This window comes from Desmodus rotundus, chromosome 4 (genome assembly GCF_022682495.2).
Source record: "Desmodus rotundus isolate HL8 chromosome 4, HLdesRot8A.1, whole genome shotgun sequence".
Classification (NCBI taxonomy): Eukaryota; Metazoa; Chordata; class Mammalia; order Chiroptera; family Phyllostomidae; genus Desmodus; species Desmodus rotundus.
Window position 1 is genome coordinate 82367447 of NC_071390.1, and position 288358 is coordinate 82655804.

The 288358-nt window shown below is 38.0% G+C and overlaps 3 protein-coding genes and 2 pseudogenes across 16 annotated transcripts; 3 read left to right on the forward strand and 2 right to left on the reverse strand.

Moving 5' to 3' along the window:
* Positions 1 to 391: 391 nt before the first annotated feature.
* On the forward strand, positions 392 to 194327 carry PTPN13 (protein tyrosine phosphatase non-receptor type 13). Of its 12 annotated transcripts, none has more exons than XM_024574843.4 (48): positions 392 to 854; positions 41313 to 41432; positions 66777 to 66955; positions 68988 to 69053; positions 77235 to 77420; positions 81532 to 81619; positions 91273 to 91839; positions 106699 to 106794; positions 107164 to 107257; positions 113590 to 113812; positions 116949 to 117023; positions 117132 to 117306; positions 119023 to 119176; positions 119425 to 119563; positions 120286 to 120438; positions 121169 to 121351; positions 124144 to 124306; positions 128828 to 129245; positions 129386 to 129483; positions 131076 to 131132; positions 140863 to 140952; positions 141259 to 141366; positions 141536 to 141667; positions 145736 to 146199; positions 147212 to 147358; positions 148572 to 148665; positions 150360 to 150445; positions 151143 to 151305; positions 152671 to 152885; positions 153003 to 153101; positions 154246 to 154610; positions 155545 to 155719; positions 157250 to 157408; positions 157931 to 158102; positions 158203 to 158413; positions 161577 to 161647; positions 164633 to 164694; positions 166977 to 167121; positions 167986 to 168123; positions 168222 to 168310; positions 178295 to 178350; positions 182278 to 182381; positions 183851 to 183999; positions 185541 to 185631; positions 187574 to 187911; positions 189593 to 189808; positions 190830 to 190892; positions 193605 to 194327. In XM_024574843.4, exons 2-48 carry the CDS (start codon positions 41318 to 41320, stop codon positions 193698 to 193700), a joined length of 7527 nt encoding a protein of 2508 aa, XP_024430611.2. In that variant the 5' UTR covers positions 392 to 854; positions 41313 to 41317; the 3' UTR covers positions 193701 to 194327. The 12 variants fall into 12 exon arrangements, with proteins under 12 accessions (XP_024430611.2, XP_045039629.2, XP_045039628.2 ...); XM_045183694.3 differs by having other exon boundaries at positions 166977 to 167070; XM_045183693.3 differs by having other exon boundaries at positions 147212 to 147343.
* On the forward strand, positions 179496 to 180241 carry LOC112317764 (proteasome subunit alpha type-1 pseudogene; annotated as a pseudogene).
* A 103-nt stretch (positions 194328 to 194430) lies between the features above and the next one.
* LOC112317720 (cytochrome c oxidase subunit 6B1 pseudogene) lies at positions 194431 to 201315 on the forward strand (annotated as a pseudogene).
* On the reverse strand, positions 201315 to 225966 carry SLC10A6 (solute carrier family 10 member 6). Its single transcript, XM_024574858.3, has 6 exons — positions 225312 to 225966; positions 211477 to 211595; positions 209750 to 209838; positions 207216 to 207391; positions 204565 to 204722; positions 201315 to 203144 (listed from the first exon to the last, which is right to left on the reverse strand). Exons 1-6 carry the CDS (start codon positions 225686 to 225688, stop codon positions 202930 to 202932), a joined length of 1134 nt encoding a protein of 377 aa, XP_024430626.2. The 5' UTR covers positions 225689 to 225966; the 3' UTR covers positions 201315 to 202929.
* A 10210-nt stretch (positions 225967 to 236176) lies between these two features.
* C4H4orf36 (chromosome 4 C4orf36 homolog) lies at positions 236177 to 249147 on the reverse strand. Of its 3 annotated transcripts, none has more exons than XM_045183736.2 (4): positions 248680 to 249147; positions 247935 to 248036; positions 245201 to 245355; positions 236177 to 245025 (listed from the first exon to the last, which is right to left on the reverse strand). In XM_045183736.2, the coding sequence occupies exons 2-4, from the start codon at positions 247994 to 247996 to the stop codon at positions 244892 to 244894; spliced, it is 351 nt and encodes a 116-aa protein (XP_045039671.1). In that variant the 5' UTR covers positions 247997 to 248036; positions 248680 to 249147; the 3' UTR covers positions 236177 to 244891. The 3 variants fall into 3 exon arrangements, with proteins under 3 accessions (XP_045039671.1, XP_024430727.1, XP_045039670.1); XM_024574959.3 differs by having other exon boundaries at positions 247935 to 248071; XM_045183735.2 differs by lacking the exon at positions 248680 to 249147 and adding an exon at positions 248212 to 248348 and having other exon boundaries at positions 247935 to 248071.
* Positions 249148 to 288358: the final 39211 nt, after the last annotated feature.

Sequence of the window (288358 nt, forward strand, 5' to 3'; positions counted from 1 at the left end):
TCGGCATTTTTTTTTCTCTCTCATGCCCCAGGGCCTGAAAGTTCTGCTGCATTTGCAAGTGGGTTGAGGGGGCGGTCTGCTACATTCCCAGGGTAGCCTAAAATTGGGCTAAGAACTTTGCCGGGAGGCCAACAACCTGAGCTTTGGCTACTCCGAGGAACGCAGAAGCCAGGCCCCAGGCACCGGTTGTCATGGGAACGAGAGCGCCTGTCTCCCCGGCGACTTCGTCCCTGGGGAGGGGGCGGGGCTTGAGGCCTATCGGACGAATCAGGCCTAGAGGAGCGCAGGGTTGGAGATCTGCTGTCCTTCAGGAGCCCGGAAAAGGTTGAATGACAGAGACGGGGGCGGGGCCGGCGCGCCGCCTGAGGTGGGACAGAAGTTGTGCCAGTAGCTCCCGCGGCCGCGGCGCTGCGAGGGTAACACACCATGATCGCTGGCCGTAGGGACGGTCGTTCTGGCGAGCAGCACTCTCTGGCTCCCCAGTGTGCCCCAGCCAGCGCCGCAGCACTCGGAGCCGACTGCAGGAGTTGAGCCGTTCCGCGCCAGAGAGGTTTGGCGAAGCCCTCGGAGGCGCGCTGAGCGCAGGAGCGCGAGCGTTCCGGGATCGAGCGGTCGGCTGCGGTCGCTGCCGGAGGGGCGTTTCCGAGGTGTGGCGGAGGAGGAGATGCTGCTCCTCTTCTCCCCCTCCCCAGGCTCGCTCTCCAGCTCCGTCGGCCCACGCCCGCTGCCGCTGGGGGGAGAAGAGGTGGTGGCTCTTCGCGCCCGCGGCGGCTGCCGGCGGCCCGCCCCGACGCCGCGTCCCCGCAGCCCTCGCCCCGCGCTCCAGTAGCTGGACCCGGTCTCCGGACGAGCGGGTAAGGACAGGGGCGGCCCTGGGCTCTGGACTGGATGTGCAAGAGTGCAAAGCAAAGTGCACTGCGCTCGCCCTCTTCCTCCTCTCTCTGCTTTTGCTCCAGCCCCTACAACCAACTCCTCTGTTGCCTTGGTGGAAGAAACTTTTCTTTGGTTTTCGTGGTGGTGTGTTTCTGTATGTCACAGTGGGGGTAGGGGGAAGATGAGATGAAGTTTCATTTTGAAGTAGGTAGACCCACCTCTTCCGTGGAAGAAAGCCAGATTCCTGGGAACGAAACCCCAGAGGGCGAGTAAGAGGTCGTGGGGTAATAGGGAGTGACATCGTCCCATCGTGCTCGTACATCTCTGCTCTGTGCGTGCTGAGGGAAGGGCTCCCGGAGTCTGTTTCTAATTTTTGGAAATGATTGTGGACATGGTGTGGTTAGAGGCCGCCCGGAAGAATGTGTGTCTGTAAGGGCTCGGGCAGGAGGGGGTGGGGTGGTGAGGACCGGGGGCAGTGGGGGCAGAGGGAGAGGGACGCCGTCTGATGCAAGCTCCGGGGCTGCTGCTCTCCGGGCGCGAGTTAACCACCTCCCCTCCCCCCGGCCCTCGCCCCCGCCGCTCTCCGCCTGGTTCTGCAGTACGGAAAGCCGGAAAGCTAAAGTTTGCTAAAGTCAAGAAAGTTCTTACGAAGTTTAATTTCCCTCTGTTGTGAATATATTGGAGGAGGGGGAGTGGTAAAAAAAATATATTACCACTGAAATAGACTCACACAGCAAGCAATAAAGGTTTCATTGGCCTTACACATATATGATCGACACCTCCACTCACTTCCAGCTAATCTCTAGGACAGCCTTGTGTCATTTTCGTTTAATTGCATCTTTGAAACAACAAACGCGGTGACTTCAGAGGGAGCTGCCCAGAGCTGATTTTACCTCTCAGAAAATGGGGCAATCGGGTTTGTTTTCAAGGCGGGGACCTAGACAAAATGTAGGACACCTGATCTCTAGGTGAAGGGCTCTGGTAACTAATTAGGAAGATTTTTAAATTTATATCTACAGCGTTTACTAAAGGACAGGGAAAAAATAAAGGTGGCAGTGTTATGAAACAAGCATTGATATTTTCCCAAATTCTTGAAGACTGGGTTCCCGGGGTCCAAGTGAAAACTTGCATCATGCTCATTGGTTGCTTGTGGTACTCCTATGATACAAATTATTTCTCGTGTTAATATCATCATTTTAAAATTAAATGCATGCATGTATTGGTTCAGTAAATTCATACAGAGGCAAATTGAATACTTTATCATTCAGTCCTAAATTTATTATACTTTTTCATAATAACATTGTGTTCTAACTTTGATGTTGTAGAGGCTTTGTGGGAAAATGTGTGGGGGAGAGGGTAGGATGGAAGCCGTTATTAAAAATAGAAAAATAACTAGGGTTAGTTAGGAAAATGGACTAATTTATATAGTCTTTCACTTTTATTTTATAATTGGGGAATTATGACTTCCTTTACCATTATGTAAAATTGTCTTTAAAATTATTTTTAATTTATTGATTTTAGAGAGAGGCTGCGGGGGCGGGGGAGAGAGAGAGAGTCAAACAGACATGGATTTGTTGTTCCGCTTATTTATGCATTCAGTGGTTCGTGTATGGGCTCTAACCAGAGATTGAACCCACAGCCTTGGCCCACGACCTAGGCGTATGGGGAGAATGCTGTAACCAACTGAACTACCCAGCCAAGGCCTGTAGGATTGTTTTTTGAATTGACATTTGCCGCACCAAAATTTTCACTTGCATGTAAAGCCTACTTATGTTTTGAAGGGTGATTACTAGCAGCCAAAAATATTTATAAATAACCTTTCAATGTCACAAGTAACACATGTACACAAACCATTAAAACCAGTGTCAATTTAAAGGATAGACTTTGATATTGTGATAGGAATCAAAATTTGTAAATACTTACATTACCTTTTTCTGTAGGCATGCTTCAAATGCAGGAAGTAAATTTGAGAATTGCCTAATCATTTATTTTTGGGTAGATGATAGGTGTCAATCTTTAAATGAATGGAATTTATGTGTTCTTTATTAAGAAAAACAGATTGAATCCTTGTTTTGTTTTATTTTCAATAGGTTAAGGATGGGATGGGAGAGCATTGTAGCTTCTTCTGTATCAATTGAGTATACATTTTTCTAGCCCATCTTATTGCCCAGCTGCAGACATAGTGGGGAAAAGGAGTATTGGTGGTTACCTGCCACTGCTTCTTCTGCATTTTTGACAGTTTGTAATTTTTAAATAAGCTACAAAATATTTTTATGGTATAATTACATTGTAATTAATATCATTTGAAATTGGAAATAAACACTACCACACTCTAAGTCTGTGTGTTTAGGAGTTACTCCTATCAACATATTCTTATTTTGGCATGTACTTATACTATTTATTAGAATAATGTGTTGAAGGTATTCTGTCTGGCCTCTGATGTAACCAAATGTGACTCATTTAAGTTAATATCACTTGACAAAGTAGGGGCCTGAAATGGAGAAAAGATGTTGGGTCCCAGGAAAGAAAGATCAGTGCTGATGGGGAAAGGTGAGGGTCCATTGCTCTGGATTTCCCAGTTTTTCTCTGAGAACCTTCCTCTTTCAATTTTAAATTAAGATGGGTTGAACAACTCAGGAACTGGATTTTCAAAACATAGCTTTTAATGAGTAAATTAAGATAGGACTTTAAATGGCCTAAGTTAAAGTTTCATACTCAATGTAAGAAATGAGTATTATCTACAAAGAAAGAAATGTCTTTTGCTGCATACTGCATCTATGCCTAATCAACAGTCTCCTCTATTTTATTTCTAGTTGAGTGGCTGCATACTAGAATCACCTAAGTAGCTTGAAGTATTTTCATGCCCAGGACTCAACCCAGACCAGTGAAACCAGATTTTTTGGCATGGAGGTGGCGGGGGGAGTGAGACAAAAATATATGTGTCTATATTTTTGGAGGTTCCCTAAGAAATTAAACATGGAGCCAACTTGTGAACCAATGTTCTACTCCTCTCTGGAAGATCAGTATAGAAAACTTGATTCCCACAAATGCAACATTTTTATGTTGAGTTATAGTTCTTTCTTCTATATAAATCACAAGTATTTTTTTTAAATAAACTTATATCTCTGAAGCATCTATGTATATGCCTATCTACAGGACTTTTTACAATTTGAATCAGAATTTAAGATACAAATATTTCCCTCGAGTTCCTCAGACTGCACTGTCCAATGTGGTTGTCCTAGTTGCAGGTGGCTAAAGTTAGTTTAATGAGATAAGATGTTCCTTATTCCCACCAGTCCTATTTTAAATGCTCAGTAGCCACTTGTGGCTAGTAGCCACTGTATTGGATATCATCGCAGAAAATTCTGTATTACCTACATATATAAAAATTTGTATTACAATTTCTCATCTGAAATGGAATATATGTAGTCATTTCCTTCAGATTTATAATTTAAAAATATGTAATTTCGATAGTTGTTATTTAAGTGAGGGAAATACATTTTTGATATTTACATGACCTTTTTCCTCAGTATATTGCACCTAGTTGTAAGCTTTTTCTATCTAAACTTCACTGAAAGGAGAAATTTTAGTGTCCTTTTGTTTATTACTTATATCAGAAAGCTTTGAATCTAACCAATGGCTTAAAATTGCCCTTGTGTATTACAACAGTTCCTGGTCTGGAAATAGAGAAAGTCATCGTTTAACTCAAGTGATGGCATTTGACTCAAGGTTTTTCTATTTAGTGAAGGTTTTTATTCCCAAATCGATACTCTTAGTTGGGATGTGATATGATGGAATTTTTTCAACAGGAAATCATCTTATTAGTTTTAACATGAACATGCAGAGAGACTTTATTTTTCCCCATATATGTTGAAACCATCCCCTTCAACAAAAAAGAGGTTTCTGAATGATTTGAGATGGTTAGAAACCAACAATATGTCATGAATTTTAATGGTGTTTGCCTCTTGTTAACTACTTATGCACAGTTTAGAAGAAACTGTACTGTGTACATCATCTCACCTGCAACAACTCCTTAACATGTATAAAAATAAATAAATAAATAAAAGTTTTTTCTATTGATTTAGTATGTTCTGATTAGAAATGGAAACAAATTGTTTTCAGTTAAAAGTATTCTTTCTTTAGTTTTATTCCTTGTCGGCAGATAGTACCTTTCCATTTTACATACACATATACTTTTTTACCTACTCACATAAGACAAATTTGCATCTAGAGTGTTGTGGGTTTTTTTTTTAAAGGATGCCCTAATGTGGGTGTGTGTGGGGGGGGAGTCTAAGGGGGATAAACAGTAAAGAAAAAAAATACAATAAAAAAATAAAAATAACCCTGGCTGGTGTGGCTCATTGGATTGAGCATCGGTCTGTGAACTGAAAGGTCGCTGGTTCGATTCCCCGTTAGGGCACGAGCCTGGATTATGGGCTGGGTCCCTCATTGAGTCAAGCGAGAGGCAACAGTCCATGTATCTTTCCCTTTATTTCTCCCTGCTTTCCACTTTTTCTAAAACAGAAGTAAATAAAATCTTTTTAAAAAAAAAGAAAGCTTCTTGTTGAATAACGGAAGGTTAGAATGATTATATAACTTGAGAATGTGGTAAAAATATTCCGAGTTGGTGGGTTTTTGGAAGAAAGATACAGCCAGGAAATTTTTTTAAATAAGGGAAGTCTTCAGAGAAATTTCTTTCCTCTTAGTACTGCTTAAGTATTATGTAAGCACTTTTTCTAGAAAAGGATAATTTTAGAAATAAACATTTAAACTATTAAGGAATGATGTTTAGGTTTTAATGGAGTCAGATGTTTATCTTTTCTGGAAAATATAATGTAATTCAGTTTTTGAAGTGAAAAGAAATAATTAGTATTTTGAAACAGGAGTTTTCCTTATTGTAAGGTTCTGAATGATAGATCCATTTCCTCTTCATTGTCTTTCGTATTCTTGATTTGTGCTGAGATGTAATTTCATGGAATTATTTGAATAATATTGATTAAATTCACTCTTTACACAATCTGTTTTAATTTTATTCTGATGCTACCTTTTATATTTAGTTTAAGGAATGAGCTTGAGGCAATGATTCAGATGTAACACATCTCAATTTTCTATGTGCTGTGTGAAAATGTACCAAAGCTAAAATGTATCCTTGTAGCTGCACTTGAAAACTGGACTACTTACTTTGTTAAAACAAAGAAAACAAAACAAAACCTAATAATTAAAAATATAATAAATAGAAACTTTAGTTCAGGAATATTCAATTAATCAAGTCAAAGCTAGATAAAACTGTTATTGTTAACACATACCACTCAGTTGAGTTCAATCATATCTTTGAAATTCTGGCACTGCTTTGAGGTGTATGGAAGTGAATAACAAATAGGATATAGTACTGTGCAGTACTGTTACTTAAGTTATAATTCAAGTTGACATATCCTCCAATGTTTATAGTTATATCATTCTTTTTAAGATTTTATTTATTTACTTTTAGAGAAGGGGGAAGGGTGGGAGAAAGAGAAGGATAGATACAGCAATGTGCGAGAGATACAGCAATTGGTTGCCTCTCGAGATACATCGATTGGTTGCCTCTCTGCTTGCCCCCAGTCCAAGACCTGGCCCACAAAGCAGGCATGTGCCCTGACTGAGAATCAAACCTGCGACCTTTCAGTGCACAAGCCGGCGTTCAAGCCACTGAGCCACATCAGCCAGGGCGGTTATATATTTTAATAGTTACAATTTAAAAATCTAGACTATATTATTCTCTATTATTAAAAGGTAATGGAGATTTCCTTCAACTTTTATTTATTTTTAAATTTTTGTTTATTTAAAAATTATTTTAAAAATACTTTAAAATAATTTAAAATATTTTAAAAATATTTTGAGAGAGGGAGGGATGGAGGGAGAGAGAGAGAGTGAGAGAAAGGGAGAGGCAGAGAGAGAGATTTGTTGTTCCACTTATTTACGCATTCATTGGTTGATTCTTGTACATGTCCTGACCGAGAATGAACCTGCGACCTTGGCTTATTAGGACAGCACTGTAACCAGAAGAGCTACCTGGCCAGGGCTTCCTTCAACTTTTAAATAAAAGAAAAATTTTAATGTGGTCATATAATATATCATACTCATCGTGTAACTGAAGACCAAACTGAACTGTTTTTAGAAATTTCATCTGAATCTTTCTTGATGTTTATGTTAGTACATCAAGATTTCTAACTACAAAAGGGATTCTAAGATTGTATTGAGATACTAAGATTTAATTGGGAAATGGATAATATTGTTAGTATACCTACAGGTATACTAACGAATCACTTTTCGTTAGTGAGCCAAACCAATTAGTTGACTGTTTTTTAGTAGCAGTAATGAATCTGGACTGATCTATCCACATTATGATGCTCAGAGCCCTTCTTAATTGTTCTGTGTTCTGTAAATATACAATGAATTCCTGTTTTCTTCCAGGCACTTTACTAGGCTCTGGTGATTCACAGAAAGGACACATGTCCAAGACAGCAGATAAATGGAATAGTCTGTGGCCACATAGCTTTAATCATCTGAGTTCATGCCAACTAAATTGATCCATTGACAGGATATATTGACACAGAACAGCTGTGAAGAGAAAATTAAAGAACATGTAAATTTGCCTTGTAAAACTCTGCAAACACACGGGTAACGATCTGAACATGCATGGTGCTTGGCACAGCTGTAAATGCTGTGTTGACCACTCCTGTTTGATTCACAGGGTCAGTAGAGCATGGTATTTAGAGCATAGACTCTGGAGCCAGGCTGCCTGGGTTTTGACTTCTGACTCTGATTTACCAAATTTCTGACCTTGAGCAAGTTTCTTAAACTCACTGTGCTTTAGTTTTTTAATCTGCAAAATGAGGATAATGACCGGGCTTCTTTTATGGGATTGTTGTAAGGATCAAATGAGTTAATACATGTAAAGCACTTAGAGTAGTACCTGATGCATACCAAGAATTTAATAAATATTAGCTATAGTTATTTTTGCATATATTTGATTTATAGCAGGTTTTTTTTTTAACACTGAGTAAAGGTGATATATGAACAAAAATGTGGTTTTTTGTTTCAGACTTATGGTCCTACTTTGTTCCTTGGGCTGCATGTTTCTTGGCCTCCTTGGTATATGTAATGTATGCCTGATTTTACACATTTCATGGAACTTGTGAAAATAAATGTCCTCTTCAGACTACTCATTTTAAGAACAGTACATCTTCTGTTTTGGAGTTACTTTTAGAGCGTATGGCATGTGGTTTTGAATATCTTTCTAGCGGCACATCTGTTCTTTGAGTGGTTTTGAGTCAATTAAATACTATATTTACTCATGTTTTAGGTGAGTAGTAAAGAGTATAATTTGAATTAAAGTGAAAAATGAGCCCTGGCTGTTGTGGCTCAGTGGATTGAGTACCCACCTGTGAACCAAAGGAACACCCATTGGATTTCCAGTCTAGGTCACATGCCTGGGTTGCTGGCCAGGTATCCAGTAGGGGGTGCGCAAGAGGCAACCTCACATTGATGTTTCTTTCCCTTTCTCCCTCCATTCCCCTCTCTAAAAATAAATAAAATCTTAAGAAAAATAAAATGAAAAATGATTATAAAGTAAAAGGAGTGATTTTTAAAAAAGATTTAATTACTTAATTTATTTTTAGAGAGTGGGGAAGGGAGAGAAACATCGATTAGTTGCCCCTCGTGTTCCCCCACTGGGGACTTGGCCCTAAACCCAGGCATGTGCCCTGACCAGGAATCTAACCAGCGACCTTTGGTTTTGCAGGATGATGCCCAAAATACTGAGCCACACCAGTCAAGACAAAAAGACTGATTTTTAAAATATGGCTATAAACATAATTAGAAAGGATAGTCCCAGAAATGTTTTTGATAATATTATGTTTGAAGACATGGGTATGTATCTTCCCAAAAAGTGTGTTTGGAAAGGTGGTAACACTCCCAGACTTAAAAATTCTAGTATGTATTTAAATGTGCATGTTCACAGTTTCACAAACACAGAGTTATTTAATATTTGTGAATGTTAGGTTGCTATGCCTCTGGGAGTAAGTGTTGTGTAGCATAATCTAAAATCGTTTAGAAAGTATTTGTGGCACATTTCCCAAGAGATGCTATGACCTTTAGAACCTGTAATATGTTAATATACCTTGTGAACCTCCAAGATGATATCATGTATATCATTTTTCATTTATTTGACAACTTAACTACAGAATTCATAGTACATCTTTTACCATCTCTCATAATAGGAGCACTGATTTGGGAAATGCTGCTTTAAATATTCTTTGTGTGTGCCCTATCCAAGACCATTGCAATGATTTGTTCTGCTTCCTGCAGTTACAAATTACATTGGGTTGCTAATACAAGACACCTAGCATAACAGTGGACTAAAAGAAGGTAGGGATTTATTTTTCTTCTAACATATCGTAAAATCCAGGCATAATCCTCCACAGCTGGTATGGCAGATTCAGGATATGGCAATGAACCCAGACATCCTAGGTTTCTTCTCTACCTCCTTAGTGCATGGCTTTCATCCTCAACATGACCTCATGGTCACAAAAGGGCTCCCAGAGTTCTATTCAAAATGTCCTTTCAGGAAGACAGAATATGGAAGAAATTGGGGAAAATGGCAGAAAAGGTGTGCCTTCCAGCTGTGTCAAATTCTTGTAAAGAATTTTCTTGAGAGCCTTACCCAGTGACTTTGGTTTATATTGGCCACTCTAAATTCAAGGGAAGCTGGGAATTGTAGGTTTTTCCTGGGCATTCGGCTGTCCCAAAGCTAACTGAAGTAAGTAGATATTTGGGATCCAATTCTTTTCTCTCCAGACTTCCTGATATCTGATCTACATTTGTTTCCAGTTTAGTGGAATTTGGTTGTAATACACATAGTTGGGGGGGTTGGTATTACTGACTTCCCACTTCATATCTAACACATAAACAATGTTGATTGAAGTGTATTGACCTAGACCATACTTAAGAAACTGGATTCACTTTCTGTGTAGGCTGATTTATAGACAGTAAGATTATTTGGTACTTTTATACTTCACATTGTTTGATAGTTAGTTCCTTGAAATAATATAGCTCATGTATACAATTTTAAAAATCATTACTCAATCTACATTGAAATATTGAGTTACTGTTACCCTTTAACAGGAGAAAATTAATGTATTTCTATCTATTCTTAAATGTTGTGTTTGTGAAAACTAAATCTAGGTATATCTTAACCTTACCTTCTCACGTGAATAGAATCTTTTTAAAAAGAGCAGTATTACCCTGGCTGGTGTGGCTCAATGGATTGAGTGCCAGGCTGCAAACTGAAAGATCACCAGTTTGATTCTCAGTCAGGGCACATGCCTGGGTTGCGGGCCAGGTCCCCAGTTAGGGATGTGGGAGAGGCAACCTATCGATGAGACTCTCACATCAGTGTTTCTCTTCCTCTCTTTCTTCTTCCCTTCCTCTCTCTCTAAAAAGTAAATAATTAAAATCTTAATAAAAAAATAAAAGGAGCAGTATAAGGAGGAACAAAATATTTTAATTTACATAGCAATTATTAAAGAGAATTCCACAGTCTGTGTTGGAATCTAAGTTCATGAAATTGTCATGAGCCCTTAAAACAATTGTTCTTGCGAAGGTGTAGTGTATTTTTAGACCCTGTGCCAAGGTCTCCCTCTACTAAACTGTGGTCTTCATAGCATCAAGTTACAATAAACTGTTGAGTAAAGATAATAAAGTATCCTTTTGAAAAATCTTAAAAAATGTTTAAATGCTCATCACAGCATTATTTGTAATGCTATAAAATTGGGAACATAAATAGCTTATAGAGGAAGAATGGCTTAAAGCATTCTTACAATGGGATATTGTGATCATCAAAAATTAGATTGATGAGAGGAGTTTTATATCATAGATATATATTAAATAGAAGAAAGATAAAAGTAAATAAAGTGTGATTATAACCATAGTTTTTGTTTTACTTTATTTTTTATGAAAACTTTGATTTTTAAAAAGACCAAAAAGAAACAAAAATGCCAAAAATGGTGATATATAAGGGAAAAACCAACCTGTGTTAGGATTAGAAGGATTAGATTGTGAAGAATTCATGACATATAGAATTTGTTCTGTTGAGTTGAGAAACAAAATTATGGTATTTTGCCTGAATACATTTTTTAAATATGGAAGAGTCTTAATGATTATAATGCATCAAATTATCATAGCAATACTTTAGACAAACTAGATGTTGTACTTGAGCCTAGGTTACTGCTTTACAGGATGATTTAATAATAATGATAATACACGCTCATAAAATGTACTGTTTAATGTAGTGAAAATTCAATTTCCCCAAACAGCCTTAAGGTAGGTACTACTATTATCTCCATTTTTACAGATAAGGAAACTGAGGTAAGAGTTAGACTAATTTGCCCAAATAATATAGACATGTAGTTAAGTAGTTAAGTGGGAGAACAAACATTTTGTTTTTTTAAAATATATTATATTGATTATGCTGTTACAGTTGTCCCATCCCCCCTCACGTTATTCCCCTCTGCCCTGCACACCCCCTCCCACCCACATCCCCCCGCCTTCAGTCCATATCCATGCGTTGAACATATAAGTTCTTTGGCTTCTACATTTCCTATACTATTCTTAACCTCCCCCTGTCTATTTTCAACTGAGAACCAACATTTTGAATCTAGTAATGCTATCTGATCCCAAAGCCTGAGTGCTTAATCACTACACACTATACATTTTAATTGTGAGAATCATCTAACTTTTAATTCAGGGTTAGAAGTAATGATCTTATAGAATCAACAGTATGGGAAAACATATTTGCCAATGATACCTCAGACAAGGGCCTGATCTCCAAAATATATAAAGAACTCACACGACTGCACTCCAGGAAGATAAACAACCCAATTAAAAAATGGGCAAAGGACTTGAACAGACACTTCTCCAAGGAAGACATACAGAGGGCCCAGAGACATATGAAAAGATGCTCAGCATCACTAGCCATCAGAGAGATGCAAATTAAAACCACAATGAGGTACCATTTCACACCAGTCAGAGTGACCAACATAAACAAATCAACAAACAAATGTTGGAGAGGATGCAGAGAAAAGGGAACCCTAGTGCACTGTTGGTGGGAATGCAGACTTGTGAGGCCACTGTGGAAAAGAGTATGGACTTTCCTCAGAAAACTAAAAATGGAACTGCCCTTTGACCCAGCAATTCCGCTGCTGGGATTATACCCTAAGAACCCTGAAACACCAATCCAAAAGAACCTATGCACCCCAATGTTCATAGCAGCACAATTTACAATAGCCAAGTACTGGAAGCAACCTAAGTGCCCATCAGCAATGAGTGGATCCAAAAACTATGGTACATTTACACAATGGAATTCTACGCAGCAGAGAGAAAGAAGGAGCTTATACCCTTTGCAACAGCATGGATGGAACTGGAGAGCATTATGCTAAGTGAAATAAGCCAGGCAGTGAGGGACAAATACCATATGATCTCACCTTTAACTGGAACATAATCAACAGAAGAAAAAAGGAAACAAAATATAACCAGAGACATCGAAGTTAAGAACAATCTAACAATAGCCAAGGGGGAGTGAGGAGGGGACAGTGAGGAGAGGGGATTACAGGAACTACTATAAAGGACGCATGGACAAAATCAAGGGGGAGAGTGGAGGTGGGGGGAGGGAGGTGGGTTCAGCTGGGGTGGGGTGGAGGGATGGGGAGAAAAGGCATACAACTGTAATTGAATAACAATAAAAATTAAAAAAAAAAGTAATGATCTTATAAAGGTGTAGTCATTAAGAACAGTTTATGTTCCAAGTCTCTATTCCATTTTTAGTGCATTAAAAAGTGTCCTTCCATTTGGTTGACAGCTGTTATTCACAGAGCCCCAGACTGTTGGTAATTGCTATCAAAGTTTCTTCTTCTTTCAATTGATTCTTAGTAGGCTTGGATGCCTTGTATGTGGTGGTATAAAAAGCATCTGCAAGGAGAACTACAGAAGTTTCTAAATTTTGGTTTATAATAGGGTTTTAAAATTCATTCACAATATAATTGGTTGACATTTGCTCTTATTTGGATTAATGGAATTTGTATCCTGGAGTTCTTAGACACATAAAATTGAAATCACTATTAACCATTTCCCTTAACTGTCTTTAGTTCCTTTTTTCACTTACAGAATTGTATTCTTATGCAGATGATCTAGGTGATCATGAAGTTCTTTTGTTAAGTAAACAGTTTTGTTGCCCTTGGAAAGGGATGAATTGTGCAGACTTTAATTATTAAGCAAGTGAAGTTTCTTTTCCTTTTTTAGAAAAAAAATTCTATTTATTGATTTATTTTTTCTTTTAGAGAGTTAGGGATGGAGGGGGGGGAGAGAGAGACATCCATTTGTTGTTCCACTTATGCATTCATTAAGTGATTCTTGTATGTGCCTGGGATTGAACCTGCAACCATAGCATATGGCGGGGGGGGGGGGGGGGGGGGGGGGGAATGCTCCAAGCAACTGAAGCACCTGGCCAGGACTGTGGCCAGGGCTGTTTTCTTATTTTTAAGTATCTTACTTTTTTAGAATAGGCAAATTGTGTATTGTACATGATTAAAAGTACAAAAACTGGAAAGTCATCTTTCTATTTCTACTTCCAGTTCCCCTCCTTGAGATGCTCTTCCATAGCCTTCATTTTCAGTAATATTACCAAAGCCAGGAGGAAACATAGTATTAATATAGTTATTAATGAATACTGTGCCCAACTGATGTGAAACTTTATGTGTCCCCTATCAGTATGCAAAAAAGTTCTTTGCTTTTGGAAAACAAATATATACAAAGTCTTTTTTTATATATATTGAAGTGCATCTTCATGTTTCTGATTTTTTTCCCTTCAGATTAGACATTAGACATTTCTCACATTTTTGACCTGTTAATCTACATGCTTTTATTAGCAGTTAAAAATCTGTGAGCAATAAAAGCAAACTGGCTGTCTTAATACTGCTTTGTTTGTGAAGCTGAAAATTTTCTTTTCACTGAGGTTGGCAAATATTGGATATAACTGAAGTTGGATCACTTTACCGATGAAATGGGTATTTAGATCTATTTCAAGTATTCTATTTTATAGAGCACTGGGGTGCAAAGAAACCCCAAATGTTGAAATTTTTGGTGTATAGCAATTTTTAAAAACAGGCTTGCTCTTCTAATTTTCTTAGCTTAAGGATAAATGCTAAAGACTAAATACAGAGTTACACTTATTGTGTATCTAAAGGTCAGATTTTTTTTCTGCTTAAATAGAGTGTGTCCGGAGGAAAAGTGTGCCAGAGCATAATTTTCTAATAACTTGGTTTTAGCTCTTTCTAATTATGTTGCCTTTAATGTGTGTCTTACGAAATGTAGTTAAAAGGTAGGGTACATTGTGGTTTCCAGAGTGAGTTATATCCAAACTACCTATGAATTTGTTCAAAATAAACATTTTGAGATACTTCCTAGACCCCCAGGAATCTATAGTTTTCCTACAAATAGTAGACAGTAAGTCCTCTTTTCTCTTTTCAGTGTATCTTTCTAGAAATCCTATCTTCCCTTTAAAAAATAATAGATGTTCTGGCTATGATTTTATACATTTGTTCTGTAAGTTTAAAAATCAAAGTTAATTTTTGGGGGTATTATTATATGTGCCCTCGACAGGTATCATTAGCCTAAAAATACCTGGAGGGGCAAGAAGGGCCAGGGATAATTGGTGGGGGAGGAAGACAATGATGAGTGATAGACACTCTGGTCAACTAAAGGGCTCAGGCTCTGCTTCCCAGTTAAGCACTGTTGTATCTCCTTTTTCTTCAAGATGTTTATATTAAATCCCTCTAATTGTGAAATCTAATTTATAAATATTAGCCACAGATTTACACTTTTATAAAATATGGTGTGGCCTATCACTCCATAGGCCAAATACAACAACATGAATGCAGGCCAAATAAAGCCATGGGCACCAGTGTGCAAGCTGTGCCCTAGATTATCTTAACCACCTTACACTTGCATGAACTTGTCATATTTTGTTTTGAAATTTATTAAGGGATAATAACGATGATGCTTCCAGCTGGCTGCTTTAATTATTTCACCTTACCATATTAGTTAAGTAAACATTGGAACTTTGTGCGAAAGAAGAGAACAAAACATATGGAGATAATGTCATGTGTAAATATCTCAGACTTGACTTCCATGAGAATTTTATTGTCAACCCCTTTCTCTCTCAAGATCTGCCACTCTTCCTTTTCCTGCCTCCACATTCAGAATCTCCCTGCTCCTCCCATGAATGTTCTTTTCATTTGTAAGAACTATAAAAGGGAAATCTTTCTTATAGAAACTATAGAATGAAAATCATTTTGTGACTTACTAAGCTGAACAAACTTTAAGACATTCTTCCCCATGGCATTAAAATTCCTTAGCTTTAATACTGTTTCTTTCAAATGTGCTGTTTACACAGAAGAATGACTGCCTTTAAGACGGTTAATGAAAGGACCCATACAGAAGCAATCTAGATGGGCAGCCTCATAACCGTGTAAGATTTGACCCCAGTCCATTAGGGATGATTGAATAAGATGCCATTTACAGTGGTTCAGTACAGAAAAAATAAAATAAGTGGGAGAAACTTCTGCTTCTAGCCAAGTTGAAGCAATAGGAACAAGATTTACCCTTGTACCCACAACAATTAAAAAATGAACCAAGCATGTGAAGCAACAATTTTCAAGACCCTGGATATCAGGCAATGAAAGACAGTGATGTAACCCTGAGAGTGAGAGACAAAGCGAGCCTTGAGATTGCCCAGGTTACTAAATTGAAGAGACTTTCTAGACTTGGTGCGTGCAAGGTGTGGGAAAACATGTGCAAAATGGTAGACTTTCTGAATTTAGAATATGTTCCTTAAAGTCTAGGGAGACACAGGCAGCTAGACTTAACAGGACAGAGTACTGGAGAGGTAAGAATTGCACAGAGAACCCAGGAAAGCTATAGGGGTCTTCTTTGAGTAATCAACTGAGTACTCAGTAGCACTTACATATGAGGACACTTCTGGAGCTGGACTAAAGGGAACAGCACTTGTGTATCCATGGCTGGGAGTAGTGCGTGTTTCCACATACCACACTGGAAAACCTCAAGATTCGTGGAGCACCAGGTAGAGTACCCAGGATAATTTTTCCCCAGTTGTGAGAAATAATTAGCCCTTGACTGAGCATTGTCTTGACCAGCCTAACAAATCTTAAAAGTTAGACCCAAAAGAATCAAACTTTCCAGTTTTCAAATAATTTAACTTCATCCATGAGCAAAACTCAAGAATATTTATAAGCATACTCAGCATCCAACAAGATAAAATTCACAATTTATAGCATCAAATCAGAAATTTCTGGGTATGCAAAGAAGCAGGAAAATATATCTTATAATGAGAAGATAAAGCAATCAAACTAACTCAGAACTAACAGGTTAGAATTAGCAGATAAGTATAATAAAATTACTATTATAACTATTTTCCAAATATTCAAAAGTTAAATAGGGACACATTGAACTTCTAAAGATGAAAAATATAATGTCTGAGATGAAAAGTACACTGTATGGAATTAATAGCAGATTAACCATCTAGAAGAAAAGATCAGTGAACTTAAAGGCATGCTAACACAAATTATTCAAAATGCAATAAAAATAATTTAAAAAGTGAACAAGTACATGATTGAATTTTGGGATACCTTCAGGTGCCTAATAACATGACATCTGAGTTGCTAGAGGAGTGGAGAAAGAAGACATGATGGCAAAAAGTATTTGAATAAATAGTGACTGAAAGTTTCCCAAATTTGATGAAAACTATAAACCCACAGATTTCAGTGAACCCCAAGGATAAGAAATGTGAAGAACATTACACCAAGGCACTGTTGAAAACCTGTAATTAACAAACAAACAACAACAACAACAACAAAAAACCCTTAAAGGCACCCAAAGAAAAAAAGACATTGTATAAAGAGGGTATAAAGATAAGGATGACTGTATATTTCTTGTCAGAAACAAGCAAATGAAAATAATGCAACAACATCTTTGAAGTCCTGAAACTGCCAACCTAGAATTCTATACCCAATGAAAACATCTTTAAAAAAACAAGATCAAATGAAAACTTTTTCAGAGATACAGTAGCCAAAAGAATTCATCACCAGGAGACCTACAATACCAGAAATGTTGAAGTCCTTAAGGCAAAAGGGAAATGATGCCAAATGGACCTACACAACAAAAGGAAGAACACTGAAAATGCTAACTACATTGGTAAATGTATACGATATTTTTCTTATTATTTAAATGTCTTCAAAAGGAAATTGAGAAAAGTAGATTAATAGGCCCACTTTACAAGAATCTCAAAATGCAATAATGAAATAAAAATGACTAACATTTTGACCATTGTTATTGGGCAAGGAGTTTTGCCTGTATCATTTCATTTAATCTACCTAACAACCCTGTGAGTAGGTACCATTACTTTTCTATTACAAAGGAGGAAAGTAAGCCATAGGAAGGTGAAATTGCTAGTCAAGGTTACACAACTATTAAATGGGTGGTCTAGGATTAAACTCATTCTGCCTGACTCCAAGGCTTAGGTACTTTACCATTTTTCTACACTGCCGCCAGGGAAGTTGGAAATAATATAGAACAGGTGCTAAGTCAAAGAGGATCAAGTAAAGAGTCAAGGAGGAAGGAATAAAGAAGAGATGGCAGGTGGCTTGGCAGATGTCATGTTTCTTACACGTGTAGCATAGATTGTTTCCACTTGGATGGTCAAGGCCACTCAAGTTGCCACTTTTAACTGTAATATTTTTTTAAGTTCAAAGTTTTCACAGATGTGGGAGCCAATGAGTCCAGCTCTCCTTTTCAAGCTTAACATAGTTTAGAATGTGCCTTTGGCAGTTCTGAAATGGGGAAAAACATATTCTCATATGTCCCCAGGAGGTGTTTAACCCTCTGTTCAGGGAGGTCCTTTAGAAAGACGTCAGCCAGGTCTTTCACCAACTTGTTGGACTATAGACCTAAATGATTTAACAGCTTTTCTCTTTCATTTTTAATAACAGTTGTAACATTTCATGACTTTACTTACAAGATCAGCTAACTAGGAGAAAAAGGTTAAGTGTGGGTAATGTGGTTTGTACTAGTAATAATTTGAAATCACATGAGAATCGTTTAAAAAAAAACCTATGGGTAACAATAGGTACCTTTTAATGTGCTTATATTTTCTTATTTACAATCAATTTGGCTTGAAAATAATTGACTTTAAACAAAAATAACACTGTAGTATGGAGTTTATAACACATGTAAAAGTAAAATGCATGGTAATGGCAGAAAGGTTGGGAAGGGAGAAATGGAAGAATACAATTGTAGGTTCTTATATGAAGTGGTGTAATATCACTCGCAGGTAGACTATGATAAGTTAAAGTGTATACTATAAGCCCTATATATATAACTAAAATAATAAAATAGTTATAGCTAAAAGCCAACAAAGGAAATAAAATGGAATCAGAAAAATTATTGTTATTGCAAAGGCAGAAAAAGACAAAAGGGAAAAAATCAGTAGGAACAAATAAAAAATAGAGAAACAATAAACCCAACTATATCAATAATCACATTTAATGTAAATGGCCTAAACACTACAATGAAGTGGCAGAACTTTTCAGATTAGATTAAAAAAACAATGCCCAACTATATGCAATCTTGGTTAAAAGTAAAAGGGTAGAAACAGTATACCGTGTTGACACTAACTTAAAAAAAACAACTGGCTGTGTTAATATCAGACAAAGCCACTCTCATGACAAAGTTATGAAGGTGAAAAAATATTAGACAATGACAATGGGGTCAATTCATAAAGATGTAATGATTCTAAATATTTATACCCCAAGACAGAGCTTCAAAATACACAAAGAAAAATATAACTGTAATGAGACATTTTGAAGTCCACAGATGCAGTTGGAGATTTCAATGTCTCTCTCAATAGCTGACAGAACAAGTAGGAAAATCAGTAAGTTATAGAAGACTTTAACAACACGATCAACTCAGTTGATCTAACATTTATAGAACATGCCACCCAACAACAGCAGAATGCACTTTCTGTTCCTGTGCGCACAGAATATTTACCAACATAGTTCGTATTCTGGGCCATAAAACAGGTTTTAATGCATTTAAATTTATTCAAGTCATACAAAGCATCTCTGGGAAACCGTCAGATATTTGAAAACTAAGTAACATGTGGCTGAAAGAGGAAATGAGAAAGTATATTGTTTGGGGTACAAGTGAAAACACAGTTTATCAATGTGTGGAATGCAAGCTCCTAAAGCAAGACTTAAGGAAAACTTACAGCACTAAATGTCTCAAACCAATGACCTCAGTTCTCACTTAGAAAAAGATCAAAGTAGAAAGTAAGAGAAAAGTAAGTAGAAGAAAGGATAGAATAAAGATCAGAGGAAAAATCAAATAGAAGACAGAAAAAAAAGAAAACTAATGAAACCAAAAGCTGGCTTTTTTGAGAGGAGCAATGAAATATATAAACCTCTAGCAAGACTGGATAGAAAAAAGAGAAGACACTAATTACCAATATCAGGAATGAGAAAGGTAGCATACTCATTAAAAGAATAATAAAGGACTTACAAATGGTTTTATGCCAACAAATTCAACAACTGAGATGAAATGGACAACACTTTGAATAACCTACTGAAGTATAGGTACTTGCCAACCTTAGATATTATTCCTTAAAGAATAATTATTATAAATAATTATAAAATGAAAAATGTTATAAAATGAAAAATATTCTGACCATGTTTCTTTTATTTTTATTTTTATTTTTTTTGCTTTTCTGGAGAAATTAATGTAAACTGTAAAAATCCCCAGGAATAATGTCTTCAGGTAACCCTATTGTACTGTTACATAATCAGTTTTTTAAAATCCTTGGAGAAGTACTTACAAGAATTTTTTCTTCACAGATGATAAAATATCTTATTTTAAAATGTTGAACATTGTCTGGAGGTAGGAGGTTAGAAGGTTTGTTCAGTGGCTCTGTCATACATTTCATAAAGTATCTAGCTTTAGCTTGCTTACCTTGTCTTCCCTACTGTTCTTCTGAATCTTATCTTGAATCTTTAAGGCTTATCCTCTACTACTTGCAAGAAATATGGCTGCCACAGTTCCAGATATTGCCCATATATAGCTCACTGACTAGTGTGTGGGGGTTCCCAAGACCAATAGAGGTTCCATGATTTGCCAGGAGGACTCACAGGACTCAGCATAATAGATTTATTACATGCAAAAGGTCACAGAGCAAAATCAATAAAGGGAAAAAGGCAACAGGGCGAATCCTTGCAGAAACCAGGTGCAAACTTCCAAGAGTCCACTCAGTAGATTCACATAGGAGGTCCTTAATTCCTTCAGCAATGAGTTGTTATAACACGTATGAAATGTTGTTTATCAGGGAATCTCACTCCAGACTCAGTGTTCAAGGATCTTATTGGGGATTGATCATGGAGGTAACTCAGACTAACATGTGCCAAAATTCCAGACTCCCAGAAGGAAAGCAGATGTTCATCATAAACCACACTGTGTGCACAGACAGTTTAGATACAGTGAGATACTATTATGAGTTCTGGGAATGATGGGAAGGAACCGTCCTGAAATCTGAGTTTCCAGATTCAGCCAAAGACCAACTTTTCCTGGAGGCTGGCTTTGTTAATTCTTTTCTGCATAGCTAGATAAAGATTAAAAACATTTCATGTATCTTTTTTATTCGGAAGGAAAATCCTTCCTGGTTTCCCCTTGCTAGAATCTGGCTCAGTACCATTAGCTAGGTTGGGTTGTTGCCTATATTGTAACTGCAGCAAGGCAAGGATGTTAAATATTTGACATTTCCAGCCTTTATAGTGGAAGACAGATTCTGCCAAGAAGGAAGAAGAGCAGTGGGAGTTGCAGGAGAATGTCTGCTAGGAAGTTGAATGTTTTCTGACTCATAATTGTCAATCGTAGTATTTTTAAGAGTGAGGTCCTAAGAGATATATAGCTAGGAAAAGTGAGTGCCATGGCCATTTACTTTTATTTTGAAGGATGATAGTGCACATTTTCAGTTATTAAGAGTAGTTTTTATTGTATCCTAATATACAAAACGAATTTGTATACAAGACACATTATTTAAGATAAAATCTTTATTAATAAACTGAACTGGAAAACAAAGTCATATGTTACTCCCATTTATAAACAAAACAAAGTCACCCTACTCTAAATTACTCTGATAGTTGATTCATGCATTTAAAAGACTTGATCTTTATTATAATATTGAAGTATTACTGTCACACACGAGTTTTTGCCTACACTATTATGTTGATTTTCCAAATTGGTGAAATACTGTTATTCAGAAAGGATCTCCTTGTCTTAGAGCAAAGAAACATCCTAAGGGATACTGACTAAAACCAAGAAAGAAACGGCAAAAGATGTGATTGAAGAGCATGGTCCTTCAGAAAAGGTAATAAATGCCCAACTAGTGCTTCTGGGAATGAAATTTCTAAGTTACAGTTAGCCATGGCTGACATCAAGACAAGGTGCAATGACTAATGACCCCCTACCACAGCACTGACCAATCAGTGGAGCCCATGACCCTGAAAAGCCACACCAGGAAAGCTTATGAATATTCTATTGAGATCCTCCCCTAAAATCCTGGCCCTTAAAAGCCTTTAGGACAGAGGACACAGCACTTTCCCTCTTAGGAGCACTCCTGAGCCTTTCCTGGCTCCCCCTACTTTCCACTAGGCACCTTACCTTTACCCTTCTTTTTCCTAAACTCCAAGGGCCCCTTTGTTTTTCCTCTGTAACTTGTTTCCTGAGCCTATTTCTTCTACTGCTCACTTCCTCTACCTCTGTGACTTTCTAAATAAACTCTCTCTTACAGTTTGAGTCTTGGCTCTGAATTCTTTCTTAGCCAGAACTCAAGTACTGAGGTTGCTGAAACAAGGTCCAGTCGCTGGTAACATTTTGGTGCTGTTGTCACCCCCACCACCAACAGGAATGAAGGGAATAAAGATGCATTACTTCCCTGTTTTTGGAGATATTGAAAAAGCCTTCTTACTGGCCATTTGACAAGATCCTTATTCTGTTAAGTTATGAGTAGAAAAAACTCAAAATTTTGGTATGGTTTTCTTAGGCGTATATAATATTGGAACTGTACTAGGAAGGTACTGAAAGTTGAGAACATGACCAGACATTTCATCCATTTAGATACATGAACTCTTTTGTTTACTTGAGTACAATGAAAGCCTTTTTTGAGGGTGTTTCATTCATTTATGCCATAACATCACTAATATCACATATGGTATAATATAAATAATAGAAAACAGAAGATGTTAAGCATCATATTCCTTTTTTAAAAAGATTCTATTTATTTATTTTTAAGGAGAGGGGAAGGGAAGGAAAAAGAGAGGGAGAGAAACATCTATGTGTGAGAGATGTATCGATTGTTTGCCTCTTGCACGCCCCCTCCTGGGGACCTGGCCCACAACCCAGGCATGCGCCCTGACTGGGAATCAAACCTGCGACCTTTCAATTTACAGGCCGGCACACAATCCACTGAGCCACGCTAGCCAGGGCAAGCATCATATCATTTTAATCATAATGTTCATATATACTGGGCCACATACTCCTTGGGTAATGAATATTGAATATAATTAACTCACCAATATGCTCATTAATTATATGCCATTGTTTAAGTCTTGTTTGTACAGTCCAGATAACTGGAGCCGTAGCTATTTGCATGTACTCTTAGATATTCTCAAATAGATAAAGTCACAGTGCTGGAGCTGATGTCAGAAATATTTGTCAAATAACTATTACAACTTTGAAGCCTGAGCTATTTCCCTGTAATTACTAGAGTATTTACAACTAATTGATCACAGGGAAGATTTCTCTTTTTGTTTAGGTGTCTGTTGTCTGGAAGTCTCTCTTGAAACCTCTCCTATCTCTCCCTAAAACACAGATTTACAACGTTACCCTTTGTCATGTAGACTGCCTTCTACCTTTAACTGGATCTTGTGGTCCTAGTGTCTCACTGGCTTCTTGAATTCTTTCCACTTAAAGGCAGACAAAGCCTGGGCTGAGGTACACATGTGGGGTTCACACTGCATGCCATGAAGGGAGACAAAGTCCTTTGTTGGGGGTGTGACCTCTTTAACAATTAGTGGATCAAAACCTCTTATATTCACAATAGGCAGTGGAATATTTGTTTTAAATTTTAACCTCCATTTTAAAAAAGTCATTAAATATAATCTTGACTTTACCATATAAATTGAGCTCAGTTCCATTCTCAAGTTCCTAGAATTAAGAGATAGTGCTCCCAAAGACAACAGAATTTCTTATTAAGCCTCTTGAATGAAATAAATGTTCACAAATTCTTATCTGCAATTCTAGAATACAAAAATGACTGAAAAAGCAAGTCTTTGTGACTCATTTGAAGGCATTCCTGACCTGAGCTTTTTTGGTGACAAAACCTGACTTGAACTGATATGAGGCTATTTATAGCTTTTATTTAGCCCACTTAGTGTCAGTATTCATAGGTTTGCTACAGAAATGCTGATGGGTTAGATTATGGATGCTGCCCTAAACCTTTGCTGGAGGTGTTTCATAAAATGCTGTATGAGCACTGCATTACTCTTCTAAAACCTGAGAAACTCTGACTACAAAACAGAGCTGGTCCAGTTTCTCATAAGTGGTTGAGAAACTTCTTCCTCCTCCTTTAATACACAGTCAGTATATGCAAAGCCTGTCCAGAAAAAGTCCAGCCATTGTTAATATAATGAGAATGGTTTGCATGACATCAATGTAACCTGGTAGCCAAGGAGAGGAGACTGGAATGCACATGTGTGAACAATGATGACTTCACTGTACTAGTCAGTGGGGGCATTGTACTGTGTGGCTGTCACATCGAAAATGACTGAGTGAGTAGAGCAATGAATCTGCATCAGATTTGGTGTTAAGCTTGATCATTCCTCCGTGGAAACTATTCAGATGATTTGGAAGGCTTCAGCTACAGGCAACTGGTGATTGGAAGCTTGGGAATCTTCTGGAGAGACCTTGTATGCTGACAATATATAAATATTTATCTCTATCCCAGACTTAAATCCCCTAAATTTCAGACTCATATCTAGCTATTTACATTTTTATTAGAATGGCTGATTAGCGTTATAAATTTAACACATACAAAATTGAACTCTGAAACATCTCAAACCAACTCCTCACACAGTCTTCTCCATTTACTTAATGTTAACTTTATCCTGCCAGTTTCTCAGTGCAAAGAGCATCTATATCAGCAAATTCCTGTGGTCCTCACTTCAAACTATTTCCAGAATCTGGTCACTTCCAACTGTCGCACAGCTACCATCTTGGGCCAAGCTACCATGATTTCTTGCCTGACTTATTGCCATTGCCATCGACTTCTAATTGTCTACTTGCTTCTACCTTTGCCCTTCTATAGTCTTTTCTCAAAACAGCAGCCAGAGTGGTTCTTTTAAAACAGATCAGATCACATAACTCCTCAAAACCTTCCAGTGAGCTTTTCATACCTATACATGTCAAGACATTTAGCAGTGACCTAGAATAACCTATATAGTTTGTCTTCTATTTTTTTCTTCCTCTTACTTACTGTGTTCTTCTTTGCTATTCCTGGAACAGTCTCCTGCCTTAGGTTTTTTTTCACTCAGAATGTTCTTTCCTGGATATCTAGCTTCCTCTCTTCCTTCAGATCTTTGCTCAAAGGACGAATTCTCAACAAACGACTTCTCTGACTATTTCATTTTAAATGAGTGCTCTCTATCATTCCTGATATTCACTAGCTTTCCTTGAGTTATTTTCCTCTGTAGCATTTATCACCTTATGATAACCTGTTTTCTTGCTTATTTATTGTCTGTCTTTTCTAATAGAACTTGAACTCCATGAGGCCAGGTATCTTTGTCTGGTTTGTTCATTGCTATATCTTCAGTGCTGAAAAGAGTTTCTGGCATATTATGGTGGGTACACAATAAATATTTGCTGGTTGAGTGAATAAAAACCTAATACCTACCAATGCCTAGCACATTGAGTTTTAATAAATATTTGAAGGAATGAATGAATGGTTAAATAATCTGTAGATGGATGAACCCATTCTTATCGAATATATTTGACTTCTAGCTTTATTTTATTATCCAGCCGAGGTCCATGGTCCATAGCTCAAGTCCTGGTGCAGCTTTCAACTGTTTTTCTTCTACCATATCCACCAAGCAAACCTTTGGCTTCTTTGTTATTATTCTTTGGTTGCTAAATGCAACCAGGAAAAAGCTGAGGATCTGACCTCTGGCTCTAGGGGCAGCAAAGAGAGAGAACACCTAGGGACCAGTATTTTCATCATGGGATGATTTATGATTCTGTAGCTATATGCTGCAATGCCAGCAGTCCCTTTGCTTTGGTTAATATCTCCATTTTCTATGCTGAAAGGGTACAATTTAAAATGGCTCTTTAGTGTTGGCGGGTGTAGCTCAGTGGATTGAGTGCAGACTGCAAACCAAAGGGTCACCAGTTCAATCCCCAGTCAGGGCACATTCCTGGGTTACAGGCCAGGTCCCCAGTAGGGGGAGTGGGAGAGGTAACCAACATTGATGTTTCTCTCCCTCTCTCCTTCCCTTCCCCTCTCTCTAAAAATAAATAAATAAAATCTTTAACAAAAAAATCGCTCTTCATTCTTTAGTTTAAGAACCTCCAATTGCTAAAAACCTAAGCTGAGCGTGGTAAGGAAGTACTCAAATGACTAATCTCGAGGTCATAGGGAAAGTCTGACATTGACTGCTCACCTTTTAGAATTGTTATCAAAATTGATTAAAGGATTTACTGGAGTTGAGAATTAAAGCTTTATATAAAGACGTTTAGTGCAATGATTCCTTAACATTATTCTTTATGGAAGTTACCTGTGGGGCTGCAGATTTCTGAAAACACCCTAAAAGTAAGTTAATCTTTGGGGTATGTAAGCAAATAGACGTGTACTAATCATTTTTAGAAAATCATGAGGACTACCATACTCAGCCAGTGAGGCCATTAGTCAAGAAGTCATCCACCTAACTTATTTTCACCTGTGTACATGCTTCTTCTCCTTTGACTTCAGTGGACCTGGTGAAGCATCTGAGGTGACCTTTATGACCTTGCCTATTAGTGGTACACTTCCTCCTGTATCTTCAACCTCTTCACTTGTTCTTTCCTTCCATGTATAAACACAAAGTCCCTTATATACTTAAAATTAAAGCAAATACCATCCAACCCTCTCCTTCAAATTTGTCATCCTAATTTTACTTCTGTTGCCACCCAGGCTTCCAGAAATTAGTCAGCACTTAAGATTCTGTTTGCTTCCTACACTGCATCGACTTGGTTTCTCTCCTTCGACTAAAACTTCTTTGGATACAGTTACTATGACATCCAGATAGCCAAATCCATATGTTCCTATATTATTGTATGATTTCTCTGTATTGATTGAGAATGATGATGATGATGATGAATAACAGTTATTGATTTTTAAATTCTGTATCAGGCCAGGAACCATATACTATATATGCATCTCAATTTAATTTTTGCCAACATCTTGTGAGATAGGAACTGTTTATAACTTGTTTTGAGAAGGAAGCTGAGCCTGGAAATATTAAATAATTTATTAGAAGTTACAGAGCTAATGTTTTAAACCCAGACACCCTGGTACAAAAACCCATATTCTTAGTCCCATGTTCTACCAATCTCCTGTTTGAAATTTCTCTTTCATCCTTTCTCACATAGCAATCTTCTGGTTTTCTTCTTGTTTGGCTATTTCTGCCTGTGTATGAATTTTTGTGTGTCTGGCTATTTCTTGGCAGTACCTCTGCAGGGGGTTTTTTTCTCCTCTACCTTTGAAATGCTAGTGTTTTCTAGGTCTCTGTATGTGGCTTTTTAAAAAAATACATATTCTTCCCGAGTGTCTATCCACACTCATGATTTTGTTCACCACTGACATATTGATCATTTCCAAATCTGTAGTCCTATAATTGAAATGTTTTTTTAAAAGTTCATATTTCATCATTTTAATGTCTCACCCTGAAATTTATAGGGTCTCCTCATAGGTTTCAGTGTAAAATTCAAACTACCATATTTTGCTGTTACAATGCCTGCTTTTTTTGCCCAAGGTTTTGAGGGGAAAATAAGGATGTGTATTATACGTGAGTATAATGATTACATACTATGGGTATAATAAATCCATGTATAATGTACACAAAAGCGTAGGTGTGCATTATATATGGAAGTACATTATACAGGGCAAAATATGGTACTTAACCAAATAACAAAAATACCTTTCATGGTCTGGCTCTTACTGCTGTAGCCTCATCTCTTTTCTCCCCTCCATTTTTCTAGTTTTTTAAAAAAATATATTTTATTGATTATGCAGTTGTCTCATTTTCCCACCTTTATTCCCCTCCACCCTGCATACCCTCTCCCACCTGCATTCCCTCACCTTAGGTCATATCATGGGTCGTACATGTAAGTTCTTTGGCTCTATATTTCCTATACTATTCTTAACCTCCCCCTGTCTATTTTCTACCTACCATTTATACTTCTTATTCCCTGTACCCTTTCTCCCATTCTCCACCTCCCCTTCCCTGATGGTAACCCTGCATGTGATTTCCATTTCTGTGATTCTGTTCTTGTTCTAGTTGTTTGCTTAATTTGTTTTTGTTTTCATGGTTTTTTTAGGTTCAGTTGTTGATAGTTGTGAGTTTGTTGTCATTTTACTGTTCATAGTTTTCATCATATCCTTTTTTTTAGATGAGTCCCTTTAACATTTCACATAATAAGGGCGTGGTGATGATGAGCTCCTTTAACTTGACCTTATGCAGGAAGTACTTTATCTACCTGTCCATTCTAAATGATAGCTTTGCTGGATAGAGTAATCTTGGATATAGGTTCTTGCCTTTCATGACTGCAAATACTTCTTTCCAGCCCCTTCTTGGCTGCGAGGTTTCTTTTGAGAAATCAGCTGATAGTCTCTTGGGAACTCCTTTGTAGGTAACTCTCAGCTTTTCTCTTGCTGCTTTTAAGATTCTCTCCTTATCTTTAATCTTGGGTAATGTAATTATGATATCTGTTGATGTGTTCCTCCTTGGGCACAATTTCTTTAGGACTCTCAGCTTCCTGGAGGTCTATTTCATTTGCCAGATTGGGGAAGTTCTTCATTATTTTTTCAAGTAAGTTTTCAGTTTCTTGCTCTTCCTCTTCTCCTTCTGACACCCCTATGATTCAGATGTTTGAACATTCAGAGTTGTCCTGGAGGTTCCTCAGCCTCTTCTCATTTTTTTAAATTCTTGTTTCTTCATTCTGTTCTGGTTGAATGTTTATTTGTTTCTTCTACTCCAAACCATTGACTTGAGTCCTGGTTTCCTAGATAATTTTAATTCCTTCTAATGTTTCATATCTGTCTTTTCATACATGTTATAGTCTCTGTCTGGAGAACCCTAAATATAATAACCCCTTTTTCTTCTCTTCATCTATCTTCCTCTTATTTATCCCTTCCTATTAACTCGAGTAATTTTCCTCACCCCAACCTCAGAATCATTTCTAGAATCTTTTTTTCTGGTCTGATTAAATGCCTATTTTGGAATCCCATGGCACTTTGAGCTGTTATAACATTTAACGCAATGTATTATAATTGTTAATTTATTCTCTCCCAGTCAATGAATGTTGAGGGGGTTTTTTTGACTTTATTCAATTTTTTATATATGAGGTAGCCAATAAAAGGTTTAAGTAGTGAGTTATTGAAGACCACATAAAGCAGAGGAAGAAGACAGCTATCTACACTATCATTCTCTCTGATTTTAGATTTCTACCCTCCAGAACTGAAAGAAAATAAATTTACTTTGTTTAAGGCACCCAGTCTGAGGGATTTGGTATGGCAACCCTAGCAAACTAATATAGTACCTAAACTCAGAAACTTAATGTTCAAACTAACTAGTGATTACAAAAATGTAAATTCAAACTACAGGGTGGACTTCATGGCTCTTCCCTTCACATAACCACGGCAAAAATTACAACTAGACTACAAAACAAATATCACTCAGAATCATCAGAAAATTGAGCTGTATGGAAGTCTAGCAACCAAGGACTTAAAGAAGCCACATTCTTCCAGACAAGTAGGAGGGGCAGAAATGTGGAGAAGCATGAAAACATGGAGACTCAGAATGGGCAGTCCCACACACACGTATGGTAGATAAAAATCGGGAGGGATACCTTGGGAGCGACGGATCCCAGCCCCACACCAGACCACCATCCCAAGTTCCAGTGCCAGAAAGATAAGTCCCCATAGCTTCTGGATACAAACACCAGTGGGGCTGGGGTGGTGGAAGAAACTGCAAGATTCTCAGGAGTCTCCTCTTAAAAGGCTCCCATCAGACTTAGGACTTACGCAGGCTCACTCCCTCTGGTCTTCAGCACCAGGGCCATAGCTGGAATGGCACCAGTGGCATATGGGAAGACATTGAAGTGTCTGACATGAGAAGGAGTGCTGGGATACAGCTTCCTCCCAGACAAAACTCCAGAGGCAAGGCAGCAGCATTGTCCCCTTTCTGAGCCTTCCCACACACAGAGCCACAGAGCGGCAACACAATATTGGAGCCTTCATCAACCTGGTTCACACAGGTTGCCCTGCTCTGGTGATTACCTAAGGCTCTGGCCCACCCAACTTGTTGGTGTATTTTCTACAATAGACCATGCTACTAAGACAGGAAGTCAAAGCAGCTCTAACTAGTACATAGAAACAAACACAGGGAGGCTGCCAAAATGGGGAGACAAAGAAATAGGGCCCAAATGAAAGAACAGAACAAAACTCCACAGAAAGAACTAAACGAAATGGAAATAAGCAATCTATCAGATGCAGAGTCCAAAAACTGGTTATTTAGGATACTCAAGGAACTCATTGGGTACTTCAACAGCATAAAAAAAGACCCAGGCAGAAATGAAGTTTACACTAAGTGAAATAAAGAAAAATTTACAGGGAACCCAGTGGATTGGATAAAGCTGAGAATCAAATCAATGATTTGGAACATAAGGAAGATAAAAAATATTCAATCAGAACAGCAAGAACAAAAAAGAATCCAAAAAGACAGGGATCGGCTAAGAAGCCTCTGCAACAATCTTCAAACATTAATATTTGAATCATAGTGGTGCTGGGAGGAGAATAGAAAGACCAAGAAACTGAAAACTTAATTGAAAAAATAATGAAAGAAAACTTCCCTAATTTGGTGAAGGAAATAAACATACAAGTCCAGAAATCACAGAGAGTCCTAAACAAGATAGATGCAAAGAGGACCACACCAACACACATTAAAATGCCAAAGTTTAAAGATAAAGAGAGAATCTGAAAAGCAGCAAGAGAAAAAGAGTTACCTACAAAGGACTTCCCATAAAACTATCAGCTGATTTCTCAAAAGAAACTTCGCAGGCAAGAAGAGGCTGGAAAGATGTATTTGAAGTCATGAAAGGCAAGGACCTACAACCTAAATCACACTCTATCCAGCAAAGCCATCATTTAGAATGGAAGGGCAGGTAAAGTGCTTCCCAGACAAGGTAAATCTAAAGGAGTTCATCATCACCAAGCCCTTATTATACGAAATGTTAAAGGGACTTATTTAAGAAAAAGAAGGAGGTTAAAATAATGAACATTAAAATGGCAATAAATTCACCAAGATCAACAACTGAATGTAAAAAAACAAACTAAGCAAACAAACAGAACAGAATCAGAATCATAGATGTAGAGATCATTCGGAGGGTTATCTGTTGGGAGGGGGAAGGAGGAGAATGTGGGGAAAAGGTGCAAGGATTAAATACACACTGGTAGGTACAGAATAGACAGGGGGATGTTAAGGACAGTATAGAAAATGGGTGAGCCAAAGAACTTACATGCATGACCCATGAACATGAACTAAGGGGATTGATTGCCACAGGGAATGGAGGGTACCAGGAGGAGGGGGCAAAAGGGGAAAATTGGGATAAGTGTAATAGCATAATCAATAAAATATATTTTAAAACACTACAGGGCTAGTCCTGCTCTGCATGGCCCTATTGGTTGGCTATCATCCCACCACGTGAAATGTCACTGGTTTGACTCCCTGTCAGGACATATGGGTTTGGTCCCCTGTCAGGATGTATGTGAGAGGCAACTGATGGATGTTTCTGTCCTCTCTTTCTCCTTTCTACTCACTCTAAAAAATGAATGAATGAATGAATGAATAAATAAATATTTAAAGATACTATAGGGTGATGCCATTTCTTACCCACCAGTTGGCTATCAAAAACTCTGAATATCTAGTACTGCAATTTTATATAACAAAGTCTTATGCTACTTGACAGAATATAAATGGGTAAAATCACTCTGAAAAGCAAGTTGCTTTACCCAAATGTCAAATATATGCATACTTCATTATTTGAAAAATATTTACTTACTTTTTTTTTTTAGGGACTCTGTGTTGGGGGAGGGAGAGAAACATTGATTTCTTCCACTTATTTATGCATTCATTGGTTGATACTTGTATGTGCCTTGACCTGGGATTGAACCAACGACCTAGGTCTGTTTGGACAATGCTTTAACCAAATGAGCCAGGGCTAAGATAAGCATACTTTATAATCATTTATAAATCAAGTATGCTTTATAATTGAATTTCTATTCAATTTATGCATACAGGTACAAAAATGTTTATAGCAACATTACTTTTATTAACAACAACAGCAAAAAAACTAAACACTAGAAACAATCCAAATTCCGACAATAGAATCCTAACCAACAGTGAAAGTGAATAAGCAACACAAGTAAACATGGATGAATCTCATGATATAATTAGAAGTGAAGAATGAAAGTCATGGAAGTATATTTGCAGAATAATTGCTATTTTTAAATATTCAAAGTTACTTATGTATACAGAATGAGAGGGGAAATGGATAGTAGAGAAAGAAAGATTAATTTGAGAAGAGATTAAGAATGAATAAGCAACAGTTCTTGGTGATAAGACGGAAGGGGAGGGAAAAGAAGTGAAAGATGAGGGTTTTTAGCCTGGTAGTTAGAGGAATGGTGGTCCCATTAATCTGTTTGAGATAAGTGAAAGTGGCTAATTTGGAGAAAAGATTGTTTTCTTTTATTTTTTTTTAGATTTATTGAATTTGATATTAGAAGACTATCTATCCAGGCAAAAATGTACAGTATATAGTTAAAATTGTGAATCTAGAATTTGAAGCAAGGCTATCTCAAGGCTGCAGATAGATTCAGGAATAATCCACCCTAAGGTGATTAGTCTTAATGGCAGGTGAATTCTCCTTTAGAAACTGGATATAGAGAACACTAGCTGTATGAGCATGGTTGGATATTGTATAACTAAAAATTAATTTTTACCTGAATGACATTGATTAGAGTTAAAGGAGGTGATGTGATATAATGAGAAATTCATAATTTTGACAATTGAAATGTAGAAGAGTGCATTATTCCAGTTTTTCTAATCTTAATATATGAATATTAAATTTGAATAAGTGTCCAAAATGACTTTGTCATTATCTATCTGCAAATGAGAATTCCTTTATCTTCTCATGTGAAAAGGGCTCCAGTATTTTTACTTACTGGTCATTCTTATTTATGACAGTTGCACAGTGCTGTGTAAGAGAAACACATCTTTATATAGTTAGTTGGATTGCCACAAAATAAGGGAGTAGCTCAAACTACATGGTTTGAGATTAAGTTTATTCATTCTCAAGTCATTATTTAAATTATAAGCAATAATCTAATTTAGTTGTCACAATGATAGGTGAAATAATATGAAAATTTCATAATGAACAACAATATTCAACATTAATATCTCTTGTGTAACTGCTTAGATATAAAATTAGATATTTTAAAAGTTGAAATGTAATAAAATATTTCAAAATGCAAAGTGGTAACATTTTTAGAACAGAATCATTTTTAGAATAGAAAAGTTTGAGTAGAAATTTTGCCTGTCTTCAGATATTAAGTTGAAACTATTCTTGGAATAACTGGAGTATGCCTAAATTTATTATGCTTCGTCTATCTCTTGTGAAGTTATTTGGGCTTCCTGTTCTCATTTGTTTTCTGTGGAATTAGAGTTGATTTTGTTCCACATTAAAATGAATTTACACCTGCTATTTTATTTTACCACAATATAAATTTGCCCCAAACTTTTTAGATTTACTAGACTTGTAAGAAAGAACAAGAGGCGAAGACAGACATCACTTTAACCTTCAATATTTAACTTCTATTTTTTTCTGAGTAGATAGTGTTTGTTGTCTTCTGCCTTCTAATACCCGAGCTGGCTTGCTTATCAGTTACATCACGGCTTCAGAAATATTGCCTGACCTTGGGAATGCTAAATGCTAGCAAATCAGAAGAGCAGCAGCAAACTCTGTAACAGGCTGTCACTGTTTGTCTTGCTTATTTTGTACTTTGGAGTGGAGTGAGTTTTGGTCAGCCTTTTGGAACATCTAACCTGACATCCCAAACAGAATTTGATGAAAGGTACCTCAGTGCAAATTGCTCTATTAATTAAAATGTGAAGCAGTAGGTTGTAAAAAGCTTGAGGTCTAGAAAGACAATGATTAATTTACCCAGAATGTTCCCAGTCTTAGAAGATCCTATTTAATGATCTGAAAGCATTATCCACAAAACCTAAGAGTAGAAGTATAATAAGGTGGTTTATTTTGTTATATTTTCTTCAAAATCTATATTCTGTTTGTATTTGTCTTCTATTGCTATATAACAAGTTATCACAAAACTAGTAGCTTAAAACCACACAAATTTATTATCTTATAGTTCCTGTGGGTTGGAAGTCCAGGCACACGTTAACTGGAAACTTGGGATAAAGTTGTAACAGGCAGAAATCAAGGTGTTTGCCAGAGTAGAAATCTCATCTGAACCTTACAGTCTTTTTCTAAGCTAAGTGGTTGTTGGCAGATTTAGTTCCTTGCAGCAACAGGTCTGAAGTTCCCATTTTCTTGCTGGTGTCAGCTTGGGTATGCTCTCAACCAACTGAGCTACCTGGCCAGGGCTTAAGTCTGTATTTCTTGAGGAAGATCAGCAAGTTTCCTAAAACTGATCTTAAGAAAAGTCAGTGGGTGTAGAGGAGGGGTTGCTCTAGAGAGACAATTCTCAAAACCAAAATTCTACCATTATGATATTTTGTTGGTACCCCTCAGTTGGTGAGGAGAAATACAACAAATGTGAAATTCAGAATTTTACTTTATTCCTCAGTTTAAATGATACAGAGAGGGATTGAGAATTCCAGAGTTTTCTGGTTTTCTGAAGCTGTCCTTTGAAAGCAGGGGCAGGCATATATGATTTCTATTTAGATAAGTAGTTGACATGAGCCAGAGACCCAGAAAAGCAATTCAAACTTGTGTTTATTTTAGTTTCTTTTTTCTCACTGGGAAAGTACAATGGAAAAGTTGACAAATATTGTGCATTGCTCCAACTTCAATAAAAATGTTTAGACACATGCAACATCTAATTAAAGCACTTAGTTTTCTCTCTTTTTCTCTTTAAAATCCCATTTCTCTCTTAGTGTGTTATTATTTCTTAGTATGTCTTTCCTAACTATGTTGGGCAATATTTTTTTTTCTCTACTAACTGATCTATACCTACCCTAGTGGAAAGAAATACTAATGTGTTTATTTCATTAGAGAGATTAGCTTTTAGTCTTTTAGAGCCCTCGTAGTGTTTTTATTATTTCTACTTTGTGTACATCTGTCTTCGTGTTGATCATTCTGGATCAAAGGTTAAAAGGTAGAAATAACATTATTTAAGTTGTCCTGGAGTTATTATAGTCATCATTTTACCTGTAAATCCTTTAGTAAATTAGAAATCAAGAGAAAAAAGATTGCTGTCTTGAGTAATGGATTTTAAAACAATGACTGTGCCACCAATCCACAAATTCTAACTTTATAAACATTAAGTTACATGGCATCTTGGATGTGCTTTGACTGTTTGCCTAAGGAGGAAAGGTCTTAGACCTTAGCCATGGATTTTGGTTTCTTTAGTTTTATAGATTTTTTTTTTAAATGGGAGAAGTTAACTTTTAGAAAACCAATTTAAAAACAATAAAAAAACAAAACAAAACTATGTGTTAACAGAAGTTGGGGCTTGGCTTCTCCTGACAGTAAAAAAAATCCAGTCAGATTCATGGAACAAAGAAAAGGAACATGGATTAGTTTTTATTTTCTCTTTTAAACAGCTTTATTGGGGCATAGTTGACGTAAAATGAACTGTACATAATTAAAGTGTACAGTTTAATAAATTTTGACATACGTATGTACCGTGAAACCATGGTCACAGTGAAGGTGATGAACATACTCATCATCCCCAAACATTTTCTCATGTCCCTTTGTAATCACTCTTACATGCCTCTCTCCATGGGGCAGTGCCATCTTCAGGCAATTGATCTGCTTTCTGTAACTACAAATCAGTTGCATGTTTTATAATTTTGTACAAATGTAATCATAAAGCATATACTTTTGTCTATCTTACTTTACTCATCATACTTATTTTGAGATCTGTATTTGTGTATGTATCAATAGTTTATTCCTTTTTGTTGCTTAGTATCCCATGTGGGATTATACTAAAATCCATTTACCTGTTGATAGACATTTGTTTGTTTCTGCTTTTTGTCTGTTATGAGTAAAACTGCTATAAACATTTATGTATAAGTCTTGTGTGGCTTAATTTCTATTGAGAAAATACTTTGAAGTAGAATGAGTAGTTCATATAATAGACTTGTATTATAGACTGATAGAACATTTTAAGAAATTATTTAAACAAACAGTTTCCCAAAGAGTACCATTTTACATCCCCACTAGCAATGTGTGAGAATTTTGGGTCTTCCACATGCTTGTCAACAGTTTGTGTGGTCAGTCTTTTTCATTTTAGTTTTTCTGATAGCTATGCAGTTGTACGTGTCTCATTATTTTAATTTTCATTTCTCTGATAATTAATAATGTTGAGCATCTTTTCATTTGCTCATTTGCCATTTATATATCTTCTATGATGAAGTGTCTATTCAAATCTTTTGCCCATTAAAAAAATTGGGATTCTTTATTTTCTTATGTTTTCAGGAGTTTTTAAATATATTCTAGATGTAAGTCCTATATGAGTTATGCAGTCAGAAAGTATTTTCCTTTAATTTGTGGGCTGTCTTTTCAGTCTTTTGACAGTTATTTTTAAAGAACACAGGTTTTGATTTTGATGAAGCCCAGTTGATCTTTTTTTTCTTTTATCGATCACACATTTAGTGTCATATCTAAAAAAACTTTGTCTATTCAGGATTACAATGATTTCCTCCTAACTTAAGAAAAAAGGCCTCCCAGGTATTATATATATAAAAGCTTAGTTGAAAATTATCTAAAAATAAATATTGTTAATGAAACATTCTAAAACCTGGTTATTAAGCTGTAACATCAATTTTATTATTTTACTCTATAGGTAGAAAATTTTAAATCAATTGAAGGGGCTTTTATAAATTGAACCTATTATCCCATTTTCAAACTTTGTTGAACTCTTAAATATTTTAAAACTTCATTTGTATAACTTAAGTCTTTTAAAAAATATTTAGTAGTATAACTGACAAAATAAACTTTCCAAGTACTTACATAAATCATCTTCTAATTAATGGAAATTTATAAATATGTTAAGACTTAAGTTCTCTTATTTCCTCCAATGGTATTTTACACATTAAAATGTCTCAGCCCATTTTCTTAGCATTATTTAAATTGGAATCACAAGGCTAATCTGTTATTCTAACTGACCATATTCTCTTAAACATTATAAACAGCTAAAATACCTAATATGTACAGATTCATTAATTAAAGAAATACTAATATATGTTTTTGCTTCTCTTAAACTTTTATAAACTGAATGGTGAATCTTCCTGGGTAAAAGATGCATACAGTTTTGGGGGTTGCCTTCTCCTCAACTGACTATGGTTTCTTAATGCTCAGTAAGAGGTTCTTATCTAGGATGGTGAGTGGATCTGTGCCCCAAACTGGTAGCTACACAAGAGCTGTATTTTATAGTAGCTTTGTTCTTGAAACAGGGTCCTCTTATGGCCCTATTTCCTTAAAATCAATTTAAACATTTCTAATTTATTAGTTTACTCATAGACAGGTTGTTATATCAGTTGATTTGATACAGTTAACCTGTTCACTCTTTCATTCTGTTAGTCACTTACGAGTTTCCTATCTGTGAGGGACACAAACCCTTCAAGATTAAAATAGCATCTGTTGGAATCCTTTTGTGGCTTTGTCTAACTGTGGGCACAGTTTTAAGGTCATGACAATAATATTTTTGTGTTAACCAAAAATATAATACTGGTTCTGGTTATATAATATAATTATTTTTCTTATTTGAAAGTCCAAAAACTGTCTAGTTATCATAAAGCCTATAACTTTCAAGGAAATAAAAGTGAACAATAAGGGTATGTTTATTGTAAAGCAGGACCATTTTGATAGTAAAATATGTCCATCGTATATTTATTCCTCAAGTTATCTAGTACTGTGTCTAAAGTAAACAATTGAAGGAATAGACTCATCTGTTACCCTCATCTGTTGATTTACTTCAAGTCATTTTTTTCTCCACTTTTTTCCATCCTTCTTCCACTTCTGCATTTCTTTCATTCCCTTGTCTTCTCTTGTATTTGAAGGTAATGAATCTGGAAAGCTGTAATAAAGGTGAATAAAATCAATGGAGAGAGAAGGTAGTGGTATGGTAGGCAATTACCAAAGATAGTGATGGCAGACAATTTATTAGGTATAGTTTTGTTGTTTGATTTTTAGAAAGCTGCTTTAACATTACATTAAATCTTGAGGTTCAGTGATTACAGGAGTATGGCATTCTTTTAAAATCTTTTTTTTTAATTGATTGATTTTGAGAGAAAGAAAGAGAGAGAGAGAGAGGAAAAAACACATTGATTTGTGGTTTCACTTATTTTTGCATTCACTGGTAGATTGTTACATGTGCCCTGACAGGGGATTAAACCTGAATGCACAACTAAGTGGAACAACAAACTGATCTCTCTCTCGCTCGCTGGCTCTTTGTTTCTCTCTGTCTCTTTCTCAAATCAGTAAATAATTAAAAAAAAAAAAAACCTGCCTAGTTTAGTATACTAATCAGCACTTCGATCTCTATTCAAAGCTAAAACTTTCCCCTCCCCTAACTAGGATTAGCTCTAGGGAGAAGCCAGTGAGATTGGCTACTCTTGTTTTGTTGCTTATCTCCTCACCCACTTGGCAAGTTGCTTTGTCTGACTCTGCCAGGATTTAACCTGGGAGAAGGAAGAAAGGTAGAGAGGCAAACAATTTTTACCTGAGTCCTGTTGTAAAATGGTGTCATTCTTTCTGAACTTAATATGTTTTTAAGCGTGATTCTTTCTGTTGTGTGTACTTGTGCGGGTTCTTCAGAATTCTTCACTGGAACCACAGTACCTGTGATAATTCAAAATTTTTTCTCCCTCTTACTAGCCAATACCTAATTCTTCTTTCTTCTCCTCTTTTCTTTCTCCTCTTTCTCTCCCTCCAATCTTCCTTTTCTTAGCCTCTTCTTCTCCCCCTCCCTTGTTCTTTCAGTGGTACTCTGGGAAACTTGAGAGTACCCTGGGTAGGATTTTTTTAAACAACTTTATTGAAATTCACATACCATAAAATTCACCTTTTTAAAATGTATCTTCAGTGGTTTTTAGTATAAACACAGAATTGTAGAACAATTACTAGAATATAAATGGGGACCTTTTAAATCATCTGAACAGGATTTCTTAGTACCAGGCTGACCCTCTGTGTAGACCCGCTTCTTGCCCCCTGACCCCCTCCCCCACCTCACTTCCTCCTCTAATGGAAGAGTAGTAGCTGCCACTACTGCAAGCTGCCTCACCCTGACACTCTTGTGTGCCCTCGTCTCCCCACTGGCCGCTGCCTCAGAGTGCTGTATAAGCCTTCACACCCCTAAAGCATCAGGCATCAGTCTGTAGTGTCCCCCCTAACTCTAGGGAACATACATCAAATACTCCAGAGTGTCCTACTGAAGCTTCTTTCACTGGCTTAGGGTAAAACAATGACACTTTTCCACACGCTTCTTATTTGGGGAAACAAAAAACTCAGCACAACTCTCTTCAAAGAAACTCTCCTTATGCAGTGTTTTCTCTACTCTTTATTCCTGTGTGTTGGCTTTAGAGCTATCTAATTGCTTCTTAGACATATTACCTTGGAAATTTGCAACAGGATAATCTTTTTCACAAGTCATGTTAGTATCTGATTGCTAATAGTCTCTTGATGCTCTGTCGAAACTTACAATTTAATATAATGTTTTATTTAGAAGATAACTCAGGTATCTCTTAGAAAAGAATGAAGTTTCTCTTTTTCCCTTTAATAAGTTTAATTTTATTTTTTTCCTTTTTTTATTATAATAAAGTACAAGAAAAAACCCATAGAGTTTTGGTGGTAGTAAACGGATCTGAATAAATAATTATTCAAGCTAAATATACTTCTCATACAAGCTAAATAAAAATTTTGGCTTATATCTTCCCTTTTAACTGTCACATTGTACATTTAAGTAGACACTCCTCAAGGCAGACTCCAAGCATAAAATGCTATAGTAAACATTTGAAAAGGAAAGTAACAGGACAAAGCTGGTCTCATTTGTAGCTGGAGTTGCTTTTTTTCACTGAGTTGAATTATTATAAATGTAAATTAAAAAAGTATTAGCTTTTTTGTTAGTTAATCTTGTATAGGTTAATTTTTAAATGTAACAAAAGATATAATTACAGAAAATAACTATTCAACATTCTGCATTCCCTCTAGCTTCTTCTCCCAACCCATCTGCTTCTGCCTACCATAATATATACATTGCATATTATACTTAAGTTGGTTTTGTCTCATAGTAATCTTAGTAAAGAGCAATTTTCTTTTCAGGAATTATCAATTCACAAAAATCTATATAGAAGTTTTGACTAGCTGCATTTCTCCCTTCCAAAATAAGAATAGGGTTATTGAGACCCATAGAAAACCTTAAGGGTTATCAGTATATCACCTACTTAATTGAATGCCATTGAAAAAAATGACCCTGCAAAAATGTTACCACAAAGGCACCTTTCTAAATTTTTGTAGAGTCTTAGATTATGAAGCATGCTTATAGGCATAACCTTTTCCTTGTCATAGTCACCCTAAAACAGTATTATTATTATTATTATTATTATTATTATTATTATTATTATTCCTATGTCACAAATAAGAAACTGAGATTTAAAGGTGAAATGTTCCCAGGGCAAATGGTAAATTGGCAGTGTGGTGAAGGAAGGAACTTTCCTCTACTCTTTAAGATTCTTTTGATTAGTCTAATAATTAAACCTACATGAGAGATGAACAAGAGAAAACAACCAAATTTAATTACATACTCAAGAGAGTCAGAGACCCTCACAAATAAGAGGTTCGGAGGCAGAAAGTTAAAACGAGGTACAATATGGCATTCTGAACTAAGGATGAGGTAAGGCACCTTAGGGCTTCAGAGGGGAGGAAGCTCTTCTTATTGTCTTATAAAGGACAATAAGAAGAGCAGAAGTTCAGTAATTAGATGTCTGCCCTGTCCCCTAGATAGGTCCCCCCAAAAAGTAGTCTCTAATAATAACTGTTGCTATGGGCAAGTCCCCAAATTTAAATTCTTTAAGGAGAGGTAAAATTTTCTCATGAGCCTGCAGAGTCTCCATTGCCATCAGCTCAAAATAATTCACATGCCAAAGTGGCACATCTTGGGGAGGCTTGCTCTGAATCTCTTGAGCAGCGAAGCTGGGTCTAGAAATAGTTAAGTCCATTCAGTGTACAATTTGTAGTTACATGTGTTGGAGAAACCAACAGTGAATAGAATCAATAGGTGAGATGTATTGCATCCGCCTTCTCCCACTGTGGCTGTAGGGTCTCCTCTCTACTCCTACTTTACCTGGATGGTTAGGATGAAACTTGGAACTGTAATCTGAAAGGCTTTTGTTTCAGTCTGGCTGCTTTGGTTTAACCATCTGCACTTGCACTTTAGCCTCCTGGGACCCTAATTTCCGTCTGCCTTCTCTCATGAAATAGCACACTATTTTCTAGTTCTGTCTCTGAGGTTGAATCCACTGTGTTAGGGCAAGTGGTGGTTTTGAAGGTTTTTTTCCTTTAATTCCTTCACCCTCTCTGAATTTAAGTGTAGGATTTTATTTAGATCGAAAGTCATATTGAGAAATTAGGTAGACAGGGACCTCATAGTCTCTCATCATTGATGTGGATCTTTCACTACTGCAAGTGCAGTCAAGTTGTTGGTGTGTAGACCATCTGTTACCTTTGTTTCCTAGGTAATATGCATGTGTCACTAGCTGAGGCCCTGGAGGTTCGGGGTGGACCCCTGCAGGAAGAAGAAATATGGGCTGTATTGAATCAAAGTGCTGAAAGTCTCCAAGAATTATTCAGGAAAGGTAAGTCTTTTTCCCCCTAATTTTGAATATTGGGAGGCTGAAAATAGATAAGGGACACAGTATAGAAGAGTACTTTCTCTGACCTCTCAAGGCTTAAAAAAGCTCAGATCTATTTGAACATCTTCAATGTACCTGATATTGTGCTAAGTAAGGACTGAAAATACTGTATAATGATGATCAAAACCAAAAACATTGTCAGCAAGGAGCTTATACTCTAGTGTGGAAAATAGCTATTAATAAAATATTTATATAAACAAATGTAAAAAATGCAACCATGACAAGGGCTACACCGGAAAAGATTCACAGGCTAGTGAGAACCCGTAATAGGAGGATTTGACATGATCATAGGGAAGAAAAGGAAGGTCTCTCTATATAAGTCACCCAAATGTAAGACCTGATAAAAAAGAAGTTAACCAAGTTAGAGGGAGGGAAAAACATTCCTGGCAGAGTGAATAATATGTGTGCATCAGTCTAAATTGGGATAGTGTATACCGAATAACTACTTAGGTGCTTCCCTGTAGAGGTAGCCACCTGTTCCAAATGGTTGTGTGGCATTTTGGAGCAGGAAAATTTAGGTAGTCACTCATTGGTTTTCCAAAAACATTTGATAGCATACTGAAAAGCTCCAACATGAAGATGATATTTGCCATTTACATATGACTAACACCTGCTTACAACACTAGGAAAAGAGACCAAGTTTCACCTGAAAAGAAAGAATCAGTCTTTAGTTTGAATGAATTAATCAGGCACAATAAACATAACAGAAATACATGAGGTAATAGTTCTCAAAGTCAGGTCTGTGGATGAGTAGAATAGCATCACCTGAAAACTTAATAGAAATGCAAATACTGAGGCCCACTGTAGATCTAACTGAATAAAAAATTCTGGGGGTATAGCCCAGCAATTTGTGTTACAACGGGTTTTTAAGGATGTAGTGATGCATGTTAGAGTTTGAGAACCATTTATAAGTTTGAATTGCTAAAGACCAAGAGCATGGTCTTTACAAGTTGTAAAGACCTTTTACAAGTTGTAGGGGGACCACTGATTGAATACTGATTGGGGACAGAGGGTAAAGCTTTGTTGTCACTCTCGTTGCTGTTGTTTCCCAATCCAGGGACTGGAACTTAAGCAAAACACTGTTAGGTCCCACTCCACCCAGTTCTTCTATAACCTAGATGTTTGAAGATCTTTGGTTAGAATGAAGATAAATCTAAAGAAAATGAATTCATTTTATTTAATGCCACCTACCTAAAATCTCTCTATTTAAATAGACCTTGTTGCTTTGTTCTCTTTATTTTAGTTTTCCAGAAAACTTGAAAGTATAGGCACTCTAGAATTTAGAACAGGTAGCCATGCTCTAAAGATGTTGTTGAAGAAAAGATATATTGGTGGCATTAGTCAGTTAATTAACAATAGTCAATTAATATTTAAGAAACATCTGCTTGTGAGGTATTGTATGGAAAATCCCAATAAGACGTCACTGTTGCCCTTAAGGGATTTATTCAGATCAGATGCATGTGAAAAATTTACTACTTCAGAAGAGTGTGCCAAATGAGTGGTAGACAATAAGTACCACAGATGTTCGGTCGGAGGAGGGAGAGGTAATGCCTCCTTTTATTGTACTAATGGCAGGATCAATGCCCTGGCTATGACTCAGAATATAAAGCACCTTGCATAGTCTGTGTACCTGAGAGTTTTCTTTCTTTCAAATTTCATAATTTTAATAGAGATTGAAGGTCTGAATGTAAAGTACTTGTCATCCAGATGGAATTATTGCATAACAATACTGGCACATTACAATAAAGAGACTTACTAGATACACAAAGTAAATGGAGATAAAGCACAGACATAGTTCACAGCTCACAGACATAGTTCAAAGCTATGGGAGCTTAATGCAGAGTGTGGTTCCCAGGTGTTACAAAACAGAAAGAGTTCATCCGCATGGTGCTAACAGAGCCAAACACTACACACTGAGAACTGCAGTGGAGGTGCCTGCAGGAGCATGGGAGGCTGATGCTCTAAAGCCCAAACTCCTCGATGGCGTGTAGCTTACAGAGTATATAGGGCAAAACCACGAGACACTGTGGGTTAGGGGGTTTGGCATCATATAGGCAACTGATTGGTTGGAGGTGAGGAAGAGTAATAAATCATTTATTTCAGTCTTGAGTACAGTCCTGAGTTCTGTTCCAGTGTCCCTCTATCATGTCTCCTGGGAAAATAGCTAGGGGGTTGTTCCACCGTAGGACTCAGGCACTGAAACATAACTTAGTCAAGATGTTATCTTTAGTCTGCCAGAGGTCTGGATGGTGTGACCATTAGTCAGATACAGGCTACTGTCTTCTGCTGCTTCTGGGGTTGCTAATTATCCAGGGAAAATTCTAGGTCGTTGAGGAATAGAGAGAGATAGAGATGATTTCTGGGGCTAGGATTTAAAGTGAAATTTAATCAAAGTCATAAGGGCCCTTGGTTTCACTGGGAAGGAGCTTGACAAGGCCGCTCTCTGGCCTGGGTGCGCTGCCTGTATAATGGCTCCCTGTAGGACAACTGCTGAATGATATTTTCGCCTTCTTTTGCAAAAGCGAAAATCCTCTTCAAATCTGCTCCATTTAGAGAAAATACATGTAAATATATATCTTTAATTAAAGCTAAGTAGATTAAAATAGACTTTTGAAAAGCAAGGGATGCCTGTATTAGCTTGCTTATTTTGCGGATGCATGGTGTTGGTCATGGTTCTCCAATAAACACCCTTATGAATAATGCTTAGTATTGTTAGGGGAGTAAAAGCAGGTAAAATACAATGGTCTCTAAGAAGTTTGTTTTCTAAAATGTGTTTTCCTCTCCGGGTTTTCTTTGTCCTTCTGTGTCTTAGTTTTGGTTCTTATGAATGGCTTTTTCTTCCTATCTTCTGAACTTGTTCCTGTGTGGTTTTTAGTATTTAAATGGAAGTTGACATCCTGAGATAAGAGGGAGATAATAAACATTTCTACTGGGGTTTTATTGAACACACGTCAAGAAAATTATATATTTCTTCATCTTTTTGAGACTTCTTCCAATTTAAGGCTTTTAGCCATTTTTTTAAAACAAACTTATTGTGGTTATTATTTATTGAATAATCATACCTAAGCATACTTTGTTGAAAGATACCATATTCAAATGAGTTTCTCCTCAGAGGAGGTGACATGTAAAACTTTTTTCAAATGTGTAATTCTAAACATTTAGGTAATAGTGATATAATAATTGGTTTCCCTTGTGATATATGTTTCTTAGTTTTATTGTCTTGCTATTATTGAAATGTGTGATTACTTTTTAGAATTTTATGAGATTTAGTTGTAGTCTTGCACAAGGTCTGTTTTTGTAAATAATCTGGGAATTTGGAAAGAATGTGTTATCTGTTTCTAGGATATAACTTAAGCTTGTTCATGCTTGTGCTATGAAAATTTTTCTGTGTTTTTATTATCAAATCCCTATAGTGATATTTTTGTCTGTCTTACTACTGTCATGACATGTTTACATGCCATTTTTTGTGATACGTATAATGGCTAGTGACTAATTTAAATGGATTGGATCTTCTATCAAGATAAAATAACCCTTTTTTTCTTTTTACTATTCACCTTAAATTCTATCTAGTCTGCTGTTATTTTTCCATTATCATACTATTTATCTTTAAATATTTTATTGTCTTGCCATTATAGTTGTCCCAATTTTTCCCCTTTTGCTCCCCTCTACCCACCCACTCCCCCATTCCCACACCATTATCCATGTTCCTGGGTCATGCGTATATGTTCTTTGACTAATCCCTTTACCTTCTTTCAACACCCCTTTCCATCTTACAGCTGCCTGTTCCATTTTTCTATGCTTCTGATTCTGTTTTGCATGTTAGTTTTTAAGGGAGACAACATGGTGTTTGTCGCTAGTTTATTTTGCCCATTAGTTCCACTTATAAGTGAGAGCATATGGTATTTTTCTTTCTTTGACTTATTTCACTTAGCATAATAATCTCCAGTTCCATCCATGCTGTCACAAAAAGTAAGGATTCCTATTTTACTGCTGTGTAGTATTCCATTGCCACCTCTGCTCCTTTTCCTTGCCATTTACCTAGAATATCTTTTCTTCATTTTCAAATGGTCTGTGTTGAAACTTAGGCATTTTTTATAAATAGTAGATAGCTAGATTTTGCTTTTATGCCCAGCTGAGGAGATGCTATTATTAATTCAAAAATTAAATGTGGCCATTGAAATAAAAATTGTGGGGAAATTTTATTAAAGGTCCTTTCTTCTTAATTATGTGCTTCTCATTTCATCTGATTGACTGATTGAAATACGTAGCTTATGTCAGAGAAAACATACACATTTAGGATTTTAGCTTTTACATCATGGATAAACTCATGCAGTAGCTTAGTGGTCCTAGATAATTAAAAAATACTGTCATTCTTATACACATTCTGGATAATCTTTAGAACTGAAATTTTTGCTGCCTTGGAAAAATTAGCTTACAGTTTCATTAGTTGCCCCAAACGGTACATTTTTTAAAAATTATGAAACTATTGCTCTTTGCACAAAATAGATCTTTTGAATTTGTGGGGTTTTAAGGTATTAGAGTAGCTGGTTGGTTGTTGTGAAAATTGCCTCTTCATAACTAATGAGGAAAAGACCTAATCTCCCTTGCTTAGGCAGGGATATAAATCTCATATAAATCCCTTTTATTATGTCTATTGTCATTTCTGGTTCCCTGTTTAATGAATAAAATAATAAATTCATAAAATTAGTAAATCAAACAGTTAAAAAGATAATAAAAATGAAGCATTTGATAAAGAGAAGTACTACAAAAAAAAAAAAAAACCAAGCAAAGTTCATTGTCTAAATAAAAAAATTCAGAATTACCATCAAGTGTCCTGGGAAAATTGAGAGAACCACATTACATTTCATATTGTTTTTGGAAAACAAATTTGGATATGGTTGCAGAGAGCAGGGCATATGAATCCTTTGGCTATACTTCATTATAAATGCTGATTTGTTATGTGCATGAGTGAAATAATCTTACTAGAGAATGATCTATTATGAGCAGAATTACATGAAATATTAAGTTCTGTCTGTTTTTGTTTTATAGAATTGCTTTCATTGAATAAATACTTCAAGGGCAATACCCTTACCCTTAAAAGGGAAAAAATATACACAACATATGTATATATTTATGAAATTAAAGTCTTGGAGCTGGAAAGATCTTAATCCATTTCACTAATCATCTTTAGGAATAAGAAATCAAGGCTTCGTTCTAATAACTTATAAGAATTAATACTGGCAGAACAGAAATAATATAACTATTTTAAAGTAAGTCTTGCCCTGGATGCTATGGCTCAGTGGGTTGAGCGCCAGACTACAAACCAAAGGGTTGCAGGTTTGATTCCCAGTCTGGGCACATGCCTAGGTTGCCAGCCAGGTCCCCAGTAGGGGGCATATGAGAGGTAACCACTCACTGATGTTTCTCCCCTTCTCTTTCTCCCTCCCTTCCCCTCTGTCTAAAAATAAATTTAAAAATCTTAAAAAAAAAGAAAAAGTAAGTCTTTATGAGCAATATCTATTTAGAGTGATAAAATTTATGTATACTTTGCGATAAAGTTTTAATGTTGATAGCTCTTCTATGAGCATAGCAACAGAACATTTAGAAAAATATCTGGTGATGCCTTGATAGGTGTGGCTCAGCTGGATAGGCATTGTCCTGCAAAGTAAAAGGTTGCTAGTTTGATTCCAGGTCAGGGCATGTGCCTCGGTTGTGGGTTGGATCCCTGCTCGGGCACATGTGAGAGGTAACCAATTGATGTTTCTCTCTCTTTCTTTACCTCTCTCTAAAAATAATAAATAAATAAAAATTTTCAAAATCTGATGACAAAAGTGACATCTCTTTATATTATACAGATATTAAAAGAATAATAAGGAAATTATTAATAAATTTATTGGAAAATTTAATAACTTACATGAAATGGACACCTGAAAAGACACAAATTAACAAGAGCTCATTCACAAAAGATTATCTGAATTGCTTATATCTATTAAGATGATTAAATATATAGTTTAAAAAGTCCCAAATAGAAAAATCCAGGCCCATATTGCTTCATGGGAATTTAAAAAATTTAAAGAAGGAACAGCAATTCTATATCAAATGCTTGAAGAAGATAGGAAATGAGAGAATACTTCTGAACTCATTCTATGAGGTCAACATTACTATAATATCCAAATCAGATAAAGACATTAGGGAAAATATACCTATAGATCAGTATACCTTATGAACATTAACGCAAAAAGCCTTAAATTTTAAAAAATTGAATCTAACAATACATAAAAGCGATAGTATATTATGATCAAGTAGATCCTAGGAGTACAAGATTGATTTAACATTCACAGATTAATCAGTATAATTCACCATATTTATAAACTAAACATAAAAGCATATGATCATCTCAGTAGATGCAGAAAAAAATTTAATAAAATCCAACATTCATTCCTGATTTTTTTTTAAACCTGCCAATAAAAAAAACTATCTCTACATGATAAAGGGCACCTACAAAAAACATTATATGTAACGTCATACTTAATGGTAAAATATTGAATCTTTCCCCTTAAGATCAGAATAAGGATTTCTGCTTTAGTTACTTATATTCAGCATTGTACTCAAAGTTCTAAATAGTGCCATAAAGCAAGAAGAAGAAATTAAAAGTAACTGGATTAGAAAGAAAGCAGTAAAACTACTTATTTGAAAATTACATGAATGTCTACATACAAAATTTGATGGGATCCACAAAAAAAAAGTCTCTAAAACTGAGTTCAGCAAGTTACAGGATACAAAATCAATATAGAAAAATCAGTTGTATCCATACATAGTAGCAATGAACAATTAGAAAATTTAATATACCACTTAATCTTTTTTTATTTATTTATTTGAATTTTTATATGAGTTTATCTGAGTCAAACATATACCAAGGAGCAAGATCTCAAATGCTCCCAAGGTTAAGTTTTGCAGCTTCTTTTATGCATCTGAAATTAAGGAAGGGTAAGGAAGATTCAGGAAGAGAGGAAACAACTCTGGAATGGGATTGCACAATAGTTAAAATTGTGTGCTGTCTGGGGGTTGGCCTTGTGAGGATTGGGTTACAGAGTAATTAAGATTGTGTTCTCCTGAGGATCCGGAAAGGGGGCACTTGAAAGGTATGTTAACCAATACACAGGAACAATGGACAGGGCTTGCTTAAGGCAGTGACAAGGCTTTTAGTGAAGAAGTTGGATGCCTGGGGCGGGATTAACCACCATAATCTGACCAGATAGGAATTTATCACCCTGTGAGGCTATTTTCCATAGAATCCTTGTTTTCATCCACAGGAAGGCAACCTTTCCAGATAAAGTAAAATTATTCTTTGTTATAGGTACACACAGGGCCTGCTCCCCCACCAGAAATTTCAAATCAGTTCTCAAGGTCCATTAGTAGAAGAAGAAGTGAAGTTGAATTATACTCTGAGAGTTGAGCTTTGAGTCTTGAGTTGCGATTAGTGGTTGGTTTCTGAAAAGCCTCCTGCTTCCTAAACTGCAGCACAACTTTGATCTTCTCCTTGGTCACAAGAGTATTAAGGCCCCTAACGAGGAAATTTGGCTTCTGAGGAGGAAGAAGCTTGAGGTTTTTTTCACAGGTAGTGGTACACTGGAGTCAGGAAGCCTGAGTGGAGGATGTCCCCCTCTGAGGCAGGAATGGCATATGTTCCAAGGCCTGATTTTAGAAGCAGAATGTGAGGAGATGAGTTGGAGCACACATGAGAACTCCAACACAAAGCTGAGATACAGTGTTCTTGCTCTGCCTCTGAATGATTTTAGAACCAAAGTGCACAGGGTTTTGCAAACATATTGCTGATAGATCATAGTTTTCTACTAGAAGCTCTGAGATAGTCTAGCTGGCTCTCTGTGAACAAGGAAATAGATTTGGTAAGGACTGAAAGATGAAAAGTAACTTTTTCTTCACTAGCCCTCCAGGAAGCAACTAGGAAAGGAAAGTGGAAAACCCCCATAGGATGACGCCCTTGATTGAATCTTCACAGTGCTCTGTAATTAGGGATCCTAAAGAGGAGTCTGCACATTAAAAACAAAACAAAACAACCTGTAAAACTAAAGGCTGTCCAGATGAGGGGTGGCAGATGCATGGCATAAATGCCACCCTCTTCCACCCCACGCCATGACAAACACCACCAATTAACTGCGGCACTTTGTCCTGCATAGATTGTGATTTTTCTATGTTGAGATCTACAAAATTGCGAAGACCACCTCTACCCGTCTGAGATTTTATCTTTTCAGTTGGAATGTTACTGAACAGGGACCCAGCCCAGTGAGTCTGCCTCGGGCAGGCGTGTAGTGTGTGGGTTCTTGACTTTGTTCAGGAAAAATTTCACAATACGAGTCCAAGTGATTTTGAGAAGATGTTTGTCAAAGCTGAGGACAGTGAAACAAGGAAGGCCTTAGGACAGAAGACACAACAGGATAGAGCCTAGGTCAGAGAAAAGGGGTTCTTGGAAACAGGTTTAGGGGGTTAGTGTGGTACAAGCTGCCACTGCCTGTTGCTCCCCTGTAAAGTACTATTGTAAATTGTTAAAAATGTAGAATATGAATTATGAAATAAAATGAAATAATCAGGGCTAAACCTGACAAAAGATGTGAAAGCTACAAAACAATGCTGAGAGAAACTACAGAACACCTGAGGAAATGGGAGGGCAGTGCTGCGTGCCTGGATCAGAAGACTCAGTATTGCTGTCAGTATTCTCTAAATTTTTTATGTATTCAGTGCAATCCCAATGCCTTTTTTTATAAAGATTGTGAGTTGATTCTAAAATCCTTAAGGCAATTCAGTGGACTTAGAGTAGCCAAAACACTGAAATATAATAGAACAAAATTTGAGAACTCACATTACCTTATTTCAATATTTATTAATATAGTTACATTAATCAAAATAGACAGGTAGATCAGTGGAACATTACAAAGTCCAGAAAGAGATCCACACTTATATGGTTGATTGATTTTTGAGAAAGATGCAAAGGATAGTCTTTTCCATGAATAGTGATGTTACAATTGGATCTCCACATACTAAAAAAAAGATGTATTGGGCAAAAAATAATTTTGACTTTTACTCCATACTACATACAAAAACTAATTCAAAATGGGTCACAGATCTAAATATAAGAACTTAAAATTCAATATAAAAGTTCTCAAAGAAAGCATAGGAGATATCATTGTGACTCTGGGTCAGGGAAACGGTTCTTAGATATGATACCAAATGCATGTTTCATAAAAGAAAAAAATGATAAAGTGGACTTTATCCAAATTAAAAACATCTCTTCTAAACACATTGTTAATAGAATGAAATGAGGAGTCAAAAGGTGAGAGAAAATATTTCCAAGTTATATAACGGATAAAGGACCTATGTCCAAATTACAATCATAAAGAACTCTCAAAAATCAATAGTAAGAAACAAACAATCCCCCCAAAGAAATTGAGCAAAAGATTTAACAGATATTTTACCAAAGAAGATATACAGATTTCAAATTTCAAATAATAACATGAAATATTAGTCATCAGGAAAATACAAAAGTCTAACATCATTAATCATAAATAAAGAAGATGCAAATTAAAACCACAGAACTACTAGTACATATATATTAGAGCATTTAAAATTTAAAAGACTGCCAGGGATGGGGGGGAGGGGTGGGAGGTAGACACAGACAACTGTAATGAACAACAATAAAGTAATTAAAAAAATAAAAATAAAAATAAAAGACTGCCATACTAGGAATTAGCAAAGACTTGGCAGAAAGTAAACTCATACACTGCTAGTGAGAATGTAGAATGGTATGGTTTTACATCTTGGAAACTTAGTATTTTCTTAAAAAGTTAAATATACACATGCTACCCAAAAGAAATGAAAGTATATGTCCATACAAAGACTTGAACATGAAATTTCATAGCAAGTTTATTTGCAGTGGCCAAAAGCCATAAAGAAACCAAATGTCTGTCAATAGGTGAATGAATAAACAAACCGTGGTGCATCACGTAATGAAATACTACATGGCAATAAAAAGGAGTGAACTATTGACACACGCAACAACATAGGTTACTTTCAAAATAATGAATTATGCTGAGTGAGGGAAATTTGGCAAAAATAATATGTGTTTTATGATTCTAATCTAAAATTCTAAAAATGCAACCTAAACTATAATGATAAAGTTAACAGTGGTTGCTTGGGGATGAGAGTTACACAAGGGGCCAGGAAGCTGGGATTACAAAAGTGTATGAGGAAGTGTTTGGGTGGTGGATATGTTTATTATCTTGATTGTGGTGATAGCTTCACAAGTGTATTCATGTCAGAACATCAGATTGTATCCTTTAAGTCCCTGCAGTTATTTTATGTCAACTACACTTTAGTTAAAGCTACTTATAAAAATACATCATATTTTCCAAAAATTGTTTAGTTTTTAACTTTAAACCTTTGGCCTTTTTCTTTATTAATTTGAAGTTCATTGTTTTTAAAAAGAAAATGTTTTCCAATCAAAAGCCACATATAGCTAATGGCTGCTGCATTGGAATGTGCAGATAGAATATAATGTCATGCCAAATTGTGGTTCCAGAAAAAAAGTAAAAACAATGCATTTTCATATGAAAACTGAGAGTATTTACCGTCAAGAAAACCCTCATTGAACAAATTACTAAAAGATGTATTTCAGGCAGAAGGAAGGATAATCATAAAACCAAAGAAGGAACATGTAAAACTTTTAATCTGGTAGAACCAAAGAATAAGTAACTCAATGCGTGAGAAGGGAGACAAAGCACTAAACTTTTAAAATTTAATTCCTGATTTTTTTAAAGCCTTTATAAAAAATATAGAAAGTTTTTATGAATTGAAAGCTTTTCCATAAATATTGTATAGTGTGTGCAGTTTTTAAAAGACCAAAACCTGGCTTGTCTATATCCCATTTATAATCATCTACAATCATAACGTGTTGTTCGACAGGGCGCATCAGCTGTCTTTGACATGCTACATCTGGCCTTGCATTCACAAGGCCAGAATTAACAGGTTCTTCAAGTTAAATGTGTTTGAACCTGATAAAATTACTGCATTTGTACCCTGGAAACAAACTATAAAACATGAAATTAGTTTAATATCTAGCATTTTGAAAATGAATAATGTGGGTTGCTTAACAAGTACATGAAACACTTAGAGTAAACCTCTTTTCTCTCAAATACACAGTCAAAGCACTTGTTGTGATTTGAAATTATTTGGCTCTGGATTTTATAAACAGACCATTTTATAAATTTAGAGTCATACATTTAGAAGGAAAGTTGCTACAGGTCATGCCCTCTATCTCTAGTGCCATACTTGCTGATATATATAATTTTACTCACTATGTTTATTGTTTTAATTTATGTGTACAGGGATTTTTAAAAAATACTGAGCTATAATGTATACTGTAAAAAACATTATTCTTAATGGTACAGGTTGATGAATTCTATGAATGTGTACACTCATATAAACACCACCATCACCACCAATGGGTGCTAGAAGACTCCTTCAGGCTCCATTGTAGTCAGTCAATTCCCGGTTACCAAGAGTAATCATTTTTATGACATCACATAGATTAAGTTTTGCCTGAAAATAAACATCATACAAATTGAATCATACAGTGTGAACTCTTGTGTTTTCTGCCGCCTTCTGTTCAACACTCTGAGATTTATCCATTTTATGTAACCAAGCTTTTTAAAGAAAACACAGTACAATTACTTCACTCTTTTCTCAAGTAAAGAAATAAAAGGTGGCTTTGTGCCTTGTATCATTTAGTAACAAGTTAAGATTTTTACTTTTTTAGAGTGATGTGCACCAGTCATGGTTAACATTTTTATGAGAAATGTATCCTTAATATTTCTTCTTGAAAAATGGAATAGTTTATCATTCAAATAAACTTCCTTCCCCCTTTTTTATTTGAGAAGGAAAAGATACTAAAAATGTAAATGGAGGGAGAAGTAAGACCTGAACAGCCAGAGAGAATAGTGTTAGTGATCACAACAGTATTTTTCATAAGTAGTTACAGGTCAGGGTTATGTGGAATTATGTCATCATAAATAAACAATTCCTCTCTAGAAAACAGTGTATTTCCTTCTTTCTCTGGAAACTGAAAATACATAGTAATTGTCACTGACCTTTTTATTCAGTTCTCCAAAAGTGAGATAAATGCTAGTCATCCCTTGACATTATTGGTTTTTCAGTCTTTGTGTAGATTCCAGGCCCTTGAAAGTAAAGAGAAGTTGCTGAGGTCATTATTTGAATTTTGTCATTCCCCTCCTCCCCACTACCCCCCTGGCTTTATAGATAGCAGGGGTGGAAGATCTCCTTTGACATGAAAATTTCTATTGAAAGCAAACAAACAAAACCCAAAACCTGCTGCTTTTTAAAAGACCTTTACCATGAAACTCATCTCTATTGCTAATTACCTCAGTTATAAGTTTTTGTGGGCAAGTATAATGTGGCAGCTGTTTGATCTACAGAGGCTATCATGAAGTTGTTAGGTGGCAAAATTATACCAGTGCTTTAAGAAACTAGCAATAAAATCATGTTTTTAAATAGACTTTACCATTCAAGATTAACATTTTTAGAACTGCTTGAATAGGATGGTCAAGTAAGATATGACTTGTGTATTTTAAGAAAGAAACTATCTTATAGCAAACATTTTGAGAACTCTACTGACTAAAATACTTCATTTATGTAGAATAATTTTGCTCTCAAAGTTTGGATCTTCCTTGGAAAAATAGAAATTGGTGTTAATCTTCTGATATTTTCTAGGCACTGGATGCGTGTGTAATGATACATTCATGTATCAGACAGCATGGAAGAGAGCAAAGGTGTTCCCCCAAGGCTTGAGCAGATACAGTATAGATATTAATTGGATTTATAGTATGTGTCAGAGGAAAATAAAAATGTGTAGGCAGTTCATTTCTAGTTTGCTTTACTTTAGGAATGAGATTTTTAAACAAGCCAAATAAAGATAATTTTTTTAGGTGGGTATGGCAATTTATTTCTAAATGCACAATCAATGACATCCCGAGTTTGGTGTCATTTATTCAGCTTCTTATAAACAGAGATGAGCTACCTTTAAACTCCCTTCTAGTTTAAAATTATTTTAGATAATTATTTTGCCTTTCTAATATGAAATTACTTTATTATATTTGGATAAAACAGTTACTTGTAATACTTTCTGGCTTGTCCCCAAACTCCAGATGGTTGGGAAAATTAATTTTGTTTCAGTGTTACAATTAACAAAGCTGACACTTCCTTTGAATCATATTTGAAAAAAATAACTAAAAGTAATAAAGGCTGGAAAATAAAATTAAAGATCCAGAGTATTCTCTCTCGGTGAATAATTCAGAGTTCTTGGTGTTTGAAAGTTGAAAGAAAACTTTGTTTTGCTTCATAAGGGAGCTCTAAAATAACCTTTGTGTGTGTGCATTTGTGTGCGACCAGCAGTATCTAAATTGATAAGTTATTGTCAGAGCAGAGTAGAGCAGGGCACCTTTAAAAGGTTATGGATCTATGGAAATATAGTTGAAGTTGTAAACATTTATTATTTTCAAGTATTTCAATTGCATTATTATAATAGCACTGTACCTGATCTGTAGGAAATTCTAATTCCTATCCTTAAGCCACTTATATTCTGGAAGAAGTAAGTGAAAACAGAGTTATAAAAGCATTTTGTTCAGTACTTTGCCATGTAATTTTGGGGTGGATACTTTTTATTGTTGAGAATACAGAAGATTGGTGGGAAATGTGGAAACCAAAGAAAAACAAAGGAGGAACTTAATATATCAAAGGAATGAAGTGGGCAGATTCCCCAGAGTGTGATACAGATGCCAAGAAGAAATGAAAGGAACTGCTACTATTTCTTTCATATGCTTGGATCAGGTGGCCAAGGAGATTTGCTGAAGAAGAAAGCAAATTCTTGGAGACTCGCTCCCTTCTATGCATATTGTCCAGACATTTCAACCCTGTTGCTTTTAATAATCATAACCAATTTAGTTTTACTAATATAGATTGCCTGTATATCACTTTTTAAAAAGATTTTATTTATTTATTTCTTTTTAGAGAGAGTGGAAAAGAGGGAGAAAGATAGGGAGAGAAACATGATGTCTGAGAGAAATAGTGATTGGTTGCCTCTCTCATACCCCCAACTGGGTCCGCGTCCCACAATCCAGGCATGTGCCCTGACTGGGAATCGAACTGGCAGCCTATCAGTCTGCAGGCTGGTGCTCAATCCACTGAGCCACACCAGCCAGGGCTGCCTATATATCACTTTTGTTAAACTCAGGTCTCATTAGTGTTTTGTTACCAAGATGTGTGGTTTGGAATTATCTTGAGTCTTACAAGTATATAACAAAACAAAACTACTTAGAAGCCTAATTGATCAGAAGCCATACGTGGCTTGCATAGGTGGCTTGCATGTGTTTAGTGTTTAAAAAAAAAAGAAATAAAAATTAAAATATTATTTGTGTTTGTGCAACAAAGTATCATTACTTAAAAGAAAAATATCTTTTGTTTCCTAATATAGTGAAGAAAAGCTCATAAATTATTGATTTAGAATGACAAATTTGCATAATTTTGTGTTAATCAAATGTTACAACTTCTATTACAAATAAATTTTTTTCTAAAAGTCTATGCTGATGCTGTAGTTTATATATGTACATTCAAGTAAATATCTTCTTTGATAATTTGTGTTATACTTAAAGATAATGATAAGATACAGTAAAATACCTATTTCATATGTGTAGTTACTTAGTAAGTACTAATTGGCATGATTGTAAAATTTTAAACCAGTTATTCTAAATTGAGGATCTAGGTTAGCTAGGAATACCATGTAATAAATAGAACACGTATAGAACTATATTCCCCAAGGGATTCAAATAAAAATTAGTGCTATTTTAGGATACTTTGTAACTTAAATCATCTGTATTTACAATATGACTTCTAAGAAACAGATTTGTATGATCTGGGTCTGGGAGCTACTGCATCAGAGTGTAAATCCTCGAGGACTAAAAGCTTGTTAGAGTTTATGAAATGCTGTTGGATGCTTGGCTATATATAGCAAGAATATTTAGCCTCACTGGTGTGGTTCAGATGGTTGGGCATCATCCCACAATGTGAAAGGTCTCCAGTTCGATTCCTGGTTAGGGCACATGCCTGGCTTGCAGGGCTGGTCCAGTCGGGAGCCTGTGCAAGAGGCAACTGATTGATCCATGTTTCTCTCTCACATTGCTGTTTCTCTCCCTCTATTTCTCCCTCCTTCCTACTCTCTCCAAAAACAAATAAATCTTTTTTTAAAAAAAAGAAAATTTACATGATGTAAAATGTCTTTGAAAAAACTAATACTATCCTTTACGTTATATAGATGTCTTGATTCCAATCATTTACACAATTTTATTTTCAAATTGAGATTGCTATTCTATTTTGTTTCACATTAGAGAAACTGAAGTTTTAGAAAGTAGTAACACAGTTTATGAGGAACTAGACTTCCAGCCAAGATGGAGGCACAGGCAGATACACTGTACTGCCTTGCACAACCAAAAGAAAAACAACAAATTTAAAAACAAAAAACAACTAGAACTGCCAGAAAGTGGAACTGTATGGAAGTCTGACAACCAAGATGTTAAAGAAGAAGTATTCACCCATACTGCACCACAATCCAGCCACATGGGTTGCCCCACCCTGGTGAATACCTAAGACTCTGCCCCTTACAAAATAATAGGTGTGCCAAGACAAAGAAATAGTCCAAATGAAAGAAAAGATCAAAACTCCAGAAAAACAACTAAGTAACAAAGAGATAGCCAAACTATAGATGCACTGTTCAAAACATTGGTATTCAGGGTATTCAAAGAAATAGTTGAGTATGGTCACAAAATAGAGGAAAAAGTGAAGGTTATGCAAAGTTAAATAAAGAAAAATATACAGGGAACCCAACAGTGAAGGGAAGGAAACTGGGATTCAAATCACCAATTTGGAGCAGAAGGAAGAAATAAACATTCAGCTGGAACAGAATGAAGAAACAAGAATTCAAAAAAATGAAGAGAGGCTTAGGAACCTCTGGGACAACTTTAAATATTCCAACATCTGAATTATAGGGGTACCAGAAGGAGAAGAACAACAGCAAGAAGTGGAAAACTTATTTGAAAAAATAATGAAGGATACTACCAAGTTCTGGCCAAAATGGAGGCGTAGGTAGAAACCCATTGCTGCTTCACACAACCAAAAGGAGGATAACAACCAATCTAAAATCAATAAACAACCAGAAGTGCCAGAAAATCAAACTTCATGGAACTACAACAGCCAAGGAATTAAAGAAACAGTCAACCAGAACAACCAGACCAGTAAGACGCGGACCACGTGGACAGGGCTGGCTGAAGGCAAAACTGAGACTCAGAGCTGACTGTGGACTATGGTGGTTGCAGCAGTGGGAGAAATTCCCAGTCTCACCGGAGACTTCATTGGAAAGTGGGCTAGAGACGAGCAGGGGAGCTGCACTGTTCCCTCTCTGGCCCCTCCCCCACAGGCAGTGCCTCAGGGGAGCAAGGAGGATTGCCCTGCCCTGGTGAATACCTTAGGCCCTGCCCTCTTAAAACTCAACAGGGGCCCTGAACAAAGAAATAGGGCCAAAATGAAAGAATAGAGCAAAGTTTCAGAAAGAGAGCTAAGTGACGAGGAGATAGCCAACCTATCTGATGGAGAATTTAAATTTAAAGCCCTGGTAACCAAAATGCTCACAGAACTGACTGACTGAGCTTGGTTGAAAACCGATAAAACAAATGAAAGATACCCAAAATGAAATAAAGCAAAATATTCAGAGAACCAACAGTGATGGAAAGGAAACCAGGACTCAAAGCAATGATTTGGAACAAAAGGATGAAATAAACATCCAGCCAGAACATAATGAAGAAACAAGAATTCAAAAAAGTGAAGAGAGACTTAGGACCCTCTGGGACAACCTGAAAAGTTCCAATATTCAAATTATAAGAGTGCCAGAAGGAGAAGAACAGTAGCAAGAAATTGAAAACTTATTTGAACAAATGATGAAGGAAAACTTCCACAATCTGGTGAAGGAAATAGACTTCTAGGAAGTCCAGGAAGCCCAGAGAGTCCCAAAGAAGTTGAACCCAAAGAGGAACACACCAAGGCACATCATCATTAAGTTACCCAAGATTAAAGATAAGGAGAGAATCTTAAAAGCAGCAAGAGAAAAGGAGACAGTTACCTACAAAGGAGTGCCCATAAGGCTATCAGCTGATTTCTCCAAAGAAACCTGGCAGGCAAGAAGGGGCTGCAAAGAAGTATTTGAAAGAAGTCATGAAAGTCAAGGACCTACATCCAAGATTACTTTATCTAGCAAAGCTATCATTTAGAATGGAAGGGCAGAGAAAGTGCTTCTCAGATAAGGTCAAGTTTAAGGAGTCCATCATCACCAGGACTTATCATATGAAATGTTAAAGGAACTTATCTAAGCAAAAGAAGATAAAAAATATTGACATTAAAATGACAGCAAACTCACAACTATCAACTGAACCTAAACAAAAACAAACTAAGCAAACAACTGGAACAGGCACAGAATCACAGAAAGGGAGATCACATGGAGGGTTATCAGTCGGGAGAGCGAGAATGGAGGCAAAGGTACAGGGAATAGAAGTATAATTGGTAGGTACAAAATAGACAGGGAGAGGTTAAAAATAGTATAGGAAATATAGAAGCCAAAGAAGTTGTATGTACGGACCATGGACATGAACTAAGTAGGGGAATGCTGGTGAGAGGAGGGGTGCAAGGCAGAGGGGAATAAAGGGGAGGAAAAAAAACGGGACAACTGTAATAGCATAATTAATATACTATACTTTAAAATTAAAAAAAAAGAATTTATGGGGAATTAATAAAATTCCAGTTGGGAATCAATCTGTAGTATGTAGTATAATTTTCAGCTAACCTTAAATAATTTATCACAAAGCTTTACTATCAAGAAAATATGAAAATGCAGGGGAAATATTCTTAACAGTGTATACTTATTTGTGCTTTCTTATACGAGGTGATTAATTTCAAAATGTATATGTTTTTATGCTCACATGAATTAAAGTTATGAGAGAATTCCATATTATAGTGTGACTTCATCCAATCCTTCAGGGTTTGAAAGTGGTCTCTGCATAAATTTTTGCCAAGAACCTTGATATCACACATGAAATGGGAAGACGACAGTTTCTCTATTTGTGCCTAAATAGGCAAAGGATTTTTCAGGTCAAAGGGGTGTCATTGTTCTAAGTCTTTCGACGATTTCATGATACTTTTGATTGGTTTTTATCTTAAGTTTGTCGCCCAGTTCTGGTCATTTCCTTAATTTTCATACCACACATGGAAAGCCAGAACATAAAATGAGGGGAGCTATTTAAAAGAAATGGCAAGATCTCTCAGGAAAAAAATTTGTGGAGCTGGGTCTTAGTTGAAAAGATCATTGGAAGAAAGTGCTAAGACGTTTCTTTGCATATCAAATTTCTGTTTATTTCTAACTTTGGCTCCAGCTGCTTGAAATTCCGTTTAAGCAACTTTTTCTGTGGAATGTTGGTAAAGTCTATAAATACAATCATCTGACTACTGGAATCAGTTCACATGAGATTTACTCTTTCATAGTTATAGCATTCTTCAGGACAATCATCACACAAGTAAAATATTATAGGACATTAAATTACAAGGTTCTGGAATTCCATTTTAAAATATTGTTTTGTTAGCATTCTTTGAAGGATTTTGAATACATTTGCTTTAAATTCCTTCCTTTTAGTTAGACGATGAGAGTAAATGAAACAGATTCTAGCCACAGTTCTAAATTTACTCACTTGTATGTTTGCACAACACTTTACAAGTGTTTAAAAATATATTTTGCAGTTTAATTGTTTCCTAAGAATTCAGTACAGCCCTGTCCAGAGGGTTCAGTCAGTTACAGCATTGTCCTGTGCGCTAAGGGTTGCGGGTTCAATCCCTAGTCAGAGCACATACCTAGGTTGTGGGTTTGATCATCCCCTGTCAGGGTGCAGACAGAAGGCAACCGATTCATGTTTCTCTTATACATTGATGTCAGGTCCCCCCACCCCCACCTCCATCTCTCTCTAAATTCAATAAAACATATCCTTGGGTGAGGATTAAAAAAGCAAAAGGATTCAGCACTTAAAGCCATGTGTGTGTTTACGGGATTCCACAGCAATGTAGTTTGTTGTTACAAGACATTTAAAAATCACGTATGAAACCAGTGAAAATGTTCGTGTCATTTGTTTATGTTTTTTTTTAATTTTTTAATATATTTATTGATTATGCTATTACAGTTGTCCCATTTCCCCCCCACACTCCATCCTGCCCACCCCCTCCCTCCCACATTCCCCCTCTATAGTTCATGTCCATGGGTCATACTTATAAGTTCTTTGGCTTCTACATTTTGTATACTATTCTTACCCTCCCCCTGTCTATTTTCTACCTGCCATTTATGCTACTTATTCTCTGTACCTTTCCCGCCTCTCTCCCCCTCCCACTCCCCTGTTCATAACCCTCCATGTGATCTCCATTTCTGTGGTTCTGTTCCTGTTCTAGTTGTTGGCTTAATTTGCTTTTGTTTTGGTTTTAGGTGTGGTTGTTAATAACTGTGAGCTTGCTGTCATTTTACTGTTCATATTTTTTATCTTCTTTTTCTTAGATAAGTCCCTTTAACATTTCATGTAATAAGGGCTTGGTGATGATGAACTCCTTTAACTTGACCTTATCTGAGAAGAACTTGATCTGCCCTTCCATTCTAAATGAAAGCTTTGCTGGATGGAGCAATCTTGGATGTAGGTCCTTGCCTTTCATGACTTGGAATACTTCTTGCCAGCCCCTTCTTGCCTGTAAGGTCTCTTTTGAGGAATCAGCTGACAGTGTTATGGGAACTCCTTTGTAGGTAACTGTGTCCTTTTCTTTTGCTGCTTCTAAGATTCTCTCCTTATCTTTAATTTTGGGTAATGTAATTATGATGTGCCTAGTGTGTTCCTTCTTGGGTCCAGCTTCTTTGGGACTCTCTGAGCTTCCTGGACTTCCTGGAAGTCTATTTCCTTTGCCAGATTGGGGAAGTTCTCTTTCATTATTTGTTCAAATCAGTTTTCAATTTTTTGTTCTTCCTCTTCTCCTTCTGGTACCCCTATAATTCGGATGTTGGAATGTTTCAAGATGTCCTGGAGGTTCCTAAGCCTCTCCTCATTTTCCTGAATTCTTGTTTCTTCATTCTTTTCTGGTTGGATGTTTCTTTCTTCCTTTTGGTCCACACCATTGATTTGAGTCCCAGTTTCCTTCGCATCACTATTGGTTCCCTGTACATTTTCCTTTGTTTCTCTTAGTATAGCCTTCATTTTTTCATCTAATTTGTGACCAAATTCAACCAATTCTGTGAGCGTCCTTATTACCAGTGTTTTGAACTGTGCATCTGATAGGTTGGCTATCTGTTCGCTGCTTAGTTGTATTTTTTTTCTGGAGCTTTGATCTATTCTTTCATTTGGGCCATTTTTTTTGTCTTGGTGCACCTGTTAAGTAAAGGGACAGAGCCTTAGGTGTTCACCGGTGTGGGGTAATGCTGGTAGCTGCACTGTGATGCTGTACATGGGAGAGGGCCAAGAGGGAGCAATGGCGCTTGCTCCACTCTCTGCCAGATTTCAGTCACTCCCTCGGCTACCTACAATCAAACTTGGCCCCTCTGGTGCTCATTCCCGAGTGCGTGGACTTGTGCATGCTCTAGGCTCCTATGGGTCTCTCCAACGACCTCTTCTGTGAGGCTGGGAGTTTCTCCTGCTGCCACCTCAACCCCCATGGGTGTTTTCAATCAGAGGCTTGAGGCTTTATTTCCCCGCGCTGGAGCTGCAGGTTGTGTGGTCTGTTTCGCTTCCCTGCCGTTCCTGCTGGTTTATCTATGTGTGAATGTGGGGCCGTGAGGTCTGGTAGCTGTCGCACTGCTTGCCCCATTTCACAATCCACCACCTTTCTGGGTCCGCTAGCTGCTGCCTTGCCGTGAGTCCTCTCCGCCCCGGCTGCCCATCTCCACCCCTCCTACCGGTCTGGATGAATGTTTCTTCTTTATCTCCTTGGTGGTTAGACTTCCATACAGTTTGATTTTCTGTCTGTTCTGGTTGTTTTTTGTTTTTAAAATGTTGTTCTTCTTTTGGTTGTGCAAGGAGGCGCAGTGTGTCTACCTGTGCCTCCATCTTGGCCAGAAGCTCTGTGTGTGTGTTTTAACAAGCAAAAATATGATCCACCCTGGTAATTGTTTCTCACTGTTCTTCATCATTGCTCTGTCCAAAATTCCTGCTGCTCCACTCATAAACTTAATAATTTTCTGTCCACATGCCTTTGTTTTGGCTGTTTTTGTTTGTTTGTTTGTTTTTGTTTTTTGGAATCTTCCCCCTATCATCTATAGGGCCACATATAAAAAAGAAATTCTCTTTTCATTGTAGTTCAAGGAATTTTGCTATCCTCTAAATCATTTTTATATTCTTTTTTCTCTTTTAGATACCTTCTAAAAGGTATCTATTACACATATTATACTTTCTATTACACATATTTACATGTATGTTCTCAATCTTTTAAATAGTATTATGGACTCTATGAGCCAATGACCTATATTTAAACAAATAATGTTTAAATATGTATAGTACTTAAATTTGGTTTACTGTAGATGTTTAGTAAAAATCAAACAAGAAAAAACCCACCTGGTATATAAAGCAAAAGTTAAAAAATGCAGTTCTTGCCAGAGTAGTAAGTTTTGCAGACCTTGTTGTGCTGGTAAATTAATCAATGTCTTAGTGATTTCAGAATGAAAAGCAATAGTGGATTGCTTACACCTTCAGTTTCACTCCCACGCCACCCTGTCAGAGAGGTGTAGTTTGTGGCTAGGGATGATAAGGACAATGAGTGTGGCAAGATCTTTTTTGGTCTGAGTGAATACCAGCATCCAGGATGGCAGGACAGGACATAGCTGTTAGACTCCTGGGAGTCATTCATGCCTCTGTTATCTGTGATTTCCCGGTAATTTATAAATTCAAATGGTAATAAGTATAACAGAAATCATAATTCTGTCCCTAAATAAGGAATTAAGCATAAGACTTAGAATTCCATCTGCCTGTCCTAGGTTCAGGATGGGATACTGGGGAACTGGATAGAAAGGTAATAAAAAGAATTAATTAAAATAGTGGGTGCAGATTGATACTGATGAGTAAAAGGAAAAGTGTGATAGGGTGATTACACCACCATACTTGCAAGAGAAGAAGAGCCTGGGGGAAAAAAAAGACTGAGAAGCAGTGTTAAGGTTGGTATACACCAGGGCTTGATTTTTTTTTCTGCCATAACACGCTTTTTGGTGATCTCATCCAGTCACAGGGCTTTAAATAGCATCTATTGAGTTAGTTACTTCCAAACTATGTCTTCTGACCCCTTTTTCCCAAATTTCAGATCCAACTGCCCCCTTACACCCCCTTTGAGTACCTGACAGATATCTTAAACTTAATAGGTCCCAAAGTAAAGTTCTAATTACAACCACCATCTCCCAACCTATCTCAGCAACTTGCATTATCTGTAATCTTCTCTGTTGCGGTTGATGGTCCTCCATTTTTTTTCTTTATTGAGACCAAAGTTTTGAAGTCATTCTGCTTCCTCTCTTTCTCATTTCACATCCAGTCTGTCAGAAAATTTTGTTGTCACTGCCTCTACTGCTCTCCCTCAACTCAAATACATCGAGTTTCCAGCAGGTTCTCAGTACTCTACTGCTCCCACTCTGCTTGCAGGCCATCATCACCTCAGACCAAATAGCAGTGCACTGCGGTTCCTACTGGTCTCCTAGTGCTTGTTCCCTTCAGTCGCTAATTTGAAAGGAATTTATTGAACATACTTTTATAATGCTGTGACATGTGATACCTCAATATTTTGAATAGCTTCTTTGGGAAAGAAAATATTGTTCTGCCTTGTTTGGGTTGTTCTCTAGCTAGATTGTGTGGTACTTATTCTTCAGATATTTAAGAAGTTTTTGACAGAAAATGCATAAAGTGGCTATGAAAGGTAGCAATCTACCTATGCTTACCAGCTGCGATGATTCATTGAAATGTGTTTTGCTCTAAGAATTCTGAGTAGTATTTTTTTTAGCAGCCTGCTGTGTGTATGGTTATACTGTGGGGACCATTATTTGTAACTCAGCTTCAGTTAAACATAAGATGTACTGACTGATTAAAAGATGCATTCAAACACATTTTTCTTACTTGACACAGTTATTAAAGACCCGTTTCAGGTTTACAAATAGTCAAGAGAAGAACTATAGTTGGCTTTTCAATCTTTAAAGGACTGGAGTGAATTTTAATAGTTTATTTTTTTTATTGACATAAAGATCAGAATCTTGGCCATAGGTAGAGATTAAAAGTCAGAAAGGATAAATGATTCAATTCTAATAAAAGTAGTTTTTAGGAGCACATAGATACTGTATGTTTGATAAACTGTTCCAAAGACTTTTGTCATTTTCTTATGATTTGACAGGGATATCAGTATAACCCATTCAGATTGAATAATAATGGCATTGGAAATCACAGGCCTTTTGTGATTTTCCTATAGCAGTTCCTTGAGTCTACAATCCAATTCACTTAGCAGTTGTCTTAAAATCTATGTTAAAGACTTCCGGTCAAGATGGCAACATAGGCAGACAAAGGTAGAAAATCTTCAAAGCAGCAACAGAAAAGGAGTTAGTTAGCTACAGGAGAGTTCCCATAAGACTGTCAGTTGAAAAGCAACTTTTGCAAACCAGAAGGGATTGTCAAGAAATGTTCAAAGTCATGAAAAGCAGGGACCTACAACCAAGATTTCTCTATCCAGCAAAGCTATTACTTAGAATCAAAGAGTAGATAAAAGAGTTTCCCAGACAAGAAAAAATGAAAGGTGTTCATCATCATCAAACCATAATTATATGAAATGTTAAAGGGACTTATTTAAGAAAAAGAAGATCAAAACTATGAACAATAAAATGGCAAAGATACATGTCTATCAACAATTGAATCTAAAAACCCAACTTAGCAAACAAGAACAGAGACAGAATCATGGATATGTAGAAGCTTTGATGGTTGCCAGATGGGAGGGGGTTGTGAGGTGAGGGGATTAAGAAGTACAAATAGGTAGTTACAGAATAGCCATGGGATGTAAAGTACAGTATAGGAAATGGAGTAGCCAAAGAACTTACAGGCATGACCCACGGACATGAACAATGGTAGGAGATCCTCTAAGGGAGTGGGGTGCTGGGTGGAGGAGCACAAAGGGGGAAAATCAGGAAAACTGTAGTAGCATAATCAATAAAATACAATTTTAAAAAATGGGAAAAAAACCTATGTTAACTTATTTTTTTTAATGGGAGGACAAAATAAAGTACCCTCTAATAAGTCTGTTTTATTGAGCCTACTGTATAGCTTTGCTTTTGGAAGGAGGACTGTTGAAATCTTACGGAGTTTCTTTTAATACTCTTACACATGAGCTGTTAGGCACACATACAGGCAAACACTGAAATAAAATTAGAGACCATTATCACATTTGATAATATATAAGCTGCCAGAAATTGTAGTGAAATAATGGACAAATGCAAACAAAACAAAATCCACGTTTGGACAAATAAATCTTTTTGACACACAAAAAAAGAAACTTTCATTGTAGTTGGAAAGTTTTACTGATTTCAAATTTGATAATTATCGATTGAATTATTTTCCATCAGTTTCAGACCACTATAATCTAAATCAGGGCATCTTAACCTGTGGTCAATAAATGGGCTACAAGAAGATCTACAAACCCTTTTTGTATACAGAATTTGTCTTTACAGGCAATTTCCTTGAAGGAGAGATTGTAGCATTTACCATATTCTCAAAGGAATCCATGATTCCCCCCCAAGATTTAAGAACTGCTGATCCTTATATCTATCTATCTCACTGTGATAAAGTGCTTAATCCAGTTTAAGTCTTGTGACTAACAATGAAAGTTCTCTATTTATATAGTTTCTAAGATTCTGGGTTTTAAAAGATTAAGCTGCATCCAGGTATTATTGTTAATAGTGCTAGCAGTAGTAGATATATGAAACTCTCTTTTGACTTGGTACATGTAACTTTACAGTTACCCTATAATGTGAATAGGCTGAGATACCCATTTAAGTGATCTTTAGTTCCTCTAATTATGATTTTAAGCAATTATCTTTCCTTTTTCCTTTTATTTTGTGCGGTTACAAACCAGTAAGCATAGCTGATCCCGCTGCCCTTGGCTTTATCATTTCTCCATGGTCTCTGCTGTTGCTGCCATCTGGTAGTGTGTCATTTACAGATGAAAATATTTCCAATCAGGATCTTCGAGCATTCACTGCACCAGAGGTTCTTCAAAATCAATCACTAACTTCTCTCTCAGATGTTGAGAAGGTAACTGTTAAATACTTTTTGCTTGATTTGTTGTTGTTGTTGTTGTTGTTGGGGGTTGGAAAAGTAAAGACACCGGGCTACTCTATCTCAACCCTTGGAAGAAAAATGCATTGATTTTAAAGTAATCATGTGTTTTAAGAAGTTCATTTTTATTTTAAGAATTCAAAATTGTTTTATAAAAGTTTTACAGATCTAAGAAAAACAGGAAGAAATGTATGTTATTATTAACTGATATTTACAAATATTTATTTAATACCCGCTGTGTATAAAACATTGTGCTCATAAGGAAGACAAAAAATAACTAGAAATTAGATCCTGATCAACATGTATAGAACAATCTGTAATGCATGGCAAAATGAAGTAAATGTTATATAGAGGTATAAAGTATTTCCAGAATACTTTATATAAAGTATTTCCAGAATATTTCTGGGAATCCAGAGGAGGAGCGATTAATTTTTAGTGTAGAATGATATGACAGAGAAGGTAGTAGTGTTTGTGTTGGGCTTTGTAGAATGAGTAGAATTTAGAAAAGTGAAAATAGGCATTTCACTGAGGGTTATTAGCATGTGGAATGACAGGTAAGAAATTATCCACTATAATGGGGCAATATTTGGTTCGATCAACTAGGCTAGAGCATTAGCTACCTGGAAAGGCTGTGGTTAGGGAAGGAAAGGGAAGCTGTAGGTCTGGAAGACTACAAATGCCAGAACTTGAGACTTCTTCTGAGGCAGTTGTGAGCTATCCTGTTTTTGGGAGAGTGATATAATTTGATTTTTTTTATTGCAGAGGGTAAGTTGGAGAATAGTGGTTAATTAGATGAGATGAAAGATTCTGTGTGTAGGAATCTCACTGGTGAGTTTAATAATATATGGAAAAGAACTGGATATAGGATACAGTGGAACCAAAGCCAACAATTTGACAATTAATTTGATAGGATAATGAAGAAGGAAAAGTTTATTATATAAATATTCAGTCTGAGGATGGGATGCCATTGACATCAAAAGATCTGATTTCATTGTCATGGCTATGAAAAAAACTTGGGACATATAGATAGCGGGCTGTAATACTTTGATATGGAACTTTGGAAATTCAGTATTGGCTATGAATATAATTTCTCATGCAGCATTCCACAGAAGCATGAAGATTAACCTAATAAATTGCTAGCAGTGAAATTGTTACATCAAAAAGGATGAGATCTTTTTGACCCTCCTTTGTTCTCTATCTACTATCCATGCATTCATAATAAGAAAAAAAAATACTATTCAAATTGCAATGAGATTTTTTTTCTCACTTTTCAGATTGTCAGAAGTCCAAATATTCATCACTTATTCTATGGACAAGACTTGTGAAAAACCTCCTATATGTTGGCAGTAGAAATGCAAAATAATATAATTTCTATGTAGGGAAATCTGACAATATGTGTCAAAACTGCAGATGATTCACCCTTTATCCATAATTTCAAAGAATCAATTCAGGAGAAAAACCTGCATGTACAAAATAACATATCACAAGACTGTTTGCTAAAACATTATTTATAATACCAAAATTTGGGAAAATCCTAATTGCCCGTTAATAACAGATTGGCTAAATAAACTGTGGTACAGCCACAAAAGTGAGTTCTATGCAGTACTAAAAAAGTATTGATGTAGAAATACGTCTCCTACTAAATTAAAAATACAAGTAATCTTTAACGTTCCTGACCTTTTTGAAGAGAAGGTGAAAATAAGAATGTTTATTCATTTTTGCTTGAGTTTGCATGAAGAACTTTAAAATAAATAAGAACTAATAAAAGTGGTTACTCATAGAGGATGGGCTGGGGAATTGAGAGCAGAGGGTGTCTGTTCCAATAAGTTCGAGTTTTATTTTCTATTTTAGAAGCTCTCACTTTTATAAAAAATGAGAAATTACGACTTTCTCATTATGTGTTTACTTTCTTTGGAACAAAATGTCATGAGTATTTAGTACTTAACAAATTTTTTAAATTTTAAATTTTGGTGTATCATAAAGTGACTCTGAAAAATTCTATTCCTAGATCCATATTTATTCTCTTGGAATGACATTGTATTGGGGGGCTGATCATGAAGTACCTCAGAGCCAAGTAAGTCAAACCATTACATTTGTATAACTGTACGCTTTTTAAAAAACTCTTCCATATGTTCATTGCAGCATTATTTACAATAGCCAAAATATGGAAGCAACTCAAGTGCCCATCAATAGACGAATGGATATAAAAGCTGTGAGGTACATATATAAAATGGAATATTACTTAGCCATAACAACAATGAAATCTTATCATTTGTGACAGTATCGATGGACCTAGAGGGTATTATGCTGAGTGAAATAAGTTAGTCAAAGAAAGACAAATACCGTGTGATTTTACTTATATGTGGAATCTAAAGAACAATATAAATGAACGAACAAAACAGAAGCAGAGTCATAGATACAGAGAACATTCTGATGGTTGCCAGATGGTAGGGGAATTAGGGGACTGGTGAAAAAGGTGAAAGGATTAAGATGTACAAATTTGCAGTCACAAAATAGTCACAGGGATATAAAGTACAGCATAGGGAATAGTCAGTAATATCAGTAGTAACTATGTGTGGTGCCAGGTGGGACCTAGAAATATCAGGGACAGCATTTTGTAAAGTGTATGGTTGTCTAACCACTATGCTGTCCACCTGAAGCTAATACAAAATAACATTGAATGTAAACTATAATTGAAAAATAAAATTTAAAAAAGGTCTTTCACATATTTTTTATGTTCTGTAGCATACTGTCAGGCATACCATAATTGCTGGTTGTTTACATTAATAATGTCACACTCAGAATAAAATAATAATAAAGTACTAAAGAAATTATTTTCCTTTTAGATGTCCTTAGAATTTTAGCAGTCACTTCCCAGGTTTCAACAATTCAACCTCTTCAAAAATTATAGCAAAAGAAATAGGAGAATACTGTGTTTATTCTAATTTAATGATGATAAAGAAGGATTGTAAATGTCTTTTATTTTTTACAACCATCACCACTACTTATTTTAGAACTTTTTCATCATCCCAGATAGAAATTATGCATCCATAAGCAATAACTCCCCATTCATTCCCATCAACCCCTGGTAATGTCTAATCTACTCTCTGTTCCCTAGGAGTTTATATATTTTAGACAATTTATACAAATTACATATGTTCATACAATATTGAAATTATGTAGTATGATCCTTTTGTATCTGGCCTACTTCATGTAACAATGTTTTCAAGGTTCATGCATGTTGTAGCAGATATCAGTACTTTATTCCTTTTTATGGCTGTATAATATTCCGTTGTATAGATGTACCACATTTTGTTTATCCATTTATCTGCTGATGAACACTTGATCTGCTTCCACCTTTTGACTATTGTGAATAATGCTTATATTAATATTGGTGTACAATTACCTGATTGTATACCTGTTTCCAAGCCTTCTCACCCTATTGATAGGGTCTATTTTTTAACTGGGTTATTTGTCTATTATTAAGTTATAACAGCTCTTTATATATTCTAAATTCAAGTCCCTTATATCTGTATATGACTTGCAAAGTTCTGCTCCCATTGGATGGGTTGTCTTTCATCTACTGGTATACTTTGGGGCATAGACATTTTTTTTTCTTTAATCTTTATTGTATTTTTTTTCCATTACCATTTAACCCCCTTATACTCCCCTCCGCCCAGCAATCACCATACCGTTGTCCATGACTATGAGTCCTTTTTCCTTTTTGCTCAATCCCTCCATCCCATACCCCACCCCGTCCCCTTAGCTGTCACCCTGCTCTTCATCTATGAGTCTGTCCGTCCCCATTTTCCTTGTCAGTTCAGTTTGTTCATTTTATTTCATTTGGCATAATGGATGGACCTGGAGAACATTATGTAAATGTCTTTGATGATTCATTCTTATACTGAAAGTGATAACCTTTTTTGGTGCAAAAACTGAATGAATAGTAACTCTGTGTCTCAGAGTATGGTACATACTTCATTACTTCTTTTCATTTTGAATATAATACCTCACTGCCCCTGCAGCAGCAGACACAGATTAAAGTAACACCAAGGTCTCAGATTCTTATGACCCTTGGGCTGCCTCTAGTCTTTATTTTCCACAATAATTCTGATTCCTAAAAACCCTATGTAAACCTAGTAGTAAACAGTAATTAAAAATTTAAAACTCACTATTTCACCAAAGCAAAGACATAGGATGTTAGAATTAGGTTTACACACATTTTAGGCTTATATTCTAAAATTTAAACATTGTAAGATCTATGAAAGATGAGTGAATTACACCTAGTGAAATTAAAGCAGTAATCAGAAAACTCGCCAACAAACAAAAGCCCTGGCAGATGGCTTCACAGGCGAATTTTAGCAAACAGTCCAAGAGGAACTAATACCTCTCCTTATCAAACTATTCCAAAAAATTCAAGAAGAAAGAAGGCACCCAGCTCATTTCCCAAGGCCAGCATTATACTAATTCCAAAACCAGAAAAAGATACTACAAAGAAAGAAAATTAACTTGCGGCCAAGATGGAGGCATAGGTAGACACACTGTACCTCTTCACACCACCAAAAGGAGGACAACAACAAATTTAAAAACAAAAAACAACCAGAACTGACAAAAAATCGAACTGTATGGAAGTCTGACACCAAGGAGTTAAAGAGGAAACATTCATTCAGACTGGTAGGAGGGGCAGAGACAGGCAGCGAGGCAGAGAGGACTCATGGCAAGGTGGCAGCTGGAGGACTGGAGTGGGTGAGGCAACGGCTAGTGGAATGGGCAGTCCCACATTTGCGATCAGATAAACCAGGAGGAACAACTGGGGAGTGAGACAGACCGTGCAGCGCAGGGATCCAGCGTGGGGAAATAAAGCCTCAAAACTTCTGAATGTAAAAATTTGTGGGGGTTGAGGCAGCAGGAGAAACTCCCAGCCTCGCAGGAGAGTTCTTTGGAGAGACCCACAGGGTGCTAGAACATATACAAAACCACCCACCCAGGAATTAGCGCCAGAAGGGCCCAATTTGCTTGTGTGTATTGGGGGAAGTGACTGAAAGCAGGCAGAGAGCTGAACAAGCGGCATTGTTCACCTTGTATGTGGGGGTGGGGGTTCCCTCTAGGACCCCTCCCCCACATACAGCACCACAACACAGCCACCTGGGTTGCCCTAACCTGGTGAATACCTAAGGCTCCACCCCTTACTACATGACTGTTCTGCCGAGGCAAAAAAAAAAAAAAAAAAAAAAAACACCCAAATGAAAGAAGAGATCAAAGCTCCAGAAAAAATACAACTAAGCGGTAAAGAGATAGCTAATCTGTCAGATGCAAAGTTCAAAACACTGGTATTCAGGATTCTCACATAAATGGTTGAGAATGGTCTCAAAATAGAGGAAAAAGTGAAGTGAAGCAAAGTGAAATAAAGAAAAATGTACAAGGAACCAACAGTGATAGGAAGGAAACCTGAACTTAAATCAATGGTTTGGACCAGAAGGAAGAAATAAACATTCAACCAGAACATACTAAAGAAACAAGAATTCAAAGAAATGAGAGAGGCTTAGGCACCTCCAGGACAACTTGAAACACTCCAACTTCTTAATCATAGGGATGCCAGAAGGAGAAGAGGAAGAGCAAGAAACTGAAAACTTACTTGAAAAAATAATGAAGGAAAACTTCCCCAATCTGGCCATGGAAATAGACTTCCAGGAGGTCTAGAAAGCTCAGAGTCCCCAAGAAATTGGACCCAAGGAAGCACACACCAAGGCAGATCATAATTACATTACCCAAGATCAAAGATAAGGAGGGAATCTTAAAAGCAGCAAGAGAAAATAAGGCAGTTACCTACAAAGGGTTCCCATAAGACGTTCAGCTGATTTCTCAAAAGAAACCTTACAAATAAGAAGGGGCTGGAAAGAAGTATTCAAAGTCACGAAAGTCAAGGACCTACATCCAAGATTGCTCTATCCAGCAAAGCTATCATTTAGAATGGAAGGGCTGATAAAGTGCTTCCCAGATAAGGTCAAGTTAAAGGAGTTCATCATCACTAAGCCCTTATTATATGAAATATTAAAGGGACTTGTCTAAGAAAAAGAGGATGAAAACTATGAACAGTAAAATGACAACAAACTTACAACTATCAACAACAAAACCTAAAAAAACAAAACCAAAAATAAACTAAGCAAACAATAGAACAGGCACAGAACCACAGAAATGAAGATCACATGGAGGGTTATCAGCAGGGAAGGGGGAGAAAGGGGAAAAAGGTATAGGGAATAAGTGGCACAAATGGTAGGTAGAAAATAGACAGGGAGAGGTTAAGAATAGTGTAGGAAATGTAGAAGCCAACAAACTTATAAGTATGACCCATGGACATGAACTATAGAGGGGGAATGTGGGTGGGAGGGGATGTGCAGGGCAGAGGGTAATAAAGGGGTGGGGGGGATGGGACAACTGTGATAGCATAATCAATCACATATTTTTTTAAAAAAAGAAAATTATAGGCCAATATCCTTGATGAACATAGATGTTAAACTCCTCAACAAAATATTAGTAAACTGAATACAGCAATACATCAAAAAAAAAAATCATACACCATGATCAAGTGAGATTTATTTGGAAATGCAAGGTTGGTACAACTTTCACAAGTCAATAAATGTGATCCACCTCATTTAAAAAATGAAGGATAAAAACCACATGATCATATCAATAGATGCAGAAAAAGCAGCTGATAAAATGCAGCACCCATTCATGATAAAAACTCTCAGCAAAGTGGAAATGGAGGACACATACCCAAACTTAATAAAGGCCATATCTGACAAACCCACTGTCATTATCATACTCAACGGCCAAAAACTATACATGTTCTTCTTAAGATTGGGAACAGATAGAGATGTCCACTTTCACCTATTTTATTCAGTATAGTACTGGAAGTCCTAGGCACAGCAATCAGACAAGAAGAAATAAAAGGCATCCAAATTGGAAAGGAAGAAGTAAAACTGTCTTTATTTTCAAACGACATGATACTATACATAGAGAACCCCCAGGATTCCACCAAGAAACTGCTTGAACTGATTAATAAATTCACCAAAGTATCAGGATACAAAATTAATATCCAGAAATCAGTTGCATTTTTATATGCTAATAGTGAACTAACAGAAAGGGAAATTAAGAAAGCAGTCCCATTCACACTTGCCTGAAAAAGAATAAAATACCTAGGAATAAACCTAACCAAGGATGTAAAAGTCCTGTACAAGGAAAATTACAAGACACTGGAGAAATAAATTGAAGAAGATACAAATAAGTGGAAGCACATACCATGTTCATGGAGAGGAAGAATTGCCATCATTAAAATGTCCATACTACCCAAAGCAATCTATAGATTCAACACAATTCCTATCAGGATTTCAATGACATATTTCACAGGACTAGAACAAATATTTCAAAAAATTTGTATGGAACCCCAAAAGTTTCACATAACAACAGCAATCCTGATAAAGAACAAAGTTGAAAGAATCACGCTATCTAATATGAAACTATATTATAAGGCCAGTGTAATCAAAACAGCATGGTACTGGCATATAGACAGACACATAGATCAATGGGTCAGAATACAGAGCCCAGAAATAAATCCACACCTTTATAGTCAATATTTGACAGAGGAAGCAAGCACGTTCAATGGGCTAAAAATTGTTTATTCAATAAGTGGTGTTGGGAAAATTGAAGAGATACATGCACAAAAATGAACCTAGACTACCTTCTTACACTACACACAAGAATAAATTCAAAATGGTTCAAAGACTTAAATGTTAGACTTGAAACCATAAAACTCCTAGAAGAAAACATAGGCAGCAAAACCTGAGACATTTCTCGTAGCAGTATTTTATAGGATATATCTCCCCAAGCAAGGGAAACAAAAGAAAAAATAAACAAATGGGACTACATCAAACTAAAAAGTTTTTGCACAGGAAAGGAAATCATCAACGAAACAAAAAGACTACCTAGAGGATGGGAGAACATATTCTCCAGTACATCTAATAAGGGGTTAATATCCAAAATGTATAAAGTAGTTATAAAACTCAACACCAAATAAACAAACAATCCAATCGAAAAAATGAGCAAAGGACATGAATAGATAATTCTCCAGAAGGATATTGAGATGGCCAATAAGGCATATGAAAAGATGCTCATTGTCACTAATCATCAGAGAAACTGAAGTTAAAACCATAGTGAGATACCATCTCATACATCAGAATGGCATCATCAATAAATCAACAAACAACAAGTGCTGGTGAGGATGTGGGGACAGCGGAACCCTTTTGCACTATTGGTTGGAATGCAGTTGGTGCAGCTTCTGTGGAAAGCAGTATGGAGATGTCTCAAAAAATTAGAAATGGAGCTGCCTTTGGTTCCAGGAACCCCAATTCTGGGAATATATCCAAAGGAACCTAAAACACTAATTCAAAGGACATAAGCACCCCTATGTTCATGGCAGTGTTATTTACAATCACCAAGATATGGAAGCAGCCCAAGTGTCCATCAGTAGAGTACATAAAACAACTACGGTACGTTTACACAATGGAATACTACTTGGCTGTAAAAGAGAAGAAATTTTTACCTTCTGCGACAGTGTGGATGGACTGAAGAACATTATGCGAAGTGAATTAAGCCAGTCAGGAAAAGACAAATAACGTATGATTTCACTCACGTGTGGAATCTAATGAAGAAATTGAACTAACAAGCCAAGCAGAGACAGACTCATAGTAGAGAACAGATAACAGCTAGTGGGGATGATGTTAGGGGGTACAGGGATTGAGCATAAAAGAAAAAGGACTCATGGACATGGATAGCAGTGTAGTGATTGCTGGGGAGTGGGGAGGGTGTATGAGGACTCTATGGTAATGGAAAAATACAATAATTAAATAAATATTAAAAAATGAAAGAAGAATGATATAGTCTTCAACTTATTTGGTCTCATTTTTCATCATGAAAAATACTGTGTATTTACTTTCTCTCCTCAGTTTCAATTCTATAAATATAAATGAAAAAGTTAAATTATTACTGAGCATATTGGTATCATATATTGTATAACCTAACTTGCATGTAAAATGTAATCACAGCCTATAATGAACACTTTATACTATTTTCTGGTAACTGAAAGTAAAGTCAGTGTCAATGTATAAATTAGTGGGACTGTGTAAACTTTTACTTGTATTTTGCTATCAGAAATAATTATTTTGGAAACATTTCATATTAATTCAGGAGTATTTATTAAGTGCCCACCTGTTTTAGACGCTGTACTAGACACTAGGAACACAATGGCCCATGCCTGCGGAGTCCATTCATGGGTACAAATAACAAATAAGCAATTACAACACAATGTTATGAATGCTCTGTCAGGGAAAATAGAGGGTGCTATGGGAAACCAAAGTTAGAGTCTCTAACTACACCTGAGGGGTTAGAATATGAAAGAGATTGCTTCAAAGTTGTGTCTAAACTATGGCATAATGCCCAAACACAGGAGAAGTGAAAGGCTCACAGGGAAAGCATATGTTTAAACCAGTGAATGTATCAGTTTTAACTCCCAGCAGTCCTCAGCAGTACTTAGCAGTACTTAGTATTATCATTCTTTTTATTTTTAACCATTCTATCAAGTGTGTAGTGGCTTCTTTTTGTGATTTAAATTTGTATTTCTTGTTATGCTTATTGGACATTTCAATATAATCTACAAATTATTTCAGCTAATTTTAAAAATCTTACATTTTATCTTCTCTATTTATCCTCTCTCACATTTTATCCTCTCTATCCAGCATAATGAAAACTTGTATTTAAAGGATCTTTAGTCATTGCAGTATTTGAAATCTTTTCTCAGTTATCATGAGTCTCAAATTATATTAAATATATATTGAATATATTATACTTTATTGAATATTAGGAAATTATTTCCCCAAAATGGTGTATATATAATAAATGCCAACCATAATATTTGAATAATTAAAAAATTCCATTTCTTTATCATACAGAAAACCCTCAGAGTTTTTCTATAGTATTTCCTATTTGGGGAGGTGTATATTAATGACCTCCTAATAATTTTTGGAATGTTAAAACGTAAAATGTAGTAAAATAGATATACTACTAGATAAAGAATTAACTTCCTCCAAGTGTTTAAAGTGTGTTTGTTGTGGTTTCTATGACTCTTAGAACGGCTTGTCTTATTAAATTTGTAAGATTTACTCACATCTATCAATGTGGCTTCTCTTTTCTTTATATTCAGCCTATCAAACTTGGAGATCATCTCAACAGCATACTGCTTGGAATGTGCGAGGATGTTATTTATGCTCGGGTTTCTGTCCGAACTGTCCTGGATGCTTGCAGTGCCCACATTAGGAATAGCAATTGTGCACCTTCATTTTCCTATGTGAAACAGTTGGTAAAACTGGTTCTGGGAAATCTTTCTGGGGTAAGCTACAGTTCTAATTGGTACATATGCTCATATTTTTAAATTTAGTGTATCACAAAATTTTATTTAAAGATATTTTATAGGTAGCATTTTCTCAGTGAAGACTAAGAACAAGAGATTGAATTGCTGTTTCTAGTGTTAATCGTTTATTTAAAACAGTAATCAAAACTTACAAGACTAGTGCAGTAACTTTGTCTCCTAGATTTTATGAGACAAAAGTAGCCTTTATGAGATGTAGTCTTTATTTAGACCTTTAATTCAGCAAGTGTCATAGAGTCGCAGCATATTAGAGCTGAAAGTGTCTGCTCTTGCCTCATAGTTCTATTGTGAAAAATGCATCAATATAACAAAATGGGTTTTAGAATTATTTAAATGCACTTTCTGTTGCTTCATTCTTCTTTTTTGGCACTTATTTGTCTGGTCTCTTTATGTGTTCTCCAAACCCTCCCCTCCTTTGCTAGACACTGGCACCTGGTGTATGTAGGGCATGGGGTGGAGGGTACATGTGTGTATTCCTGCCATATCGCCCCAAACCTGGACTCTTCCACTTTCCCACTTGTCTTGGATATGAAGAATCCTAAGAATGACAAACCATGTCTAATAGTCGCACCTCTGCCCTAGTTTGGATACACCTTGGGTTTTGATACCTAATCTAGATGTAAAAGTTATGTGTTCTTACCCTTTGGGTAAGGGACCTTAGGGTTAAGGTCCCAGAGTAGAGGTCCCTGTCCTTTGTGTGAGCTACATATTTAACACTGTCACACATGTTCTTGCTGGCTTCCTCATTCCTACAGGTGTGGTTTTGCCTGCCATCTTAACCAGCATGTCATATGGCTGGCAGGAGTATATCCAAATTCCACGCACATTGAGAGTTGATAAGAAGCTCAGATTCTTCTAGGCACATGGTTGGTAAACTATATCCCGTGGAACCTTTGTGATTCTGTAAAGAAGGGGAATGCAGATAGTAGAAGCTGAGTGGATGAGGTTCTTGGCTGGTTATTTCCCTTCCTTAACTACAACTGCTCCACTTTGATTTGATTTATCTGTTTATATTCCTGTGTGTGATTTTTTTAACAGATTTTATTTATTTATTTTTAGAGAGAGGGGAAGGGAGGGAGGGAGAGAGAGAGAGAGAAACGTCAATGTGTGGCTGCCTCTCGTGTGCCCCCTACTGGCCTGCCACCCAGGCACACGCTCTGACTGGGAATTGAACCTGCAACCTTTTGGTTCGCAGGCTGGCTCTGAATCCTCTGAGCCACACTAGCCAGCATGTGATTTTTTTTGACAAACATAAAGCTACTAAAAATCTCTGAAAGCCTTCTATGCAAACCAGGGTTTCCTACATATTTTCACATATTTTTGTTTTAAAAAATTTATCTATGATTAAATAAGCTTGAGGAAAAACTAAGGGAAATTGTGATTTCACTGCAGAATTTCTCAGAGCCTTTATTACACTAGACTGTATTACTAATCTTCAAGAGAGAGAGGCATGTAAATGAAACATTCCCCAAACTTATTTGGGTCTTATTTCAGATCTTATAACACTCCCTTTGAGACATGTTTATCAATATTAAATCCTTCACTTTATAAATAAGAAAGTTGAGACATAGTTTGTGGGACTTATGTTTCTTGTTAGTAAGTCCAGGGATTTTTCTATTACACTACACCTCCTCTAAGGCTTTTGTCCTGTTTGCTGATTTTACTACCATGGTAAAATTGCTAGAAATATTTTCTCTTTCTGTTTCCATGAAGAAATATTCCTCCATGAAATTCTGTTATCCATCCAGTAATTTCCCATATTAGATAAAAAGATCTTCATCCCTTTTAGTACTTAGTTCAGTTTATTACATAGCTATATATTGCTCATCTACATATGAAATCTGTGCTAGATACTATAGGAGATAGAAATTTGAATAGAATATACTGTACCTTCTAAGAGTTCTTACTTAAAGTTCTATATCCATTTGCTTAGTTATAACACACAAAATAACATAGTAAAATTTTTCAAAGCTTTGAGATCTTGAGGGGAAAGGATACAAGTTATGACCGCATTGAAAAAAAAGCTCTTTGAACTAAATCCTATAGACAAGTTAGAAAGAGTAATCCAGGTAGAAGGAAGTGAACTTGAATAAATGCTGTGAAACAGGAAAGAGCGGGGTATGTTTGAGGAACAGTTATAAGTTGCGTATGGGTGTGTTTTGGGGTTGTTTAGTGGGAGAGGAGGATAATGAGGGTCCATTGGAATCAGTACATAGGAAGTCTGTCTTTCAAGAGGCAAATTTCTACTAAGTAGACATAATAATTCTCCCCTCATCTTTCCAGTCAGTGCCTTTGCTAGTCTCCTGGTCATCAGTGGACAGAATAAATCTGACAGCTGCCATTTTTTCAGTGTTTACTTTGTGCCAGGCACTGTACTGCTAAGTGGCTTCTGTGCCTTTTCACATCTGTTCACAAAACAGCCCCAGGTAACGAGAGATCATTTTAATGTTGTCTTCATTTTAAAGATAATGAAACTAAGGCTCAGAAAGATTAAATTATTCACCCATGGCCATATACATGCTAAATGACAGGGTCACAACAGGAACCTGGATCTCTGACTCCCAAGGCCATGCTGTTAGCCATTATGTTTCTCCGCCGCTGTTGTTGCCGCCAGTAACTGATGGAATGAGTGAGTCTTCCGCTCAGTGTGACATTAATTATAATTGACCATAACTCTTACTTCAAATTAATTAGCATAGAGTAAAAGCCAGTCGGCCAGCTTACTTGTCCTAGTTCTTCCACTGGTTTAATGTTACAGCCTTTTTTGCCTTAATATTACTTATCTGTAAAATAGGAAAAGTAGTACATACCATCTTACAGATATTACTGACCAGTTATGAAGATAAAATGATTTCAATGTTGATGAGCTGCTTCAAGGTTCTTAGAAATTTCCTGGCTATTTCTCCCTTTATCTGTAATAAGAGAATATTAGTCTTCAAAAAACATGAGGTTTTTTGAGAACTAAATAACACAAAGTATGTAAAGCATTTAAGATAGTGCCTGCCTTATAGTAACTGCTCAATGAGTGGCAGCTATTATTAGTAGTAGGGTCAATACAGGGATTCCCGAAGATGCAGGATATTCTTTATCTCTTCACTTACTAATATAGGGTACAATCTGGACTAATATCATTTATGTAGTTTAAATGATAACATCATTTCAGAAAAATATCCATTTAAGTCTTCTTATAGGTAAGAAATATAATGCCTTGAATATATCACCTTAAACAGTTTTTTAATCCATACTCATAAACAACTTCCACTAAAGGAGGAATGTTAGAATGTGTGTGTGAACAGGTGTATATGAAGGTTCTTGGTGTCAGATTTAAGTAATTTCTCTTCACCATTCTCTCTCCTTCCATTTATTTCTTGAAATTTCTACTCCAGGAATCATCTGAATAAATACAATGTTCTGTCTGACTTTTCATCCCTTATAATACAGACTTCGATTAATTTGGCATACTTTATTTTAAATGAGTTAACCCTCAGTTAAAGTTATTAAAGTTTAAGACTACTGAAACATTTTGTTATAAAGGGGACTCAAAAGAGCATTGATTTATGTTTAATTGTCATCCTTCAATCTGTCCATTTAGTTTAAAGCACTTCTCAGATGTAATTTCTGGCAGGAAAAACCTAGAAAATTGTTTTTGAAAATAATTTAAATCAGTGCATAGTTACAATCAGGTGAAAGTTTTATTATACCGGAATTAATATGGTTTTAAAATTGTAATCTAACTTGAGAGATGAAAATAGTTATCAGTTTGGTTTTCAAATGGAACTCATTTTAACTTATTTAACTTGGCCAACTTTGTTCCCTAGTTAACAGATTACTCTTTGGTAACTGTTTCTTGTCTTTTATTTCCTGTGGATGAATTGGCCAGAATTGAGTTACATAAATCTTACTGGAGGAATATTAACTATTATTTAACAAATTAACAATAGCAAATATGGAGGGTCTTTACTTAATGCTACACTCTCCAAAAGTTGTCTAGTGTTGTTCTGTGGCCAATTACCATGAAAAAAAAAAAGGAAGATTCTTTCATCAAATTTGATTTTTGATTACCTGTATACAGACAGATCAGCTTTCCTGTAACAGTGAACAAAAGCCTGATCGAAGCCAGGCCATTCGAGACCGATTGAGAGGAAAAGGATTACCAACAGGTAAGACTATATTAGTAGGAAATGTTTAGGCTTTAACATTATTTTATTGTTTCCTTTACAATACCATATTTACCTGGCTTGAAAATCTGATATTCGTCACCATAATTAGAATATAAGTGTGAAAAGTAGAGGTAGAGAAGAGATGGGAATGCTACCTTTAATAATGTATCAATCCATTAAAGTTATGCAGAAAACATTATTAATATAATCAAGACCCCAAGTAAATCATTTTCTCTCCCATATTGTTATTATAGCAATAATATCAATGATTTACTTTATCATGGTATTTTATATTAAAAATGCATTTTAAAGCAAGATGAAAACAATATGTACACATTTATGGATATAAACACTATTGATACAAGGGTTTCACAAAGCAACATTATTCTCACTGCACTTTATTTTGTATTCTATTTCTTTTTTTTTAAATGTTAGTCACAATCCACTAAATTGATTCCATGACCAACTAACTTAATGATTTGCAGTTATAAATACCGTCTTAGGTTATACAATGCTTAGTAAAAATAAAACTGATGAAGATGGTTCTCCTTTTTACCAATAGCATTAGATAATTATGAGTTCTATATAATCATTAAATTTATTTTTTTAATTTTTATTTATTGGTGAGAGAGAGAGAAAGAGACATTGATTTGCTCTACTTATTTATGCATTTGTTATTTGATTCTTATATGTGCCCTGACTGGGGATCGAACCCACAACCTTGGTGTATCAGGTCGATGCTCTAACCAACTGAGCTACCCAGCCAGGATTAAATTTATTCTTTAAGGAAATGAATAGAAATTCCAAACATGAGAAATGAGAATTAAGTTTTAGGCTTGGCTTATTTATAAAATGAAGTTTTGTTTTTTCTTATTATCTTTGTTCTTTACTTTTTCCCCTGTGTTGTTTATTGTTGACACTATTACAGATGTGCTTATTTCACCCTCTTTGCCCACCTCCATCCAGCCCCTACCTCCCCTTCCTTCTGGCCATCGCCACACTGTTGTCTGTGCCTGTGGGTTATACATATATGTTTTTTGGCTAATCATACATGCTCTCTACGTCTTATCAAGCAGTGTTGATAATTATGATAATCTAAATATTAACAAAAATTTTGGGGGGGAAATATTTTGTATTATGGGGGCTGGGGAGAAGTAAATAAATACAGCTTAAATATATTCTAATAAGTCATTCTGATTGATATAGTTAGATTAGAAAGCTAAGATACCTAACTATTCAGTTTAATCACATAATGAGAACACAACCATCTTTTTAAAACCTATGAGAAACTCTCATTGTGAAAACTAAATATAGACAATTGATTATGTGCACCAAATGTTTTGCAGACTCACAGCTCTTATATCTGAGAGGGAAGAATATGCCCTAAAAAAATATACTGTTGTTCTTGAAGAAGTCAAAGAAAAGCAAGAAAATCATTTCTAATGGAGTGATTCTGTAATGATCTAGTTAGTTAAAGTGTTATTTTACGTACGTTTATTTTACTTATTGTGAAAATGACATTTTCCGAAAAGTTGTCTTATCTTTCATAACCTCAATATAATCAATTTATTTCTGGTTATATAAGGTTCATTTTCTAATACATTTATTATTAGTTTATGGGAATGTAAAAATAAAGACGACTTTGTTTAACTTAGTTTTTACAATGCTATGATAGCAGTTCAAAAGAATTTTTAACCCTTTTTTGTGTTTCTTTAATGTACTTATATTCCCTTATAGAGAGAGACACACCTTCTTGTAGGTAAAAATCTGTCTCCCTTTATTTAAAAAATATACTAGGATTTGAACTATGATATATAGTGTGAACCTTGGCGCTAAGAATAGCAGCACTTTGTTAATTCGTCAAATTTTCAATCTCCTGTTTTAGAACTGAATAATTGGAGAAAATTATAGGAGAAATGTCAGTGGCAAACTGAAAGAGTCTTTTTCAAGGAGACATAATGAATACTTTAATAACTGAGAGTCTTTTTCAAGGAGACATAATGAATACTTTAATAACTGAAACATTAGATTTAAAAGAAATGATTTCTGTTTCTCTTATTTATAATCTTTCTAGTTTATTTGTCCCTCTTCCCCACCTGTTTTTCTCTTCTGCATTATCTCTTTCTCTCTCTGTACTCTTCGTTTTTCCCTCTCTACCTCCTTGCTTCCTTATTTCTCTTTCTGTACTTTCTTTAATCTTTTTCTAGAATTCCTTTCTATCATCTCCTATCAATTAAGTAGTCATGTTATGAAATGGAAGTTTTTTTGCTTATTTATTACTTATTTACTTAGTAAATATAATGTTACATCATTAATTATTAATTTTTAAAGACAGTTTTTTTCTAACAGTAAAAAACATTATATATGGAAGAACCCCATTTATCCCTATCCATTATGAATCTATAGAAAAGAAAAAAGATTATCCTGCCTTCTGTAGTTTATTAAATGTTAAAGACTCAAATGTTAATGTAGTTTATATTATATTCCCTTCAATGATTTAGTGTTATTGTTACAGACATTTATTATCACATAATATTTTAAAGGTAAGAATTAGAGATTGAACTGAATCTGTACCTACTATATAACATCCTTAAACAGCAGGTTATTCACTTGTCATTTACATATATATATATTTATTTTTAAATAAAAGCCCTATATAAAATTAAGCTTCCTAGACATGTCATGCCAAGGATAGGGAAAACCTACTATATTAAGCACATTAGTTTTTGTAGGTGTTTAATGAATATTCATTGGTTGCGTGAGTATGGAAAGAAGTTTTTAAAAAATGTTTGATATAATAATACATTTGTATTATGATTTTTAATGATTTCATAAACATATATGACTCATGATTTATTTTTTAAGCCTTGTCATATGCAAAGTAAAAAGAAAAACTACAGTTCACCATATGGACTCATGTTTTTGGACTATTTTCTTATAACAAATATATTGGAAGTTTTAAACCAAATTATTGTCTTTTATTTGTGACTTTGTTTTTGTAATAATGAGAAAGATTTAATACTATTAGTATTATTTTCTAACAGCTCTTTAAAATTCTATGTCTAATAGACTGTCCAAATGCAGATAATCTAGGATTAATGCTAATGATGTTTTTAAAATTAACAGAAATCTTTAAATAGACTCTCCATTGATTTTATTCTCTAATAGTCCTATCTCTTTTTTGGAGAATAAAATCTTTTCCTATATCCGAATTCAAGAGAATTAGTTGTCACTTGGAATAAACCAAATTTTGTTTATTGTTTATATTTTGGGTAGAATTAGAGGTCTTGGAACTTAAAGAAACAATCCTCTTTTGGACCAAGTATAATGGAAGAAGATTCCTTAGCTTGTCTTAGCCATAACTTTCTATAATAGTATTCCTCAAGGGCTTTCTAAATTTACTTTCAACAAATTTATAAACCCACGTCTCAAAAACAGAATCAAAATAATATACCAATGACAGCCATTACCAGACAGAAGCACTTAGCAGCTAATAGTCAATGGCATGTAATAACATAAAGCTTTAAGATTAAGAAAAATATTACCTCGTGAAGAAGAAATACTCCTCTAGGACACTGGTGTTACTTTTGGGCAGGGCCAGTTGCCAGCTGTCAATGGTCACTTGCCGCAGAGCAACCGTGTCATACTACGCTAGTGGTAAAGCATTCTCTTTGACATAAACCAACCTAAAATCTTTATATACCGACAGCTCTAGTTTATTAATTAGGCTCCTGACCACAATTTTTAATAAAGAAAAAGTCAAAATGGGCAGTGAGGCTGGTGAGGCACAAATTTTGATTAAAAGAAATAAATAGTTTTGGCAATAATGCCTTGTATCTATGTAGTTTGATTGTTCAACTAAAACTTAATAAAATGTTTTATCTATGAGTAAACAACCTTAAAAGTTCCCTCCTTATATCTTAACTCTGAGATCTGTCACAGAAGCTAAGGCCCAAACTAGTGGGTTCTCTGCCCCCACTGTGTTATTTAATACTGCCAGTGCTGATAAAATGGCTTCACCAGGCAGAAAGAAAGCAAACATTTCCTGCCAAGCTTAAGGTGGAAACCTACACCATGATCAGATCAGCATGATATAGCTTCAGAACTTGGACGTATTGATAATATCATGTTTCTTTTTTTATGTTCTTGAACACGTTTGTGAAGACAGATGGGGAACTGAGCAGCCTCTTTTAATACTGAAATGTCATTCTGAAGTTAGCTTCTAAGAGATGTTATGAAGTTTTTGAGTCTTGTGTGTGAGGGGAAAAGTAAAAATAATATTATATCCAATTAGAGAGAATGTTAATCATTTATAACAAAAATAGTTAAAATGTACTTTACAAGGAAGATTTTTTTTCATTATGTTCTTAAATTTGTTTATTCATAGCTCTTCAGAGTGTATTTATTCTTCTCCATTTAGTTTTTAGCAAGCTATGTACTCTCCAAAAGGAAAATATTTATGGTTTCATTTTAAATTTGGATGCTTATAATTGTATGGAATCTAATGTTGTCTGTAAACCCTCTTTGAACTCAGAGCCTCATCAAGACATAGGAAATCTACCTGTGATCACCACTTACTCTATTTTGACTAGTGTGATTTTTATAATTGTAGAATAAACCTAAAAATTTTGTAGGAGATCTTTAATGATTTCCTTCAAATTCCCCCTCAGTAGGTAATTATATGCTGATTAAAATAAAATGCAAACAAAGGAAAACAATTAGAATTTTATGTTGCCCTTGTTCAGAAGAGCTCCTAATAGTTCATGTGAGTTAGTTCATTTATTGTCATCTCCAAGAGGAAGGCATAACAAATTATGTCCATATTTTTATAGATGAAGGAAGTGTGAAATATGGATATTAAGTGGCTTTTCCAAGCTCAGGGATTGAATGGTAAAACTAGAATTAAAACCCAGGTTTTTTTAACAGCAGTCTTTCTGGTGGATAAGATACTGCTTTAAAGGGTTTCAAAAAGCTATGTAATCAATCAAGATCCTATAGCATTCTTTTGAAATATCTTTTACCAGGAACTGCAAATACAAAACCAAATAAAACATAGTCCCTTATATTATTGTTCCATTTGGGAGTGGGGGTGGGGATGGGGAAATGAGTGGGAGTGATGAGAGATTTATAAAATAATGTATTGATTATTTATTTATTTATTCGTGCATGCATTCATTCAAATTATAAGAGAAAGTTACAGAAGTAGTTGAAGTGAGCCAGCTGGGCTTTGTGGCTCAGGGAACAAGTTACAGAAGCAAAAGAAGGGCCATTGGGAGCTTAGGAGGGAGAAAGGCAAAGGTAACGTGTCTGGAGGAGGAGATAAAGGGGAAGAGAAAGGCACATACTCCAGAGAGGCCAAGCACACCACAGTGGATAATTTTAACATAGTGAAAGAACTGTTCTAATAGAGGGCCAACGTGTGTGTGAGTACAGTGGAAGGAGGTACCAACTCTGCCAGGATGGGGATATCAGGAAAGTTTTTGTCTGAAATCTTTTAAGAGTAGCTCCAACAGCACTGCTTTCAGAAATAACATGTCCTGTGATCAAAATGGGTAGTGAGCACAGCCATTAAGCAGGTGTGCTTAATTAATGATTTCAGTGCTGTTTTTTTTATATTAAAATAATTATAGTAGCCTGGGCCATGTTTAGAAAGATTTGAAAAGCAGTTGAAGACACTGCATCTTATCTAGTCTCAAATACTGCTATTAAGTAGCACAGTAAATGGTTTCACTGGTCTAGTGGACCTAACCATCTAATAATGAGCCTAGAATTTCATGTTTCTCCTTATATATATGGCCAGATTCTATACTTGAACTCTCATTTTGAGTTTTCAGAGTAGTAAAATTTTTTCCCTAGTACTTTAGCAACATGAAGCAACTGTGACACTATATTGCTACATGTGATACTATATATAGTATCCACCTGTGAAGTGTTAATCAGACAATTACTGTCTGGTTGTGTAGTTAAAAATAGCAAATATCATTAACGTGGCAATAAACACCTAGCATTTTATAAAGCAGTAGTTATCCAAGAGCCACCTTATTGGTAATTAGTCTTAGGCCTCATGGCTAGTGAGGAGACATGTGTTTTGGGATACCATGGCCCACTGATATATTGTCAGTAATGACCTAAAAGAGGATGTGCCTGTGAAAAATGGAATTGGCTTGTGATACATTAGGCAAGTTCTCTATTTCAGTAGTGGTTGGGGTGGACTTCACTGAAGAAGCCATGTTTAAAATAAAACTAAAGGATAAGAAACAACTAACCATGAGAAAGGTCAGGAGTAGACCATTCAGGGCAGAAAAAAAAAAGTATGTACAAAGGCCTTTAACATATAAGAGAACTTAACAGAGAAAAGCCTGGATGCAATAAGGGAAGTGGAGATGAAACTGAAAAAGATTCAAGTGGCAGACTGAAAAGGAGTCTAGATTTTATTTAGAATGTAATTGTATGCCTTTGAGACTTATTGAACAGGGTAGTGGAATCATGGAATTTACATTTTGAAAAATAATTCTGACTGCTGAGCCAAAGATAGTTGGATGAAGAAAGTAGAAGGAGCAGGGAGGCCTATTCAGGAGCCATTTCAATTCTCTAGTCAGGTGATGGGGAATAGGGTGATGCCTTTGGTATTGGAAGGAATCACAAGGAGTAAGACATCTCTGAGATTTAAATAACCAGCATATGCTGATGGATTTAATATGGTGAATAAGAAAGAAGGATTTTAGGATGGTGCCCATTGTTCTGTTTTGAGTATCAGTTTGGTGATGGTGCCACCTGTTAAAATTGGAAAGACTGGGGTAGAATGGACATCTCTAGATGTGGGAAGTAAAAGATTAGCTTTAAGCATATTCAGTTTGAGGGGCTTCTGATAATATACCAGTAGCAGTTTGAATTATATAAGATTAGAGCTCCCAGAAGAGGTCAGTAGCAAGAATATAAATTTGGGAGATGTCAGTATGTAGATAATGTTTAAAAGCCTTCTAATGATGAAATTATATAAGGAAGTAGTGAAAAGACAGGGTTCTAAAAATGGTACCTGGGGAAATCCAACATTTGGATATCTAGTAGAGGGAGAGGAAAAAGCAAAGATTAAGAGTGAGCAGTCTGAGAAGTAGGAGGAAACTAGACTTGTAAAGAGAGAAGTGATTCATTAAGAAATTGTCACCACTAACAGTTATTGCTGGTAAGTAAGTTATGGGCACAGAAATGTCCTTTGGACTTGGCAATACAGAGGTTGATAGTGATATACAATAAACATTGCCAAGGTGAAGAGTTGGAAGATAACTAGGGTAGAATAATGAATGGGAAGTGAAAAATTGGAGAGATCAGTGCCTAGAGGGAAATACAGGGGTGGGCAAAAGAAGTTTTACAGTTGTAACAAATAAATAATACAATAATTAATAATGCAAGAATAAATTCTGTTTTGCATATTCAAAACTATAAGCCTACTTTTGCCCATCCCTGTATTGTAACTTAGGGGGAGGTTTTGTTTAGTTTGGTGTTTTATTATGCAGCTATTAGTGCATGTTTGTATACCAATGGGAATGACTCACTAGAAAGGAGCAGTAATGAAGATGCAAGCAGAGGGGAAAAGTTACCCAAAGAAATGGAATCTTTAATAAAGTAAAAGGAGGGGGAAAAGAACAGGTATTGGGAACTGACCTTCAATTGGTAGGAAATTTCATCCTTTAAGACTACAGGCAAAAATTTGCAGACCCACATAGATGTGTAGAATTAGTCATGGAAAAATGAGAAAGTCCTCTCGTCTGACAGCTTCTGTTTTTTTGGTGGAATAGGAGACAAGATCATCAGGTAAAAGCAAAGAGAGAATTGAGGTGGGAAATTTGAAGAATGAGGAAAAGCAAAGCAGTCATTGTGGGCCGAAAGTGAACTATTAGCATATAATATTAATTGTCCAAAGTGGTAGACCATGAATTTATGGTATTGCCAGAATATTCACTTGTTTGATTTCTCTGTTTTGACTATGTGTTGGTAGTCAAGATAGTAAAAGAAGACAGTTAGTTGAGTTTAGCTCTGGTGGTTGGTATGAGCATTAAATCCTTTCCATTCTTATTTTTTATCTATTGTATTAAGAATATCTATGTTCCTATTTTAAAATAAAATTTTAAATTAATGAGTTTCAATATGTGGCTTTTTTAAGAGTGTAATTTACCCCTAACATAGTGTAACATAGACTGTCACAAACTCTAGCTTCTAGTCTGATTTTAAAATTATAAACATATGTCTATGTGTCTGGATGTGGCATGGTATGTTTCTCAGTGGCCTTTACATCACATGCCCCAAATGTTGTTATCCTTATTTGCACCTAAGTGGATCCATGTGCAGAAGAGGATTAGTTGTAAGGAAAGTAAAATGTTTGAACCTTCAGATTCTCAAGTAAGCAAGTACTTGTTGCCACGCTGAAACGAATTCACATTAAGACTTTCAAGGTAAATTTTGTGATCAGGGAATGAGAGCTTATAACTGTTACCCTGAAGAGGCAATTGACTTATTCAGGTGAATTAATAAGCAATTCGTTCCTCAGAAGGTTTTAGTCATTATTTTGTATTATATACATAGCAAAAAGGGAACCAGACAGTGACCACAGATGTCATACAGGAAATCTTCAGTGTTTATGGGCTATTGGGTTAGTAGCTATAAAGTATTATTCTATGTTTCTTTTTTCTTTTTTTTTAAATTTTTTTTATTGTTGTTCAAGTACAGTTTTCTGCCTTTTCCCCCCACCCCTTCCTGTGTTTCTTTTTTCAATAGTGGGACCATATGTATGATTTTTTGTTATTGAACTATGGATTCAAAAAATTAATTTCTGGTTGGGCATTTTTGCCATGTCTCAATTTTTTAAGACCACTGCCTTAAAAAATTAGAATGGCCTACTGAGTTGAACTATATCAAGGTTCGAAGAGTAAATAAGAAATGGTGTACTTATTTCAGTTGACAAATATTGATACATTATGTTAGAGAGAGAAAAATGTTAGTACATGGTAGTCGGCCATGAAAAAAATTAATTTTTTTACCTAATCAAACACAATCAAATTATCTGGATTTCAAACCATCAAATTTTCTGAATACACATGTAATCATAATAAAACTGTGATACTTAAGAATTCCAAATGCTACAATCTTTTTTTTTCCATTCAGAATATAGCAAGAACTCTTTGTTTCTTCTTTAAACATATTTATTAAAACACCAGAGAATACCAGGGCTTCATATTGAAGTAATACATGTTTGAACTATACCTTTAGAAGTTAAAAAAGTGTACATTCTATTATTACCCCAAATCAATAATTAATATTAATATTCTGCCAAACTAGATAGTATCAGAAACTTTTATCTATTTTTAAAAAAACAGTAAATCACCTTTGATGAATATGAAATGATACTCAAAAAATAAAGTTCAAAACATTGACTTCATTAAATAAGAAACATTGGGCTGTGAGAAGTTAGACAAACATAGCGTCGGTTTTTACTTCCACCGTCACCACCACCACGACCATTCCATCCATGACCATTCCGTCTCTGATCCTCTGGAGAAGTCAGAAAATTGTCACCACTTTCACTATCAATAGTAAGGTAACATTCCAGTTTTTTTCTAACAGTTCTGTGCATACATGATAGATTCTTATCATTCCAGGAAGAAGCTCTACTTCTGATGTACTAGACACACACAAGTCTCCATTCTCTCATCAGACCTTTCTTAACAAAGGGCTTAGTAAATCTATGGGATTTCTGTCCATCAGAGACACACAAGATGAGGAAGATTATTTCAAGGACATTTTATCAGATAATAATTCTGGACATGAAGATTCTGAAAATACTTGCTCTCCTTATCAATTCACAAGTAGTGGCCCAGAAACAAAAGCTATCCCTGGCATTGATGTGCTTCCCAAGAAGAAGATCTGGGCTTCATCCATGGACTTGCTTTGCACAGCTGACAGAGACTTCTCTTCTGGGGAGACAGGCAGATACCGGCACTGTCTCCCTGAGGCAGTAACAGTGCGGTCTTCGACTGCTCCTAGAAGAAAGGAGGCAAGATACTCAGATGGAGGCATAGCCCTGGATATCTTTGGCCCTCAGAAGATGGATCCTATGTTTCACAGGCGAGAGTTGCCCACCTCCTCAGCCATATCAAGTGCTTTGGACCGAATCCGAGAGAGACAAAAGAAACTTCAGGTTCTGAGAGAAGCCATGAATGTAGAAGGTTAGTAATTTTGTGTGTTTCAGAGAGAAATGAATTGAAATATTTAAAATTGTGTTTTGAAATAAAGAGGGTTATTAAACCATTCCACAAGTCTTATTTCCACTGCCAAACCTTTGCACCCAGGGTAGTCTTTTTTCTCTATCAGTTTCTGTCTTCCCTTCTACCAAACCCCTAATCCAAGAACACTGCTTCCACAGTCAACCCTACTAAACAGTCCCAGTCCAGTTACTTTATGGTCTCAATATTTGGGGTAGTATATTTTTAGATTGCAAGCTTCTTGGGGACAGGAACCATGTTGGTTTTTTTACTTCTTTTTTAATTCCCAAGGTACCGTATGTCTTGTGGGAGTCTTCTGTAGAGGACTGGGTCACAAAAGTGAGATGGAGGCACAGCAGTGAGCGGACAGTGCAGTGCCTCCCAACCACCAGTCTCAAAAAACAAATTCTGGGGTACAGCTCCCAGAGCTTATAATTTGTTTTGTTTAGAATGAAGTTTTAAATCTATGTTTTTAAAATCATAGTATTTAATTTTATAGATTTAGAGGGAGACAGCCTAGGTGTAAATTATTTACTCCATTTAATAGCTATGTGGGCCTTACTTCAGCAGTTGGGCTTAATCACCCTTAAGTTACCCACTCTGTAAAATGTTCTTAACAAAAATAGATTAATTGGCTAATGAATGTAAAGTGATTAATAAGTCATATTATTACATTATTAGTATGAGGGGCATACAAATAACTTTATAAATGATAAATTCTTATTTGCGGGGCAAAGCTCTATTTCAACAATACCTGATTCACATACAAAGCTCAATATACTGAATGGAATAAAACTGTGTTCTAGACATATGTATGGATAGAGGCTAGTTTTATTATAGACAGATGAAAACAAAATAAGGCAGAGTTTTTGATCTAACCCTCTACATTTTTGAGGATTAAACTTTTATAACCACCCTTTTCCTTAGACAAACTCTGGGGCATACATAGCTGAAGAAGGGGAACTTAAAGGAGCTTTCTAGTTTAGTGAGAAGCCGTCACATCATCAAGGGTCATATTCACTTTTAAGGTGATTATCTAGTAGAATATTTTTGACTCATTGATTGTCTTTAAAATGCTCTGCCTTTAAAGGTTGGCTTGTTCCTTAAGTTTTAAGCATAGTCCTGGAACTGAACATACTCCTCGTTGTGCTTTACTTCTAGTAAAAGAAGTTTTGCAATTGTTTTCTAAATTCAGGAATTGCAGATTAGTAAATAATTTGAAATTACAGAGGAAATTATTGAACATTTAATTGCTATTACAGGTTTGTATATACATGCATTTTAAAAACATTAGCTAACAATATGAGATGGTCAGATATAACCTTGATCTGAAAACTTTCAAATACAGAAAATAAAAACTTAGAAATTTGTTTTTGCATAATTTCACTGATTAACTTCAATCAGTAAATTTTTAGAGTTTTGACAGCAAAGAATAGGCACATCCTATAGCTTCAAGTACTCTCCCCGTTCAGAAGTCGTGTTTCCCGACTGCTTCACGTGGCACAGCAGCTAGCACGTGCGTGATACTCTAGCCCGACCTCTTAGGAGCACAGTCCCTCCTGGATGCATTTATGTAAAGGAATCTTGCCCATTGTGTAATAAAAAACCAAAACCTAAATTATTTAAATAGGTAAACACCATGATGGTCTCAGAATATAGATAGTGAAGATTGACACCAGTCTACATGGCCATGTGTAATGTTTAAGAGGTTGAATAATATATTTTCTTAACATGAGAATATTACAAGCAAAATCACAGTTTTTAATGTTCTCAGAAGATTGACTATTAAGTGGGGATTATTAAAGTTTGAGAAGGTGTTTTTTCCCTCAGGTAATGGGTGCATGCATGTGTGTTAAGGACACTGAAATAAACCAATTTGTTTCCAAATACACATGTATATTTGCAAAGATGGTGTATAATCTTTGTAGACCCTTATTTTTAAAAAATGGTAACTCATTATAGAGTGCAATTTCCAGTTTTAGAAATTTCAGATTCATTACAAGAGTTACAAGAAAAGGAAAAAAATCCTTTTAAAAATAAAATATTCTTTGAATTGTTTGATAGACGACAGTTTTCATCCTGAAATCTTCTTCACTGTTGAAGAGTTGTCAAAAGCATTTGCTCCCATAAAGAACCTATGCATTTTTCCCAGAGTATATTTTATAACCAAGTTAAATAGAACACTTTAAATATGTTGGTTTATTATGGAAATGCTTATACATCTTTAAGTAAACTCTCTTATTATATAGAAACTTGCAAGTAGTAATAAGTTATATTTGCTTTATTCTAAAGGAATGTTTGATGTTTGGAATTCAAGCAGTATTTCTTCTTAGTTATTTAGTTGAATAACTTACTGGTTTTGTACTGTGCTTTTTCTAAAGGTGAGATAGTTAGTTGTGCAAACAAAAGTGCAAATTGTTAATAGAAGATTTTAGCTTGCACACAGAAAAAAATATAATAAATCCCATTTATGTCATTTAATTCTTATGAAAAGCAGGTTCCACAGATCCTTTGTATGTGTGATATATCAAACAGAACAGTGTATGTTACTAATGTACACATTTTCTTGTACACATTTCTTTTTTAAAAAATATTCTTGTTTGACTCATAGATACAGAGAACAAACTGATGGTTGCCAGAGGGGGGCATTGGAGGATGGGCAAAAAAGATGAAGGAGATTAAGGGGTACAGATTTATTATAGTTATAACATAAGTCACAGGGATGTAATGTGCAGCATAGTGAATACAGTCAATAATATTGCAATAACTTTGTGTGGTGATGGGGTTATTAGATTTCTCATAGCAATCACTTCATAAGGTATATAAATGTCAAATCACTATTTTGTACACCTGAAATCAATATAATACTGTAAGTCAACTACACTTTAATCAAAAAGTTTTGCATTCCAGAATGAAAATTAAAATGTACATATTCTTGTTTTAAAGCATTTCGAAATATTGCTTATGCTCTGTACAGTTTTTGTGAACTTTAAATTTGACATTTGCTACTGGGTATCAGTAATACTAGAATGAGAAGAGGTCTTAGAGCACATGTTCTTGGGCTTGAGAAGATTTAATAATGTTCTCAGGATCACATGACAAGTTAATGATAGAGTTTTCACCATTACGGGAGATTACAGATTTCCATCATAGATTTCAGAGTTCCAGCCTAAGGATTTCCTACTACATGTCATTTCCTAATTTTTTTTTAATTTAAGAAAGGTTTAAATTGCAGTTGACATTCAGTATTAACAGTAGTTTCAGATGGACAGCATAGTGGGTAGACATCTTTATAACTTAACAGAGTGATCCTCCCATAGGTCTTACACCACCTGACACCGTATGTGATGATTACAGTATTATCAACTATATTTCCTATGCTGTATTTTACATCCCCATGACTGTTTTGTAACTGCCAATTTGTGCATCCTAATCCTATCATCTTTTTCACCCAACCCCCAACCTCCCATCTGGTAACCATCAGTTTTTTTCTATATCTATGAGTTTGTTTCTGTTTTGTTTGTTCATTTATTTTATCATATTCCACATGTAAGTGAAATTATATGGTATTTTTCTGTCTCTATCTGCCTTATTTCACTTAGCATAATAGCAGTGTTCATTGGGTTAATATAACAATCTGAAGAAAAGAAATTACAAAATTTCATTTTGTCCTTTCGGGAGTGCGAGGAAGGTCGTTAACTAATAGGAAAGGCAGTTGTCTCCTTCAGCCTTAGGTGTGTAGCCCTTTCCTTAGCCCATCCTCTTCAAAAGAGCCTTTACCTAAATAACCTGCCTGGATTCTTTTCGGCTGACATCAACCAGCCACTATCACAGGGAGCACAGGCCTTAAAATCAAGGAGTTTGGTACTGGAAGGAAACTGGATACCATTTAAACCAAACATCTAATTTTCAGAGGCCCAGAGTAAACTAGTTTGCCAAAGTATGTGAATAATTCATAACAGAGCTGTATTTAGAATGCAGATCTCTTAAGCTTCAGAATAAGATTTTTTCCACTGTTATTCTGATTTCAAGCAGAAACCAGATACATTGTCAGGAAAACTTTTATTACTGCCAGGGAAGCTGGACATTCAGCTAGCCACCTAACAAACCCCTTAAGTTTCTTTCTAATCTAATAAAATTATATCTTTTTAAATTCAGGAAAACATGATAATATTATGAAAACAGGTTCAAAAGCAGGCACTTTGGTTCTTTCTACAGGAAACCACACTGGGTGGGGGTTCAGAAGGAGTTCTGCTGTGACACAGGCTGTGTTGCCGTGGATAGTGTTTTGTTGGGGCTTTACTAAGGTAGGATCTGTAAGACGGATATCCTGTAGCTGACAAGATAAGGGAGTAAGTGGTTGGCATTGAGTGCTCTGATTTCTTTGTAAACAAAACAACAAAGTTAACAACAAAAGAAATCCCAGGAAAGAAGATATAGTTGGAGATTAAAGATTATAAATATAAGATTATTATCACAATTAAGTTAAAGTTTCAGATACTTCTGTATATACATAAAGCAGTAGGGAAGGGTCAGGAAGAAACATCAGATTTCTCTCGTGAAAACTAGTTTTAAAATTTGACATCGCTTTCTTTTATTGCTTTATTCTTTATATCCTACTTTTTTCACTTCACCATAGCTCTGTCCTATTCTCTTTTTTTTCCTTCTTTGTCCTCACTATTTTCTTTTCTACCCGTCACTACTTCATCTCATGATCTCAGACGATTGTCTACTTTCTAACAGGAGTATTCGTTGTCATCTCTCTTGTGAGGTAATTACCAGACTCTCCCTGTCCATCACTCTGTGATTATGAGACAGCGATTCGGAACCAGTACTGAGAATGTCATGTGAACAGCACTCCACATCCTGAGTGGGGACCATGAATAGCATTTGCTTCCAATAGTCAGAACTCCCCTGTATTCTGTATAATATTAGAAGGAAGCGTATGAAGAATAGAGATAATTAAATCCTACAAAAGTGACTATTGTTAAATATACTTATTTAACAAGTTTTAAGTTAATCTACTTTATATCAGAATTAAATATTATTTCCTTTCTTTCAATGTTTTGCTATTTGGTGACTGCCCTGTGAATACAATTTAAAGCCTGTGTTCTGCAACTGGAACATGTAAACCCTCGGGTATGTGAGCCTGTTCTCATTGTTGAGGTACCTTAATATTTCCATGAGATGATTGAATTTGAAAATTCATACATTTTTATAGTTATATTCAAGAAAAGCAGGAGACAGATTCATAAATGTTACTTTTCAGCATGTAGGCTACTTCTAGTGACATTTTATGAAGAGAAAGAAAATTTTTTCAAAACTTCAAAAATTCAAAACTCATAAAGATGATCTATTCAGTTTTTATTTCTTCCCTTTAATTCACTTCGTATAGGGGGGAAAAAGATATGATTGAATTGTTATTTATATACTCCAAGAACTAAACTAACATTAATATTCAGATTTTATTTTACTCATCAGTTCCACAGAAGTAAAAAATGAATAAGCAGGGATTTTGGGTGGTGTTAAGTCAAATATCACATGTGTTTTAGGTATTAATGACTTAATTATTATACTATTAAGATACAAATATATTTTGTATCTCCAAGGAGCACACTCTTACAAATGGATTCAACATCTTAGCCAGAAGAAGTGCCTACTGTGTTTCCAGGGCTGAATTGTAAAGAGTTTTATGGCTTAGACCAGCATCATCCAACAGAACTTCTTCAGTAGAAGAAATGTTCTCTATCTACCACGTCCAAGCAGTAGTTACAAGCCACATGTGACTATTGAGAGCTTGCATTTTGGCTAGTGCAGCTGAGGAACTGACTTTTATTGAAATTTATATAGCTGCCTGTGGCAGGTGGCTACTGTGTTAGAATAGTGCACGTTCAGACCATTCTCATGTAAAGTTAGCCCAGTATAAAATACTAATGTTCAGTTGAGGAAAGATTGGTTTGAGGTGCACAGTGTTATTTTTTACTTAAAATACAAATGAGAATAGACATTTAAGTCTTTTGATTTATCCAAGAGGAAAAAGATTAAATTGCATTTTTAACACTAAGGAAAGTTAGAGGTGAAACTAGTACAAACTTTTCATTGTCTATATTCATAGTCACAGAATACTGATTTTGGAGTCCACAGAAATCATAGACTACTTTTTCAGAAATTCGGGACCTAATTTGAATCTAATGCATACGTGCAGGTTCTGGCAGAAGTAACACCTGCTTGAGTGTGGTTGGTAGGGTAATAATATGGGTGTAATAATTTATAGCTTTCATTTGGACATTTTACCTAAAATGTCATATAGTGTGCTTGAGTGTGATATTGTTATGTTACAGAATTACATGCTTATGATTTTGTAATTAAGAAAAAAGGTTGTTACTTGTGCCGGACCCTGTAGTTAACATAGAGCCAATTTGACTTCGACATCAATACCTGCTGAAAAGCATGGGTTGGTATGTTTTAAGAAAGGTTTAAATGGATTTTACTAGCAATGGGTATCATCATTTTTTTTAAGACCCAGCAATTTTAACCTCTAAAATATCTTTTTTTAATTCCATCCCTGTCAGTACCTTCTGTTTCCCATGGATTTTCTTTCTCAGTTGATCACGCAGCTACAATTTGTCCTCCATTTCCCTGCTGTACATTTCTCCTCTGCCGTCAGTCATCTAATAACTTCCCATCACCTGAACAGGATAAAATGTTAGCTCCTTTTAGATCATGGTATGGGAGGCTCTCCATGGTTCTGTCTCTTGAGTCTCATCCCTCAGCACTTCCCATCTCACTCCAACACCCTGTACACATTCTGTCTGTGTGTCTGTCTCTCTATCCCCACCTTTTCCCTCCCCCCTCCCTCCCATCCTGCAGGCAATTTTATATTTTTGTGTTCCTTTATCCATGCAGCTTTACGCCTTGAGACTATCAAAGCTTTCAGTCATTACCCAGTTTAGGAAGCTTTCTCTCAGCTTCCCAGTTTAGGATGATGGCTTATGTTTTTCATTGAAATTACTTGTTTTGAAGAGCCTGTTTCTCCTCCTATAGAACATCAAATTATTTGGCCTAGTCTAATTCATAACTGTGTCCTTAGCATCTCCATATAATAGATACTCATAACTGTTTTTCCTTAAAATTTTTATTGTTGACACTATTGTAGATGGCCCCCAACTTCCCCCACTTTTCCCACCTCTACCCAGCCCCTGCCCCTACTCATAATTGTTTGTTAATCTAAAGTACGTATTTCATTGTGGCTATTAATATTAAATATTTAGTGTATTCAGTGGTGCTGCTTCAGCATGGGATACAACAATATTCTCTGATGAATTATAGTGAGGAGAAATCTACCTCCTCCTGTTTTGTCCAACTGCAGGAGAAAATCACATACTTGTCAGTCATAGACTGACCAACAAATGCAACCAGTTTCCTTTAGAACTCTGTACTGTTTGAAAGCTTTAGAAGAGGCGGTAAAGTCTTAACGGAGGATCCTGGGGGGATGCTAGAAGAGTGGTACAGCCAGCCCAGATGCAGTCATGGCCCAGATTTGTGGTTATTCCATTACACAAGACCCTCATAAAGGAGAGGAACTTGAAGGTTATTCATTGTTTTTGCCATTTCTACTCTGCACAAATCTTACGTCTATAAAGTATTGGTTCACTGAGCATTTCTCCATATTTTCTTCATCATTTATATATATTCATGATTGCATAAGTTACGTTCCTGGTTAAAATTTTTACTGATCTTGTCTAGTTCTCAAGGAATTTAGAAAATTCTATTCATGTATCTTGCAGCATGGTGTAATATAAATGCAGTGGACTCCGATTAACATTTAAAAGGTGCAGTGTGTAATCTCCATAGAAAACATTTCATACATGAATACATAATGTTATTATTTTTGTTTCTCTGCTTTATTTGAAAATTAAAACGTTTTATTTCTCAGGATCTATAACCTTAAAATATGCAGGGTTTTAAAATTTTATAGTTCTGAGCTACAAAACCTGTTGTTTTGTGCTTTTCTCTTTGAAACGCATATCTGTAACTGGAGTCATGTATTAAAGGTAAATAAATGCCAAGAAAAAAGTGGTTATATAATTCTTGCTGTTGCAATTGGCTGAGTTTCACTTTTTGCATGTTACTTGTCTGAGCTTGAATATGTGTCATTTGTAAATGGTGTTTTTATTTTTTTATAGTGACATAAACAATGAGGATAAACTTTAAATTACAATATTAAGTAAAGAATGTTCTAAATAATCACCTATTGCATGATTACTCTTTTTGTGATGTTATAAACAGTCAAAATAAAAATAAATACTTTTTAGGGATAAATGAGGGTGGACGCCCAAGAAAACAGAATTATCTTCTGGAGAACAGGCCTCTTGTTGTGCAGGCTTCCCTCCCTGCCACTAGGTGATGTTCTAGGAATCTATCGGTATCAGTGACCAGCAGGAATTATTGTGAGAGGCTGCATTCAGCGTCAGTAAATTTTTTTAAGACTCACCGCATTTGACTATTTCATGAGGGGTGACCTGTGAGTGTACCTGCCCACACCTTGCTTAGTGTTCAGCAATTTTTGATCAAAAATGACATTTACCCCATGCCTCACCCTCCCTATTTGCCTGATCTCGCCCCAAGCAACTATTTTTTGTTTCCCCTGATGAAAAAAAGTCCTCAAAGGGAAACATTTTGCCGATGTAAAAGAGGTGAAACAAAAAAACGTCAGAAACACTAAAAGACATCAAAATCATTGAGTTCAAAAATTGTTCTATGCTGTTAAAAAATGTCTCGATAGGTGTATTGCATCAAATGGATAGGACTTTGAAGGTGACTGAAGTTTAAACATGTGAGACTAAATACACAATTGTTTAATAAATAAGTTCCTGTTTTGAGGGCATCCCCCTTCGTGTACAGATGTAATAAGACATTAAAAAAGGAGACGAAGGAAAGGATGGACATGAAATTCAGGGTCATGGTTACCGTGGGTGGGAAGTGAGGCAGGGGATGACACACATGTGGTTACATGCAGTTTTGTCAAAATTCATGCATTTATGGAGGTATAAGGACTCATGAATATTACTTACATGATTAAGAACTAAAGAATTAGTCATGTAAGTAAAAGCTGGCCTTATATTTGAAATATATTTTAAAAAAGGAAATGATATTTTTAGATTGCAGTTTTTGCTGGCTTACATTCCTCTTAGTGTGAAGATTGTAGATTTGAATATTTCATCTGTAATAGTTTTATGTCAGCTCAGAATATCATGCAAATCTTTATAGTCTTCCAAACATTAAAAGTGTAGTATTCATGATCACATGCCACAACTTTGTATGTTTATACTATGTTCAGTGGTGGTGGAAATCACGACTTAGTTGTCAAGCACTCAGGACAAAACATTCTACCCTATTGAAAAGCTGCATTTTATTGTAACTACTTAAGTGGAGCCATTATGATATTAAAGCCTAAGTGAATTTTATTTAGAGAATCAGATTACAGTTAAAGAATAATAAAATGTCACATTTTTTTAAAGCCATTCTTCTATAGTCCCTATTTTTCTCAGCACTATTCCAGAAAATGTATTTTGGAGAGAATATATTCCCAAATGTTATATGTGTTTATATACATATATTTGCACACACCCAGTTTCATGCTTCTGATTTGGTAATATGTGACCAGGCTGATTTTATTTGTTCTTTTGTACTTTTTACTATTTCTACACCAAGATTCTTTTCTACCACTTCATTTAACACATCTGCAATCTAAGTACTCATTGGAAGTCAAGAAGGAATTTGTCTAATGAAATGAATAATTATAACCCTAAATGGACCTTAGTACACTGATTCTTACAGTGTAGGATTCATTGAAATATTTACTAGCTGAGATAAGAAATTTGCAAACCAAAATTAGATACTGAGTCTAATTTTATTCCACAAAAGGCAGATAAATTCAGTTCTGCAACTGTAATAATGAAAGCTTAAATTTATAAAGTATGTGTCTGAATATTCTTAATACAGCCATTCTACATGCTTCAAGAATTTTGGCATTCAAAAAACTTTGTAATATTATATATACGGAGGAGCATCTCTTTGTTTAAAAAAATAGTCTGACACTCTAATTAAAATACCAGTCACTGGTTTGATTGATGCTGGGAGATGGCTGTGTGAGGACTTTATTGTTCTGTATTCCTGTCTGTTCAGAAGTTTTCAATAAAAAGTTTGTGTTTTTTTTAATCACTCAATACCACATTTCTGGGATCTGGACCAAATGTAAAGTGCTAATATTACACATTTAAATATAGATAGAAAACAACATTTGTGGTATCTGGATCCTCCAAAAAGAAAAGTTGTTAATAATGTTAGGACAGTTCACGGAAAGTTACAGATTACCTTCTGCAGACCAGAACAGAGGAGGAAAACTGCTCGCTCTCTGGTTTGTGTCTGCCTGGTGCCTTTACACAGGTCATCTCAAAAAGCCAATGACTATTCTTGCTCAATGGTGTATAAGCATGAAAATGTGCCACTCTGTATACACCAATAGTGCAAGATACTCATAGTAAATGACATATAATTTTATAATAATTTGTGACATGGTTACACTTATTACTTAATTCAGAAATGGAAAGCCTGTACTTACAAGGGCCAACTTTTCTTGTAAGCATGAGTAAGTAGTAAATTTTGGCTGAGAATGTCAATCTGATTATAACCTTATAAGCATGACTTGAATAGTAAATATTGCCTGGGAATTTTAATCTGGTTATATCTGCCATGTCATTACTTGAAAGGAACATGGCTAACAACATTTTGGTAGATATATTTCAGAATACAGAAGCTCACAAAAAATATTCCTACTACTTTAGTTAACAAAAATACCCACCTACCCAATGTTAGGGGGGGAGATGTCTTCTTACCCCTAATAGTCCTGCCAAGGTAGCCTTTCAGTCTGTGCCTCAGGAGTGCTGGTGCCCTATTTCTAGAAAGCAGTAAAGCATCGTGAGGAGTTCTGTTTCTGCTGCCCCCGGGGGTGGTACTGAGAACATTTACAAGCCAATAGGTTATCAAAGGAAGATGACTTATTGTTATATTTTTAAGAGGAGGTAGTCAAAGTTACTTTAATTTGTCTTACAGATGGAACCGAAGAATTGAAAAGTTTCCTAGTATTGTCAGAGTAAACTAAAAAAGAAAAGAAAAGAAACAAAAAGCAGGCTAGCAGGAGAAAGGAAATATGGACACATAATATTAAGAACAACTAACTAAAACACCACCAAAGTATGGAAATTAAGATTAAAATTTAGTTACTATCTTATAGCCACCTTGCAGAAATAGTAATGAAACAGTAAATTCATTTAATATGGCATGTAAAATTATTATTGTGTGGTCTAACATCCCAGTGGCTGAAGTTTTCTACTTCAGTCATACAATAGACTTGCTGTGTCTCCCTGTTGTACTGTGTAAGGGAAAACTGTAATTGCCTCTGCACACCCGGGCCTCTCCTTGGCCTTGTTGGCTTTACTGCCCTGTATGTTGCAATGCTGGCTTTGTAATTTCGTTAAATTACCTTGGTAAAATTCCTCAAATATTTTAGCATGGGAATTCTATAAAAATAAAACAAAAGTTCTTTGGTGCCTCTTGGAAAAAATAATCTTTCTTCTTAAGTAATCATTTAACTACATTCATTAAAATACTATGAGATAACATTATTGTTTGAAATCTGCAATCCTTTCAAGTCACATTAGTCTTAGAAGATTTTTTTTTAATTAATATTTTTTCCATAAGATTTCTCTATGGTACAAGGCAATCATTTTTGAAAAAACACTGGTAAGTGCTTGGATATTCAATTCTAAAATTCTTTCCATTTATTATAGTATCATCTGATACTCATGTTGTCCTTCTCCAGGTAAACATTGTCTTCCTCTCCATCAAGTCCATGGCCAGTCATTTAACCTTCTTTTCTTCTTCATTTAAAGTTTTGTCTCAGCATAATCTCCCAGTTTTTCCAGCCATTATTTCAGTCCTTGATCTATAAGCCTGATTCTTATGGTGCCATTTAAGTATTTAATGAATTCATTCATTCATCTCTTTATCTTTTAAGAATCTCCTTGAACAATTTGTAGCACGAGGAATAATTCATTTTTGAAGATCCTCAAGTTTACAGTGTAGTGAAATAGAATCCCTTACATCATACCTTGATTATCTGCTGTCATACATTCCATGTCACGCCTCAGACCTCGGGGTTTCCCATGGTCTACCTTCTCTACTGCCAAGAAAAGCCACAGAACCATTCTGATTGATTTCAATACAAGTCATACTCTCTAGCCTAATCTAAACTCTCATGGCTACATAAAAGCTTTCATGTGGTTTTTGCTGACTTACCACATTCTTTACTCTTTTCAAACTCCTAGCCAAACAAGTTCCCAGGAAGTGATTCACTTTTTATTAACAGGAGTAAATCAACTTTCTGATATGAGTAGTATCTTGGAATTCCCTTTGTCTTTTCACTTTTCCTTTGTCCATCATTTCTTTCTCTTAAGAAGAAAATGTTCTTTTGCCTTGCCAACTAACCATTCCGTGTGTGTTGGGTTTTTTCACATCTCCTTCTGTTTTCCTCAGCACATTTTTTCATCCGTTTCCTCGCTATCCTTTACAACATCAATCTCCCCCAATCTACAGGCTTATTAACCATGGCCTAAAATCATGCTCAGACATTTCACTCCGCCAAGAAGACCCTGATTAATCATTGTCTTTTAAAAATTTCTTTCCCTTTTTCAAACCCCTAAACTAATTGAAAGAATAGTGTATACTCATTTTCTGAATTCCTTACCAGCTGGTCCTTCTTTAACCGTTCCGATTTGACCTCTGACTTGTCCGTGGAGTGGAAATAGTACTCTCTTTTAAAGTTCATCAGTGATATTTGTATAACACTTATATTCATCTATTCATTCACCCTTTCATTCATATTCACTCAAGAAATATTTGTGCTAGCAGACACTAGATAGATACTAGAAGTACACCTAAAAAAGACACAACCCTTTTTGTCAGAGAGTTTATAATTTAGGTAGAGGGAACAAGCAAGCAGAGAATTACTAAGCAGTAGAAGATTTGCGACTAGTTATGTGTAAAGCAATATGAAAATAAAGACAGCATTGCCCAACTTGACCTTTAGGTGGTCATGAAGGCTTTCGTGTTGAGGTTAAGGCTTCTCTTAAAGCAGGGGTGTCCAGCTGATGGGCTGCATGCACCCAGGACAGTTATGAATGCAGCCCAACACATAATCGTAAATTTATTTGAAACACTACTTAGCTTTATTACTAAATTGTATTACTTAGATATGTACATTTTCTATATTAATGATCACAAATGGAACCTACTTGATGATATTAAAAGATTATCGAAAGGGCTGCTGCATAATTAGGGTTGTTATGTGAGGACTTTTTTGTTTATCTGTGGTGGAGGATATCACAAAAATTATGCATGGATCTTTGTTTTGCTCATCAGTTTTCATTAGTGTTTGTGTATTTAATGTGTGGCCCAAGACAACTCTTCTTCTTCTAGTGTGGCTCTTAGATGCCAAAAGTCTGGACACCCCTGTCTTAAAGGAAAAAGAACAAATATTTAGGTTAAAAGGGGGGGAGGGGTGTGCGTGACAGCATTTCTAGCAGAGAGAGCCTCTTTCAGGAAGAACCTGAAAGTTTATATGCTTTTGGTTATGTATTTGCAAATTTGGAACATGAGTGCATTATTTGTCTGGGGAAGTGGATGGTGATGAGGCCATTGGAACAAGGGCTTTGCCTGTGTTGAGTTTTTAAAGTTCTGTTTAAATGTTTGTGTATATGTATGTTTCAAGGAGTAGGAAGAAAGAGGTCCAGACTTTTAATGTTTCTAACAAGTGAACCTGTGACTTTACAGTATCTATAAATGCAGTTGAAGATCAGGTTATATAAGGCTTCAAATATCAAGCTAAGGAGTTTTTCATTGTTATCTTAAAGACTCTAGTTTGAAGAAGGTTAAGAAATATAGCAATATGCTCGGTTTTGTTTAAGTTCAATCTCTATAATGTGAATTATAATATGTCATGAGAAAGACTGCAGAAAGAGGAATCTAGGGCACCCGAAGGAGGCCAGACATGAAATAAATAGTGATGTGTGATAGCTATGGAGAGTGTGAAGAAGAGGGGCAAGTCAGAAACATTTTGAAGGTGGAGTTTAGACTTTAGTGGGGCCCTGCACTCTCATGCAGCACTCACTGCACCGCCCTGCGCCGTCTCCCCCGCTCCCAAAGCTTACTCGTCTTGTCCTGGTGACACCAAGCACCCTATCTGAGTTAAGAATTTTGTACTTCTACATTTAAAATTATTTGAGTTTGATACTGTGTCTTTGGATTTTCTATCCCTCATAGCACCTAACTCAGAGAATTACACATAGTAAGCATTCAAAACTGGTGTTCAGGTGATTTTTATACAACACCCACTCTGTTCTAAAAGCTTTGTGTATATTCTCTTAATGCGCACAATGACCCTTCCAGGTGTGGGCTATTATTTACCCCTTTTCAGCTGAAGAAGATGAGGCCCAGGAACACTAAGCTACCTGCCTGAGGTCATGCCCCTAGCAGTTAGTGGAGTGAGATTCAAACCCATGTACCCTGGTGTCAGTCCAGGCTCTTCCCCAGGATGCCAGACTGCCTCAAAATTGGAATCACATTGTTTGAATACTGTCCAGCGATCTGTAAATTTAAAACATTATTTAAAATGTTCTAGTCTCACAGGCATAAATCTTACTTGATTTGTGTGGAACGGCTAATGAGTTTGCTTTCTAATGTTGTTTGTTTTAATCCTTTTAGAACCAATTCGGAGATACAAAACTTACCACAGCGACATCTTTAGTACCTCCAGTGAAAGTCCATCCATTATTTCCTCTGAATCAGATTTCAGACAAGGTAGGAGGCATCTCAGACACAAAATGTTTTTAAGAAATGGTGATTCTTCTTCTTCAGATGTTGAGATATGAGGTGGCAAAACAGTAATTCTATATAAAATTTAAGAATTGTGAAAAGCTACCAGTTACTCATTTTAACATTATCATAGGAGCTTAATAGCAGTTTCGTCAAACAACAGTGTAGTTACTTTCATAACATAGAAAATAATTCATTGTCTTTAAAAATAACAGACTTACATCTAGAGCATAATGCCATTGTCATTAATTTTATTGTATGAATATGACTTGAATATGAAATGCTTGAGTTTCAAATAAGATTATTTCATATTGTTATCACCTGTGCTATTACTCCTTTTTCATTTACAATTAGTGAGAAAAAGTGAGGCTTCGAAGAGGTTTGAATCCAACAGTGGTCTCCCAGGCGTAGATGAAACTCCAAGTCAAGGCCAGTCACACAGACCAAGGTATGTGATGTAGAAAAGGTAATAACGTATTTCCAATGACAGGGTTTTTTTTTTAATTTGAATCAAGTAGAATTTTAAAAAATTATCCTCTATTCTCTATTTTCCCTAGTTTCCTTTTCCTTTTCATCCACTTTAAGTTCTCAGAAATATATTCATTTATGTGAAAGACATCGTAGTAGTTCGAGTTATTGGAATCTTGTAAAAGTAGAATTGGCTCTGATTATTTATAGTTTGTGCTTGATTTTTGAAATGTCAATATGAATATAAAATAACTTATTAACAGGAAATTCTGAAGGCATGACATTAAACATGTGTGAGAAGATAGGTTAATACCTCTTTGGAAAGGTTGAACAGGTTTGACAAGCAGGATTTCACTGAGTATTATTTGTTGAATGAATAATGAGTAGGTTACCATTAAGTAATCTATTATGTAAAAAGTTAATTATTCACTACATTTTTCCTGGTTTCAAATAGATTATTTTGTACTTTTTAAAGCCCAATTTGAGCTGTTTAAAAGTTCATTCTCATACTGAAATACTCAGCTTCTTCTGTGGTATTAGGTATTATTCTTGATCCATACTTAGGCTGGTGGTATTATAGCTGTGTGTAGATTTTCTTTGTTTAAACTGAAAAGTGTCAAAGCAGTAGTGAATGTATTGATATGTATTTTTTTTTTTGGTATGTGCACAGGTCCCTTACATGAAAAAAAGCATGTTGTTAATGTTAAGCATTAATTTGAAATTTGTAATAGGATTATTAGAGAACCAGAGGTTGCTTCAGAATTTACTCCCAAACTGTGAGAATCCTTTTAAATTCATTATCTCAGTTTGTTTAATTCAAGTGCCACCATATACAGAAGAATCATTTGGAAATTAACAAAAACTTGCCCCTTAGCTAATTAATTCTGGCAGACACTGTTTCATTCCTGTAAACTATTAATAGACTAGGTAACCCTAGCCATGTGATTAAAGGTTTAGACTCCCAGTAATTAAATACATTGCACTAAAATTATCTTTAATGTTCCAGTTTTTATTAAATTCATATAATTTTACCTTCTTTCTTATACCTATTAAAATAGTCCATGGTATTTTATTTTACTTGAGGAAAGCTCTAAGTATTCATTTACCTAAAGTGATGTTATATTTGCATAATAGCATTTTATATCATTATAACCCCATGTGGTGATAGTAACTGTGATGACTCTGTTTTGCTAACTTTGAACAAAGAGGTAAGAGACAAAGATCTGTGCTTGATATTACATGGTTTTCTTAAAGAAGCAAAGGTGTTGGGTGGGTATGAACACCAGTATGAAGCAAATATAGAATTGCAATAAGCTCTGTGTTGAATTAGGGAAGTCCCTCTTCTCTATATATGTAATTTGGAGAAAACTTATAAATAGTTAATATAATGACTCTTAAGCTTGATCAAAAGTAGGAATAGAAAAAAACAACTGAAAGAACTATTGAAATTGTGTGTTTAAAATTGAATGATTTTATAGTGAGTTTGTTAGTCATATAAAAACATATTCCTCCAAATAAATTAAATCATTTTGTGTGTCTTATTTCAATTTTATTGATAAGTATCTCAAAAGTATCAAGATTATGGGGGTATCTCAGTTATACTGTTTCCTGGTTTTGTATAGGAAGCATTAACATTAAGGCCATCTTAGCTCAGCAAATCATGCTTTAGTGATAAACTATTGGGTTGGCCAAAAAGTCTGTTACATTTGTTCCACTCTATGGCTCTGGTAGTGCTTAGTTGTCTTTAACTTCATTTGAAACAATTTTGTTAGATTGTATTGTGACAGCTGTCATATCAGTGTGCACTGAAAAAAACATCAAAATTGGTGAGTTTTTGCACAGCCTTTTTCATACTGAAGATGGAAAAGACATGAGATATTTTCAGTGTATTATGCTTTATTATTTCAAGAGACGTAGAAAGGCAACTGAAACTCAAAAGATTTGTGTAATGTATGGAGAAGAGGCTTTGACTGATCAAACGTGTCATAAGTGGTTTGCGAAGTTTCTTGGTACTATTGACATTTTGGCCAAATAATTCTTTGCTGTGGGGATGTCTTATGCATTGGGAGATGTTTAGCAGCACCCCTGGCCTCTACCCACTAGAAGCCAGTAGCAGGAGATAACTGACATACTCAAAATATCCAAATCAATAAAGTTACTGGTGAAAATGAAAAATGTGTCTTTTATTTCACAGAAAAAGCCATACAGACATTTGGCCAGCCCAATATCATTTATTTCACACTTTAAGAGGGAAAAAACCCAATGTGGTATTCATAATATCTTCCTTAGAGAAAAGGTATAGGTGAAAGAAAAATATTTCAAGAAGTAGATTTTAGGTCTGTGTATATGTTATATTTAATGTAAGATGCTAAACTCTACTTTTAGAATGGGACTACGCATTTCTTTTCTTCTGCCCAAGGAAAAACACATTAACTAGAATACTGTCCTATTCAAGTGCAGAATTTTTTTTGACTGTGTACAAAAGTTTCTGATAATACCCTTAACATGCTGGTACATATCAGGAGATCTTGCTTTCTTCTTTAGGTCATATATTTGTGAGGTCTATAAATAGTGCTGTATTTAAATATGTTGCATGGTTCTTTATAAAAATTTCCATTCCCTTTAGCTAGAATAAAATGGAAAAACAGGTCCAGGCAGCGCTATTGATTTGTAAAACAGAGGGTGGAGGGAAATGAACAGGAAATTATGAGTCAGATGCAACAGAATGAGTAGTTTCTGGATTCTGAGCTATCAAAAGTGTCTTTCAGTGACCAGAAAGGATATTCAAAGCTGTCTGCCAAACAGCATCACTGAGTTTTGTTCTGATAACTTTTGAAGTACAGTCCCATACATAGTCCCATTCCCACTGCTTCTGAGCCTATCTGCTTGATGAGGTAACATTTTTTTCTGACTCAAAGCAACCTATTTATTCATCCCTCAGTGATTCAGACTTTCTGAGCTTTTCGTTTTGTGTGTCACTCAGACTTTTCAGTCACTCAAACAAATAATGTGTTGGGAGAGATAAAATGATAACCAGTCTTTTGCTACCTTGTTTGTAGCTCTGGTATAAAATAATTTTTTTTAGTGTTTTCTTGCTTTCCTTTTTAAATTTAACCTTTATTATATATATTTTTGGTATAAAATCATTTGAAGAAGGATAATATATTTGATGAAAAAAACAGGTGTGAATTTAAATGTATAGATTCAAATTGTTTTCATTATCCTTGACTCCCATTAAGTGAGATTAATGAGCAATAAAATTATATTCAATCATTTGCTTAATAAATTATTATTAAGCACCTACCCCGTGCACTGGGCACTTACAGAGTCATGAACAAGACAGAAAACAAAGTCTCCCAAGGATCTTTCTAGGGCTGACATAAACCATTGAAAAACAAGTGAGTTAACACGCCATTAGATAGTGTTGCTTCTTTGAAGAGAAATAAAGTAGGCTAAAGGGATAGGAAGTCAGGGGTATGATGTCCAGGTTCTGTTTTACTCCGGCAGGGTAATCAGAGGAAGTATCTCCCAAGAGGTGCTGTTTGAACGGAAAACTCTTTGAAGTAAGGGAGTGAACCTTGCAGATGTCAGGAGCAAGGGGGTTCCCAACAAAAGGGACCAAAAGAGCAGAGGCTCTGAGGTGTGGATGTGTTGCAGGTTAGAGGAATAGCAAGAAAGCAGTGTGGCTGCAGTAGAAAGTGGAAGGCAGAATGGATGGTAACCAGGACCCAAGTCTGTCAGACCTCAGAAGCTGAAGTGAGCACTTTGGATGTTATTGTAAGTATAATGGTTGAAAGTAGAGAGAGCTAGGGTCTAATTTACATTTTAATGGGATTAGTAGGTCTGTTCTGTGAAGAACAGATTTACTGGAGTAAAAGACCGGTTAGGAGGCAATCACAGCACTGGGTGTGAGATGGCTACTGTACACATTGTTAGGATTGAGAAGAGTCAGATAAGGATATCTTTCAAGTTGTGACTTCAGGATTTGCTGCTCTATCGGATGTGGAATTTGCAAGAAAGAGGAATCAAGAATGACTACAAGTTGTATGCTGAGAAACCAGAGAATGATTGAGAGAAATGCTGGATGTAGGGGGAAAGTATCAAGAATTTGGTTTTACACGTATTGGGCTAAAGATCTGTATTAGCATCCAAGTTGAACACTCACCTAGACAAGTGAAGAGTGCTAGAAATCAGGGCAGAGACTGGAGTTTTAGGAACTTACAAGGTATGTAAGGCCATTTGACTACATGAGAAATAGGTATGGGGTGTAGAAATAGACTAGAAAAATCTGGAGGTCTGAGCGCTATTGTAGTCTAGCATTAAGAAATTGGAAATGAAGGCAGAGCCAGCAAAAGGCATGAAGAAGGAGGGGCCAGTGAAGCAGAAGGAAAATAAAGAGTATGGTTTCCAGAAGTCAGTGTTTCAAGAAGAGGAAGGACTGAACACAACTGTGTCATATGGTGCGTAGAGATCAAGTAAAATAAAACTTGATAATTATCCTTTGGCCTTGATAATGTAGAAGTCAGTTATTTTTGTGACCAGTTTTGGTCCAATAATAGGAAGTAAAACTATTGATCAGAGTCTAAGAGGGTAGGAGATGAAGCAGAGATAAAATTTAAATGGCAATTTTGAAGAGATTTACTCTAAGCAACAGCAGGAAAATGGGATAGAGTCTACAAGAGGATGTTATTCTGAGTAAGAAGTAGCACAGCATGTTTTTATGCTGATGAGAATAACCTAGTGTACCAGACTATCGATGCACGTGAGAGGATAAGTGCAGGAGCAAAGTCTTTGAGTTGGGGCAGGGGTGGGATCCCATGCACAGTAGAGGTTTTAGGCCTACATAAGTGTACAGAACACCCATCCATTGTAAAGAGAAGGCAGAACATATGGATGTAGATTTAGCAAGTCTGATGTTATAAGGTTGAGGAACTTATTTCCTGATTGCTTCCTTTTTCAGCAAGAAAACTGAGGAAAAGTCATTAATTGAGAGAGGAAGAGAGAGATAGTATTGGAGCTTTGAAAGGAAAAAAAAGAAAAGGAAAAGAAGACAATATAAAATAGTTCTGCATAAGAAAATGAATCACCAGGCAGTGCTAAGAGCCGAGTGAAATCAGTCAGCATGGTTCTGCACTTTTACCAGAGTTCAGGTTTATGCAAAAGTGTGACTTTAATGATGAGCCTTAGATTTCAAGTAATGCAAGGGCAAGAGAGGGGTAATAACCGGAAAGAAAGTGGTGGAGTCAGTGGATTGAAATTCCTGATAAAGTCAGTGAGTTATTTCAAGAAGAAGTGAACTAGAAAAAATAAGGAGATTATATAGAGAGGGTATTGGAGGATAGAAATAGGAAATTTTAGAGGTGGTGTGGTTATTGTTAATACACAGCACAACTATGGGAATAGGTTGTTAGCTGCAGTGGAGGAGGCCAGAGTATTGGAGGACTCCAGTCTATGTATGCAGCACCATGAATGATGACAGAAGTAGTGGTGAAGAACAAGACTGAGCCAGGCATTTAAATCATTAATGAATAAATGAGGAGTCGACCAACAGGACAATAAAGGGCTAGAGCAAAGTAGAGCAGTGGATGGTATGATTCATAGCATGTGCTTCGGAGAAGATGGAGCTGTTGGAGGAGGGTTGACAATCATGTGGAAGCTGAAATACCATATTTTGCAGTGTATAATGTGCACTTTTTGGCCCAAATTTTTGAGGGAAAAATAAGGATCCACATTATACTTGGGTATTACCTGAAATACCTTGTATCTGTTCTGTGTTTTCAAATTATTTGTTACATAAAATTTCTTGTACCATAATATGTTCAAAAATAAATGCTAAACTCCCTTTAAAATACAAAAACCAAGAATCTAAATATAAATAAAAAATTGAATTAAAAAATTAAAATGAAAACTTTTTTCCTGAAAGTTTGGGCCAAAAACATGGGTACACATTACACATGGCAAAACACAGTAAACATTAAGGGGAATCTCAAACCCATCTCCAGGCCCAGTAGCTCAGGACTAGAGGAATAAAGCATCTCCCGTCTGAGAGAACTGCAGGGGAGCGGTTTTCATAGGATACTGAATGTTCGGAGAAGAGGTGGAGGAAATAGGTCCACCCACTGAAAGTGGGACAGCATATTGTATCAGTGCTTAAAAGTAGAACTGAAATGTTACTGCAAGGATTCTTCAGAGATGACAAAAATAAAATTTGTTAAATTCTTGATTCCTTACTAAACATGGATTTTTTTCTTCATTAGACTTGAAATGATTGTTTTCTTCCCAACCCTAACTATTCTCCTCTCTTCTCTACAGCAGACAATATGAAACACCCCTTGAAGGTAACTTAATTAATCAAGAGATCATGTTAAAACGGCAAGAAGAAGAAATGGTGCAGCTGCAAGCTAGAATGGCCCTTAGACAGTCTCGGTTGAGCCTGTATCCAGGAGACACAATCAAAGCATCTATGCTTGACATCACCAGGGACCCTTTAAGAGAAATGGCCCTAGAAACAGCCATGACTCAAAGAAAACTGAGGGTGAGTTGGTTTGCAGATTACTGCATCTGAACATGGTCTCACAGGGAAATATTTTGCAAAGAACTTTAAAATATTCTACAGGTATCCTAAATTTGCCTGTATATGAAATTGAAATCACATGTTAGTTTTATAGATTAAATAGCTTGTTGGTTGATATTAAAATAAATATTTAGCTCTTTTTATTATTTCATTTTTAAAATAACATTAGGTGGGTTTAGAGTAACTTAACTGTATATTTTTAAAGTATTTGTGTGACCCTTAAAGTCAACTGTCTTTATTCAGTTTTGTGGGGATTATATTTTAATAATAACAAACCAAGAAGATCAGAGATAGATATTCAAGGCTGGTTCAGAAGCTCAAGAATGTTATCAAGGACATTCCATCTTTCTGCTCTGTCGTTCTTGTAATTATGACAGTAATTCACTTTATAGTCATGTTAGCTCCAAGCATTATACCATCACCTTGCAATATCCAAACACAAGGAAAAAACAATGTGCATCTTATATCTTACAATAAATATGGGGGAATTTTTTATGTGATCAGTTGGTTTATTTTTGTTTTAAACATAAGCTCAAAATGAGCAGGGTTTTTCATGTAAAATGTCTTGAACATTTTATGACTTCTATAATATCATTGTTAAGGGCAGTAAAGTACTCTGTTTAGTGAATTTACCATGTACCATAGTTTCTTTAATAAGTTTCCAATTGTTGGACATTTAAAATTTTTCTGACTTGTTGCTGTTGTTTTTGTTGCTGTTGTAAGCAATGCTGTGATGATCACCTCCATAGCGAATATTTGCAAATACCTTCCTTGAACTAGAACAGCCAAGTCAAAGGCAAACACCTTTTAAGACATTAGACACATACTGTCAAATTGCTCTTCAAAAAGCTTGTACCAATTTGTGTTTTTATGATCACGCCTGTTTCACCATATTCTTACCTACTCTAGATATTATTTTTTTATTGTCACCAATTTGGTAGATGAGGTAGTCTCCTTAGTATTGTTCATTTACAAGTAGTTCTTAAAAAGCAAAATAAATACTAGTAAAAGTGATCCAGAATGATTTTTTTTTGTTTTGATTTGAACTAAGAAATTATATTACTCTATTCTGTATCATTTTTATTGCTCGTTTCAAAGAATTACCTGAAAGCATATTTGTATTCCCTGATGCTGGTAAAATTCAAATTTCCCTCATTGTTTTCTAAGCAGAAGAGAGTATTGGATGATGAAAATTGCTTCAAACTGTAAATTACATTACTTGGATTCTATTGTTAATAATGCTATTATATGACTATGTAAACTTAGAAATATGTTTGTGCCTCAGTTGTGCTTATTTTTAAAATGTGGAATTGGGTTGTAATTTATAAGACACTGTTCAGTTTTTAAGTTATTAAATTCCAATAAAACATAACTGAATTTGTGTGAAGCTGATAGAAAGATACTCAATAAGGCTTCATCAATCTATTATTGTCAAAATTAAGCAATAGGCAGGATATCATACTAAATAGCATCGGCTCCCAATAATTAAAGGCACTCAGAAAGCATAAATACACGTTGTTTTCCTAAATCATAGAATTAATGTAGAACTTTGGCTCATTAGAGATTTATAAATGGTAGTCTGTACCTTTATAGTATGCCAGTTACTACGTGTTATCTCTCTTAAAAACCTGTGCTTTCTTATAGGCAGCCAGTATCTGGCTATTTCAAAAACACATTATCAGAGACATGCTTTATGTCTCAAATTTACTAGAGAATTTGAACCAGTGGTCATTAAAAGGTCACATAGTGGTGTTTTTTTGTTGTTGTCGTCTTCTGAAAAGAGCAGGAAGGGTGTGTTTTGGGAGCTGAAGAAGAGTGCTGTATTTGGAGGAACAATTTCATAACTGAATTAATGTTCTTTCCCAAAACATAAATTTTTAGTTAATTTTTTTTCTGTTACTTTTGGTGCAGACATATTTTAACTTGTTCATACCCTGTTGCTTTAGTTGATGTACATTCAGTTCTAGGTTTCCCATGGCAGACCATTCTCATTTTTTCTACTCTCTCTCTACTCTTTTTTGTTAATTATTAACAAACCCATAATGTTAAACTTTTACTTAAATCGTATCTTTTTTGGTAAACTTCTACTTTAAGTGGTTTCACATGTTCCACACTCGGTTAATTGGCTAGAATTCCTACACCAAGTAACCAAATGAACTGTATAGCCAAATGCAAAGAAGAAACTAATAAAAATAAAACTTCAGTAACCTCCATTAGTTCAAACCCACACACCAGCTGCCTTTGGCCTTAAGATCAGCCCTGCTTTCCTTCTAGTTTTGCCCATTTGGACATAATTTTTCACCCTATTCTGATCCTGCTCCCACCTGGTGTCTATTTTATTTTAAGTTGTCTCCTCAACCAGTTTTTCCTTCTTGGCAGAAATCCATGGATATACAGGGGGTCAAGGGAAAGAGTAGATTCAGAAGCATTAAGTACAGGGTGTAGACTCCACTTTCTCCTACTCTCGAGTCCCCCCAGCTCCTGAGATACTATTTTTCTTCCTTGAGGCAACAGTGGGAGCCAGAGACTCTGACGCTTATGCCATCCCTAGTTGTCACTCTTTAGAACAACAGAACACAGTGTCGCTGGGGTCCAAGAACATGATTACAGATAGATTTGTATGTTTCACTGTTTAATTATGATTTCATTTGTTTTAGGACAAGTTGAATGTCACTCTTCTAAAACAGTGAGATTCTGTTCAGTCCCTTCACGCATTAGCAATATTAAACCACATTCTTCATGAGCTTGATAACTGTCTATATTCCTTCAGCAATTAAGACTACTCTTGTTTTGAGAGTCTGAGTCTATCTGGAGTCCAGAAAATGAAAAACTTGTAAAACAGTATAAAATGCGGCTTTACATTTGGCATCACTGGTAGAAAACACAGCCGTTCATACTTGATGTAAGGCACCTTCCATTCCTGTTCTTGATAACTTCCACTGAAGTTCTTTACTGAAAGTTTCTACATGTGTTTCAGGTGACCTAGCTCTAATCAGGTGGCTTTACGTGTGGTTTATTTCTATTATTACATTATTTCCTTTCGAGGAAAGAGCTAGCATAAAGAATAAAAACTTAATTTTACTTATGTGATTTGCAGAATTTCTTTGGCCCTGAGTTTGTGAAAATGACGATTGAACCTTTTATATCTTTGGATTTGCCACAGTCTATCCTTGTAAGTAATAAAATCAATTTGTGTCACTCTTAGAAAATAATTTCAGTCATGATTTTTAAACAACAGTTGAAATTCTTATAAAGATTACTTCATTTTTTTCAATTGTAGACCAAGAAAGGGAAGAATGAGGATAACCGAAGAAAAGTAAACATAATGCTTCTGAGTGGCCAGAGACTGGAACTGACTTGTGATACCAAAATTATATGTAAAGATGTATTTGATATGGTTGTGGCCCATATTGGCTTAGTGGAACATCATTTGTTTGCTTTAGCTACAATCAAAGGTATCAAGACGTTTTAAATTCAGGGTACAATATGAAAACTTGACAAGTTGACTTCCTATACCTGTTATGTCCAACATTGTTTTGAAAAATAGTAGCTACGTGAACATTCAGGATGGAGAAGTAGTAGTTAGGAACTCCCTTCTTGTACCTAGGTGCATGTTTTAGGGATGGTATCTTTTTGCCTCATCTGCACTAGACCATGAAGATTTTTCTTTGGCTTTGGCTATATAAAAATCTATTTTAATTGTTATATTTTGGGGAAAATTACCATATTTTTCGGACTATAAGATGCACCGGACCATAAGACGCACCTAGGTTTTAGAGGAGGAAAATAGGGAAAAAACCCGCTCCACCACCACCCCTGCCCACCCCCCAAGTGAGCCAGATAAGCTACGTTTGGACTATGAGACACACCTCCATTTTCCTCCCAAAATGGGGGGAGGGGTGCATCTTATAGTCCAAAAAATACGATATATATGTCAATTGCCTACATATGTACTCTAGAAGTTACTATCTTGCTAATATGAATTTGACTATATAGCAGTACCCTATTCCGAATCTTCACAACAACTTCTTCAGCCTATATCTTAACATATACACTGGCATTTAAAAATGTTGTCAGTTAATGACTGAAAATAAGTCATTTCACATACCTGTTCAGCATTACGTCCACTGAACTCTGTGGCTTGCACGTCTGGAGCGGTCTGACAGCACAGCTTCAGTAGAAGCTGCTCCTGTCTGTCGATTGGAATGTCAGTATCAATGAGAAGCCTCTTGGAAATGGGCTTTACTAAATCTCTTTAAATTATTATATTTATAAATTACTCTTTAACAATTCGGATTCCTGTTTACCACAAAGTTTAACTTAGAAAGCTAGACGAGAAAGTACCAAAGTTGTAATTGAAGGATCAAATCATCCTGAAACCCTATAAGATCAGGATAATGTCTTCTTTGTCATAAGAAAAATATTTCCTTCAATTTAGTTTATTGAATTCTTTTCTTAAAAACTAATGGTTCATTTTGTACAGTCATTTAATAAATATTCCATTAGTGCCTACTGATGTTTAGTCCCTTTACTAATTATAATTTTAGGCTAAATAGGTAATACTACCCAAATATTCAATTAACTAGAATTTCTATTTATAATATACCTAATTTCTTAAACATTCTGGATAAGTCAGATTTAACTGAATAATCTTTTATTTGAAGAGAGTCAATAATACTGATAAAAATAAAATGATGACTATTCTTCCTAGGTTTCAGCTGGTAGCTCAATAACAATAAATAATAGCTAACATTTATTGAATGCTTACCCGTGTGCCGTGTACTTTACCAGGTGTTTTATATTTATTATGTCATTTGATTCCTACGACAACCTTATAAAGCAGGAGTCACAGGAAATAGCACTGTCCTCATTTTATAGACAAGAAAATTGATGTCTAGCAAGGTTAAATTTATTCATTGGTCACACAGTAAGTGATGTGGCCAGTAGTTGAATCCAAGTCTGTCTGTCTTCAGACCCTTCATTCTCAAAAGACTGAGCCATATTGCCTCCCATCCATATTCAGTGCCTCGGAGCTCACTGTCCTATTCTGCGTAATCTTATTTTTTTCTCCTGTGAAAGTATTTTGTGCAAGTCTGACAAAAAAATGAAGAAATTGAAAGAAAACATTAAAGTATTTTTATTTTATCTGAATGTTTTTTATTCTGCTTTAGAAAATGAATATTTCTTTGTTGATCCTGATTTAAAATTAACCAAAGTGGCCCCAGAGGGATGGAAAGAAGAACCAAAGAAAAAGAACAAAGCCACTGTTAATTTCACTTTGTTTTTCCGAATTAAATTCTTCATGGATGATGTTAGTCTAATACAGTGAGTACACAGAGTTTCTGTTTTTCTCTTTTTGACCCTTTGGTTTACTGACACTGAACTATTTGATCTGATCAGTGATAGTGTCTTTTTTATCATAAAGAATTCCTTTAACATAATTTATTAAATTATTATGGCTTAAGAGCTTAATAATAAACTATTTTGGAAACTAAACTTACTTGTCAATAATAAAAATTTTCCCAAGGTTGAAGATAAAAGCCTAGATGTCTTGTGTTTGTATTATTTTCCAGACATACGCTGACCTGTCATCAGTATTATCTCCAGCTGCGAAAAGACCTCTTGGAGGAAAGGATGCACTGTGATGATGAGACTTCGTTATTGCTGGCATCCTTGGCTCTCCAGGCTGAGTATGGAGATTATCAACCAGAGGTGGGATTTATTATTTTCTCTGGGACCACTTTTGAACTGATGTTCTTATCCTCAGCATAGTTAAAGACTAAACCTGGTTGAGGTGTTTGCTGTTTAGATCTAGAGATTTTTGAGGCTAGTTTAATCCTTCAAAATGACCGAGATCCTCATGTACACTGGTTTTGTAAAATCATACTATGTGGGATTTCCCTTCCTTCCTTCCTTCGTTCCTTCCTTTCGTTGTCCTATTTCAGGGTTTTGGGATATCTAGCACTTACCCTTTCTCTTCCTAATTTCTACCTGTTAGGTAATAGACACAGGGTTACTAGCCAGATTTGGAATAAAGGAGTCTTCTACTTTCCATATTGATCCATGCAGTGATGGGCTGAGAACCTCACAGAGCTCACTGTATGAAGAAGAAATGTCTGAACCCAAATGCTCTAGAATATAAGTGATCTAAAAGGAAGCAAAGGCAGGAGACTCTGCCACTCAAGCAGCATCCTTTGCAACATTAACCCCTAACTGTAGTGACATTTGGTTCTTGATTGTCGGTCTCTCCTCAACTTTGCCAATCAGTTCAGTCATTCTACCAAACTGAATAAAAGAGAATGCATTTCCTCTGAAACTCACTCCTCAGAGAGAACTATAAATAGAAGTATCTTATCTTTTGGTTGATGTAAGAACTTTTGTAATAAGAGGAAGAGGGCAAACAGAATTGCTTACAGAATCATTCTTCTTTCTAGGTTCATGGTGTGTCTTATTTTAGACTGGAGCATTATTTGCCTCCCAGGGTAATGGAGAAACTTGACTTATCCTATATTAAAGAAGAGTTACCCAAATTGCATAATACCTATGTGGGAGCTTCTGAAAAAGAGACAGAGTTAGAATTTTTAAAGGTAAGCACGCAGCATTGCAAATGATAAGCTTTGTATCTTTATCATAGTAAGCAAGATGCCAATAAATGATACTGTGCATTAACTTACTTTATTTATTCCTGATTGAAACCATGGTATTTTAATTCTCATTTTGTAAGAGAACTGAGGCTCAAAGAGGTGATGTTCACAAAGTCAGTGGTTGTTATGTGGGGTGAAACTATGATTTGAACCTATGGATTCCATACTTCATACTTTTTTTTAAAAGATGTTATTTATTTACTTTTAGACAGAAGGGAATGGAGAAAGAGAGGGACAGAAACATCAATGTGTGGTTGCCTCTTGTGCACCCCCTACTGGGGAACTGGCCCACAACCCAGGCATGTGCCCTGACTAGGAATCCAACCGGTGACTCTTTGGTTCACAAGCCAATGCTCAATCCACTGAGCCACACCAGCCAGGGCATATGCATACTTTTACTGTTCCATCTAAGAAATTTTTGTCTAGCCCACAGTGACAGAGATTTTTCTAAGTTTTATAGTTTAACTCCTGTATTTAGGTCTGTGGTTCATTTTGGGTTAATTTGCATATATTGGATGAAGTAGGGTCGAGATTCATTTTCTTAGCATGTGAATGTTCAATTGTTCCAGTAACATTTGTTGAAAAGACTGTCATTTCTATATGAAACTATATTGGTACAGGTTATGTATCTTTATGTCACCTTTTAGCAAGGTGTATGCTACTGTTCCAACAGGTCTGCCAAAGACTGACAGAATACGGAGTTCATTTTCATCGGGTGCACCCTGAGAAAAAGTCACAAACTGGAATATTACTAGGAGTCTGTTCTAAAGGTGTCCTTGTGTTTGAGGTTCACAATGGAGTTCGCACATTGGTCCTTCGCTTTCCATGGAGGGAAACCAAGAAGATTTCTTTTTCAGTATGTCCAATTTAAACCCGTTTGATTATGTTTTAAAATAAGTGTTGTCGATTTCAAATGTAACATTAATTGACGTTACTTAAGTAAGCTTTAAACCCTGTCATTCAGTAGGGCTAATATGTCTTAATACTTTTTGCTCTTCTTTCTTAGCTACGGGAAGTATTATTGAGGTTTATTTGTTTTAGGTTTTCTCAGGAGGTGATTTTTTTTTTTAATTATACATTCCTACCTGGTTACATGCTCAATAAACTTTAGTTAAATTACAACCCAGCTGACTTCTCTGTTAATTTAGAAGTTATTCTAGGATACTAACTTCTCACATGGAGAAACCCCTTTAATATATTTAAGAAAGATATCTATCTTAAAGTCAGTGAACTTTGTCTTACTCAATAATAGGTCTCTCACAGCAACTGTATTCGAATCTCAGTGGTCCAGAGATTTACTGGATTTTATGAACTGATCCTAGAACTTTCTGCAGTTTCAAGTTTTAGTGTATACTCTCTGTAGACATGAAGTTTAAAAAAAATGATTTTTAGAGAATCATGTTTATGAAAGATAGTCAGCTATGAAGGCATATATATTTTTTAATTTTTATTGTTATTCAATTACAGTTGTATGCCTTTTCTCCCCATCCCTCCACCCCACCCCAGCTGAACCCACCTCCCTCCCCCACCTCCACCCTCCCCCTTGATTTTGTCCATGTGTCCTTTATAGTAGTTCCTGTACTTTTGATTTTGAACATTGAAACGCAATTGGCAAACCCCAGAGGTAAATCAAAAATATATTTAGGTAGTTGTTTTCCAAATACTATTCAGGAACTGCTGACATCTTTAGTTTATATTTGAGCTGAAATATGGTCCCATCAGAATATTGTTTATAAAAATATCAATGTCGAGGTCTCAACTGACTCTGGATAGTCTTCAGCCTAGAGACACTTGGAATCAGTTCTAGATCTAATGGTCAGTTAATATGTTTCCTCAGAAACCCCGAGGTACCACTAAGATCACCAGACAATAATCTCTGAGGAAAGCCCAGAGTGTTCACATCTCTCAGGATTGTCAAAACCAGAAATTTACCTGGGTTTAATTTACTTTCCTCAGTGGAAATACTAGCAGTGCAGGTATCTGGAGGAAACCTTAGATTAATTAAATACAAATGTAATTTTAACCAATTTTGAAAGGCAACAAATCAGATAATCATTTACCATTCAGCTCTCTGTCATTTGCTGAGCTGTCACACCAGTTCTGCCATATATGGAACTAGCTGTGATTAGCTCATTTTTAAAGATCTCCAGTAACAGAGAATAAACCACATTCCCATATAAACTATTCCTGTGTTTAGCCAGTTCATCCGAAGTGCTTGCCCTTACACAGAGCTCTCTCTTGTACCCTCCTTTTTTTCTTCCACTAGCCTGTGGGAAGGTGGAAACATCACCTTTTCATGCCCTTCTCATCTCTCACTACTGGATTCCCTTGGGCACATTTCTTGTCCAGTCCATCAGTTAACACTTAGAATCAATTGCTCTTAAAATTTGTTTCAAACCTCTATAGCTTTATAGCTGTGGGGTCAACATCCTCAGAAATTACTTGACAGTGGTTAAATTTTATGTTAGGAGAAAAATTTCCCAGCTACTTGAAGAATTACTAGATATACTGCTGATAGTCAAGGTATTAGTTTGGTGGTACTATATCTTTAACTCCTCTCTAATACTTGATGGTTTCCTTTTCTAACAAAGAGAACAGGATCCTAGAGATTTCATTGGCAACAACATCTTATTTTGTTTTATTGCATCGATTACATATTTTTATAGCTGGGTTCTATTTATGGCAGGTAATGCTGGTTTTCTATTTACAGTTGTGATATAAAGTTTCTTTAAGTGAATTTATATAACTAAGCAAAGTCAATATAAAAATTTATAAATAAGTCCAGAAATTATGAAAATGGCACCTGCATGAATGAAGTTTGAGTAATACATATTCTGTTATGTATTTGACTTTTTCTATGCCTACCAAATTTTACTTTTTTTATGCTTATTTCTGCATTTGAAATAAAGACAAGGGACATGAAGTAGACAGAATAATTTGCACCATAGAAGAAACCAAGAGGTAGCGTGGTGTCTAACTGGACTTAAGCAGTTCTCCAGAGATATTCGTCTTAGATCCCAGCATGTCGAATGCTAGACTTTTAAGGCACACAGATCACCTTCAAGCCTTACCACATAGGTCATAACATTTTGGGATGCCCTCTTACACATGAGAGAGCTTTTCAAGAAACCTCGGGGAAATAAGACTAATTGAGGTTCTCCTTCTTTCCCTGAATTTGGCAAGAATCACTGTCACTAAATATTTACTTGTTCATTTTTCAGGCCAGAAGTTTCATTAAATTAATTTTTTATTGAACTTCATTTTCTCATCCAAGAGAGTAGAAAGTGTATTTACTCTACTTTTCATTTTCAAATAGTTTTGGTGTTTGTAAACATTGCAGGAAACTAAAAGTATTGATACCTCATTAAAGGAAACTATGCTCTCCTTGCTGGTGGCTAGTGTATAGTCTAGTTCAGGCTATAATTTTTGAAAGTGGCAAATAATATTAATATCTTTTACTTTCTGAATTTGTAATAATACAGGTTTATAGTTTTCTATACTTACATGAAATATAGGTCAAGGAATACTAATGCCTAATAATGCAAAACAAAAATAATATTTACATACTAATATCTTTACAGAATTCAGTGATGTTATAAAATAATAAGGAAATATCCTAATTATTAATACTACTGATTAATATTGTAGAAGAAGAAAATCACACTGCAGAATACATCAGATGGGATAAAACACGCCTTCCAGACAGACAACAGTAAGGTATGCCAGTACCTGCTGCACCTCTGCTCTTCCCAGCACAAGTTCCAGCTGCAGATGAGAGCAAGACAGAGCAACCAAGATGCCCAAGATATTGGTAAGGAGAAGCAAACTATGGCAGATGACTCCAGGATATATGCATGATTTTTGCCACATTTTAAAAGAATTTCCATGTTTAGGATGAAAATTACAAGATATATAGATGTTAAATGGCGAAGTCAAGTTCATAAAGGTGTCACCAGTGAAGCCGAGCTTTCAACTTCATGTTCATTTTGATAACGTAACCCCAGATCAGTCAGGGAATACCTATTGAAATGTCTATTTTGTGCTTATCACTAGGCTAGCTGATGTAAATATTATAAAAGTTCGGATCACATTCTGTACCATATAAACTTAAACACTATTTGGGAAGGTAAGATGAATATGCATGAAACAATAAACAATACACAATAAAAGGTCAAGGTTTGAATAACAGATTAATTTGTACAGACTGTAGGATCACCACAGAGGAGAGGGAGATCAGAAACGAGGGTACTTGACTGGTGGCACTTAAAGTGGAACTTTAAAGGGGGCAGGAGGGGTGTGCACCCAGCAGGGCGAAGTTACATACCGTAACAGTTTTGGGGGTGGCACATTTCCCGTCTATTAGCTTTGCCTGGGTGTGTCCCTGTTCTGAGACTGAGATGAATAACCACAGCACCCAATTTAAATGGTCAGGAGAATGGTTTCAGTTTCTTTTGAAAAGGAACCAGCAGAAGAAACTATTTCAGCTTTGAAAGAGTATCTTACTTAGAATCAAGATTTTAAAGGTAACTTTGCAAGACCACATGTGGAAATTAAAGTCACACAAAATCTATTTCTGCATAGTATATTGTTATAGATTTCAAGTTAAACACTCTGAAGACTTTGTTTACAATTTTTAATGGAATAGCACTCATGGCCTCATGTGACAAAGCTCTGTGAATTCTTTATCTGAACTTTCTCACATCCTGAAATCTTACAAAAAATGTATTCCCCATGGGATCAGAATGAGGAGATGGCAACCTATGAATAGATGTTTCCCAGCCTTTCAAAATCAGGGTGGTAGGGGCTATATGTTTATTAAAAATGAAGATTCCAGAAACCTACCTGAAGCATGGTGAATCCCAATCTTCGGGCATTGGGTCCCGAGAATCTGTATTTTAACATGCTTTCCTCAGTAATGATGTTTATGCATGCTAAAATATGATAACTACTGCTATAATCTCATTATTCCTTTTCTTTCCCTGCTTTTCTCTGCTTAAAAATTTGTATGCTCTTATATATTCTCAAAGTATAGCAAAATATCAAACTTACTAGGGCTATCAGTGTATCTTTGTGGACTCATACTCTGTTCAGTACAAACCAGAATTGAACAATTGAAGGCTACATCATTATAGATGTGGTATAGTGTGCTATAGCAAAAAAGAGAGAAGATAAACTATGAAGCCAGCTTTTCATGCTTAATATTTCTTATACTGAAGAACAATATAGTATAGGTCTTAACACAGCCAGTAGCCAGAGTTCAAACCTCACTCTATTACTTAAAGTTTTGAATCTTGGCAGGCGGAGAGTTTAAGTATAAACTCCCTGTGTTAGTTCCCCATCTGTAAAATCATTATCATAATGACAATACCTATATCAGAAGATTGTTCTGAAGATGAACATACTTAAAGCACTTGAAAAGTGCCTGGCATATTATAAATATTGAATACATTTCATTGTTATCATGACTGCCTTCAGCTTCACCACTACTATTACAAATAGTAGTAGTAGTAGTAGTAGTAGTAGTAGTAGTAGTATGACCTTAGGAAAATAACTGACTTTTTTGGAGTCTCAGTTTCTTCATCCACGAAGGGGGAATGCTTTCTGTATCTCACAGGTTTGCCCCTAGGAACACAACAGCTGTGGATCCTAGAACTCCTATGTGAAAGTACTTCAAGAGGATATTATCTATTTCCCCCAGATTTTGTTTAGCCTTCAAAGGAATTATTTTCTCGTTAGAATTGGCTTAGAAGTAACTGCCTGCCCACTAAACTATCTGTACTAGATAAGTGAAAATAGCTGATGTCACCTCTAGGGTGTTGAAGGGCTAACAAATGTGTGTTACTTCTTTAGCGTGATAGAATTTGGGTGCTAGAAAGAATTTGAGAGGCCAGTAAGTCCAAAATTTTACTGATGAGGAATCAGGTTCAGAGGAGTTGTGTTTCACCTAACCTTAGAGTTAGAGGTTGAACAAGGAGGAAACCTTGATCTCTTAAGTCCTAATCCAATACTCTTTCTATATTGATGAGCTTCCAAAGAACTAATTTGCATGGAATTAAATTGAGATTAATAATCATTTTGTTGAGTACTTAGTACTTGTAAGACACTATACTCCCTGCTGTGGGATAACAAAAATAACTGGAGCTCCTCTCAAAAGATCATACAGTTAAGTTGACATAAAAAAGAATTACAAAATAGTGAAAGGCCCTGGACGGTAGCCCAGACAAAGATTAGGAAGCATAGTGCTGCCTGTGTGGAACTAGCAAGCCTTTGAGTTCAAATTTGAAGCATCAGTATTAGGATGTAGGCTCATTCTAATGTTTTATCCCATCCTGTCTATGTTGGTTTTTTCCAGGTGAAAAACAGTAGGATAGACCAGGTAACTGGATGGTTTTTGACTCCATTCCATAAATATCTACAGCCTTTTAAATCCTACCCTGAAGTAGGCTATGAGCAGATTTGAGTAGCATAATCCTTGATGTTTACAAAAGAGATATATCCTAAACTGAACTGTCCCTATTCCTGCCAAAGTTTGGTCTACATTTTCCTTAAAGGTGAAGAATCTATTGGTTGTGAAGGTATTTGCTGGTAATTCAATCTTCATAAGACTCCAGTTTGGCATCTTTAGTCTGTTCTCAAAGTAAAAGAAAATAGAAATACTGTCTGCTCTAATAAAAACTCTGTGTTTTAAGCTAAAGATCCATCTGCAAATCTTTAAACCAAAGCTTTTTTTTGTTGTTTTGTTTTTTATTATGTTTTAATTTGGTGTCCATTTCTACTTCAGACAGACCATCGACTTTTTGGATGACAATGAGACATGTTTATTTAAACTCCATCCTAATGCATGAATATCATTTATATACCTTTAATGTTTTCCTATCTTTCTACACCTGAGATAAAGTATTGATTATTAATCTTCCTAGGAAATGAAGATAATGAAACAATCTAAAAATCTAAGTCAGCAACAGTTGACATTTTCTTTTTGAAAGGAAGTTTCACAGCTGTTTTATATAATATAGTCAAGCTGTATTCCTTAAGTGCAACACAGCGTTGGTACTTTACAAGGGGTGGGGCGTGGCCAGTGGGGTGCCTTGTGATGTGGATTACTAATGCATGAACAACCAGATCATTTAAAATTCTATGATCCCAGTTCTTTATTTACATGAAAGGATTTGATGCCAAAATTCTGTGATACATTGCTTTTGTTAACAACCTCAAATGTTCAAATACTTCCACAACATATTGGTTCTATGAAATACAGGGTCTGGCAGAAGTAACACCTGCTTGAGTATGGTTCATATGGTAATAATATGGGTGTAATAATTTTCAGTTTTAATTTGAACATTTCACCTAAAATATCATATGGTGTGCTTGAGTGTGATACTATTATGTTACAGAATCACATGCTTATCATTTTGTAATAAAAGATTTTGTAATAAAAAGGGGGTGTTATTTGTGCTGGACTCTGTAGAATAGCCAAACGCTTGTTAGAAGGTATCTCTAAATTTAGCCTCTGAAAGAAGACTTTGGATGTGTATTTAGGAGTGAAAGGAATTTAAACATGAAGAGGACCCCCGCTCCTCGATCATGTTAATTAATAGAAACCAAGAACGAGAAGACAGTATTTGATCCTCTCATGGCTCCTGTGCCTCAGTTGAATCACAAAAAGTCAACAAGGTTGCATGGTGGGATTGGCACAGTAATGAAATAACAAAAGAAATATTTTACCATGAGTGCCTTTTTTGGTAACAGTTGCGAGATAAAATTCACATACCATATAATTTACTCACCTAAAGTGTACAGCTCAGTGGTTTTTAGTATATTCACAGATTTGTGTAACCATCACCAGTCTGCCGTAAGCTTTTAAAAATGTAATTATGAAGAACTTTGTGGGCAGAGTCCTCTGCACAGCTTCTCCTGTAGGCATCATCTCACCATGTTGGCCTATCAGGGTTTCATCTCCCCCTCTCCCATCCTTGGTTTGCTGGTGTTTTAGCAGACGCACTACTGGGTTGGAAAATTTCTCTGTCAAATGTCATTCTCATTTCTAACTGAAACCCATAATTGGGAACTTGGGGTCAGCAAGCCTGAGGCCCAAACATTACTGGATCCAAGGGAATCATTAGAGGAAGTAGGAAATGCTGACCAGGCCCTGGATGTAAGAAAGCTACAAGGATGGAGAGATGGTATGAAAAGCAAGACCTTCCAGCCTTCTTTTTATGCTGACAATCAAAATGATTAAAAACTGCATGCTGTATTTTATTTATTAAAATAACTCTTCTCATAAAGGTTCTGCGGTGTTTCCATCATGTAAAGCAATCCTGTTTCCTTGTAGAGAGAGCTTCGTTTAGGAGCCTGAATCTCCAAGTGGAGTCCGTTAGAGGATTTAATATGGGACGAGCAGTCAGCACTGGCAGTCTGGCCAGCAGCACCCTGAACAAACTTGCCGTTCGACCTCTGTCAGTTCAAGCTGAGATTCTGAAGAGGCTGTCCTGCTCAGAGCTGTCGCTTTACCAGCCATTGCAAAAAAGTGCAAAAGAGAAGAGTGAGAAAACTTCATGGGAGGAAAAGCCTAGAGGGATGAGTAAATCATACCACGATCTCAGTCAGGCCTCTCTCTATCCTCATCGGAAAAATGTTCTTGTTAACCTGGAATCCCCATCACAGACCATTGCGGAGTTGGTAGGAAAACCATTTCACCAGATGGCAAGATCTGATACAGAATCTTTGACAGGAGTCACAAAACCTAATAAGTAAGAACATAATTTACCCAGACTACATATTTGTAAATTCTACATTTCATACATTTGTTTTTGTTTTGACATTTTATTATTTCCACCATATTTTTTTTACATTGACACACCCCCCTCCTACCTTCCTTTTCCCTCTTTAGTTCAAAGTCTGTTGCAAGTTTAAATAGAAGTCCTGAAAGGAGGAAACATGAATCAGACTTCTCATCTTTTGAAGACCCTGGTCAAGCACATGTTATAGGTCAGCATAAACAAGCTTACCTTCTTTTCCGCCTGTACCTGGTGCTCATAGTGAAGTGAACAATACAATGTAATCTACCAAGAAATTATTTTTGGTTCTGTGTCCCAATTACCAAAACTATTTGTGAATATAAAATTTTAGACTACTTAAAGTGCACCAAGTCAAACCCAAAAATGATTTAACAAGTGGGTGCGCCATGGCACTGACCACTAGTTAGCTTTCTCTTGGAGGTAATTAAAAGCCATGACAGTTTTACCCAGAGAACCCACACAGAGAACACATGCCTTTGGATAACCTTCCTTTGGATTTTCCTTACAAGCTTTCCATTAGATTTTCCACTAATGCTGTATTTTTTGAAGAAAAGTTTATTTAGGGTCCTTTCACCTTAGCATGAATGGAACTGTCTCTAAAAACAGATAATTTTTTGAATGTGCTCTCATTGTAGGTAGAATTTCCTAGTTAATTTAAGTTTTTCAAATTCTCCCAGCTAGCTGGGGCCTCTTAATAATGTAAGTATAGAGATTGTGTGTTTATAAACACATACTACCTTATAAGGTAAATAGTTCAGATTTCCTGTTGCTTTATGCATCTTTAAAGGGACATGCATAGAACCAGTCTTTCAGGAGAGTAGATATTAAAGCACAGGGGTATGAAAGATTACTTAAAATAAGAAACAGCTGGGGAGACAAAAATGGGAAACAAGAATAACCCTCTTCTGCTTTTGTTCAACTAAATAATACTAATTATCCCTCCCTTAGACCAAAGTTTGTTTGATCATTTAACTCCAACTTCACAAAGTTAAGAAAGTAGTGTTTTTTTTACCCTGTAATTGGATTGGGGATATGTGAAGTAAGTGAAGTCAAAAAAGAACTCTACGCTAGAATTGATAAATATTTATGGAAAGTAACATTACTTTATTAATACAGGCTTCTACAACTTTCAGAGATTATACTATCATCAATTTTAATTGAATTGGCTTTTTAAAAACTTTTAAACAGTTAAAAGGCAAGATTTCACCCTATAGGTCACCCTTTTGTGTTAAATATAGCATAAGAAGACACCAATTCAATCTTTTGGAAAACACTTTTCAAAGGACATTCACTAATATTGTATCTCTTATCGAGTCTAAGCTATTTTCATTAGGAAGGCCTTGGTTTACCTAAAAAACCATCGCATATCAGATGTAGAATAGTAATATTACATAGAAAAACACAGATAAAATAAAACCCATGAAAGAAAACTTATTTTCTGCAGTTATTTTTTGATTAAGAGTATTTATTCTTATTGAATATTTGGTTTTCTTTTAACATTCGAACAAATGTTTTTAAACTCATTTCAGTTTGATCATTTCAATTTGGCATATCAATGTTATTGTCAGAAACAATACATATGTGTTTATATTTATTCTGCAATACAAGGTGATATGCTTAACCTAGGCATTAAAAATAGTAAGTCCATTGTTGGAAGACATATTTTTCTGAGTATAAGTAAAAGAAAATGTTTCACCTTAATGTTTTATTGCTTTTATGAATTTATCAGAAGAAATTACTTACCATTTTATAAACTGTCTAATAATTTAATTTATACCACAGGAATGACTTTGCATAGTTCTGGAAATTCTTCATCCCAAGTACCCTTAAACGAAAATGGTAGGTTTATAAAATGTTTTCCCCCTCCTTTCCATCATAACCTTTTCTCTTGTACCTCGTGAGCTGATCTTAGACGTAATAAGGAAGCGTCTCCAAATCTTTGCCAACGATTTTAGGCCTTACATTGGAGTCAAAGGAGAATTGTACTTTGCAACATCATAGTGATGTGATGAGACCCATAATTTAGGCCTGTGTTGATGAACTAGAGAAATGACAAATTAAAGATATGGACACTAATTGGGAGACTGAGATAATTCAGATGAAAGATAATTTTGATTAAAAAGAGTTTTAGCCAAAGTGGTTTCTTTACCAAGATGCTTGAGCTGAATCTTGAAATAAAAGGATTTATTCAGATAGACCGGTGTGGATAAGCATTCCAGACCAAGGGTGTAGTATAGTCAGAGCCGTGGAGACCCGTGAAAAGGTATAGCAGATTCAGGGAATTGCAGGAATCCTCAGCGTGTGAGGATAAGGTTGGAGCTCGATTACTAAATAGGACCAGTGTTGAATCTTATCCTAAGTATTATGGGAAGAATTTGAAGACTTAAAATGTTGAGATTTATAGTTTAGAAGTCTAAGAAAAAACAAAGTTATGAGAAGAAACTTTGTGCAGTGACTTCAAAGTCCGTGGATTCAAAAGTTTCAGAATTCAGGTTACAAAATACTTGCATGGCCATTATCTTACTGGATTTTTCTAGCACCTTTTATGGGTAGAAAGAATGTTTTGTTACTATACATACACTACTTTCCTCCAAAAATGCTTCAGTCTTACCCTCAAACTCTTGGAGTTGAACTATTCAGAAATCTGATGAAAAAGAAGCAAATACGCTAATCAAATAATATAGTTAAATTTGATGAAGTTTTAAGTTTAGTTCTAATTTGCCTGAGAACCAAGGCAAAAAGGTAGGCATGAGAGTACTTTGAACCATATGAAACTGCTGTTTTTGTAGGTCAAAACTAATTTTATATAATTCTCATTCTCTAATATAAATGTACATACTGGTTCTTTTAGACAGGAAAATATTTCTTGGAAGTAAAATTGTGTCATAACATAAAAATACACACAATATCTTAAATATGCATAGTAAATGTAGGATTTTTTTCATCTTATTTTTTAAAAGATTTTATTTATTTTTTAGAGAGAAGGGAGGGAGAGAAACGTAGTTGTGCAAGAGAGAAAGAGTTGCCCCTCACGCTTCCCCAACCAGGAACCTGGCTCTCAACCCAGGGATGGGCCCTGACTGGGAATCAAGCTGGCGACCATTCAGTTCACAGGCCAGTGCTCAATCCACTGAACCACACCAGCCGGGGCTCATCTTATTTAAAAAAAAAATATCAATCATGAAAAATCTGAGGTGCATATCATTAAAGAAAAACAACTTATACTTGGGCCCTAGTTATGAAGACCCTGCTGTATATCTTTGTGATGATCAAGTGCCCTACATGGACTGAACTTAGAATACCTGTGTATCTAAATAGCTCAATTATTAAAATGTCCATAATGGCGGTAATTTTGACTAACAGCTATTGAATGCTTACTATGTAGCAAATATTTTATGATTTTATGTTTATTTAATCTCCACAACAACCCTTTCAGGCAGGTGCTAATATTATTTCCTTTTCACAAATGAGAAACCAAACCGTACAGAAGCGGAATTGTACAGAAAGTCATGGAGCTAGTAAGTGCCCATGCCGTGATTTGAATGCAGGAAGTCTATTGCTCTACTTCACCCTTTAAACTGTCTCCTAGCATAGTAATGCCTAATTATATTTATATGTATTATTCTGACAGCTAAGATTTTTTTAAAGATTTTGTTAATTTATTTTTAGGGAAGGGAAGGGAGGGAGAAAAAGAGAGAAAGAAACATCAATGTGTAGTTGCCTCTCGCACACCCCCTACTGGGGACCTGGCCTGCAACCCAGGCATGTGCCCTGACTGGGAATCAAACCAGTGACCCTTAGGTTCTCAGGCCAGCACTCAATCCACTGAGCCACACCAGCCAGGGCTAACAGCTAAGATTTTTAAAGAAGCTGGATAGTAATTTATTCAGGGGTAAGAACTTGAAATGTGTTTTAACCTAGCTTCTGATGAAAAAGAATATGAATTTATATTGTATACCACATGAATAGTATGTGCAGAGTAGTTTCTCTGTTTACAGCTTTGTCTGTCCACCTGTCCCCTACAGAAGAAGGGTCCATCCACCTTCCTACGGATGTGTGCCCCACTTGCCTTGCAGACAAGTCTGTGGTTTCTTCAAAATTATCCTTGAATCTGCCCAATTAGCCCTGAATGAGCATTCTGTTGAGAATTGAGTTTCACATAATAAAGCATGGCAAACATGTTTTTCCAAGTAAGGTGATCAAAAAGTTAAGTACTTGCCCATGAATCAAATTTATGACCTCTTATTCTATTTTCAATGTTCTTCCTTACTGGTCAAGATTATTAGAAGAAAATTAGAAATGAGCATCAATTAATATTGATTTATTCATCACTTAATATAAGGACCAACAAATAAAATTTACTTTTAAACTTATGACTTTCAAAGACTCTTAAAGAAGTCGAAACTTAGAAGATAAAAGAATAAAGGCATGAATCTTCTAATTTCATGAAACAGGTATAGGAAGGATTCCAATTTTTTGTTGTAATTTTTTTTTAAGTTGCTTAATGTTTCAGAAAACACACTTATTATATTTATTGCTAAGAGAGTAAAAACAAAAATGTAGAACTTATGCAAGAATTATATAAAAGTGGTTTTCAGTGTTTCCCATTTTACTATAATTCAGAATTATTATACAATTGAAAAGTAATTTTTATCTAGATTTGTTACCTTTCTTCGTGTTCAAATCACAAAAATGGGGTCACTCTTAAAAAAACAAAATACAGAAAAAATATTGTCATGTGAAATAGGTTATTCTGGTACAGAGGAACTTGGTACAGACAGTAAAATAAGCTTTTTACCTAATATTAAATCTGGTTATTATTTTTATGGCCAATCTTTTTAAAATATATTTTATGGATAATGCTATTACAGTTGTCCTAAGTTTTCCTCTTTTGCTTCCAGACACCCTCTGTTAGTTCATGTCCATGGGTTGGGCATATAAGTTCTTTAGCTACTCCATTTCCTATACTGTTCTTAATCTCCTCCTGCCTATTCTCTACCTACCACTTTGTGCTTAATCCCTGCGCCTTTTCCCCCATTCTCCCCTTTCCCTCTCCCAAATGATAACTTTCCAAATAATCTCTATATCTATGATTCTGTTTCTGTTCTGCTTGTTTCCTTAGTTTGTTTTTTTGATACAATTTTTGATAGTTGTGAATTTGTTGTCTTTTTAATGTTCATAGTTTTGATCTTCTTTTTCTTAATAAGTCCCTTTAACATTTCATGTAATAATGGATTTGTAATGATGAACTCCTTTAGCTTTATCTTGTCTGGGAAGCACTTCATCTATCCCTCCATTCTAAATCATAGCTTTGCTGTATAGAGTAATCTAGGTTGTAAGCCCTTGGTTTTCATCACTTTGAATACTTCTTTCCAGTCCCTTCTTGCCTGCAAAGTTTCTTTTGAGAAATCGGCTGATAGTCTTATGGGAGCTCCTTTGTAGGTAACTATCTGCCTTCCTCTTGCTGCTTTTGAGATTCTCTCTTTATCTTTAACCTTTGGCATTTTAATTATGATGTGTCTTTGTGTAGTTCTCTTTGTGTCCATCTTGTTTGCAAATCTCTGTGTTTCCTGGGCTTGTATGTCTATTTCCTTCACCAAATTAGGGAAGTTTTCTTTCATTATGTTTTCAAATAAGTTTTCAATTTCTTGCTCTTTCTCTTCTCCTTCTGGCACCCCAATGATGCAAATGTTGGTATATTTGAAGCTGTCCCAGAGGCTTCTTAGCCTATCCTTGTTTTTTTGGATTCTTTTTTCCTCTTACTGTACTGATTGAATTTTTTTCTTCCTTGTGTTCCAAATCATTGATATGATTCTCAGCTTCATCCCTTCCACTGTTGATTCCCTGTAAATTTTTCTTTATTTCACTTAGTGTAGCCTTCATTTCTGCCTGGGTCTTTTTTATGCTGTTGAAGTATCTAATGATTAGTTCCTTGAGCATCCTTATAACTAGTGTTTTGAACTCTGCATCTGATAGATTACTTATTTCCATTTCGTTTAGTTCTTTTTCTGGAGTTTTGTTCTGTTCTTTCATTTGGGCCATATTTCTTTGTCTCCTCATTTTGGCAGCCTCCCTGTGTTTGTTTCTATGTATTAGAAACTGGTAGAGCTGTTTTGACTCCCTCTCTTAGTAGCATGGACTAATGTAGAAAAGCACACCTGTAAATTGGATGGGGTGGAGCCTTAGGTAATCTTTGGGCGGAGCAACCCACATGAACCAGGTTGTTGCCATCTCAGATATAGTGCCACCTACTCTGTGGCTGTGTGTAGGGGAGGGATCAGAAAAGAAACAAAATCCACTGCCTGGCCTCTGGAGTTTTGCCTGGGAGGAAGCTGTAGCCTAGCACTCACCCTGATGCCAGACACTTCAGTTTCTCCCTGTATGACACTGGTGTCCTTCAAGCTGCCGCCCTGGTACACCAGCCCAGAGGAAGTCAGTCTGCATAAGTCCTAAGTCTGTTGCGGACCTTTAAGAGGGGATGCCTGAGAATCCCATAGTTTCTCTGCCCCCCACACCCTGCTTATTTTTATAGCCAGATGTTATGCGGACCTATCTTACAGGCATTGAAACCCTGGGCTGGGTGGTCTGGTGTGTGATTGGGTTCCCTTACTCCTGAGACATCCCTTTGGATTTGTATCCACCACACATGGGTGCAGGACCACCTGTTCCCACGTCTCTGCGTCTATGCCCATCCTGCCCATCTGAATAAATGTGACTTCTTTAATTCTCTGGTTGTTAGACTTCCATACAGCTCTATTTCTGACAATTTTGGTTTGATAGTTGTTTTGTAGTTTAGTTGTAATTTCTGCTGTGGTTGTACAAGGAGCCCAGCCATTTTTACCTGCACCTCCATCTTGTTATGGCTGATCTTTATTCCAAGTAATAAAATGTTATACAAACAGAAGTGATATTGTAAAACATACTTTGTTAACTCAAGTGTCAAGTAGCAATGTGATTTTAAATGCTAGTTTTTTCTACCTGATGTTTAATTAGAATATATACAAAGTTAAAGGTTACAATAAAAATAAAAGTCCAAAGTGCTCCCAAAAGATTCAACACATCCAGGAATTAACCAGAAGTAAAAAAATACAATCAACTAAATTGAGGACTAAAAGGAACTTAAAAGTTTATCCAAACCAAGTCTTTTTATTTTATGGATGAGTTAAATGAGTCCCCAAGATGTTATATGGCCCCAAACACTCAGATACTTAGTACTAGCAGAAATAAAACACCAAAGTTTCCATGATCTCCTTACCACCAGAGCAGTTATTATATTAGTAGTATAACAATGAAAAGTACCTCTCTTTGTTTATATACCTATATGGTGCTACTGACCCATCATCCCCAGGATTTGAAATGGGTCTTTTCCCCTAGGGTGAGTGATGGATTTATCCAAAGCCTTCTCCACCTGTAGTACAGTTAATCTTAGAATCAATGGCATGAAGCTGCTCTGTAATTGACAAGGGTCTATATCTATAACTAAGAAGTTAGTTTCTCTTGCAGAAAAAATGTTGGCTCATACTTAGATTGATTAGACAAGATGGGGCAAAAGTCGGTACAGTTGTGATTATGCAAAACAGTTTATTCCTGTATTGTTCATTATTGTATTATTTTCCATACACACAACTGTAAACCTACTTTTCTCCCACCCTGCATGGCTTTGGCCTCATTAGAAATATGATCTTACTAGGAAATTCAATTAGTTTACTCACAGATATATTTATTACTGGTATCTACAGTTATTCTAGTTAGGGACTATAGATGTCCACATGAACCTTATGAGAGATGAGAAAGGCAGCATTGGGACAACGGTCTCTGTTGCAGAGAGGGTATACATTTTATTTCCAAATTATGCATTTATTAGATTTAGACATCTTCCAGGTACATTATTGAGAATGACACTTATAGTTACATGATAATACAGCAGAAGTGGAAAACACTCAGAGATGTAGACATTTCAAGTTGAGGCTCTTTTTTTACTTTGAAGTATTTGCAGAATTTGTTGGATCATACAGTACATTAATGGGAAAGAAAATTAAGGATTTAAGGATAAGTAGTGTATTTTGCCAAGGATGTACATTATACATGGGTAGTGCCTGAAATACTTTGTATCTATTCCTGTGTTTTATAATTACTTGTTACATAAAATTTTTTGTACCATAATATATTCAAAAATAAATGCTAAAATTCCATAATAATATGAAAAACATGTATCCGAATATAAAGAGATAAATAATTGAATTAAAAATTAAAAAGGAAAGTTTTTTCAAAAGTTTGGGCCAAAAAATGTGGGTGCACATTATACAATGGGAGCACATTATACATGGCAAAATATGGTATTCCTTGAATACTAATGTTTGTTTCCATAAAGTAATTAACTCAGAAATGTCCTGGTACTTGAAATATCTAGCTACCTCTACTTTCAGAGATTCATAAATTCTATTCAGTCCTCATTGAAGTCTATAAATACCTTTATATTTCATTGTCATGTATTATATACTCTCAAATACTTTCTCCTCCCTCTTCTTTTAAATCAATAGAAAAATATTTGAACATACATGTGAATAGAATACAAAGATAAATAAAAACTTGGCGTGTGCTCAGTACTATCTAGTAACATGCAGTTGCACAGCAACTTTTTTCCTTCCTTCTGTCCTCATGTTAATAAGTCCCTTTACGTGAGGGTGGACTGTGGTGGGGAGGACATATCACTGTTAAAAAGAGAGGGTTGGCCAAGCTCCTGTTTCCAAAAGAATAGTCAGCTCCACCCTACTCAAGTCTTGTACTCTAGCCTAACTCATCTATGGCATTTCCCCAGAACTCTCTGCCTTCTTTCCATCTCAGATTTTGCTAATGCCTTAGTTGTTGCTGTATAACCATGTCCATAATCCATTTATTAAAATCCTACCCTCATTTCCTTGAAATCTTTATTTTTGGCAGGAAGAAGCCTCTCCTTTGTTACAGGTCTTATTCATGCCTTTGCTATGCAGCTGTTTGACTGATGGCCTAACAACATTCTCCTTATGAGTCAGGCTAGATCTTTGCTCCTCTAGCAAAGGTTTGGTCTCATTCAGCCCACATTTACTATGCTAGTGGCTTTCATATACATTATTTCATTTTCTGTTCCCAAATTACCCAGTGAGGGACTTGCACAAGAAAATTGTTCAGTAAACATTTGAAGGATGAAAGAATAATTGAATAAATGAATCCTTAAATCTCACTGGTGAATCCTTGAATATAGAAAGCTTAAGCTGTTGCTTATGGTTAGGAAAGTAAATATGCAAAAATAGTGTAAATTTAGTGTGAGTGTGTGTGTAATCCAACAATGTTTACCTAAGGTATATCTTAATGTACACACACTTATCGGCCAAATAAGCAATATAAATAACCAATCTTATTAGTGCATGTGTTGAGAAAGAAAATGGCATTTTTATTCTTTGAATCGATATCTCTGACTTTCTAGCAGATACTCCCAAGGAACATTAGGAATATCAGTTTTATAATTGAAGGCAAAAACACTCCGTGAAGAAAAGTTTGCATTTAAATACTTAATGTGACCTCTCCCTCTTATTTGTTTTATTTTATTTTATGGTTTTTGTTCTGCTGTATTTTGTATTTGATTCTAGCTGAAAACTAGAGTTTATTGTCTATTTTAGGATAAAAGCATCTTGGATGTTTAGATGATAATATTAAGCTTAGGCATTAAGTAACTCGTGGAGTTTATACTTATACCCATATACCTAATATGTATATTAAGGTTCTTCACAACATTGCGCAGTGGTTTGGGGGAGGGATTTTAATAAATTAGGAATACTGAGTTACTGTTTACTCTTACGGATTATAACTAAGTTTGTAACTGAATTTGGTCAAAAGAGAAACAAAACAGACAGGCACACTACAGGGAGCTAGTAAACATGCATTTATACTTGGTGTTTAAGGGACAAGGTTAATTTACTTCAGAGAGCAAATAATTGTTTCCATTTTCTGAAATTAAAGGAATTTATTTCTAGAATACGAGTATCACATATATCATTTAAGCATTAATGTATGTTGTACAGTAAACTTACTGCTTGTTTTATAACACATACAATTTAAAATCCACGTGTAAATCATATGTTGGCAGATAATTTCTAATTTTTACAAAGCTCCAATATATTTAAGAACTGTGCAGAGATGAATTTTAAGATTTAGTTTACCAGCATATCTTTCTGATTGTGTTGAACTCATTTAGCACCACTATCACCACCACACACACAGAAGTTTGAACTGTCAAATTATAATTGATGTTAAGAAGGTATTAATTTGCTAGAGCTGCCGTAACAAGGTCCCATAAATTAGATGGCTTAAACAACAAATTTAGTATCTCATGGTTCTGGAGGCTAATAGTCTGAGATCAAGGTGTTAGCAACATTTATTTCTTCTAAGGTCTGTCTCCTTGGCTTGTAGGTGATGGTCTTTTCTCTCTATCTTCACATGTGTGCACACATGTGCACATGTCTGTATTCACTTTCCCCCTTATAAGGACACAAGTTGTGTTGGATTAAGGCCTGCCCTAATGACATCATCAAAACTTAATTATCTCTTTAAAAACCTGTCTGCAAATATGGTCAAATTCTGAGGTTGGTGGGCTTTAGGGCTTCAACATATAAATTGTGGGGAGAAGGGGGAGAGGGGTCACAGTTCAGCTCATAACAAGACGAGGGGTGTGTGTCTGAAATGATGGGATTGCTAAGTACATGAAGAATTGTTTGTTATTAAAATGACAATTAAGTGATATTTATTTGTTTAACTTAGGAGCTATTTATGAATGATTAACCTACTTAAACCAAGTAGAAATAGAAAGTTAATTGTAGTGTTTAGCATTTATCAAGTACAGGCGACATTTTGCGGGGTAGCAATACTGGTTGCAATGTTGAACAAGTCATGAACTGTTATTCCTCATGCACAAGACATTGATTAAGGATCCTCATGAGATTGTTCCACAAATAAAATAAGAAATAAAGTCCTTCGAGAATGTAAATGTGCTAGCCAAGTCATTATTGAAATTTCTAAAAATAAATCATTCCTTTTCATTGCTATTTAACTCTAGAACTTACCATGAATATTTTAGTCATTATAAATAAAAATGTCAACTACTTATTAATAGGAAATTCTGAATATATTGAGCATTGTCAAATTCAGGTAGTCAATGGTAATGCAACAGAAAGACATGGAGTCGGAAAACCTCGCTTTAGGTTTCAGCTCTTGCCAGTACTAGCTCAGTTAAACCCACTCAAATTACTTAACCTCTTGAGATTTACTTACTAATTTCTAACAAATATACTTATTTCTAACAAATATATTTATATACAGAGAATCATGTATAAGGAATAAATGTGATAGCATCGTCATTTTGTAAACTATGAATCACTATCAAAACATATGATGGCATTATATTATTTAAAATATAAATTTATAGGGAATGAGCAATCTATTAATGAGTTTTGTTAACATTTAAATTGGAACAAGCAGTCTTAATTCCTGAGCATGTTATATTTATTTTCTCTTAAAATTAATACATCTTCAATAGATGGCCTACACAAAAGATGGAGCATAGCATCTTCACCAGAAAGGGAGATCACCTTGGTGAACCTGAAAAAAGACGCAAAGTATGGCTTAGGTAAGTCTCTGTGAGATTCTTAAAGCCCATAGCACAGCATTGGCGTCAAGGCACAGCCTACTTCTGATCAGGACACTGGCTGCCCACTTGCAGCACCTCACCCCACATGCCCAGTCAGGAAATACGAAAGATGAAATGCTTACAAGCAACACTGTCACCAAATGTAACAGTCCCATTTCACATGTGTTCCCTATTAATCACATTTGCTATGACAGTCTCCACACTTCTATGTGTCAAACAGGCTAATCGTTAGTCACTGAAAACACCAGTATAATCAAGATCTTTTTAAAATGTGCTATTTCACAGGATTTCAAATTATCGGTGGGGAGAAGATGGGAAGACTGGATCTTGGTGTATTTATTAGTTCAATTACTCCTGGAGGACCAGCTGACCTGGATGGATGCTTAAAGCCAGGTACTTTACATTTCAGTATTTCCTTAGTGCTTTACTGTTCGGCACGAATTTGCATAGATGTCAAAAGTGGAACTTGGGCAAAACAAAAATGATGGGAGGAGTGACATTTCTAACATTTAGAATGAATTTCTCTTTGTCATTGAAAATACTGGATTGTCTATTTTTACAGGAGACCGTTTGATATCTGTAAATAGTGTGAGCTTAGAGGGGGTCAGCCACCATGCTGCAATTGAAATTCTGCAGAATGCACCTGAAGATGTGACGCTTGTTATCTCTCAGCCAAAAGAAAAGATATCGAAAGGTAGTACAAATGTTGCTTAACTGTGTTCTGTTTCATTTGCACTAGAACTTCAATACTTTGGCCCAATAAATTGGATTTAAGCTCATTTCCTTTCTGGAAATTTTAGATGTATATTCTGATTGTTTTAATTTTATGGGTCACTATAGCTTTTTGATTTATTACTTCTATGATTTTCTGTCTCATTCCTCTTTAGTAATACCGTTGATCCTTGAACAACCCGGGAGTTAGGGGCACCAACCACCCACACAGTTTAAAATCCTTGTCTACCTTTTGACTCCCCCAAAACTTAAGTTTTCTCCCCTTCGGGGATTGGTTCCAGAGCCCCCACGGGTACCAAAATCCATGGATGCCCACTCACGTCCCCTTTACAACAAGGCACAGACCAATGCGTACGTTGGCCCTCCACACCTGCAGACACCCAGCCATGGATCAAAAATAGTACGGGTATTCTTTGAAAAAATTGTGTATAAGTGGACCCATGCAGTTCAAACCTGTGTTGTTCAAGGATCAACTGTTTCTGAATAAAAATGGATTTGCTATACAAAATTGATGGCACTTAAGTATTGAATAAATTCTCCTGAGGACTTGTTTTCTATCACTTAGACCAAATCAGAAATGAAATTCTTTATCATTGCCTATGTAATATAAAACACAACAGATAAAAACATGACATCTATGAAAGCCTGTTCCGAACCAGATTATAAAAAGGAAAGGAGAACAACATACTAGCAACTTCAAAACAAGACCATATCATTTGTCTCAGTCCCCGCCATTGGCATGTTATGGGAGAAAAACCACTTGACGAAGATCAGATGACTGAAGTTTGAGCCACGCCTGAGTCACTTAGTAGCTGTATGACATATTGAGCCACAGTTGTTTTTTTCTTTAAAGAGGAGACGATCTCAGGCCCGCCTTGTCCACTTGGCACAGAGTTGTTATGAGGATCACGTGCGGGGCAGTGTTTGTGAAAGAAGCGCTCACTGCACGTGCAGTCCAGTTCAGCACAATGCAGTGGGAAGGGCCACAGAGTCTCCACCACTTAGCACTATGTACCTGGAGTAAATGGCTTGAACTTGCTAAACCTTGCTGTGCTCATGTATCAAATGGTGAATATAAAAGTGCTTATCTTGTAGAATGTAAAAATTAAGTAAGATAATGCACATGAAGACTTAGGATATTGCCTGGTACATATTAAGCACTTAAATGTGAGTTTCAGCTGTCATTATTAACAGTATTTTTCAAAAACATTACCAGAAACATGTAAATTACTTTTATTCCAAAGATAATAAAATTTTTTAAAAAATATCCACATATAACTTTTTATCCCCCCAAAACTTAATTACAGTTGGCCCTTCATATCCATGGGTTTTGCATCTGTGGATTCAACCAACTGCAGACCTAAAACAGTATTTTTGATCTGTGGTGGGAATCCATGGATGTGGAGGGCCAACTATACTAACAGACTACTGTGGACTGGAAGCCTTACCAATTAACACATATTTTATATGTTATATGTATTATATACTGTATTTTTACAATAAAGTAAGCTAGCAGAAAAAATGTTATTAAAAATATCATAAGGAGCCCTGACTGATGTTGGGCTCAATGGGTTGGGCATCATCCAGCAAGCTGAAAGGTCACCAGTTTGATTCCTGGTCAGGGCACATGCTTGGGTTGTGGGCCAGGTCCCCTGTTGGAGATATGACAAGAGGCAACCAATCAATTTTTCTTTCTCACAACAGTGTTTTTATCCCTTCCTTCCCCTTTCTTTAAAAATAAATAAAAATATTAAAAAAAAAGATACTGGGAAACATAAAATAATTAGTAATACATTAGCTAAAAATCAAGTTTAGATGCAAATGACTGTTTTCTTCTTTTATTCACTAAATATTATATTATGTTGTGTGTATATATATGTATATAAATAATATTTTCAGCACTTGTTTACTGTGAACAAACACAACCGGTAAAAAAACACCACCACAGCCCCAAAGAGCCTTGTAACCTGATTGTAGTGTAGGTCTTTGGCAAATGAAGACGATTGCAGTTTAAATGTAGCATATCTCTCAGTTTTAAGCAGCCAAGACCCAAAAAAGTAGAGCATTGGATTCCATTACTCACCGTTATTCTGGGAAAAGAAACATGAATTCAGAAGAAACTCATTTTGTCCCTGAATAAAGTTCTAAGACTTCCATCTGAATTTTGTTTTTAATACATGTTTTATAGAAAATCTATTCATTTATTCAGCAAATATTTACTAAGTGCCTATGACCTGTAAGAACCTCTACCCTCATGACACTTTAGCAGGGGACACAGCTGCTGATCGACTCTACCTGTGATGGATGTTACGATGAAGTCCAAGCATTAACAGAGGGACCTAGAATGGAATCTGTAAAGCTTTCTTCTCTGCAGACTTTCATGTGGTTATTTTATCTTTTACTATCCATTCTCAATAAAGTTAAAAGCATAATGTAAAAGTATAGTTCTGTGGGATTGTTCCTTCAGAAGGCCATATTAGTCTTTTCGTGGTGTGTAGCTACACTGTAGTGTAAGGTGAAACAGATAAATCTCCAAGAACATAGACCATTACCAGTACCTACCTCAGGCTATCATTCTCGGTTATCAGTTACCAGAGGTCTTTATTTTTTCTTTCTGTTTGCTATTTTTTTAAGTTATGGGATGTGTCCTAGTTTATTTAAATGAATCCAATTTATACAGAAACCTATGGGGTAAAAGCTAAAACTCTCCTTTACCCTGTTTCCTAGGGAAACTATTTGGTATATATGTAGCCTTGTATATGTTATAATTTTTTAAAAAAATAGTACATACATATACATACATCCATATACACACTTTTTAAACTAAACTACAATTATTTTTATGCTCTGAATATCAGGCTGTAACTTATTTACTCAATATATTCTGGACATCCATGAATATATATACCTTTTTTGATATGGCATTACATTTTATGTTTCTGGGAATATCAAAATTGATATAATTTTTTCTTTTGTTGTACATCCAGGTTAGCTAGAATTATATTACATATATCTCTGCAACAAATACACTTTTTTACACACCACTGAAAAATGTACGTATTTCTAGGTTAGATGCCTAGAAGTAGATTGAGTGTGCACATTTAAATTTTTGACAAATGCTACCAGTTTGCCCAAGTTTTATCATTTTATAATCAACCAACTAGATAATGACTGTTCTTCACACCATCAGTGGTGTGAGAAATTATCATTCTCATTTTTGTCAGGCAAATAGGTAGAAAAGTGCATTAAACTGCATATCCGTGATGAACACTGAGAATGTCTTTTCATATATTTATTAGTTATGAGGATTTTACTCCTAATACTCTTGTTCCATAGAAGTTCTAAACTTTTCTTATTGAGTTAGAAATTCTTTGTATATTAAAGATATTAAGTCTTTGATTATTTTTTGTTATTGTTCCAAGTATTTTCTCTCTAGCTGCTCATTACTCTTCAGTTGTCCTTGACTTTGATTGCTACATAAAACTTTCAGTTTCTTAAAAATTTGCACCTGTAATTCTTTTGCAAATGTCCCGTGTGTTTTGTGTCTTACTTAGGAAAGCCTTCTTACGTGGCTTTTGATAAGAACTGTATGTAAGATATTTGGAGTTACCTTTCTTGATAATAACTTGGAGTCCAAAAAATGCAGTCTGGTATGGCAATATAAAATAAATACATAAATAACCATTAAACAAACAAACAAACAAAACAAGAATTTTTGGAGACCCAAATTAGTTAGGGAATCAATAAAGGCTCACTTGAAATAGGTAGAAATGGGGAGTTAAGGTGAAGGGGGTACACATTTCAATAGAGGTTGCCTCAAGAATGACCCGAGGGAGGAGCAAAGGGAACAGAAAGCATCTACTACACTTGCTGGGTTCTTGTCATGGGTGCAGGCGTGGGTCAGGTATGGTGTATGTGATATCCTGTCTAAAATCCACCCACCAGTCTTCAGGGAACATTGTGCATGTGTGTGAACACAGGCGTGCGTGTCACTAACCTGTTGTTTTCATTGATGGATTTTGACTTTTAGTGCCTTCTACTCCTGTGCATATTGCCAATGGCATGAAAAATTACATGAAGAAAGCTCCCTACATGCAAGACAGTGCTATAGATTCTTCTGAGGATCACCGCTGGCCACGTGGTACCTTGAGGCACATCTCAGATAGCTCTTTCGGGCTGTCTGGGGGGCTGCGGGAAGGAAGCCTGAGTTCTCAAGATTCCAGGACTGAGAGTGCCAGCCTGTCCCAGAGCCAGGTCAATGGTTTCTTTGCCAGCCATGTGGGTGACCTAACATGGCAAGAATCCCAGCATGGCAGCCCTTCCCCTTCTGTGGTATCCAAAGCCCCTGAGAAGAAGAGGAATTCTACTGACAGTAACCAAAGCAAAGCTAAAAAAACAGGCATTTCTGATGCAACAGATTACTCTGATCGTGGAGATTCAGATATGGATGAAGCCACTTATTCCAGCAGTCAGGATCATCAAACACCAAAAAAGGCATAGTTTAATTTGAATCTTTTTTTTAATTTAATAAACAACAGCAAATATATTACAGAGCAGAGCAATCTGCTATGAACTACTTACATTATTCTGGAAAGGAGGAATGATTTATATATTATGCTACTAACTGCTACTGCATTTGATGCTAACTTTCAGAGAAATTAGCAGCTTTGAATACTAACTCTAAAATGGCTATTATCGTGGGAACTTGTTACCTGATAACACAAAGGAATTTAATAATCAGATTATGATTGTTTTCCACAAGTTGTTTATCTCTTGCATACTTTCTGTTATAAGAATTTAATATCTGAAAATTATTGTTCCTAAATAGTTCATGGAATGGCCAGTTGACTATTATAGATAATCTAAATTATTGTGAAGTTCTGATGTGTAGCAATAAGAGCAACAACATAGAAAAATTGCTCATTTCCTAGAAATGATACAAATTTAAATCACATTCACAAGCAAATTCAGAATAGAACCTTAAGCCCTTTTTTTACTTAAAAACCAACATTCTTCATAAGAGGGTTATGTCCTTATAAATGAGACTCAGCTATTGTGCCTATTTTTATGTTGGATTTGTAAACATAAGCAAAGTAAACATGGAGCCTACTCATCTTAAAATCTTCTAAGTGAAGAGCTACTACTTAATATATATTGATTTCTCTTTTTTTAAGGAAATGGGAATGCTTTCCAAAAAGTTTTGGATAAGGATTATGTAAAAGCCAGGTTTGACCTGGGTTCTGGGCTTCCCTCTGCCATGTCTAGCTGTTTGACTGGACGCGAGCCCTTTAATCTCTAGACCTTGATTTCCTCAACCATAAAATATGAAGACATTGGATTAGATGATCTAGGAGATCACTTCCAACCCTCGTGATTTTTGAATCCACTCTATCCCTCAATATCTTATTTTTTCTTAATTTTTCCCCAAAATACATAGTGAATCTTCCCATAGTAATTCATTTTGAGTCTAACAAGAAATCCTTTTGTTTTTTTTTTCTTTGTTAAGGAATCTTCCTCCTCAATGAATACATCCAACAAAATGAATTTTAAAACTTTTCCTTCATCACCTCCTAAACCTGGAGATATCTTTGAGGTTGAACTGACTAAAAATGATAACAGCTTGGGGATAAGTGTCACGGTACTGTTTGACAAGGTTTTCAAATGTTTTCTCTTCTCCATTTCCAGCAGCCTGTTGTATTCCAATTTATTATTGAATTATTTTGCTTCAAAAAGGAAACTTGTCAAATACTTTCAAAATCAGAAATTGAACCATATCTTAAAACTTTTTTAAAAACTTGAGTGTGCTACTCACTTTTTACTATGGTAAAAAGATAGTAAACAAACACTATCTTTCCCCCATAGGTTTCATACTTGCTTAATCTGACATAAGACTTGGAAAGTAGAAAATTAACAAGTATATTTTGTATATATTTGATAGGTTCTGCATGGACGTGGAATAATACGTTTTAACCTCTGTCGTAAACAATTCAAGTCTAATGTATATGCCCTTTCCATAATATATCTTAATTTGTAAACATGATTACTATTTTAAAATTAGTTTCTCAAGGAATATATGTATTTTTAAAGTAGTTATAATATGAGCATAGACTACTTGCTAAAATTACTTCAGAATTCTTTTAATGAATATACTATATCCTAAATGATAACAGTATCATTTATGATATTTGAAGGATATTGGTTATGAAAAGCAATTTAGAAACATTGCAGAAATTGAACCATTAGTGTACTGATTTCAAAAAGAAGGTATAATTGTCTAGCACTTATAAAAATATAACTTTTTCCTTTTGCCCTTAACTTCCTTAGAATTTTATTATCTTCCTATTGTGAAGGGAAATAAAACCTGTATATCCACATGAGATGGAGAATCTACTCATTATCTCTCATATGCACTATAAGCAAACTTCTCTACCAAAATCTTTCAAAATGAAAAACAATTTTCTTTGACTCATGAGATTTGCTTTCAGATTAGCAAATGTGATCAGAAGTATATTATTCCATATTCTATTTTTTTCTGTTAAATTCTTACACTAATTTTACATAGATGCATTGTGCTTTCTGACTGCTCATAATGCATGGTGTAGCTTTACAAAGGAAAAATAATTCTTTATACAGTCAAGATCTGGCATGTAATTTTCTGAATAAAGAGTTTTCCTAAAAAGTAGCTGCTGTAACATTTGGAAAACTTACCTAGAAGGGTTGCTGGGTTTTGAAGTAATTGCATGTGCTGACATGCTGCAGCTGCTTTCGCTGATCAATTGAATGCTTTCTAGTTCTCGGATTTGAAAAATGGAGTGTGAACCTTTTTGTATTACAAAATGTTGCTTTATTTGTCCTTTTCCACTTAGGGAGGTGTGAATACCAGTGTCAGACATGGTGGCATTTATGTGAAAGCTGTTATTCCCAAGGGAGCAGCAGAGTTGGATGGTAGAATTCACAAAGGTAGAGTATTTATGTGTGTGTGGGAATTATATATAGGATTATCACTTCAACAAGTAAAACAAATATCACCCAGAATCATCAGAAAATCAAGTTCTATGGAAGTCCAACAATCAAGGAATTAAAGAAGCCACATTCATCCAGACGGGTAGGAGGGGCAGAGATGTGGAACAGCCAGTCCCACACCCACATGTGGTGGATATTAATTGGGAGGGATAACAAAAAAAAAAAAACAGGAAGGATACTTCAGGAGTGAGGGATCCCAGCCTACACCAGACCACCCAGCCCAGGGTTCTAGTGTCAAGAAGGTAAGTCCCCATAACTTCTGGCTATAAAAACCAGTGGGGGTTGGGGTGCAGGAAGAAACTGCAGGATTCTCAAAAGTCTCCTCTTAAAGGGCTCGTAACAGACTTAGAACTTCCACAGACTCACTACCTTTGGGCTTCAGCATCAGGGCAACAGCTGAAAGGGCAACAGTGGCGTATGGGGAGAAATTGTCGTGTTGGGTATCAGGGTGAGTGCTGGGAGACATATTCCTCCCAGATAAAACTCCAGAGGCCAGGCAGTGGCATTGTCCCCTCTCTAAGTCCTCCCACACACACATACACAGAGTGGCAAAACAGGTTGTCTGCCCTGGTGATTACTTAAGGCTCCGCCCCATCTAAATCACCTGAGTGCTTTTCTACAATAGGCCACACTACTAAGACAGGAAGTCAAAACAGCTCTACCTAATACATAGAAACACAGGGAGGATGCCAAAATGAGAAGACAAAGAAATATGGCCCAAATGAAAGAACAGCACAAGTTTCCAGAAAAAGAATTAAACTAAATGGAGATAAGCAATCTATCAGATGCAGAGTTCAAAACCCTGGTTATCAGGATGCTCAAGGAACTTGTTGGGTACTTCAACAGTAGGAAAAAGACCCAGGTAAAAATGAAGGTTATACGAAGTGAAATATAAATTTACAGGGAACCAGTGGTGGAATGGATGAAGCCAAGAATCAAGTCAATGATTTGGAACAGAAGGGGAAAAAAACTATTCAATCAGAACAGCAAGAAGAAAGAATAATTTTTAAAAATGAGCATAGGCTAAGAGCTTCTGGGACAACTTCAAACACGCCAACATTAGAATCATAGGGGTGCTGGAAGGAGAAGAGGAAGTGCAAGAAATTGAAAACATAATGAAAGAAAACTTCCCTAATTTGATGAAGGAAATAGACATACAAGTCCAGGAAGCACAGAGATTCTCAAACAAGTTGGACTCAAAGAGGACCACACAAAGGCACATCATAATTAAAATGCCAAAGTTTAAAGATAAAGAAGGAATCTGAAAAGCAGCAACGACCCATGGACATGAACTAATGGGGGAGTTGGTGGAGGGAATAGGGGTACTGGGTGGAAGGGGTAAAAGGAGGAAAAGTTGGGACAAATATAATAGCATAGTCAATAAAATATGTTAAAAATTAGTAATTAAAATAAAATAAAGAACTTTACAAAAATATAAAATAAAATGTACCTAAGATTACCCATAGAATTGGGAATGAAATTAAATGCACATTAAGAAACTGTGACACAATGTTAACTGGAATTTGTCTGAGTCTCTCCTCAACAAAGTAACACAAGACGACTATAGGATATCAAAGAACATGGTTGTATTTTATGATTTGCTTCTTTCAAAATGACTGCCTAATTTATAGGTGACCGTGTCCTAGCTGTCAATGGAGTTAGCCTGGAAGGAGCTACCCATAAGCAAGCTGTGGAAACACTGAGAAATACAGGACAGGTAATAGTATCATTATACCAAATTTTTAAGATACCTTAGAAGAACATAGTAACGTGTGAGATCTCCAAATTTGTTAGTCAAGAAACCAAGCCTGATTTATACACATATCGTAGTATTTTTTTTCTTCCAAATTAAGAAGCAAGTACTATGACAAGATTTTGTTTTTGTTGTTACTGTTGTTTTATATGTGGGAAACTGGCTTTTCATGTCATATTTAGCCCTAATATTACCAGAGATCTTACAGGAGGAATGATGGAGATTACATTTTTTTTTTCATCTGCATCTACAAATATCTAGTGGTTTTAATTCTTGTCATTCTTGATCCCAAAGGCTAAATTTATTTTTGCTCAATTACATTATAAGTCAGGGAGATTACCACATTATTTATAATAGTCTATATATTATACTACAGTAGTGATTTTATTCTAATACCTAAGTTTTCTATAATATGTTTGTTACTTTTATAATAGAACATTTTCCTTTAATCATTTATCTTTTTATACAGAAAATAATAAAAACTCGATTTTGAAGTTTTCAATCCCTTGCTTTTGTCCCTAGGTTTTTTTTCTACCTATATTTTGGTAGACCAGGTATTTACTTAAAATGATTTTATATCATCAATTACACAAAGTCCTGAAAATTTCTGTACTTTCTTATAATTATTTTTAGTTAATAAAGTGCTTTTTCATTTGTCCAGTTGGTCCATCTGTTGTTAGAAAAGGGACAGTTTCCAGCATCCAAAGAACATGTCCCTATAACCCCACAGTGCACTCTTCCAGCATCAGATGGCCAAGGTCAAGTCCCAGAAAAAATGATGAAGAAAATGACTCCTGTCAAAGACTACTGCTTTGTTACTGAAGGTCAGACCTTGGGGCACTGCCGTCTCAGTTTTCACTTATTCCTGGCTTACTCAGAATTTGAGTTTTGCATGTTGGACCACAATCCATGCCTCTAATTACTCTTGTCAAGTGTAGATAATCTGATGCAGCACTGCACTGAATTTTTTAAATACATCTTTGCAGCTTTTAGAGTGTGAAAGACTCTGGATAATGAAGTCATGCATGAAACATGTTATGTAATAGTACCTGAAATAGCTGTAAAATTCAAAATCATATTTATAAGGGAAAAATATGAAAATATATAAACAATTGCTGAAAATGGCTTCAAATGCATTGAAACCTTGATGCTTACATTTTCTATAGTTCCATTTAACTTTATGGACTTGTCAAGCTAACCCTAACCCTGAGCTGAAATTAACCTAGGAGATCCCGTATACTGGTCTTGCTTAGAAACTTTGACAGCCCTTGGACATACCACTAATTGGTAGTAAAATAAGAAAATTAAGAATGATATAGTAGTGAGTTTTTCCTAAGGTCAAACATGTTCATAATACAGAAGTGTCCTTTATTCTCAGATTCCATTTATCTTGCTTTTCAGGGGCATAAATACCATTTACTTTATAAATAATAGTGGTGGTATATAGTCATCGTTTATCTTTTATTTCAAGTCCTTATTTCATTACACAAATGTCAGCAACTCTGAATTAGTCCCCAAAATAAGGATGAAAAAACAACCCAGCCTATATTTTTCTTGATTACGAAAGTAAAATGAGTATACATACCCGCTTGATCTCACTGCCCTATGTTCTTTATTCCTTCTAACGGTCTTTCTTTAATATCTTTTTAAAAATTATTTTCTAATTATTGTTTTCAATTCTTTTTTGTTGATGAGAATTGTATCATAATGTTGTTGCCGTTTACTGGGTTGTCGTACACTGTAGCAGAACATGAGGATGCCATCCTTCCCATGCCCTTCTCTTAACATTTGTTTTGCTCTTTCCATTTCTCTCTCATGGTATACCTGAATTTCTCTTATTCTTCTCCTCTCCTGTATTTTTCTTCTTTTTGGGTCATTCTACAGTCTTTTAAAACGCATGGGATTAAAGCATAATTTCAATTCAGAACCCTGATTTCAGAATCCTCTTTTCTGTTCAAGCAGTTAGTCGTGCAGTTTAGTTTATTCGGTTTAATTTCTCATTGATAAGAGAGTATGACATAGGATTTGATTACAGAATAAGAGTGCAATAAGTATATAAAACTGTTAATATGGTGGGAAAATGGGCTTTTAAAAATGTGTCCAAAAGTATATGACATTTTTGTGTTCATATGTATACATAGCATGTTAAGAATATCTAAATTTTATATATATATGTAATTTTTTTGCAGAGAATACATTTGAGGTGAAATTGTTTAAAAATAGCTCAGGCCTAGGGTTCAGTTTTTCTCGAGAAGATAATGTTATACCTGAGCAAATGAATACAAGCATCGTAAGGGTTAAAAAGCTCTTTCCTGGCCAGCCAGCAGCAGAAAGTGGAAAAATTGATGTGGGAGATGTTATCTTGAAAGTAAATGGAGCCTCTTTGAAAGGACTGTCTCAGCAGGTGAGCCCCCAGCATGTGAAGTGTATCATTTAAATAGTGGGAGAGGTGGGCCTTTGGGAATGATTTGGTTATGGTGGTTTAACTGTGGCCTCATTTGTCATTCATGGCCCCCCCCAGGAAGTCATATCCACTCTCAGAGGAACATCTCCAGAAGTATCCTTGCTGCTCTGTAGGCCTCCGCCTGGTGTGCTACCAGAAATCGACCCTGCTCTTTTGGTGAGACCTGTGAAAAGTAATTTATATTTTTATAGAATGTCAATGGAGTGATTAATTCAGCTATAGTGATTTCATCCTTGTGTGATCTCCTGGGTTTTATCCTAGTTACTTCAGCTAAGAGTGCTATCTTGTGTGCGTCACTTAACTTCTGAGTTCATTCTGTATTTGTAATATAAAATAATTTAATTCACTTTCTCTCCCTTCTAGTCCTAGAATTCCAGGATTCTGGGATTTTAGAAATTGGTTTTCCAAGCATAAGTAGAAACAGACATAAAATAATGGTTACAAAAACCTTATGTTTATTTCTTCATTGAACCAAAATTGGAAACATAATCCTCTTTCTGAGCAGATATAAATGAGAATTCTTTAAGATTTTTTGCCTTTATTTTTAATACTGAAATCATAGAGTAAGCAATACAGTAGTTGTTCATTTCCCTAAGGGATCCAAAATCTATTTGGATGGTTATTTATAAATTGCATACTGCTAGGTAAGAATACATACAAAGATAAATAATCATGCAAATGAAGAAACACAGCTTTTGTCCTATCTACTTGAAATCATGTTCCATTCCCAGTGAACGGGGCTTCTGGATGTGAAAGGCCGTAGTGTGTGGCCCCAGAAACTTTAACCCTTAGATCAGACAGAGGGGGTATGTTAGAAGAATATAAATAGGAAAGTAACATTTCTGTAGGGTGCATTATAAATAGCATTTTAAGAGACTTCATTGATTTGGGCACCAGTTGAGAACTGGTGGAACTCTCTTGATGAGTTTATAAATTGACACAATCTTTCTGGAAAGCAATCTGCAAATATTTAACATGGTCTTTAGAAACATCCTATGTACTAATTATAGAAAATTCTATTTCTATTATATACAAAATTACAAGGAAATAATGAGAAACTCAAGTGAAATTCTCCATACAAAGAAGTAGAATTTGAAGTAGAAGTAGTAATAGATTTCTATTACTAGTGTAAAGCTTTACACTAGGAGAATTCTGAAATAATGAGATAGCCATCTGTAGGATTATTATACAGTTTTATGCAGTTATTCAAAACAGATTTAAGGACCTCTGAAAATATTCATAAAAACCTAAAGTTAATATAAGTTGTCATATTCTGATCTCTTTTAATATGTCATTACAGACTCCGCTGCATTCTCCAGCACAAGTACTTCCAAACAACAGTAAAGACCCTACTCCACCTGCCTGTGCGGGGCAAGGCAGCAGCTCAGATGAAAATGAAATGTCTGACAAAAGCAAGAAACAATGCGCGTCCTCATGCAGGAGAGACAGTTACAGTGACAGCAGTGGGAGTGGAGAAGAAGACTTAGTGAAAGCTCCGGCAGAGATACCAAACATGAGCTGGAGTTCAGCTTTGCATCAGACCCCACGCAACTCAGCATCACAGGCACAAAACCAACATGAGGCGACCAAAAGTCAAGAAGATACCATTTGTACCATGTTTTACTATCCTCAGAAAATACCCAGTAAACCAGGATTTGAACACAGGTATTGTCAATATTTTAATGCATTGCACTCAAAGCAACAGGTTGTTGTCAGTACCAGGAGCAGCAACCCACATTTCTCTAAGAATGAAGTGTGCCTATGTGGGAACCTCTCAGTGATGAAGCAGATGATGGCTCTGTTGGCTGTCTAACTGTCGTGACTGACAGTTTTAGTTAGTAAGCCAGTAAGCTCTCTGGCCATTCAGCCTGAGCCTTGCTGCTCTCTTCAGCATATTTACTAAAAATTGGGAAAGTTGTTTGTATTTCACCATCATTCATTTTACTTAACAGAAAGAGAATAAACCTGTTTCGACAGTGATGAGGTGGGAGAATAGAGTAGAAATATAAAGGGAAGTGATATGGAGGAAGGGGTAGAGAGTTTGCAAAAGGTAGGCTATAGAAGACTACAGGAAATGGGAAAAAAATAATTGAAAGCACAGAGGTATAGAACAACTACATCTATACCTCTAATAGATAGTTATACATTTTATTGTTTGGTTATATCTTTGTATATATCCAGGTCCAACCATATTTATTCAAGTTTTTTCTTCTATTATATCATCCAAAATAACCATAGGAATAAGTCTTATTTTTTTTTCTATTCTCTTGTATTGAAACAAACATTAGGCTTGTGAAAACATTAGCTTCAGCCTAGAATTAACAATTAGGGATTGAAAGTATATTTATTTAATCTATCTTAGTGATTTGTGCATCTTAAAGAGCTTCAAAATAGAACCTAGAAAGAGAATAAAAACTGGTAATGTTAGCATATAACAAGTGTGAAATAAATTCATAGTCCAGAATTCAATAAAAAGTAGCTAGGATCTCAACCTAAAGCAAACATGAACACTTGTTAAACATTTTCTGTTTGTGGCACAAACTTACTATATTGACATTGAAATGTATTTGAAAAAAGTCTTGCTTCTTTGTCCCTGTAGTAATCCTCCTTCCCCTTTACCACCGGATGTGACTTCTGGGCCACCCGAAACAGAATGTGTTTCCACTAATTTAACAGATAAAGATCGTATACGTCACACTTCTGAACCAACAAGACAAGAAAGCTTGACATCTTTGAAAAATGGTTTGGAAAACCACCTTGAAGACGTAGAGCAGGTGAGTTGTTTCCTCTGTGTTAAGAAAAGTCCATAGTACACACACGATTTCCCTTTAAGGAAAAAACTATCTTTTAGAGTACCTTCATATTCATGCCCAGTAACCAGATAACCTATCTGGCGTGTTTCTCTGCTGAGAATTAGGGAAAAGGCAAAAAGATCTAGGTGCAAATCCTGTTTCTACCACTGACCTGCTGCCATTTGGTAGACACCTGCAGGAAAATTACTTAATTCTTCTGAGTGTCAGTAGTTTTGGCTATAAAATGGGGCCAGAAACCTCATAAAGCTGTGGGAAGGATTAAATGGAATAGTATAAGGCAGGGGTGTCAAACTCATTTTCACCGGGGGCCACATCAGCCTCGCAGTTGCCTTCAAAGGACCGAATGTAACTTTAGGACTGTATAAACGTAGCTACTCCTTAACAGTTCGGCAAGAGCTTGGCGCGGCGCCGGGTAGAAACAAGGTGCCAGCTGGGCCGGATAAAACAAGGTGGAGGGCCGGATTCAGCCCTCAGGCCTTGTGTTTGCCACCTGTGGTGTAAACAGAACCTAATTGAGTATCTGCTATTTGCTAAATTTTGATGGATTACTTATTTAATTTTTTAATCAGGATTGAATGTAATTTTTTCACCTTCATGCTTGTTTTTGTGTGCTCAAATGTACTTCTTTACATTGTAGTGATAGCCCTAGAACTTCCAATCCTACAAATTCAGTTTGGAAGTCAAATTTCCAGAAAATATCCTTTATATTGATTGAAAGTCAGTCTTTTTAATTCTGTTTTTATTATCATGTAATACATATTTATTGTAGGAAAATTAGAAAACAATGAAAAAGAAGATTAAAACGACTACCTCACCACCCAAAACCCATAAGCATTTGGGAGTTCATTTTTCCAAATACTTTGCCTATAATTTGTGTGTGTGTGTGTGTGTAGCACGTGTATCTTCCATTTTATTCTCAGCAATACAGTAGAAATAGTCTTGGAATGATTTCCTTAGAAATCTGTCATCACCCCTGAAAGCTGCAAGCAATCTTCGTGTATCCACTAAAATCATGTTTTAAAAAAATTTTTATACAACTAAGTACATGAAGTTGTGCTATTTAATTACCCAAGGACTTCATTTAAAAACAACAGCAATAACTTTCTTTTGTGGCTCTTGGCATCTATCTTGGTTGTCTAAAAATACATGAAGAGTTTTCTGAACCTTCTCTTCAAAAAGTGTTCTTTGATGATCCGGGTATAGCCACTAATGTGTCCTTGTTTATTCTGAAAATACAAGAATTGAAGCATGAGTAAGTTCTGTCTCAGATGCCTCTAAACAAACACATCATGTTATATTTAAACCCAACTTTTACATTGGAAGGCATTCTATCTAGAGTCAGATAGACCTGGCTTGTTCATTTGGAATACATAAGTAATCTTTTAAGGTTGGGTTTCTTCCTCTGTTATTCAGTGGAAGTAATAGTCATCATTTTGTTCATCTGTAAGGCAGAATAGACATCCTAAAGGAATCTCTGTTTTCTTCACTTAGGAAGTAGAACTCATCATTACCCTAATTAAATCAGAAAAAGGAAGCCTGGGTTTTACAGTAACCAAAGGCAATCAGAGTATTGGTTGTTATGTTCATGATGTCATTCAGGATCCAGCCAAAAGTGATGGAAGGCTAAAACCTGGGGACCGGCTCATAAAGGTGAGACATTACATGGAATGAACTTGAGCAAATGTGGCCAAAGAGCAAGCCAGGGCTAGAGAAGAAAGAAAAAGAAGGTTCAGTTAGTATAACACTCTGTTTCTCTGTTTGGTTTATGTTTTCCTTCTCCACCTCTTAAAAGTAAAGGCCTTTATATAGGTCACAGTTCTAGGAATACTTAAAGTTATCTTTTTAATTTGGAAGTCCTTCTAATCTCAGTTAAAGCATTAAACAAGCCATCTTGGGTTTCAGGGACAGAAAGTTTCTAAATTACTATGAGGATAAATGTCCTATACTAGCAAAATAATGATCCTTTTTTAAGTATTTACATTATTATTTCACTTATAATTACTTGATTTCCACAGTACAGGGAATTACCAATGAATTAGAAACCATTCTTTATTGTGAATCTTTTACTGGCTAATATATATTTTAAAAAGTTAGGAGGATTACTGTATTTTCTTGGCAACTGCTCTGTTCCAAATATTATAATCCTACTTTTCCCCTTTTTCATTTTGGTAGGTTAACGATACAGATGTTACAAACATGACTCACACAGACACGGTGAATCTGCTCCGAGCTGCACCCAAGACAGTCAGATTAGTTCTGGGACGAGTTCTAGAGTTACCCAAGATGCCAGTGCTGCCTCACTTGCTACCTGACATTACGTTAACTTGCAACAAAGAGGAGTTAGGTAATGCAAATTTAAGCTTTATGCAGTGTGATTTTTCTTGGCTGGATTAAAAACAAATACTCTTAAGGCTAAGGAAACACATATTTTTTATTTGCTGAAGGTTTTTCCTTATCTGGAGGTCACGACAGCCTTCATCAAGTGGTGTATATTAGTGATATTAATCCGAGGTCGGTTGCAGCAGTTGAGGGTAATCTCCAGCTATTAGACATCATCCACTGCGTGAATGGAGTCAGCACACAAAGCATGACCTTGGAAGAAGCTAAGAGAGCATTAGACATGTCACTTCCTTCAGTGGTGTTAAAAGCAACAAGGTACCACTCTGCAATTATTTGTGGGTTTTGTTTGTGTGTGCTTACACATTTCAGGCTATTGTTTTACTTATATTCTCTTAAAAAGATGATTACTGTGTTAGTAATTCACAGAGTAAACTAGCAGGATTTAACAGTTAAATAGACTTTCTGATAGACAATAGACCCTAAGAGCACTTTAAATGGATAAGTGTCTGGATACATATTTGCAGTTATCAATAGGGTGGTTACAACATTTGTCACTTAGGATGGTTCAGTTGTAACCAAAAATACGACTCAGCTTGGCTTTAAACAAGAAATGGAATTTACTGCCTTATATGGCTAAAAAGATTATGGAGTCCACAGGTAAAATTTGATTAGGTCTCTGGCTCCGTTTCTTTGCTGTTTCACTTATTCTCTACTCTGTGTATGTGTTTCCTTCGTGATAGTCATATCTGTGTGCCGGTGTCATTCCTCACGCCTCCATCCTACAGCATCCAGGGCAATCTCCAATCAGAAGTCTCACCAGTCACTGCAAGGACAAAGCAAGGACTGTGTGCTGATTGTCTTAGACCTAAAATAAGGCCAGTCTCTGAACTGTGCCAAAGGATATGAATATATTGATTGATTTAGGCCAGTCTGGGCCCATTCTCAGTGTTGGGACAGTCAGTCCTGCCTAAACCTCACGTCTATAAGCAATGTGGCATAGAATTACCACGTCCACTACACCTCATAACAATCTCACGTCATAAGAAATGCTAATAGCAGCCTTTCTTTCACTTAAAAATGAAATAAATTGAAAAATGTATGTATTAGCTTCAAATTACTACAAATGTAGTGGCTTAAACAACAGAAGTTTATTGTCTTAATAGTTCTGGGAGTCAGAAATACGAAATGGGTCTCAGTGGGCAGAAAATCAAGGCAGAGCTGCATTCCTGCTGTAGGCCCAAGGAGATAATCCATTTCCTTGCCTTTTCTACCTTCTAGAGATTGCCCATGTTGGTTGACCCATGGCCCACTTCCACATGCAACGCCCGCAGTCACAGCACTCTGCTCTGTCCTCACATGCTGCCTGGCTTGCTGCCTCACTCTTTCATTTATAAGGAACTCTGTGATTACATTGAGCGCAAGCAGATAATCCAGTATAATCTCCTCATCTCTACATCTTTAATTTACTCACACCTGCAAAATCTCTTTTGCTTTGTGAGGTTCCTATTCCCAGGTTCCAAGGGTTGCAGTGTACACATGCAGCAGGAGAGGGAGGGGGCCTTATTCTGCCTGCCACAATGTACTTAAATACAGGCTTTCCAGACAGCAGGCTTATATAAAGGGAACTGCACAGTTTATATCTGTAATATGTGGTGAGTTTTACAGAGTGTCTCTTTCCAAAACATAGGAACTATTAATTAAATTGTTGGATGGTAAACTTATTTGCTCCTTCTAAACTTTTAAGTCAGTTTTGTACATTTTTTTAAGTCAGTTTTGTACATTTTTCCCTGAATGCAATTCCTGACCAGATTTTCTAATATATTTCTAAAAATCAGATTGGGCATAACTTTATTTTCATAGATGTAGCTGAATGGTAATTAGTGGAGAAGGAAAGGGTTCAAACAACCTGGAAAATTTTTTTGTGAAAATTAACATCTCTGTTAACCACAGATCTAGCTGAAATTTTTTGCCTCAAAATCAGTAGAGCACCCCTTACCATAGCTTGGAAATTACTTTCTTTTTCTTTCTACTCTTACTGTTTCTGTGGTCACTAAAGATACAGTAGTGGTAGTCACAATTACCTCCACCTTTGTTCTTCTCCCAGCTCTCTCTCCACTGTTGTATATATCTGCTCTCTTTAACGTCCACAGAGCAGCGATAATGGAGGGGTGTGTATTTATGGTAATTATATGTATGTGAAGAACTGTAAAGGGTCTTTAATTTTTACCTTACTTGCAAGCTAGTAAGTTAGCCAGTTATTGTTTCCTGCATGCTAGTAGAAGATATGAAACTCCTGGATCAGAGACAAAATATTTATCACAAATGGTATTGGTGTCAGTTCTGTATGTCCTCAAAGTCCTATGGAGGTGACATATGTGGGCCTGGTGGATTCCTGAACATGCAAGGATTGTATGACAGGAGAGGAATACGTTAAGAGAGGCTGGGAACTTGACTTTTGCAGGGGTGTCCAACCCACGGCCTGCAGGCCACAGGAGGCCCGAGATGGCAATGAATGTGACCCAATACACAGCCGTAAATTTACTTAAAACCTTTTTTTTGCTCATCAGTTTTTGTTAGTGTTTGTGTATTTAATATGTGGCCCAAGACAATTATTCTTCCACTGTGATCCAGAGACGCCAAAAATTTGGATACCCCTTTTGGCGTCTCTGGGCCATAGTATGGCATCCTGCTAGAAAGCATGCTTTTTGTTTGGGGAAAGAGGTTATATTGTCCCTCAAGCTTGCTCACTACAATCATAGCCTTGAGAATTGGCCTGGATAAAAAGTGGCCACAGCCTTGCATTTCTGGGCTACCCAGGAAGAATATGTAGGGATTCTTAGGGCCCATGGCGAATTGCCTCTCCCGTCACTGTATATGTTAGGCAACCTCCCTTTTTTCTCAAGCAACAGTAAGATTGCCTGCTAATCCTCTGTTTCCAAGATGCTGTCTTTTTTACTGTTTTTCACATTAGATGGTACTATTCTTCTGATGATCTTTTGAATATGTATGTGTGTGTATATATATGTATGTACATATACAGAGAGAGAAGGAGAGTCTACATTTTCACTTTAAATAACTTAAAAGTAAAACACGTATCAAGAGCTTTAAGTTCATAAAACTTAGTGATCTATGATTTCTAAGTTATCTTTGAACTATGACCTGAGTGACTGAGAAGCAAGTTATTAGATCATGAATATTACCAGTGTTTGAAATGAGAGGGGAAATAAAGTGGTATGTTAAACTGAAACCCAAAAAGAGACTGTAGAAAGAAGTAATTCTTAATCTTTTTGAATCAAGAATATCTCTTTTAAGAAAATGCATAGATGAGGACTGATAAAAATTTTGTCTGAAGCTTTAGGATATGCCTTGAAACCCACCTAAAGTAAAACTCCTGAGGCTAATTAACAGATAGTCCAAAGGATATTAAAACAAACATCTTAAGTAATTTGCAGTTGTCTTTCATTTTTTTACAACACAGAGATGGTCAGCCAGTGGTCCCAAGTTCCAGGAAGGATGCTGTTTCAACTCCAAAGTCAGCCAAAGCCAATGGTAAGGATACACTCATTTTATAAGACAACTGGTTTTGGAGAGGTAACTACATTTTTCCCAGAAGCGGGTATGGAGACTATCACTAAAAGTGTTTTTATTGCCTTTCAAAGTGCTATGCAAGATCTCTGTCCGCCCTGTAAGGTTATGATGAGGCATAAATGCAGTAACACACATGAAAGGTCACATTGATTGTCACATAAAAATTTAATTAGACAGTTACTTAATTTCTTATCTGTTGGGTACTGTTCTGGGCATTGTGAATATGGCAATGAGTAAACAAAGTACCTGTCTTACATTTTAGCATAATAATGCAGATTATAGTATTAGTAGTTGTGGCATATCGTTGTGTAGTAATTATTATCCTCCTTATATAGAAGGGGAAACAGAGGCACAGAGACGTTCACAGAGTTAATAAGTAGTAGAGCCCAAAGTCAAACCTAGGATATCTGATGTCATGCTCTCATTTACATAATCGGGCTCAGTAATTATAACTTTTTTTAAAAGATCTTATTTATTTATTTTTAGGGAGAGGGGAAGGGAGGGAGAAAGAAAGAAACATCAATTGGTTGCCTCTCACATGGCCTTCAATCCAGGCATGTGTCCTGACCAGGAATCTAACCAACTTTTTTGCCCTTTGCCAGACGATGCCTAACCCACTGAGCCACGCTGTTCAGGACAGTAACTGTAACTTTTAATGCCAGTGTTAATGTAATAAGAATATTAAGCACAGGAAAAGTGGTTGAAATTAGTGTATTTGAAATGTAAATTCAGTACTTCGTATATAACTAAACTTTTAGGTTATTGGATGTAGTATCTAATTTCTTTATGAATTCTGAAAAATCATATAGTATCAATAATAACTCTCATAATGAGGGGAATGTAAAATGGTGAGAAACATTTTGACAGCTTCTTAAAAATTTAAACATACACCTACCATATGACCCAGCATTTCAGTGCTATTTGTTCACTCAAGAGAAAGGAAAGCATTTATCCCTACACAAAAACCTGTACAGGAATGTTTCTAGCAGCTTTCTTTGTAATAGCCAAAATTGGAAACCACTCAAGTGTTGAATGAATAAACCATTTGTAATATCTCCAAACAACAGAATACTATTCAGCAATAAAAATGAATGGTCTGTTTATACACACAGCAACATAATTAAAATAAACTCAAATAAGTCTGCCGAGTGAAAGAAGCCAGACAAGAAAGAATTCATACTGTGTTATTCTCTTTATTCAAAATTATAGAAAATGCAGCCCTGGCTGGATTGAGTGTGGTCCTGCAAACCAGAGCATTGCTGTTGGTTCGATTCCCAGTCAGGGCACATACCTGGGTTGTGGGCCAGGTCCCCAGTAGGAGGCACGCGAGAGGCAGCCACACATTGATGTTTCTTTTCTTCTCTTTCTTCTTCCTCCTCCTCTCTCTAAAAATAAATAAATAAAATGTTTTTAAAAGAAACAGAAAATGCAAATTAATCCATGGTAACAGAAAGCAGATCAGTGGTTGCCTGGAGACAATGAGGGAGAAAGGGCAGTTCAGGGAACAGGAGGGAGCAATTACAAATAATAAACTATTTTAAACTATTCTAATATGATTATTTTGAACCAGTGGTTTATTTTTTTTCATTATTTTTCCTAAAAGTTTAATAACATACTGTATCTCCCAGAAGTAATATTAAAAGGCATTCTTGGGCTTTTTGTAATATCATACACAAAATTATAGAAATTTATCCCTAAAAATTGATATCAACATTCATTTTTCTTGGAATTATTGTTAGGTCATTCTCAAATAGAAGTCCTTGAATACACTTACCTGTAATTCTTCTTTTCTTTCTTTTTAACTTTTCCAATCTTAACCATATCTTTCAAAATCTCTTGAAAATATAAGTTAATGAGTCAAATTTTTTTTTTACCATCTTAACCATTTTTTTATTTCTTTTTTCCCTCTAATTTTATTGTTGTTCAAGTACAGTTCTCTGCCTTTTCCCCCCACCCAGCCTAACCCCCAGCCCTCCCCACCTCTCTCCCATTTCAACCCCCCCTATTACTGTCTTTGTGTCCTTTATAATTGTTCCTACAAACCCTTCACCCTTTTCCCCTGAAATTCACTCCCCTCTACCCTCTGATCACTGTCAGCCTCTTCTCAATTTCAGTGTCTTTGGTTATGTTTTGCTTGTTTGTTTGTTTTGTTGATTAGGTTCCTGTACATGCAAAAAAATGAAACTCGAGCACCAACTTACACCGTACACAAAAATAAATTCAAGGTGGATAAAAGACTTAAATATAAGTCATGACACCATTAAAGTCATAGAGGAGAACATAGGCAGGAAAATCTCAGATATTTCACGGAGCAGTATTGTCACTGATGTGTCCCCTAGAGCAAGGGACATGAAGGAAAGAATAAACAAATGGGATCTTATCAAAATAAAATAATGAGTCAAATTACTTTTAAATATAACTTTAATTGTAGGAGAAACATAATCTTACTCTACTATATCCATTGAATTTTTTGTATTGACAGCTAAGAGTTCAAATTAACATTTGGTTTAGACACGTATTAAAAGTCCTATTCAGTTATATCTTATTTTACTGTGTTAAACGTATTTTACTGTGTTTAAGTGATAGTCTAAAAGGCTTGCTGTCTTCACTTAAATAGTAAACTGAACTAGTTTATCGCCTGTGATGTGTCTCCCATTTGGTTGGAATACTTCGATTCCGTACCTCACATTAGAACAATTCAGCCTGAACTAAGCTTTTATGCAAACTATTTTCTTTTAAGAAATTGATGTTTTTCTTGGGAAAAATCCTTTTCTAATATTTGATTCCATCTAGTTGATTTTAAATCACTTTGTGACATGACCTCTTTTAATGTACTAATAAAAATAAGCACGTACAGATATGTGGGTTTTCTTTCATCATTGTGATATTCCTATTGTGCTTCTGACGGGCTGGCTCATTCCTCACTTTCTATGTTGTCCCTTTGAGGTCATCATACTTCGGAGCCTCGCGGCAAACCCACCCTCACTCCTAATAATTCCTTCTCCAAGGTAAGTAAAGGCTGCCTGCGTCATGTCCTACTTCCTTATTAAATAACCAGTTTGTTTGTGTCTCAACCAAGCTGATTTCACATTTAAATATTTGCCTTCTTTAGAAACATATATTGATAATAGGAATATATTTCAGTGAACAAGTAGGCCTTTTTAAGTAAAAGTCACATCATCAAGGCCCATGCAAGTAACCCTACTTCATTTGTACATACTTGGCTTCTAAATAAACTAATTACTTAATAGGTAGTTTTAGTGCTGGGATTTTTTTCACTCACGTGCACAATTCTTTTGGTTAACTTAGATACCTGGAAGAGAAGAATGTAATTGAGAGTGAAATTGGTCCTTTGGGTTAATGGCTGACCAGCAGTGACTATTAAATGACAGATCTCTGAGGCTAGTGAAGAAAAACAGTAGTGGCAAAAGAAATAGGTTTACTTGCTTCTTGAAAGACATAGAAATACTTTACCAATAATAAAATGAAAGGGCCTAAATCATTTAAGATCAGCACAGAGAATGTGGTGGTACTTTAACAGAACTATTTTTTCCCATCACCGTTTATGCCCCCACACCCCTTCCCTCCATGATCATTAATAAAACTATTTTCTCACAAACCTAAATTCCACTTCAAGCTCTCTCTTTAAGGCTACATGTATGCCCATTTGTTTGGCAAATATTTTGTTGAATAATTTTCTTTTGGCATGTAATGCACATGCTGAAATAATCACGACTGGATCTTCACTTTTTTTTGTGAGATTGTTTAGTCCCACACACATGACATACAGTCTTTTCTGAACCACATTATTTGAATGTCTTCCCGTGTAAAATCCACAGCTGGGACATTACTCTCCTGTAATCTGAAAATCTTATCATTCCAACAAAATTTCTGGGTGTGAACTGGAATGAATGGAGGAGAAAATGAATTTAGTTTAGTGGCCAGAAGCCCAAAATTCTATGCCTTTCATCTTACTGTGTTATCTCAAATTTGGGACATGGTTTAGCAATGCCTGAGAAGGGGGTGCAGCAGAAGAGTTGTTAGGCAGAAATGATTGGAACACAACAATAAAAGTTTCTTGGTATTTGTATGTTTGTGGATTGAGATATAGCAATACTCTCTGTTCTCTGTTTATTCACAAGGCCTTCAATGTCCATAGCTGAAACAACTGGATTTTTATATGTTTTGAGTGTTAGTCATGCTGTATAGTGCTTATTTTCTTTTAAAATATCAGCATGTTGTTTAGAGGGAGAATGGTATAGTTTCTATTTAAATTAATATGAAATCCAGAAACTATGACTTTTGTTATTCAGAGCTACAAACACTTTTTATTGGAGTTAAAATCTTCCAGGAAGTTATTCAAACAATATTCTGTCCTTGAATACTAATGAATTTCATAGTAGAGACGTACTATGAATTTCTCATAAAGATTGGGATTTCACAATCCAGTGAAACTTTTTGATGTCATGTGACCACTATTTATGGAGAAATAATTCAGTTGCACCTATCATCTCTATTTTTTATCTTAATAAAAAGTAAAGTCTTCAGAGCAAACACTTATTTGCATAAAATTATTGTTATTCTGATTATTTAGCTTTGCATTTTTGAAGTCATTCTTTTTCCAGTAGGCTATTCACCATGAAGTGCTTCATAATTTACCCTTTAATTAGAAAGTTGTATTTTATTATTTTTTATTATGAATAATTATTGTACTTTATAGTTATGAATCCATTGTCATTTTTCTTAAACTGAGATAAGATTTAGACTAGATTTGAAAATCTTTATACCTAACAGTTGATCAGATCTCCAAACTGGAATTTATGACCATGTAATAGCTTCACAAATACTGAAAAGGCTGATTTTTTTCCCCCTTTCCTTCAACTTCAAACTTTTCTAAAAAGTTCTATGAAAGACAAGGCCCATAAAATAGACCTCAGAAAAGAGCTTTCTGCAGTCAGATAAGTTTAGGAAATACTGTATAATAGATTTCTCCTTTAGAAACTCAGAATTTATATTAGTAAGCATTGTAAGAATTCTTAGAACAAAAATATTGATGTAGTGTTTAATCTAGGGTGTTTAGACATACTTGGTGATAGAAAGTTCCATCCCCTTTGCACATTTTATTGCACTGGGGTTTTCTAAAAATACTTCTAAGGTTGGGAGATACAAAATGGATTTTGTACTAAGAAAGGTGGGGAGAAGGACATTGAGGGGCAACGTACAGTCCCTCCCTCATGTTGGAAGTTAATAAAATAGTAAACTAATGATTTGCTTTGGTTTTATATGTTAGGTTAATGGGGAAGAAATAACTGAAGTTTTGTACCCTGAAGAAAAACGGTCTACTTATCAAATGAAGGGATCAACAAATTTGATTCTGTCCAAAGGTAGTTTTCCAAATCAGTCATCCAGTTCCTCTACATGCCCTAATTATTCAGGTAATAAAGAAATAATAGGTATCTCTTTCATTTGCCCCACATATTCCTATAGTTGATTTTATTTTATTTTTTTAGATTTTATTTATTTATTTTTAGATTGATAGGGAGGGAGGGAGGGAGAGAAACATCGTTGCTTCTTGCAAGCCTCCAACCAGGGACCCAGACTGCAACCCAGGCAGGTGCCCTCACCAGGAATTGAACCGAGTACCTTTTGGTTTGCAGGCCAGTACTCAATCCACTGAGCCACACCAGCCAGGACCCTATAGTTGGTTTTAAAAGGAAAGATGGTTGTTCAAAGAAATAAAAGAACAATGTAAAATTAATTATTGTTAGCTACATCGCTGTACAAATGTGCAGGATTCATTCTCATCTCTGAAGATTAAAACCATTTTAAATGATTGAAAGATAGCTGTTTTGTTTGATAGCATTTCTTGTATTTTTTAAAGGAGCAATTTATAGGTTCCCCAATATCTAGATATTTTTTTTCTTGGGATATTTGGGCTGCTTATCATATCTTTAATCTTTGTAACATAATATGCCTTTCTTTCATGAATTAATAATTTGGGGTTAATTTAGGAATATAAGCATCAAATTACTAGTGTCTCATAAAAAGGTGTATCACAGACACTGATTTTGGTTTATTCTTTGTAAGTTGCTGTGTGTGGTCTTGTCAGAGCAACCAGAGTAGTTCTGGAACTGCAAATGACTAGACCCCATTAGTGTGAACTACTTGTCAAGTCAAGGCTACTTTTCAAAGTGGATGCTTAAAATTTGAAAGACCTGGTATATTCTATTCGAAACACTGTCTTTTTCTTATACCAATATTTTTAAAGTAAAACCCCGTGTAAATTACTGTTTTTCAAGAATCTGATGTACAAGAAGATGATATTTATGATGACCCTCAAGAAGCTGAAGTTATCCAGTCTCTGCTGGATGTTGTGGATGAGGAAGCCCAGAATCTTTTAAACCAAAATAATGCAGCAGGAGGTGCCTGTGTTCCAGGTAGATGAGCCAGAAGGAATAAGTTGGTACACCAAGGAGCACAAGAAGCCCTCTAGGGAACATTTTAACTCCCCTTGGCTTCTTTATTTCTCTCTCAGGTGCACTAAAAACCAATGGGAAGTTACCTGAAGAGAAAGCAGAAGATACAGATTGTGATGGATCACCTTTACCTGAAGATTTTACAGAGGTAAGGATAATACCTAGATAGGTAAATGTAAGATGCTACATCTTGGTAGAATGATTATCCTCTTATTTTTAAACTTGCTTTCTGTGCTGAGGGCTTACCTCTCCCTATCTCCCAATTTCCCCTTTCAAAATGAAATAAAGATAATATACTGATGGTGGCTTAGTAACTTCAGTAAGAATTAGAAATAATATCATTTACTTATTTTGGAGGAAAAACTTGCCTTTAAATCTTTTAACTTTTTTGGTGAAATTTTCCATTCGAGAAAAAGGGCATCAAGAAAAGCATAATTTTTTCTGTTATGTCATCATTTTTACATTAGATAAAAGTAGAGAATTCCAGGATCCCATTCCAGTTAATATTAATGTAGGTACCTAGGTAGAAAACTTGGTTTTGATCTTTGAATGCCCCCTCCTGCCCCTCGTGGATCCTTGGTCTTAATTACCATGGGAACGTCTAATTCTTCCAATTACACCATGGCTTTTGTTCTGATTACTTTGAGGTTTCAGTTGAGACTTGTTTTAAAAAGCAGGGACAGCTGACTTATTCATAATACATTGGAATAGTTGGGTCCAAACTTGTAAGAATAAACTATAGAATTGGTGCTCAATATATATTATTAAAAATTAGTTGGAATTTTAAAAAAATGAAATGACATCATCTGAGATTACTGCCTACTTTGCTGAAACATTATATTTAGGCTAGAAATGAAGGTTCATTTCATTTGTTACATTTAAGAATTGTCCTATCCCAGGGAAACAATCATTACTCAAGTTTCCTCAAATCAGAGAAAGAGAGAGAGAGAGAAGAAACAGTTTTCAAAAACATATGATAGACTTTTCAACTTCTTACATAAGGCTTTAAGATCAGATTTTTGGGGACATTGAGCTGAGAAAAAAGCATGATATAGTAAGTAAATTATATGTAAAGCTGCTCAAACTGTCATTCTATTTATATGAATCTGATCTTGCTCAATATTCTAGGATAATTTCCCTTCTTATTCGTCTTACTCTTCCTACCAAACATCTTCAAAATTGTCAAAAGTAAGTCGGTTTGGATTCTTACAATAGTTACCATGCACGTACCCATACACAATCTCATACACACATGACTAAGTTCATTAAACGCTTCTAAATAATTAATGTGTGTAAATACACAGAAGCTTGTACCTATTGAGGGTGTATTTCTTAGTCTCAAAGAAATGATTACATAAATATTGGATATCTCAAAATGTATCATACTGTAGTGGTTTTACCTGAGATATTATTTCATACTATAAGAATATTAGTTATTATAGCAACAAACCCTTTTCAGAAAATAGGTTTCTGAACATTTTAAATTATACTAACTTTAATTATATTTTCCTAATATTAAAAGTGCCCCTTAAAATGCATGTGCTGAAGCCTCTTTTAACTAAGAGGACAAATAAAAATCTTTAATCTCCATTCCAAAAATGTCATATCCAGTCTTTCCTTTAAAAAAAGCTTGTCAATATGATATAGATTCTCATTTATAATGTGCTATAGTAACAAATTTGTATCAGAAAATTTCATTCAAGTTGCCTTTTGATTGTAATATGAAAATATATCATTGTAAAAGGATTTCAAACAGAATCATCTAAAAGTGCATGTCTTTTTCTTTCCTACCCACTCCTCATCTTCATGTGAGGTAGCTATTATTAAAATGTTGGGTTTTACCCATCCATTATGCATATGAAAACATAGATATTTGTATACATATGAGATTTTCTTTAATATAAATTGTAACACACGGTTCTAAATTTGGTTCTCACTCTACAATTATTATCCTCTTTCCACATGAGTACATAAAAATTTGCTTCATAATCCTGGCCTGGTAACTTGGTTGGAGCGTCATCCCATGCACTAAAGCGTCAGTTCAATTCCCTGTTGGAGCACATGCCTAGGTTGAGGGTTTGATCCTCTTTTGGGTTGCATAAGGGAGGCAACTGATGATTGTTTCTCTCTCACATTGATGTTTGTTTCTCTTATCAATGAAAACATATCCTTGGGTGAGGATTTTAAAAAAATCCTTTTTCCATATTAAAAAAAATCTGCCTCTTAATTTCTAATGCCTTCCCAGTGTTCTATTGTACAGATATATCTTCATTTATTAAATTAGCCCTTAATGATTTTAAATTTATTGTATAAACAACAATACAACAAAGATTCCTGTTTATACTGTAAACTCTCAGGATTCACAAGACAAAATTAATTTTACAAAATTTAAATTACTTATATGCTGTGACGGTTTCTCCACAGACCCCACCATTTCCTACTTTCCAACCTTTGTCACCACCCTGGCATCTTGAAGGTTTTTGTTCTTTATCTGGTTTCTCCAGGCATGTGGGTTTGAAGTCTGTCCTATTCTGCTTGGGCTATATAATCAAATACCGTAAATTGGGCGGCTTACAAAACAGAAACTTATTATCTCACAGTCTGGAGGCTGGAAATACAAGATCAAGGTGCCAGCAGGGTTGGTGTCTCGTGAGCCCTCTCTCCTTGGCTTGGAGACGGCCGGCCACCTTCTCTCTCTGACCTCACATGGCCATTGCTCTGTTTGTGTGCTCCTGGTATCTCTTCCTCCACTTAAAAGAAACCAGTCCCTTTGGCTTAGAGCACCATTTAGCCTTATGAACTCCATAAAGGCACTGTCTCCACATATGGCCACACTGGGGATTAGGTCTTTGGCCTATGGATTTTGGGGGACACATTTCAGTCCATAACACAGTCTTTGCCTTAACCAGTTATAAGATATAATTAAAGAAAATTTCATTCAAAACAGTTACAAAACAAATTAAAGCTCTAGGCATAAATTCAACCAAAAGTGTACATGATTTATATTAGGAAAACTTTAAAACTGCAAAGAAGCATAAAAGAAGTATTAAAGGAAATCAGTCCTTGTTCTTTGATAGAAAAACCCAAAATTTAAATTCTTTCTAGATTCACCCATTAATTAAATATGATCCCATAAAGTATTTTTACTTATTTTTTTCATTAGAGGCAGGGATGACTTGTTAAAATGATTCTAAAGTTCACATGGAAGAACTGGGAAGTAAAACTCTCCAGGACAAATCTAAACCTTAAGTTTTGTAGAAAGACCACGGTCCTTCCAGTTATTTGTAAATATTATATAAATTGCCCTGCCATCAAAGTACAGGGAGATCCCACAGATTTGTGCCTTGAGAATTCAAGATGTTTAAGACCAAATATTTTGGGCCAGTCCATCCTTAAATATAATAAATTAGAACTGGAATGGATGGGACTTCTGTTTTAGAAGAGATTTTGACTAATGGTAAGCAAACAAAGAAAGTAAACAAATTCAGGAAAGGAGAAAACAAAGTACTGACATAAATCATGATAAGGTTCCATTTGTATCAAACTGTAAATTACTAAAATCACTACAGAAATTATTCTCAGAAGCAGAGAAATTAAAAAGAGACAAATACGACTAATCTCCATAGTTGAAAGGAGGACTGTGCCAATATTCTGAAAGAGTGTTCAGTTTCATCTTCTATGTCTACAATACTGCCTACATTTGAGTAGTTTTAATAGTTCTTAGAACTTCTGAAAATACTCACTTTTTTATGCCACTATGGGATCACCCTAAATGAATTATAGATTATATACTAAATTGCTTCTTAACAGTATGTTCTGCAACCCTGAGAGTTTATTAGGTGCCAAAGGTTAAGCTGCTAACCATTAGTATTACAAAGAGTATAGATTTAATTTACCATCAGGAAATTAAATCCTTGCAAGTAGGGTATTACATGGTATCCTGAAAGCTAAGTCTTTAGAGATAGGCAGAGATAAGTTCATGAAGTGACTTATATGTCATGCCAAGGAATTTAGTCTTCCCACATCTCTTGGCAGATGTCTTTCCTGAGAGAGGTAGAAGCACTTTCCCCTGAAGCCAGGAGACCTAGAATGAAGAGAAGAAAAGCATGTCCACCAAAGACATGACATCATTGTGCTGAAATTCATCAATGCACTTCTAATTCTAGTTAGTCTAAAACCATGTTTTTAATTTTTTTAATATATTTTATTGATTATGCTATTACAGTTGTCCCATTTCCCCACCCCCTTCACTCCACTCCATCCTGCACACACCCTCCCTCCCACATTCCCCACCTATAGTTCATGTCCATGGGTCATACATACAAATTCTTTGGCTTCTACATTTCCTATACCCTTCTTACCCTCCCCCTGTCTATTTTCTACCTGCCATTTATACTTCTTATTCTCTGCACTTTTCCCCCCTCTCTCCCCCTCCCACTCCCCTGTTGATAACCCTTCATGGGATCTCCATTTCTGTGGTTCTGTTCCTGTTCTAGTTGTTGGCTTAGTTTGCTTTTGTTTTTGTTTTAGGTGTGGTTGTTAATAACTGTGAGTTTGCTGTCATTTTTACTGTTCATATTTTTTATCTTCTTTTTCTTAGGTAAGTCCCTTTAACATTTCATGTAATAAGGGCTTGGTGATGATGAACTCCTTTAACTTGACCTTATCTGAGAAGCACTTTATCTGCCCTTCCATTCTAAATGATAGCTTTGCTGGATATAGTAATCTTGGATGTAGGTCCTTGTCTTTCATGACTTGGAATACTTCTTGCCAGCCCCTTCTTGCCTGTAAGGTCTCTTCGGAGAAATCAGCTGACAGTCTTATGGGAACTCCTTTGTAGGTAACTGTGTCCTTTTCTCTTGCTGCTTTTAAGATTCTCTCCTTCTGTTTCATCTTAGGTAATGTAATCATGATGTGCCTTGGTGTGTTCCTCCTTGGGTCTAGCTTCTTTGGGACTCTCTGAGCTTCCTGGACTTCCTGGAAGTCTATTTCCTTTGCCAGATTAGGGAAGTTCTCCTTCATTATTTGTTCAAATCAGTTCTCAATTTGTTGCTCTTCCTCTTCTCTTTCTGGTGCCCCTATAATTCGGACGTTGGAACGTTTAAAGATGTCCTGGAGGTTCCTAAGCCTCTCCTCATTTTTTTGAATTCCTGTTTCTTCATTCTTTTCTGGTTGGATGTTTCTTTCTGCTTTCTGGTCCAAATTGTTGATTTGAGTCCCAGTTTCCTTCCTATCACTACTGGTTCCCTGTACACTTTCCTTTGTTTCTCTTAGCATAGCCTTCATTTTTTCATCTAATTTGTGACCAAATTCAACCAGTTCTGTGAGCTTCCTGATTACCAGTGTTTTGAACTATGCATCTGATAGGTTGGGTCTCTCCTCGTTGCTTAGTTGTATTTTTTCTGGAACTTTGATCTGTTCTTTCATTTGGGCCATTTTTTTTTTTTTTTTGTATTGGCATGCCTGTTAAGTAAAGGGGCGGAGCCTTAGGTGTTCACCAGGGCAGGCTAACGCTCATGGCTGCAGTGTGACGCTGCATGTGGGGGACGAGTCCAAGAGGGAACAATGGTGCTTGCTCCACTCTCTGCCTGTTTTCAGTCACTCCCTCTACTGCCCATATTCAAATTGGGCCCTTCTGGTGCTACTTCCCGAGTGGGTGGGTTTGTATACATTCTAGGCCCCTGTGGGTCTCTCCAACAAAGGGGCTGGGAGTTTCTCCCACTGCCTCCTCAACCCCCACAGGTGTTTTCAATCAGAGGTTTGAGACTTTATTTCCCCTCGCTGGAGCCTTGGGTTGCTCTGTCTGTCACCCAGTCCACCAGCTGCTGCCTTGCCAGCCAGCTTCAGCTTTGCCCACCCTGCTCCACAATCCACCACCTCCCTGGGTCCACCAGCCCCCACCTTGCCTCGAGTCCTCTCCTCCCGGCTGCCCATCTCCACCCCTTCTACTAGTCTGGATGAATGTTTCTTCTTTAACTCCTTGGTTGTCAGACTTCCATACAGTTCAGTTTTCTGTCAGTTCTGGTTGTTTTTTGTTTTTAAAGTTGTTGTCCTTCTTTTGGTTGTGCGAGGAGGCACAGTGTGTCTACCTACGCCTCCATCTTGGCCAGAAGTTCATATTTTTAATTTTTTAATCAAAAATCAATACTAAACTGTCAGTGGCTTCCCATCAGCTATAAGATAATCATGCTTGACATAGGAAGCAAGGCTGGCATCTAGGCAGCCTTGATGCAACAACCAATGCAGTCACACAGAGCCCTGTGCTTAGAATAACTCCATGCTAATTTAAAAAATAATGCTATGCCATCACCATCTTCAAAATCTTAATGATTTTTCACAAGAGATATCATTTGGCACTGAGCACTATAAATAATGTAGCTCTCTTGGGTCTAGGAGATATCGCCTCCCCTCTTTAAGTTGCTGGATTACAAAGTAACCTTCAAATAGGTTGGCCATGATAAAAATCTTAAATCTTTTTTTAAGTATAATTTATTGATAATGCTATTTCAGTTGTCCCAAATTTTTTCCTCTTTGCCCCCTTCCGCCCGGTATCCCCTTCCGTCCAGCATTCCCCTCCCTTTAGTTCATGTCCATAGGTTATGCATGTAAGTTCTTTGACTTTTCCATGTCCTGTGCTGTTCCTAACTTCCCACTATCTATTTTGTTCTTACCATTTATGCTTATTAATCCCTACACTATAACCTCATTCTCCCCTTTCCCCCTCCCAGCTGATAACTCTCCAGACAATCTCTATATCTATGATTCTGTTCCTGTTCTGGTTGTTTACTTAGGGTTTTTTTGGGGGGGTGCAGCAGGGTTGGGGTTGGGGGGCTTGTGGATTTTTTTTTTTTTTTGGATTCAGTTTTTGATACTTGTGAATTTGTTGCCTTTTTAATGTTCAGGAGTTTGATCTTCTCTTTCTTAAATAAGTCCCTTTAATATTTCATATAATAATGGCTTGGTGATGATGAACTCTTTAGCTTTACCTTGTCTGGGAAGCACTTTACCTGCCCTTCCATTCCAAATGATAGCTTTGCGGGGTAGAGTAATCTTGGTTGTAAGTCCTTGATTTTTATCACTTTGAAGACTTCTTGCTAGTCTCTTCTTGCCTGTAAGGTTTCTTTTGGGATACCCACTGAGTGTCTTATGGAAATTCCTTTGCAGATAACTCTCTGCTTTTATTTTGCTGCTTTTCAGATTCTCTCTTTATCTTTAACCTTTGGCATTTTAATTATAATGTGTCTTGGTGTGTTCCCATTTGGGTCCAACTTGTTTGGGACTCTCTGTGTTTTCTGAACTTGTATGTCTATTTCCTTCACCAAACTGTGGAAGTTCTCCTTCATTATTTTTCTACAATAAGTTTTGAATTTCTTGCTCTTCCTCTTCTCCTTCCAGCATCCCTATGATTCGGATTTTGGCATGTTTGGAGATGTCCCAGAGTTTCCTAAGCCTCTCCTTATTTTTTTGAATACTTGTTTCTGCTTTTTGTTCTGGTTGAATGTTTATCTCTTCCTTATGTTCCTTAGGTTTGAATCTAGATTCCTTCCCTTCTCTGTTGATTTCCTGTGAATTATTCTTTATTTCACTTAGTGTGACCACCATTTCTTCCTTTATTTTTTTGCCATACTCAGGGAGTTCCCTGAGCATCTTAATAACCAATATTTTGACCTCTGCATTTGATTGGTTGACTATCTTCATTTTGTTTAGTTCTTTTTCTGGGGTTTTGTTCTGTTCTTTCATTTGGGCCATATTTCTTTGTCTCCTCAATTTAGCAATCTCCCTGTGTTTGTTTCTGTGTATTAGGTAGAACTGTGTTTACTCACAGTCTTAGTAGCATGACCTAAGGAGAAAAGGTTCCTGTAAACTGTGCAGGGCAGAGCCTTCAGTAATTGCCAGGGTGGGGCAACCCACTTTACCACTTTGTGGCTGTGTGGGGAGGGTTCAAAGAGGGGACAATGTTGCCTCCTGGCTTCTGGCTGTTTGCCCAGGGCTTGCCTGGTTTCCAGCCACTTCACCCCCTTCCCGTGTGCTACTGATGCCCTTCCAGCTGCTGCCACAATGGTGAATCCCAGAGTAGATGGGTTTGCATATGTTCTAAGACTGTGCTCACCTTTTAAGCAGTGAAAATCTGGCAGTTTCTTCCTCCCCCCAAACCCCCGCTGGTTTTTACAGGCAAAGGTAACAGGTATCTACCTCCCCAGTACTAGAACTCTGGGATGTGCAGTCTGGCCTGGGCCTGGGATCACTTGCTCCCGAAGTATCCCTCCGGTCAATTTCGCTACCACCTATCCACACCACACCACCTCTCCGCCTGTCTCCACGACTCCACTCCTCTTACCCTTTTGGATGAATGTGTCTTCTTTAAATCCTTGATTGTGGGACTTCCATTAAGCTCAATTTTCTGACAGTTCTGGGTGTTACTAGTTTTGAGATCTGGTTGTAATTCTTTCTATAGTTGCATGAGGAGGTGAAGCGTGTTTACCTATGCCTCTATCTTGACCAGGAGTCTAAAAGTCTTAAATCTTTTACTTTGGGCAACACTATGCTGCCTCCTCTTCCAAAGAGCTGGTCATCCATAATGAGAAGAGAAACTGAAGGTCAGTCTCCTCAACCCAACCCTACCCTCAGCATATGCAGACGAACTTTGCAAAAATAGTGGGAAATTACTTAATAAAAGTATCACTGTATTTTTTTAATTGGTCTTTATCTCACCACCTTAATGTTAATAATAACTCTTGACTCTTATAAAAGGCTTTATACTTTTCAAAATCATTGCACACATAGTTGATTATTAGACCAGGATTATGATGGAGAATGAGAAATTCAAACGACTTTACTTGGGAAGAAATCTGAACCCAGACAAAAATGATCAACTTTTAGAAACAGGCAAGGTCTAAGAAGCTTCCTTTTAGTTGTCAGTGGATAAAAACAAACTTTTTTTTCTTAGAAGTTCTGCATTTCACTCAAATAAATTGAAATTTATATCAGAATAACTTAATTATAGATACTTTTTAACTCTACAGAGTCTATAACTCAAGGGTCTTATTAAAGGTTTTAATGTTTTTATTAACTCAGACAGCCTCCTATGTCTCAAGGGTAAGTGTGTGTGGGCTGCAGTGGTGAACAGACATGACCCCTGCCCTCATGCAGCTTGCAATGTAATGGAGTGGGAGAGAGAGGAATCAAAGAAACACAAACACAGAACTACAAGTTGTGATAAGGTCTACGAAGTTGTTTGGGTTTTGTTTCTAAGTGCTACAAAAGCAGACCAAGGAAACCTACCTTAGACTGGGTGCTTAGGGAACAGGCTCAGAAGGCAAAGACACTTATATCGAATAAAGAAAAAGTACCTTCCATAGGAAGAGCTTTGTGGTGGAAAGGAGATGAGTGAGTGTGAAGAACTAAAAGAAAGACCTGTGGGTTTGAAGCCTAGTAAGTGAAAAAGGGAAAAGTACAACCAGATTGACTGGCAGAGGTAGACAAGGTCCAGATAATTCAGGGTCTTGAAGTGAATTTGTCTTTTGTTATGATAATTTGTCCTGCTAAAGGTCAAAATGTAAGATGTCTTACCCATGTAAGAATGCAACATGTTCCACTTGTATCAAACTGCTCCTGTAGTGTTTGGGTCCCAGAGACACCAGACTCAATTATAGCACAAACTGACTGACCCATGCCCCCTGTGGAGAGGCCCCTCACTTTACTAACAAAAGGGCAGGACAATTTAACACATCAGAAATTACCAAGATATTTCTGGAGAGCCCATTTTTCAGATTTTGAAATTGAAGGTAGTGTAAAAACATACGCCAAACGTGCATATCTCAATAACCACTAGGTTTTCATCTTGCTTTCTCCTTACCGCCATTCCATTAATATCCCTTATATAAGACATGGAAAGCCTAGATGAGTGTGAAGGTGAATAAGCAGAACTTCCAGCAAAATCTCTTGGGCCACTGGAAATGCCTTGGCAGTTTGGCATGTACTAATTGAATGTCATATGTGACTTTGTAATATGAAGATGAATAATAGCAGTACATATAGGAAATAATTAACAGGAAAAATTTGAACATCATGAGGTTTTTTTTTTTTAGTTTTTATAATGGACTAATTTTGTTTTGATTTCTCTTTAATGTAGTCTACCAAAATGAATGGCTGTGAAGAATATTGTGAAGAAAAAGTAAAAACTGAAAGGTAAGAAAAATAATTGTTTAAGTATTTATAATAATTCCATTCTTTATTTAGAAGTGCTCTGAAGATTTCCTTTTAGATGTTGATTTTAAAAATAATTTGTTCTTTTTCAACAAAATGAGAATTGTTGCATAAATTGTGGAACTATGGCTGAATATTAAGAATGTTTTAAAAATATTGTTACAAGGAGGTCCTAGTGACACGTGACAATATGTTATAACATTGCTTCAAAAAAGCATTATTCTCTTGAGCATGTGAAAATATGGAAAAAAGCTCTAAGTGGAAATGTGCCAGCTATGATGATATTGATTATCTTCTCTAGTAGGATTATATATAACTTGCTTTTCTGTTTCTACATTTCTCAATACTTTATAAATTTGTTTCTTTAATAAGAAAATGAAACCAAAGAAGGAACATTGAAAAACTCCACTAATTTTTTTCTTTTTGAAAACAATTTCTAATATAAAATAAGATTTTTATAATACTAAATGATGGATCAAGAAAAGTTGTATATACAAGGGGTGACCCCCCAAAAAGAATTTATTTATAAAAAGTTGTGTATTTATTCTTACATGCTTAAACTTCAGTCACCTTCAAAGTACTCTCCATGTGATGCAATACACCTGTCGAGATTTTTTTCCACCACTCAAAACAGTTTTTGAACTCATCAGTTTTGATGTCTTTTAGTGCTTCTGCCATTTTTTGTTTCACCTCTGTCACATCAGCAAAATGTTTCCCTTTGAGGACCTTTTTATCCAGTCGCTTTGGGCAAGATCAGATGCATAAGGAGGGTGGGGCACAGAATATGCCTGTTTTTGGTCAAAAACCGTTGAACACTCGGCGCAGTGTGGTCAGGTGCACTCGTAAATCACCCATCATGAAATGGGCAAAGGCATTGAGAGAGTCTTCAAAAAAAATTCACTGAAGCTCTGCCTGAATTCACTGAACTTCACTGAAAAAATTCAATGCAGCCTCTCACAACAACGCCAGCTGGTACACTGACATAGATGGGTTCCTAGAACACTGACCTAGTGGGAGAAGCCTGTGCTACCCAGGGCCCACCCTATAGAACATAATTCTGGTTTTTAGGGGGAGTTCCCCTACCCTTTTTAGCTTTGCAGGAGGCAACAGCCAAAGCCACATCCAGCATGTTTTGCAACCAGTATGACAATGATGTCACCGTTTGAAGCCTTCAGGGCAGGATTCATCAATAAATTGAATATGCAATGGAAGCTGTTGTACAAGGTTCATCCACAATTTGTCTGAAATCAAAAACCCATGCAGTGAAGAGAGTATAGTCAGAGCTTGAAGCTCATCAGTAAAAAATTCTCCATGTTGACAACCTTATTGATACCTCAACTATGGGACTTACTGCTGATGCTAGACTTACGTAATTTTATGCTTCCAGAGCGTTTGGACTCCAGATTTGTATTTGACAGACCTCTTCCTGTGTCTCAACTTGTATGTCTGATTGGAAGCAAGACCCAGATACCAATGCAAATATATGGCCAAAGACCATGTGGTGTTCAGCTGCTTATTGCTGGTGATGATGATATGGGTCCTCATATTTTCCCAACCTGTCCATCTGTTAACTATTTTGACTGCAGAGTAATGTCCATTGGAGCCCTACTTAGAGATATATGTCTGAGTTTATGGAGTGCAATTTGAATGAACTGGTTAAGCATTCTGCTTTCTTTAAGAGAGACACTTACTGCAGAACAGAACCTAACTACAAAGAATGTTTCCATTGGAATTGAGGGTACAATTTATGATGATGATGATGATGATGTGTCTCCATTCCTGGAAGGTCTTGAAGAAAGGCCACAGAGAAAGGCACAGCCTGCCCCCTGCTGATGAACCTGCAAAAAAGGCTGGTGAACCAAGGGAGCACTGAGTGATAATTCCCATCTCTATGTGTATTATCAAATATGTGAGGGCACAGGAACATGTGCTGATGACAATAATCTATCCTTTGAACCAGAAGATGCAGTAGTGGAGTACTGCATCCGCTACGGCATCGGTCCAGATATGAGTTTGTGAATTTTTCCAAGCAACTTGACTGAAACCATATAATGGGATGCATTTTTCCTTGAGAGGATCTTTATAATCGTTTTCTAGAAAGTACAGTTATCTGTACTAATGTTTTTATATGAAGAACATAGTGCCTTTGTGGCTTTAAAAACAACTGTGAAATAACATTGTTTCTTCCACTAAAAAAAAAAAAGAAAAGTTGAATATATTGTCGGCCCACAGACTGGTTATACATAAATTTTGTTTCATATTGAATGCTATCCAAACAGCCAAAGGGAGCTATTTGTGTTTTCCTAGATAAGCAAATTAACAGTGAATTTGTCACTATGTGAACTTAGACAAGGTGGTGCATATTAATGTAGAAATGCATACAGTTTTATACTTAAAAGAATAGCAGGTGACTGAGGCAGCCACCAATAATTATAAAGATACCAGCTGTACCTGTTGCGCAAAGGGGAGAAAGGAGTAAGGGTAAATTAATGTATTTTAGGCAACAGTTAGAAACACTATTAACATAAATTTTAATTGCATGTTACTAATTCTTGGATACACTTTTTCAACATATCTGAAATCATGAAGGGTCTCATTGTTATAATGATCAATATTATTTCTTAATGCATACAAAATAATAGTGCATCTTACAGTGATGGGTGTCATAAATTCAAAGAACTGTGGTACATACTGTTAAATCTAGCAATTTTTTTCCTAAGAATTAGTCCCACTACCATTTATGTGCAAAGACATTTCTATAAGACTGTTCTTTGCAACATTGTTTATAGTAGTGGAAAACTGTAATAGATGCAAAATAAATTAGGGTATACTCCACAGTACAATACTAAGGAGTTGTTCAAAAGTATGAGAAAGAAGAGAATGCCTGGTGGAAGGATCTCCAAAATATATCCTTGAAGACAAGGTATACTTAGTAGAAGGCAAAACAACCTCATGAATGCAGAACTTGCAAATTAAATGTTAATTGTGACCCACATTTAGCTGAAGCAGAGAAAAAGACCCACCCTAAAAGCAGCATACTTGCCCTGTTTTGACATTTTGAGAACATTGGACAAATGTACTGTGCTTTGTTCCCCTGAGTATCAAAGAAAAAAAATGCATTGATATTCAGGCTTTTACATTATTTTTCATCTCATCATAGTACTGAACATTATTCTTCTACCTAGTTTTGTCTTTTCTAGCCATCTATGTTACCAGGAACGCAGCATTGGCTGTGCACCCCTAGAATAATGAGGACTTGTACTGAGTTTTATTACATTAAGCGAATGCCCAGATACAGGATTGTCCTTCTAGCTCCCAGCTGTAGCAAAAGAATAACATTCGTCAATAGGGACTTCTGTAAGTAAATTAATGTGCATTTGTTACAAAACAAGAGGACTATATTAACACAATTGTGATCAGTCATCCAGGTTGAAGGGTGGACAAACCACCATCTCTGTCCCCAAGAGGACTCCTATGGTCTGAGGTTCAGAGATATGGGATTTGTTTGAGGATAAATTTTAAGAATTGTGGGTTTGGGCCCTGACTGGCCTGGCTGAGTTGGTTAAGCATCATCCCACAAACCAAAAGCTCACCAGTTCAATTCCCAGTCAGGGCACATGCCTGGGTTTCAGCCCTGTCCCTGGTTGGGACACGTGCAAGACACAACTGACCAATGTTTCTCTCACACACTGATGTTTCTCTTCCTCTGTCTCCCTCCCTACCCCACTCTCTAAAAATAAATGAATAACTTCTTTTCTTAAAAAAAAGAATTTTAGACTTGGGTTTTTTAATCAGATAATCTATTTTAAAATACCATAATTATAGAGAAAATAAGTGGTTCTAGGATATATCTATACTTACGTTGCACAAAACTAAAGAAAATTTTACAATTGTGTTTCATTTTCATAGACTAATTCAGAACTCACAGGAAAGGAGGACTGACGGTGATGAAATGACATGGGGAAGTGATGAATCGCCAGTAGAACCAACAAACCATGGAGATTCCAATAAAGGCAAGAAGTTTATTAGCAATTTTTTTCATCAAAAAAATAGTGGATAGAAAAAAGAAGGGTCTGAAAATTATATAAATTTCAAAACATATGGATATGTTATTTCACCAAATGTATACATTATTTGGTTCTGCACATAAAGTTAAATCACATAACAGGCAAACATCAACATTCATTTCTGTAATCAGAAGTTTGCACAGCTGTAGATTAAAATTTTCAGTGGCTTGGTATAAAACGAACAAATACTAGTTTAAATAGAAACAATTTTGCCATTCTGGAGTGAGAAGTCAAGGAGCACATTTTATTTATGGTAAAATAGGTAGAATAGCTCAAAGATAGGAATTTATTACCCTTGAATCCAACTTCATTTTTTAAGAGCTAGAGTCACTTGCTCTGTTCTTCTCATTAGTGCCTCTCTCGTTTTATAACTGACTCAGGGGAGAAAGGAAGGTCTTATCCAGAGTTTCGTCTCTCTTTTTTCATTTAAGGAAATGTTATACTAATGCAGTGAAAGAGCACGGTTTTGTAGCTTGAAGTCTTAATTAAAAGAAAATAAAGAAGCTGCATGAATACTTTTTGGATTTAGGTAGACTGTGGTCAGTGACCGAGCACGCCGGCTCCTCCCACCCGTGCTCAGTCGCCTCTGCTCCTGTGGCATTCGCCCTCAGCTCTGTAAAAGTGTGTGGGTATTTCATGTGAGTGAGTTTTGTGCTAAAAGCTAGCCTTCACCCCACGAAGCTTCTTGAAGTATCTCATACAGCTTTGTGTCGCCCATAGTGCTATTGCCTGTGGAGTAGCTGTGTCATCAAAATACTTTAATCAACTGATTGACAAATGAAAGCTACACTTGTGCAGAGTATAGCAGGCTATCTCTCCTACTTTTTTTCAGGATAATAGTTACCTTCTCTTGTAAGCAGTTTCCACAGAGCAGGTACTAAATTAGGTACAACTATTCTGAGACAGATATCACCTGTTGGATAAACTCCCAAAGACTGCAGGGGCTTCACTTGCATGGAGGAAACTATCAAATACCAGAGATACAAGCACTGAGTACCAGGAGCAGGCAGATGAGGGGGAGATCAGTGTTTCTAGTGTATTGCCCCATTGTAAGGAATTTCTGAGGCACTTCCCTCCTTCTTTTCCCCATGTGCTTGGAAACTAATTTAAATGCAAAGTGATAGTAGGACTAGATGCGTTTTCATCAAGAAAACAGTGCCACTGGAGCCTTAAAAACTTCTCAACAGTTAGGTGTTCCTTGAAAGCTGAGTACAAGGGCCTTGCTGTGGCCAACATTTTCCTGTGTTGACTGTACTTATCTGCCTACCTATTAATTCTAGTGCCTTATTAATTCTGAGGACTTTTTCACTCTTGTAAAAATAGATGAGGTGCGAATAGACTAAATTTAACTCCCTTATTGGGCAAATCAGTTCTGGGGGAACGTTTTTTTTTAATCAACGCTGTCTTCTTGTTAGGCCATCCCTTTCTGACAAATGAGGAACTCGCTGCACTTCCCATCGTCAAAGTGCTTCCCTCTGGTAAATACACTGGCACCAAGTTGAAATCAGTCATTCGAATGTTGCGGGGTTTGCTAGATCAAGGAATTCCTTCTAAGGAGCTGGAGGTAAGTAGCTTCTGCCAATGGTGTTTTTCTCTCAAATAAAATTTTAGAAGTTAGAAGAAATTTTGAAAATGTCTATTACTTTACAACTTTACAACTTAACTTCCAACTATAACAGCACCATCTCACCATATCTAGGAGTAAATTATTTTTTTTTAATTAGGATCCTAATACATAGTATTAATTTAAAGGGATGTCGTTAGCCACTGTGGAGCTTGGTAACTCTCCCTGAAGATTATTCTCCCTGCTTCTTAGTTTAGGGATAAAGTATTTTGTTTTGTTTTTTAAGTCAAGTATCAATTCCAACCATCCACTGAACTTCATACTTAACACACTGTAGGTATGGTTCATCATTAGCAACAGTTTCTAATTTAACACAGCTCCAAGAATATACTGTCCCTCTCAATTTTGCAAAAATGATTTTTTTCAAGATCTTAAGTTTAAATGTTAGAGAGCTTCCATCACAACCCTTGGTAAAGTAAATCTTTTATCTTTCTCTATCCTAGCAGCTTCTTGATTTCTCCAAAGCATATATCACAGTATGTGCTCATTTACTTCTTTACTGCCGTCTTCTCACAGTAGAATATAAGCTCCAGGAGAGCCAGAATCGTGTCTTTTCTCTTACAGCTATATTGCCAACACTTATTACAGTGCCTTGCAGATAGAGTCGGCATTTTCAGTATGTATTTGTTGAATGGGTGGATGGATGGATGGAAGGAATAAAAAGTGAAACATAGTTGACTTTAGAACATAATACTGCCTAACTACAGCTGTACCACATGGAATATTCTATGACCCCACAGACAATATTGTCAAGAAATCTTGCTCCAGCTAATAATTACTTTAAGCCAAAGTTGGTTTTATGAGTTGCATCTTTTTCTAAATTATAATTATAGACATCTGAATTTAAAATTAAGGTACAGAGATTAGAATGATGCAACCACACAGCAGGGACACTGGCAGCCACCACAGGTGGGCGAGGTGGGGATCCGTGTGTCTCCTGCAGCCTCTGCAAAGACTGGCCCTGGTCCCACCGTGAATTCAGCCCAAAGAAACTGACTGTGGTCTTCTGGCTTCCCAAACAGCCAGAGAACAAGTTTCTGTTGTTTTATGCTTCATAGTGTTTGTGAATTTGTTACAGCAGCCACCACTAATTATGGATGATTGTAGGAGATTGTGTAGATAGAATTCAAGATTCTTTGCAGTTTTAAGGTACATGCATTCATTCATTCAACCAATAATAACTATTTCAGGCAAAATAGAAAAAACAAAATAAAATTAAGCTACAAAGTGCTACCTCACAAAGTTAGTTGATGGCAACAGTTAAAGATTTTTGTAGCAATATATTTTTACAACCGGTATATCAAATTAGTATTGGGAATTTAGACTTATTTATCTTGACAAGACATATTTATTTCTTAACACTCAAAGTCTTTCCTGAACAATAGCTAGTTTTGCACCCTGAACATTTAAAGCATTTGCAGTGATTACTGAATTACTGCTTATCTTAACAAATTTAACTTTATTTCCATTTTTACTTACAGAATCTTCAAGAATTAAAGCCTTTGGATCAATGTCTAATTGGACAAACTAAGGAAAACAGAAGGAAGAACCGATATAAAAATATACTTCCCTGTAAGTTCCAATTTGGCTGTGAATCAAATGTATACTTTAAACTGATTTAAAATTTCTGTGCTAGTTTATCTTATCTACCTCTTACGTAAGTGCACACAAATAAATTTAGGTATACAATGTGAATTTCTTTTAAAATTATCTATGTATTGGGAATACATAGACAATTAGAGAAATATTAAGTATTTCTTAGGCATTCATGAATTACTACTAGCATTGTACTAAAAATTAATCAGTGCTGCCGTGACTGGTATGACTCAGTGGATGGGACATCGCCCTGCAAACTGAAAGGTCGCCAGTTCTGTTCCCAGTCAGGGCACATGCCTGGGTTGCAGTGTGTGAAGCAACCAATCGATATTTCTCTCCCTCTCTTTTTCCCTCCCTTCCCCTCTCTCTAAAAATAAATAAATAAAATCTTTAAAAAAATTAAAATTACCAAAATGAAAAATACCAAATCAGTATTTTTAAAGTCTTTTTAACAATATAAATTGTCTTCTAGATGAGCAATTTCTTAGTTCGTATCTCACAACCAGCATCTACTTATTCCACTCAGTGTAGGCCTAGAGAAATGTCTGTGGTACGTGGCAGCCGTGTACATGTGTGCGGCTGTGGTTGCATTATACTTTGAATTATTCTAGGTACCAGAAGGAAAAAAAATACTTTTACCCATGTTTTATACCCATATTATCAAACATTTGGTGTTTTACAATTATATATGAATATATGCACATAGCTAAAATATTAATGTTTACTTCTTCTAAACTTCTTCTAAACTTCTTCTAAAACTTACCAGCCACATTTGTGTGTGCACACGTAAGCGCAGTGCGTTACCCAGCGGGACACACCGTTCCATCAGGAAGAAGTCAGGACGTCCTCATTCTGAAGATAGTAACAGATTCAATAGTGACGAATCATGCAATAGATAACAACACAATTGCATTTTTTCAATCAAGGTGGAAAACACAAAATTCATTTTGGAAAATTTCTTGTAACAAGTGAGTCTTAGCATTTTAAAATGGAATAGGTTATGGCTTGGCATAAAGTTAGGTGGGTCATTTCAGGTTAAAAAAAGGCCAGGCTATTATCTCAGAGTCAGAGCAGGGTAAGCCATAACTCCAAAACTAGTAAATGGGCTTGTTTCTGTGGACTCAGAGATACAAGTCAAGTAATAGAAAGGCAAGTAATGCAGGATTTTGAAACCCACTATGAAAGTCATAATTTGGCAATCACAGAAATTACCAGTTAAGTTTATAAACACTGGAGATAGAAATGACTTCTAATGTTTAAGTACATACAAATTAATTCTCTTACATAAGATAGCTTATATATACTTTTCACCAGGTGAGCCTATTTTTAAAATTTATATTTGACTATAGGAAATTACAATTAGCCAAAGACAAGAAAGAGTCTGTATGACTACAGAATAAAGTGAGCTCCCTTTGTATTTATTGTGTTTATTATTTTAACTGCTTATTGAAAAGAATATAACTTCAGATGAGCAGGAGTTAATTATGTCAATTATATTTACAATAAATACTTTAATAGTTTCACCATGATACCAATTTTTGTTTTATGGAATAATTTTTCTGCATTGTCATTCATTATTAAATGTATTATTGTCATCCTTAAAAATAGAAAAGAAGTAACAAAGTTGTATTTTTCTCCAGTTAGCTATTAAGAACTTCTAAATGCATTTATTAGTTTGTTAATTTTAATTTTTTCAGCCAAATCTATGCAAATAATACCAAATTTTCTGTCAGAAACTGAGTTGCCATCTTAGATATACTTGTAGCTACAGTTTGAAAATACGCCTCTATTAAAATGTTTATGATTTCATCTATGATTATGAGGAATTTCTTATAATCTTTGACTCAACCTGTTTATAAAGCTCTTCTTTAAAAATGTGTGAGATACATGGCTGTGTTTTGTGGTGGGAAATTTACAGATGATGCTACAAGAGTGCCTCTTGGAGATGAAGGCGGATATATCAATGCCAGCTTCATTAGGATGCCAGTGGGGAAAGAAGAGTTTGTTTATATTGCCTGCCAAGGACCTCTCCCTACAACCGTTGGAGATTTCTGGCAGATGATCTGGGAACAAAAATCCACAGTGATAGCCATGATGACCCAAGAAGTAGAGGGGGAGAAAATCAAATGCCAGCGCTATTGGCCCAACATCCTAGGCAAAACAACAATGGTCAACGACAGGCTTCGGCTGGCTCTTGAGAAAATGCAGCTGCTGAAGGGCTTTGTAGTAAGGGCAATGACCCTAGAAGATATTCAGGTAAGGGAATTAAATCTTTCCTTTTACTAAGACATATCGCCTAGTTGGAATGCAGGCCTAGATACTTTCCATGATTGTATCAATGTATTTCTCAGAAAAAGCCAGTGATTTCTTGGTTCCCATTTTAGTGGAACTAATGCCACCTATTATTTTTTATCTGATATAAATTCAAATGTGACCCTCTTCATAAATTCTTCCAGTTTCCTCCTGTATGTACTGTATTAAAATGAAAATGAGAATACAGGGCTTTCAATGTGATCATCCATCATCCTTTGCTTAGTGATAGCACAGAATGGCTCAGAGGCTCTGTGTTGGAAACTCATTTTTTAAAAAATCAAACCTCTATGTAGATTCAATAAAACTTTTTTTTAAATCTTTAAGTAGAAGATATTCCTCCCTAAACACAAAACATCTTTGGTAATACATGGACCGTTGTAGCATAAACGTTTGTCATTCAAGTAGTTCCTACTGTGGCCATCTAGCCACTGAGAAACTTAGTTTGAATTAGACAGTATGGTACACCTTAAAAAAGCTACTATTGCTTCCTGACCTCCACAGCCTATTTCACTCCGCCCCCCAGTAATACTAGCTAGATGTGAGTCATGTGTTACTCACTCTTGGAGTGTTCGCTTTCTCAAAGAAAGAGTCATTTTACTTTCACAGAAACAAAGCACAATTGCATTTTTGACTCCGTTGCACTGGTGGCATGTAAACATAGCCTGAGAATTTCCTTCATGATTTTTGATTTTACAGAGAATTAAAGTTTTACCTTATTCATTACACCAGCTTACATTACTTATGCTAACACAATTGTTCAATATCCCTTAAATTATTTATTTAATCAACACATGTTTATAGAGCTTAGGCTCTAGTAGGGAATCTGAGGTTTGAGTGGTTGACAACACAGACAGAAAGAACTCCCTGACTTCATGGAGCTTACTTTCTAATGAGAGGGTAATGCTGCTGTGGACAAAACGATGAAGGTGTTGAATGAACCACAGGAATATCTGGGGAGCAGGTGAGTCAGCAGGAGTGAGTGCAAAGGCCCTGAGACTGAACTGTGCTGCGTGTTTCTAAAGACCCACAGAGCAGTTCCTGTGGCAGGAGCGAAGGTTAGGCCTGAGAGGTCGCTGGGCCAAGTGATGGAGGGTTTTTGAGCCATTGCAATGACTCTCTGGCTTTTGTCTGGGGTGAGTTTCAAAAGGGGTCATTAAAAAAAGGTTGTTACAAATATGTGTTTTTCTTTTAGGATTTCCAAAAAGCAGTTTTGACCAATATTTAAAATGTGGATCTAGGCCTGGCTGGATAGCTCAGTTGGTTAGAGCATCAAGCCAGTACACCAAAGTCGCGGGTTCAATCCCCAGTCAGGGCACATACAAGAATCAAACAATAAATGAGTAAATAAGTGGAACAACAAATCAATGTCTCTCTCTTATTCTCTCTTTCTCTCCCTCTCCTCCTTCCCTCCTCTCTCTCTGGTATCAGTAAAAATAAAAGCAATTAAAAAAAATTAAATGCGGATCTAGCAGCCTCCTTGATAAAGGCCCTCCCTATCTTTGTTGTTTCACAGAGTCTTTTTTGTCGCTTTTACTTTTCCTTTGATAGGACAAAATATCAAGAACTAAATACATGTGTACAACATAGTATGCCTTTATATTCTTATTCTGTTGTGTAATTTCAGACAGGAGAGGTGCGACATATTTCTCACCTGAATTTCACTGCCTGGCCAGACCATGATACACCTTCTCAGCCAGACGACTTGCTCACTTTTATCTCTTACATGAGACACATTCACAGATCAGGCCCAATCATCACACACTGCAGCGCTGGCATTGGACGTTCGGGGACCCTGATATGCATAGATGTGGTTCTAGGATTAATCAGTCAGGATCTTGAGGTGAGTACAAGTACAGGGTGAGTGAGCATTTGACCAGAGATGACAGTGGAATCTAATTTTTTAATAATGTGTTGAGATCTTGGAATTTTTTTTATCAGTTTGTATGAATGCCTTAATTTTCTTTCTGTATACAATCGTACATTCAAAACTGCATAGACCATAATAAAAAAGAGATAACTTAAATTTATATTTGTTTTACTGGGTTTTTTTAACCATGTGCTCTAAAGCCTCTTGTGCATATTATTGCATTTTACTCTTTATAGTGTTTAGGCTTGTATAAGATAAAGTCAATATTGTTATCATACTTTCAGGGGTAGACATATTGAAGCAGGAAAGAAAGTACATTTTGAATTGAACAGGCTTATACTTTTGTTTTTGTTGCATATCGGTAAGAAATGTAAATTTTGTTAAACAAATTGATTCTAAATAGTCTACATCTAACCAGTTACTCCCAATTTAAAAATTGTTTCTAAATAAACAAAGCTGATAAGTGTGATATTGCTTAAAACCTAAATTAGTATAAACCTTACATAAACATTAGCATATAGAGTTACAGATAACATATAATTAAAACATTTGTCCTTTAAAGAATTTTAGTTAACAGCTCTTTCACTTCACACTCTATTACATCTACCATAATAATTCAAGTAGGACAAAATGAAGTAGTCTACTTCTCCCTGTTTCAAACTACTGAATATCAATGAAATAAAAAATCAGGAATTTTACTGATTTAATTTTTTAAATTAGAAATTAGTCCAGTTTCAGAGGCACAAGAATTTCTGTTGGGGATTTTCAAATAGAATGACCTTCCCTAATTCTTGAAAGATCATACATAAAATTATCAAATGATAGCAAAGTCAGTTCATCAACTTATCTTGTCCAGAATAGCTTTCCCAGGCTGCTAGAAGGGGAAAGAGAACGAGGTCCGAACCTGTGTAAGCCGCCGCACTGTGACCCTTTGGGGCTCACATTTGGCCGTCCTTTTTACCTAACACATAGATTCTTGTTCCGTTTTTGGCAGTTCGACATCTCAGATTTAGTGCGCTGCATGAGACTACAAAGACATGGAATGGTCCAGACGGAGGTGAGTTTTGGTATCTTCTAATAAGGGTTTTCGAGAAGTTTCTGATGTTTTTAAAAGTTCTGGCTAAACCACTTCTCTTTTGAGGGTTCCCATGTTATTGCATAAACCCAAAGATTAATTCAGAAAATTTTTTAACTAAGGTCTAATTCAGAAAAAAAAAAAAAAAAGAAAAAGTGGCACGTATGAGGTGGCACATTGGGGTCAAAATTGGGGAGTGGAATGAAATAGTGTATAATTAGCAGCATTCTTTCCCCATAGCCAACCAAACAAATAGAAGGCAACATTGTTGCTACAGAAATTCCCCAAGAGTGAATGGATTATTGACTAGAAGGCAGGAAGGCAGGCTGGGTCGCTTACCTTGGACAAGGCACTGGTAGAGAGTGAAAGAGTGGGTCTATTTGTCCTCTGTTTCGATCCTTTTCATTTCATTCACCTGAAATCAAACCAGCTTCTCACCCACTGACCTACAACCTTGTGTCCTTCACAGGGGTTGCATTACTTAGGGTGTCTGCCTGCTCTGAGCAGACTGCTGTCCTTTGTGTTTGAATTGGGAGGAGGAATGTGGAAGCTATTTTCATATAGCTATAAATTCACATTTCTCTACCTCTTGAATTATATAGAAGTTTTCTATTTTTATTGTTTTTTTAAAGATTTTAATTTATTTTCATAGAGGGAAGAAAGGGAGAAAGAGGGAGAGAAACATCAATGTGTCGTTGCCTCTCGTACACTCCCTACTGGGGACCTGGCCTGCAACCCAGGCATGTGCCCTGACTGGGAATCGAACCACCAACCCTTTGGTTCACAGGCCACCACTCAGTCCCTTGAGCCACACCAGCCAGGTCTTTTTTTTTTTTTTTTAACCTGAATGCTTTTTTAAAGAAAAAATTTTATTTATTTTTAGACAGAGGGGAAGGGAGGGAGAAAGAGCAGGAGAGAAAAACCAGTGTGTGGTTGCCTCTCGCACACCCCCTACTGGGGACCTGGCCCACAACCCAGCCACGTACCCTGACTGGGAATCGAACCAGTGACTCATTGGTTGGCAGGCCAGCACACAATCCACTAAGCCACACCAGCCAGGGCAAAAGTTTACTATTTTTAAAATTAGAATTTGCCTACTTTTCCTTCTTACACTTTTTAATTCAAATTAAATCTTCTAAATATTAAGCTGATTTACAGTCGCATTTTTTAGGTAAAGAAAACATATTGATCCAGATCAATGTGAATATTTTATTGATACTTTATCAATGTCAATGTGAGCAGTTCTTTAGACCCAGGGCATTCGGCAGATGTCGACTGAGGGCCTAGTGAGTACCAGGCCCCTTGTAGGTGCAAGGAGCACATCAGTGAATAAAACAAAGATCTTCTGGGAGGTTGGTGATGAGGAAGGCAGGTAATAGACACATTAAATAAATAAGTTGTATAGGATGTTTGAAAGTAATACGTGCTTTAGAGGGAAAAAATGTGGAGCAGGGTGAAGAGGATGAGTCATCCTGTGTTGAGGTGCTGTTTTAAATCGGTGGCACCACTGAGAATAACACTTGTGCAAAGATTTGGAGAAGCTGACAGAGGGGGGTCGTGCAGGTATCTGGGAGCAAGAGCCTTTCGGGCAGACAGCAGCACCTGTGTGGAAGTCCAAGGTGGGAGTGGGTCTTGTGTGATTAAGTTCACAGCCAGTGTGGCTGCGGTGGAAGGAGGAGGTGGCAGGTGAGAGGGAGAGGGAGGAGCCAGGGCTAAGGTTTCCCCTGGTGAAATGGAGCCGTGGCAGGACTGTCAGGACGGAGTGACAGGAACTGACTCACATTGTAAAGGACCACTCTGGCTGCTGTGGTGAAACAAGTCCCCATTGGGAGGCTGGGTGGGGAAGGATGCAAGTTCGGAAGCAGGGAGCTCAGGTAGGTGGCCCCCAGGCGTGGTCCTGACTGGAATGGTGGGTGTGGATACAGGGAGAAGAGAAGCGGGTTTGCCAATGGTTTGTGGGGTGAGAGAAGGTTAAGGATGAACATGTGGAAAACGTGGGGAAAATAAGACAGATGAGCAAAAAGTAAATAAAAGGGTTACTTGTTTTCCTACCCTTCATAGTTGTTAGTGTTTGGGCAACTGCCTCACCTTCTTGAGTCTGAGCAGGAGCGCTGGGGCGCGCACGCTCGCGCACACACACAGCTACTTTTCGCTCAGTGTGCTGAGTGTTTTAAATTTCCTTTCAGACTCGTCACACAACAAGAAAACTCAGATCCCTGTGCCATCAACTTAATAGACAATAATTTCACCAAAAAAAAGTTAATTTTCAAAAAACACTGATTTCTGCATTTTTCTCTTCTGAATATTAAGAGAAAAAGTATTTTGTGTAGCTTCTTGGGTATTAACTTCTTGACATTTCAAAATACCAAGATGAGTTCAATAAATCTAGAAGAAATTTTGTGGAAAGTTTTTATTTCAATTATAAAAGCAAATCACAAAAAAGTGGAATGGCCCACTGATCAGGGACTGCTTCAGTTAGCACTCTGGGATGTTTCTGTCCACTCCCACCATCCCGCCCCAGGGCTTTTTCCCTTCTCACTTTATCAATCTGGCTTTTGTTTTTAATCATTTTTATGACACTGCACAATTCTATATCCTGCTTCTCACATTGAATTACTCAAACATCAAATAGTAGTGAAGCTATATTTATAAAATATTCACATTACACAGCTAAAGTCTCCTCTTTCTATATAGGATCAATATATTTTCTGCTACCAAGTCATCCTTTATGTCCTGACACGTCTCCAAGTGGAAGAAGAAGAAAAAGAGCAGCCACAGCCTCTGAAATGACCTGAAAAAACAGCCTTCTGGATGCCTTTCCGGTTCTCGCCTTAACATCCAGCAGATGCTCCTGTTACCCATTAAAATCGAAGACCGCAGGACAGCAGGTCCACACAGTATCCTTACGCTTGTTCTCCTCTGCCTCAGAGGGGCGTTCTTCATCACAGTGAATCATGTTGCAGTGCTGTATTTTTACAGCCACTTTAACCTGTGATAGTTATTTTTTAAAGAATTTAACACTAGCTGAATAATGCAGCTCTTAGGGACAAGTAAGGCAGCATTTGAATATAGTGGACATTGTTACAAGGACACACTGAGTCTGTTTTTAACATACCAATCTTGTTTATAGAAAAATTCTTTTCCAGTATTTCAATAAAGTAGTATTTTATAGGGGTACTTAAAACCAATATTTAAGCTTTAAATGACAGTAGTATTGGCATAGAAAAAAAGTAGCAAATGTTTACTGTATCAATTTCTAACGTTTACTATATAGAATTTACTATAATATATTTATATACTTTTTTCTGAAAGTGGAGTGATCAGATGTTTGTAACTGCTTCGTCCATTTGTTATACATCATCTCACCTTGTAAATAAAAATACACTTTAAAATATGAACAAGCCCAAAGTGTGTGCAGATAAATTAAATCTTTTCAGTGTGTTATTTTTTCAACAACACCCAGGCCCCTGGGAAGGCAAGGACTCCTGGACCCCAATCTCCCTCTCCCCACCTGGGCCCAATGGTGCCAGCCTCAGGGGCCTGGTGTCATCAGGAACCTGGGCAGACCCTGATCAAGGTCAGGCGTGCGGGGCAGGCACCAACTGACAGTAGCTAAGAAATTCAGTCTCCCGCTGCCTTGCTGGGAGTGGTGCCAGCTTCCTGCGCCTAAGTCAGAATAAGTTAAAAGTTCTAGCTGTGGTGAAGCCCAGAATAGCTCGGAGGGCAAGGAGTAACGAAAGAGAACAGTATCACTCTGCCTGGGAGATTTATATTTGGTTTTTCCTGGAGGGAAAGAGATCAGCCTCAAGGGCCTGCTTCTGTTTCTCCTTACTGAACTTGTCTTAAATCCATTCTCGACAGCGTGCCTCACCTTGGCAGGAGTGGTGGGCGCCTGTCCAAGAGCCAGCAAACTGCTTGGTGCACCCTCATAGCATTGACCAGCTCTGAGTTAGTTGACTTGAATTTCTGATCACGCCCAAGTGCAGGGATTTTCTAGGACCTGTTCCTTTGTGTCTGAGCTACACGAGGGCAGGAGCCAATGTCAGTCTGCGCACAGCCCCGCGGTGGTGTGTTTACCCCTCGCCAAGTAGCCGGTTTGAACCCTACCCCAGAAGTGGCTTCAAATCTGGCAAAAGAAGCACCACCACCACCACCATATACATTTTATTAAGAACAGTTTTTGTAACTTGGGTCGTAGCTGAGGATTTCATTTTTTTTTAAGTTTCTGTTGCTTTAAAAGATGTTGGGAAACTCCTGTCTTGTGTGAGTTGGAATCATGAGGCCTTGATTTCCTGTCTACGACAGGAAACTAGGCCAGCAGGGCCCTTGGAGCCAGTACAGCTGGAGGTGATTATCCACCATCCGAAGTCAACAGAGATGGGAGAGGGGGAAGCTGAAGAAAGATCCCTCTTCTGCAGAGAATGTGGCTAGGAAATGGAAACTGGGGGAGGAAAATGCAGGTTTCAGTTTATAGGCCCTGGGAACTTCATAGTGAACATTACCATCCTCCTCGGGGACCTGGCTCCACTATCAGAATGTGATGAGCCATTTGCTAGGGCCACGCTGGTTCTAAAGCACGGCAGAGCCACAGAGCCGGGACGGCACGTGGAGACATCCCGATAAATTGAACGAATAAATACAACTGGGCTCTGAACCCACAATGGATGACTAAGGACTATAAAATATACCCCCAAATATATAATGGCTCAAACATAATCATTTCTCGACACAGTTCTGGGCAGGAGGAGAGCTCAGCGGGGCAGCTCTCCTCCCAATTTTCAGGAACCCAGCCTGAAGGAGGTTCTGTAATCAACACATAGCTTCCAAGGTTGTACTGGCAATCATCTCCTTTCCCGGAGCCAGAAAGGGGGAAGCGTGCAGGGCCACCTGTGGGAGGGTTGCAAGAGTCGGGCAGGCCTGGAAGCAAAGCGCATAACTGCCACTCATTCCAGCAGCAAGAACTGGTCAAACAGTGCCCCGTACAAGGAAACTGGGAAATGAGTCGGGTGTCCAGGTGTTTCCTGTGACAGGCCACTCTGCTATGGAAGGGGAAACACACATTGTGATGGAATTACTTACAAAACTGGACTAGAGCGGTATATTCTAAAAGAATGGTATCTTAGTACAGCCCTGAGCATTGCATTTCATCTCCACGTCAAAACCTTGGTAGATGTCATCAGCAGAAGGCTCTCTGAATTATCATGATAGAAAGGAGAGAAATGGATGTAGAGGGAAAAAAGCAGGTGCTCACACCTGTGGTTCATGATACTCTGCCAGATCTCTCGATTTTAAAAAGACTATCTAAATCAAATGTGATGAATACAAGAAATTTTTTTAATATATTTTATTGATTATGCTATTACAGTTGTCCCATTTCCCCACCCCCTTTGCTCCACTCCATCCTGCCCACCCCCTCCCTCCCACATTCCCCCCCTGTAGTTCATGTCCATGGGTCATACATATAAATGCTTTGGCTTCCACATTTCCTACACTAATCTTACCCTCCCCCTGTCTATTTTCTACCTGCCATTTATGCTACTTATTCTCTGTACCTTTCCCCCCTCTCTCCCCCTCCCACTCCCCTGTTGATAACCCTTCATGTGATCTCCATTTCTGTGGTTCTGTTCCTGTTCTAGTTGTTTGCTTAGTTTGCTTTTGTTTTTGTTTTAGGTGTGGTTGTTAATAACTGTGAGTTTGCTGTCATTTTTACTGTTCATATTTTTTATCTTCTTTTTCTTAGATAAGTCCCTTTAACATTTCATGTAATAAGGGCTTGGTGATGATGAACTCCTTTAACTTGACCTTATCTGAGAAGCACTTTATCTGCCCTTCCATTCTAAATGATAGCTTTGCTGGATACAGTAATCTTGGATGTAGGTCCTTGCCTTTCATGACTTGGAATACTTCTTGCCAGCCCCTTCTTGCCTGTAAGGTCTCTTTGGAGAAATCAGCTGACAGTCTTATGGGAAGTCCTTTGTAGGTAACTGTGTCCTTTTCTCTTGCTGCTTCTAAGATTCTCTCCTTCTGCTTAATCTTAGGTAATGTAATCATGATGTGCCTTGGCGTGTTCCTCTTTGGGTCTAGCTTCTTTGGGACTCTCTGAGCTTCCTGGACTTCCTGGAAGTCTGTTTCCTTTCCCAGATTAGGGAAGTTCTTTATTATTTGCTCAAATCAGTTTTAAATTTGTTGCTCTTCCTCTTCTCCTTCTGGTACCCCTATAATTTGGATGTTGGAACATTTAAAGATGTCCTGGAGGTTCCTAAGCCTCTCCTCATTTTTCTGAATTCTTGTTGCTTCATTCTTTTCTGGTTGGATATTTCTTTCTTCTTTCTGGTCCAAATTGTTGATTTGAGTCCCGGTTTCCTTCCATCACTATTGGTTCCCTGCACATTTTCCTTTGTTTCTCTTAGCATAGCCTTCGTTTTTTCATCTAATTTGTGACCAAATTCAACCAATTCTGTGAGCTTCCTGATTACCAGTGTTTTGTTTTGTTTTATTTGTTCAGTTACAATTATCTGCATTTTCTCCCCATCCCTCCACCCCACCCCAGCCCGTCCCACCTCCCTCCCCTACCTCTATGTTCCCCCATGATTTTGTTCTTGTGTCCTTTATAATAGCTCATAGAGACCCCTCTCCACACTATCCCCTCTCCACTCACCACTGGCTATTGTTACATTGTTCTTTTTTGTAAAAAATTTTATTATTCAATTACAGTTGTGTGCCTTTTCTCCCCATCCCTCCACCCCACCCCAGCTGAACCCCCCTCCCTCCCCCACCTCCACCCTCCCCCTTGATTTGGTCCATGTGTCCTTTAAAGTAGTTCCTTGATTACCAGTGTTTTGAACTGTGAATCTGATAGGTTGGCTATCTCTTCATTGTTTAGTTGTATTTTTTCTGGAGCTTTGATCTGTTCTTTCATTTGGGCCATTCTTTTTTTTGTCTTGCCATGCCTGTTACATAAAGGGGCGGAGCCTTAGGTGTTCACCAGGGCGGGGTAACGCTCATGGCTGCAGTGTGACGCTGTATGTGGGGAATAGGTCCGAGAGGGAGCAATGGTTCTTGCTCCACTCTCTGCCTGTTTTCAGTCACTCCCTCTGCTACCCACATTCAAATTGGGAAGCAGCACCCTCTGGTGCTGCTTCCTGAGTGGGTGGGTTTGTGTATGTTCTAGGCCCCTGTGGGTCTCTCCAACAAACTCTCCTGTGAGGCTGGGAGTTTTTCCTGCTGCCGCCTCAACCCCCATGAGTGTTTTCAATCAGAGGTGTGAGGCTTTATTTCCCCACACTGGAGCCCTGAGTTGCTCTGTCTCACCCAGTCCACCAGCTGCTGCCTCACCAGCCAGCTTCAGCCTGGCCTGCCCCATTCCACAATCTGCCACCTCCCTGGATCCGCCAGCCGCAGCCTTGCTGTGAGTCCTCTCCTCCCGGCCGCCCCGTCTCCGCCCCTCCTACAGGTCTGAATGTTTCTTCTTTATCTCCTTGGTTGTTGGACTTCCATATAGTTCAATTTTCTGTCAGTTCTGGTTGTTTTTTGGTTTTAAATGGTTGTTGTCCTTCTTTTGGTTGTGCGAGGAGGTACAGTGTGTCTACCTATGCCTCCATCTTGGCCGGAAGTCTCCCAAGAAATTTTTTTAGAAAGCTATCCTCTGGTCATTGATACCTTGACAGTAGGAGAATGTATTCCTATTTCATATAATTCAGAAATATTCAAGATACTTGATCATGGTGGAGAAAAATACGGCATTATACATTCACCAACATAGTATTTTTAAGCTAATTTAAACATTAACATAAATTTGGAACTGCATTTGATTATTTGATTGCAAGGAACTAAAAACCAACCACATGGGCTTAAACAAATTAGAAATTTCTTGCCAAAAAAAAAAAGTTTAGAAGCAGGCGGTTTCTGTGATTGATTCTACAGTTCAAGAATGTCAACAGAGGCATAAGTATCCTGGCCTTTGCTCCATGGTCCGGAAAGGGCTGCTGCAGCCGCTCCAGCTACTCCATCCACATTCCAGACAGGAAAGAGGAAGAAATGGCATGAGAAAGGGTTAGTGCCTAGTCAGGGCATGGAAACAAAATGCTCTAGAAATCACATGTAGACTTCCACTTCTTACTAGCAAGAACTATGTCACATGGCCATCTCTAGCTTCAAAAACCTTATTTTTAGCTAGCCATATTGCTGTCCTGAGCAAAATCTTGGTTTTGTTCATGAAGACAAAAGAAACAGACATTGGGGATCAGCAAGCAGTGTGTGCCTTTCCAGTTCTGCCAGTTCCCACCATTTCTTAAGTAGCTAACACTATGTCAATATTTAAAATCTTCCTGATCCCAGAACTATCTGAACTTGTAACTGTTGAAAAGAGATTCATAGATAGGAAATATTTGAAAGTAATCTTCAGCTTTGCAAGTTTAGAAACATAATTTTATCCCTTCACTCAAAATTATATTCTAAAGGTCAGGCTGAGCAAACTCAATACACTCGCTGATAAATCATGTGGCCGGTTTTTTAGTTAAGCTCTCAAGCAGGATGACTAAACCTGGACAGTGAGGTGGGGCTCTTCCCGGGGAGGAAAGTACATACACACAGAGGCTGGTTAGAACTAGTTCAGAGGCTAAGACGTGATTCATTAAACTGGGTTAGGCTAAATTACCCTTTCTATACTAGGACTAATTGTGACTACACAAGGAAAAGAAGGGGACGGAACACTAACTGCTCACTTCCCACGTGTCATAACAGGCATTTTCACATTACCTAATACATTTCAGGGTGTTTAGGATTGAATGTCTCTTTTTTACCAGAGAGGAAAATGAAGTCCAGTGGACTGTCATTTGCCCAAAGTTGCCCAAATAACAGAGCTGGGATTCAATCCCGGGTCGGACTTCAGCCTACACTCCAGAGGCATCCCAGCCCTTTAGGTGGAGACAGCAAGTGGCCCTGGCAGAGCCCCTGTTCTTTCCTCTATGGCACGCTGCCCCACCCACCCATCTGGCTCTCTTCCAGACGTGGAGCTGGACTCATTCCGCTTACCTTTATCTCTCTTGGCCCCACTTCTTCTGAGCCTCATATAGGCCCTGGCTCTTATGAACTCATAATTATTTAGATCAGTTAGAATACAATTTATTCAGGTAGAGCTTTTTGTAGTTGCATTCTTCATCCTAAAGCTAATGCATGGCCTCCTGGACTACTGGACAGTTTCTGGGTCTTCTCAGTAACACATTTGCCAACCATCTCTGGAGATGACAGTCCTCTGATGTGACTGCTTTCATACCCTTACATTGTTTCTGTCTTAAAAAGGTGGTTTTTGGTAGACCTGTCCCCAGATTGTCCTGACTACAGTAAATGCTGACCATGTTGTCCATAGCCAATCCTTTCAGAATGGAGTGCTGGATATTACCATTTTATTTAGATTCCTCCATAGAGAAACAATTTTGAAAAAAATTTTTTTGTATAATCTTTAAAATTTATGGTAATGTTCATTTTAGGCCTGGGGATGTCAGTACACAACCCTACTCTGTTCACTGTTGCGATCTGTTCCCCACTGGACTGTAACCAGTTAGGTCAGAAACACTTTCTGCTTCATCATTGCTGTTTGTGCCGGGCGCCTGCACACAGTGCAGACCAGCTTCCCAGTGTGTCCGCGCTTCTCAGAGGGGCACACGGGGCTCCCCAGGTGGTCAAGCAGCACTTGACAGTGAACAGCCACGTCAAGTAGTTCTTTTCCTTGTAAATACACTTGCAACACCTAATGGGGCTCTTTCTGTACTACCATAAAGGTGGGCTTAATTGTTGTGACAATACCATAATAATCGTTGTCATTACATTAACCCACACGTTCTTTGGAATATTCACAAAATAAAACGGTAAAGATTTACCTTAGATGATACACTTTCTCACACATTTCAAAACTTACAAATAAGAGTAGACAGAAGACACTGAGCCGCACGCAGCTTCAGGGGCGTCTTTAGGAGTCAGCGACAGGGCAGAAGACATCCAGACCAAAATCAAGAACTACGAGACTGACCCTTTTGACAGCTGCTCCCCCAGCCAGAACCAGACCAGGAACTGTCGGCAGAATTGCCTGGACTCCCCCGCCGTGAGAAGGCAATGACTGCTAATGGGGGTGATGTCTCCATGTACAAGCAGTACTGGCGTGTGTACAAGTCCCTTTGCCCCATGTCCTGGGTGTGGCCTGGGATGACCGCCCAGCAGATGGCACATTCCTGGGGAAGATCTGCACTGTCTTGCACCCCACCTCTCTGTCCTCCATCCTTCTCCCAGGAGGGTGCAGGGGGACCTGAGCACATCCCACCCTGGGATCCTGAATCATGGCTTAACTACTAACAAATACTTGTTGGATAAAAGAATAGAAGAAAGTGGAACCAAATGGAGTACGAGAAAACCATATTGTACAGGAAGTTAGGTGATAAATGTGGCATTTCAAACCAGTAAAGAAAAGATGAATGATTCAATATGTGGTGTTGGGACAATCAAATTCTTAACACACCATACAGAAAAATAAGTTCAAGATGGAATAAAATATGTACATGTTAGTCCATAAAAATAAGAGAAATTATATGGGAAATATTTTTAATATAAGAATAGAGAAGGAGGATGGTCCTACAATGCCAGGCCGTGCACACAGCAGCTAGTACACACCCTGTGTGCACCTTCAGAAAGAAGTCCCTGAAAAGGGGCCAAATACATTCGCAAATGGAGTCCTTTCACAATTCACCATCCACTTAAAAATATAAATATTCTAACACTAGACAGATATCAAGGATAAACACAGTTATGTAAAGACTACTATGGCTTAGTATGTACAAAATATAAAATTCTTGTACAGCAATAGACATTATAGAATAACAAGAGATAAAAGAGTAGGTAGAATGTTGACAAGCTGGACAAAGGGTCACCATCCATATGTGTTAAAATTTATCAATCAAAAAGGAAAAATATAACAGAAAAGTAGGCAAGGGACACAAATAGGCAAGTGATCATAAAAAATACTTATTATAATTTTAAAATGCAATTTTACATGAGATATTTTCACAAATCAAAATCGATCATCCTTCAGATGGTGCGACTGCGGGAACCCAGTTCCTCCCAGGCATTGGCAGGCACACGGCCTGGCCTGGAGCAGTCGCCCAGCGTTTTATGTGCAATCAGCCTGGCAGCCCACATTGCAGGACGTGACCTACAGGAATACTTGCAGAAGGGCAGGGTGTTTATAGCAGCACTTCAATGCCAATAAGTTGAAAGCTAACTAAATGTCCATGAGTAAGGAATAGTTAAACAAATGAGTCCTTCCATGCAGTGAAATCCTTCCTCAAAGCTGCTGTTCTAAAGAACGAGGTAGGTCAACACAGACTGACATGTAAAGTGTCGCTAAGTGACTTACAAAACAGTGTAAGTGGGATGATCCCAATATTTTAAAAGTGATATAATGTATAAACAAAAATCAGAAGGCTATGCATGTGCCTATCACTGGGGAGTGAAAATGTGGGACATTCACTCCCTTTTAACCTCAGTGTTCATTAAATTGCCTCTAAATGTGTATTACATCTGTGATTCAAAAGACTTGAATCATTTTGGAAAAGGCGCCATTTTTAATAAGGGCTGTAGGCTTCCTCGCCAATGTTCCAAAGGCCCTTCCCAAAGTCAAGTGGGCTCAGACTCTGTCCTTGCCCTGAAGTACCAGATGCCGTCCGCTCTGTGCAGAGTCCCCACCCTTGTGAGATTGAAGTCCACCTGAGGACGACGTCACCAACAACAGGTATTACTCTTCACTGCACAGGAAGACAAGAACACAGCAACTGGTAAATATGTTGTGTAGACCCCAGAAGGGCTCCCTGAAATAGGCAGAGTACCTTCTCAAAAGTGTATCCTGATGATTACAAGCCACGCAAAAATATAAATATCCCCACAGGCCCTGCCATGAGACCCATGCATCAGCTCTGCGCTCTCTTTACTGGTTGGGGAGGAAGTCAGCGTCCAGTCAGGCAGCAAGCCCCTACTATGCGCATGAAGAGATGTGGCCTGTTGGTTCGAGAGTCACGTGGGAATCCATAGGCTCTGGTGACCCAGGAGTTACCACGACTTCTTCATTCACCTCCAAGAAAGCATTGGTCTCTTTGGGAGAGGTGGATTGCTTGTTATGGCAGCCTTCTGCACCACCTGGGTTCCTCTTCCTGTGTTTATTCTTCAATCTCCTCTTGTACATCTTATATACTAGATGTTAAAACATGCAAGTATTAAAAAATCACTTTAGTAAGGACAATAATTTAGTGACCTTGTGCCCTGGTCGATACTTCAGGAGTATGTTTGCTTTGGGTCACATATGCATAAACACACAGGAAAAAAAGGAGGGGGCAAGGAAAATGAGGAAACCATGAAACAAAATAATTCAGTGTATCAAAATGGCGGTGTCTATCTGGAATGGACCTTTTGTGAATGAGATGGTCATCAGGTGGCTGACAGCTTGCCCACTCATCCATGCATTCATTCAGTCACCTCCTGTGAGTGCTGCCAGTGAGCCCGGCGCTCCTCCGGCTTCTGGAGCACAGCTGGGAATGAACGTTCCTTCCCTCACGGTCTCTCGTCTAGTGGGAAAGTTAAACCGCAAGTGTTCCTGACACTGATTATTGTATCAGTAATCCGTGTATAATCAGTTATATCAGCAATCACTGACACTTACTCAGAGCCTGCTCCCTGGCAATAAAAATGACCATGGCCCAAAATTAAAATGCGTATGTGTCTGTTCATATCTACCGTCTATGTATGTATGTTTTTACATGTCTCATCAATGGGAATTTCTTTCTTACACCTATTCTGTGATTTTCTTTTTAATTTTTTATTGTTATTCTGTTAGAGCTGTCCCATTTTTTCCCTTCTGTCCTCCTTTCCCCAGCCCACCCCCCACTCCCACAGTCAATCCCCACTATATATATATTTTTTAATTTACCTCCTGTGAATCTACACAGTGATTGACTCCAAAATGATGTGTATTTGGCTATATGGATAGATAAGCATACAGGTGGGGCAAAAGTACAATAGGTTTACAGTTGTGAGTACACAAAACACAGAGTTTATTCTTGTATTATTATTTCTTTATCATGGTATTATTTTCCATATGAACAACTATAAACCTACTTTTGCCTCACCCTGTATATATACACATACACATATGTGTTCATATATACAATTAATTTCAATATTTGTGTATGTATTATACTTCGTAGTTGAAAGATATGTCACAACCATTCAGCACAACTCTTAGTCACAAAAACACCGTGAAATAACTTGACATTTGGCTCTTGCTGAAACACAGTAAATGTCAGTTTTGAGATAAACAGTGGCTCATGGACACTGAGCAAGTCCTGAAGCCGAAGTGCTGAGAGCGCACTGTCTTCTGTGAAGCGTACTCATTTATAATCGTAAGCTTACATTCCCCTAGTTTTTTAACATTTTTCTGTGCAACTTCCACTTTGTGGCAAAGGATCTTGTTCATGCAGTTGATTTTTTCCCAAAAATGTCAGGCTAAAAATGTATCACAAGGGCAGCATATGCGTGTTGGGATTGAAAAAGAAGTTGGTAAGTTGGGTCAACAATTTTCAATCAAGTGTATCCGTCCAATGGGGGCTCTACCCACCTGCAACAATGAGAATTCCATCCACCATCTGGAAGAGTCCATAGGCCAAGGGGAAGCTGATCATCTGGACCATCTGCTCAGCAGTGAAAGACAACTGGAGCATGGTGATGCACATCTGAATATTCTGAGCTCCAGTTTCTAAGGAAATTGTCCTGCACCTACAATAAATTTTTTTTTCAAAAGTTACACCCTAGCAATAAGGACTATTCTTAAATGTTCTCTTACAAATAGCAATGTCAGCTATGAGCTTAGGCCACTAACGGTGATTACTCATTCAAGGATTATTTATTTGCTGAGTGTGTATGCTGTGGGCAGGCTCCTGAGAGGCACTTGGGAGGAGGGCCCTATGAACACTGCCCTGGGAGTCTGCTTGAAAAGTCAAGATACACACACGGGAAAGGCTCAGTAACACCAGCAGATGCTGTAGAAATTTAGAAAAGGGGTGTCAATGGTTAGAGAAGGTTTCACAGAGGAAGAGCGGGATTCAAGGATGGAAAGAGGGGAAGAGGCATTTAATATGGGACAAAGATTGAAATTAAAGGTCCGGGAACAGGTATGAGCTTGGCCTATTCGGAGGCATTGCACGGGCTGAAGCCAGCCTGTGTGGGCTAGAGGCTTGGAGGAGATGAGAAGGGAAAGTCGAGTTAGAGGTATGAAACAGTATAGGCTAAATAACACTTGAAAGTAAACCTTTGATAAAAAAACAAATGTCTAAAATGGCTTCTTTGGTGAAAGGTCTAGTAAGTTTTTTCCACTTTCCTACATTTTATTAATTTCCTAATTACAAAAAATAAAATAAACCTCACTTGAAAAAGAAAAGGCAGGAGGAAAGGAAATAGGCAGGACCTTGGGGGCTGGGTGAAGCAGTTTCAACTGTCTCCTGTTCACAAATGGAGGCTTCAGGTTTTTCATAGATGGAAGTGAAGAGGAGAGAGGTGCTTCAGAAGGTAAACCAGCATCTCTATTCAAGCTGGATTGGAATGTGGGTGTGTGATGTGGGAATGAAAATGTCGTCACTGGTGTAGGACAAGTTCTGTGACTCTTATTTTGTGCCTAGTTACACTATTGCTTCCGATGCTTTCTTCAGACTACCCTGACTTCTTTCAGACCCATTCAATAACATGATGTGATTAAGCTGCTAGGCTGGACCTCACACCTAGACCACTCACGGGCAAATGCGTATCTCAGTACTGATCCTTCCTAGGCCACCAGGTGTGTAAAAAGCAAGACTGTTGACTACACTTCTCTATAGGAATACTTTCTCTCCAAATCTAATTATATTTCAACCACTCAACAGTCGTATTCCTAAAGTTGGAAACAAACCCAGGTCCAAATACTAACTCTACCACATTCTGGTTTAAGGCACTTGGTCAAGTTACCTAACTTCTCTGAAAGGGTTGCTCATCTGCAAAATGAGGGCACTGATAATATCTATCTCTCAGGCATAGTAAGTAAATGAGATACTCTTGGTGGAGCCCCACCCAGTCCTTGGTATGATCTAAGTGTTCCCAAGTGAACTGGACACAGCATAAAGCTAATTTAAAAAATTCCCAAACCCTATACCTTTGGAATTCAACCTCATAGTTTACTTTTCTTCAATAATTCTTTTTCTGTGTTAAAAGTAAAATATAATGAAAAACATCAAAAATATACCAAAAGATATTAAGCAACTAAAATTAGTCTTAATCCCACTACTCAAACACTATTGGCATATTTCTTCCAGAATTTTTCCATGCATAAAATTCTTTTCCTTCCTTCTACAAGATGGCACTCAGAATGCGTACTGTTTTCCATTCTTTTGTAACTCAAATTTATCTCTTAAGTATTTTCCAAAAGCATTAAAATTGATTCATCATATTCCATCTCATAGGCACATCAAGAATTAAATATCTCTGTATTATGAAATATTTAAATTATTTCTATTTTCACATTTATAAATAACAGTGCAATTAACATCCCTGCACATCAACCTTGGTCTGTCTGACAGCTTCAGGACAGAGCTCTAGAAGGAAAACCACTGAGTTAACTATAAATATTTCTGTGGTTATTGACAAGACTTGTCTTTTAGAGAGTGTACGCCAATTCATTACCCCCCACAGTGTAAACTAATGCTCACCTCATCTATTCCAATAACATGGAATATTATCATTCTTAATACTTCATAGCACTTATAAATTCTATTCCCCAACTGGTAATGATAATATTTATGGTAAATTTCTATTTTATTTCTCAAGTTTGCCCTTTCTCTTCTTGTCCTATAAGTAGCACTTTTTGAGAAATCAGCACAAACAATGCATATATGTTTAATCTCTCAAACTAGCTCATGTCATAGAATGGTCCCTGTATTTAGTGAAACCACCTCACCTCTCCTATTTACTAAAATACAAAGAGAAATGTGTCCAGATTACAAGTGGTATTAACACCCCAATCCTACTTTCACAGATTCCAACTTCCATCAGTTTGGTCTTTGCTTCATTTACATAAAGAATGACTATGATCTTTTCACCCCCTTTACGATGGGCTGTCCTGTTCCATCCGCCTGGTAAGCCAAAACTCTTAGTGTTTCCTGACAAAGCCAGGTAGCAAAGCTGCCAGTGGCCATGTGTTTAATTTATCCTTCTCAACAAAGGCTGTGGATGATTTAACTGTACCTCGGCCAAGAGTGGTGGGTAAGAAGTGCCAGAAGAAAGCCCGCAACATGGCCAATCGAAGGAAAGATGAAACTGATGGTCAGCAGGGTAGTGTCTGGATTCCAAGATTCTTTCGCCAGCACCAAACCAGCAACTGTGACCGCCAAAAGGAGGACCCCGCCAACAATGGCCCCAATCTAAAGCAAACCAATAAAATAAGTACAGATAAACATCATGGTCTTTATGTTCTGTGATGCAAAGTCCATCACCGCTCTAAAATCTTGGAATCTAGAAGTTTTAGAACAAAGAGAGGACTTAGAGACCACTGGATCCAATCTCATTTCACAGAAAATAAACCTGAGGTCAAACACGATCGAGTGACTTGGCCAAGCTAGAAACCGGTAAAGGTCAACACAAATCTAGGTCTTCTCATTTTACGACTGGTATCTTTTCTCTTCAAGCAGAGGATTTGGCCAGGAGGATTAGGTAGCATTTTTCTTGGATAGGATATTTGTAAAATAAGTGAAATCTGACAAGCATCCAACACCCTTACATACACCTGTTAGACACCTCGCTGGAAACTCTTATCTGAGATCTGCCCCACCTGACTATCCCCCTCACTTCCCACCAGCCCTTCAACCTCCAATGGCTTCTCACTACTTTGGTCCCTGCCCTTCTCACCTCCAAATGAAACTTACCCATTCTTCATTGGACAATCTGAGCTAATTAATGAATATGAGAGGTACCGACAATTACCCCTGTCCTCACCCAAGGGAATACTATCTCTTTCTTCTATTGCTTAGCAGAAACAAAAAATCAACAAAAAAAATTCCAGTGGTTTGAGTTTTAGATCAGATGAGAAAGAGGCAACACCTAGAATGTTTGGGGAGAATCAGGAACTTGGCAAGCTCCTATTCATGCCATGTAGACAGAAAATTATGCATCTAGTTATAGCATCAACTTTGATTTGAAATGATTCTGGGAGCAGAAGAAAGTAGTCCGGGTAACCAAAACAAAACAAAAACAACTCAATGTACCACAGATGTGTTCTGGGGGTAATTTCTGCTGCCCAGATACAGGGACAGACTGGGTTCCCGCCTCACAGGAAGATGCTGGAACACACAAAGAAGACTTCTGATTATAAAAATCCCTCTGCATCTTTCTACCCAAAAATGGATTTAAAAGTTTAAAATTCACCAAAAGCAATATCTTTAGAAAATGGATCAATCTAAAATTGAAGGAGGATTAAGAACAGAAATTGAGGATATACCAAAATAATGATTAAATTATCCTTTCTTTTTTCTAAGGTACTCTAGAATACTTATGCATATTATTAAATATTCTCTGCCACAGATCCCATGGAATAGCCAAAGGAAAGGGGTTTTAAACCTGCTCCTTACAGATAATAAAACTGACATTCAGAAAATGTATCTGATTTCTCCATTGAGTCTAACAGGCTATCAGAGGATCTGGAAACACCAAAAATAATGATTTTTTGTTGTTGTTAGATGCCCTTTAAGGAAAATAATCAAAGCTAGAGTACTTGAAAAGTAAGAGGTTCCCATGAACATATCTTCTTCTCTTGTTTTACAAACAAAATTGTGACTACAAACCACCACTTTGGAAATTTTCTCTGACTGAAATAACGAAGTTACTCATTTGTAGTCCAGAAGCACAACATGGAAGGCTTCCTCCAGCGTTCTTTGCCCAACTGCTCTGTCTGCTCCTCCCCCACAGCTTTCTCACATTCCTGTCTCCTTGGAGGAACAGTGGGAGTTGTTCAGTCTTGTCCCAAACAGAAAGCAGCACCCGTTTGTGCAGGGAAGTGGAGTGGCCATGTTCTGTCGGGTGGAGCCAAGCAGCAAGAGCTGAAACTGAACCAAACCATAAACCCCACACTCAAACAAACTCAGATGCATTTGCTGAACTTCCATCAGCCCCAAATGTTTATTTCTTTATAAATGTAAAAATAACTACAACATTTTTTTAAACTCTTCATGAAAGGAGCATATAATACAATCCTCTATCTTCTAAAACAATACATAATCGCAAAATTAGAAAGCAACCCAGGAGATTAACACTCTTTTTGAGACTGTCTTCTCTCCAGCCAGGTATTTTTAAAAGCCATTTAAAAATAAGACATAAGCCAGCCCTTCACCCTGCTCTTCCATGAAACCAGCTCTACTCCCTGAACACTGGGTGCCATTTCACGCACACCTGAACAGCTTTCACCTTGAGAGCACCGATGTGAAGCCTTGAAAATGGATGGACCCCGGTTTCTCTCCCACCCCACACAGGCTTTAGCTTTTCTGTCACCCCAGCAAGAGTCCCACAATTTCCAGGGTGTCATAAACCCCGGTTTATGGGTCCATGGGAGTGACAGTAAGGCCTAGAAAAGCAGAGGAAATGTGGCAGTTGGATCTAAAATGTAGGCCATGTAGGAAAATTGCTAGGTGTGGGCCTGTACTCGACTGGCTCATCTGTTCCAGTCATTGCCCCATCTGCCTGTCAGGTCTGAGTCTGCGGGTGTGCTCACTGCAGGTGGGGCTGCTTACCTTGAGGATGATTTTGGATTGTTTTGTCCACCTATGATTCACATAGACACCGAAGGCCACAGGAACGGTCAGACACAGAAGGGAAATTCCTGGACAGAAGAAAAATCTGTCAGAGGGTGCCCCCTCTCACCTTAACCGCCAGTCCTCAACAATTTCTACTTCAATTAGATAGAAGCTGTAATTCCAGCTGCACTCTTTCCTGTATCCACCTCCAATTTTTCTTTAATCTCTGGAGAACAGTTTTGAATGGTACAAGGCACTACTGAAAGCTGCTGTGCTTGGTCCCTCACTTCTCTGAGAATCCCTCTGACAATCACGTGGAATTCCAGAGACAACTGGAAATGGAAAGGTCAGAAAACAGGACACTGTGAGCTGCGATGTTTCTGTGTATGGGCTCACCCTCTACAACCACAGCTATTATTCCCTATGTGAAGCCAACGGTTCATTAGCTTCACAAAGTAGAAATACCTGTTTCAGACATTAAAAACAGCATTTGTTGGCCATACCAAAGCAATTTCTCATATTCTCCAAGTGTGGCTGGTAACCCAAAAGCAGGCAGGAAAAGAATGCCTTTTATGCAACGCCTGTGAATAAAGGCGTTGACGGCCTGTTCAGCGGAGCAGGGCTCGGCATCCACATGCGGACGTCCCGGCGCCGGTTTCCCCGGCGGGCCCAATGCCTGCGATACTGGCTCCAAAGCTGTATGAATTGCTCCTAATGCTTTGGGTTTTAATTATTTGTGAGGGCCTTTTAGAGTGTCCTCAAAACAGACTATATCAAGTAATTTACTGACCAGAAAAGGCTGCATGAGGTCGTGAAGGTTTTCCTCAAATTTTACAAATTGAATGGACTCCAGCCGTAACAGGAGACGGCTGGAGTCGTGGGTTGGAAACACAGCCCGCGGGCTGCGAGCCCTCCGGGTGCTTACTTGAGACTCCAGATTGACACGTCAGAGTTTTAAGAATCAAAGAACAAAGGTTCTACCAGTTCTCCAAAATCTCTGGCCAAACTAGAACTAGAACAGGCAGATAATTTCACCAAGTTTTTCTTCTGAGTCTAGTGAGTCCACAGAGATCTCTAGGAAAAGGGCAGAGCTGAGTAAGAAATAATATTCAGGAAAGCAGATAAAGAAAAAGGTGTGAGTAAAAGTTGTGACATGTAGATACACTTTAATAATCAATAGGCATCAGGGATGGGTGGGGTGGAAATGGAGACAACTGTACTTGAACAACAATAAAAAATAAAAACAATAATCGATAGGAATCATTTCTGTTGGTCAGGAGAGAAGTGAGGGCTCTTGGGTGATGTGAAAGGTGGAGCTGCGGGAACTGAGTCTCATTAGAGCCACTGTGGTCTAGTTAACCTTCTGGTCATAATGAGTCTAATTGCTTTATAGCAAGTTATATAGTATTGTTAAATAATAAAGTTTTTCTGGCTTTATTTTTAAAAGTGAACTCTTGTAGGAGTTAAGAGCTTGGACTTTGCAGTCAGATTCCTGAGTCAGAATTCTAGGTTTGCCCTTACCAGCTGCACAACCGTGGCCAAGTTATTTAACCTCTCTGATCCTGACAAGCCAGGAAATGGAACTAGTAATGGAATTGTAGGGTTAGAGAATTAAATCAGATAACATAAACACCCCTGCATAAAGGAGGCACAGAGTAAACAGCAGCCATTATTCTTAGTAGCACCATTCCTGTTCCTATTTCATTTCACAAGCTCATGCACACCTATGTTCTGATACGGAATGGTGAAATTCTGCTCGAGATTCCAGGACAAGGTGTAGAGATAGAGGCAGAGCGGCATCATTCCCAGGGCAGCCACTGTGGAGCAGGTCGTCATACTGATGCTGAAAGTAAAATTAAAATAACGTGTAAGAAGGAGAGTTCAAAACGGAGACGTTAGTCCCACGCCAAAAGCAATTCCCGGACACAACATCTTAGAGATGACGTGGGGTAACTCCCTTGAAGCTTACTCCTGTCTTGTTATTCAGTAAACGGTGGCTGCATTTGTGGTCTACGAAAAGATTTCCAGCAGTTTCTGACATCCGTCCATTAACCCTTATTTACTGGAGGATATACTTGTCCTAAACATATTGCTAGTGATAGCAATAAGGATTTTTTCCATAACCAGTTCTTTTTTATTGAGACACAATTTATAGATCATAAAATCCATCATTTTAAAGCATTTTTAGTATATTCACAAGATTGTGCAAAAATAACACCTATTTCCAGAATATTTTTATCAAAAAATAAATCAAACAAACAAAAAACGCACCCGACCCTGGCTAGCGTGGCTCAGTGGATTGAATGCCAACCTGCGAACCAAGAGGTTGCTGGTTCGATTCCCAGTCAGGGCACATGCCTGGGTGGTGGGCCAGGTCACCAGTAAGGGGCGTGGGAGAGGCAGCCACACACTGATGTTTCTCTCCCTCTCTGTCTCCCTCTCCCTCTTTCTGAAAGTAAATAAATTCTTAAAAAAAAACCCAAAACACCCCATTAGCAGTCACTCCCCATTCCCTTCTTTCCCCAAACCCTGGCAACCAATGATCAATCTACTTTCTGTCTTTATAGGATTGCCTATTCTGGACATTTTTTCATAAGTTCAATTATGTGTGTGTCTGGCTTCTTTCACATGGCAAGTTTTCAAGGTTCAGCCATGTTTTAACATGTATCAGTAGTTCAATCCTTTTATGACTGAATGTTATCTTGATTACTATAGTTTTATTATACTATTGAAATAAGTTATTGCTCCATAAATTTGCAATACATTGGTTTTATTTTTCCAAATATGTAAGGTCTTATTTTTTAGTCTTTACTTATTTTAGTTGGAGAAAAGCACTTGGTTACACATTAAAATACATAAGCATGGACGAGTATACAGAAAATACATAAACATGCATAATGAGAGACCAGGAACTGGGGAGCAGAGCTTTGGGAGGGCCCCCTGCTCTGACCTGGGAAGAGGGAGAAGAGCGCACGGCATAGGGAGCGCTCAGACAGAGGCATGGCAGAGACCCAGGAGGTACATGCCATGAAAGAGAAGAAACAAGATCTTCCAACTAAAGGCAAAATGCCAACAAGTGATCAGGGAGGATGAGAACCCAAGAAGTCTATTCAGTACCATCCAACTTTTCCCCAATTTTATGGGTCTCTACCCCAAATTGACCCTTTCCATCTCCCCCCCGATCACTAACTCCCCAAGTTGTTTTCTCTCCCTATCTGGGTGATGGAACCAGTGAAAGAACACATCCATAAAATTAGGGGAAGTGAGGTAAATGGAAATGAGATATCCTCCAGGCAAACTAAATATTTTATCTTGAAATTGCTGGAAAAATTACGCAATGTGTTTACACACGTACACACTGTTTATGGACACCATGAATGCTGCTCTACCTGATGAGCTGAGGCAAATAACACACCACACAACACAACCCAAAGGTAAAGTAAGACCTCATTCGCTTCAATACCAGGCCCCGAAAGTCTGCGAATGTTCCAATATTCGCTGTTTAAGTTCCCACGCCAGACTGCCTTACACATAGCATGGGCCCAGTCTGTTCCCATGGCATAGATGGCTGAGAAACTGGGAGGCAGAGCATCCCCCGCACACCAAGCAGAGAAAGGAGACCCTCTGCAGGGCTGAGGTAACGGAGGGCCCTCCAGCACTTCATCATCGGGCCTGTGGGTCACGTGTCATTCTTCCCCATAATATATCACAAACCTTTCCATCTAATTCCCCTGCTTATAAAACAACCTATGTTTACTTTGACATTTTCTATCCAAAGAATGTTTATTATACTCTCAGCCAAGCAGAATTTATTTTACTTCAATGATATTGAATATAATCCTTCTGTACTCTCATTTATGGCAGGTAAAAAGGCAAAATGATGCTCCTGGAGAGAGTTGGCAATAGTTAGCAAAATTATACATGCATTTGCCCTTCCAGCCAGCAACTGCTTGTCTGGGTACCTATCCTAAAGATGCACTGTCAAAACTATAAGTTATAAGGTACATATTCAACATATCTTGTTACCCAGCGGTCTCTGGGCAGCCGCATTCCAGAGAGTGAAACCAGAAACTGCAAGGCGCCTTGAAGCTTCTACCTGGAAGACACACGGTGTTGCACTTGGGAACAAATGCAAATATTTTCTTCTGGGGGGTTTCCCTAACCCCCAGAAGGGCAGACCAACCTTATTACATTGCAAAGGAAGATACATGTGAGAATGGAAGGACTTTTGGCCATACTTTGCAATCTATCATAAATACTGAAATATTTACAGGTAAAGTAATAGCTGGAGTTTGCCTCAAAATAACCCATTGGGTGACAGGGGAGATGATATGAGTTGATCAGATAGACGTTGGTAACTGCTGAAGCTGGGTGAAGTATATAGGGGGTTCACTATGCTAATCTGTCTACTTTTATATGTATTTGAAGTTTTCTATAATAAAAATAAATGTCACTTGTAGGGAACAGTGCAGTGTTGCTACCAATCTGGGCAGGTGAGGTTTTCTCTGTCATATCTTACTGGGGTGAGCTTTGCCCTGCATCTAGCATCATGCACACACTGCACAGGGGCATCTGAAGCAGTTCCTGGCTGACCCTGGCCAATCCCGGCCAGCCATGGGCTGCCCGCCCTCAGCGCTGCTGTGTACTGCCTATCTGCTCTCCGAGTGTTCACTCTTGGGGGATGGCCACCATCGCCCTCCGGACACATTTTCATCACATTACCTCACGTGCTGCACACACACTGTACTCTGCACGAGAGCTGTGTGCCTGTTGACGTGACCCAGACTGTGATCTATAGAGGGCCAGGGCCTTAGTGACCTCCCCAGCCCTAGGAACCTGGCACAGCCTCCTACTACAAAGAACTGAAGCAGCTCATTTCATCCTCGCTGGATAAACACACGGATCGAAGGATGAACCAGAATGCCAATACACGGGTACCAGGAAAATGTTCTCTCTGCCTCTTCCATGGGTCATATGACTGCAGCTGAGTCTTGAAAATCTTCGTGACATGACCCCTTTACACTGAACTCAGTGGTAGTCACCTCTATTGCAATCCAGAGGGACACAGGCTTTCTGTTGAAACATAACTAAAATCTTGCTCTTCCAAGTACAAATGTGAGTAACATTTTAAGGAGCAACTTTTCAGAAGTCCAAACTTAGATAATTTGCAATTATTTGTATACATTCCTTCCCCTCTTTTATTTTTCCATTAAGAAGTCCTGTTTCATACATGTTTGTTCAATGAATAGAGATTTACTCCTTTTTTTTTTTTCCTTTCTGAAGTAATCAAACAATACACATCACTCTGCAACTCAGTTACTTTTTTTTAGCCTCCTCTTCTTAATATCACAGATGTCCTTTCAGGACAACACATATAGCTTAAGCTCATTATTTTAAAAAGTTGCACAGCACACCATAATATAAATATGCCATAATTTCTTCAGTCACCTTGTTAATGATGAATAAATTTCTTTGAGAGCTTTTCTACTATAAACAATATTGTAATAAACATTCTTTTACATATTTCATTTGAAAGTATTCTTTGATTTCTGTGGAATAGATTTCCAAAATTGGAATTGCTATGTCAAAATTCTGTTTTTTATTATATGATAGTACCAGATTATTTTCCAAAAAGACTGTTGCATTTCACAATCTTGCCTACACTGGATGTGACCAATTCCTTTTAATTCTAATAAGAATACTCGTATGCAAAAATGCATTTTGCTGTTATTTTGTTACACACAGTCTCAACGAAGTCATGTTTCCGTTCATGTTTGCTGGCCTCTTAGGAGGTCCTCTCTAAACAGTCTTGCTGACTTCTTGGTCGAAATGGAGACATAGGGTGACACACTTTGCCTCCTTGCACAACCATAAGAAGAATTACAACTAACCTCAAAACACAAATCACCCAGAACTGCTAGAAAATCTACCTGCATGGAAATCCAACAACCAGGGATTTAAACAAGCCATATTCATCCAGATGGGTAGAGGGGGCAGAGATGGGAAGCTGGGGCAGGAAGGACACAGTGTGGCGGTGGCAAGGTGGTGGGGGCAAGGTGGCAGCCGCAGTGGCCGGCAGAACAGGTGGTCCCACATGCATGTGTGGTGGATAAAAATCAGGAGGGCTAACTTGGGAGTAAGCGATCCGAGCCCCAGGCCAGACCACACAGCCCAGGGGTCCAGCACCAGGAAATAAAGCCTCATAACTTCTGGCTGTAAAAACCAGTGGGGGTTGGGGTGGCAGAATAAACTGCCAGTCTCTCAGGAGACCATTTAAAGGGCCCACACAATCCTAGAGCATATGCAAACCCACCCACTCTGGGAACCACCACCGGGGGCAGCAGCTGAAGGGGTGCCAGTTGCATACAAGAAGGGGATGAAGTGACGGAAACAGAGCAAGTGCTGAGCAAGCCTCCAGCAGCCAGGCAGTAACATTGTGCCCCTGCAAGTCCTCCTTCCACACAGAGATACAAAGTGGTGAAGCAGCTTGCGCCACCCTGGCAAATACCTAAGCCTTACAACTTAACAGGCATGCTAAGACAGGGAGTCAAAGCAATTCTACCTAATACAAAGAAACAAACACAGGGAGGCTGCCAAATTGAAGAGACAAGGAAATATGGCCCAAATGAAAGAACAGAATGAAACCCCAGAAAAAGAACCAAGCAAAACAAAGATAGCCAACCTATGACTTCTAAGAACTGGTGATCAGGATGCTCAGAGAACTCATTGAGTATGGCAAAAGCATAAGAGAAGAAATGAAGGTTACACTAAGTAAAATAAAGAAAAATCCGCAGGGAACAACAGTGAATGGAAGGAAGCTAGGGTTCAAATCGACAATTTGTAACATGAGGGAGAAATAAACAATCAACCAGAACAGAATGAAGAAACAAGAATTTAAAAAAAAAAATGAGGAGAGAATAAGAAAACTTTCGGACATCTCCAAAAGTGTCAACATCTGAATCATAGAGATGCTGGAAGGAGAAGAGGAAGAGCAAGAAATTAAAAATATTTTTGAAAAAATAATGAACGAAAACTTCCCTAATTTGGCAAAGGAAACAGACATACAAGTCCAAGAAGCACAGAGAGTCCCAAAAAAGTTGGACTCAAAGAGGAACACGCCCAAACACATCATAATTAAAATACAAACACAAAATAATTAAAAACAAATTAACTGGAGAGCATTATGCTAAGTGAAATAAGTCAGGTGGTGAGGGACAAATACCATATGATCTCACCTTTAACTGGAACATAATCAACAGAAGAAAAAAGGAAACAAAATGTAACCAGAAGCATTGAAGTTAAGAACAATGTAACAATAGCCAGAGGGGAGGGGGGAAGGGCTAGTGGAGAGAAGGGTTTTCAGGAACTACTATAAAGGACACCTGGACAAAACCAAGGGAGAGGGTGGGAGCAGGGGAGGGAGGTGGGCTTGGCTGGGGTGTGGGGAGGGGTGGGGAGAAAATGCAGACAACTGTAATTGAACAACAATAACATAATTTTAAAATTTTTTAAAAAACACAAACTAATTAAAGTTTAAAGCTAAAGAGAGAATCTGAAAAGCAGAGAGTTACCTACAGAGGAGTTCCCATAAGACTATGAACTGATTTCTCAAAAGAAACTTTGCAGATTAGAAGGGACTGGCAAGAAGTATTCAAAGTGACGAAAGGTGAAGACCTACAACCTAAATCACTCTGTCCAGCAAAGCCATCATTTAGAATGGAGGGGCAGGTAAAGTGTTTCCCAGACAAGTAAATCTAAAGGAGTTCATCATCACCAACCCATTATTATATGAAATGTTGAAGGGACTTATTTAAGAAAAGATCAAAACTATGAACAATAAAATAACAACAAACTCACAACTATCAACAACTGAATCTAAAAAACAAACTCAGCAAACAACTAGAACAGGAACAGAATCATAGGTATGGAGATCATTTGGAGGATTATCAGCTGGGACAGGGAAGAGGGAGAATGGGGGAAAAGGTACAGGGATTAAGAAGCATAATTGGTAGGTACAAAATAGACAGGGGAATGTTAAGAATAGTATAGGAAATGGGGAAGCCAAAGAACTTATATGCACAACCCATGGACATGAACTAAGACAGGGGGGTTGCTGGAGGGAAGGGGGATCCTGGGTGGAAGTGGGCAAAGGCTGAAAATATTGGGACAACTGTAACAGCATAATCAAGAAAATATACTTTAAAAAACAGTCTTGCCCTGGCTGGTGTGGCTCAGTGGATTGAGGGCAGACCTGGGAACCAAAGGGTCACCAGTTCGATTCCCAGTCAGGGCACATGCCTGGGTTGCAGGCCAGGTCCCCAGTGGGGGGCACATAAGAGGCAACCACACAGTGATGTTTCTCTCCCTCTCTCTCTCTCCTTCTCTCCCCCTCTCTTTAAAAATAAATAAATAAAATCTTTAAAAAAAAACAGTCTTGCTTGTCTATTTTTTTTTTCTTTTCTCAACTTATAGAAGCTCTTTTAAAATTAGGGTACATATTATCATGTGTAATACGAATATCTTTTCCACACTTCTTGTATATTATTATAAATTTCAGAAACTTATATGAAGTCACATGGGTTTACTATGACTTTTGCCATAATAAACAACACTGAGACAGTCAAATTGGCCCATTTTTTATGGCTTCTGACTCTTGTCTTGTTAAAGATTTCCCTGTATCCTAAGGTTATTCAAATATTGCCCCCACTTTTTACTTTTTTATAGGTTGATACTTTTATATTTATATTTTTAACTCATCTAAAACATGTATTACATGTGGCATAAGGTGTGAAGTTAATCTATCATTTTCTGTAATGAGAAGCAAGTGTGCCAATACTCTTTAGTAAATAGACAATTTTCCACTAACTTTTCCACTTCCACTAAGTGCCAACCTCATTAGGCATTAAATGTTCAAGTTCATTCAAAATGTTCTCTTTTACTTAATACCAAATTGTTTAAATTCCAATGTTTTATATAACTTTTTCTCTTCAAACTTTTCTTAGCAGATCTAGCATATGTTTTATTCCATATGAAATTTAAAATCATTTTATCGTATTAATAATGCTTACTTGGAGCAAAGAGGACTTCCTAGCTAGATAGCAGATAAGGAAGAAAAGCAGTTCTCAAACCTCTGTGCTCATGAAGACTGCATGGCTGGGAAGAATGTGTCCGGGAAGCGTTTGTAAATTCTTACTCTGACAATGCTGCATTCCTTGGCTCTTCATTTAACCAAGTCTTGCAAAGAATTCCCTATTACATCATTTTACTCTTGAACTTTTAGAGAACTTGCACAGCGTTCTCCCCCAACATGGCTTTGGCTCAGATACAGGAAGGTAAGATTCATGACTGTGGAAAGTGTGAGATTTCCATCAGACTGACTCTACATCCTTGGTTACGTAGGCTACCACCTCCATCCGTATACAGTTGTTTGAGCCCATGATGCTCACGGGAACAGGCAAAGACGTGACAGATGATCCCGGTGCTCTGCCAACTGTTATAAATGACAACAAAACTGGAAAAGCACACAGTGGACAAGTGTGAGTGCAATGGAAGGTCCCATCTTTCGTTTTGCTGCCATGAATTTCCAACATAGTATAAACAGAGGACACAATGACCTGGGTTTCTCGGCTGTTCACATATCAATTGTTGGAAAAATCTGACTTTGATATAGCACAATTCCACTTCCATTAAGAATGTCATCACCATTCCCCCAAAATTATAGAGAATAAATAATGAGACAGACTCTGCAAATCTGGACAAATTAATCCTGAACCTCCTTTAAAACATGGAAATTGTGTGTGTGTATATGTATAAGTTTTTATATATAATATATATATACACACATACATTATGTTAAAATGTAGTGTCAATACATATACCACTTTGCAACAGGGGCTTAAATTATTAAGATGTTTTAGTTTTAAACCAATAAAATCAGAAAGTCTGAACTTTAAAAACTATGAAAGTACACACTTATTTCCCCACTAAAAAAAATAATAATAATTATCTGGGTAGCAGATGGAAATGGGATATGCTATAAGATCAGGTCAACAGACCTGGCCCTAGAAAAGAGTTATAAAGGCCAGGTTTTCCATCCCCAAACATACGTTGTTACTCCTGTCTGTTTCCTCCGAATAACAGTAACTAGCATTTATTGAACACTAACTGCTAAGTATCACACCTCCTGCTCTTAGATACATTTTCTCTTTTCATATATACAATAACGCTATGTGTAGGTATTGTTTCCATTGAACAGACCAGGAAATTAAGGTACAGAGAGTTACAGAAACTTACATAAAGTTGCATGGATTCAATCTAAGTTCTATCTCTTAAAATGATCTTCAGTTCTCCACCAGAACACATCAGACAAACCTGACGAATCTGAGGTCCTGTTTCCAGAGTCTCTGCTGAAGAACCAAAAGCATCTTTAAAGTTCAAAGGTCAGTGAACCCCTCTGGCTCCACCTCCACCAGTGGTCAGAATCCTTTCTCTGTAGCTGAGGACACAAATACATCCGCAGGCGAAAAATGGACCTCATATACCAAACGTCATCAAACTAAAGGCATGGGAGCGGTCTTAAGTTGCACCAGTAAACTCATTTCATGTCGAGAGGAGTTTTCATAGCACACACAGGCAGGCAGAAACTTCCCTTCAGTCCTTCACTCAATGTTGTGCAGCACCTACCACCACCGGCTGCCACTGAGCAAGCAGAGGTGAGCAAGCCCTCAAGGACCTTACAGACCCAGTGGGGGAGGCAGATAAGCAGCCCAACTGTTGCAAGGCTTTCCGATAGATGACAAGAAAAAATTACATATTTGGCATTATGGGGATGGAGAGAAGAGGCATCTCTGTCAAATATTTTCAGGAGAAACATTCAAAATGAGGATGGGAGATGGGAACTCTTAAACTTTACAATTTGCTTTTCTTTTCCTATTGTCACAAGATACTTAAAACTTAACACTTCTGGTTGATACCTAAAAGAATTGAAGGCAGGACTCCAACATATATTTACACTCCCAAGTTCATAGCAGCATTAGTCACAATGGCCAGAAGGTGGAAACAACCCAAGTGTCCACGGAAGGAAGAATGGGCAACAAAATGTGACACACACATACAGTGATTATTCCGTCTCTTAAGTAAAGGAAATTCTGACATGCAACAACGTTGATGCATTCTGAAGACATTATGCATGCTAAGTGAAATGAGCTGGACACAAAAAGACAAATACTTTATGATTTCACTTACAGAAGACACCTAGAGTAGTCAAATTCATAGAGACAGTAAGTAGAATGGTGGGTGCCAGCAGCTGAAGGCAAGGGGGAGTTATTGTTTAATGAATAGAGTTTCAGTTTGGGAAGATGAAAAGGTTCTAGAGATGGATGGTGGTGATGATTGAGCAAATGTGTGAATGTACTTAATGCCCTTGAACTATGCATTTAAAAATGTTAAAATAGTAAATTTTATGTATGTACATTTTACCATCAGAGGAAAAAAAAAATGGCCTCAGACAGTCTAACCCACGGATTCACAAAGGAGATAACTGGCATCCAGAGAAGGAAATTGCTCAAAGGCACACAGCTCTTCAGGCAGAGACTAAAACCCAGACCCCTACGCCGGTGCTCTCTTGCCTGCCCCACATACAAATAACGACTCATACAGCATTTTGTGCCAGGTGAGATTCTAAGCACTTTACATATATTAACTCACTCAATCCTCACAACAACCCACAAGGTAGGTTATGTTTCTCCCTATTTGAAGTGAGGAAACTGAGGCATAAAGAATTTATATAATCTACCAAGAAGACCCAGTTAGTAAGTGACAAATCTACTTACTGGTTCCAGAGTGGTGCACTTAACTACTACACCGTACTGCCAGACCTTAGTTTCCATGTCCTGCCCTCAAAGGCAAGAATTCTGTCCATCCTTGTAGATTGCAAAAATGTTCCCAAATGTTCACCCCTCTCTTTCTTATCCATACCTTCTGCAGTGTGGCTTTGCGGCTGGCCCCATCAAGAGGCAGAATCTACCATACTCCTCCATTTCTTGAATCTGGGCTGGCTGTGAAATTTGCATTGGTCAGTGGAATGCAATGAAAGTAATGATACACTGGTTTCAAGCCCAGGTCTCCAGAGGTCTTGTAAGCTTCTTCTTTCCGAACCCCACCACTGTTACGTGACTAGGTCTAGGTTAGCCTGCTGGAGAATGAGACACCACTTGGAGGAGAGCCCAGATGTCCCAGCTGAGGCCAGCTAAGACCAGTCTACATTTAACCAGTCCACAAATATGTGAGAGAGCCCAGCAAGATCAGCTGAGCTCAGTCCAGGGGCAGGATAATTTCTTAGGTTGCCCATATATATGGGCCAATTGCTTTCTGGGACAGTTATAATGAAGGAAAAGATTTGACTTGGGATAGAATCAGGCCAGTTGGCTTTCCAGACTGCGGGAACAACATGGGCAAAAAGAAAGTTGGAAAAGTGTGCAGTGTGTTTGGAGAACAGTGAGTAGCCCATTAAACTTAGACCAGTTGTGCCTAAAGGGTCAATGGGAAATAAACTTTGAGAATTGGGTTAGACCTGGCTTAGTTTCTCCCCAGTTTAGTAGGTGTTGAGAAGCCTTTATATGTATCACATTGTTCATTTTCTCCTTACAGTACCACAAAGAAAGTACTATAGCTTAGAGTTACGGAAAAGAGGTCCCAAGTCAGGATTTAAATCGGAGACCAGAGCCTGCCTTATTCACCTACTACAAACCATGATGGAGACACTGACGGTGGAGAGGACATTGTAAAGATACTGCAACCGCCAAGAAAGAAATTGTGAGGGCCTGACCTGAGGTGATGGCAGTGGGAAGAGATGGAAAATAATAGCTGTGAGTGACATGCAAGAGGGTGGGCCACAGGACTAGACAGCAGACTAAGTGACCAAGGTCAAGAATGAAGGGAGTCACAGGAGAATGCTAAGATGACGAGCCCAGGCAACCGGGAAAATGATTGGTGTCATGATCAGATACTCAAGAGTGCAGAAACTGGTTCAAACTTGTTGCTTCTGAAATGCCCTGCATGGGGAGAACGCCTGGCGAACTGCGAGTCGCTTAAATGAACACAGAGTTAAGGCATGAGAAACGTGTCTGGCGTCATCTACAGCGAACCGGATCTCAACTTCCTCATTTGTAAATGAAGTTCTAACGGCTGAATTTCATCCAGCATGCAAAACAGAATTTCTGTCTATAACCATACGTTGAGTTTTGCTGAAAAGTTATTTTTCTTGGTAATCAAGTGGAAAGAAACATAATGAATTTCGATGTTATTTCATTTAGTAACACTAAATTTTCTCCTTTTTGCAATTTTGCTGAGATTTAAGATTTTATTACTCATATCTATAAGCTTTTGAAAATCTAATATTTAGTCTCCATTTTAAAATATTGTTTCTTACAGGGTTGGGTTTTTTTTGCTTGTTTTTGTTTTGTTTTGAGACTCAAAATCAAAATTTTAAAGAATGATACAGTAGAATGAAATATTTATTTCATACCCACTATGTGCCTGGCATTATGCATATATTTTTCCCCTTAAAATATAGCATTATGAGGAATAAGTAACTTTAACCTTATTTTTAAAATGACGATATGAGGCTTATAGGTTAAATAATTTGATCAAAGTTAAAGCTAATTAAGAGAAGTAAAATGAGCATTATCTTTTATAGACTTCCTATTCTTTGGTGTTTTTATTACAATGTTGGTTAATAAAGAAATGAAGGTAATAAATGCTCTCTTTCCAGAGCAGAAGTGGTTGAGAACACTGGTAAGACTGACCTGCCCATTCGGAACAGAAGATCTCGTGTGTTAGCAAGTGGCATGGAAGGAAGAACCTTACATGGAAGAAACTACACCCTGACGAGAAACAGATGTGAAGTCAAATCTGCATTCTGCCATCCTCGTTCGTAGCATTTGGCAACCATTTACCCCACCTGAGTCGTACTTTTCTCAACTATAAAATTCAACATAATAAAAGGTCATGGACCAGGTTATTATGAGAGCCAAGAAGAGAAAGGGGTTAATGATGAGAACTCACGTTGTCTTGAAGAGAGATGATGACTTGTAAAAAAAGAGAGAGAGTAAGAGAACACATACATGAAAGCATCTACCGCATGCCTACCAAGCTACTCAATAATGTTTCCTTTTTCTCTCCAAAAACGTTAAGATCCCAGAATTTATGGATGACATACAGACTTTGTATAAAGAACATTTATCATGTCCCAATCATATTAATGATCATCTTTATTGAATTTGAATTAGCAACACATATCTGTGGGGCTTATTTTTAATTAGCAATGTATCAAGTGATTCTTTTCAAATCTGTGATAAGTAGGTAACTAAAAACATTGCTGTATTAAAACTGATTGTTGGTCTGCACCCATTAACATTTATAGGTGAAATATGCTCCATGTGTTCCACACTCAGCACATGCGGGGAACTGGAAACCCGGACCTGCAGCTGACTCACCAACGTCAACTCGCTGCCCAAGCACAGTCAGCACCTCTGATTCACTCATTCAGTGAATAATTAATCTCAGCTAAATGACATCAAACAAAGTTTTAAATTTATAAGTAGTTCTCTCCCTGGGCAGGACATAAAACAGTTTGTTCCTCAGTAAGCAAAGAATCTAGAAAGACCACTGTTTTTAGCTCTTTCATTTTTCCAACTGTGACTCCTCTATTCTTTCCTAAATGCTCTTTTGTTCCCATCACAACATGTGGTTAATTTACCCTCATTAACACATAAATGAGTGATAAAGCCTAAAGTCTCCTAGAGGTATTTGTCTATGCCATAATTGGGAATACGGTCACTGGCTTAAATAAAAGGAATGAGAGTCTTCTCATGAATGTTAAGGATGTGAAAAGTAACAAGAAAGAAAGTTTTTAGTCATAAGTTTTTATGTTGCTCTTCAAGTCAACTCAATAGGCTACCACTGGCACTTGAAACAGGATATGTCAATCACATAACCCTAAACCCCTTCATTCAGTCCCCAAAAACACAGATTTCATGACCTAGGTGTGCAGGCAATACTTGCTGATTAGAGCTACAAGCGCCTCACTCTGGGTATGCCTCTGCCACCACCACCATCATCACCACCACCACCACCATCACCACCACCACCATCACCACCATCACCACCATCACCACGACCTCTTCCAAACCACTGTTGTTGGCTTCCGGGGATTCTCAGCCTATGTCCTGGGAGATTATGAAACCTGTTGTTAAAGCTGCTAGTGAGGGTGAGAATGAGTTCGTGCCTAGGAAGGGCTATTGGGTGAGGAAGGGACATGCTTCCACTATTACATATAACCCAAACCCCACCACTCGGAAAAGTAGTTGCCAGTCAGAGGTCAATCACAGCAAAGTCAATTTTAAGCTCAGAAAGGAAAGTCCTTCCAGGACTGAACAAGTCTCTATTTCCTACTCGATTCTCCACGTAAAAATTGGCCAAGCTTTTAACACGAAAAATGTCAGTTACCTCCCACTCCCAGGCAAAGTGCTATCGGGGAAGACTGAGCAGTGTAACTTACCTGAGATCCATATCTCCTTCAACCCAGAAGGTGAAGATGTTCGAGATGGTTCCCCCTGGGCAACACCCCATGATGAGAACAGCAATGGCTTGGACGGGCTTCAGAGCGAAGCTGGTGGCCAGAAGATAAGCTATAAGAGGCATGAGCCCAAACTGGCAGAGCAGTCCCACAGCAATGCCCCAGGGTCTCTTGATGTGCAACCACAGCTTCCTGATCTCCACAGAGCACCCCAGCGAGAACATGAGCAGGCCCATCATCAAGGCTGACACCACTGCAAAAACAAGTTCCAGGTTCCCAGGTGCCAGCAGCCCCACCGGCTGCTCCTCCTCTGAACTGTTGGCAGGGCAGGCGGAGCTGCTGGAACAATTCGCTTCCATCTCCTCATCTTCTTAGGGCAGCATTACAAATGAACATCTGCCGAGACGGCTGGGCAGGTCTATCCTGCCACATTTTGTAATAATGCAACAAAGTCACGCGTGGAGAATCATTCCAATAACTATCGGCCAGCCAGATGATTCATCCTCATCTGATCAATTTCTTTACGACTGGCATTATAAAAGCAATTACCATGGTCACGATGTGTATAATAAACTGCATGTGGTAAGTAAGGCTTTCCACTTCTGTTCTTCCTCACCACTGAATATGAAAGTGAAATGAGACAAGCAAACTTATTGTCAAGTGGAGTGATCAGGCTATGTCGTCAGCATCCCATTGTGTGTTCCAGGAAAGCGGGGTGGATGCCAAGACATAATTTCTCCAAATTCCATGGGGATTTCAGAGAGCCAGGACGCAATGTTTTGGAGACAGAGAGGCTAATTTCAGGGAAATAAACAAAGGCAATTAAGCCAAAGCCCAGTATCACAGCATTAGCAAAGCATTTCTGTTGAAAATATTAAAGCAAAAGGCTGCCAGTTAAGGAAATGGCAGGGGGAACTAAGGATAATTTCAAGACAGGTTCAGAAGTAGCCTGTTTTTCTTCTTCTTACTTCTATTAGAATTTATGTCTAAAGTCGATAATGAAACACCTGTGAGAATAGTGTCATGTAAAGCACCTGAGTATGTCTCACGGAACATGTGGAAACTCATTTCTGTACCCAAACTAATTCAGGGGAGCTGTGACTTTCCTTTGGAAAATAGTGTTGGCTTTGTGGTGCCACACCCTTGGGCCGCCTGGTGAGGCCTGGGAATGCCACAGGGGGTGTAGAAAAGGGCTTGTCTGAAGTCTGAAAACAGTCTGAGGTCAGCCTCTGACCACAATGGCCCAGGGGCCCTCGTGTGTTCCAGCCCAGCACCGCTGGCAAAACCTAACAAGGAAAGCGTGGTTCTGTGAAACTAAACCTCCAAAAAAGCAGAAGCCACACCCTTTCTCACAGAGAGCAGAAAGGTTATTTGTGGGGCAAAGGCTGCTGACAAGATGCACTTTATAAATGACTGCCTGTCTTAAAAGGAATACCAGCTATGCAGTGTTCAGTTTCTGATTAGCAAATTATTCTTCATGACAAAATGGGCATGTTTCCTGTATAAAAATACAAGTTGAATACAAATGTAAAATAAAACCTATTTGAAGAAAGTATAAACTGCCTTAGGCCAACACACCCTAAAAGCAGCTTTGAAGGTGAAACCTTGCTGGAGGCCACCAGAGGTGAGCTCAATGAGCTGCTGCCACCAAGTCTTGTTTTGTGTCTGAGAACAAGCCCACATGTACAGCAAGCTTGGCAAGCTGTCAGAAGGCAACCAGGAACCATCTGCAGTGTATTTACACAGAGCCAAGCAGAGAAATGGACACAGGAGCTGGTCTCATCTCTGGAAAGCTGCATGTTCCCAGCTTGAATAATGCAGACATGTGGTAGAGCTGAGGAGGGATGGAAGAGGGTGACAGGGCACGCTAGGTGCTTTATGCTTATGTGGCTGTGTCTCATGAAGCAGAAGTTTTTAAAAAGTTATTTAGTAAGAGAAGGTATCAGACATTTCTTTCTGGGTAACATCAAGAATTTCCTTGGCAGACCTTTGTTCCTGGAAGAGTCACTTCTTAGTTATACAAATTTAAGTTTAGCAAGCTCCTCCACTCCTGAGTGAGGAGAGGTGATAGCAACTTGAGTGATTTGCTTGGTACTCAGCACCGATAGCCAGAGGAAGTGTCTACATTTGCACACTGCACTGAAGGAGCCTCCTCAAGGGAAAGGTGACCTTGGCCACTGCCCATTTGAAATGTGTTGTTATCAGAATTTCTTAACTGAATTAGGATGTAGGATGGTTCCAACTGACATCCACTGTCAGGAAAAGATACCAAGGTCCAACAACCACCATCAAAGGGATATCTGGATGGGTGAAAAGTTCCTCTGGATTCAGTCATCCTGGCACAGATGTCACAGGGTGATGTAGGACACAATGACCGAGTGTGTGGTAGTAACCGGAAGAGAAGTAACCTTCAGAGGACCATGTTGTGTGCCAGGATCTGGACCAGAAGGGAGCAGTGGGTAAGGGCCCACTGGACTGGGTGGCACCAAAAGGTCCCCCAAAAAACAAAAGCAGCTGAAATCATGGCCTAGCAAGGGACTGGTCAGGCTTTTCCCAGTTTCTCTCCATCTGGGGTTGGGAAGGAGACCCTTTGGGAAGAATAAGCTCCTGGAGTTCTTGCTAAATTTGTAAAGAGTATTTTAAGTAGGGGGTTCTAAACATACTGGCTTCTAGGAATTCAACAACTACAAAATTTTAAAAGGTATGACCAAACCTATACCCAAAGATGTTGAGGTGGGTCATGAGATCCCATTTAATCTTCTCATCCATTCTAAGAGCTAAGTGCTATCATTCCTGGCTTCGCACATACAGAAACAAAATCCTAGTGAAGCTATGGGATTTGCCCAAGGTTAGTAAGCCAGTAAATGTTAACATAAGGATTTCAATCCCAGTCTAATTCTCAGCCTGTTCTCATTTCCCTGGAGCACACTGAAGTGGAAGCATTGCAAAGTAGTCTATAGCATGGTCATGCTGAATGACCAACAACCACGTGGGCATAGCTCAGGGATAAAACGCTATTTGACATAAATATGAAGAAAAAAGTCAACTTCTGGCCAAGATGGAGGCATACATAGATATAGTTTGCCTCCTCAAAGAACCAAAAGAAGGACAACAACAAATTTAAAAACAAAAAATAACAGAACTGCCAGGAAATTGAACTGTATGGAAGTCTGACAACCAAGGAGTTAAAGAAGAAACATTCAGCCAGACCAGTAGGAGGGGCAGAGACAGGAAGCCAGGGTGGAGAGGACATTTATCAAGGCACAGCTGGAGGACCAGGAGGGCAAGGTGGAAGCTGACACAGCAGGCAGTCCCACATTCGCTTGTGGATAAACGAGGAGGAAAATTGGGGAGCCAGACAGACCATGCAACCCAGGGTTCCAGCTCAGGAAAAGAAAGCCTCAAAACCTGTGACTGAAAAAACCATTAGAGGTCGTGGTGGTTGGAGAAACTCCCAGCTTTACAGGAGTTCAATGGAGAGACCCATGGGGTCCTAGAATGTATACAAATCTACCCACCCAATGTGGGGGAGAATGGGGGAAAAGGTACAGGGAATAAGAAGCATAAATGGTAGATACAAAATAGAGTGAGGTTAGGAACAGTATGGGAAATGGAGAAGCCAAAGAACTTATATGTAGGACCCATGGACATGAACTATAGGGGGGGATGTGAGAGGGAGGGGGTGGGCAGGATGGAGTGGAGTGAAGGGGGGAAATGGGACAACTGTAATAGAATAATCAATAAATATATTAAAAATAATAAATAAAAACAAAATAACAAAGAAAAAAAGCTGGAAATTTAAAAAAAAAGAAAATTCACATAACCTTTCTGGAAAAATCTGGCGGTATGTACTAACAACCTTTGTCACAAAAAGCCCAAGAAGCTGTCTTAATGAGTAAGCAGCAATACTGGCAAAAATGTATTATTTATTTGGGGCAGATGTTCCTATATATAAAGGCACTGTTACTTATAAATACATTTTTATTTATAATAGCAGTATTATTTATAAAAGCAGAAAACTGGGATCAACTTAAATGTCCAAAGTGTGACTGGTTTAATAAAATGGTACAACCATACAATGACATATTATGGAACTATTTAAAATGTGAACATTTTAACAAAGAGAAATGTTTACATTGTAAAGTTAAGCAAAAATAAAATCAAGATCAAATGGTATAGATAGAATTCTCCTAGACGTATTAAAATACTAAACACAGAAAGAGACTTAATAGAAACACTGCAAAATATTCAGAGTGATTTCATCTGTATGTAGGACCATGGGTGATTTTTTCTTCTTTTTATATATATATATTTTTTTAATTTATTTATTTTTTAGAGAGAGGGGAAGGAAGGGAGAGAGGGAGAAAAACACCAGCCACTCTTATGTACCCCAACAGTGGACTGAACCTTCAACACAAGCGTGTACCCTGACCAGGAATTGAACTGGTGACCTTTCACTTCAGGGGACGATGCCCAACCAACTGAGCCACACTGGTCAGGGCTCTTCTTTATATTTCTTGTATGATCTAGTATCTTTGAAATGGCCGTGTGTTACTATTTTTATAATCTACTATTTTTATAACAATTATATAATAATTTTAAAAGTTATAATATTTTTATAAGGAAAAGGAGCAAAGATAGAGGAAGTTGTGGTTATTTCGAGCAGCTCCTTAAATGTTGATAGCAACCTCATTACTCCATGAGGATCCAGACTGCCGAGATGGCTCAATCATTGTCTCTGTTCCCATGTTTTTTTAAGGTAGCCCTAATAAATTCCAAAGCTTCCAGGTAAGAGACACCTGCAGAAAATGGATGGCAAGGGTGTGAGGACTGACACCCAAGTCAGGAGATAGAGAAAGGCAGCAAGTGGGCTTCCCAAGTGTTTAGCCTGAAACAGCACCTGCTCCACCTTCAGGATAAAATAAATGGAAGGGAAAATGAAGCACCATGTCAACAAAACCAGCCGGAAAGGCCTGTTAACCCTGCTCAGGTGGCATGCTATTTATAATAGTATTTGCGGTCTTTTACCCAGCAATCTTTTTGGGTCTCAGCTCATCAGAGTAGATGTTATTAAGGTTATGACCATAAATTCTCATAGTCTGTTTAAATCCTAGAATTAGGAGAAGAAAATCCACAAGTTAAAATAAAGGAGATTAATGTCATTTGTCAGCTATGAGGGCAAATTGTTGATACTGATTTTCTATGATAACAGTAACAGCAACTACCATATACTGAGTTCTTCTTACGTACCAAGTTTTGTGATAGGTCCCTTGGTACTTAAGCATACAGATTATTTCATAAGCAGAAGGCAATTTAAGAAGCTGCCCTCCTCCTTTTTTTGCCTATTTGCTGAAAAGCAGGACATAAATTTGTAAAGGTGTCTCCCCTCCCCTCTCTACCAGGAAGGACAGAAGTTAATTACTGAGCACAAGTCTAGACCCATATCATACCAAAGGAATCTATAAAACAAACTTTGCTAAAAATAACCCTTATCTACCATTATATTTGTCTTCCCATATATTTGCCTTCCCACTATTTGCCTCCCCTAGAAACTCTAACTCCTTTTCCTTTGTCTTCTCTAAAAATGTACTGTTTTGTTAAGATGCTATGTAAACCCAAGTTCTAACTACTTCATGTGTTACTCATCTCTGAGTACTCCTACGTGTATATGTGATGCACATGTTAATACACTAGTTTTTCTCCTATTAATCTGTCTCTTAGTCTAATTTACAGGGCCTCAGGGCCCCAGGGAGAGAACCCAAAATGGATAGAAGAAAAAGATTTCTTTTCCTCCTCTTCATATATCTCATTTAGTCCTCTCAACAACACTATTATTTAGGTACCATTATTACTGTCATTTACCCATGAATGGGGAGGCTTAAAGAGGTTAAACCACTTACCATGGGCTAAGCTACTAAAAGACAAGGTAACATGACGGGAGTCAACACCAGAATCTACACTATTGGGTTGGCCAAAAAGTCCATATGGTTTTTTTCCAAAAAATAAGAGACACAGACTTCATTTTGAACTTCTGGTCAAGATGGAGGCATAGGTAAAACAGCTTGCCTCCTTGCACACCTACAGCAAAAATTACAAATAGACTACAAAACAAGTATCACTCATAATTGTCAGAAAATTGAGGGGTATGGAGTTGGACAACCAAGAAATTAAAGAAGCCACAGTCATCTAGATGGGTAAGAGGGGCAGAGACTTGGAGATGCGGAATGGGAGGCCCCACACACATGTGACAGATAAAAATTGGGAGGGATACTTTGAGAGTGAGGGATCCTAGCCCCAAACCAGACCACCCAGCCTAGGGTTCCTGCACCAGGAAGATAAATCCCCATAACTTCTGGCTGTAAAAACCAGTGGGGGTTTGAGTGGCAGAAGAAATTTCAGGATTCTCAAGAGTCTCCTCTTAAAGAGCCTGCAACAGACTTAGGACTTACACACATCCTCTGGTCTTCAGCATCAGGGCAACAGCTGGAAGGGCAGCAGTGGCGTACAGGGAGAAATTGTAGTGTCTGGTATCAGGGCAAGTGCTGGGAGACATCTTCCTCCCAGACAAAGCTCCAGGGCTTCCAGGCAGGTTCATTGTCCCCTCTCTGAGCCCTCCTCCACACACAGACACAGAGCAGCGACGTGGGTTACCCTCCCAGGTGATTACCTAAGGCTCTGCTGCCTCCAACTTCCTGGTGTGCTTTTCTACAATAGGACATACTACTAAAACAGAGAGTCAAAGCAGCTCTTCCTAATATACAGAAATAAACACAGGGAGACTGTCAAAATGAGGAGACAAAGAAATATGGCCCAAATGAAAGAACAGATCAAAACTCCAGTAAAAGAACTAAACGAAATGGAGATAAGCAATCTACCAGATGTGAAGTTCAAAGCAGTGGTTATCAGGATGCTCCAGGAACCCACTGGGTACTTCAATAGCACAAAAAAGACCCAGGGAGAAATGAAGGTTACATTAAGTGAAATAAAGAAAAATTTACAGGGAATCAACAGTGGAGTGGGATGAAGTCAAGAATCAAATCAATGATTTGGGACAGAAGAGAGAAAAAAACATTCAATCAGAACAGCAAGAAGAAAAAAGAATCTGAAAAAACAAGGATAGAGTAAGCCTCTGGGACAGCTTCAAACATACCAACATTCAAATCACAGGGGTGCTGGAAGAAGAGAAAGAGCAAGAAATTGGAAAAAGTGAAAGAAAATTTCCCTAATTTGTTGAAAGAAATAGACACACAAGTCCAGGAAGCACAGAGAGTCCCAAACAAGTTGGACTCAAAGAGGAACACACCAAGACACATCATAATTAAAATGCCAAAGGTTAAAGATAAAGAGAGAATCTGAAAAGCAGCAAGAGAAAGGCAGATAGTTACCTGCAAAGGAGTTCCCATAAAACTATCAGCCAATTTCTCAAAAGAAACTTTGCAGGCTACAAGTGACTGGCAAGAAGTATTCAAAGTGATGAAAAGCAAGGACCTAAAATCAAGATTACTCTACCCAGCAAAGCTATCATTTAGAATGGAAGAGCAGGTAAAGTGCTTCCCAGACAACGTAAAGCTAAAGGAGTTCATCACCACCAAGCCATTATTACATGAAATGTTAAAGGGACGTATTTAAGAAAAAGATCAAAACCATGAACATTAAAATGGCAATAAATTCACAACTATCAACAATTGAATCTAAAAAAACAAACCAAGCAAACAAGCAGAACAGAAACAGAATTATATATAGGGAGATTATTTGGAGGGTTATCATTTGGGAGGGAGAAGGGGGAGGATGGGGGAAAAGGTGCAGGGATTAAGAAGTACAAATTGACAGGTACAAAATAGACAGGGGTCCCTGGCTGGTGTTGCTCAGTGGATTGAGTACCAGCCTGCAAACCAAAGGGTTGCTGGTTTGATTCCTAGTCAGGGCACATGCCTGGGTTGTGGGCCAGGTCCCCAGTTAGGGGCATGAGAGAGGCAACCGATTGATATATCTCTTGCACATCAATGTTTCTCTCCCTCTCTTTCTCTCTCCCTTCCCCTCTCTCTAAAAGTAAATAAATAAAATCTTAAAAAAAATAAATAGGGGGATATTAAGAACAGTATAGGAAGTGCAGTAACCAGAGAACTTATATGCATGACCCATGGACATGAACTGAGGGAGATTGATTGAGGAAATGGGTGGTAACCAGGTGGAGGGGGACAAAGGAAGAAAAATTAGGACAACTGTAATAGCATAATCAACAAAATATATTATAAAAAATGAAAGACACATTTTTCATTTTCACCAATAACTTTATTGATTTGGATATTTTGAGTATGTTGGCTATGTCCTGCCTGGAATAATGTTAATTGTTCTCAATGTCTCGATTTGATCGCTATCAACTTCAACTGGTCTACCCAACTGTGGACCATCATCCATTGAGATTTCCAGCACGAAACTTTGCAAACCAGTTTTGACAGGTTCACCCCATCACAGCACCTTCTCCATACACTGCACAAATCATTTGCATTTCAGTTACACTTTTACCTTTCTTGAAATATGCTGAAAATATTGCATATTTTCTTCTATCTTTAATATTAAAATTGCTACACAAAAATTCACCAATTTTGATTGTTTTTTAAATGTACTCTGATTTGACATCTGTCACAATACAATCTAACCAAATTGTTTCAAATGAAGTTAAAGACAGCTAAGCGATACTAGAGCCATCTTACAGAAAAAAACAAACTTTTTGGCTAACCCAATATTTATGAACACAATTAAATAATAAAAGTTTATGAGTTTCACCCATGAATAACAACAAATAATAATAATAAATTACTACTCTTGTTACACAAACTAAATATCACATCCTGGTCACTATTATTCACCTACTTAAACCTTTAACTCATGTACTTTACCAGATGCTGAAATATAAGTGCCATTCAATACAGTGGCCATTTATCTCTTCCTTAATTAACTTTCAACAGAAGTTAAACCCTAAAGCCATGGCCAGAGAGGGTCAGAAGCATTTTTTCCCCTCTACCTTCTACTGATAGGCCAAGCTTAATCAATATAAAAGGCGCTGCTGAGTTCAAGCACCTTATACAAACCTACGGCTTTTTGATCTGACCTTTTCTAGCTACTATACCTGGGATATTTGAAGTGCTCAATAAATATTAGCTGGAGTGTTGGTTATTGTTATTATTAACATCTGCAACTAACCCCAAAAAGTAACAATGTGTCAAAAATAAATAAATTTTCCTTTGCTCCAGCTTTCAATTTTCAGATTTTTTCAGACTTTTGTTAGTAAAACTTAGAAATTTCTTTCAAATATTAAAATAGTTGTGACAGAAAAAATATGTCTATATACTTGTCATATGACTCCATGATCAAAGGAGACCACTGTTAGGAAATAACTCTCCTCTTGTCTTGAAGAAAATTATGTCAGCTATTTCCACTACTTTTGTAAAGTAATTCCAATATTGTTAAACTACAGTGCTAGGATCTGACAGTCACTCTTCTGGAAATGCCTGAGCTTGGTGCAACAAATCTGGGCAAGGAGATGGTGCAGATAATGCAGCCCAGGAAATGTTTGGTCATTGGCTGGGTTTGGGTTATGCTTTATCTTACCTGTTCTACATACCTGATGAGAGCAGGAGACTAAATGCCAACAGGACATACCCAGATGGTGAGCAAGCACTAAAATAATAAGCAAGGGAGTCTGCTTCTGCACTTGGAAGAAGTTGCTTTAATAGACAGTTGAGTTAATGCAGAAGAGAAATGGCACCTGTAGTTGAAGTCCATGAAGATTACACCTACTTCAGTGCTGTGAAAGTTTCAAATTAAAACAGGAGTCTTTAGGGTGGAGGTAGATGATTCGAAGACAAGAGGGATTGAGACTGAAAGAAGCACACGAATGGAGTGTAAGAGCCTATTAATAGAAAATTCCAGAGAAAGTCTGACTGCTGGCACACTGGCAATGTTTTCCTTCTTTGGGGTTCAATTAAGAAAAATAGAGTACACTCATAATGAAAAACAAAGTAAGCCAAAGTCACTAGCTTCCGTGACTGAGGAACAATGAAAATATCTCTAAACCTCCCTGTCAATACCTCTGTTGTCTTGCTCCCATCCCTCTGTCTCCCAAATGAAGCAAATCATAATTGGGTTTCATGGTGTACTCCATAATGGTAGATTAATGGCTCAGTGAAGTCTGACACAGCAACCTGTGTACCCCCAAAAATCAAGGGGGAAATTGCCAGCTCTGTGGCCCAAGACCATCTGCAAGATCAGAGAACCCAACCTTTTTCATTGTGTATTTCTATCCTATTCTCTTTCCATCATAGTGTATAGAATGCGTAAGGGATAATTGCCTATTATTTAACCTTGATTGCAAGATCTGCACTTGGACCTGATGTTAATTTGATATGATTTTGAGGAATTAGTGAGTGGATTTATATATGTGGAGAGAAGGTGTGAGTGAATGTGAGCAGCTAAAAGGGTACTGGAGAAATCTGTCAATTGCTACTGAGCACTCATTCTCCTCCTCTTATGGTGAAAACAGTCTGCATTTCTTCGGAGGAAATACCCCGCTTCATGATTCTCAGTCATGCAACTTGACCCAACTTTCTGTTTTAGCAAGTGTCCTGAGTAGCTTAAATCAATCAGTTCAATCAGGGCTTCTCAGTCTTGGTACTATTGATATTAGGAGCTGAAAAGCTCTTCGTTGTGGGGGGCTGTCCTGTGTACTGTAGCATACTTGGTAGCATCCCATAGATGTGTTTATGAGAACCCACAGTTAAGATAACCAAAAACATTTCCAGGCTGTCGAATGTCCCCAAGGGGGATGGGGAGGCAAAATCATAGAGAATCACTGAATTAAACTCACCCTTCATTTTACTAGTCAAGGTTTTTAAAAATATTCTTTATTTATATTTTCAATTTTTATTGAAAAATAACTGACATATATCACTCTATAAGTTTAAGGTGCACAGCATGATGATTTGATGTACATATATTGTGAAATAATTACAATAGGTTCAGCTAACATCCATCTTCTCATACAGATAAAAGCAAAAGAAAATAAAGGAAAAAAATTTCTCCTTGTGATGAGAACTCCTAGGATTTACTCTCGTAACACCTTTCCTACATGTCATACAGCAGTGTTAACTATAGTCCTCACGTTGTACCTCACATCCCTAGCACATGTTACCGTGTAACTGGAAGTTCCCACCTTTAGACCACCTTCCTCCAACTAGGGCTCTTGATTTCAAATATACTATTAAGAGATATAATATATTTATTATAAACCAAGAATTGTCGGAATAAGTCCAACAGCTCTATGAGACAGTGTATTCGTTAGGGTAAAAATGAAATTAATGCTCTGGCCAGGTGGCTCAATTGGTTGGAGCATCAGCCTGTACACCAAAAGACTGCAAGTTCGATCCCCAGTCAGGGTGGGTATGAGAGGCAGCAGACTGATGTTTCTCTCTCACATTGATGTTTCTCTCTCTCTCTAAAAGCAATAAACATAACCTCAGGTGAGGATTTTTTTTAAGATGAAATTAATATAATAAAGAAATCCCAAAATGCAGTGGCTTAGAAAACAGACATTTGTTCTCATATTCAACAGTCTTGATATAAATAGCTCAGGTTGGGAACTCAACATAGTCATTCAAGGATCCAGGCCCCTTCATCTGGTTGCTCCACCATCACTGTCTACGTGGTCTCCATTATCATTGGTTATGTGGTCAAGCTGGATGACCATCACATCAGGGTTTCACCCACCAGTACAAAGCCATGGGAGTGGTATACACAATGCCTTATAAGGTTCAGATTTGAATGTGATGCACATCACTTCCACATGTTCCATTGGCAAGAACTTAGCCACACTTAATTCTAAGTCAAGTAGCGAATGTGGATGCACAGACAGCCATGTGCTCAGCCACACACTACTATGGACTGGATGTATGTTTCCCCCCAGCCCCAAATTCATATTAAAGTCCCAATCCCCAGTCTGATGGTTTTTAGAGGTGGGGCCTTAGGTCATGAGGGTGGAGCCCTCACGAACGAGATTAGTGCCCTTATGAGAAGTGACAGAGAAAAATGATCTCTCTCTGCCATGTGAAACACAGCAAGAAGGTGATGGTCTTTAAACCAAGAAGAGGGCCCTCACCAAGAACCTGACCCTGACCTTGGACATTCAGCCTCCAAAACTATAAGAAATAAATGTTTGTTGTTTAAACCACCCAGTGTTTAGAATTCTTCCATAGCAGCATGAACTGACTGAGACAAACACCATAGCTATAAAAGAAGGGGAAAAGAATTTTGGTAGAAAACGAGCTGTCTCCACATACTATCATGTTACAAATGAGGAAGGCAAGGTGTAGAGATGAAGTGGCTTGCCCAAGGTCACATGGCTGGCAAGTGGGACTGGAATGCAAGCAGTCCAACTGCACAGCCCATGCACTAAACACTCTATCACCACTTCTCAAATGTCTGAACTGTAACCTAAGATAAGAAAAGCATTTTTCCCTGGCAATCTGGCCCACAGGTGCTTGTATCTGTGTCTACTTATGTGTGCATGTGTTTCATGGAACAATCCTTAGTTTACAACAGTCAGTGAATTACCAGAATATTGGAATATTCTAATTCTGTATTAGAATTCTGTATTAGAATATAGAATTATCAGATATTTCTAGATTTATCATTTCAGTTTTTAAATGTTATTCAGACCCTCAGAATTGATTTCATAGCTCTCCAATGTATTGTGATTGACAGCATGAAAAGAGCGCAGCACACTCAATTCCAGTAGGAGAATTGGAAGTCACTGGAAGGCTATTGAAGAGCTCGTAGTGTGAACTGCATGAATAAAAAGTCTAGAGAATCAGGTCCAGAAAACAGGTAGGCCCAGGGACTCCAGGAAACCAGAAACACAGCTAAAATCTTGTCAGGGGAAGGCTCTATTAAGATGCACCGGACACCAGTGTTGATGTTACTTCCACCCCTGCCACTGGGTCTGGGTGCCATGGCCATTATCACTGAAATGGCTTCCAAGCCAGCTTGGCTCTGTGTCTCTCTCACTCCAGAGGCAAAGTCCCAGGAGGAAGCAGCCAGCTGGCAGACTTCAACCACACACTTGTGCCCAGGCTTTGAGGATCAGGCAGAACAAAAATCTGGCTGTTCAGCTCACAAAACCCAGATTAGATTCTGGGCAGCCCAGAAATGAACAAAAAGGCAAATTTCCAATATGCTCATAAACCACTGGAAGAAGCATACATTATTACAGCAACTTTGGGAAGCAATTTGGCATTATTTTGTAGAACTCTAAGTACATATCCTATGACACAGAAATTCCTTTCCTGGGCCTAGAGTCTGAATTGAAATTCCCACACAATGTACTTACAGAGACTTGTTTAAGTATGTTCACAGAAGCAATGTCTGTAATAATGAAAACTGGAAACAACATAAAGATTCATCATTTAACATAAATAGGACTGGTGTATTGTTCATCTTTAGATCCCAAAGCACTGCTGGCAGATTATCAGAACCAAATAAATTCTTACTGAAATGAACTGTAACTAAATAAATTGCCAACCAGAAATTATCCAGTGAATGGTACGCAGGGCCAAAACAAAATGTTCAGAGAACCTATAGAAGAAAGCATCCTGTGCAAAGAATGTGGGCTTTAGATTAAGAAAGCCTGGGTCTGGCACCAAGTTCTTGTTGTGTGACCTAAAGAAAGTCTCTTAACCTATGAGTCTCAATCCCCTTCTTTGTAAATAAGAGGATCAATGGGATAAGAGATCTCAGGTGTGCAACGCAGGGTCTCCCAACCACCGTGGCATGATGTTGTGCTGTGCCTGAGCAATGTGTGTGCCAAGGAGGCGATCCCTCAGCCTTTCTGTTGGTCGGAGCCCCACGCCTGTTTCCTCTGGCCTTGAGCATCCTCATTCCTCTTTCACTCCAGTATGCCACGTGAAGATTATACTTTTCTACATATGCCAAGACATGAAAAATGTTGGGAAGCACTAGCACAGAACAGTCCCTGGCACACAGAATACCCTCAGTAAATGTTAGTCCACTCTACTTACTGATGGAATTGGGGCTTGCTAAGCATTTCTTATACTAGAATTGTGGGGGATCTAAAATGTTGTGGGCCTTACCAGATCTCCTGGGAGCTACTTTCCTAAAAGTCACAAAGGATTTAACAACGGCCTCAATATGTCTTCACAGAGAAGATCACCCAGAGTAGAAAATGTCCAAATATACAGAATAAAAGTCAAGGGGTCTGAGTCAGTTGAGGAAGTGAAAGAAATGTCCTTCAACCTCACCACCTTAAGTCAGGCCATCTTTTTTTCCTATTCTGTCTCAAGAGGATATTTATGTCCTGAATGCCATCACACATGAAGGTGCTGAGAAGGAACAATTCTCTAGTGTGGGGTTTCCTTCCATGTGAACAGTGTTCCCACACCCATGGCCCCCTGGTGGTCCTTGTTCACTCCATGCCAAGGGAAGTGGAGCTGGTAAGTTTGGAAGAAGAAAATGAGCATGTGTGGCTCAATACCTTCCTCCTTTCTTCCTCTTGGGAGCTGCCATTCTATAGAAGCCAGGGGTCCTTACCTCAGCACATAGAATCCTCACTGGAAGTTACCCTGCTACTCCAAAGAAGGCCTGCTGTGGCCTAGGGTTGCCAGTGATTAGGTGGGGAAATCTGTCACATTCCAAATTTTACAACAGCACCTACCTACTCCATACCAGCCACAGTCTTCAATATCAGCTTCCTCAGTAGGCCATTCAGGCAGCCAGGCCAAAGGTGCACCAAGCAGGTGGCTTAGCAACATGGATTTTGGGAAAAGGTTGGACTTGGAACTCACACAGATCTAACATTGTTGTTACTGTCTTACTTCCTTAAAAATCACATTTACAGGACTTCTGGCCAAGATGGAGGTGTAGGTAGACACACTGTGCCTCCTCGCACAACCAAAACAAGAACAGCAACAAATTTAAAAACAAAAAAACAACCAGAACTGATGAAAAATCAAACTGTATGGAAGTCCGACAACCAAGGAGTTAAAGAAGAAACATTCATCTGGACCGGTAGGAGGGGTGGAGAAAGGCAACTGGCGGACAAGACTCAGCAAGGCAGCCGCTTGTAGACCAGGGAAGGAGGTGGCTTGCAGACTGTGCAGTCCCACATTCATGTGCAGAAAAACCCAGATAAGCTGGGAGGAACATCTGGGGAGCAAGACAGACCACGCAACCCAGGGTTCCAGTGCAGGGAAATAAAACCTCAAAGCCTCTGACTGAAAACACCTGTGGGGGTTCAGATGGCAGCGGGAGAAACTCCCAGCCTCACAGGAGAGTTCACTGGAGAGACCCACAGGGTCCTAGAATGTACACAAGCCCACCCACTAGGAAATCAGCACCAGAAAGGCCCAATTTGATTGTGGGTAGCAGGGGAAGTGACTGAAAGTCAGCTCAGAGCAGAGCAAGTGTCACTGTTCCCTCTCAGTCCCCTCCCCCACCGACAGCAACACAACGCAGTGATGTGGGGTGCCCTGCCCTGGTGAACACTTAAGGCTCTGCCCCTTACTACGTAACAGCCAAACCAAGACAAAAAAAAAATGGCCCAAATCAAAGAACAGTTCAAAGCTCCAGAAAAAATACAACTAAGCAACAAAGAGATAGCCAAACTATGAGATGCACAGTTCAAAACACTGGTTATTAGGATGCTCCAGGAACTCACTGGGTATTTCAACAGCACAAAAAAGACCCAGGCAACAATGAAGGTCATATTATGTAAAATAAAGAAAAATCTACAGGGAACCAACAGTGATGGGAAGGAAACTGGGACTCAAATCAACGGTTTGGAGCAGAAGGAAGAAAGAAACATCCAACCAGAAAAGAATGAAGAAAAAAGAATTCAAAAAAATGAGGAGAGGCTTAGTAACCTCCAGGACATCTTTAAACATTCCAACATCCAAATCATAGGGTGCCAGAAGGAGAAGAGGAAGAACAAAAAATTGAAAGGTTATTTGAACAAATAATGAAGGAGAACATCCCCAATCTGGCAAAGAAAATAGACTTTCAGGAAGTTCAGGAAGCTCAGAGAGTTTCCAAGAAGTTGGACCCAAGGAAACACACACCAAGGCACATCATAATTAAGTTACCCAAGAATAAAGATAAGGAGAGAATCTTAAAAGAAAAAAGGAGAGCGTTACCTACAAAGGGGTTTCCATAAGACTATCAGCTGATTTCTCAAAAGAAACCTTGCAGGCAAGAAGGGTCTGGAAAGCAGTATTCAAAGTCATGAAAGGCAAGGACCTACATCCAAGATTACTCCATCTAGCAAAGCTATCATTTAGAATGGAAGGGCAGATAAAGTGCCTCTCAGATAAGGTTAAGTTAAAGGAGTTCATCATAACCCAGCCCTTATTATATGAAATGTTAAAGTGACTTCTCTAAGAAAAAGAAGATAAAAAATGTGAACACTAAAATATAAACAAACTCACAGCTGTTAACAACCAAACCAAAAAAAAAAAAAAAACAAAACTAAGCAAACAACTAGAACAGGAACAGAATCACAGAAATGGAGATCACATGGATGGTTATGAGTGGGGGAGTGGGTGGGGAGAGAGGGGGAAAAGGTACAGAGAATAAGTAGCATAAAGTTGGAGGCATAGGTAAACACACCTCACCTCTTCGCACATCAAAATCACAACAAAGCCAATTGTTCTGACTTAGAACAATTATAACTCAGAATCATCAGCAATTGAGTTGAATGGAAGTCTGACAACTACAGAATTAAAGAAACTTCATTTATCCAGACTATAAGAGGGGTGAAGACATGGAATGGGCTCGTCCTACATCCATGTGTAGTTGATAAAAATTGGAAGGGATATCTCAGGAGGGAGAAGGCCTAGCCCCATACCCGGGTCCCCAGTCCAGAGTTCCAGTGCCAGGAAGATAAGTCCCCACAACTTCTGGCTGCCAAAACTAGTGGGAATTGAGTCTGTGGAAGAAACTTCTGGAGTCCCAAGCAGTTCCTCTTAAAGAATACACATACCGACTTACTCTGACCAACTCCCTCGAAGCCCTGGCACTGGGGTAGCAGCTTGAAAGGCACCAGTGGCATACAGGGAGGAACTGAAGTGTCTAGCATCGAGGCAAGAGTTGGGGGACAGCTTTCTCTGAGATAGAAAGGCAGTCAGAGGCCATAGTGCCATTTCTGAACCCTCCCCCACAGATCCATAAAGCTGTCCCGACCAACTAACGGGCCCACACAAGCTGTTAACAGTGACTTTTCCATAGGTATGGCTGGTCTTGGCTCACATGTCACAACTTCCCAAATCCTCCCAAACAAGCAACAGTCTGCCACAGTGAGCCCCCACTCCCTGTAACTCTTGCTAAGTGGCCGTAGGCCTGGCACTAGAAGCAGCCTGACTACATTCACAGCTTGGCTTCCCCTGGGAATCTCCAAGCCCAGCACAAGTAGCAGCCATCTCAGATTGCTCTATAGCTCATGCAGGGTGGCTACAGCAGAATACAGGTGGGGACTGACATTGGCCTGCCTCATCAGGGAAACACCAGAGCCTGCACAACCAGGGGACAGATACAGACCACATCGGAGAACCACCACCCTGCCCCCACACAGTGGATCGTCCATGGAGAGAGGAGGTTGGGGGTCAGTGGTCAGACAGCCCTTGCAGCTGACTGACTTGGGTAAATCCCCCCCCATTGACCTGCCAACAGCAACCAAGGCCCAACTACAAAAGGAGGGTATACTCAGCCCACACAAAGGACGCACCTTGAGTGCAGACCTTGGGTAATAGGGGAGGCTGTGTCACTGAACTGCACAGGACACCTACTACATTAGGCTATGCTACCAAGACACTAGCAGCTCTACCTAATACATAGAAACAAACACAGGGAGGCTGCCAAAATGAGGAGACAAAGAAACATGGCCCAAATGGAAGAACAGATTGAAATGCCAGAAAAAGAGATAAACAAAATGGAGATAAGCAATCTATCAGATGCAGAGTTCAAACACTGGTTATAATGATGCTCAGGGAACTTAGTGAGGACTTCAACAGCATAAAAAAGATCTAGTCAGAAATGAAGAATACACTAATTGAAACAAAGAACCATTTTCAGGGAAACAATAGTAGAGTGGATGAACCAGAGAATCAAATCAATGAGTTGGAACATAGGAAGCAAAAAACAACCAATCAGAACAATAAGAAAAAAGAACCCCCCCAAAACAAGGATAGAGTAAGCATCCTCTGGGACAACTTCAAATGTACCAACACTCACATCATAGGGGTGCCAGAGGAGAAGAAAAAGAACAAGAAATTAGAAATCTATTTGAAAAAATAATAAAAGAAAACTTCCTTAGTTTAGTGAAGGAAATAGACATCCAAGTCCAGGAAACACAGACAGTCCCAAACAAGATGAACCCAAAGAGGCCCACTTCAAGATACATCATAATTAAAATGCCAAAGGTTAAAGATAAAGCAAAATTATTAAAGGCAGCAAGAGAAAAGCAATTAGTTACCTACAGGGGAGTTCCCATAAAGCTGTCAGCTGATTTCTCAAAAGAAACTTTGCAGGCTAGAATGGACTGGCAAGAAATATTCAAAATTATGAAAAGTAGAGACCTACAGCTAAGATCACTGTACCCAGTGAAGATATCATTAGCATTGAAGGGAGATAAAGAGCTTCTAAGACAAGGAAAAAACTAAAGGAGTTCATCATCACCAAACCATTATGATATGAAATGTTAAAGGGACTTATTTAAGAAAAAGAAGATCAAAACTATGAACCATAAAATGGCAATAAACACATATCTATTAACAATTGAATCTAAAAACAAACTAAGGAAACAAGAAGAGTAGAGACAGAATCATGGATACCCAGAGCGTTTGATGGTTGTCAGATAGGAGGGCGTGTGGGGAATAGGTGAAAAGGCGAGGGGATTAAGAAGTATAAATAGGTAGTTACAGAATAGCCGTGGGGATGTAAAGTACAGTATAGGAAATGGAGTAGCCAAAGAACTTATACACATGACTCACGGACATGAACAATGGTGTGGGGATGGGCTGAGGGAGTAGGCAGTGCTGGGTGGAGGGCGGGGAAGGGGGGAAGGGGGGGAAAATCAGGACAACAGTAATAGTATAATCAATAAAATATAATTAAAAAAAAGAATTTCTCTCTCTCCATCTTGGTGCCTCCTTAGGATCTCAGAGATGCAAATTTTAAATGTTCTTCAAAATAATGTCTCTGAGAAGGAGTTTTCTCTTCCCTTAGTGCCATTTCACAAAAATCAAAATGAATAGCACCAGTGACTCCATCCAGATGCATTTTTCATCTACTTACTTTGATATTGCTTGTGATACAATGAACAGGTGGGTGGCAGGGACCAGAAGGCCTTCCTGTCAGAGCTGTCCACTCAGCCACTGGAGCTGGCTCGTCCCCCAGCGGCATCACACGCCTGCAGGGGAACTCACGCAGTGACAGGCTGCGGACCTTCATCCCCTCCACACCGGAAAGCACAGAGCACAGAATCGATTATGAGGGGACTGTCACTTAGGTGGAAGAGGTCTTCTCAAACCACCTTGCTTTTCCCTGAGGGCAAGTTGAATGTCCTCGGCTGCATTTTCCTGACGTTTCAGATTATTCAGGTGCTTCATTTCATATTCCCTTTCCAGTTTGAGATCTAAAAAATAAAATACAGGAAGCAATCCAACAGGTATTTTCACAAGGCATAATTTAGAAAAAACTGAATATTTATTACATAGCAAAATTCACATTCTTGAATATATACATTTAGCTGATAATGAGCAAAAGATATAAAATTCACAATTTATTAAAGTAGTTCTTGTTGAACATACCTTCTGAGGCAGGAAGCAGACCATCCTTACTGATCTTGCACCTTTTGAGGTGTACAGGACTGCCAAATGTAATTTCTTGCAAGAATGGGAACTTGATTTTGGCCAGGTTGGTGTACCATGTCTCTGTAAGCTGTGCAAGATCCCACGGTTGCTGTCTGGAGCGAAAATTCATTATTTCTCTCAACAAATACTTATTAAGCATCTATTATAGGATACTGAAGACATCTAATTCTCAAGTTCTATTTTCTACTATACATTTTGGTTTATGGGTGTGGGGGTATTCAGGGTTTTCTAGAATTGCTAGTCTAGCCAGGAGAAGGAGCTTTATATTAACTAATATAATGATATATTGAAAAATCACCATAAGCTATAATGACAGGAACTTTTGTTCACAATACAGCCTCCCTGAAGTCAATGGAATCTCCCCATGTCTTTGAAAATGATGTAGTCTTTTATGGCTGATCAAAAATAAGGTCACATTAGGGGAGAAGGAACAAAGCGAATAATCCCTGAGCAGGGTGCTTGGCATACACTAAGACTTTGTGTGTGTGATCTTATTTTAATCTCTACAGCCACTATGTAGGTAGACAAGGGAATTGAGACTTACAACTTAATTAAGAACCAGTGCTGGTACTTAGCCTAGGTATATTTATTTAGAAGCACTAGTACTAAGAGAATCCTTAGAAAACTGAAGGGAGATGAAGTACCAAACTATACCACTTCAAATAATCACTATGAACTTTAAATGAATTGGTTTAGGTAGCCTAATTAGGACATGTAAAAATATCAGCTACAAGCAATGAGATGTTTCTCATCTAGTCACTATGAGCTCATCTGCATGAGGAACGGAAGCCCTGCTCTGCCATGAGTGAGGGGGTCAGGGCAGCACACACGCCATCCCTCCTTCCGTTTTCCGCCTCCAGCCCCCTTGCTACTTTTCCATCGAGCTGGAAGGAATGACTTGAAGTCTACAATCACTGGAGGTGTGCTCGAACAAGTGCACTAAGCTATTTACGAGATGCTCACGGAAGCACTGTTTGTCCAGAAAACCCCAAAGAAAATAGCTATAGTGCCTATCAAAGAGCTTGGTTAACGAACTGTGGTACATACTTGTAATGAAAGAATGCTAAGCATATAGTAAGTGCTAGATAAATCAGTTTACACATATGAACTCGTGTAATTACCACAGTAACCCTATTCAGTAGGCATGTACAGTTATTATCCTCATTTTAAAGATTAGGGAACAAGAGCAGAGAACTTGCCCAAGGTCACAAGGCTGTTGATCTTGAGTTGGACTTTTGAACAAAGAACATCAAACTTTAGAATCCGTGCTTTTAATCACTAGGCTTTACAAGATGTAATGGGATAGGGAGCAAACTTCAGCATAAGCCCATGTGTGAAACCGTGTTTGTGTGTATGTGTGTGCGCATGAGGTCTGTCCAGGAGGTATCCAGCCATGTAATATGAAAAACAGAGACATTTATTGAAGACACAAGAAACAAGGCGATTAGGAGAACTGTGTGAGGCTCCAAGGTGCCTACTTTGAAGGGGCCTGAGGCCTCACTGTCCCATGTGCGTTCCAGCCCACTCTCCTCGGCTGCCAGGTTACATCAATGTCGTGCAAACTGTTCTCGTTATATTAACAATGGCTGGACATTTTCCGGACAGACCTCATATGTATATGTGGGTCTTGTATAATACACAAATTCTATTAAAATATAAAACATTTTACCCCTGAGTGGGACTGGAGTGTGGGGTAGGAATGGGGATATGAGAAATAACATTTTTATTTTCCTTTCAAATGTTTCTATGCCAGTTTTATGTGTTTAGTGTTTTTTTAATAACCTTCTAAACATAATAAAACAAAAAGTCCAAGGTGCTTTAGCAAATGAACTCCAAAGAGTGCTATTCTTTCACTCCAAGAGTGAATTCTTTCCTTTGAATTCAGTTGCTCTCCTAAATAGCATGATATAAACTACTGTCTTGTGAGAAGGACAGAGAAGGCACTTGTTTCGCAGAGATTATTTGGCACTGCCCGCCGAAGTACCCAGGATGAAAAACTGACCCTTCACACCAGCTAATTAAGTGCTCTTGGTAAGGCGCACCTGACGCCACGGCATTTTTAGACAGGTTTGCACTATCTACACAGGTATTTTAAGGCAGTGGGCAACAGTAGAAAGTGTTGCTTTAGAGTAAGGCGACTTCTAACCCTGTCACTCTACTACACAACTGTGTCTCTGATCAAACAATTTTTTCGAATCTCAGTTTTCTCATTTGAAAGTGTCCTTTTGGCCCTGGCTGGTGTAGCTCAGTGGATTGAGCACCCGCCTTTGAACCAAAGGGTCTCTGGTCCTATTCCCAGTCTGGGCACATGCCTGGGTTGCCAGCCAGGTCCCCAGTGGCGGGCGGGGGGGGGGGGGGGGGGGGGGCACGTGAGAGGCAACCACACAATGATGTTTCTCTCCCTCTCTTTCTCCCTCCCTTCCCCTCTGTCTAAAAATAAATAAATAAAATCTTTTTTTAAAGTGCCCTTTTGTTGTAAAGACTAAGTAAGATAATTTATAAATTCCTGTAATAGCAGCTTCCTTAAAAAACAAACAAAACACAGCATCCAGACACCTGAAAATGTCTCCTACAGTCTAGTATCTACCTCACGGGGAACATAAGGGTGTCCAGTACTTTTATTTTAGCAAGGACACTGCCCACGCCAGCCTGCCGGAATAAAAGTACTTACACTTGATAACTGCCCCGCAGAATGGTTTTCACTGTGTTCTTTCTTGGCAAGCCGTACGCCATGGCGAACTGTTACAGTCTAATTTCCCAACACCGGTGCCTTCTGTAATAAGGATGCAGATACTCTCTTCACTTTGCCTGAAATGATTGCAACACACCGAATGAATAGCTCACGTTTGCATATTTTTTAATGTTCAAATAATAAAAAGATTCAGAGAACGTATTTCTGAATGCCAGACCATCCCTATGTTCAGTGAAGCTGAACGCCTAACGCAGACCTGCGTTCTCCTTTATTCTCCAGGGAGTCGCTTCGTCACTTCTGGGCTGGTGAGGCGAACACGCCGGGGTAACAGCAGGGCTTTCGTCCCTCGTGCTCCTTGCCACTGCCCGAGCCTGCCAAACCCGCTCGAACCCGCACCACCAAAAATGCCGCAGACTGCGGCAACGTGGAGTGATGCGTGACCGCGCGGGCGCACGAAGTTCCTGGGCCCCGCCCCAGCCCTTCGGGGGGGGAAAAAACAAACTTTCCCAGGATTTCCCTCTTTGAAATACCGAACTTAGAAAATGTCTCAGCAACGATCCTACTTCCTCTCCCACGTACGCCGGTGGAGGTCTCGGTTGCTGCAGCCCGGGGCCGAGCGGTCGGTCCTCCCTCCGCCCCCGCCTCCTGCCCAAGCCCGCGCCCAGCTCCGACCGCCACCCGAGGGTAGCAGCGGGTCCCAAAGGGGGCGCCAGGGCCTGCTTACCAGCACTCGGTGTCTTCGGGGGGTCGCGATTCCCAGCGGACCGACGGCAGAGCTCGCCCCCAAGCAGGCGCACCAGGCCGCGCCCACACCGCAGCCCCGCGCCCCGGGCGCACTTCTCCTTCCTGCTCGCCTGGGGAGCCGCGGCTTCAATAAAGGGCTTTGGGGTGGGGTCCCGCCCGCGAAGGCTCCGGGGCGACAGGCCCGGGACACGCGTCCCGCGGGGTCCCCTTGGGGCGGGTACCTCTAGGCCACACAGCCGAAGACCCGCACACCCTCAAGGAACAAAGTCCTCTAGCGCAAGAGGACTGTAAACTAGTCCTTTCCCTGAAAACGACACTTTCAAGGGTCAGGAGGTTACGCTGAAGCGACTTGGGGATTTTGGTTAGGGACCACCTGGGGGCCTCACTTAAGGAAAAGCTCGCAATTATGACTTGTTCACTGTGAGCGATGTCTCATTGTGACGCTTGGGGAGCGCCAGCGCTGCAGTAAGTGTTCACACGCCCTAGGGGGCCCAGGCGGTTTTAAAGGCTCAAAACCCTCACGTGATATGTTTTGTGTCCGTGTTTACAGCCAGCTGGGATCAGTAGACGCGGTCAGTTTCTAATTATACTGCTGTGATTCAGGATGGATCCGTGTATTTTAATACAACCCATGGTCACCACTTAACGTCGAATGAAAATAGCTTACCTTTCCATTTTGCGTGAGGGTTTTGGAGTCAGAACTAGCTTGGATTCTAGTTCTGCCACTTGCTAACTTTAAGATGTTGCCTACATCTTAAGATGTGAATTCTCTAATCCTCAACTTCTTCTATCAAACACGTGTGATACTCTGTATCTCTTATAGGGTTGTTGTGAGGATTAAACATCATGTCAATAAATTCTTTGTACCTAATTACCTAATTTTGAGCCTAGTCACAACTTTATGAGATAGGCAAGGAATATTTATTATTTCAGTTTTATAGAGGAAGGACAAACAGAGGTTAAGGGACTGCTCAGGGTCACACAGCTTCAGTGAGTCGCAGGGCCACCTTTTAAAGCTAAAACAGTGCCCTACTGGCCCTGACAACTTCCTCTGACACTAGCTCCTGCCTGATCAGAATAGGTTCTCAGGGTTGACCCACCTTCAGAAGGTGCTCTTGTTCCTCACAGACACTGGAAGGCAAAGTTTTGCTTGCTCTTTAACATTTCTGTTCTAGGACCAATGGAAAAGTGACAGGGAAGAATGGCGGAGTTAGTATGGTAACACAAAGAACGCTGAAGTCCTTAACGGACAGTGAAACAAATGTAGTAGATTCTGACCTTCGCCAGCAGAGCTTGAGTTTTTAAAATAAATTAACATGGAATGGGGTGGGGGGAATGAGGGCACATCATGCAATAAGTGTAAGTGGTGTTTTGTGGAGCTCTCGTTTCTGTTACACCTATGCCCTTATACACGTGCCTGTGGGTATGTGTAACTTCAGTGTAAAATGTAGTTCTTACAATGGGTCTAGAAAGTTTGAAAGCCACTGTGTAAGAGCAGAGATGCAAAAACATGTAGTTCTTACATGGGCCTAGAAAGTTTGAAAGCCACTGTGTAAGAGCAGAGATGCAAAAACATGTAGTTCTTACATGGGTCTAGAAAGTTTGAAAGCCACTGTGTAAGAGCAGAGATGCAAAAACATGTAGTTCTTACAATGGGCCTAGAAAGTTTGAAAGCCACTGTGTAAGAGCAGAGATGCAAAAACATGTAGTTCTTACATGGGTCTAGAAAGTTTGAAAGCCACTGTGTAAGAGCAGAGATGCAAAAACATGTAGTTCTTACATGGGCCTAGAAAGTTTGAAAGCCACTGTGTAAGAGCAGAGATGCAAAAACATGTAGTTCTTACATGGGTCTAGAAAGTTTGAAAGCCACTGTGTAAGAGCAGAGATGCAAAAACATGTAGTTCTTACATGGGTCTAGAAAGTTTGAAAGCCACTGTGTAAGAGCAGAGATGCAAAAACATGTAGTTCTTACATGGGCCTAGAAAGTTTGAAAGCCACTGTGTAAGAGCAGAGATGCAAAAATAGATTGTGTTGCTGACATCACAAAAGTTGGGGCAGAAGCAGCCACCTTAGAACTGAAGTGGCGCCTGGACCCATGGCCTGTTCTCTTTCTGTAGGTGAAGAAATCAAGACCCAGAGAGGATGTGAAGGGTGCAGGGCCACACTGAGAGGTCAGACAACCTCTGACCTCTCCATGTGAGAGGTCATGTGACTTCTCCATGTGAGAACTCCAATTATATGTGTGTAATTCCTGACAATTGGGTCTGGTTATTTTCTATACGCCTCACTTTGAACAAATATGGCAGCAGTTACAGAGTATGACTTCCGAGTCTAGGTCATAAAAGGTATGGAGGGCCTCCTCCTTCAGCCTCTCTTGGCTCACTCACCCTGCAGGAAGGAGGTCGGCTGCCATGCGGCGGAGCCAATCAAGACACCTCAGGGAGGAATTCATGTGCAAAGGAATCGGGGTGTCCAGCCAACAACTGAAGAACTGAGGGTTTTGCCACTAAACAAATGAGGCGGATCCTCCGAGGCTCAGTCTAACCTTCACATGGCAGCAGCCCTGGTTTCCACGTGAAACTTCACGGCAGACCCTGAGCCCATGGACCCAGGTGAGCACTCCAGGATTCCTGGCCCTCAGAAAATAAATGATAGTAAGTGTCTATCATTTTAAGCCATTCACTTTTGAGGTATTTGTTATAGAACAATAGGTAATTAATATACCACTGTGTCTTTTTGTAGAAGGAATATTTTACACAGAGGACAAAAGCCATATTTTTTATAATTTTGAGGTTAATAGTTTGATTAAAATGAAGAGTAAATGCATTGTGTTTTATAGATATTTTCTGGGCAGCAGCTCATTTTGCTAAATCTCATTTAGAACCAGTTAAGATCCTTAAAAACTGTCAACAGAGAAAATAAATAATAACCACAACTCCCCTACATGTATTTAAAAACAAAAATAACACTAAATACTATAGAAGGTAGAAGACGATGCAATAAAGATCTGATGTTCCCCTCATAATGACTATTTCAGTATTTTCTTTTGAAATATCAAATTATTTCTAAACCTCTCTACACCTCTCTCTCCCTCTCTGTGTCCTTTCCCTCCCTCCTTCCTTCTCCCTTTCCTTGTTTTGTCCTTCTCTATTTTATCCACTGACATCCCTGCGCCCCCTACCCCCGGCTTTTCTGGTGACTTACATACACATATCTTCCTGTAGGGTGAGCCTTCATTGTTCTCATCTCTCCCACCAACTTAGCCATTGCCATTTAAATTGCTTAAGAGAGCACTGCTGCCCCCTGGTGTTAAAACTAAGGTACAAGGAGAAATGCAAAAGACAGTAGCAACCATAACAAAATACTAGTGTGATAACATTTACTATGCTTTGGTGCTTTGGCCCTTGTTCAAGGTACTTCATATACATTGTCCCATTTAACTATCACAACTATAGAAGCTATTATTAATTTAGTGATGTGATTTTAGGGATATTAAAGAAGAAAAAACTGAGGCATCTCAAGTGTGAATGTCAGGGTTATAGGATTTGACCCAAGACTATCTGATTCCGATACTTTGCTCTCTCTGCAACACTATTCATTCTCTCAGGATTGGAATTAGAGCAAGGTTTTAGGGTATATGTTTGTAAACGTTTTTTGCAACTGACCATTTCAAATATTTTGCTAAGTTCTCACCATATATGTACCCAATATTCATTCTCATTTCAAAGAGTGATGTTTTATTTCTTTTAACTTAATAGGTAAGTCACAGACGCAGCCTATATTTTTTTCATGGCTTCATCTGAAACTTCTCTAGTAATGATATACCAACTTCAACATACTGATAAAGCAATTCACCTGCAAAAACTTTAAAATCTCCAAAAAACTTAGCACAGAAAGCCCTACATAGTTTCAGCCCTGTTGTACTACTAGCACCTTCCTAATTATCTCACATCTCTAGCCACTCTCTTGCTACTGAACAGAACTGGGGATCGGCCACTGGGGATAGGTGTCAGCCAAAAGAAACCACCAAGTTGATCCTGTGAGCAGGAACTTTATTACAAGCCATCAATCAAGGAGCACGCTGGGGATGTCCCCAACACAGTGCCTCTCCTAACAGAAAGGACCCCAGGGCTTTATAGCACTAGTTGCTTACATTGCAGCATGCTGAGGCCTGTTTCGGGGTAAACATGCACAGGAGGTGAACATGGCATGTGCACATCACATGTGCAGAAAAATGGCGGATGAGCTCAGCCTTGGGTGAAGATTTCTGCATTATAATGAGGGTATAATGAGCAAAGTTCCTGACGAGGTCACCAGAGGGGTCTTCAGGCAGCTTTAATGGGTCTCAGGTGGTTTCAGGTGGTTTCCTAATCTTTACCTTCTGTCCCTGAAAAATAAAAAAGCTCTCAGGCAAGTAAGCAAGCATAGTTAATATTTATGTAATTATGTGGGCTTCTTCGAAGTGTTCAACCCTCTGTACAACCCAGGTAAGCTACACCTTCACTTTTTTCTCTCTTTCTTCCCCTCTTTGCACTTGTGCACGCCCGGTTGTGTACGCCTTTCTTGCCCTATTTGTTCTACTCCAGTACACTCAGGGGTTCTGCTCTCACTACTGGAATCCACTACCCTTTGGATAGCCCCCAAATCTGATTCTCTAGCCAGCCTTGCCTTCTTTCCTAGATTCCCATCCTGCATTTCCAATGGTTTGTGGCACCTTCCTAGCTAACTATCCTGTTCAGACCAAAGTGTCAACATGCACGTAATAGAATTCATCACCTACTCCCTAAACCATCTCTTTTGTTTCTATTTCTGGGTTGGCCCCACGTGTCTCCCGTGAGCCAGCCTTCAAGCACCAATCCATTTTTGAGGCATATTGTTGGGCACCTACTCCGTGCCAGCAGTCATTCTTGGCCACCTTATGTGACATCTGACCTTCACACCTTAGGAGGGAAGAAGATAATAGTTTCCCCAATATAGTTAAGGAAAGAAGTTTATAGGGCTGCAAAATGACTTGCTTACAGTGACGCTACTACAGTCATGTGCCACTTAAGGAGCATCAGGGATAAGTTCTGAGAAAGGCGTACTCAGGGGGTTCCATCTCTGTGCAAACATCAGAGTGCACTTAACACACACCCAGATGCTGCAGCCTGCTACGCGCCTAGGTCATAATGTTCCCTTTGCCTGACACATCCCTGTAATAAAAGACAGAGTAACAGGAGCAAAACAAACAAATGTTAAATAATATGTATACGTCCTGTATTCACTAGAGATACCAGGGAAACTGAGGAACTTGCCAAAATGGGTGACACCACCACCTGCCTTAAATGCCAGCTGAAGACAGCGATGTTGGGGTGGGGGCGTCAGTTATGGGAGGTTACCTGGAAAACCCAGCGAACCAGGGTGCAGTGTTGTGCCTGTATGTCGTTCTCTTCTGCATTAATAAGAGTTTCTAGAGATATGGGCATCCGCTTCTCCCAGATGTACAAGGGAGACATCCTCACAAACAGAGCTTTCCCTTACAAATATGGGTGTCTTTTATGAAGAAAAACTTCTACTTGGTTTTCAGAGCTTCTCCCATGCCTGCTGTTTCTTGCAATTAATCAGCCTAAAATAATTGTTATGCTAAATAGATGTATTTTGGGGTGGCAAATTCTCTTCCAGCACAGCTCCTAGGCTACAAATCTGCACACAGGTTACTGTACCAATACTGCAGGCACAATGGTATTTGGGGGATGTGCTGTGGTACAACGGCATGACAACTATGACGTCACTAAGCAATAGTAATTTTCAGCTCCATTATAATCTTATGGGACCAAAAGTGCCATCCATTGCTGACCAAAAGGTCATTATGCAGTGCATGACTGTAGGAAGTTGCAAAGCCAAATTCAACTCTGATCAGTTTTACTCCTGACCTACATGGGCCAAAAAAGGGAGTTCTATGGGAGGCAGTCTCACAGAGTGATCTGATCATAAATCCCTAACCAGACAGGTCAGGGTGGGTGGTCATGCCCCAGGCCTATAACGTCTCTAGTGAAAGGCTTAAAGCCAGCCCTGTCTTCTGTTCTTGTGCATCTAGGTTAACACACCTTTGAAATACCAGAAGTAACACCCCTCAAAGGGGAATTAACCCTCAAGGGAGCACGTGATCTTGTTAACTATCCTCTCATCCAATCCCTGCCTTGTTTTTTTTTCAGTCCTGTTTAGGTCTGTCCTTAATTTCAGATACAGAAAAGACACTGTAAAACTTACTCTTCAGGGCGTTTGAGATCTCCCTCCCCAGCAGAGTCATCACTTTGGCTCAGATAAAGTCTTACTGAAATTCTCTGCAGGTTCAGATGCTTCTCACTTTGACATCTATCTCCTTTGAGTTCCCTGGATCCCCTGGCCAGACTACGTTTATATCCCTCTGCCCGTGGGATTTCCATCACATTTTTACAATAACGTTCACTACCCACCCATTTCACCTGAGGTCCCAGAATAGGTTTCTGTACCTTATACACATTACTGCCTGACCAGAAGAGAAAATAATGGCCACAGCTAGTGTCCAGGCTCTTCTGCTCTCCTTAGAAGCAGAAGTTACAACTTCCCAGGTGTCCAGGTGATTAAACTTCTGCTCTTTGGGAAGGCAAAGCAGATCAGAATCCATTGTCCTGATTCAGGACTGTGGTGTGTGATTTACAGCCTAGCATTCTCCCCCAATACAAAACCTGGAGCAGTGGGGATCCTCGGCTGGCGCTCAGGTGGGCACCGCGAATGTGCACCTGTCATGGAGTGGTTTTTACCAGGAGAGCTGCACTTGAACTCCTCCTCTGTGCAGGCATAAAGCATTAGTTATAAAAATAGGAAGACAGGTCTTTCCCTACACATTTTAATATATGAGGCGACTGGGGTGTTACAATGTCACCACCTTCTAAAGTACAATTGAAGCAGGATTTATCTGCTTCAGTTCAACATTTCAGTTTCATGCTAATTTATAAGTTACTTTAAGAATAACTAGGAAAGTAGGAGCAATTAGATAATTAAAATGAGATCTCCACTCATTAAATGTTTGTTAAAATGAATCATACTTTATTGACTTATCAAAGACATAAATCACATCAACTGAACTGTTTTCCTGGGGAGATAGAGACCAGGCGGAGGCAGGGGGATCTGACAGAAATGGCCTAACTGATGGAGTGCTCAAGAGTTGGAACATTTTAGTGAGCCCAGTAGTTAGCACACGTGCAAAGCTATTGTTCCAGGAACTGCAGGTACGGCCCCCCTTACCCCAGCAGGGAGACCGTGCACCTCAGGAGGACTGCAGGTATACCAAGGTGGTGTCGCAGCCATTGCGGTCCTGGGGGAGACAGAGGACCCCCTGGGGCACAGGTAACTGCCCAGGGCAAGGATGCTGCAGTTTATTTTTATCCAATTTTCCCTGAATTTCAACCCCTCATTGCATTTTGTTCTCTGTTATTAAAAGGCAGGCTTGAAAGGAAATGTAAGATGTCTGTTAGGGTACAAACCCACCATCTCTCAGATCACTGGCCATCTGAGTAAAGCGCCCATAGAGATTCAATCCCTGTCTCTGCTCATCGGGTCTGGTAGGTGACAGGCAGCCACGAAAGCCGGCTTTTCCAGTTTCAAAACTAGGAGCCCAAAATCTTGCACTGTAGACTCTTCTCATAAATATGAAAAGCTTCTAAGCCTTTGTATAGCTTATGAAACCTAATACATAACTCTCAAAAATATTTTTATGATAGACTCCATGTGTTTGTCCTAGTGTTCAGTCTTTAATGTTAGTAAATGACTTTTAATTATTTTACATTTTGGTATATTTATGTAAGGAAGTCATTAAAGTTAGTGTGTAAAGGGATATAAATTTTATTTCTCCTAAGACTTATTTTGAATATTTACTTCCCAGATTTACCACATTGACATACTCTTTAGTTCATTCATTTCAGTGGTTCACATTTCATCGCAAGCTTTGACTCGGTTAGACCCGCGTCAGTTTCCTGCGTATCCGTTGAGCGCTCTCCGAACGCAGGGCCCTGCCTGTGGTTTGGTCCCTCCAGCCTAAAATTTGTCCCCCTTTCCCTCGTCCCGTATACCAGAAAAGCTCCTTCTCCCTTTGAAGATTAAGTCAGTCATGAAAAGTGTATGTTCTCAGCTTGGAGGACTATAGAAAAAGAAAAGATCATCTCTCCTCGTGCCAGTTGGGAAAGCTGTCTTGAAAGAATTGATTCCTTTTTTTTAAGCCAAAATCTAAAATTAGAACGCGTATAAACACCCATAGGCAATAAATGCCAATCTACTTAAATTCAGAATTTAAAAACAAAGAATTATTTGAAAGTGTAGAACTTCTTGTATTTGCTCAAATACTGACTTAACGATAAACCTGTCTGAATTTTACTCCTTAATTCTGTTTTGTCTGCTGGATCCTCTAAGACAAGTTCTTTTTAAAAACTTTTTTGATACGCATATACCTTACAAAATGATTATCAAAATCATGACATTGAAGGGGAGCACCATTTGCCACCCCCAAATATGCCATTGGGGGGGGTGGATATTGATTATCTAATGCAGGTTATTTTTAAGAAACAAAAGACTCAGAAATAACCTTTGACCTTCCTCCTAACTACCTAAAGGAATTTAGACAGAGGGCCTGCAGGGAAGGGGGCCATCCCCACAGATAAGTGTAGTTTTATGTGGACTAGTGATAGACGGGGAGGAGCCCAGCAAGGCCATTTGATCCCAGTCCCCTCTGTCCGGTTGTTAAAGACACAAGTGCGCACCAAACAATTGCTCTTCACCTTCCTGTGAATTGCCTTCCTGCTACTTGAAGTTTGAACCACAGCAGCCCTACTTTCCCCGCAGCTCAAGATGGTGTATTAGCTTCACCTGCCTGGTTTACCCTTGGTCCCGTGTTCTCACGGATCCCCGGTATGTACATTCGTAATAAACCTGGTTATTTTCTCCTGTTAATCTCCCTTATGTCAATTTGGTTACTAGACCAGCCAGAAGAACTAAGAGAGGAAATGGGGGTGAAGGGAGAATTCCCCCTCCCCTCCCACAACATCCATCACCCTGTTTAGTTAGCTGTTAACTGGGTGTGTGTGGTGAGAATGCTTAAGATCTAATCTCCTCAACTTTCAAGCACACAATACTCTATTATTACAGTCACCAATTCCTTCATTTATTGAATTTTCGGGGGTGACACTGGTTATAGAGTCACCAATTCTTAATTTTTTTTCTCAGCTTCCATTGCTATTTTCAAGGTACCGACAATAAATCAAAGTACGCCCCCTGCTGCTCTTTAGTAGGCATTGCAGTCTAATATGCTTTTAATTTTTAAGGTTGATTCCATTTTTGTACTGTATAATTGAGAAAGGAAATAACAATGATGAAACAATGTTAAAACGCACTTATTTCTATCACAAAGTTAAGCACAGTTTCTAAAATGTACCTAAGCAGCTTTACAGGGTTTCCTTGGATATATAAAACATACAGTATTTCATTCTAAATCTCAGGAAATTGGAAATATTCAGACTAATACTTCATATTCTGGGGAATGCTTTACATTTTGCAGGTCTTTCAAAAAAAGACTTCGAACCCCACAGTAGAATGTGATAATGACTTTCTATAACTTTCATAAAAGCCAACCTTGGCCTTACAACTCTAGCCAAAATATACAAGGGTGTGGGAGGTAGAATTCTAAGATGATCCAAGTCATGGGCTGAATTGTGTTCCTCCAAATTTCATATGTTTGAAGTCCCAATCCCCACACCTCAGAATGACTATCTTTGGAGATAGGGCCTGTAAAAAGGTAATAAGGTAAAATGAGGTCATATGGGTGGGACCTGTTCTAATGCAACTAGTGCCCTTATAGAGGAGGTTGGGGCACAGACATGCACGGAGGGAGACCATGTGAGGACACAGGGAGGAAATGATGGCCACCCACAGGCAAAGGAGAGGGGCCTCAGAATAAAACCAGCTCTGCTGATGCCTTGACCTCAGACTTCCAGCCTCCAGAATGGCGAGGATGCACATTTCTGTTGTTTGTTTAAACCACATAGTCTGTGGTACTGCGCTATGGCAGATCTAGTAAACCAACACAGCTCACAAAGTTACCAACTACCTGAGTACACACCCTGTACAAGCCACCGTGGACGTCAGTAGCCCTGCTGTGGCAGAGCCTGAGGCTGGCATCTAGAAGCCAAGGGCAACCACCACTGACAGCCAGCAAGATAACAGGACCTTGATCCTATAACCGTGAGGAACTGAATTCTGCCAACAGCCTCCATAAGCTTGGAAGAGGACTCCGAAGAGACAGCGTGCTCTGAGAGAAAGCATCTATCAGATGAGTACGCAGCCCAGCTGACACCTTCATTTCCCCCTTGTGAGGCTCTGAGCAGAGAACCCAGCTCTGCCAGGCCCACGCTTCTGATCTGCGAGGTAGTAACTGAGTGGGACTTTAGACTGCTAAAGTGTGTGGTACGGGTGTGCTGAGCAGAAAATGGTGCAAATGCAACTGCAAACCCAAGAGTTGGGTCATCACTGGGTATGATTCAAGGTCACTTAATTTATAACATCTCTGAGGAGACCCGGCACCCAGGAAAATTCTTCTTTTTCCCACATTGTCTTAATAAGTCCCTGATATTTTTAAATTGCAATTCTAGGTTGAACTTTCCCATTCCTTTTTCAAGGACCTCACCATTCATTTGGAATTATAATGAACAGTTTTTATTTTTGTGGCTGCCCAAGATCTGATCTTCCTTTTTGGAGAATGTGCCTATGTGAGTTGTGAGGGGAAATAAGGCTTGCCTTGCACTGCAAAAAAAACCAAACTCCTCTTTCTCTGGCCTCAGTGGTCAGGATACAGGCTCTCCCTCTGTTCTTGGCTCCCTGCTTGGTTTTGGAATCTAAAGCAGGTAATTCAAAGAAGGAGGGTAGCATCCAAGTTAACTCCAGGAGTAAAGGCATGTTGTAGGAAGCACTGTGGTAGAGGTTAAATGCATGGGGCCTGGTGCCAGACTGCCTGGGTTTGAATCCTTGCTCTGCCTCTGATTAGCTGAGTCTTAGTCAATTTTAGTAAAAGCAGACCTATCAACCTTGCACATTACAGTTTTTCTCAACACAGCAGCAAGAATGATCTGTTTAAAATCAGCATTGCATTTTTTTATTTTTTAAACTTTTTTAAAGATTTTATTCATTTTACTTTTAGAGAGAGGGGAAGAGGGCGAGAAAAAGAGGGAGAGAAACAGCACTGTGCACATCAATTGGTTGCCTCTCACATGCCCCCAACTGGGGACCTAGCCCGCAACCCAGACTAGTGCCCTGACTGGGAATTGAACCAGCGAACTTTCAGTTCCTTTCCATTGACAGGCCAGCGTTCAATGCACTGAGCCACACCAGCCAGGGTTAAAACTAGTACTATATTATCAACTGAAGTCACCGATTCTTAATTGTTCCCTAGCTTTTATTACTACTTTAGAGGTACCAACAATAAATCAAAAGGACACCCCCTTTAGCTCATTAGTAGGCATTGCATTCTAAAGGCAAAGTTTCTCAAATGTATCTAAGTAGCTATAACCTCCCTGGCTTCCTTGCTGTTTCTCAAGCCTTCGAGGCATATTCCTACCTGTCATACGTTGAGTTGTGTGCCAAAAAAAAAAGGGTTGTTGCAGTCCTAACTGCCATTGTGACCTTGTTTGGAAATAGGGTCTTTGGAGATGTAATCAAATTAAGGATGAGGTCCTATTGGATAAGAGTGGGCCCTAAATTCAATCACTGAGTCCTTAAAAAAAAAAAGACACTGAAACACAAAAGGACCCCCAGTGATGATGGAGGCAAAGATTGGAATGATGTGTCCAGAACCCAAGGGATGCCAAGACTTGCCATCAAGGACAAGAAGCTAAAAGAAACAGGGAACAGATTCTTCCTCAAAGCCTCCAAAACAAGACTCAACCCTGTCAATGCCTTGATTTTAGACTTCTGGCACCATGAGGTAGGAGGGAAGAGAGTTCTGTTGTTTTAAGACACCCCACGTGTGGTCCTTTGTCAAAGCAGCCCTGTGAAACAAGCGAGCCACCATAGACCTTTAAACTATTGTAGTCTCTTCTACTTGGCATAAACAGTCTTCCTCCTGACATCGATAAGTCTTTCACCTCCTGTCTAGGCCATACCACCCTGAACGCGCTCAATCTCGCCTGATCTCAGAAGCTAAGCAGGGTCGGGCCTGGTTAGTGCTTGGATGGGAGTCTTTCCCCTCCTTCAAGCCTTTGCTCACTGAGGCTCTCCCTAACACTTTACTCAAAGTTATCACCCCTTTGCCGCACAGGGAATGTAGTCAATAATATCATAATAACTTTGTGTGGTGAGCGATGGTTACTAGACTTCTCATAGTGATCACATCATAAGGTGTAGAAATGTCAAATCATTATGATGTGCACTTGAAACTAATGTCATATTGTATGCCAAATATGCTTTTCTTCTTACAAATATACTTTACTAAAAAGAAATGCTTAAACTACCACTCCTCATCCTTGTACTGCCAATCCCATACACTACCTTGCTTTCCTTTTTTTAAGAAAACTACTTTATTAATAGTTGATAATTCTTACAAATTCCAGGCATGTTGCACAGCCCAGTCATCTGTTATGACTCTAAAATACTCATCTCTGAAACAGCTGCTTAAATTTTGTACAAATATTAAGGAATACTTTCATGAAAGCTAAGTTTTAGCTCACATAAAATAAATTTATGTTAAACAAACAGAAACAATATGAAAAATAGGAAATTGCCCCCTCTGCTTAAGAAGTTAGGACCTGGCTGGTGTGGCTCAGTGGGCTGAGTGCCGGCCTACAAACCAAAGGTTCAATTCCCAGTCAGGGCCCTGGGTTGCGGGCCAGGTCCCCAGTTGGGAGGGAGCATGTAAAAGGCAACCAATTGATGACACATCTCTCCCTCTCTTTCTCCCTCCCATCCCTTTCTCTAAAAATAAATAAATAAAATCTTTTTTAAAAATTAAAAAAAAAAGAAGTTAGTACAGTAAGTCCTCATTTGATGTTGTCGAAAAGTTCTTGGAACTGTGGCCAAACAACAATTTTACTATATGCTAATTGATAATAAATAAGAGCTAAGTGACTGGCATCTCATAACATTATAACAAAATGAAATGACATTCGTTATTAGAGGACCTGCTGGACTCCTTCTAACAAATTGTGAGTGAGGTTTTCCCCCCAGCTTAGGAGCTTTTCAGGAACCCTCAAGGTGAAAGAGAACTTTCAACCTCCCACTTTTCCTTCTCTGTCTCCTTCTCATTTTCCCTTTCTTATTGTTTCTTAACATTGTTTTATTTTTCTCTCCCACAGACATTCTATTTCTCCTCCCTCTGCTGTTTCCTCTTCTCTTTTTTCCACTTTATTCTTTCCCTCCCTGTTTTCATTTACTTCCTCCCATTCATACTTTTAATTCACCCTCTGTATCCCTTCCAATGTTGGAACCATTACGTGCTAATGGAGACAAGTAAATTTCAACTCTGCTTTTTCTTTTTTTTTTTTTGCATTTATCATTTTCTAACATCCACATAGTTTATTTATTATGTTTATAGTTTATTATGTGATCATCGATTACCATCAGAATATAAACTCCTGAACTCCATAAGGGCAAGGAATTTCTGTGTATTTCACCTCTGTACCTTTAGAACCTTGAACATTCAATAAGAATGCGTATTTAGGTAGTAAAAAATAAAGAACGGCAACGAAGTGAAACTCATGCAAGACAAGACAGAGACTGCCTTTGGAGGAAGAAGGGAGGTTATAATTTGGAAAATACTGTGGAAGAAAAGGGGCCACATATTAACCTTCAAGTTCAGGGGAGGCCTGCAAGACAGACTTAAAAACTCAGAGACCTAAAGTAACCACAAAAGATGGTCTAAAATTAAAACTTATTAACTATAACTTACTGACTAAAAGCAGTTCATGGCTGGTAGTCATGTCCTAGGCCAGTATTTTTCCCTAATGAAGGTCAATCTTTACCTTAACTAAGCCTGTCTGTTGTCTTTTTGCACCTCTGATAATAGACCTTTGAAATGTCAAGGTAACTTCCCTTTCCCCAAGCCCCTTGGGCACAAGCTGAGACCACAAATCCCCTCATTTATTGTTATCATGTTAATTGTTGACTGTTAACTATCCCTTACCCACCGTACCCACCTACCCACATACAAATAAGTTTGTGTCTACCGTTTTACCTTTTATCCAATCCCAGAGGTTCCACCCCCACCCCTGCTTTGCCTTCTCCTGCCTCCCTAATCTATCCCACTGGATTTCTTATAACCCTCATGGCTCTTCCTTTGATTATAATGTATAAAATAAGGTGCCAAAGTGCCATTCCCCGGAGCATTTCCCAATTTGTTACGATGTTGCTTCCCGGCAGTTATCGTCAGTCTGGCTCAGATAAACTCACCGAAAATTCTCTATGGGGCTGAATGTTTCTTACGTTGGCAGTATTTATGAGGGACTTCAGACCTGCAGGTAGGTTTCTATTTATTAACCTGGTTAGCAGTTAAAGGGATGATTTCTTTCTCATGATTTGTTAAATTGAATATTTATGTTTTATGCACCTTTCTACCTGAGCCATTTTTCACTATAAAGAGATGCTTAATTACTTTCACTTTTTCCTATGTAGATAGAATATTGCTTTAAGTTATTGATTTTAAAAATATCTTATGTATTTAGATGGAACCAAGATGGAGGTGTAGGTAGACACACTGCGCCTCCTCGCACAACCAGAAGAAGGAAAACAATTTAAAAACAAAAAATAATCAGAACTGACAGAAAATCAAACAACACAGAAGTGCAACAACCAAGGAGATAAAGAAGAAACAGTCGTCCAGACCAGTAGGAGGGGCGAAGACGGGCAGCTGGGGCGGACAGGACTCTTGTTGACACAACAGGACCCAGAGACTTGGCAGATTATGGAACGAACAGGGCAGGCACTGCAGCAGCTAGCAGACCCTGCGGCCCCACATTCGTGCATAGATGAACCCTGAGGAACGGCAGGGGAGAGAAGCAGACCACGCAACCCAGGGCTCCAGCTCGGGGAAATAAAGGCTCAAACCTCTGATTGAAAACACCCATGGGGGTCGAGGCGGCAGCGGGAGAAACTCCCAGCCTCACAGGAGAGGTCGTTGGAGAGACCCACAGGGGCCTAGAGCATGCACAAGCCCACCCACTCAGGAATCAGCACCGGAGGGGCCCAGTTTGATTGTGGGTAGCAGAGGGAATGACTGAAATCCGGCAGAGAGTGGAGCAAGCGCAGTTGCTCCCTCTCAGCCCCTCCCCCACATGCAGCTTCACAGCGCAGTGACCAGCGTACCCGCCCCAGTGAACACCTAAGGCTCCGCCCCTTTACGTAACAAGCACACCGAGACCAAAAAAAGGCACAAATGAAAGAACAGATCAAAGCTCCAGAAATAATTCAACTAGGCAGCAATCAGATAGCCAACCTATTGGATGCACAGTTCAAAACACTGGTAATTAGGATGCTCACAGAATTGGTTGAATTTGGTCACAAACTAGATGAAAAAATGAAGGCTATGCTAAGAGAAACAAAGGAAAATGTACAGGGAACCAATCGTAATGCGAAGGAAACTGGGACTCAAATCAATGGTGTGGACCAGAAGGAAGAAAGAAACATCCAACCAGAAAAGAATGAAGCAACAAGAATTTGGAAAAATGAGGAAAGGCTTAGGAACCTCCAGGACATCTTGAAATGTTCCAACATCCAAATTATAGGGGTGCCAGAAGGAGAAGAGGAAGAACAAAAAATTGAAAGCTTATTTGAACAAATAATGAAGGAGAACTTCCCTAATCTGGGAAAGGAAATAGACTTCCAGGAAGTCCAGGAAGCTCAGAGAGTCCCAAAGAAGCTGGACCCAAGGAGGAACACACTACGGCACATCATAATTACATTACCCAAAATTAAAGATAAGGAGAGAATCTTAGAAGCAGCAAGAGATAAGGACACAGTTACCTACAAAGGAGTTCCCATAAGACTGTCAGCTGATTTCTCAAAAGAGACCTTACAGGCAAGAAAGGACTGGCAAGAAGTATTCAAAGTCATGAAAGGCAAGGACCTACATCCAAGATTACTCTATCCAGCAAAGCTATCATTTAGAATGGAAGGGCAGAGAAAGTGCTTCTCAGATAAGGTCAAGTTAAAGGAGTTCATCATCACCAAGCCCTTATTATATGAAATGTTAAAGGGATTTATCTAAGAAAAAGAAGATAAAAAATATGAACAGTAAAAATGACTTCAAACTCACAGTTATTAACAACCACACCTAAAACAAAAACAAAAGCAAACTGAGCAAACAACTAGAACAGGAACAGAACCACAGAAATGGAGATCACACGAAGGGTTATCTATAGGGGAGTGGGTGGGGAGAGAGGGGGGATAGGTACAGAGAATGAGTAGCATAAATGATAGGTAGAAAATAGACAGGAGGAGGGTAAGAATAGTATAGGAAATGTAGAAGCCAAAGAACTTGTAAGAATGACCCATGGACATGAACTATAGGGGGGTAATGTGGGAGGGAGGGCGTGGGCAGGATGGAGTGGAGTGAAGGGGGGAAATGTGACAACTGTAATAGCATAATCAATAAATATATTTAATTAATTAATTAATTAGTGAAATTAAAAAATATATATCTTATGTATTTATTTTTAGAGAGCAGGGAGAAGAGAAAGAGAGGGAAAGAAACCGAGGCATGTGCCCTGACTGGGAATCGATCCGGCGACCCTTTGGTTTTCAGGCTGTCGCCCAATCCACTGAGCCACACCAGCCAGGGCTCAACCTGTGATATTTTGTTACGCCAGCCCTATGAGACTAATATAGCTACCATCCCATAAGTTGCCTTCTTCTCATAAAAACTAAGGTGCAATAAAGAAATTAAATGATGTATAGATGTGGTGGTTTAAAAAACATGTCCACAATTCCTGGGCTATATCTCCCTTCAACGAGAGCTTGATTCCCCTCCCCTTGAGTGTAAGTTTTACTTAGTGACCTCCTTCTCACAAATAAAGAACTGACTGTGGCTCAGAGACTTATAAAAGGCACTGTGATGACCTGCTTGTTCTCCCTCTCTCAGGTCCCTCGCTTTGGGGGCAGTCACCTGCCATACTGAGCAGTCCCAAGACGGACTGAGGAAGTAAGACCTTTAGTCACCACCCACATGAGTGAGCCACCTTAGAAGTGGACCTTCCAGCCCCGTTCAAGCCTTCAGGCGACTGCAGCCCTTGCCAACATCTTGACTACAGTCTCATGAGACAGCTTTGTGTTGGTGTGTCTGTGCCTCAGGAATTTGAGAGCAACTTAGTTGGATGATCATGGCCCACACTAAACAAAGTTACTCTCAAATTCCTGAGGTACAGAAGCAGATAACATGTTTATTTAAGCCACAAAATTTGGAGTAATTGGATACTCCAATAGATAACTAACACAATAGGTTAGATTTCTCATATAAGACAAAATAAAGAAACATAAAAGGAAAGGCCTGGAAATGAAGAGGAGTTAGGAGGAGAAAGAGGGCACAGTGAGCAGAATTCAAAACTGTTTACTCTGGGAGAGACAAGATAAAGTTAGGGCAACTGGTATAAGAAGTGGGACTTTGCTGACAGAAGTGCGAAAAGGTATATTTAGGAAACTTTGCTATGCTAGGTCATATAAATCTTTCCCCTGTGTTCCTGAAAAAAAAATTAAGTAAATGTGTATGTGTATATATATATAATTTAAAAATAATCGTCCAACACTGCCCAGTAATTTCATGTGTCCCCAGGCTCATGACCCAGTTATAAGTCAACCCTACTCATTTTATCCTTCTTTACTAAATACTCAATTTCCCAGCTCTTCTCATGTCTATGGTGGCTGCAGAGTCATCAAATGTATACTAGGAGCTTCTGGGAAATATTTTGTTTCCTGCTGAGGAGAGAAACACACATGAGAATTTGCTAGCACTGTCCCTGACCTTTCTGTCTTAAAAGTGCTAAGGTTGTGTGAGGCCACCGTCTTGTGCCAATAAGAGCACAAGCTAAAGATGAGAAATGTAGCTGAAAAGGGGGTGTTGTAATTCATCTAACCTAAATCAACTTCACAGAGTGATCTGGTAAATTTCTAACTGGGCAGGTCATGTTGGGTAGTCATGCCCCAGGCACATAACTTCCATCTTTGCCCAGAGCAAGCCCTGCCCATTGTTTCTGTGCATCTAGGCTAGCATTCCTCAGAAACACCTCTTTTCCAGACCCCTGCAAAGCAAAATCACCCTCAAGAGAGTATATAATCTTGTCAACTATCCTGTAACCCAATCTCCATCTTGCTTTCTCCCATCTTCATGTAATCTTCCTTATGTTCCCTCCTTAATGAGTAAAAGAAACTATAATACCGTCCTTCTCCAGAGCATTTGCGATCTTGCTTCCCAGTGTTGTCATCAGTTTGGCTCAGATAAACTCCTATAAAAATTCTCCACGGGTTTGACATTTCTTATTTTGGCAAAGGTATCATGGGGAGGGTGGCTGATCGTAGGGAGAGAAAGCCCCTGGGAGCCCGTGGGCACGACTGAGCAGCTACAGCAGACCTGGATGGCTCCATTCTTGTCTGCTCGTTAGGTGAGGGGTTTGACGTTTCTTTATTGCGTAGGCCACCTAAACTACGGTTGGTATGGTTTTTCGTATTTGTGATATGACTGTTCTTATATGATATTTAAAATGAGGATTTGCTTGAAGGTGGTGTCTTTAAGTGGGAAACATAATATGTGTGGACCTGAGACAAACTCCCTGAGTTCAAAATCTCCTTCCAGTCCAGCCTGGAGTCCTCCGGCCAGGGAGCTACCCTGACGCCGTGGGTTTCAGCTGCAACGTAAAAATGATTCTACTTACAGGATGAGACTGTCGTGACCATTAGGTGAGGACACTTATTAAGTACTTAAAAGAGTACCTTGCCCATATTGTAAAATAAACATAAATTCTCACTATTTTGAGAGTTTAAAAAGTAAAAACTTGGCATTCTAACAAAACAGGATCCTTACAAAATGTAGTCTGTCCACTAATGATTTAGGTAGTGCAGAGAATCTCCCACTGTAATCAGTAGATCTTGGGCAGATGTGCAATGGATTTGTTTTTTTACTTTTCAGTGAAGGAAGTTTCATACAAAGCAATGGATTCGTGTACTGAATCTGAATCTATTCTTTGCCCAGTGTCAGCAACTACCAACTTGTTTAATCTTGTTTAATCTATCACTTTCCCATACATACTGGGTAACTTTTTTGAAGTCATTAATAAGTCACTTTAATTTCACACACACACAAAATTAAATATGTATATATATTCCTAGAGCTAGGGGATTTTTTTAAGTTTTCCTATATTTATTTTGAATGCAAGACCTCAGACTGAGGTCTTATTAATTGCACTTGAAAAAAAAATAGAATCAAAGGCACGGAAACATGGAACAGACTGACAACTGTAAGTTGAGGTGGGAGATGGGGACTGGTCGAAAGAAACTGAAGGGATTAGCCAAAGAACACAATACAGGGCCCATGGACTTGGGCAATGGTGTGGGAATTGCCTGAGGAGGGGGGCAGTAGAGGAAAAACTGGGACAATTAGAATAGCATAAACAATGAAATGTAATTTAAATTTCTTTAAAAATGTATGAGGCTTGGAGCCTTCTAGAGACTGGGTTGACATTCCAGTTCCACCACTTCCTGGAGATGTGAGCAGGAGCAATGGCTTACTTTCTCTGAGCCTCAATTTTTTTCACCTGCAAAGAGGCACAGATCAGCGGTCAGGATCCCCTCTCCAGGTCTGTTGTAAGACATAAATAATAGGACAATGGTGAGTAACAGCTATAATTTATGAACAAGCCAGGCACTGCCCTAAGCACTTTTCCTGTAATATCTTTGGTTCTTGTGGCACTTGGCACTTGCCCAGTGCTCAGCAAATGTTCCCTTTCAGTCCCAGAAGCAGGTTTTACAGCAGTAAAGATGACAGAGTGACTGCCGGCATTGCGGGAGGCTGGGGAGGGAAAGTAGGACCTACGGGGCGGGGTCCTCCGCCAAGTCGCCTTCTCACTTTTAGGAAGGAGTCCCAGCTAGGAGCAGGGAGGGTGAAGGGTGGGGCAGAGAGGAAGAAAAAGGAGTCGTGGAGTCTGGAAGAAAGGAAAGTACCTGTCTTGTCCCTCCTGAGTGCTCTGCACACTGGCTCTCTTGACTTCACACAGCCCCCTCCCAGCCATTACCACGGTACTTACCCTTGGGGCTCAGCTGGTCCAAACTCTTGCCTAGCAAAGGGCAGCCAAGATGCAGACCCACACTGGTCTCAGAGTGCTTGCTTTGTTCCACACGACCACATCGTGCTCTTTTCAAATGATGTGAATAACACTTTTTTTTTTTTTTAACAAAACTGGCGTCTGGTATAACATCTTAGACACTTTGGCTATGGCAGATTGGGGAGCGGAGAGGGGAAAGCAGAGGGAAACCTGAGATTGGCCCCAGAAAGACCACAGCCCCCATTACCTAGGAAGACAGTTTCCAGCAGCACCCCCTTGGCTTCTGAGGTTTCCATTACTGTTTGATGTGCCTATATGTGATGTGTTTGGTCTGCAAATCAGGGCTAGCTCCATGGGTCCATCAGCAGTCCTGGCCTCCTCAGAGGGTGTAAGGGCGCCTGAGCTTGGGAACCCAGCCACTCCCCAGGAAATGCTCAGGTCAGCAGTTAGCTAGGAACAGATTCCAAGAGTTGGAAAGGGATAATTCTGAAATCAATGTTAATTAGAGAGGAGGGCCTTCCCCCTTTTCTATTTTTCTCTCCAGAAAGCTTTGTGTCTAAACTGGGCTTAAATGTACGGTAGGAGATCTAAAAATAGTTTCTAAAGGGAACCAGTGGACTCAAAGGAATTAAGTGGAGAGTGATTTTAAAATGCATACTCCCAGGCCCTGCCACCAAAATTCTAATTCAGATGGCCTGGGGGTAGGGATCAAGAATCAGCTTTTTCAAAATAATTGCCCATCATAACAACTGTATACAGTGACACATGGTTACTAGACTTATTGGGGTGATCACTTTGTAAAGTATACAAATGTTGAGTCACTGTGTTGCACCTGAAACTAATATAATATTGTATGTCAACTATAATTAAAGATAAATGTTAAAAAATAAAAGTAAGTGCCCATCTTTCCGATGTTTTCAGACATTTCTTCAAGAACGGCCTGAAGTCCATTGCATCAGATGAGCCCATGGATTCTTGCGAAAAATACAAATTCCATGGACATCCTGAATTTTAATCTGCATTGGGCAGAGTTGGGAGACATGACGACGGGAGCTTGGGATCCTGCATTTTAATGGGGCTCCCCAGGTAAAAGTTTACAGGTAAATTTTAAGAACCACCTACCTAGGGAATAACAAAATATTCCCTTAGATGGGCCATGACCTGGACATCTCTTTCTGTGGAATCTCAGTAAGCTCCCTTGGGTGTATGTGCATGAGGAATGAGAAAAAGACAGGGTACTGAGAATAGGAATTAGGTAATAACCAACAATATTTTCACATCAAAGAATGTTTATGGTTTCTCCAGTAGGAACACCACAACACATCTGCCTTCTCTTCATCCTCACTTTACCTGCAGCTCAAGTTTATTTACATATAGATGCTCAACAAACACCTGTAAAATTGACTTGAATGTATTCCCTTTTGGTGTGTCTTACTTTCAACAAGTAATTTCATTTGTTTTTTACTAGTGGTGTTTGGACAAGCGTGTGTGTGTATATGGCTGAAGGGCGCAAGAGGTGATGGTGAACAAAAGTGGGTTTGATAAAGGAAGAGAGATAAAACAGGGAGTTGCTGAGAGTGAACTTAAGTTGTAGTTAGGGAAAACATAACTACAAGTTCTAATTTTAGTTTACTTCCTCTCTTGCCCCAGGATTTTAAGCAAACTACTTTCATTTCTCTATTGCAACCATGCCTCCTTTTTTTCTTTACTTTTTTTTTAAGGATATGCCTTGTGGAATTATTCTGAGAAATAAGTAGTGAGATTGGAAAACACCTTTTCCTCTTAGCCAAAATTTTGCAGATTTCTCTCCCTATTGGAAGATTGTCTTCATCGTTTGGACCAGTTCAATGAGAGAAGTACTTTCTTTCCTTCGCTCTTGCTTTCTTTCCTTCTTTCTATAAACTAATGATTATTTGTTTCTTAAGGGTTTATAGCAGATTCCTTATATGCCAGAAACTATGACGACACCTGGGAAAGCAAACAAGACATAGTTACCACCCACTGTTGTTGGAGAAGCTGGAGAATGAAGGGTCTGAAAGCAGAAGCTGAGGGATCAGAGAAAGGTCACTAGCCAGCTCTCCTTTACTGCTGGCACAGGTAGGCAAGTTGGAGCTTGCAAAGTCATTTGAGAAGCCAGGCACTTCAGCTGTCAGAGTGGAACTGCCCCGCCTGGAGTCACTGTTGATCAGCAGGGCCTGCTCTTGGGAGAAGAGCTGAGTGTGGGGCAGGGGAAAGCAAGGGCGTGGGGAACCTGCCGTCACCTCTGTCTGCCTCGCAGTATGGTGGAAAGTGGGGATAAGCTGGGGTATACCAACCTCTTTGAGTGTTTCTCCCAAAGTGTGGCTGCTGTTTCACTTCTACCTACCAAACCTCACATCGGCTTCTTTTTGTTTTCTCCAACTCTAACACAAGTCACACAAGGAAGAAGATTCTGCTAACTGTCATTCCAACTTGTCCAAATTAACACCATGCGCATGAGGAGTTGGTTTGAGAAGCGGCAAAAGTTGGCGAGGAGGTGGCAAAATCAATGCAAAGATTCTGAGAAAAAGCACTTGTTCAGGAGCTGTTTGTAACTCCTCAAGGCTTCGCTAAGTGGCCTCCTGCGTCAGCACTGGAATTGGCCTACCCACAGCAAACTGGCCATGTACATGAAGGTAGAAGTCCGCTGGGAAATGTAAAGCCAACACCCAACCCAGTGACAGGTGCAACACCTAGTGTTTATAGCTCAGTGTGACACAAGAGGTACTAAAATCACTTTAAATTTTAATTTTTTATCATATTCTGACTCATGAGATCTAGAATGCTCATCTGTTCAAATAGTTATTAATGCTTACTGCATGCCCTGTGAAAGAAAATTGAAATATCCTCCTAGTCTCTGCATGAACCATACACACAGCCTTCTGCTAGTTCTTGCTAACCACACCTCAGATCCCCTTCCCAACCCTGGCAGATTCCCCACAAAGTCTACAACAAATAAAGCCCACTGATAAGGGGGAGAGAGAGGCCTCGTGCCACCTGAAAAAGTCATAAACTCTGAGATTGCATAGCTTTAATCCAGGATTGGTCATAACTCCTTAAATTAAGGCGATTTGGTTAAAAATAGCAGAACTTCCAGGGAACCAGTTTACATCAAAAAGGAGGAGTTATAATGAGGATACTGGCTTATCTCAGGAGACTCAAGGGTAGGAATGCAGCCAACCCTCAAACAGGGACTGGAATCAAGAAGTGGAACACCAAGAGCGCTCCACTCCAGCTCAATTCTGCTGCTCTCTGTGCATTTGCTGTTGCTTCTCTGCAAGCTCAGTTCTCTCTTCCTGGAAGTGTAAAATAGAATACGGCTGTCCCTCTTGAGTTTGAAGTTACAGTTTGAAGCCAATGGAGACTTCCTTTCAGTCCTAATACCACATAGGGAGAGAATCTGGTTGGCTAAGCTTGGGTTCCTTAGCAGCAAAATTGTTCTGGTAGAATCAGCGTCCAGAGAGGAGATAACGGCAGGGAGCAGAAGGGATACATATCCCACCCACTGACTCAGAGTCCTTGACATTCTGTGTATCTTCTCCACTCTCTAGGAAAGAAAGCCTTTGAAACTGTGCTTTTATCCCAAGGCCTGAAAGGCTGGAAAGGGCTCATAGTGCCTAAAGGAAGAAGCCCATTAATACCTTCAGGTATTCACAAGCCCCCCATCCTGGAAAACTAGCACCACCTTTACCTGTCAATCAATATGTAACTTCTTCACCCTCCCCCCTCCTGCCAACTATTTAAGTCCTCAGAACAAAGGATATCTCTTGCTCTCGACACCTCTGTGCTTGCCAAACCAGCCTTTGGCCACCCTTACTTTTGTCACACTTACCCTACTTTGCCCTGAACCTATGCCTTTCACCCTCCTACTCCCACCTTCCATGAGAACAGATCACCAATAAACCCTGCTTGCACACTAATAGACTCACTGATCTGTAATTCTTTATGGCATTGGCAGGAAGAACAGAGTTTCTGGGACTTTCTCCCATAACAAAATAACACCAGAGGCTAGACCTTGGTTTAGCAACCTCGGTTCTTGAGTTCTGGCTAAGAAAGAATTCAGAGCCAAGATGCCACTTATAAAAGAAAGTTTGTTTATAAAGTCACAGACGGAGAAAAGGTGAGCTGGTTGGGTTGTATGGGCTCAGGAAATAAATTGCAGAGGCAAAAATAGGGTCCTTAGAGTTTAGGAGAGAGAAAGGCAAAGGTAACACACCTGGGGGAAGAAGAAGGGAAGGAAAATGCACGGGCATGTTCCAGAGGGGGAGAGTGCATGCTGGGTCCTTTGTCTGTTTTCCAAAGGCCAGAATTCTAGGGGAGGATCCCAATAGAACATCCATCAGCTTTATGCTGATGCGCCAAAATGAGATTTATTCCCCCAATTTCATCTGTCCTGGGGTGTGGTTGGCACCAAATGGCACTAATTGGTTGTTATCTATCTCCCTGAACAGGGTGATTAAAGCTATTTATTCTTGGTTGGGAAGGAGTGTAAACCATTTACTCCTAAGTGTCCTTAGTTAGGGAAGATAGGATTTTGCAATTTACTAGATTGTTGTAAACTGCTTAGCCCTTTAACTATCTGTCTCAGTTTCCCTATTTTACTTCTGGCTTACTAGCCTGTCTCAGGTTCAGCATCCTCTCCTCAAACCGATTTACCTTTGCGGTGGTGGGAGGAGCGAGGAGCTGCAGTGCAAAGTTTCATTCAGGGCCCCATCTCAGTGGGTAGGGAGCAGCCAGTACCAACAGTCTGATTTTACTTACAGAGGATACAAGGTTAAAATAACACCAGTCAAGTGTATAGAGTTGAATGACTTCCTAGGGAGACGACAAGAATTAAGCCTACTTTTCAGCATTCTACAGGATGTTGACAGGTACAGAAGCCAACGCAAAGTCAGAGGCTTAAAAAGAAGAGCATCAAGGGAACTCCATATTTTTCATTTCCACATAAACTCTGATACCTCACTGTAATAAAATCAGGATCAATTAAGCAGAATATGTTTGGGAGTGTAGTAGACACTGCTGATTGTCTTCCAAAACCACTTTCCATTTTCCCTTGCTGTTACAACTGTGTTATTTTTTTATTTATAGAGAACCATCAACTTGTTCCATGTATTTTTGCATTCATTGATTGCTCCTTGTATGTGCCCTGAACAAGGGGTGGAACCACAATCTTTGCATATCGGGACAACACTAACCAACTGAGCTACCCGCCAGCATACAGCTCTGGTTTTATTTCAGGTATGTGGAAGAAAAGGGGCCACATATTAACCTGACAAGCTTGGGGACCCTGCGAAGGAGCCTTACAAAAACTGAGAGACCAAAGTAACTACAAAGGATGGTCTAAAATTAAAACTTATTAACTATAACTTACTGACTAAAAGCAGTTCATGGCTGGTAGTCATGTCCTAGGCCAGTATTTTTCCCTAACAAAGGTCAATCTTTACCTTAACTAAGCCTGTCTGTTGTCTTTTTGCATCTGTGATAATAGACCTTTGAAATGTCAAGGTAACTTCCCTTTCCCCAAACCCCTTGAGCACAAGCTGAGACCACAAGTCCCCTCATTGTCATTGTTATCATGTTAATTGTTGACTGTTAACTATCCCTTACCCACCTATGAAAAATAAATGTGTCTACCATTTTACCTTTTATCCAGTCTAAGTGGTCCCCTAATCTTTGCTTTCTCCCACCTCCCTAATCTATCACCAATGGACTTCTTGTAATCACCCTTATGGCTCCTGCTTTGATTCTAATCAAAGTTAAATCTAATCATGTATAAAATGAGGTGCTAAACAGCCATTCTATGGAGCATTTCTCAATCTGTTGAGATATTACTTCCCGGCAATTGTCAGTTTGGCTCAAATAAACTCACCAAAAATCCCTTACGGGTTTGAATATTTCTCACGTTGACAGGTATCTACCCTCCTTCACTTGGTCATGTGCTTCTGTGGATGTCAGCTGCCTCCTAAGCTCCTGAGCGTAAATCCTGATTAAACCAATCAAGGTAGTACCACTCGATTTTTTTAATCATCAACTGAGGATATGTTTATTGATTTTAGAGAAAGAGAGAAAGAGAAACATCAGTGCAAGAGAGAAACATCAATTGTTTGCCTGCTGTGCAGGTGCTGATCAGGGATCAAACCTGCAACCTTTCGGTACATGGGACAACGCGTGGACCAACTGCACCACGCGGCCAGGGCAGTACCATTCGCTGATTGACTTAGGCTTAGGCAGGTGACTAGTATCACCAATGAGACTGGGTAAAATGGACTGATAGACTGGGAGTTTCTGGGAGAGGTTTTCGCTCTCAGAAAGCATATAAATGAAGAGATTGTCTCGTTCCTGGGTATTGGATACACCTGAAACCGCTGCAGCTGTCCTGTGACCAAAAGGAGAGCTCATCGAAGGGGAAAGGGGAGGAGGGCAACGCTTGAAAATGGAACTAGGGTCAATGATAAGGTCATTTGTCAATGAATTAACTATCTTGGGATCGATTCTACATTTGGACTTCTTATATGAGGTAAATTTTCTTATTTTTTAAAGCCCCTCTCAGTTGATTTTCATTTACTTGTTGCTGAAGGCATTCTAACTAAAACGGGATATGGTCAGAATTAAGGCTAAAAAGGCAAGCAAATCAGATTCCACATACAGAATCAGGAGTCAGAATGGAGTCAGATTTCTCAGCAATAATGCTGAAAACTTGAGATGAAATTAAGGAAAGTAAGTAGGGTGGGGGGTATCAATAGGGGGAAAATTGGGACAACTGCAATTGAACAACAATTTTTTTAAAACTATGAAGGAAAACATTTTTCAACATAGAATTTTCTGCCCAGACAAATTATCATTCAAATATCGATATGAAATTATCTTACTTTATTTTTTTTCAAGATTTTATTTATTTAATTTTGGAGAGGAGAGGGAGGGAGAAAGAGAGGGAGAGAAACATCAATGTGTGGTTGCCTCTCGAGTGACCCCAACCGGGGCCCTGGCCCACAACCCAGGCATGTGCCCTGACTGGGAATCCAACCAGCAAGCCTTTGGTTTGCAGTCCTGCACTCAATCCACTGAGCCACACCAGCCAGAGCTAATAGGAAATTATTTTAATACACATAAGTTATGAAAAAAATATGCCTACACTGCTTTCTAGGAAACTAGAAAGAATGATTCTCCAAAAAGGAGGTAATAAACCGAAAAAGAGGAAGAGGTGATCCAGTAGGCAGGACCTCCAGTGTGAGAAGGGAAGAGAAGCGTGACTGTGGGCCAACCTGGAGGGCACTTCCATAAGGCCAGCGCACAAGGCTCCAGAGCAGACTGCTTCAAAAAGATAAAATGATAAGGTAAAAAAAATCTGATGCATCTGAATGTAATGAAAGGAATTTTGCAAAACTTACAGAAATTTTGAGGAAATGGAATTAAGAAGAAAGAGAAAAGTTGTCATTATAGTCATAATATATTACATTACTCACGTTGGATTAGTATTTACATGAATATTTATTTGCAAAATTATGATATACTTTTACTGGCAAGACATGTGGACAGAGAAGGGTATAATATGAGTATGCATTTGTATAAGAGTGACATCTTCAGTAGCACAACATGTATAGATAATACCTAAAATTTTCAAATTGGTAGCAACATAAGTATTTTATTTAGATATATGGAGGAAGATATGAAACATCAACAAGAGTGAAAGTTGTAGTCTCTGAGGAAAGGGATATTGTGATGGGCAGGGAACAGGAAATTGCTTACTTAATCTTTTAGACTCTAATTTTCTGTAAGCATTTAAAATTGTGATTTAAAATATTTTAGTAGCAGGATATAAAAAGAAACAGTGATTGCAAAAAAGAAAGGGAAGGAAGACTTAAGTAAAAAGATTAGGTAGACACGTGAACACATCACCCCAAATAACAAGGAGTGAATGGCCCCTATTGGTTGTACCTGATTGTATGGCAGGAGGCCCTTGAAAGTCACCCAAAGAGTGCGAAATTTATCCTGGAAGAAATAGGATTTGAGACGGTTTAGTGTAGGGGTGACATAATCACATTAATCCTTGGGGTGGGGTGGGGGGAGAAATCACTGCATAGCAGTATGGAGACTGGTTTGGAGAACACAAAAACTAGGGGCAGGAAGACCAGTTGGAAAATTTTGCACAAATTAACTAAGTCAGAATTAAGGTCTGGAACAGTGAGGTGCAGAGGAGCAGACATGGGGAGGTTGAAGAGGAAGCCTGGGGACTCATTGGATGGAAGAACCTTTGAGGGAGTAAGCAAACTTAGAAGCCTGGTTTAAGCAGTAGTGATGTCTCAGTGACAGCCCATTTCCATAGGAATTTCCCCAGCTCATTAGTTTTGGGATAAAATCAAATTGGCACAATTTCTCTCATCCCACCCTCATCTGACACCCCACTGTTGGGACTATCCAACACAAGTTCAGATCTCTTACCAGAGATTTTATTAATAGGCTTAATTAACACAGAAGTATTACATATTAATTTCATGGCTGATATATGGACTGGAAAGCCCCTGGAACTCCACCAAGTTTTTGGCCTTTTGAGCTTAGATGAAGATTTTGGAAAGTTTTAACAGACCTTTGTTTGTTTCTTTGTTTCTTTGATTGATTTTTGCCGCTGCAACATGCCTTCCTGGTGTTACCAGTGAAAATAAGGTGCTCACAACATGCCGGCATTTGACTTACATTGTTGCTTTCTATTCTCATACTATCCTATTTACAAAGGAGGAGCTGGGACTCAGAAGTGTTTACAAACCTGTTGCCAATGCACTGCTAGTAAATCCAGAGCTGGGATCCAGCTCACTCGTGGTGTGGATTCAAAACTTGATCCGCGACCCACTACAGGCCCCTGTGCTTTCGCTGTAAGTGGCTCTACTACCCTCTGCCTTCCTGGGATGAACACATCTCCCACCAGTCAATGCCTGCCTTCATCTATGAGCCAGCTGCTTTGCCTGCTCTCAAAACGGTATTTAGAAACCAATATCTGGGCACCAGTTTTACTCATTGCTATTGAGAGGTCATTACTCCCAGGTATGGTTCTTTCAGGGGACCAATTGAATCAATATATGTGTGTATTTAAGTGTTTATGTATATACAGCCATGAATATATGAATCCATGTATCTACATCTATATTTCCATATCTACATGTATTAAAGACCATGAGAGCACACCTGTACCTCCAATTTTAACCCTCCACCATAAGGTTAATTCTAGTTTTCTTCCTTTCTGTAGTTTGAATCCCTTCACCAATATCAAGAAACCTGGCCCTTATTATCCTTAATATTTGATCAGTCTTCCTGAATAGAATCAATCTCCCATCACCTCCACCATCCTTACCCCCATGCAGATACCCTTCTCATCTCACTTGTATTCCAATATTCAATATCAGGCCACCTCATCCCCTGTGTGAGCCCTCTCATGCCCTTTGGCTCTCACATGCCCTGAGCTGCCACCCCCACACCCGAATGGATGCCCTTCCATAGCCCACTCAGGTTGTGACTCCCCACACCAGGCTGCTCCCATGCGTGGACGCCATTCTCCTTTCCGCGGATCCCAACACCCAGTACTGGTCGTCATCATGCACGGATGTCCTTTTAGTCCATGCAGGTTCTGACCCTTCACATCAGGCCACCCCCAAGTAGATGTTCTTCTCGCCTTATTCAGGCTCTGATATCCTATGCTGGCGACTCATTTTTTAAAAACAGTCTTGGGACTAACCTAAAACACCTGTGAGATCATACATGTAAAAAAACACATAAGATTTTGTATAAAGTGCCAGGTTTAGAAGCAGCAAGGGTGCCATTTAAAAAATCAGCAATGAAAGAAAAAATGGATAAACTGTACTGCATCAAAACTTTAAAATAACAGTCTGGCAGTTCCTCAAAATGTTAAACATAGTGTTACCATTTGACAAAGCAGTTCCAGGCTTAGGTGTGTGCCCAAGAGAAATAAAAACATTTCTACCCAAAAACAATACCCGAAGGTGAAGACAACCCAAATGTTCTTCAGTTAATAAATGGAGGTGGTGTAGGTGGACACACTTTGCCTCCTCACACAAGAAAGAAAAAGACAACAAATTTAAAAACAAAAAATAACCAGAACTGCCAGAAAATCAAACTGTATGGAAGTCTGACAACCAAGGACTTAAAGAGAAACATTCATCCAGACAGGTAGGAGGGGCAGAGACAGGCAGCCAGGTTGGAGAGGACTGGTGGCAAGGTGGTAGCTGGAGGACGGGGCAGGGGAGGCCATGGCTGGTAGACCATGAGAGGTGGCCACTGGAAGATGGGGTGATCCCACATTTGTGTGTGGATAAACCAGAAGGAACAACTAGGGACTGCGACAGACTGCCCAACCCAGGGTTCCAGCACAGGGAAATAAAGCCTCTGACTCTAAAAATCTGTGGGGGTTGAGGCAGCAGGAGAAACTCCCAGACTCACAGTAGAGTTTGTTGGAGAGACCCACATGGTCTAGAACATACACAAACCCACCCACCCCAGAATCAGTACCAGAAGGGCCCAATTTTTTCTGTGGGTAATGGAGGAGGTTACTGAAAGTCAGTGGAGAGCCCAGCAAGTGGCATTGTTCCCTCTCTTATCCCTCCCCCACATACCTGAGTCTCTGCCCCTTACAATGTAACAGGCAAGCTGATACAAAAAAAAATAGAGCCCAAATGAAAAAACAGAACAAAGATCCAAAAATAGAACTAAGCAATGAAGAGATAGCCAACCTGTTAGATGCACAGTTCAGAACACTGGTAATCAGGATGCTCACAGAAATGGTTGAGTATGGTTGCAAAATAGACGAAGAAGTGAAGACTCTGCAAAGTGAAATAAAGAAAAATGTACAGGGAACCAACAGTGATGGGAAGGAAACCAGGACCCAAATCAGTGATTTGGACCAGAAGGAAGAAATAAACATTCAACCAGAAAAGAATGAAGAAACAAGAATTCAGAAAATGAGGAGAGGCTTAGGAACCTCTGGGACAACTTTAAACATTCCTACAACCAAATCATAGGGATGCCAGAAGGAGAAGAGGAAGAGCAAGAAATTGAAAACTTACTTGAAAAATAATGAAGGAGAAATTCCCCAATCTGGCAAACGAAATAGACTTCCAGGAAACCTATGAAGCTCAGAGAGTCTCAAAGAAGTTGGACCAAAGGAGGAACACACCAAAGCACATCATAATTAAATTACCCAGGATTAAAGATAAGGAGCCAGTCTTAAAAGCAGCAATAGAAAAGGAGACAGTTACCTACAAAAGAGTTCCCATAAGTCTATCAGCTAATTTCTTAAAAGATACCTTGCACCCTGACTGGTTCTGCTCAGTGGATTGATTGCCAGCCTACAAACAAAGGGGACACCAGTTCAATTACCACTTGTGACACATGCCTGGGTTGAGCACGTGAGAGGCAACCACACATTGATGTTTCTCTCCCTCTCTACCTCCCTCCCTTCCCCTCTCTAAAAATAGGTAAATAAAATCTTTTAAAAAACATACCTCATAGGCAAGAAGGGTCTGCAAAGAAGTATTCAAAGTCACAAAAGACAAGGACCTACATCCAAGATTACTCTATCCAGCAAAGCTATCATTTAGAATGGAAGGGCAGATCAAGTGTTTCCCAGATAAGGTCAAGTTAAATGAGTTCATCATCACCAAGCCCTTATTATATGAAATGTTAAAGGGACTTATCTAAGAAAAAGATGATCAAAAATACAAACAGTAAAATGACAACAAACTCACAACTATCAACAACTGAATGTAAAAAACAAAAACAAACTAAGCAAACACCTAGAACAGGAACAGAATCACAGAAATGGAAATCACATGGAGGGTTATCAGTGGGGAGGATGGAGGAAAAGGTACAGGGAATAAGAAGCATAAGTGGTAGGTACAAAATAGACAGGGGGAGGTAAAGAATAGTGTGGGAAAAGGGGAAGCCAAATAACTTATATGTATGACCCATGGGCATGAACCAAGGTAGGGGAATAATAGTGGAAGAGGAAGTGCAGGGCAGAGAGGAATAAAGGGGAGAAAATAGTGGGACAACTGTAATAGCATAATCAATAAAATATATTTAAAAAAGAGAAAAATGGAATAAACAAAATATGGCATATGTGTGGAATATTATACAGCCATAAAAAGGAATGAAGTACTGAGACATACAACATAGACGAACCTTGAAAACATTATGCTAAGTGAAAAATGCCAGTCACAAGAGATCACATATTATATTATTCCATTTATAATATATGTCCAGAATAGGAAAATATATAGAGACAGAAAGTATATTAATGGTTGCCTCAAGCAGGCGGGGATGAGGGAATTAAAGGAAGTAGTAACGATAACTAAAAGGTACAGGGTTTCTCTTTGGGATGATGAAGATTATGAAATTTCTTGTGATGATGGTTCCAGAACACTGTAATTGCAAAACTATTGAGTTGTGCATTGTAAATTGTATGGTGTAAACTATATCTTAATAAAGTTTTTTTTAAGTGTTCTGTGTGATGAGAAGGTGAGGAAGGGGCTTTACCAATTTATAGGTTACTCTTCCCATAAAACTGTTTCTCATGTATACCCAGCCATCCGTGATTTCAAGTCAAGGCCCTTTCCAATCACCAGGTCTAGAGTTCTGTAACATTTTTTTAAAGATTTTTATTTATTTATTTTTAGAGTGAGGGGAAGGGAAGGGGGGGAGAGAAATATCAAGGTCTGGTTGCCTCTTGCACAACCCTCACTGGGGACCTGGCCCGCAACCCAGGCATGTGTCCTGACTGGGAATTGAACCAGCGGCCCTTTGGTTCGTAGGCAGGAGCTCAGTCCACTGAGCCACACCAGCCAGGGCCCTGTAACATTTTTATACACATGTTGTGTTGTCAAAAATAACAATGAAGAGAAAGGAAATAGCAAAGATATAATAATTATCTATTATTTTTTTCTAACAAGTACTTCCTCTAATCCTTTTTATTATAAATACCTGTGCTTCATTATAAAACTAACCCAACCCCACTTTAGTATTCATAGATCAGATGCACCCCACTGGACCCCAAATTCTAGGAATGATCACATTACACTGGCTAACGCTAATTAACACAAGTGCCAATGGCCTGGTTATAGTGACTGGCTCAAGGATAAAAAAGGGATTCTAGTTAAGCCAGGCCGGATATATCCCAGAACTTTTGCAGGGGTCACAACCAAAGGTGCTCTTTCCTTCTTAAAATTGTGAAGATACAAGCCAGACAGAACACACCTGACCCAGGATGAATAAAGGAGCAAGGAGGCAGAGAGACAACTTCCTAAACCACAATTTGAACTCATTAGTGCAGGCATGCTAGAAGTCCGTTCATACGCTTTACATCTATAAGAGTTAATAATTCTCTTTTCTCTTTTTTTGTTGTTCTGTTTGATTTTGTTAGCATTGAACTATCTGTGACATGTGAATGAAAGTATACTCCCAGATACAGACATATACCAAAGTTCAACTATAACAGGAAGGAAGATGTGCAAGTGGAAAAAGAGTGTTGGTACCGTTGAGCTCTCTATTTAGCACACTGCGAGTTTTGTCTTTTTTGACAATCTGTATCATGGCGATAAGAAAACTGAGACTCATATTCACGTTAAGTGAAAGAGCCACGATTTAGATTTCTGACTCCAAACTTTACTCCTTTTATAACAGTGCCACAGAACTTTCATACATAACTACATTATATAAAGCGATGTATGTGTATTGTATACCCACTTCAGCTATCCCCTCTAAACTTTGAGATAACAGTATAAGGGATAGTCAAAAGGATGAGTTTGTCAATGAAAATCTAAGTATCTTCCATCTGACCTTTTCATCCTCACTGTCACTGATTATTTTTAGCTCTCACCCTCCAACTTCCTTGCTAAAAAAAAAAAAAAATTCTACATTTTCTTCTATTAGTATATAATTTTGCCACTTATGCTGTTAAAACATCTGTGGTTTACCTATGTACATAATATTGGGAAGGAATCCATTTTTATTGCCTCCTAAGGGCAACCTAGTCTCCCCATTTAAACTGTTGGGCAGGAATCCTGGCCAACAACATTCAGTATTTACCACCATGTCATTGTAATGTGCGTTAACATCTGAGGGGACGAGACCTACTTTTTAGTCTACATTTCCTAGGTTGACTGAGCTATTTATGGACTTTTACTCTTCTCTATGAGTAAGCTTATGAAGTTCCTTAAAATTGTCAACCAAAATTTTAATTGGGTTTACATTGAATTTATAGGTTAATTTGGGAAAATTAATGTCTTTATAATATTGTTATATGGGTGGTGGGCACACAATGCAATATGCAGATCAGGTTTCATGGAAATGTACACTTGAACCTATGTGACCCTATTGACTGATGTCATCCCAATAAACTTAATTGAAAAGGTTTTTTTGATTAAAAAATATGTAATATTAACTTATTCCACTCAAAAACATGAAACGTCTTCTCATTTGTTCAGATCATCCTCTGTGCCCTTTATTGCAGTTTGACATTTTTCTCCATGAATTTTGTTTCTAGCACAAGAGGAAGTTTATTTAGCATGAGGAAGTACACTTATAGAGAAGATTTGAGCAGGCCCCTCAGGTAGCTGCCTTGGTCTCTTAGAAACTCAGAGGCAGAAGAAGCAAGCCAGCAGGACTGCGTGGACTCAGGGAACAAGTTACAGAGGCAAAATGAGAGCCCTTGGAGACAGGTTCACGGGGTAAGCCTGGGACGAGCTGCCACTGCCTGCTGCTCCCCTGGTTGCAAGTCTCATGGGGACCCTTAGAGCTTAGGAGAAAGCAAGCAAAGGTAAACACCTGAAGAAAGAAGGCATGCTCCAGAGAGAGAGTATATTCCATAAATGTATTGTTGCCACTTTAAATGGTGTCTTTTCTTAAAATATATTTTGTATTTATTATTGCTGATGTAGAGAAATGCAATTAATTTGTGTATGTTGCTCTTGTATCAACTCTCTTTTTTAATAAATTTATGAATTGATTCTGTTGGTCTCTCTAGATGATCATGTTATCTAGAAAAATATCAGTTTTATCTATCCCCTTACATCACTTCAGGATTTTTTCCTTTCCTAATAACATGGCCAAGACCACTAATTCTATACTAAATACCACCAGTAATATTGGACACTCTTTTTTTTTTCCTGATATCCAAGGAATACACTTAAAATTTCTTCATTCATTTTCACGTTTGCTGCTGAGTATATACTACACATTAATTATGCCTTAAAACTTGGGTATAAATCATCTAGGCCTTGAGGTTTTATTTTGTTTTGTTTAAACTTTATGGACCTATTCAAGTTTTTTCTTTCTTCTTGTGATATTTTGGCAGCTTTTTGTTTCTTCTTGGATTTTATCCATTTCATTTAGGTTTTCAAATTTATTTATATATACTTATTTATAATGTAATTTCATTAAGTTTAATTTCTGTTGAGATTGACTACCCCCCTTCTCATACTGTTATTTATTTACATTCTCTCTTTTTCTCACTCTCTCTTCCTCCCTCTCTCCTCCCCTCCTTCTGCCTGTCTTTATCAATTGTGCCAGGGATTTGCCTTTATTATCTAATATTTTATTACTATTTTGTGTAATTAAAAAACATATTGTTGCTCTTATTTTTCCCTTTATTTCTATTATTTGCTTTCTTCTTGTTTCTTTGGATATTACTTCATTCAAATACCATATCAATGCTTAGCTGCTCTGTTTTCAAACTATCTTGCTTCTTTAAAATTATTTTTATTTTAGTTGGTATATAATCTGATACTGGTTATTTTAATTTCAGATGTACAATGTAGTAATTAGACATTTTTATACCTTGCAATCTGATTACCCCACTAATTCTAGTAATGATCTGTCACTGTGTAAACTTATCACGATATTATTGTCTATATTTCTCTTGCTCTTTTCACCCACTGCCTCCATCCCTTTGATCTCTGTTTCTATGTTTGTTTCTCTTTTGTTTGCTTTTGTTTTCATATTCCACTGTAAGTAAAACCATATAGTTTGTGTCTTTTTCTGTCTGACTTATTTCACTTAGCACAATATGCTCTAGTCTGTCCACATTGTCACAAATGGCAAGATTTCATTCTTTTTTGTTGCTGTCTAATATTCCACTGTGCGTGAACATGTATGTGTGTATGTATATTACATCTTTTTTTTTAAGTTTATCAGTTATTTATTTACTTATTTTAGAGACAGAGAAAGAGGAAGGGGATGGGGGGAGAGAGAGAGAGACATCAACCTGCTGTTCCTTTCAGCCATATATTCATTGGTTGACTCTTGTATGTGCCCTGACCGGGGATCGAATCTGCAACCTTGGTGTCTTAAGACGATGCTCTACCAACTGAGTTACCTCGCCAGGGCCACATCTTCTTTTTCCATTCAACTATTGATGGCATCCTAGGTTGCTTCCATATTTTGGCTATTGTAATTAATGCTGCAATGAACGCATGGGTGCATATATTCTTTTAAATTCCTGTTCCCATTTTCTTTGGATAAATATCCAGGATTGAAATTTCTGATTCATATGGTATATCTATTTTCAGCTTTTTTGAGGTATCTCTATACTGTTTTCCATAGGGGCTACAGCAGTTTGCAGTCCCACCAACAGTGCACAAATGTTCCTTTTTTCCCACATCCTCTCCAACATGTTATTTGTTGACTTTTTGATAACAGCCATTTCTGACTGGTGTGAGATGGTTAACACTGCATTTCCCTGATGATTAGTGATGTTCCACATCTTTTCATATATCTGTTAGCCATCTGTATGTCCTCTTTTTTTTTCAAGATTTTATTTATTTATTTCTAGAGAGAAGGGAAAGGAAGGGAAGGAGAAAGAGAGGGAGAGAAACATCATTGTGTGGTTGCCTCTCACGCACCCCCTACTGGAGACTTGGCTCGCAACCCAGGCTTGTGCCCTGACTGGGAATCGAACTGGTGACCTTTGGTTCACAGGCCAGTACTCAATCCACTGAAACACACCAGCCAGGGTTGTATGTCCTCTTTGGAGAAATATCTTTTCATGTCTTCTGCTCATTTTTAAATCAGATTGTTTGTTTTACTTGTTTGTTAGTGAGTTGTATTAATTTCTTACATATTTTGGATCCCTTATGGAATATATCATTTGTAAATATATTCTCCCAGTCAGCAGGTTGCCTTTTTGTTTTGTTGAAGGTTTCCTTCACTGTGAGAGCTTTTTAGTTTTATGTACTTCTACTTGTTTATTTATCTTTTGTTTCCCTTGCTCAAGGGACTGTGTCCAAAAGATATTACTCAGATTGATATCAAATACTTTACTTCCTACATTTTCTTCCAGGAGTTTTATGGTTTCAGAGCTTACATTTAAGTCTTTAACCTATTTTTATTTTATTTTTGTTTATGGTATAAGAGAGGAGTCCAGTTTCATTGTTTTTGCATGTATCTGTCCAGTCTTCCCAATACCACTTGTTGAAGAGACTGTCGTTTCTCCAGTGTATATCTTTACTTCCCTTGTCATTGATTAGTTGACCCTATATGTGAGGGTTTATTTCTGGCTCTCTATTCTGTTACATTGATTTATATGTCTCTTTTTGTGCTAGTACCGTACTTAAAACTATCTTGTTTCTTTTTTAAGTATATTTTATTGATTATGCTATTGCCATTGTCCCATGTTTTCTCCCCGTTATCCCCCTCCACCCTGCACCTCCCCCTCCTTTTAGCATTCCCCCCCATTAGTTCATGTCCATGGGTCATACATATAAGTTATTTGGCTTCATAATTTCCTATACTATTCTTGACATCCCCTTGTCTATTTTGTACCTACCATTTATGCTTCTTATTCCCTGTACCTTTTACCCCATTGTTCCCCTCCCCCTCCTTGCTGATAACCCTCCATGTGATCTCCATTTCTGTGATTCTGTTCCTGTTCTAGTTGTTTGCTTTGTTTTTGTTTTTTTATGTTCAGTTGTTGATAGTTGTGAGTTTGTTGTCATTTTCCTGTTTATAGTTTTGCTCTTCTTTGTCTTAGACAAGTCCCTTTAACATTTCATATAATAAGGGCTTGGTGATGATGAACTCCTTTAACTTGACCTTATCTGGGAAGCACTTGATCTGCCCTTCCATTCTAAATGATAGCTTTGCTGGATAGAGTCATCTTGGACACAGGTCATTGCCTTTCATGACTTTGAATACTTCTTTTCAGCCCCTTCTTGCCTGTAAGGTCTCCTGAGAAATCAGCTGACAGTCTTATGGGCACTCCTTTGTAGGTAACTGTCTCCTTTTCTCTTGCTGCTTTTAAGACTGGCTCCTTGTCTTTAATCCTGGATAATTTAATGATGATGTGTCTTTGTATGTTCCTCCTTGGGTCCAAATTCTTTGGGACTCTGAGTTTCCTGGACTTCCTAGAAGTCTATTTCCTTGGCCAGATTGGGGAAGATTTCCTTCATTATTTGTTCAAATAAGTTTTCAATTTCTTTCTCTTCCTCATCTCCTTATGGCACCTCTATGATTCAGATGTTGGAATGTTTAAAGTTGTCCCAGAGGTTCCTATGTCTCTCCTCTTTTTTTTTTTTTTGAATTCTTGTTTCTTCATTCTGTTCTGGTTGAGTGTTTACTTCTTCATTCTGTTCCAAATCACTGATTTGAGTCTTGGTTTCCTTCCCTTCATTGCTGGTTCCCTGTACATTTTTCTTTATTTCACTTTGCATAGTCCTCACTTCTTCCTCTATTTTGCAACCATACTCAACCATTTCTGTGAGCATCCTGATGACCAGTTTTTTGAACTCTGCATCTAATAGGTTGGCTGTCTCCTCCTCACTTAGTTCTTTTCATGGAGTTTTGATCTGTTCTTTTATTTGCTCCATATTTCTTTGACTTGACGCACCTGTTACATTGTAAGGGGCAGAGCCTTAGTTATTTACCAGGGAAGGGCAACCCAGTTTGTAGAGATGTGGCACTGTATACGGGGAAGGGGTCAGAAAGGGAAAAATGTAGCTTGCTTAGCTCTTGTCCCACTTGTAGTCACTTCCCCAGCTACCCACAAGCAAAGTATGCTCTTCTGGTGCTGATTCCCAGGTAAGTGGGCTTGTGTACGTTCTAGGACCCTGTGGGTCTCTCTAACAAACTCTCCTGTGAGGCTGGGAATTTCTCCTTCCACTGTAAGCCCCAAAGGTTTTTGCCACCAGAGGTTTGGAAGCCTTAGTTTCCTACACTGGAACCCTGGGTTGTGTGGTCTGTCTGGCTCCACAGCTGTACTTCCCATATTATCTTCAGGGAAATGTGGGGCCACCCCATCCTCCAGCCTACCTTATCACATGTCCTCTGTGCCCAGGTTGCCTGTCT

What these genes read in the sequence shown, in the direction of transcription:
- PTPN13 (XM_024574843.4), top strand. Translation starts at nt 41,318, where the DNA reads ATGCATGTGTCACTAGCTGAGGCCCTGGAGGTTCGGGGTGGACCCCTG. An exon ending in TTCTGGGAAATCTTTCTGGG is followed by an intron (nt 77,421 to 81,531) that starts GTAAGCTACAGT and finishes ACCTGTATACAG; the next exon opens with ACAGATCAGCTTTCCTGTAA. An exon ending in AAACCAGGATTTGAACACAG is followed by an intron (nt 154,611 to 155,544) that starts GTATTGTCAATA and finishes TTGTCCCTGTAG; the next exon opens with TAATCCTCCTTCCCCTTTAC.
- SLC10A6 (XM_024574858.3), bottom strand. Translation starts at nt 225,688, where the DNA reads ATGGAAGCGAATTGTTCCAGCAGCTCCGCCTGCCCTGCCAACAGTTCA. An exon ending in GAAGGAGATATGGATCTCAG is followed by an intron (nt 211,596 to 225,311) that starts GTAAGTTACACT and finishes TTTTACTTTCAG; the next exon opens with CATCAGTATGACGACCTGCT. An exon ending in AATCCAAAATCATCCTCAAG is followed by an intron (nt 207,392 to 209,749) that starts GTAAGCAGCCCC and finishes GGTTTGCTTTAG; the next exon opens with ATTGGGGCCATTGTTGGCGG.
- C4H4orf36 (XM_045183736.2), bottom strand. Translation starts at nt 247,996, where the DNA reads ATGGCGTACGGCTTGCCAAGAAAGAACACAGTGAAAACCATTCTGCGG. An exon ending in CTGCGGGGCAGTTATCAAGT is followed by an intron (nt 245,356 to 247,934) that starts GTAAGTACTTTT and finishes TTTTCGCTCCAG; the next exon opens with ACAGCAACCGTGGGATCTTG. An exon ending in TCTGCTTCCTGCCTCAGAAG is followed by an intron (nt 245,026 to 245,200) that starts GTATGTTCAACA and finishes TTTATTTTTTAG; the next exon opens with ATCTCAAACTGGAAAGGGAA.